The 282,077-nt window shown below is 48.0% G+C and overlaps 7 protein-coding genes across 19 annotated transcripts; 5 read left to right on the forward strand and 2 right to left on the reverse strand.

Annotated features, from left to right (window-relative positions):
- Nucleotides 1–348: 348 nt before the first annotated feature.
- On the forward strand, nucleotides 349–174,485 carry ST3GAL3 (ST3 beta-galactoside alpha-2,3-sialyltransferase 3). 6 transcript variants are annotated; one of them, XM_053984959.1, is made up of 13 exons: nucleotides 349–436; nucleotides 1,119–1,263; nucleotides 36,845–36,892; nucleotides 38,664–38,798; nucleotides 46,192–46,234; nucleotides 64,741–64,833; nucleotides 103,522–103,616; nucleotides 116,055–116,118; nucleotides 123,798–123,893; nucleotides 128,239–128,425; nucleotides 147,729–147,875; nucleotides 157,788–157,934; nucleotides 170,353–174,485. In XM_053984959.1, exons 2-13 carry the CDS (start codon nucleotides 1,149–1,151, stop codon nucleotides 170,440–170,442), a joined length of 1,260 nt encoding a protein of 419 aa, XP_053840934.1. In that variant the 5' UTR covers nucleotides 349–436; nucleotides 1,119–1,148; the 3' UTR covers nucleotides 170,443–174,485. The 6 variants fall into 6 exon arrangements, with proteins under 6 accessions (XP_053840934.1, XP_053840936.1, XP_053840935.1 ...); XM_053984961.1 differs by lacking the exon at nucleotides 349–436 and adding an exon at nucleotides 836–877; XM_053984960.1 differs by lacking the exon at nucleotides 349–436 and adding an exon at nucleotides 902–1,028.
- A 2,943-nt stretch (nucleotides 174,486–177,428) lies between these two features.
- ARTN (artemin) lies at nucleotides 177,429–183,636 on the forward strand. Its single transcript, XM_053985062.1, has 4 exons — nucleotides 177,429–177,587; nucleotides 181,599–181,669; nucleotides 181,806–181,995; nucleotides 182,369–183,636. Exons 2-4 carry the CDS (start codon nucleotides 181,604–181,606, stop codon nucleotides 182,803–182,805), a joined length of 693 nt encoding a protein of 230 aa, XP_053841037.1. The 5' UTR covers nucleotides 177,429–177,587; nucleotides 181,599–181,603; the 3' UTR covers nucleotides 182,806–183,636.
- A 435-nt stretch (nucleotides 183,637–184,071) lies between these two features.
- On the forward strand, nucleotides 184,072–215,601 carry IPO13 (importin 13). 2 transcript variants are annotated; one of them, XM_053985059.1, is made up of 20 exons: nucleotides 184,072–184,219; nucleotides 193,718–194,454; nucleotides 199,833–199,973; nucleotides 200,126–200,267; nucleotides 201,230–201,396; nucleotides 201,755–201,875; nucleotides 202,178–202,325; nucleotides 202,475–202,656; nucleotides 203,529–203,555; nucleotides 204,208–204,342; nucleotides 204,575–204,718; nucleotides 205,106–205,186; nucleotides 205,774–205,911; nucleotides 205,986–206,082; nucleotides 207,913–207,965; nucleotides 214,104–214,170; nucleotides 214,338–214,396; nucleotides 214,514–214,603; nucleotides 214,756–214,937; nucleotides 215,052–215,601. In XM_053985059.1, exons 1-20 carry the CDS (start codon nucleotides 184,154–184,156, stop codon nucleotides 215,149–215,151), a joined length of 2,877 nt encoding a protein of 958 aa, XP_053841034.1. In that variant the 5' UTR covers nucleotides 184,072–184,153; the 3' UTR covers nucleotides 215,152–215,601. The 2 variants fall into 2 exon arrangements, with proteins under 2 accessions (XP_053841034.1, XP_053841035.1); XM_053985060.1 differs by having other exon boundaries at nucleotides 184,073–184,219; nucleotides 215,055–215,601.
- A 486-nt stretch (nucleotides 215,602–216,087) lies between these two features.
- DPH2 (diphthamide biosynthesis 2) lies at nucleotides 216,088–219,938 on the reverse strand. Its single transcript, XM_053985588.1, has 6 exons — nucleotides 219,639–219,938; nucleotides 218,146–218,258; nucleotides 217,806–218,026; nucleotides 216,975–217,613; nucleotides 216,675–216,860; nucleotides 216,088–216,584 (listed from the first exon to the last, which is right to left on the reverse strand). Exons 1-6 carry the CDS (start codon nucleotides 219,882–219,884, stop codon nucleotides 216,454–216,456), a joined length of 1,536 nt encoding a protein of 511 aa, XP_053841563.1. The 5' UTR covers nucleotides 219,885–219,938; the 3' UTR covers nucleotides 216,088–216,453.
- A 96-nt stretch (nucleotides 219,939–220,034) lies between these two features.
- On the forward strand, nucleotides 220,035–226,317 carry ATP6V0B (ATPase H+ transporting V0 subunit b). The gene is made up of 8 exons (XM_053985601.1): nucleotides 220,035–220,184; nucleotides 223,119–223,167; nucleotides 223,652–223,735; nucleotides 224,161–224,238; nucleotides 224,806–224,875; nucleotides 225,211–225,262; nucleotides 225,642–225,832; nucleotides 226,208–226,317. Exons 1-8 carry the CDS (start codon nucleotides 220,118–220,120, stop codon nucleotides 226,229–226,231), a joined length of 615 nt encoding a protein of 204 aa, XP_053841576.1. The 5' UTR covers nucleotides 220,035–220,117; the 3' UTR covers nucleotides 226,232–226,317.
- A 2,746-nt stretch (nucleotides 226,318–229,063) lies between these two features.
- B4GALT2 (beta-1,4-galactosyltransferase 2) lies at nucleotides 229,064–235,786 on the forward strand. 2 transcript variants are annotated; one of them, XM_053985594.1, is made up of 7 exons: nucleotides 229,064–229,225; nucleotides 231,498–231,884; nucleotides 232,244–232,479; nucleotides 232,551–232,741; nucleotides 233,044–233,166; nucleotides 234,256–234,360; nucleotides 234,483–235,786. In XM_053985594.1, exons 2-7 carry the CDS (start codon nucleotides 231,569–231,571, stop codon nucleotides 234,631–234,633), a joined length of 1,122 nt encoding a protein of 373 aa, XP_053841569.1. In that variant the 5' UTR covers nucleotides 229,064–229,225; nucleotides 231,498–231,568; the 3' UTR covers nucleotides 234,634–235,786. The 2 variants fall into 2 exon arrangements, with proteins under 2 accessions (XP_053841569.1, XP_053841568.1); XM_053985593.1 differs by lacking the exon at nucleotides 229,064–229,225 and adding an exon at nucleotides 229,329–229,348.
- Nucleotides 235,787–236,273: 487 nt separating this feature from the next.
- Nucleotides 236,274–253,755, reverse strand: SLC6A9 (solute carrier family 6 member 9). 6 transcript variants are annotated; one of them, XM_053985579.1, is made up of 14 exons: nucleotides 253,603–253,755; nucleotides 251,037–251,183; nucleotides 242,464–242,620; nucleotides 242,175–242,306; nucleotides 240,874–241,126; nucleotides 240,663–240,795; nucleotides 240,096–240,230; nucleotides 239,913–240,016; nucleotides 239,598–239,835; nucleotides 239,375–239,509; nucleotides 238,989–239,088; nucleotides 238,649–238,749; nucleotides 238,290–238,460; nucleotides 236,274–238,080 (listed from the first exon to the last, which is right to left on the reverse strand). In XM_053985579.1, exons 2-14 carry the CDS (start codon nucleotides 251,064–251,066, stop codon nucleotides 237,868–237,870), a joined length of 1,902 nt encoding a protein of 633 aa, XP_053841554.1. In that variant the 5' UTR covers nucleotides 251,067–251,183; nucleotides 253,603–253,755; the 3' UTR covers nucleotides 236,274–237,867. The 6 variants fall into 6 exon arrangements, with proteins under 6 accessions (XP_053841554.1, XP_053841556.1, XP_053841555.1 ...); XM_053985581.1 differs by lacking the exon at nucleotides 253,603–253,755 and adding an exon at nucleotides 252,912–253,005; XM_053985580.1 differs by lacking the exon at nucleotides 253,603–253,755 and adding an exon at nucleotides 251,311–251,414.
- Between the last annotated feature and the right edge of the window lie 28,322 nt (nucleotides 253,756–282,077).

The raw sequence follows: 282,077 nt of genomic DNA on the forward strand, positions 1-282,077 counted from the left end.
CTGGAGGTGCCACGGCGTGACTAGGGAGCGGCGCCGGGAGTTGGAGGAGGAGCGATGCCAGGCAGCGGCCGTGAGGGGGGAGCGGGGCCGGGCCGCTTCCCGCGGCGCCACCGCCACGCGCTGGTTCTGGGGGGCGCTCTGCGCACGCGCACCGCCGCCCTGCCGCAGCGCTCCTCCGGCGGGGACCCTCTGCCCGCGCGCCATTGGCTGCGGACGCCTCCCGCGATTGGCCGAGGCGCGACCTCCCGCGCCGTTCCATTGGCCGGCGGCGGCCGCTATGCGGGCGGGCCCCGCCCCGCCCAGGCGCGCCATTGGCGGCCGCGGCGCCCCCCGGCGGCGGCGGGTCCCGCTGGGCGCGCCCGGCATGGCGGCGCCCGCAGCCCCGCGCCCGGGGGGCGCAGCCGGCGGTCGAGCGCCCGGGGCCGGCGGCGGCCGGGTGAGGAAGGGCGGGGGGTGGGGGGGGGAGGGCGTGCAGGGCCGTGCAGGGCCGCTCACAGCGGCTGGCGCGCCGAGCGGGGTCCGACGGGGCGCGGCGCGGCGTAGCCCGTAGCGGAGCGCGTCGAGGCGGGGGCAGCCCGGCGGTGGCGACGCCGCTGCCCGTTCAAACCCAGGCTCCAGCCGGCCGCTGTCAGCTGGCGCACAGCTACCGTCCTGCCCGGGCCCAGCGAGCCCCTCTCCCCAGGTGCCGGTACCGCCTCTAGCGCAGCGCGGCGTGCCCGGGACTCCGCGGGGCTCCGGCCGGCGCCAGCGCTGCGCCGGCTGCTCCCCCCGTCCGCAGGATACCCCGGCGCTGTGGGTTTGCTCCGTGGCGTGTCGGGAGCACGCGGTGCTCGCCAGGCCTCGGCGGCCAGGGCCGTGCTGGGCTCGGCTGTGTGAGGTGGGCAGGAGCGGGGCTGATGCTCTGTCACAGCGCGGCGCTGACTCTGTGACGGCCAGAACAGGCGGCTGTCTGGGGCGGTTCTTGTTTCGCTGATATGCTTTGGGGAACGCGTGTGTTTTATCTTGTGGAGGAGCGCGGTTTGGAATCTGTGCGTTATGATGGGTATAGGATTGCATGTTTTGGAGAGGATGCCCGTTGGAGAAGGTGGCTCCAGCCTCAACCTCTTTTTCTTTCTCAGGTCATGTAGAAGAGCAGATTTAATGTGAAGATGGGACTCTTGGTGTTTATGCGTAACCTGCTGCTAGCTCTCTGCCTCTTTCTGGTACTGGGATTTCTGTACTATTCTGCTTGGAAGTTGCACCTTCTCAGATGGGAGGATTCAAGTAAGTAGGGGAGCGGTGCAACTGTTCCTGGGCTCCCTAAAACGTCTGTTAAATAGTTGCAATAGTGGTGAGGTGGTGCTGATTTAGTAGTATTACGGGGATGTGACTAAGCCCACTCAAATGCTAGAGCTTTTAGTATGCTTAAGGGGTCGAATTTGTGACTACCTAATGCTCTTTATGGCTTTACTTTTATTACTGGGTACAAAAGCAGGTTCATGCTTTATAAACCTAGTATTAGAGATTTCGGTTCTTGGAATATTCTGTTAGTTTATGATTCCTAATTGTCAAAATAAAGAGGTATGTTGAGGCTTTTATTTCCTGAATCCTCTGTGCATTTTAAGATATCTAAGATAAGTTTGGTTTTTTCCCTCTGGTGAATTTTGATTTCTTTCTGTAATCATATATGCTGGTTATCTCATCCTCTTACTTTGTCCTTCAGAAATCCTCATCTTCCATTTCTCTTCCATGTTATTATCTGCCAACTATCTGTCATCTAAAGGGTGTCTTTCAACCTTTTTAAGCCCAAAGAGACATCTGACCTCATTGAATACAATCTGAGGATTGTACTGTGAAGTAAGGCCATAAGAGGTTACAGTTGCAATGAAATCAGGCTGAAGTTTGATTGCTCAGTTGCTGCTCTTATTTTTGTTTGTGTTGACTTTGCCTGCATGCAAGAACTATTTATTGAAAATATAAAAACAAGAAAACATTTCCCTCCTCTCCCCTCCTGCCCAAAACACAAGCCAGCCTTCCTTGCAGCTGTTCCACAGGCAGTTCCAGATGTCTCAGAGCTGACTGTTCCTCCCTGGATCAGCAGCTGAGAAACACTGATCCAGAACTGACAAGTCAAACTGACTGGTCAAATGTCTTCTTTGCTGTACTGTGTTTTTTGTACATGCTGATAGAGGTTTCTGCTGCAATGCTTCTTAAACTTTGAATTTTTTCCTACCTCTGTGTGCTCCAAATCTGTTGTTATGCGCTCTTAAGAAGTTTTGCATGATGACAGATGATGACTTGGATATGTCACTTGTGCTGATGCACTGATTTTGACAGGGGGACTACTGAGGTGCCTTGGACTAGAACAAATATTGTAAGACTAAATTTGTAAAAGGAGATGCATAATGTTTTTCTGAGCAGGGATTTTTTTCTTCAGGTTTGTGCTTCAGAGAGGCAGTTAAAAATCTTGACTGTGTTTCTGCAAAGTAGCAGTTTTGTTGACAAGGTGTAGAAAATCCTTCCTGCATGAAAATAAGTACAGTTGTGGTTAAAATAAAATTTTATCCATATCTGCTATTGCATGATGATCTGTTATGAAATGATACCACCTACTTTACTTCCTTCATGCCACCAGGAAATCATGTTGGACTTCCCAAGGCCTGCAAAAAAAAAACCTTTCATGCCACAACTTGTTTGTGATCTTTGTTACAAATGAAGAAGCAGCTATGTGTTTATGTGTTATGCTGGTGCTGGGGGAGGGTTCTAACTTTCTGCAATCCTCTTTGGATTTTGTGCCTTTAGCTTTGTGTGCTATTTGTTATTTTACACAATATCAGTTCCTGAGGAGTTCTGTGATAACTTTGGTTTGCACTGCAGTGTTGCAAATCTGTGTGCAGATGCTGTGGATTTCTATAAATGGAACACCTTTACCTGGAAAGATGACTCTGAGTTGCAGCCTAGTTAGAGTGATTTCTGTTGAGTGCATTGGCTGCTTTTGGTTGCCCAGGATGTTCTGACAGGGGCACTGTGAGGCAACATAATGGACCTTTGGTTTGGTGTGTCTCCCTTTTTCTGATCTTTTGTGTAAAATGTATCATTCATATATTCTTGGAAATTGCAGTGCTTGCATTAAGCTTGTTCAACATGTACAAAGAGATGATGCTAGCTTGAGGATTTAGCTTACTGTTCTTTATCAGTTGCCACAATTGATTTAAGCTGTACTGTTATTCCTTCTAGACACTTTTGTGGATTGTGTCTTAAATATTGGATGAAGTTCCTTGAAATATTAGCATAAGCAGCAGTCTATTGTAAAGGGGCAGATGTTACTTTTGAAACAGTAAAGATGGTCCCTGTTTTCAGTTGGTCTTTGGACTTTTTTATGCATCAAACCCCAATTTATTTATCATGTAATTTAACACAGGAGGAACTTACGCAAACTTCATATGAAGAGTTAATGATAAATAAAAATTGTTCTATAAATCAGCATTTGGAAGTTAACAATTGACAGATTTAATTACTTATTTAACTATGATTAGGCCTTCTTGAGAATGTGTAATACGATACAATGTATAATGGGGCAATTATACTTTGTATTTGCTGAAGGGGAGCCTTGCTTACTTAAGTGCCCCAGATAGGTGGTGCATGACTGTTGTGGTTTTATTTCCTGAATTACATTGCAGTGTGTGACCTTGTAAATTTCCTCAAGATTGATATGATAATGCTGATGTCCCCAAAGGCAAAATTCAGTCAGATGTGTTAATTTTGGGGTCCTTAGTAATCAAAGATTATTGATTTTGTGTGAATTATCTTCTTATTAAATTATTTTCATTTCTCTTGTCACCAGTGCCTTTCACCTGTTTAATAGTGACTCCTAGCTTCAGCAGTGACATTTGTCTTTGTTCTGTTCTTGGTGCTAGAGGAGGTATGAAACTAAGCTGATCCCAGCACCTGACACCCTTGCAATCTCTTCAGAGACTGGCTTTAGTAAACTTGACACCCATGATTAATAATGGAAATAAACAAATTTGTTGGAGAGCATGGTGGAAAACACTTGATCTGCTTATTTGCTGCTTGTGTGGTTTGTTTAGTTAATGTTTTAGAAGATGCCTGTGCTTATCATTGTCATGGATGAATTTGAATGGTAACTGTAAAGTGGTTTACTGTGTAAACTAGTCTTCCTGACACTTGGATATTTGTGTATTTAGCTGCTGAAGTAAATTAATAGCTAAATTATTTTGTTTATATGTACATCTGACCTCTACAAGAAAGGAGGCTAAACTTCGAAATAGACTGAAAGATACACATCAATGTTTCTCTTAATGTTCCCTTAACATTAAATGTTCTCCACTTAATGTTAAATCTGTCCTCCTTGAGTGATGCCTCAGTGAGTACTGCAAGATTATTCTCCTTCTTGTGTGACTCTGCACCTTGCCAAAATACAAATGAGAATAGGAAAGAATTAATTTTTTAAAAGGCTTATCTTTACTGTGACGAGAATAGATTGAATTTGGCTAATGTGAACTAATTAACATTTAATTAAGTTCAACTCCTCCTCCTATTCAAGACAAACCTCCAGTGACTGCTACCCTTCTCTCATCCTTTTAGTGAGTATCATGACTGGCTACTCTTCCCCAAGCCTTGTTTCATGTTGGTGTCAGAATGTTAGTTCTCAGAGGAGCAGCAAAGTACAAAAATAAGGGGTGTAATGCTGAATGCAGGAGGGCCCTTGAGTTCTGGTGATGGCTGGTAGTACATGAGCAGGGTTTAGTACAGATTTCCTTTTTCTCTTTCCTGATGTTTGTAATGCAGCTTCAGTCTCTGACAGTAGTGGTAAGAGATGTGCACTGTCCCTGCACGTTCTTCCCAGACAGGCGATAACAATGGATTCCACAGCTCTCTGATGAAGTGTTGAGTTGCACAGAGGTGTGCTGAGCACATAGAACTGATAATGTGATGTGGGAGACAAACAAGGAAATAAATAGTTTGTAGTCAGGTTTAGCTGTCCTGAACATTCTAGAAGGAACTTAGAGGAGCAAATAATTGTACTGCTGTTCTTTGTGTTTCTGGCCACTTGGTTGTTGGGGAATTCTTGCATAGTAATGGTAGTGATAGGAGCAGGCTTTGAAGGTCTGAGGCAGCCTCTTTCCTAGTAACTTCCCATGCTATTCCTTCCCTGGTGCATTTGGCTCTGAGGAGGAAGGAAGGTGTTGTCTGTACCAGTGTGAAGATACAGCTCATAGGAGGGTGCACTGTTCTTTGAAAAGTATGGTGGGAGATGGAGTTACTTAACCTGATATGTGTATAGCTGATTTTGCAACTTCAAAATGAATGTGTTGTAAGGAAGGAATGATTCCATTACAAAGCATCCTGGCAATGGAAATATTGGACTCATTCCCCCAAGTCAGCTTTTACTTTTCCCCCCTCTCTCTCAAAGTATTGAAGTATACTTGGGACAAGTACAGTGTGATGCTATTTTCTTGTTCTCTATTGTATTTCTTTCTACATTACCACTGAACTAATTTAAAGAAATATATACTCTGCATGAAGTACTTTTGCCAAAACCCATGTTAATACAATTTGAGCTTGTCAGTTTGAATGTGGTTTTTGAAACATCTCCAGGTACGTTCTGTTGATGTCCTTAAAAAAATCAAGTCACTGTCATCTGTTGCTCTGTGTTATTTTCAACTCTAATTCTGGCAAGGCAGCCAAAGAGATAAAGCTTTGGAAAGAGATTTTCCGAAGGTATTTCAGGACCCTTATTCTTTTTACTCCTTTTTTTTTAATGTCTGTTTCCAAGGGAACTGAGGAGACATAAACAGGCAAAACTGACTCGCTTCTGGTTGCAGGTTTTTAATCTGCTTGCATTTCCATGGAAACCAGTCATGCAGCAAAAAAGGCTGAATTAATCAAAAGCAATCAAACCTTGATTATCAATATAAATACTGGTTTATCTCTTTCAAAGTGAAATGGTACTTTTGTCAATTCTTCTATTAGGGTCTAACAATGTACTGAAGAAATGGATCTTCTTGCAAGGGTTTGGAAAATGTTTACTCTTTGTGAGGTGGCTCATGGATGTGTGGTGGTATCCAGGGTGGATGGGTACAGCTGTTGCGTCTTGGGCTACTGGGAGTGTTATTTGTTCTGCGTCAAGGGAGTGGATCTTACGTACACTGACATCTGACTTCCTTCTATTCTTTGTTTAGTGAAGAACCAATGAAAAGACATTCACTTGGTGTGTGAGCAACTAGGCCATGGAGACAAACTTGTCCTCTTTGTGGAGAGAGTCACGTAATGATTTTGTGTTCTGCTGTGACTGTCCTACTTGCCTTTGCCAGAAGATGTGAATGCAGGAGTGCTCCTATCAAAAAATAACAACTCCAGGCCAGCTCAGCTTGGCACTGGGAGCATAAATCTGATGAAAGTTGTTTGAGCTGGGATGGCTGAATTGATGGTTAGGTGGTTGAGGGAGCATATTTTTTGGCAAGGCACTCACAGTGCTGTTGTGAGTGGTAGCAAGCAAATGGTGATGGTAACAATTTTAATTGCTCTCTATCTATGGCGTTAGCTTTAGGAGGGGGGGTGTGTGTGTACTCTTTAAAGTAGAATTTATTGCTGTTGTCTCTGCTTCTCAGGCTGGAAAGCCTGGAAGATTGTGGACATTACTTTTTTTTAAAAGACTGCTTTGACAGTATTGTGCAGCACTCTAAGCTTCCTGAAACAGTTGCTTTTTTTTTGCTTTTTTTTTTCTTTGTAGGAAGAGACTGGGTACAGCACTGACATGGATTATTGTGAATTCTTTAATGTTTGAGTTATTAGTAACTTCAAGGTTTGTTTCATCCACTCAGCTGTAGTGTGTGTTTAGTGCTGTACTTTCTGCACCAAAATTGAGAACAAATGTTTAGAAAGTTCTTATAACATGGATCCAGCTAAAGTTTTATGGATCTCCACTAGTTTTCAGATGCTTTAGGGATTTGAGGATCACAGTGATGCTTTTTTGAAATGCTAAAAATAGCAAGTAATGTTATTGAGGCAGCAGTGAATATTAGAAACAAAGATGTAAAAATAGAAGTTAAAACAAGGGTTGTCTGGTAAAGTAGCTTAACTTTTTCTCATATTGGGCTGAAGTATTCCACTTGTGTTCAGCTTGAAACTTAAAGCTATGGTGGATAATTCTTTTATCTGTGCAGAACACAGGAAAAAATTTATTTGGTGCCCAGAAATTGTCACTGCTCAAGTTACTTTTGTGCTCCCTCTTAGTCTGCCAGAATAAGGAACATGGCTGAACTTGAACTCCAGCAGCTCCAGGACACTCAGTTGTGGTAGTATCTTTCACAGCTGTAATTGTGCCAGCTATTTCTCTCTTGGCTGGAAGCTGACGTGTGTGTTCCTGATTGCTCTTGCTGCGGCTGTTAAATGTAACCACACAGAGCTGCTGCCCAGCTCACCCAGGGCAGCTGCCTGTGTGCCACCAGGACAGAAGAGATAGTCTGCTCAGTGAATGTGAATCAGAGCTTATGAGACTTCAAAACAAAAATCAGAAATTCAGGAGTGCCTCTCTGTCTTTTAGAAGGCAGCACTTCACAGGACAGACAAGGAACATAGGGGAATGAACGTGCTTCGTCTTTTTCCCATCTGTTACTGCTTATTTAGTGAAATACACAGCATTACTTTATGACCCAGTTGTCTCTCCAGGAATTTGGAGTGCTGCTATAATATTAACAGTACAGGACAAAACTCTTCAGGGAAAATGGGAAATGATGCATGACAGAGCTGTTGAGAGAGGGAGCAGGTATAACATGCCTTGTCCTTGGGATTTCTCCAGAGGAGGAAACTCCCTGAATACTCTTCTGGCTTTAAGAGCATATAAGGAGCAGGTTTAGTGAAGGTCATTAAGGTCATAGCACCCTAAGCATGTTGTGGCTCGAGGGGTGGCTGTAACACTGTACTTGTACTATCTTCACTTTGGCCTTTTTGGGTTACTGTTTTAGTTCTGGACGAGTGCTGACTTTTTAGGAAGATGGAAAAGTAAAGTGCAAGAATACTTCTCCATCTCTCTGCTCACAGCTGGGCCTTAGTTTTGCATTTTGAAATAAGTAAGTTGCTCTTGCTTCTCTTAACAGTGACTGTCTTGATGGTGTTTGAGTCCCTTTCTATTTTCCCCTCTCTCCATTTGTGTTATTAGTGCTGGGTACAGTTGAGGAACTTGCCCAGTTTAAAACAGAGTGTGATTTTTGTTTGTTTCACTCAGTTGACCTCAGCCTGACTTAGTGCTTCACTTGCTTCACTTGCTCAACTCGTGCATTTTCTCCCTGGCCTCCCCACAAATTTTTGGGAAGGGTATGTTCCTGTGACTCTGGATGGGTGCACTGGGAGAGTGTTCATAAGGAGCAGTGTTCAGTGTCTTACATGCAGCCAAAGCTGTGTCCTCTGATATGGATTTCCAGAGGTCAAAGTCAGCAGTTTTCCATATTCTGGAAAGGTACATTGCAGTGAAAGCACTTTACCTCTGGTAGCAATTGCTCTGCAGCTGAATGCTTTCAGAGGTGAAAGGATTTATTCATCTCAGCTGACTGTGAACCCCTTAGCAATGCGTTCAGCTGGAAACAATACCTCCTTGTGAGAGCTGTGTCATCCTTAGTGAGTGGTTCTCTGCCTCTCCTCCTCACCGTGCAGCCCCCCACCTCTCACCTGTACCATTGCAGCACTGGCTCTAGTCATTAAGGTATTGCCAACCTCAACGGGAGCTCCCCCCACCACTCATTTGATAGAAAAGATGGCACTTTTTCTGTTGACTTTGATACAGACAGGCTGGCTTTGGGCACCTTCCATGCTCATTTCAATTCTGTTTCACATCAGTTCTGCTGACATTGGGACAAAGGATGTAATTTGTGATTTGTCTCAAGTTGGACAGCTGCTGCTGCTGTGATCTGAGCATGGCCTTGGTACTGATTCTGACTGTGCCTGTGACACTTAGGGATGTTTTTCAGAGGAGATTTTTCCTAGTTTGTTATCTTCTGTCAACATTATCACTATAACATCTCATTTTTTGTCATTGCAGTCTGGGTTTACATCACAGTGTCAGGCTGAGGCAATAAAGCAGCCAAACAACCTGGGTATGACTTGCAAGGACAAGTACACTTAGGTCATGAGGTATAGCTCTCTATGAATTATGTATCTACTCTGCATTTCAGAAGGAATGTAATTTTGCATCGAAGCAAAAAGTAATTTGTACTGTGCATGCATATCCTGAATAGATGTTTGAACCTGAGGTAGCTGATTTCAAGTGGTTATTCCTTCATGGCACTGGGTGATTATATTGCTCTTGTATTCATTGCTTTCCTGAGAGAGTAACAGTGAGTGAGGATAGTGCCAAAATCCTAGTCAGGTACAGAAACTAGGGGATGTTTCTTAACCAGTTCTTGGTATTTTGCATAACAAAAGGCCTCAACAATCCATGAAGTGTGTATCTCTGAGGGTCAGAATTTAGCATTCATTGCTCAGTTCCACAAAAAAAAAAAAAAAAAAAAAAAAAAAAAAAAAAAAAAAAAAAAAAAAAAAAAAAAAATTAGAATGTGTTAAAATCAGCTATTTCCATTTTTAAGTGCTTATAAACATGCATTTTTTTAAACTTCTTTCATGTCCTGCTGGGATCCCTCCTACTTTAACTCGGTTCTGTTACAGCATGTCACTTTTTCACAGTTGTTACCCTGTGAGTTTCAGTGTTTGGAGACTGATTAAATGTGAGTCATCAGAACTGCAGCAGTGCAGGAAGTGTACCCCTTAATCACTCGCAGAACAAAAAGAGTTAATAACTACAGCAAAGTTTAAATGATCTCTTTTATAACAACAATGAGTGTGCATGTTCCAAGGAGGATCTTCTTTCAAAGCACTATGAACAGAAGCATGTATGCTTTAAAAGAAGTAGTGAAAAAAAGATGGCACAGAAATTAATAAAAGCTGAGTTTTCCCAACAGTTAAGTAGCTGATGACTTCCTGCTTCTGAAGGCTTACCCTTACTGTTGCAATGTTAATAATTTATAAGTGCAATTGCATCTATTTGTCTTTGTTACAAGTTAATCAATCTCAGAGTAGCTATAAAATACTACGTAAATATTGTTTCTTAGCTGTAATTGTGCTCAGACACTCTAATAAAAAAATGTACTGAGGCACATTTCTTAGGATGAAGGGAGATGAATAGACTTGACTCAGAAAGGCAGAGGAAGCTGAGGCACAGGAAAGTCAAATTTTTCTACGTCATGCAGCAGCTCAAGGGCAGAGCTATGAATAGAATAAAGGTCCCAAGGTTTTTCATCTCAGTCCAGTTGGCCAAATGAGACTCGCTGTCCTATAATTACACATTCTATGTCTGTAGTTCAGGAGGGCAGCAATATGTTGAAGTTGCTTGCTTGTGGGAGAGGTCACCTGTGGATGCTTGTGAAAGCGCAGTATTTCAGAGTACTGTACTGATAATAAAGCATGGTCTGCATGGGCAGTGCTGGTGGAGTGATGTAGGTACTGTAATTAGGGCATGATGTGGCTACTGTGAGTTGCTGCTAGAAGCTGCCTCAGATGCATCTGTACAAGTGCCTTCAGAACAAAGTGTACAACCTGAAATGTTGTGAATTCCGATCTTTTCAGCCTTCAGATTTGCCTCGTCGAAGGCCCTGTACTTCACGCTTTCTAGCTGCTTCAATACCAGGGAGTAAGGGAGTAATTTTTTTTTTTATAGTGGAAAAGTTTAATTTTGCTCTCCATACATAAGGTCAGGACTCTCTGTTCTTCTGTTTAAACTCTAAGAAAAATACATGTTCAGGCAGACTCAACTTCTAGAATTTCTGATCAAACAATGAAAGACTGAGCTTTCACAAAGAGAGGAATAACGAAACAGTTCAGGCCGTTTTAACCACAGCAATCACTAATGCTGTGGGTATAATTAGAAACCTAATTACTGTGAATTTACTTGCAAAGACTTTTCAGCCTTTTGAGACTTGCCCCACACAATTCTATCAGGTTCCAAGTAGAGCATGGGTGGTTCTCTATTAAACTGCTAGGAAATTAGTAATGCTGCTTTTTTTTTCTGTTAGCACTGCTGTTATAATCTCTGTTTAAAGGTACCTTATCTGAACAATGGAAGGGCTTTTATTATTTTTCATTATGATTCATTTTAATATTATTTTCCATATATTTGAGTCCGGAGCTTTTGTGTTTGGGTCAGATACTTCATTAAAAGCAAAAGCCTGAGTTAATGCAATGTAAAGAGTGCAAATTGAATTACAGTAGAAAAATGTGTTAATTTTGATTGAATTTTCTAATTTTGTCTTTTTATTTAACAATGCTTCAAATATAGTTTTAATATTTCTAAACTTCTGAAGTACAGGTTTATGCATTGATTTTAATTAGGTATGAGGAAGGAATTCTTCACTGTGAGGATGGTGAGACACTGGAACAGGTTGCCCAGAGAAGTTGTGGCTCTCCCATCCCTGGAGGTATTTAAGGCCAGGCTGGATGGGGCATTGACCAACCTGGTCTAATGTAAGGTGCCCCCTGCCCACAGTGGAGGAATTGGAGCTAGATGATCTTGTAAGATTCTTTCTAACCCAAACCATTCTGTGATTGAAAAAGAGGCCTTATTCATATTAGAAAAACATTAAAGCTTCAGTACTGTATAACAGTATATTACTTCTCCTCACTGTGTATTTGATTTCCCACAAAGTTGTTTTTATAATTATAGCACATTGTATTATATAACAGTTTGTCCTTCTATGAATAGAAACTGTGCCATTATCTGAAGAGATTTTGGGCTGGTGTTTTTTGACCTTTGAACGTCTTGTTTCTTGATGTATTTACTAAAACTTGTTTTTTTCCAAGAAGAATTAAAAATAGCTTGTATACTAAAGCTAAGTATTCTTCATGTTGTACTCTCCTATGCAAATTACACTTCCTGTGTCAAAGGATGGGTGGGTGGATAGATGGATGAAGGACTAGAGAAATTTTCTGTTGTTTAGTGGATTTGCCACTCTTCTGATACAGTCTTTATGCAGATGCAGAATTCCTTCTTAAAGATTAACTCTGACCTCAGGAAATGGCAATTGAGAAGAACCATTAGGGTAAGAGCAAAAAGCTTGGTAAGTTCATTCATTTCTAGAAAACTTTGTGATTACAGCATTAAAAGGAGCTAAGAAAAGAATTTCTTACTGCTGACTTCAATGTAATTTCAGGAATTTAGGACTATGTTTTTGTTTAATGTACAATCATGTGGTCAAATGATTTAAAAAGAACCCCTAAACTATCTTGGCTGTTGTGTATTAATTATTGGTGTTGACATAATTTTGTACTAGTGTAAGTATACTTTGTTCAGCAGTTGTGTGTGTGTTTGTGCCTTTGCAGGAAGGGAATTACCCCATAAGTAGCTTTACTTATCCTTGTCCCCATTCAGTATAAACTGATCTTGGGATGGTTTATTTCTTCAAGGACCTGTTTATAAAAATGTCTAAGATGGCTATATAATAAATTTTTACTTCGTCCTATGTGAGCATTTTTTTCATGTTTTATACTTGTCTGTTTCTATAAGTATTGATTTTTTTTTTTAAAGGCACATCAAGCCTCATGCTTGAAGTGAAAGTTGCATGCATTTTTTTGGTAATGAATTAAGTTTTTTGCCTGGTTCTGTGTTATTTTTTTTCCCCGGTCAAATACTTCAGTCTTTGTAAAGACTAAATAACATGACAAAGTAGGTAATGTGAAATGGGATTTCTGTACTGGAAACTTTCTGCTGAGCTCCTGGCTAAGCAGTTTCTGCTCCTCTGGCTTGTGTTCAGATATCTAAAAAACTTGTTTGTGTAGTGAATTAGTCCAGGGAACTGATATTGTATGAAAATACAGGGACTTTCTCTTCCTTCCCCCTCCAGCTCTTTAGGAAATGTTATTTTAAATCCGTCCTGGACAGAGCGACGTGCTTAACTCGGGGTTTTTACTGTAGCATCAGGGTTTTTACTGTAGCATCAGGGTTTTTACGGTACCGTCAGGGTTTTTACTGAACCGTCAGGGTTTTTACTGAACCGTCAGGGTTTTTACGGTACCGTCAGGGTTTTTACTGAACCGTCAGTGTTTTTACGGTACCGTCAGGGTTTTTACTGAACCGTCAGGGTTTTCCCGGTGGCTCCGCGGAGCCCCGCAGGTGAGGAAGGATGGGCGGCCGGGCCTGCAGAGGCGCCCGGGTACCGCGCGGGGGCAGCAGAGGCCCTGCCACGCCACGTCACGGCCACGGCAAAAATGTTGGGTTAAAAAAACCCACGGAAAACCCCACAAACAAAAACCCAGAGCTTCCTTATTTTCATCGCAGTTACAGAATGGCAGCTGCCCTCCCCTGGGTGAAAATTAAGAAAGCCTTCTGTGGAGTCATTTGGTTTTACTGTACCTCAATACGGAGAAACCTCGCTATTTATATCCACTTACATTTAACAGTCCATTACTGTTGCCTATAGCTATGTTCATAATCTGATCATTCAGATGTCATCCTGTGACAAATTTCTGGTTTTATCTCCTGACACTGGTGTTCAGAAGGTCTTTCCTAATGGACTTTTTTTTTTTTTTTTTTTTGCATTTAGTTGAAATTCTGTATTTGCCCAAAGAATCTGGAGAGATCACATGGGAATATAAGGTTTTGAGTACCATCCTTGCATTATTGCAGGGAGAAGAAAATGTAGACAAAACTAAAAATTTTAGGAAGTCAGACTTTGTTACTTCATTTATTTAGAAAACAGCTCATTCTATTTAAAGGACTTCTGCCAGCTGAGGAGAGAGAATAAAAGTTCTTACTATTTAATCTAATCTCATGGGTTGCTGCTGTGGAGAAAATCTGGATGCTTTTAATCTTGAATGATTGGAAGGTCCATAAAACCTGCCGATCCTTCTGCAGAGGTTGAAGCAGGAGGAGAATAAAGACACATTTTATAATTTGAATTGTTTTCCATCAGGTAGAATTGATATGGGAACTGAAAATAAAAGTATGCTGCAGTCCTCTGACAAGTGATGATGGCATGTTTGTAATTATTAAAACAACTGCTGCTCTTAGTTTCACGTACTTTAAAGAAAGAAGTAAAATAAAAGCTTTGGGAGACAAGTTTGTGTTAAGAAGCACATCTGTTGTATATGTGTCTCATGGCAAAGTCTGTGTAGGTAAGCTGTGCCCCTCTGTCACTGTAAGTCTCATGTAAGGATGGCTGGGGCTGCTCAGGCCAGAGGCACGAGCAGCAGAGCATCTCAGAAAACTGACAGGGGGGTTAGCAGGTACTGTTCTTTCTCCCATCCTATTCTTCCTGCAGTGTGTGACCTTTGGTTTTCTGAGATAGATATGTTACCTTTTTACATAATAGTGTCTGTTAAGATTTTCAGACATAAACTTGACTGACTGCTTTGCAAACCTATATGAGAGCTTCTGTTACCATCTTCACATGGCATTGAGCTTCCCAGACTAATGGTGTCTGAAAAAGCACCCCTAAAGCCTAGTTAAAGCATAAATGAGTTAAGAAGATGGAGAGATAATTAATGTTTCTAGAAATGCTTGATAAAATTGCCCTAAATGAGTGGCAAAGTATTCTGTTTGTTTATGTCTTTTCAAAAGGTATTTAAGAAGACAGGGTAGTGAGTGTTTAACTCTGTAGAAATTACAATGAGACTCTTAAGAATTTACCTGGGTTCAGAAAATAATTTAGCATCTACATAGAGGTTTGAAAGGCTAAGAATGTGTGACTAACCAAGATTGTAGAAAGCCAGATTAGGAAGGAGAATGAATAATATTTCAAGATATTAAATTTCTTTATGTAAACTTGCTTGGAAAAAAAAATATTATAATTGAAGCTGTTCTTTTCCAAATGTTTCCTATGTTGTAAGCACCTGAAAGATTAGGTGCACATACTACATTATTCCTTTGAAAGCAACTGATCTTTGTACTACTTAGGTTTGCACATTATAACTGTTGACATGAGATCAGCTTGAAGATGAAAGTAGATTCATTCTAGCAAAGCAGGGTGAGATTGCGAATTAGTCGTGGGAAATATCAGAATTAGCCATATTCATAAAAAGAAATATTTATGAAATATTATGAAACATATTTATAGAAATATGTTCAGAATTTCCATCTCTGTTCTGTTGTTTAAAGCAGAATGTTTTTGCTCTCTCACCTGAGTTATTTGTATATTTTTCTCTGATTCTGTTTAACCATTATTGTTGCAGGCTTAGTAGTAGAAGAGCTCTTTTACTAAAGGTGACTGTAGTACACTCACATTTGTGTGCCTACATGTGTAATGTGTAAAGAGTGAGAAAAATAACCCTTTCCATCTTATATTATGTGTCCAGGTATGGTAAGCTAGAGGAAAATAAATCTACATGGATTAGTTTTAATGTTCAATTCTTTCAGGTTTAAAATACCTTTAAAAAATCTTAAGTGTTTTTAAGAATAGAGCAAGACTTCGCAAAATTGGAGGATAACACTAATTGGATTGAATGCAACTAAATTTCTAGTCCAACCTCCTGGTCAAAGCAGCATAAATTATTAGCTGAGACCAAGTCTTTATCCAGTTAGGTTTTGAAAACTTCCAAGAATGGAGACTGCACAACCTATCTGTAGAGTCTTTTCCAGTGCATCACTATCTTTGTGGTGAACAGATTTCTCTTTACATCCAACAGTCCAAACCTCTCGTTTTACCTTGTGCCCTCTGCCTCTCGTCGTCCCACCATGCAGCACTTTGGGAGCCAGGCTCCCTTTTCTGGGGAGCTTCCTGCAGGTGCTGGAGGGCTGCCCTTTGGCCTCCCCCAGGTGCTGTCTTCTGCAGGCTAAACAAGCTCATTGCCTCAGTCTCTCCTCACAGGCCTTGTGTCAGTGCCCTGGTGTTTGATCATCTGCTCAATCCCTGCACAATCCCTTGTTTGTCTCTAGCCTTCCCTAGGGACCAGGCATGGCGTAGTAGAACAGAGGGTTCACTGTCATTTGGAGTGGTTTGGGGTTTTTTTGTATTTGGGTATTCCTGTACGTCTTGTCCTAAATTTTTTTCCTGTTTTATATCAGTTAAATAGTTCTATATACTTTTTGGTATGTCACTTTCTATTTCAAACACCTCTTTATCATGCATTTGTTGCACTGGAGGTGTTGTATTGGAGTTGGTTGAAGAAATGTCAGGTCACTGAAGGGACGCTTAGCATGGAATGCACAATACTGAATATATTGAATATACAATAACAATGCAGGTATTGATGTTGCTGCCATAAAGGCCTTATGCTTCTCAAGGGGATCAGTCCAAAAGCAGTTACTTTTAAGGGAGTATGGAACAGAGTGATGAGTAGAAAAACATACTTCAGGTACCAGGCATGCTCTCTGGGCAACCTGTTCCATTGTGCTCTGGTAGAGACATTTTTCCTAATGTCCAGTCAGAACATCCTGATCTGTAACTTGTGGCCATTGTCACTTCCTTCCCCTGAAGGACTTACAGGATAGAGTGACAATTGAATATGTGTTCCATATGCCTGCACTTTTTTTTTGGTTCATAATTGTAGGTATAAAGTGAAGACCAGAAGACAATGTGAGAAGTAATTACCAAAATAATCAGGGCTGTCTCTCAAAATTACAGAACTCAACAGATGAGAAGGTCAGTGAGGAAAGGCAGTGGCTCTTTGTGCAATACTTCTATTTCAGGCTCTGAGTGCTTGACACACAGCTGTTTAGTAAGCTCAGAATAACAAAGAACTGTTTGAAAGAGAATGGCTGTTACTGACTGCTGTGTAATCAGAAGCTGAGGGCTTGTGAGAAGATGATGGTTGCAAGGGGGGCCATGCATGTTGTAACTGGCTCCCTCCGGAGAAGGCAGAGCTGCTGAAAATGGCTGGATTGGGTGTGAACACTGCTGTGTTTTAACCACTTCTGCTGCTGCCAGCTATTAATGATAGGCATGTCTGGATTGTGACTAAAAATGTGGAAATACCTGGAGTGTTGAACATAGGTTTGTTCATTATAGAAGTGACTATACATTTGGGGTTGCAACCTGTTTCAGAGGGAACTGGGGACTGCAACGTGTTGCATCCAAAAGGAGTGGTGTCCTTAAAGTCTCCCTTGTGTACTTATGTTTGGTTTTTCTAATTCTTTTGAGCATTTGTATTGCTTATTTGATCATGCTTCAACTTTCTGCACATCTTCAATTCAATTTTCTTCAAGTTCTGCACTTCCTGGTGTAGCACAGATGTTGTTTTCCAAACTATTTTTGAGGTAGTTTATTTTTTCAGTCAGGCATCCACACTAAGCTCTTTAAATCTCTCCTGTGAATTGCTTCATTGATTCAAAACTCTGTGGTATAGGAGCACTGGAGGTATTTCATTAATTGTGCAATAAGATGCTGCTGGCAACCATAGTGTTGTATGTTGCAAATTCATTTCCCTTTTGAGCCCTTTTAGCCATTGCACAAAATTGTCTGTGTTTCTGCCTGCAGTGACTGCACCAACAGTAGTGGTTATCTCTTCCTCATAGCAGCTCCACTTACTGTCCTTGAAAGGTGAGATTTCCAAAGCTACTAATCCAAAACAAGTACCATAATTTCTTTTCTTTTAGTAGGAGTTGAGAAGTAAGTGTACTCCTTTTCTAAGATATTTTATCTTATAATATTTTTATAATTTCCTCCTAGCGTGTGCCTGTGTACACTTTATAACATATTTTAATTAAAAAGCATTACTTGTGGTATTTCCTTTGTTTGTGTCCAGTGGGAGCTGGTGGGATGAATGTTTCCAGAAGGCTTCATTTTGCATAGATTGCTGGGTGGTTCCCTTCCTGCATCCTGTACAGTGTGAAGCCTCATCTTCTGGAATGTCTGTCTGGTCCAATGAAGTGTTTGGGGAATGCAGTTACATGGAATCACCTGGGGTATAAATCCACTGCAATTGTGTGTTGAATGTTGGGCTCTGTCAGGATTACAAACATGTGGAGGTGCTTGCATACTGCAAGTTTCATCTTGAAGACAGATGCAAATCTGTGTTAATAATTTTTAATTTCTCTTCTCTTCCGTGTTGTTTCTTCATCAAGGCAAATGTTTTTTGGCTTCTTTCAAAGGACAGACTTGAACCAGTCTCACACTTCCAGAGGGATATTGGTCAATTGTACAGAGAAAGAAGTTACATTGTTGTGATTGTAACCTTCTTAGGACTTGGGTAGTATTGAAGAATAATGGTTCTTTGGCCATAAAGCAGAAGCCGCCTTCCTTATTGCTGTCCTAATGCTAAAAATGGTTGCAAATTAATTTTCTTTTTTTTTTAAGCACTGACAGGAGCAAGATAATATCAGCAAGTGAGAATATCAGTTCTGAACAGTCAGTCTGTAGGTAAGAAAGGGATGGTGTTCCAAAATAATTACGTAAGTTTTGAAAACATAATTAGTATTTATTTTAAACGTATTTTCATATTTATGTTATGTACCTCAGTGCTGTTACCTTGCATTTTTGTACTCCTGGCACTCTGACATTTAGTCCAGCTACCTCACTGGCATTAGAAACAACAGGGAGTGAGCTGGAAGTACAAGGCAGTTTCCTTTCCTTCTGTATAACGTTTAGGTGCTTTCTAAGATACTTTAGTAAATATTTAATTTGAAAAATTATTGTCCTATGCTTTTTTTAAAATGTAGATTAATAAGCTTGATTTCTAGTACTGTGTGTTTTCTTGATTATCTGACCTTAAATGTTACTGCTTGCTTTAGAGGTTGTATATTTTGATAATGGCCATTAAAAATGTTTTCCTTCATAGGAAATTGTAGCAAATAACACTGGAAAGAACTACCCCAGGTCTTTCTCTGGGCTTTTAGAAGCAATATTTTTAATACCTTTTTATTCCAACATATGTCATAAGTACTCTATAAAATCTAATCAAGGAAACTGGTACAATCTGTCCCAGTGCTTAATTGTTCTTCCCTCTAGACAGATTTTTCCTGATGTCTACTCTAAATCACTTTGACCACAGTGAAGTCAATTGCAAGCTTTTCTGACTTTCACTCTCTCATTTTGATTTTTTTCTCCCCTCAACTTGTGTTTGTGAGTTTTTTGATTAGCTGATAAGCTTCTTGCAGTCTTATTTTCTTCAGATTTGGGCTTTATAATCTTTCTAGTGGAGAAATTTTTAAAAATTATTAAACACTGTTACTTCTAAATACTCTAACTTGTGTGTCTATTTCTTGGAGTGTGGTGCTCCAACATATATTTCTTTGGAATGAGTGGAATAGAAAAATGTGGTTTGCAGTTGTGCTGTAGTTGATGCTTTTCAGTGCAAAGACATGGGGGATTCAGTGTTGTGGTGCCAATTCAGATGAGCTTGCTGTTCACTATAACTCATTACAACACCATTGAGTCCCCTTGAAAGTACTTTGTTCCCTTGCCAAGATCAAATATTTGTATACTTGCCATACATTTGGAAGTCGTGTTGCTGTGAAATGTATGAAAATTTGGTTCTAAGTCTGCTCTTGATGGAAAGACATGAAACCATCCTTGAAGCTTTAAAGTTGTGTCCTTTGGTCAAAGGCAACTGACTGCTGTTTCCCATAGCTTCAGAAGAAGACACTGAACAGGGTGGAAGGGTCTTGTTGACAATATAGTTAAGGACAACATGTTTTGTTCCGTTTCTTTTGGTTTTAAGCTCTGTAGACATTTTCTGTCATGTGTCACCCTGCCCTGAAAAGTTTTGAGATCATGCAGTAGTGGTTTCTTTTCCATTGCAAGTTGTACAAGTTTGTTGTTCTTCTTCTCTGTACTGAAGGAGTTCTATTTTCTGTTTTGTTTGTTTGTTTTTTTCTGTAGTTCTGGATTATACTTCAGTGTATTCATTCACAGTTCAATTTTGGCATGGCCATTTTAACCATGTAATGTAGTTAGTGTTCCTTGCTCTTGTATGTGTTTTGCTCCTTGTGCTTGTTCACACAGGCTGCCTGTGGTGAGATACCTGTGCTTCAAATCACACTTGGGGGCATTTTTTCCCCTGTAGTGCTCATACAGTTTGTGCTTATCCTCCCTCATGTTGCCTTCCACATGATGGGACAAGAACAGCAGTACACTCAGTTTCTGAATTTCTCTGCTGATGAAGATAATCAGCTGGACACTGTGAGGATGGTGTCTCCTCAGGTTCAGGGCTTTTGCTGAAGCATCATGGTGACCCTGCGTGGATGGGTCTGGAATCTTCATCACAGGGGAAGCCCATGGGATCCTCACCCTCACCTCCCTGTTTCTGCTCTGCTGTGCTGCATCTGCAGTGTGATGGTCCTTCTTCCAGCATGGGCATGCTGGGTTATCAGGGGATATCAGAAGTACAGGAGTCTTCCTGTGTTGTTTCCTCTAGGGCCATTTGCCAGATGGGATGTAGCCTTCAAGTTGCGTTTTGAAAAACCTTGTGGTTTTGGATTTCTCTGGCGTGTGGCTGTTGAACAATACACTGATTTTAAAATCTAAAACCCTCTTTTGGCTTTACAGAAATGTTCCAGAAAGTATTACTGTGGTGTTGACTGGGTCTTGTCTTTCTTAGAGAATAGCCTTAGATTTATTTTCTTTTTGTTAATTTTAAAATATTAATTTAAAAATTATTTCTAAGGCTAAAACTGTATTTTTCTAATCACAGAAGAAGGTCTTGGGATAATAAATATATTAACATTATAACCAACCCAAAACCTGTCTCTGTAGTAGGAAGTAGCCAACATATCTGGAACATCTTTACAGGAAGTGAGATAATTAATGAATAAAGCTAGGTAGGTGCTTTTGATGGATGGAGTATTCCGATGGTCAGGGCTGGATGTCACCCTATGCAGTGCAGCTTTGGAACAGCAGAGGGTACTGTTGGTGTAAGATAAAAAATGAGGTTTTTCACACTGAGTTTGGAAATTTTTTTTGCTCCTAATATGTTACTCATTGGAACTGTTGACATGTTATTAGTTGTTGTTGGATCACTGCCCCATCTTCAGAGCATGCATTTATGGATTTACTAAGTAGTTTTGTGGAGAAGCCCCCAATTAATATGAATGTTTTCTCATTAGTTTTGATGTCACAAAAAGTGCTTCAAAGATGTGTATTCTAATACAGCTTTTTTGTCCTTCAGTGTTGAGGAAGGACTGTTCCTTCTTTCTTCTAGATTGAGGAGTTGATTATACTGGAACTTTCCAGAGAGTTTTTCTTCTGGAGATAAACTATAAAAAAACCAGTAAAGGTTTGGGGACAAAGTTGCAATTATTCCATCTCTTGTTGGACAGCCGTACTCTCTCCTCCTGTGTTTTATTTACCACATTCTTGCACAGTCTCTGGCTGCTGTTCACCAGAGTTGTGTTTTATTTGAATGTCAACAGGTGGGCTGTTATTTAAGACCCACTTTTAAGGAATGTTACCATTTTGCCAGGGATCATTTCAGTTCCATGGAAAGGACCTGAGCTTTCCAAATCTAAGTTTCTGAGAGTACAGCTACATAGTGTGTTGATTTTTGTGGTAAATCTGCTCTAATTGACTACTTCATAGTAACTTTTTTAAGCACTATTTTTGGTGACTTCTGTCCCATACTTTTTCAATGATCCAATTTACCACCTCCCCTCACCCTGTGACCAGTTGTGATGGCACAGCTGTGCTAGGGGCAGTTGCAGGGATGTGCTGGGCCACACAGGGTGTGAAAATCTCCTAAATTTTGCTTTGCTGTGAAAGTATCCTGTGTGTCCTTGAGCTTGGTGTTAATTTGTGGTTGGAATTGGTAATCCTGATGGGAATGAGACACCTTCAGTTTGGTCACTGCTACATTCTGACTCTACTGTAATATACTTATGGAAATGGTTTCAAACTGAGAGTGTAGGTTTAGACTGAATATTAGGAAGGAATTATTTACTGTGAGGGTGGTGAGGCACTAGAAGAGGGTGCCCAGAGAAGCTGTGGCTGCCTCATTCCTGGAGGTTTTGAAGGCCATGTTGGACAGGGGTTTGAGCAACCTGGTCTAGTGGAAGTTGTTTCTGCCCATGGCAGGGGTTGGAAGTAGATGGTTTTTAAGATCCCTTCCAAACCAAAACATTCTGTGATTCCATGGAATTCTGGTATGGGCTTATTTGATATTAAGTTGGCAAAAAGAACTACTTTGTGAGTGAGGTTTTCTGCTTTGCAAAGTGATCTAAGCCACAGTGTCAGAACATATCCCTTGTAGGTATAAGATATAGTAGGTATAGTAGCAAACTCACTGAAGCACTTCATGTGCTGAGTCTACCTCTCATCATGGTTTGTCCTCATGGTCCTTCATTCTTCTGCATGTTTCTGGGATGGTAGGTAGCTTTTAGTGATGGAATCTGTTGGGAGCAGAAAGCTAGATGCCTGGTAGGGGTAGAGCTACAGTGAGGGAGGAGTGAGTAGAAAGATATTAATGTGCCTTTGGGCTTTGGCTGCAGGAAACACTGCCAGCACTGGCTATAACTGTGTTTTGAAACATCACTCGCATTCTTTGTGCTTCAACCCTCACCTTTGTTTCTACAGCTTACCTTGAGCCAGCTGTTTGTGTTTGACTGATGGCATGGCAAACAATGCCAGCCTACAGCAGAAAACCAAAATGGACAGGCATCTTGCCAGTTTGACCTTTCAGCCTTGTGATGGCTCAAAGGAGGGGGCCTAGAGGAATGGGCTGTTTGGGGCAGTGGAGGGAAGCTGTGCCTTCTGTGGCATCACTATGTAAATTTTCACTAGCAGAATGCAGGGCATTAATAATCCAGCTGCTTGAAATCTTCTGAAGGGTGGAATTTAATGGGGGAATTTGTCAGTGCAGGACACTTCAGTCATGTTGAAAATGTTGAACAACTCTAGAGAAACTGCCCAGATCCTTCAAAATCAATTCCTGGCCAAAACACTCCAGTGTTCACATTGTATTTAACTGGCTGCTCCTCTTGTGAAAGCCAGTAGTAAAACCAGTTTGTTATGGGTAATAATCATGACCTCAGCAGGATCGTTGGATTTTCACTCCTGGACTCAAATAGTAGCCATTAGCAATATATTTTATTATACTGGGAAGGAAATTCTTTGTAAGTGAACCCTAACCTTGTAGTTACTAGATTTACCCTGTGCTCTATTGAGGATAAATTGAGTTCTCACTTTTTTAAGGCATTGTTAAGAATTTTTGCCTGGCATCATCTTACCAGCAGACTGGAAGGAAGGTTTGTCTTTTTTTTGCATTTGATTCCTCTACATTAAATTTTTTCTGAAGCAGTCTCAAGTGAGGGGCAATACTTGCACTAAAATCCTAAGAGCAATACTTATTTAGAACACAAGGGTGTTTCACAGAGTCACAAAATAGTTGTAACTAGGAGGCACCCCCGTAGTACAGATATGGGTTTTTTCTTAGGTTTAAACAGAATTTCCTGCTTCTCAGTTTGTTCCCATTGCCTGTTGTCTTTTCACTGGGTACCTCACCTCTGAGCCCATCTCTGCCTTCTTTAATCCTTCCCATCAGGTTATGTTACTGAGATCCCCCTGAGCCTTCTGTGCTCAAGGCTGAGCAATCCCAGCTCTCTCAGCCTCCCCTCGTGGCAGATGCTCCAATCCTTTAATCATCTTAGCTCGCTGGACTTGTTTCCAGTGTGTCTCTCTGTAGAGGGGAGCCCAGCAGTGCCCCAGCCCTGCAGCAGAGCCCCCGTGGTGCTGAGCCAGGGGAAGGGTCCCCCACCCTGGGAGCTGTTGGCTGGCTTTGTGACCAGGGCATGCTGCTGGCTCGGTTCAGCTGCTCCATCCGGATTCCCAGGTTCTTCTCTGCAAAGCTGTTTTCCAGTAGGTTGGCACCCAGCCTGTAGGGCATAGTTATTCCTCTCCAGGAGCAAGACTTTGCATTTTTCTTTGCTGAACTTCATGAGATCTGCCTGCCCATTTCTCCTGACCTTTTCCATATTTTTTCCTTGGCAGGAGGCCCATATTTTCTCTAGTCTTCTTTTTACTGCTCAGTTACTTGTAGATGCACTTCATGTCCCTGACTGTTTTCAGCTCCAGGCAGGATTGACCTTCCCAAGTCTGTCTTTGCACACTAGGGTAGTGTCTCTACATTTGTCCCTGCTCACCTGACCCCGCTCCCACCTCTTGTGTGCATTCTTTTTATATTTGAGTATTGTCAAAAGCTCCATGTTGATCCATGTAGGTCTCCTGGTACCGTTGCTTGATTTTCTGCACATTGGCTCTATGATTCTTGAACATAGTGAAGGTCATTCTTCAAAATGAGCAAACTCTCCTGCACCAGTCTTCTCCCAACGCCCAAATCCTGTGGGTTTTTCTGAAGCTGGTCCCTGAATTCTGCTCTTGTGAAGCCCAGACTTATGATCCCGCAACATTTATTGTTTCCTTTGCCTTGGTTCAGATTTAAGGTACCTGGCAACTTCCCTGGCTTTAGTGTCAGCAATCTACATTTATTGGAGGTGGCCAGGTCAGTGTTTTAATCTGAACTAGTATTTCAGTATCAGATATTCATACTTTGAGTGAACCAGACAGACCAGGTGTGGATATGTGCTGTTGCTGTGTTCCTGCAGAAGGCTGTTTGGTTTTTTTTTTGTTTGTTTGTTTTTGTTTTTTTTTGTTTGTTTTTTTTTTTTTTTTTTTATGTTCTTGAATTATATTTTCCTTATGTGTGTTGGTGTCATGTACCAGTGCTGGTACTGATACCATTAGTGTTTCCCACTCCAATTGCTGGTCACAGATTTACCTTAGAAAAAAATTTCTATGTAGTTAGATGCCATTAAAATGACTCCTTTTCTAGACCCTTTCTCATTCCCTTAATGGGCTTAAATTTGCACAGTCTGGCCATACCCTGGATTGTTCTGACATCATGGTATAACCCAAAGAATTTCTTCATGCTAAACCTGCCCTATCCTGCATGTATGCATTAAAAAAAAACCTACACAACTAGCCTAGAAATTATATAGGCTGTTCTGTTTATTACAGCTCCAAAATCTCTTCAATATCTATGTGATCATTTATAAGTTTCATGTACCATGGGTATGGCCAAGGTATGATGGGATTCTGGCAAGTAATCTATGTGCTTTTTCAGGAGTGGTTTTCTCAGTGGAATTTATCCAATACCTTTCCTCAAGTTCTGCCTCTTCTCCCAACACCCTATTATCTGTAAACAGTGGCTCCAGTTACCTGTAAGCAGTGGCTGTACCAGATGATTTTAAAGGAGAGTGGATACAGAGTTCTAAAATGCTATACCTCAGACACATCCTAGTTATTATCAAGTACCCTGGTTATGACAGATGGTGAAATGCTGGCAAAAGTGCTTGCAAAGTGATTTCGGAAGGCTCTGCTTGCTGTCATTCACTACTGCCAAATTAGCTTAATTAAAACCAGCTGTGGGAAAGTGCTCTGCTGCAACTGATAACTTTGTTTCCTTCTCTGAAGTCTTGTGGGCCTGGGGCTGGTGATAAGGAGCTACTCGGATGCAGTGAGGATGTTAAAGTGGTTGCAGTTCTCTTACATATGTGCAATTTTGAAGTTGGCCCTCAATCCTGCTTTTGGCTTGTGTTTCTCCATATGGAGTCCTTGGCCTTGCGATGCTGAGGTTTGTGTATCACCTTGAATAGCATCTACTGTGGTTAGTGTTGCCATTTCTTGATTTGGTTTGGGAGAGTTGGTGGGCATGTTTGTTTTGGTATGGTTTAAAAAGAATGTCAAAGTTATCCAGCCTGAGAAAGTCACTCTTTTATTAGTTTAAAAACCTTATAAAACCTAAGAACCTCTTCCTCTACAACCAGTCTCTGACTTTAAAACCCAACAGCTTAAGCCATTCAACACAGTTTGCTTTTTCTGAGTGACCAGCAGGCCTTTGTGTTTTGTGAACTGCTCTCTCAGGCTTCTGCAGTATTCTTTTTTTTGTAGAATGCCCTACTCATTGCTATCTCCCTTCCCTTAATCCTCTCCTCTCTTTCCCTATCATCTGCTCAGTTGTGCAGGCAATTTCATAGTCAAATTTAGGGCCAAAAAGTTGCCAACATTGATGACTTGTCACAAACCAAGAAAAGGCCTTTTCTATTTCTGAATTGATCTCAGACCTGCCAACATCAAGCTGTTGGGTTTTTTTGCCAGTCAAATGAAGTTATGTTAGATGAGGCAGCTGTTTTAGAATAAGGTTAATAAAATGACTGTTGCCTTTTATAAGGAGTTCTGCTAGTGGAGTAATCCAGAACTGGTGAAACTCTAAAATTTGTGAATCGCAGTGAGCCTGTGAAATCCTGGCTGGAAGCATACTTCAGCAGGTGGCTGGAAATGCTAATAAGGAATGGAGTCTGTTGTGGAGCGCTGTGGAAGTTTTGTCTTTCTGAGATTACATTAGATTTTCTTTGTGGAAATTGACTTAGAAAGGGAGTTGTTCTTGGCATCTCTCAATTTCTGAAGTTTCAACTTTTAGTGAAGTAGAGTTGGCAGTTTCACAGGATCTTCAACAACAACAAAAAATTGATGCTTCAGTGATGCTGCTATGCTGGATGCTGGATTACTGTTTTCAAGCAAGTCTATCTCTTGTCTTGATATTTTCATTAAAGTAGTCCATTGATGTGGATTTTTTTTTTCTTTCTGGTTTTGGGGTGGGTTTTCTTGTTTAGTTTTGTTTTCCAGAGGCATTTTAATTGCAAAGATGCAAGAGACTTTGTGGCTTTCCTGAATAGGGTCACCCGGTATGTTTGAATGCAGTGTAGTTCTCTGCAGTTCTCTGCTATTTTGCTGCCTATTCCAGTTTTGCACACAAGCTTTGTGTCACTGTAACCTTCAGTCTGACTGATGAGGATCTTTTTGATAGACTTTATCCATGGTGAGTAAAAGTTCTTGTAGCTGAAAATGAGACTGGCATCTTTTTTTTATGTCCTTTTCCCACTTAGAAGAGTGGCTGCTGACTTTTAGTCACTGCTGCCTTGGAAACAACCCTATGAGATATTTTTTTTTTAAAGAAGGCCAAAACACTTCAGGGAGGTGCTCAGCAGTTTAATTCCATTGATCCTAGACTGCAACCAATGTTTCTTCTTACTTAACCTTCTGGGTGCCTTGGAATTATTTTAATGCTTTATTTGGTTGGTTGCTTTTTTTTCCCCTCGCTGGCTTGTTTCTCTGCCAAGTGCTAATTTAAAGGGATTCATTGTATTTTTCTATGTGGTGTGATAGGAGGAACAGTTTTCTTTAGATTGTCTCCAGCTGTATTTGTCCAGGGGCTGGGTGGTGTATGTGGTGATCAACTTCCACTCCTGCAGCTGCTATTTCAATAAGTTTTTCATTGTCCTACAATTTCTGCACATGGAAATGAGACACTATTGACAGTATGTAGTGCATCCCTGGGTTATTTTTCTTATGCTTTGATGAACTCTTTTTTTTAAAAACTAAAATCAAACATTTCTGTAAAAGAAAATAATAGGAAATGAGAATATATGTACTGTTCCATAACTGTGGTTTTTGTTTTGGAGGCTTTTTTTGTTTTTTTTTTCCTCTGAATATGGGTGCTTTCATAGTCAAGCAGATACTGTGGGAATACCTTTATTTCAGATTTGCTTGTGTCAGTGTTTGGTTTAGGATGTGAAAGCTTTTGTGTAGACATAATGCCCTTTGTAGTTAGTGTATCAGTAAGGTAAAGACAAGTTGCTCCTCAAGCCAGTCAGCTTGGGAAGAACTTATGCTCCATATCTCTGAGTATGTCTGCTACCTATAAAATCACATATTGTATAGGATCCCACAAATAAAAATTTTTGTTTGGAAGTCTCAGCATGTTTTGGAAACTTACTAAGTTTTAGGATTTGATGAGCCAGAAATATCTTCAAATTTTGGAATCAGTTGTGGTGATGCTGTTAAAAGTTAAATGAATTCCCACAAACCTCCCCCTGGCCCCAGACTGCAAAATACGTGAGTGAAAAATGGATCCAGCAGACTTTCTGTTCAACATCACCTTTCACGTTAATAAATGATCTAGGTCCTTGCTATGCAAAAGAAATTCAAGTGTGGTCATTTTCTAGACAAGATGCCTCTAAAACACTTGCATTCAGGGGGTGTTTTAGGTTCATACCTCATACCTTACTCCTTCCTGTGATTTGTTTGTGCTCCAGGCAGAGACAGGAGAGATGACAAATCTCACTGTAAAAACTCTACATAGGACCTTGTTGGCAGTTATTATGGTAGTTGGGCCAGATATTGCGTGCTTTAAGGTTTTGGGAAGCTTTTGACCACTGGCTAAATATCATAAGTTGTAGATCATTTTCTAACAAACTCAAGAATGTCAATTTCCTGATGGAAGTATTTGTACTTCTGCTTTTGAGAAAGGAGAGGTTCCTGAGAGTTAGCTTGGAAAACAAGAAGGTTTTTGCATGTGAGGGAAAGGGAGGAAAAAAGAGTTGAGTGGTTCAGTAGGCATAAAACCAAGACCAGTCTATTAAAATAGTTGTCCTGATTGTCATTAATTGTGTGTAAATATCTTCATTTATGTAAACCAGAAAATATTGTGCCTCAGCCTTTCAGAGTTCTCTGACAGTTGTGTGAGTATATGTAAGTTTGAGACACAAACTGTGTTTTATTAAGGTAAAGGCTCATATCCATGTTTAGAAAAAATGCTGCAAGACTAAAGCAATTTATTTCAAATTATAAATGCTTTGTGTTTTATAGTATCTAAGCTAACAATATATGCTTTTTTTTGCAATATGAAAATACAGAATTAATTTTCTCTGTGCTGTGTAATTCTCCAACTGCCGGTACCTATTTTCTGTCTTGCCACATAGATTATTATCTTCAAAGAGAGAAATTGTACTGTTTTGTAATTTATTGCATGTTCCTCTATGGAATTTGGGAGTATAACTGACTTTGTACTACAATAATAATTGAAACCAAAATATGAGGCTTGTCTTAGGAGGTAATGAACTCCTTAAAATACTGAGAATCTGTTTGGGATTAGCTATAAAGGATTTCTCATTGTCAAGAAAATAACTTCTTGGATACCAGCCTTATTGGTAGAGTTTGGCTTGGGTGTTTTTGTGACTTTATGGTAGTTCTGTACCTTCTCTGGAGTTGTGCTCCTCAAAGCCAAGTATATCTTCACTGAATGTCTGCAGCACTTTGATCTCACCTTGTCCTTTGTCTCTGGAACTGACCACCTCCCTTCTGGAAAGTGCAAGGTAAGGAGCAGGTGCTGTTGGCCTTCCCCTGGAACAGGGAGCTGTGATGGACATGGAGGAGCTGCATGTCCCTGATGCTCAGTGAAGCACCATGTTGATCATGGCTCTGCAAAGTTATGTAGTAGATCCAAATAAATACTGATCTTATGAGCAAAACATACCAGCCCTTCCTGCCACCAAAAGTTATTTGGGCACTGCTGAAGACAATAGCAATGTAATGTCCTTCTGAAGCATTTGCCAGCTGGCGCAGGACACCACATCTTTTCATTCCATTCATTCATTGCAGAATAAAGAAAATTGGTGTGCTCAAACCATTATAAAAATACATCTGTTCAGAACATGAGTGTTGTTTCTTGTTCAGTTCGTTTACCACTTCATAACAAATGTCCTGATGAAAAAGGAGCAATGCACAAAACGACAAGTGTAAAAAGGTTGGTTAGCTTCCATGAAATTCATAAAAATTGCCTAAAGAAATATTACTACATCTCTCAAGTTCAGTATCACTAAGAGAGCTGTATTTTCAATTAAGTGACAGGAAATTGAGAGGTGATAGAGAATGACTTTTCTGTTTACAGTGTAACCAGTAGACCTTGATGCCACATTAAATTCTCCAGACAAGTGATAATATTTTGCTATATCCATTCTTAGCTTTCAAGCCTTTTATCCAAGGGTCTTTGGAAAAAAATTTGGAAAAAAGATTGTTTATTTTTATGGATGAGAAACAATTTAATCAAAGGACTTGTTCAGGGCTGCATGGGTTATGGCAAAATTACCCCTGTTGGCTGTGGCTTAGTTTGCAGAGACTCACTCAGAGCCAGCTGTGCCTGCCCTCCCTGCAGCAGAGCTTGTGCTGAGCTCAGTGCTCCGTGTCAAGTTTCCCGGTGTGGCTGGCTCCAGGCTGTAGCACAAAAGGGACCTCATGTCTGCACAGAATGAATGGCCAAGGAATTTGAATTCAGATCTAAGTTTGACTATGAAGTCAGCTGTCAACAAAATGGGTGTTTTGGGTCAGCCATAAAAGTGGAGAGAGAACATATGGACCTTCTTCAGCTTTGTAAATGGGCATTATATTTAAAGAGATAGTGGCTAGAGCAGCAATGCAGAAACTTTAATTTGTACAGTGCATAAGTGAATTACTGTTAAGAATGAGATATTTCCATTATTATGATATCTCTCAATGATGTGTGTTCTCAAATGAGGATGAATCTTCCCAAACAGGTATGTTATGTGAAAAAAGCATTGTCCTATTCCCACATCTCCGTACCAAAATAAGTACCTGCCACACAGGACAGGCATTCAAATTTAGTGCAGCCTTGTTTTAAGACAATTTATTAAACCCAGAGTTTATTGGAAATGTTCTTTACAATCAGATGTTTCCTGTTGCTGAAGATGTGTCCTGTTGCTGAGTGACTTTTCCCATAAAGGGAGTAAGTTTTGAACTTTGAACCTGGGTCTCCTATCAGCTGCAGACAGCACTGGACTGAAACTCTGCATGTGTTTTGCTTGCCAAAACTTGCAGTCCCTCTATTTGCTGCTATTAGCTTTCACATCTGTGATTAGGAAGTGTGCCTGTCCTCTGTATGTGTCTTTACCATATGTAATTTCTCATCTTAAATATTGAAAATGTTAGAATTATACTGCTCAAATAATACACTTGAGATCATAACTCCTTGTGGTGTCTAAACATGGGAGCAGTACTGATTGTTTTTGACAGACTATGTGTGTAGGAGCTGAGATTATCAGTCAGAGTGGTATTATATGTGTTTCCTTTGACCTTCACTGATGCTGTGTGAAGTGGAGCTTAGGTGATGTCTTATAATTAGTGCCTTGAGTTTTAAACGATGAATATGAGTCATTTGGAACATCCTTGAACTGTGGTACAGAAGATGTTATTGTAGTGACCAGTGCCCTTAACACAGAGCCATCTCACAGTGTTCAGAAAAGAAGGTGTTAAGTCGGAAAATCCTTGGCACTGTAGAAGAAAGAGCTTAGTAAAGCAAAATAGACCAAGCTGGGGGAGCAGGGAGCCCAGCATTAATGCAAAAGTAGGATACTTAATAAGTTAGTAGGATGGCATTTGTCATTAAACTGAGTAAATTACTTAGCCCTTCCCTAAATCCATCTTCAGCATGCAAAACAATGTGTTAGGAAGTGAAGGTTGCCCTGTCAAAGAATTTTTAAGTGCAGGCAGTTATGTTTTACTGAATCTGAGGAAGGATATTCATACTTTAGATATCTAAGTGAGATCTCTAAGACAGAACAGAAATTATTCAGTTCCCTTCAGTTCTTTGGATATAAGAATTATTCAGTATGTTGCATAGTCATCATAAGAGAGGGTCTTATTCAAAATATTTTTTCTTTGGGGTAGGAGATGTTCTAAGATCTTCTTGCCAAATGAATCCCAACAGTAGAATGTGTTTGAGAGTGCTTTTGTGTGCTTCATTTCCTGTCTAGGTGAAACATAAGAATAGTTTTTGTTGTTATGTTCTCTTTGTCAGCAAGTTATGAAGAGTTTCATCCATTAGATATTCCTTCTCTGGTATGTCACATTCCAGAATATTGATCTCAAATAGAAAATAAATTTTGATGGCTATTGGGATGTTTGATCCTATACTTTTCAGTACTCAGCAGGAAAACAGAGACAGGTGAATGGCAGACCCTTAAGGATGTTCTTCTAATTCTGTGATAAAAATGAAGCATCTAATTTTTTTATTTTCATTCTGACTCTGAATCAAAATTTTGTTGGGTAATATTACTGCAGTTGCCATCCTCAGGCCAGCTGATGGAGCTCTGCAGGATATCTGGTCTCTGATCAAACTCTGGAGGTATAAATTACATTAGATGTTATTAAATACAGGTTATAGTTCTGTAGGAATCCATCAGAGTATCTGGAGAACAGGGGTGTATGGAATGAGAGACATTGATTATAAGAAAGCAATACAGACCTCAGAGCTTGAGCATCTGAATAAGAATGTGCCAAATCACAGCATTAAGTTGTGATGTGTTCTTGTATTCCCTGTTTGACTTGGCCTGTGGAGTGTATTGCTGTAATGGTATGTGGTATTGAGGCTGTGTTAAGCCTTTATTATTAAACTCTTATAACTCCAGTGGGACTGACAGTTTGTGGTTTCTCAGGACCACTTCCAAAGCAGCACGCAATCATGTTGTTTTTCTTGGGGAAGTTACTTTGTTGCTGAAGTCTGGTTTTGCTTGTGCTTTTTTTTTTTTTTTTTTTTTTTAACCCTAAACAATCCCCCACCAAAAACCAGATAAGATAAGTTATTGATTCAGCTTTTTTTGTTTCCAATAGGTTGAAACAAATATCTACAAATCCTTGCAGGGAGAATCTGTAAAAAGCAATAAAAATGTAGTGGCTTCTTGGAGGGACTTACTATAAAAATCTTAACTGAAATTTTGAAATAGCACTTAGGTAAACATAAAGTTTATGTACAGTTCTTGTTTGAACGTGTATGATTTTTGCGGTTCTCATTATATGTTGCCACTGCTTGTTTTTTTGGTTTGCATATTGCATTTTCGTCAATGACGAAATCAAAGTAAGGATAGTATTTGTATTGGAAATGAATCCATGTATTTGCTCCTCCATGATTTTAAGAACTTGACACAGTTGGGCTTTTAAAAGCTGTTTCCATACATGTCTTCAGTGCGGTACCCATATTAAGTGTTTATCTAGTGATATGCATGGAGTATGAAACTTCAGATGTTTTTCAGCATGGCTTTGTTTGTCTCCTACAATTCTGCAGTTTGTTGGTGAGGATTATCATGACTCATTTGTGAAGATCCAAGTCTTCATTTATTTTTCTGTTCAGAAACTAGAGTACTGGAAAAGATACAGCAATGTGTTACAAGTAGCAGTTGAATGCTAGTCTGCTGTCCAGAAATGCCCTGAGCTAAGGTGCACAATGTATGCAGCAAGATGGATGATTTAATTTGCCTGTCTTGGGGACAGGGGAGTGTGGTGCACAGTTATCCAGGCCCTGAGAAAGGTAAGGGGTTAGCAACACTTGAAGTGCATCCCTTGCCTTGAAATACAATCAGTCCACATACCTGGATGTCTTAGCTGGAGTGTGGTGTAAGTGCAGCAATAAATGGAGTCATCACAGATTTGCTTGCAGGTGAGTTTTTTTGGGGTTTGGTTTTTGGTTTTGTTTTTTCTTTTACTACAGAACAGATCTGTGCAAGTCCAATTGTGTTCCTTTGAAGCTACATTTAGCTCTGGGTCCTGTATGGAGCGTTGTTGGGTATGAGTTTAAATTTGTTCCCAGAGCAGCACTGGGGGTGTTTGCAGAGTCTGTCTTTGAGCTCCTTTTTCCTGAATGAAATGGGATCCTTGTGTTGGTTTCACAGCAGTGGAACAGGATGTCATACAACACTCCTCCATACTCCAAAGGGGCTGTGATGGAGTGCATTCAGGTAGTACAGGACTGTTTTGTGGGGGATGAGGAAGCAGATTTGTATATTTGGTCTAATTTATGATGCTCTAACTGGATGGTGGGAGTGAGGGGAAAGTGACCCAGAGCATAGCTCCCAATGCAACTTGAACCCAAAGTTGACACAAAGTGACCCAAAGCAACTTTGCAATCTGGCTGGTGAGGTCTCAGCTATCATTATTCCTGGCACTGAGTGCCTTCTAAATTGAGTGAGTGCTTATGCTGTCTTTGCTTCTTCTGATGGATTGGATAAGATCCAGAATTACATTTGGATTTTGCTATATCTTGTTGTTTTGGTTTTTTTTTTTTTTTCTTTTCTTTTTTAAGCTGCTAGAGCCACTGAAAAAGAAGATTGTAGTTAACATGAAAACAGATGTAAAAGACTGGCACTGTGGTGTGTGCAGCCTTAAGCTGTACATATTGGCAAGTTACTGTGTGTCAGATTTCATGATTTAGGCATAAAGGCTGCCCTTCAGTTAAGGCAGGAGGACAAAAATTTAAGCTTATTTATGGAAATAGGTATCTGAAAGGTTGGGGACTGCTCCTTCAGGCACGAACACTTCCTGACACCTAAAGCTAAGGTGCATGTAAGTGGGTATGTTTTACATTGTGTCTTAATGAATTTTGAAAGATAAAGTCTTTGAAGATTGCCTTTGAAAGGTAGAGCACACTCTGGGGCTTGGGGAAAGGCACTGGGCACAGACAGAGCTGCCACTTTGTCTCAGCAAAAAAGACCCCTTAGAAAGTCAGGAGGATTTTGAACTGAGCGATGACTGGAAGAGATTTGAAAATAGAAGCAAAGAAACTTTTCTCCTTATGTTTGTGGAAGCAGAACTCAGTGTATTTGCATGTAAATCTGGCTTGCTTCAAAGAAATGTTTATCTCCATCAACTTCTGACAGAAATAATCTGTAGCTCTGAATTTGGATGTGAGTAGCTTTTTGGATAGAAGAAAGGTGACAACTTCTCAGCTTTCTTCAGGTTTGTAGTTTTTTCACTTTTGGAGTGCTAATACCAGAAATAAACACAGTGTTTTAATAAAGATCCATGTTGAGGAAATTCTGGAGGTTGAGGGGGAGTTGATTATAATATAGGTTATTCACAGTGAATTTGATTAATTGAAACTAATAGTAGCATGAAGGACTGGTTTGGAAAAGGGAGCTCTTAATCTGCTTGTAAATTGCTTTTTTTATATGAGGAAGATAATGTTCTCAGTTAAGGGAATGAAACATTATACTCTTTTTGTGAGTTGTGATAACGTTAATTTGGTACTTGCAGTGCTTTTCAGCCATTCTTAGATAAGTCCTAATATTTCATGTGCAGTGTTTGAATGCAAAATATATTTCAGAAAAATTAACAGCTTTTAAATTTGACATTAACTACAAAGCAGTACTTTATGTTGATAAAAATATCAACAGTTTTTTAAAAGTAGGACCCCACAGAGATATTTTAAAATTGATGGCAAATGAAGTTAATGCAGTTAAAATGAATTAAACTCCTTGCTGTTTAGAATAATATAATGATGTCTGAATTTTATTCCCAAAAGAGGAAACACAGTTGTTAAGTCCAGATGGATTTTTATTTTTGTTGGAGTAAGTTTTGAGACTAGTAATGTCTTCTTTTTAATTTTTTTAATGTTACTACCATAGTGCTGGGTCCAAGACAGCACAGACCTTCTCTTTCTAAATTCTTTTAAAGCCAGACAAATTAACAGTCCTTTATTAAAACAGCAGTGTTTATTTTGAAAATTAACAGTTTCTTATTGCATTTTTAAGAGTTGGAAAATAAGCATCAGGATAATGTAAAATATAGAGAACCCAAGGGCTCAGTCCTGTGTCAAGATATTTTCAGCTCTAGCATGGTAACTGCCTGTGATTGTAGCCTGCCTAAATTTCAAGTGATGCAGAAGAAGGTTAAACTCTTTTCAGCAGGCTAAGTCTTCTTGTGCTTGAGCTTTTTGCCTTGCACTGAGGGCTTGCACCTTGGCAGCCTTTGTGGTGCTGCAAAGGATGTGTGATGAGTTGATCACATCTGAAACCTGAGTGACAAAGAGAAGTGTCAAAGGATTCAGTCTATTCATTTACGTGAAGATGATAGGCAGTTCAGCTGTGTCAGTTTAAAGCTTCTCAGGCCATAAAATTATTAATCCTATTGTGGTGGTTTGTTCTTTTTTGTGTTTTGCCTACTGGTAATTTGTCTCTAAGTTCTGGGTCCAATTTTGCTCCACTGGTAGGGGAATAGAATTTGGTAGTCTTTCTCCTTCAGTTAGGACTTCCATGAAATTTGATGGCAAACCAGGAGGCTTATTACCAAAATAAATCTTGGTTTGTCTCAAATAAGCATAAAGCTGGGAGAAAGTCATATTATTGAGGATGATCCCATAGTGCAACTCCACTTGGAACAGAATATCAAATTATTACTGATAATTTTGCAAACAGATTCTAGGCTGGAAGAGTCCTATATGAGGAAAATGAATGACTAATAAAGGCTCTGGATCATGGGGTCAGCTGAGTGCAAGCAGGCACTAAGGGTTTCTATGTGGACAAATGTCAAGTTGCATATATAAAAACTAGGATCTTAAAACCACATTTGAGGCAGAGGGTGCCCCATCATATGGAACAGTGACTAAAAGTGTCAGGCATTAACTAGTGAGCAAGAGTTGCCACTTCAGTCATGGATAAAGTCATTGTTGTGATTCCCAGAAAGAAAAATAAAAGGGTATCAAGTAGAGAGGTTATATTTTCTTGATGCTTGGCACATGTGCTGCATATAGTGCAAAGGTGAGAAGATATTGATGAATTGAAATGCACTGAGTTGGAAGCCACTACTGTGAGTGAAGATGTGGGAAACGTGGTGAGCATGGAGTACAAGGAGCACAAAGTGCTTGGCTTAACAAACCGTGTCAGGGAAGAACTACTTGTAACAGGTGAGTCCCCTAAGTGGGGACAATATTAGGAATGCATTTGATAAGAAAAAACTCTCTAGGCCAACAGTCAAAGCATGTTATAATTCAGTTGACCAGGCTTATTAGACATAAAATGAAATTCTTTTCAATGAATTGAGGCTGCTTCATTGGTTAACGGCACTGTGATTTATTGCGTACTCCGATATTCTGCCTCTGCTAGGTGCCTGTTGTTTTGTCTGGTTGGTGAAGAAGTTGTTTTGCTTCCTGGCAGAAGGGTGCACAAGGAATTGCTTAAGCAAAAGAACAAAAAATGTTACAGCAAGAAATGCTGCTGAAAGAAAGGGGAAAATGAACTTGTACTCTTGTGTTACAGATTCAGTGGTTCTTTCCTTTGACTCCGTTGGACATACAATAGGCTCAGGTACAACATTGCCTTCTTCTCTATCTCCCACCTCATGACAAGGCTTCTACTTAATTGGACATGGTAGCCATGTTGGGAGGCAGGACACTGCGTCAGACTTCTGTGGGAATCAACCATCTAGCCAAAGGGTAAATAGGTCCTTTCCCAGTGCAGTGGGAGTTCTGTGAGCCTTAGTACGACACAAGGATTAACCTGTGGGACTCTTCCCTTACCCAGTGAGGAAACGACCTGGACACATGTTGATGATGCAGTTTGTGCTCCTCTTCTCATGTGAAAGGCATTAAGATGATGTCACCTACCAGCTGAAGAAAAACTATTTCATGCTACTAGGATAGTTTCCCAGCTAAACAAACAGTTGAGTTATTTGGGGAAAGACACTAGGAATGCTTCCAGGAAGGAGAAGATGAAAGTGTCGTAACTAAACCAATAGGGCTGGAATTTTTTTTTTTTTTTTTTTTTTTTTGGTGGAGATTGACCAGCATTATTGAACCCCAGGGCAAATCCTTCCCAATCTCATTTTGTTTGGAACCTAAGCATGACCTACAATTAAATTGAACCAGAAATCAAAAATTCTTTTGTGTTGGGAGCACTTCACTAGATCAGTAACTCTCCATTTGGCTGTGTGTAATGTGCAAGCTGCAGCCAAGGCACACCATAGTGGGCATGATATTTGATGAAATTCAGTTTACAGTGTGTATATATTGATATATGAAGTGCAAGGGAAAGGCTAAGAATTGCTTTTATAACTTTAAACCCCTTAACACTTAAAGATGGGGATATTTATTGTCTTCCACAAAAGACAAAACCTTTGCTTGGCTTTTTTTTTTTTTGTTTTATCATGCTTGCCAGCCTTTCCTCTTAGGTTGATAGGGGGAATATGCTGCCTTCCAACATAGCACCTGTCTTCTGCCTGCACACTTTGAAAGACAGCCTGCTGCCTGACACTAACATTGAAGCTTGAACACACATCTGATATACTAACCCCTGAACTAGTGGTAGTAACTTTGTTTAAAACACTTCAAACTTTTTCTACTGTCCCTGTATCTCCTCTAAAACTTGTATCTGGAAACAGATCTATTCTTAGTGCATGATCTGATGTGGGAGTATCCCTAGGGTGCCAAATGGATATGTTGTTGTGTGTATGGGAGGAAGAAACCCTCTATTAATTCTCTCTTACTAATTAATGTGTCATAACTGAAGTGTGTTGTTGCCTGTCTCCTGTATTGGGTGGTGGTCTCTTCAGTCTGCAGAAGTAGGGAGGAAGTTGCATACGTTTGAGATACCCTTGCTTGAATTTTAACCACAGATTTTGTGTCTATGGAGTTAACCATAAATGTTTACACCAATAGGAAAGTAAACTTAGTGATGAAAAACAGTTCAACTGCTCTGTGTCTTTTGGAGTTCTGTTAATATGGAGGGTGGGAGACAGGCTCATGTGAGCCATTGCACTGCCTGGATCCTCGTTCTGCTTGCATTTTACAACTCAAGCTTAGATTGCTTAGGAATTGAGACAGTAAGACTTGATCTTTTGTAAACCCTTTCACTGCAACAAGACTGACTTCCTTCATTAAAGAAACATGAAGAAAACTCATTATATTTGAGAAGGGAGGCTCAGAAATGTCCGAGAAAGCTGTACGCTTATTGTTCTTGTGTTTAGTACTTTGCACTTACTGTGCTGCAAACTTCACCTTGCTCTGAACTGGTATGTGTAATAAGATGTCAAGATGTGTGATATCTGTCCAACTGAGGGATAGCTTTCCTTGTTGAACAGGAAGGAGAGAGAGAAAAACTGTGGCTATTGTGCTTCCGCTGTCCATCCCATCTCACCTTGCTGCAGACCCAGGAAAAGACAGAGCCCAGAAAGAACCCACAGAAACCATGGCAGCTCCAGGCCCAGCCATTCCCAGTAGGTGATGTTTCAGATCAAGTTATATGCTTTGAAACATAAAATTACATATACCTTTTTCTTTATTAGTCAAAACCAGCTGAGAATAATAGTCTCCCTGTTAAGATTTCATGCTGCTTAAAACTGGTACTGATATTTGCATATTAAATGGCTTAGAAGTCCTTTTAATACTTGTTAATCATGCCATGTGAAGGGCAATGTCTTGTTGCAGCTTCTGTATCATACTTGAATTGACTGTTTGTCCTTATCTTGGCTTTCCCCTTAACTTTGTCCCACATGCAAGTCTCAGTTTTCAGAAATGCTGGATATCTGTCCTTATGCAACTCAGATTAATGACACCATCTAGGTTTTTCTGGATAAACTTTCTGAACTGAGTGCTCAGGAGCTCATCTGGCTATGGAGCTTCATAGGGGATTATTGAGTAGAGGGTATGCAAGCCAAATGTGTTTTGAGTGAGGCTGAACCATGAGGTTCATGCTGTAGTCCAGCCTTCACAAGTCCAGATGTTTTTGTAATTCTCTTCATGGCTGTCTCTTCCCTTAAAAGATAAAGCTTGGGCAGCTGAGATAAGTGTTTGATGTTATGTCTTGGCCAGTGTTTCAGCTGAAAGCATTTCAGAAAGAAGGGTGTCATGCTCTGAAGTTGGGGAAATAATCAGGACGCAGGTTGTTTGAGGAGACCTAGATTTCATTCACCCATAGACAGCTAGTGCTCCTTTTATTTTTTTTCTTTCCTCTCCAGTTGCTTTGTTTTACTTTGTTGCTACCAAATCAAACATTGGACCTTGAAAGTTAGATTTATACCCCTGCTATTTTTGTTCAAGACTTTTTCCTACCTCCTGTGTCTGACAGCAAGCTAAATTTTTCTTCTCTAAGCCTTGGATAGGAGTGCACTGGATGTGCAAGTTTCCCAGATGCTACTGTGCTTGCTGAAAATACTGAATGCCTTTGGACTGTAGGCTTATGCTCTTGTTAGACATGTTTGATTGCAGCACTGACCACTGATTCATAGCAGATGTTCTCATTTGCAGGCTTATAAGGTTCTAGTTCCAACATTACAAGCAGCCAAGTGTTATCTAGGTCTTGCTCAAATTGTTTCCATGTATTAACTCTTCTGGATTTCCAGACTTTGGTTTAGAGTAGCTATCTGCTGCAGCTCATGTGCTTATGAAAGCCTTCATGTAAGACCATGCTTCCAAATGCTGAGTTCACACTTACCGTGGAGTAATCATCTGAGAATTTAAATCTGTGCTTATTTTAGAGTTTGCTGTTAGTGATTCCTTAAGTCAAAGTCCATAACCATTTTGGGAAAAGCTGTGAGAACTATGAAGGAAACTTTCTCTGTTTCATTCAGCTGCTGGAGATGCTCAGATAACCATTTTGTGAAGGATGAGAATAACCCTGTGTCTGTCCTCCAGAGTGAATTTGATGACTACTTGCCTACATTTTGGATGGAGAGTGGTAAGGATGGAGGCCAAGAATAGAAATGCAACTGAATGAGGTATTAAATGGGTAGAGTAGTGATAGATTCCTAGCATAAGACAAAAACATTGACTTGCAGAAGATTCCTTGCTGTTTATTTGATTTCTCAATGATACTCTGACAGTACAAATGTCTACAGCTGCAAACTCTGATATATCCTGGATTTTCAGGTGAGTGGTAATTAGCTTTAGGTGTTCTTGGTTTGAGGAAAGCAACTTTAATTAATGTTTGGAGCTGATGTGGTTCTAGTGTATTGGGGTTTTTCACCCAAATAGCATTTCTGTCTTAGTGCTATGTGATAATGATGTGAAAGGAGAGATGAACTTACTATGCTGTATATTTCTTCATTCCTGTAAGGCAGAAAGAAAAAAGGGAAATACATGTATTTTCTCTGCTGGTTTTAGTGGCTTTTTTCTGAAGAAATGCTTTTTCCTTTTCATTTTTGATTAATGAAGTTCTACTTCATTCTTTATTTTTCTGAGTGTAGACTGTGGGAGCTGCTTGAATCTTTGCCAGTGACTGTCATGAAGCAGTTTCATAGTCCTTATGTGACTTTGCCAGCATGCTCAGTATCATCATATGTCTTCTTATTAATGCTCTATTCCTCCAGTTGAAAATACAGCTGTGAATGATCTGAGGTGCAAATGTCAAGAAGTAGCTTAATGAATGATTCAAATTAAAAGTATTTAAATGTAATTTTTCTCTCCCTTGTGACATCTCTGCATCAAATCAGCACTTCTTGTAAGTCACTAAAGTAATACAGATTACTGTTTTGTTAATGTTGGTCTTGACTTTTATTAGGAAATACAATAAAATTTATAGAATAAAGAGTATGTTGGGAGACTCAGTAGGGCAGAATTAACTCCATTTGCCAAGTGGACTCATGGCAGTAAATGGAACAACTGTTTAGCAAAGGCTTGAAACTTGATGACTTCCTGGGGAAAGTGAAAGGGCACATGCATATCAGAGGAGGAAATTTTTCATCCTCTTATTGGAGTCTTTCCTAAATTCAGCTTAAAGCAGTCAGTTGTTGCTTTTCTACCATTGGAGGTTGCTATGGTTTTATTAGGATGTGTAGGTGTAGATTGGTGATGTAAGCTTCTGGTGCTGGGCTGCAAGGGCTGAGCACTTAGCTTTACAGGTGTCACTTTTGCTCCTTCTGTGATTGTTACAGAGCAGGGAAAGGCACCAGGGACTGGGCTTTGTCTTAGCAGTTTTCTTGGTGTTTTCCTTGATGTCACTTGGCAACCTGGAGAAAAAGGCTGGTAAATGCATATGCAAAAGCATGAGTGGGGGTGAGGAGGAAACTGAAACACAGACCTGCATGCAGTCCATGCAGGGCTGGGCTGAGAAGCTCGGGTGGCCTCAGCTTTACCACTCCTGAACTTGCCTTCACAGTCTTTTTTATTCCCTGGTTATTTAAATAGAAGATAATGTTTTCATCAGTAAATTCTATCACTGAAGATGTTAAAGTGAAAATCCTAAGGAAAGGATGCAACATTAAGTCTTTGTTTATGCAGTACTTTGATTGTTGCTCAGTAGTCCTGACTGCTGTTTTTTTAAACTTTGGAATAAAAGCTTTCTTTTGTCCTTTTCAGCTGATCCATTTAACATGACTTTTTTTCATTAATTCTTTCTTGTCTCTCGAGTTCTAGCAGAATTATTTACATTGTTGAACTTTTATAACTGTCCATATGTGTTTTCTTAGTCCAAGGTGAATGTGATGTGTTTGGCCTTTTTCATTGCAGAATAAGTTATTTTACTTGTGGCCTTTGCTGCAGATGTAGAACTTGCATGTGAATAGTGACCAGGGCTTGGCTCAATTGGATCCTCAATTCTGCAGAGACCAAACTGCACTGGACAGGATGAAATGTATCAGGGTGGTCTGAGCATCCTTGATAGGACTTCTGACTCTTGAGAATAATACTGATTTCTTTGACAAACACAAACATTTTGAATAAAATAACGAAATTGAATCTTGTGCCTTCCCTCCTGTTCTTGCAATTACCAGTTAAACACAGAGCTAGAACTGCATATAGCCCATCTTTAAAAAAAAAGTTTAATTTTCTATTTCTGTAGGCAAAGTTATTTGTACTGTGCTTCTAAGTAGCTGGCTGCTAAAAGGGTTAGCACTCAAGAGTTAGTATCAGTGAAATTGGTTACAGTTAGCTTGAAAGGCTAAAACCACTATGCCAAGTTAATTCCTGGACTGTTGATTTCAGATTAGTAACATAAGGGGAAATTTTGCCCATTTTGCTTCTATATAGCTATATTGGCTGCAGATGCAAAAGGCAACTTGAGTATTTACTAGATACTGTACACTGGGCTTTATGGCTTCCTGGGTGGGCTGCATGGAGTTTTTCAGACATGAGACAATGCATCTCTCACTTGCAGCCTGGTAGCTGGATTTCTGTTGGATTCTTTGGAGGAATTTCCATGCTAATGCCAACATTGAATTTGGCACAGGATTTGCATAATTTATAGAAATTGCTATGTTTGGCTCTATTTCTGTTCATGTAATCCCAATTACATGCTTTATTATGAAATAGTTGTCAGTTTTTAGATTCTTATTCAGTTCTGATCTTCCTGGAAATGTAGAAATGCATTTTGGTTTTGACCTAAGATGACCTCTTGTTCTTATGGTGCATGATGAAACTTCATTTCCCATGTTTGTTCATTTTTGTGCTTCTGTGCACTGCTGTACCACATTGTCAGCTGAGATCTGTAGGTCCTTAGCACAGGTGATTGTGATCTTTAGAATGACTTGTGCTCTTCTAATAGTGTTACTTCTATCTTTCATGGGCCTTTCAGTCTTCTGTGGGCTGATAATATAAAGTCTTGTTCAGATTACTCCATGATGTTCTTCCAGGGGGTGCAAACTAAGCTCTTTATTACCTTTACACATTTTTTGCTTTAAAAGCAAATCCTGTGCCACAGAGCCATAGAAGTGTCTGGTCTGGAAATTGGTGGGCCAGACATGGCCTGGGCTGGATCAGACCTACCAACATGCTTAAATGTGAAGGGAGTTCTCCAGACTGTACTTGTGAGTGGCTCTGCATTGTCCTTCAATGCAGAGACCCCCTAATGATTAGGGTGCTGGGGGAGGGTCATCATGATGATGTTGGTGGAGGCCAACATCAGACTACACTTAACATGGCCAGCTGGTCCAAGCTGATTTTTGGTGGAGAAGCTGGAGTCTTTTTACCTTGTTCTATCTAACTGTTTTTTTCTATTTTCTCTAATATTCCAGCACTTCTTTATCCCACTACATGAAAAAGAGAAGAAATACTTCTGTATATCAAGTGGGTAACTTGGTGAGCAGCGCTTTAAATTAAGGTTATGAGAGGAGGAAGCAACGTGTAAGGGCACAGAGAGGTGGCATGAATGCCAAGGCAGGCTATTGCCACCTCTATTTTCAATGGAGGAAAGGGTAGGAATGGGATTGCCCCCTTCTTGAGCTATGAGCTGTGTGATCAGTTCAGTTCCTCTCCTGTAACCATCACACCCTGACCAAGCTGTGTTTTAGATTCAGTTGTACTTTGATTTAGTGGATCTGTGTTTCATCTGGTTTTAATCTAGACACATAACTCCAGACAAGGATTGCCTTTTCCTAGGCTCTGTGTGTTTGGCTTTCTTCAGATATTTGGACTTTATCTGTCTTTTGTGAATCCAGGCCGCTTCCAGCCAGCATGTGGGCTGACTTTTGGCCCCTGTATTTTTAGTGATACAGCTAAATGACACTGGAAGTCTGTACCAAGACTCCAATTTTTGCTAAAAAGGAAGATAACTTTGAATCTGTAATTTTGGAGAGTCCTAGTGTCTTTCCTGAGGGAGCAGCCTGTGATAGAGATTAATTTCCAAGCTAATAGTAATGGTAACTTCCAAAAGTGCCCATGGGTGTGAGATGGCCCGTGGTGAGAGCAGCATTTCTCTGCCTGCAGTAGTTTGCACATCTCACCTGCCAACAAGAGGAAGGGGCGTGGTGCTTCTGGTTTGATGTTACAGCCTGAAACTGTACTTACAGCCTACTGAAAATCAAGAACATACCCCTGCATCTGGCTTGAAACCAGAAATGTTGTTTTGTAATACATTTTTTTTTAAAAGTGCCTGTTGCAAGGAAGTTGACATATAATTTTAAGAAATTACTTTGTATCTCTGTCAGTAATAATCAGTGAACATCAAAACTTAAAGCCTGGAGAAGGTGAAACATTTGTGACAAACAAAGAGAAATCTTGCAAAACACTGCAGTGGAGGTCTAGCCTTAGTGCTTAGCTCATGTCAGTGTTCTGGTGCTTTAGTTGCAAAGCTGATGAAGTGCTGAGTTAATAGAAAGTCCAGGATGTTGTTGTAGTTATGAGGTGATATATCTCTTATTGCATTTCCTCTTTTTGTATTTCCTGTTGGGAAGAAGGGAATGTTGGTTTGAATGAGATAAGACTAATGACAGATGGGTCAGTGGCTATAGATGGTTTTAAAAAAAGAGTTATTGAAAAAAAATCTTTGTGGCTGTTTGCTTAGTACAGATGTTAGTTTTGGGAGTCAGAAGGGTTAATAAAAATTGAAGGCATGTTTCTTCTTATGGAATGGATACCTTCCTATGCACAATCCTACTGGCGGAGGAGGTGAGGTTGTACAGGACATAATTTCTTGTGGGAGGAATAAACTGGGAAGAAATTATGAGGAAAGCAGCACATGGGGGAAACAGAACTGTCAGTATGTGGAGAGTGGAGGAGAGATGCACAGGTGGAGTGGGGATGGTGGGTGGCACTCGAGTGCTGGCAGGGAACAGACAGTATGTGCCAACATCAAGCATGCACGTGTTCTGCAGCTTCTGTTACCTAAGTGATGTCAAATAGAATACTTCCCTTGGCTCAGGAATTAAATCTTAATGGGATTGAAACCAATGGCACAGTTTACATTGACCTATCTGCTGCAGTCATTGTGTCTAAGGTACATGTTTAGGCTTGGCTGTTCTGCCAGTAAATGAGAGTGTGAAAAGCTTGTAATCTTCGGAGGTAAAGTACTGCACCAGAAATTCTAGGGGTGTCTCTTGAGAAAAGTCATCTTGTAATTCCAATGAGGTCTTTCTAAAAGCTTATGAGAAATTTTTTTTCTTGTTGTTGTTTCTTTTAATCTCTGATTGGGTTATCTATTTTACTTCTCTGTTTGTATTTTTTTTTATTGTATAGCTGTGAGACCCAGGGGTCCTCAGTGTGAGGAGGCCTTGAGCTGGGTTAAGCTCAGGGAACACTGCACCTTTTCCTTGTGTATATCATGTAAATTCTAATCGGTTTTTTTTTATCCAGATTTACAAGATCACAATATATTCAGAGATGCTGAATGAAAAGCTTATTTTGTACATAAGTTAGATGTTCTGAGTGATAGTTTTGTTTCTGTAGCTATCCCCTGTTCATGCTATTAACTGACTTTGCAGTTTCCTACTGAACAACACCTGAATTTGAAGCATTTTTGCCACCATGAGTTGCTTTCTCTTGAAGAAGAGCTGCTTGATTATGAAGTTTTGGGTTGGAATAGACAAGAAATGAAGAAAAATTTCAAAGCTCTGCACATCAGAACTTAGGAGGAATGTTTTTCTTACAGTTTAGTGTCAAAATTATTTGTACAGCAAGGAAGAAAGCTTTGTTTATCACTGCATAAGTGGTTTCAGTAATACTTTTTATCACTCTGGATAGTTTGCTTAATTCTAGTGATTTCTAAATTAATGGTTACCCATGTGTTCTCTTGCTGTGGTATTTCCTGGAGATTGAGAAATGTTAATTTAGGAATACCTTGGAGTAACAATAATCTGTATTAACAGCTGCTATAAGGACTTACTGCTGTTTGGTTTTGGTGCCTTTTGCAGAGGAAACTCTTGCTTTTATGATATCATGTCCTTTGCTTTTGTTTTCCAGAATATGACAAACTGGGCTTTCTCCTGAACCTGGACTCAAAATTGTAAGTAGAACAGTAGGATTCTTCTTCATTTCTGTAGTTACAGCTTTCTGTTGTAAGCAACTTTTATGTCACCTGGGCAGCTGGCTCACTAGACTCTACACTTCTTCCTGGACAGCCAAGTCCTGCAGCAACCTGGCAATTACAACTCCTTTCCTTGCACTAGGCTTTGCAGGCCAGCTTGGATTGTGGTTCACTGTCATTAATTCCTTAATAACTGATCAAGAGTCTATAAATATTCACTTGAAGCCGTGACTGTCAGTCTGCTCTTGATATCCTTCTCTTAATCTTCCAAATGAAAAATTAATTACAGATGTGAAAGAAGAAGAAATGTGAATCTACAATTTGCTGGGATGCTTATGAATTTATATTTCCTTTCTTCTTGTTCCTTTAAAAATTGATACTACTATTTTTGTTGATAAAATAGAGCAGAAAGAACCTCAGCACAAGGCAGGGACCTCTTGCTATGTCAGAAGGACGCTGCGGTGCTGAAGGATGAAGATGCTTCTCATGCTTTTTGCCTTAAATCAGTCGAATTGAGCCTGGGTTGCCGAACACTAGGGGTCAGTAGGAACCTGTTTCTGGGGTCAGCAACCTGATGGAATTTTTTGGTGCTGGGAGCAAAAACACTACTAAAAGTAGAAAAGCCTTCTACTTAAAAGGGCCCAATCTTGTGGCTTTGAATGACTTGAGAACACATCCCCTGCACAACATGTCATATCAATATAGGCCCCATTCTTAATGTTTTGAAAATATTATTTTACTTATAGGGTGAAACAATTCAGTTTAGTGATGATGAGGAGCCTGTGAGCTTCCATAATGGAATAACACACTCCTAAGTGTGTTGGGAACTGCTGCTTGCAGGAGATGAAAAAGTCTCTAGGTAGGAACTTCTTTTGCAGAAGCAGCTGGGTACATAAACTCACTTATAGTAACATATAGCAAAAAGATTGCAGAATGCATATGAGAAAGAAGGAATTTTGATTATTTGTTTATTTATTTTCCTCCAAAGGCTCTGTGTCTCGCTCAGTGGTCAGGAAGGATAGTGCTGACTGTGTGAATAGCTCAAGGTTTCTTTCTGGTCTCATTCAATGTAGTGTTCCACACAGTTTTTGTTGCATGCTGTCTGGAACCCATGCTGGTGGCACAGTTACCCATTTTCTTTGTTAAATTTTCTGTGTTGGGACATCCTAGTGATTTACAGACAATAGTATGTGTACCCATACAACACTGTGGGATGAGATTCACATGATACATTACCTTCAATTTATACATCTAGAAGTCAAAGCAAAGAGATGAATCCAAAATTGTGAAGGTGGTAAAGTAACCTTTGAGTGAATGTCTGAGTGTTGGAGAGGGAAAATGTTTTTTAAGTTTTTAACTAGACTGATTGTTTTTTTCCAGGCTATTTTTGTGTATTTTGTAATGTCCAATTTATTGAACACGCCCACTGACTGTCCACACACAGTTGTCATCCCTGCAGTCTGTGCTGCATCCAAACCACTGCTTCAGTCTTCCTCTTCCTTCTCCTTCTACTTGCACTGTCCTTTTCATTTTGCTTTTAGCAAATCCCCTTGAGTCTTCCTTCCCCTCAGGCCTCTGTTCCATTCTTTTCCCCCTTCTTTGCTGACTTACCTGTTTGATTACAGCTCTCCGAGGCACAGTCTGCTTTTTCTTATTCTTCAGCATGAGGCCAAGTGAAGCTTTTACCTGCTAGAGGGCTTCCAGAACACTGATTTATTTTCTTAAAACCTACCCATTATAAAAACCTCTCCATTTGTTTGATTAAAAAAGGATTTTGTTGACTACTTAAAAATATATGTTTATATAGTACTCTAAATATGCATGTTTATTTTTCAAAGTCCTAAAGTTAGCTTCTAGAAACACTTGTAACGGAATCAGCATGATAAGGTAAATCTTCAAGTTAACTTAAGGAAAAAGAAAGCAAGTACTATATATAGGTGAAATAACTTTTCTTTTTTAACTGCAGGTTTTTTAGGTTTTTTTTTTTGTTTTTTTTTTGTTTTTTTTTTTCTTTTTTTTTTTTCTTTTTGTTGTGGTTTGTTTTCTTCTTCTGTAGAATTAAAGCTGATCCTGCTTTGAGAATAGAGCTGATGACCTGCAGACTTCACTTCTGGTCTGAATTATTCTGGGTTTTTTGTTTTTTCTTTTTAATAGCATGGAAGACAGAAAATGGCTGAAAACATAAATGGCCATAAAACATAGGAAATAAATTTTGGAAGAAAAATGGCTGATAGTCTAGAGGACTTTGCTACCATTCTACAAATTCACCTTTTGTGGTCAGAAATTTTGTGATACCAAATTTCTAAGTACAGACTGAATTCAGTGGGATTTAGTGGTTTAAAATACTTGCTGTGACTGAGTCAAAGTGGTACCATCATAGAAGCACTTTCTGGTTAAAAAAATGTTTAGAGTTGAAAGGGGTAATATGTTCTGCACTGATTACTTTATTGGCAGAAATAATTGAATTGTGTCTGTTGTGATATAATCGTTCTGGTGGAATCTTGCCATAAATCATAACTTTATAGGGTTCACTTAATTGACAACATGTGAGAATCTTGTGTGACTTGAAGCACTTAGGGCAACAATTAGTTTTCTTAGGATTTTTTTTCTTAATCTTTCGTTTGCTCAAAACCTGTTGCTGGCTATGTCAGTTGATGTCATTGAAACTAATGGCCCATAAGACTAACATTTTCTACAAAGGTAGATCTGCATTACACCTTAAGTACTCTGACTTGCATTTTGAATGTCATATGAAGGAAAACATTTGTCATCAGTAAGTAGTAATGTGTCCATTTGACTTTGCATCTTTAGTTTTTTCATGCATTGCTACTTTAATGTCCTTTACTCTGCAGACATCCTGAGTCTGTTATTCAGATATAGTACAGTCTGCTGTTGTTACAGGAATGTAATGGTTTTGTTCTCTCTGAATTCATGGAAATGCTAACAAAACCAGATTTGTTCACTTTGGAAGGAATTCTGTCAGAAGCACTTGAGTAGTGTTTTCAGTGGGAGCTGATAAATGCCTTGCTGTAATTAGAGAGGCTGGCATGGACAGGAATCTCACCTGTAAGGGGATGGCCACTTTTAAAGATCCTGTATGCAGGCTTCATGGAAATGACAGGTTCTGGTCAGTCTTGTTGGAAAGAAGAATATTAAGATGGAAGATGTGTCCTTTCTGGTGCCTGTGCCTAGGAGAGATCTTCTTTAGAAAGTTTAAGAGCCTTTAAAGGGCAGGATGATATCCAGGTGGAGATTGTTAATGACACGCAGGGTGAATGGAAAGCTGAGGACTTCCATAGGCAATGCAGTTTATGAATGAATTATTCCCTTAGTCAAAACAAGACATAAGTCTCCTTAGGACCAGGTTAGTGAAAAAGATCTGTTGCAAGAGGCATTTATATTTTAGTTATGTTTATAATGACCATAACATCATTACCAGAATTAGAATATCAAAGCAAAATATGCACTAAGTATAGAAACAGGCCAGTTGCATCTGTTGCTCCCTGCTAAAGAGTTTTCCCAAGCAGGAGAAACCTTTTCAAAACCTGTAAGGATAACATCTGACATTTGCTGGTTGTGTAGAGAAAAACACACAAAAACTATGATACAACTCACAGATTTTCATTCTTGGGGGGGTCAATAGTTCCTGAACAACTTAAGGCTATCAATCACTTTAGTGACTCAGCCAGTGGATTACTGGGTGCCACCAAACGCCAAGATTTGCAGTCACTTCTAACATCTGTGCTTGGCAACGAGTTGCATGCTTTTGTTATTATTAAATATTTATATTGTAGTAGTTCTTTGAGACTGGCCAGGTCTTAGAAACAAGAGTCTCATTCACTACAAATTCTGAATCATTCCCCAAGCAGAATCTATGTTTGCATTGAATTAAATGAGATTTCCAAAGGAAGATCATGAACGTGGAGTTAATTATAGACTGTATTTAATGCTTATTAAGTGGGCCAAGCTGAAGGTTGTATTGTTATTCTTGTTACTTAGTGCTCCCTGAATGCTTGGTTTAGTCACCTTAATGACTGCTTTGTGTCTGCCTTGGCAGATTGCAAGTGTAGATTCACTTGTGTTGAGCATATGAAAAGTTCCTTTTTGTGACCAGTGTGATTTGGGGGCTTCTCCCTTGCGCTGTGCCTCTGTGCCACCTTTCCTTCCTGCTCTGCTGGTGTCTCATTTCCTCAGTGGGATGGAAGCTTAGTGACTGCTTCTGCTCCTCTTTCAAACTCATCCTTCAGAAACTACTTTCAAAGAGACTTCAGCAGGTACACTGGGGGTTTGTTGCTTCTGAACAGAGAAATGTCCCCCTTAGGAACTTAGTAGATCTTTTCACCTTCTGCCATAGTCAGTTCAAAACCTTGGATGTCAAAATCTCAGCTGATGACTAATGGAAAAATCTTCCCAGGGTTTGACTTTGACTGGGGAAGAACCAGTCCCTCATGAAGTTTAACAAATGTTAGGAGATACATGTGAGTTTTGTGGAATCATTTTGCACTTAAAACAGGGGGTCTTGTCATTTTCTTTCAAGGTAGCAATAGGAAAAAAAACAAGTTGTTGCCCCTCTCAATTGGAAAAATGGTTATAAGATCACTATGGTTAATCACAATAACATAATCTTAACATATATGAGTGCACTCTATTAACTATATGATATATATTTTATATTGCGTACTTTGGGACTCTTTAGGCAGAACTCAAGTAAAAGAAGGAATATTTTTTCCAATAGGCTTTGTGTCTTGCTAGACATTTTGTGATGTTGTGTGTTTACATATTTTTTTCATTATTATAGAATAGATTGGGAAGGTGCAACAAAAAATTTTTGAATATTCATGATGATTTCAACTTTGTGTTAAAAAGAAAAGACAAAGAAATTGCGTCTTTGCTGGGGGGGAAACCAGAAATAACAAACTTCACCCTGCAAACGCAAATGAAACTTGATCTAGACTTTAAAAAGACCATAAAAATGGAGGGAGTTTGGGCGAGGGAAACACACAGATTGGGTTACTTATGTTTGTTGAAATTTCTTTACTTCAGAGCTTTAATAATGAAGAACTGAAACGGAGCCCCTTCCCCTCATTTTCTTTCTAGGCTGGGAGGCTGCTTTGAAACTGTTTGTGTCTTTGTGTGGTACTTTGCCATTAAACACTGTAAAAATAAGCAGTAAACGTGTTGGAATGCTGGACTTTCCCCATGCCTGGTGCTGTGGGATTTCTTTCTGCCCTGGGTTTCTTTTTTCAGTTTGTCTTTTTGTATTCCTGCAATCCTGAATGAGGCACAAAAGAAAAGAAGTGAGAAGTCCCAATGAGATCCTGTCCTGTCCAAGGCTAAGATTGTCTCTCACAGGCTAAATGAAAGGATTCTGACCATCACATGAAGAGTCTCCTGATGCTTTTTCTGAAAGATTATTTAAAGGCTTAACATGCTTTATGACACTGGCATTTTTCTGGCAATTAGTTATTTATTTCTCTTTCATTTCAGATTTTTATTTCATCTTCTTCTACCTAATCTCTTCCATTCTGTACTAATTGTTTGAGCATTTGAAATAGTTAAGAAAATTAACCCAAGCTATTTATAGCAATTCAGTTACCTGGCTGTTTGTTGTTCATCCGTTGAAGCTCTCCCACATTTGGGTGGGATGTAACTGCCATTCCTGGTTTTGTTTTGCTCTTCCTAATTCATTTCAGTTTGTTTCAAATTTGATCCTTTGGCATTCTGATAAGGATTTCTTATGTGAGTCTTTATTATGTAACTTTGGGACTCCTGTGTTAGACACAGTCTCAGTTGATGAAGAAGATAAAAATTGTAGAATTCATCTTAAGCAATAACATCTTAAGAAATACAGCTGTAAGTGATTTCTCTATCAGAAAGGAATATCTCATTGTACCATCCCTTATAGTTCCAAGAACCAAGACACTGCCTGGAACTTCTCAATTAATAACCTTTTATCAATGCCTTAAAAAGTGTTGGGATTCTTGTGGAAAAAAAGAATAAAAAATTTCAAGATAGACAGCTTTTATTTGTTTAAGTAAGTAAATAAAGAAATAAAATCCTGTGTTTAACAAAAAACAGATTTAAAGGATGAAGATAAAAAATCCAACCAAAGTCCATGGCACATTTTGTATGTGACCTCATACTGCATACTCCTCCAAGATTGAGTAATATCTCCAATCTCCTGATCTCCTTTGGTTTCTGTAAACTTTCCCTTTAAAAAAATAATCTGTTTTGGTTACATCTTACCTTCAAGACTAGTAACCCAGAGAAAAAGCAGAATTGTGTTCAAATAGACACAGATGAGGAGCAAAGACAACAGTCCATTTCAGGTTTGCTTGTGATTTTAAAGAAACATGGAAAGGAAAAAACAAATGGCTAGAATACCAATTATTAGAATAAACAAAAGGCATGAAATCCAGAAATTTTATTTTCACAGAAGGCAGCTGTTTACCAAAGGAAGAAAAAAAAAATTAAGATGATTGCTCCCTGAGTTTTTGATTATTTACTAATCTTTGGACAAAAAAACATAGAACTTAATGATGAAGTAACTTGCTGACAATCAACATATACATTAGTGGACTTTTATCTATTCTAGTTTTCATAAGTCCAAAATTACTGGGTTTCCATCCTCAGTGGTAAGTATCAACATTCTGGTTTTACAGATAGGAGACAAGGATAACCTAATGGAGGAAAATCACACTGTTTGGAGATGGGATGTGTTAGTAGCCAAATAAAAACTCTCTCAGCAGTCAGTTGGGATTCCTAGCTGAACTTCTTTTTCAAGAACCTTCTAAAGAATGTCTAAATTAACTCTGTTTCTCCAAAGCCAGAAATTATAGTGCTCCCTGATATTAGGCTATGTGATTCTCAAAATCTGCAGAAATTAAATGCTGTGATTAGCTATTTAAATGCCTCTCAAAAACCACTGTTAGTGCAATGGCCATAAACTGTGAAGCAACTACAAGCGCAATAGAAAATAAAATGCTCACCTATCACACCCATTTTTGCCAAACGAAGGAATGAAGGAAGATAAATTGCAGTGTCATAATTTTGTTGCTGTAACCCATAATTCATCCTCACCAACCCTCATCTGTTACATCTACAAATAGGCAATGCTTTCTTTGGACAGAGAACAGGGTTTTTCTACTTGTAGTATAATGAACTCAGCAGTGTAGGTCCAGGAGAGACAAACAAGTGCTAAAGAGATGAGAATAAATAATTCAATCCAATTAGAATCCAGGAATCCTCTGCACATGAATCAGTACATCTGAAAACAAAGATACTTCCCCAAAGCCTATAGCTGTAGGGGAAAAAAAAGGTCAACTAAGAATTCCTGGAGCAGAATAGCCAAAATTACAGTTGTATGTCTGTGGATAATACACTTTAGTAGATTTGAGTGTCAAAATCCAGTGCTTAGCAGTTCTAAATGCCAGCTGAGAACATCAATCACACTAAGGTTTTAATCACCAAATCTTCCTTCAGAAAAATGTAATTCATTTCATTGTAAAATGCACCAGGCTATGGACTCAGCATTTTGCTAGGTGTAGAGCACAGCAGAATGATATGGAAAATGTCAACCTTGATTTCTTATTCACTATTTCCCATATCATTGAAACATCAAGCAAAATTACCCTGAAGATAGTAAAACAGACAAAAGGAAGCACTTGTATAACATGCAGTTAATAAGCAGATTTCTTCACATCAGTATGTTATAGACACCAGATATATAAATGGGATCAAAAGCTATTAAGAGCTTTAACAGCATCCCAGACTTGGGAACCCTAAAGCTTCCTCCCCTCAGAAGCTGGAGAGCAGACACTGGAGCAAGGACAGTGTCACAATTGTGTATTTTTCTCCTTCCCTAAACTAGGGGAGCATTTTGAGACAAGATATTGGAGGCAGGTGAGTCTTTTGTCTGGCCATTTTTATTTTCCCACAAAATAAGTTCAGCGCTTTCTGTTGCAGTAGCAGATCTATTGCACAGACAGCTGGAAGACACCAAACCTTAGAGGAATAAACTCCACTTGGAAAGATCTCTCTCAGCAACTGACAGAGATGGAAATCTAACATGAACACTTCACAACATCCTCCCTTTTCAGTTTCTTCAGTAACTTTCCAGGGCTAAGGGTGATAAAAGCTGCCCTTTAAACTCTCCTTTGGAAGGTCTGGACAGCCTGGGAAAAAATAACAACTTTTTTAAACAAAAGAAAAAGTCAACTTGATATGGCAAGGGTGCTTCCCCCCCTCTCCAGACTGGATTGAAATTCAGAGAAAAAAACCACTGGTCAGTGAATAAAGTGCTCTAGATGGTATGCAGAGGTGACCTCACAATTGGGGAATGTGGTTTAACAGTACTTTTACAAAATGCTGTATATAGTCATGAGGTTTTGAATATTCCTCACTCCTCTTTCTGAAGCAGTAGTCCAAAAAAGGCTCTCTCCACTGACCTCTATTAGAGACAGATGTCATGAATTCAAGCAGACTTCAATTAATCTAGTAAGTACCACACTGAAACCTTAAGAAGAAGAATGCTACAGGAGGAAAAATGTTTCCTCCAGAAACTTTGCTGTAAATACAGAGCACAACCCTGTCCTGGAAGAACCCTTGCAGTTACTGTGATTAAAAGTGCCCTCACAAAACCAAACAAAACTGCTGGAAACTGCTTTAGGGAAAATAGAGAATAGCTGCAACCTTTAACAGTAAGAACAGCTGCAGAATCACTAAGATCAAAAAAGCCCTCCTGTTTACTCCATACATTGTTCTAGTGAATGTTCTTCTGCTAAGATAAATGCCTTTTTTTTTTCTTCCTTGGCTTCAAAGAGCAGCTATTTGTCTGAAAAGGCTGCCCAACCAAATGCCCAAACTGCCATAGGTAAGCACCATGAGTCAGAGAACTCAATGAAGTTTGTCTCAAAGAACTGTGAATAGTCCAATTAATCAGACTGTCCTTCATCTTGTATCGTCATAACTTCACTGAATACCAGCCCTGCATCAGATGGTTATTCATGGCTCTGAGACAGAGAGAGAAATATTTTTTTCCAAATTGTTTGGTGAACAGGCTAAAGGAGAGCTCCAAGGCTGAGCCATAGGTTTCCCTTTTTAACATGACAAATTCTATCCTCTCCTTGTTAATTCACCAAAATAGCAACACTTGACAAAATCATCTGAGCCAAGTTCCATGATGTTAAAATACAGTTTTGACTCCTGTACAGATCAAGAGTCCTGACTCAAAGAGTCCAGTTACACAACCACCTTTGGAAATTTCTGCCTTCAATGATATAAAAACGGGGCACTAAAAGAGGATGAAAGGGGACAGGAGGAAGGCAGCTGACATTTTGCAGCTGTACAGAACACCGCTCACACTTCTGAAGTCTTCAGGATTAACTCTTTTAAGGAGCCAGGGGGAAGATATTTCTAAGCAGGGATTTAGAAGTCTGAAATCAACCAGAATCATCCAAACACATTCAATATGGAAATTTAAAACACTGTTTGTTGGCTTTTCAGTTTATTCTTCGATGAGTTGGAACAGATTGCATGGCAGACAAGGCAGGAACAGCACATACATGTTCTCAGTTTTCTGTCCCTCCCTTTGTGGTCCTGATTCTCATTTCTTAGAGCAGGAGTGGGGCTGCAAGCTAGTGTTAGCACTAGCATTTCTGCCTGTTTTCATTTCTGCTGTGAACTGGGAAAGAATCACATAAGCTTCTCTGTAATGTTAGAGTAAAAAGTATTTCATTAAAATTAATTTAATTGCCTGGTTTTCTCAAAAGTAAATAAAGAAAAGCTCATTTCAGCCTCATAATTTAATTCAAACACCCATAACCTAAAAAACAGCAACAACTGCTATATGACTCCTTCCCCAACACGTCACATCAGACACAGCTGCCATTAACCTTCCTGCTGCAAAGTAGCCTTCATCATGTTTTGTTTATTGCACACACCATCACCTCTTCCACCACTCCTAGTCAGGTCTGGGGTCCTTTGAAGTACTTCTCCAGTGCAGATTGCTCAAGGATGTTAACAGCAACAGCATGCTTCCTGAAGGAAAAAGCATATCCTAAATCTATCAACCTAATCAAAACTTACCTTGTCCTTCAGTCCTAGAACAACTAAAATAAAGAGGTCTTTACTCATCACAATTTACTATTAGGTTTCCAGCCTTAAGACTGGGAACAGAACAAGTAAAATAAAATATCCCTGAAGGAACAGGGTTCCTTCAGTCTCCTTCATTCCTCTCTTCTGCTAGACAGTTCTCAAGCACAACAATAAGGCTTCTTCCCTTCTTGCAGCATAATAAGATATTGTTTTCTTACCTAACAGATGCTAATCATAGCTGTTAAAAGTAGGTCTTGGTTTTACTGTCCTTCTTCAGCACACAGGAAGTCTGTATGTGTTTGTTTCAGTAAACTCTGTCCTGCCTTGATGACCTACTACATACTCTAAAATTTATGCATGGCAATCTTAGCAGAATGAGGCAGACAGCAAAGCTTTGATGTCTCTGGTCACATGATAGCAATGCAGAAGACAAAATTAGAGGCAGACTGAGTATACTAAGTTGTTTCTTCCCATACACTCCATTTACAAAACGTCCTCAGAGCCAGCTTATAAATTAAAGGCTGACAACTGAACTGTGCCTGGATACCGTAGCAAGTGTGCTCTTCAGAGTTAGTGACAAGGTTCAGAGGAAGGCTTGGTAAAACAGATAATGTTCACCTGCTGGAATACACTTGATTCTCACTCAATCATCTGATGAGGGTTCCCTACAACATTTCCAAGAGAACACAAAAGGGAAGTAGGTTTCCCTCTGGAGGTGGAACATTGCTGGCCTTGCAGGCAGGCACAGAAGGGTTGATGCTTGGTGATCACACACACACCTCCAGGATTTTAAAGAGAGGAAGCTCTTGCATCAGTTTAAGGATAAGCTTACAACTGCTTTGATTCAATACAAGCAGCAACAAATCATCTGCTTCCACAATGTGTGCTGGTGCTTTGCTCTTTATGACCCAGATCAAGAATAAAATGATGAATGCTACTGTTTTAACATAAATTCCTATCAAAACCAAAATCTCTTTAATTGAAGTTTTGGGACTAACCAATGCTTATATAGCCCAATTAATTCAATTTTTTAAAGTTATTCAGGGAACAAGAAGGTCTTTCTAGGAAGATATTTTGTCTCTGAGTTTTAGAACAGATTTCTGAAGGAAGAATATGAAGTGTAACTTTTAATGCACTCTCCTTTCAAGAAAACAAAGGAGCATGACGACCCCCATGCCATTTATGAGCTATTAGATATTCCCTGAACAGAGTTTTGCTACTAAAGCAAATTTAGCCTTCTGTGAATGTAACAACTGTAAAAATTTTTTTCACGAGCAACAGTAGTAGAACAACAATAGTAGAAACTTGTAACGAGTTGTAACCATATTCAGTCCAGGAAAACAAATAAATAAACATTTAATTAGGTTAATGCTACTTATGGTGAAGAGCTACAAGCATAGTAAGCATTCCACCTTACACATACAAAGAGGGAAAAAAGAACTGAGATTTCCCAATTTTATGCAACTCATCTGGCTGGTTAGAAGAACGCAAAATGTACAAACTTAGTCCTGAGACGAACATATCAAAGAAGAAATCAATCTCACACATAGCAGGCACCTTCATGGATACTCACATGAAGAACAAGCCCATGTCATATTTTAGTAAGCACAATAACTGGAACAATAGGTATTACTTCTTCTTTCTCTGTGGAAACTCATATTGGCAAATATGCTATTGTTCACAAAATCAAAAATGGGTTGAAAAGCTTATAAGTTATTCCCTTTTGCTTTTAAAATATTTGTACTTCAACTTTCTGCCGAGGCTATGGAGAACCGCTAGTGTTTGAAGATTTATTAATAATCTCTAGTAGTCCAAAAAGTCCTCTGCTACTTCAGAAGTTCTTTCAAGAATCTTATCCAGACATACCAATTCTAAAGCACATAAACTTAGGTATCTACTGCTTGAAATTTTATTGGTGATATTATGGAGAATATTTTTCCCCCATCCAAGCAGAATAAAACTCTGTATTTATTGTACACTTCTACCTTTTCTATAAATACATTATCACTGTCTCCCCTTATACTCTTAATAAAACTATTTTTCCATGAGCATTTCTTTCTTATGAAACTTAACTTTTGGGGCAAACTGTATAAAACTGCTCTAAACAATGCCCAGTCATTCATATTTCTTGCTTTACATGCTTTTCCCACATGGTTTGATTCATAATTACTTCCAGCTTCAGGAAACTGGCCCTTTTAAAGGCACCAAACATAAGTTCTTGACTTTGTTTGCACTTAACAAACCAAGCAATGAATCAATTCTATCTAAGCTGCCAGCAAAAGATGTTTATGTGTTTAGCACGGCTGAGGCTAATCTGAAATTACTTCTTCTGCCTAGTGGTCTAATTTCTACTATTGCAAAGACTAGGAATGGAATTTAGTAAGGAAGTAGGTTCTTCATGACTTTTTTGTGGGTGGAAGCCCTTTCAGTGTGTTTGTGCAAAGATGGCTTTTCAGAGGGTGAGTGGCATTGCAGTGTCACTGCTCTGAGCTGTCCCTGCCCCTCTGCCTGCCCTGCGCTTCCCAAGGCTAGAACTGGCTTTGTGTCACCTCCTCCTTCAGGGCTGTGAAGGTAGGTCATGGGTTTTGGTGGAATGTCTTAAAAACTTTGTTTTCCTGGGCCAATTTAATGTAACCCAATCTTCTTCAGCTGCTGTTCTTGAGTAGTCCAAATAAATAAATAGAACTATGTGTTGATTGTCATTGTAAATTAATTTCATGAGAAGCCACAGCTCTTGGTAGAGAAGCAGAATTAACCATTCATCATGTCATTTTAGAAACAGGGATTTGGATCATCTTTCCTTGTATTTGGCCATACAACCTCCCTGGGGAATTTGCTTACATACTGGAGTAACATTTGAAAATATTTACATTTATTTTGCTGGCTATAGGGCAATAGATGCAGTTCCCATCTCTTTCAGTGTAAGCATTTTGCTTTTCCTCTTCTTTCTATCTACTCATTCCTTTCATTTGTTTACTTTTTCCTCAGCTGGAAAATAGCAAATATGAAATGATCAGGCTGCGTAATGCTTTGAACCCAAGTCTGCAAACTTGTAAGAACTGTAATTGGAGCTTCTTAAAATTCTAGTTCAGTGTTTCCCAACCCACACTGGTGAATGTGGATCTCCAGCCATGTACCCAGGGGAGGGTTTTGTGGAGGTGTCTTCCACTCAAGGAGATTCCACCAGAGTGACATGATGGTCATGACTCTACTTATGAAGGCAAGGGTGGAGATGCATTTTTCAGTGCCCTGGTGTATGGGATTAACAGCCCTGTAGGAGAATGTAAATGACTTCTCTTCCTCAGGCTGAGTTGCAGTAATTGAGGAGCTGCATCACCAAACCTGCTGAAGGTGTCCTCCCCTGCCTTTAAGTAAACTGGTTGTATTTGCTGTGAGCCTGGCAGTCTGTAATGAAGGGCAGAGTTGACAGAGCACTTACTTTTTCACCTCTCTAATAGAATTCCTTGCCAGTTGGGCAGGAAGGAAGGGCTGGTTTATAGTTGTTTCTGGGGATTTCCCCATGAAATGGAATTTGTTGCCTTACAAGTATATATGATATTAAGAAAAAGAATATGGAGGACTGGAAGCTGTCTATTTATTAGACTATAAGTGCATAAAACAAATACCATTTGATTATCTGTGACCTTTTGATATTAAATGAGATACATATAAATGCACATCCTAACCATTCTGCTTGTGTCTTTAGTAGTGTATTTTTTTAGCATTCCTGCAATTTTGAAGCAAATCTTGTAATGAGTTCTTACTGTATGCTGATTGAAATGTAGTCCTGAGCTTATTTGAGGAAAACTGAACTGAAAGTTTTATTCCAGAAGTCTACAAAATTGTCCTTTGGCCAACACTGAGCCATGACTGTATATGGTGGATATGTCTGATCCAGGGAGTCCTACCTAAATTAAAATGCTCTGAATCTTACAAGGTATAGCTATGGGGTCTCAGCATTAACTGCTTTGATTTAGTGATCTGCCAAATTATATGCTAATATTTCATTATTGTTCCATAATACCTCACTGTGTTTTATATGTCTTCATTTCATGTTCATAGTCCATCTCCTATTCATTCTTCATGTATCATGACATAAGCTTTGTAGAGCTGCTGTGTAGGCAGAAGACTCAGGTTATTGTGAACCGAAGAGAAAGAAACCCCAAGGAGAAGGATCAGCCTAGCAAGTACATTGCCAAGGACTGCTTTTCCTTGTTTCAGACATGTGTCAGTTCATATATTTTGTGTGCAAGAGTAACAGCAAGAGACATCAGTCCTCAAATAAGATGTTCTCAAGTAGATGAAGTTTTTTAATTTTACAATCCGCAATTTAAATTCCATGTGAAAGGCAAAGCAGCAAAATCTGTCTCTTCAAGTAGATTTTGTAATATTCAATTACATGAGCTTAGTTGTGGCCATTTTTTTAGTAATCTAAACACTGTGTTGTATTATTAATTTTTTTTTTTAAAGGATTTAGATTCCAGTCTATGAGGATGACATGCTGTCCCTGATCAGGACACGATGAAGGATTTAACCATGATGACGTTTTCATATTTGAGATTAAAAGAAGACACACATCTGCCAAATGCAAGCAAGAAGGAAAAATCTTGTTACTTTTTCTAAATCCTCTGAAAGCAGCTGGATTTTTAACTTATCCAAATTGTGAATTTTTGTTGAGATTGTTGTCCATATAATAGTGTAGAGAACCACAGAATATCATAAGAATTCAGGATATGTGCTGGTCTCATAAGAGAAAATGCAGAAAAAAAGCAAGAGTGCATTTTCTCTTCAGTGGAATAAGCCAATTACTTCCTTTTAACTTCACCCTCATGCAGGCACTTGTTTTAAAACAGCAGATGTTTACAGTTACTGACTGTGCCTTGTTTTTCTCATTTATTCTGGAGGAATTTTTTACTTTACTGGGTTTTTCCTGCACAAAATCTGAGCAAAATTTAAAGGGTCCACAGTGTCATCTAATTACATTCTTTCTGCTATCTCCACTAGCTCTTTAACTACCTCAGCCCAGCATGAGCATAAGAATCAAGAGCTGGAATAATGTATCTGGACCTGGAAGATGTAGAGGAGATTTGCACTCTTCTGTCATAAGTGTCATGATGCTCCTGGCTGGCTGCCTTGTCAGGATGGCCTTGGAGTCCAGGCACAGTAATGAAGCTAGTGAGATTAAGCTATTTACTAGCTTCTAAAGCACTAAGAAAGTAAAAGTGTTTGGCTTTCCTATTTGGAAATAAAAGCATTGTTAAAGAGGCACTTATATATAGCCAGCAGTGTAGTAGATACATTGTCATCAAATGCAAAGGAGATGCTCATTTGTAGACTTCAGTTCTGTACAGTTCTTTTATTACGGGACCACGTAGCTACAAACAGTTGCTGTGTGTGATTTTTCCAAGCTGGATTAGTTTGAAAGATGTGTAGTTCTCTATCAGATGTTTCATGCAGGATGTTTTACACCCTGATTTATGGAACACTGATCTCTGCAAGATTTCTGGATCTTGCAGGAAAAAATACCCAAAAAGCAAATGTATGTATCTAAAATGATGTTAACTTGGATAGCTTCATGTGGTAGCAGAATGGTAAACAGCAAGGCAGTACCCAGCCTTACTCTAAATTTGCTCTGGGTTACACCTACTAGGGGCTTATCATTATGAACATGTTGATAGTGACAGCATGCAATGCCTATTTCAAAGAGATTGAACAAATAAAACATGTCCCTAGATGGATTTAAAATGTAGAGTGCCCCTTTCTAGTTTTCTGTAGCTTGCTGACTCAAAATGCGGCACCAAGAAAGGAGATAAGCAAATGTTGAATGATATGAGATGGCAGCTATGGTTGGCTTCGAGAACTATTCTGCCTCTGGCACTTTGGATCATGAACTTCATCACATCTGAGAAATGTTAACAGCTCGGCCTGGGGGCTTTAGCAGCTCTGAGTGTCTTTGTGGGTTTGTACTGACAGCTCCCCTCTGTCAGCATGCAGCGATTGGCATGCGGGGGGCTCACATGCAGGAGGGTCTCAGCCTGCTATTCTTGTGCAGAAACACCATGATGGGCATCTGAGTGACGTTTTAATTTGATAATGAAAGCACCATTAAATCAGAAAAGAGGAAAATGCCTGTGTTTGTGGCACAAGATATTTTGTGTGACCACTGAGGTCATTTGAGACAGGCCTGCTGTTGAAATAGTTATACAAGTTTGCCAGCAATGACTCACTACTATGGTGGCTGCAGATGAATTCCAGTTGCTTTCTACTTGTTTTTGGAGGTTTGGGTATTAGGGGTTTCTGTATGTTGCCTAAAGATTAAAATTCTAGCAAGTTTAAGTTTGCTTGAAAAAAGTTAAAATTTCCCACATTTCTTCATATCTGAAGAATATATTCAACAAGCTATGATCAATACATCCTGCAGTCCCTTTTGACTGTGTCAGAAGGGGATAAATACACTTCAGCATCATTAAAACCTTTTGGTTTTTCAGTCCTTCATGTGCCCATTTATAAAGAGGTCCTGACTGGCATAAGAACTCAAATGATTTTGGATGCTCATTTCTTAGATGTTTTCTTATCTCTCTCATGAAAAGAAATGTATTGTGATATCACATCATCACCTATGGAAACGAAACTCATGGATTTGGATTGTGCTGGATAATGTTACACCTGTGTCTTTCTCTCCATGTCTATATCATATATTTAGAGATATCTTTAGAGATATTTACTTTATTGTGAATAATTGACAGTGTAAATGGCCAAATATATTGCTTTTCCATCCTACAGATGAGAAATTTTGATAGAAAAATACTGTATATTTGGACCATAACCGTGCAGGATATCTGTGGAAGAATTAAATAGATCCATGTTCTTAAGCTTTTTATGGTACTTTTCAGCTTGAAAGGTCTTACAAAATTAAATACTTACAGTGACTATTTATCTTCTCTAGTTTATTTTCTCTTCCAGCTGTTGAAGGTTTAGATTTTTATTCAGCAGAAATAGTTTTTATTCTTTAAGAGCCACAGAGGTTCTTTATCTATATATTCAGAATTGCAGGCTTATGTATACAGAGATACCATTCTCCTATAGTTTAAGAGCTATAGGAGGTTTTGTACTCTATGCAGCTAGTTGTAAAACTGTCCATCTCTTGTCCATCCAGTTGGAACTGGCTACTGGCCTCTTGAGAGGTAATGCAGGACCAGTATAAGAAGAATAGTTACTCCCAGTTCAGCATGGAGTTACTGTCCTTCCTCTATGTAATTTTGAAACTCTGAGTCCACATTCATTGCAGCTAGTAGTAGTTTGCTGGTTAAGGGATAATGGTGATGCCTGGAAAAGAACTTGATTGGGATAATAACAGGCTCTTCAGAACTGATTTTGTGATTCTACTCTGTGGAGCTGCACTGTCATCTTCATTTGAGTGCTGCTGTTGAACTGGAGGAAGAAACCTTTCATTACTTGCCTGTTGCTGATAATGATGCAGCAAGGACAGTGTTATCGATGAGTCTTTGCAGCTTCCACTGACTGTCGAGCATGGAACTGTAAATGCTTTTTTTTGTTGTTCTTTGAAGGAATATTAACAATCCTCATCTTGTGGCTGACACTAAGATATCTAATGTTACTTTGAAAGCACAAGTGAATTAATTACCCTTGTAATGCTTTAATGAAATGGATGAACGTAAAAATTTTGCAGGTGATGAATAGGGACACAAAATTAAATGTTTTTTTCAGGTAACTCAGTAGACCTATGGTAAATGCATGTGCTGGAGTGAAATATCTTTAACTGAGTTGCTACTCTTGTTTCTGCACAGAAACTGAATGAAAAAACACCCACATATTCTAAATTTGGCCCGAGAGTCACTAGCCAAGCTGAATTAAGACACACCTCAACAAAGCAGCAGCAATGTCATCTCTCCCAAATACTGAAAGCATTCATCCCTTGGTGGTACCCTGCCAGTGCTGCTTCAAGCTTTGTTTCAAATTCCTGAAACTATCTTTAAGTAATCTTCTAAATAATACTTTTCTATAATTTTAACTTTGATCATAACTTAGAAAAATAGCCAGAGCAAAGTGCTGTTTATGTCTTTTTTCCTTTTGAAAGGTTGAAGTATAAAATGATTACTGATATTTTTCTTCCATGAGCTTTACCTTGCTAGCTATGAAAATCTTTCAGCAAAACTAGTGGTTTAGTGGTATTTCAGATATCTTTACCTCTCTCCTTTGTTTGTTGTTCTTCTGTGATGCCACAGTGCAGCAAGTAAATAATGGTTTGTGTTTGCAATTACTCCCTGCGGCTGTTTTCTGCAAAGCTATACGGAGAAAAATTACTTGGATGATTGCAAAAACTAGTTCATAGCCAGGAGAGTCCTGATTCTGTACTTGTTTTTTCACAGGCCTCCAGAACTGGCATCAAAGTATGCCAATTTCTCTGAGGGAATGTGCAAGCCAGGCTATGCATCAGCGCTCATGACTGTCATCTTCCCAAAGTAAGTAATCACTGTGGGAGTTTTTTTCCCACTTCCCCCAATGACTTCTCATCCTTCAAGGTGGGTGATAGGCAGAGTTTGTCTTGAAAAGTGTCATTACTTTGTCACTGGATTGGTTCACATCGAGACCAGTGTTGAAATTCTGGACAATTTGAGTGGTCAGTGGCAATGGCTTAGTTGACTTCAGCCTGACTAGGACTTTGCTCAAAGAGTAGAGACTTCTGGGAGTTGGGTAATAAAACAAATTATGTTGTCAGTGCATGATACAAGCATGTGGTCAGGCTCACTGCTAGTACCAGATGATGCAATGCTTAGGAAGCTTTGGTCATAATTAAATTATCTGGAGCAGATAGTAAAGTGTGGTGTTTTGTTGTAGTTCGTTTTGGGTTTTTTTGTTCTTGGGAGAAGAGGGTAAAGCATCCCTCAGGTGCCTGGAGTTTATAGAATTGCTGGGAGACAGTTCAGAAGATAGATTGGCAGGAACATTAATCTGTTGAGGCTCCAGGATTTCAGTTTGGTGCATTGAATGGAAAATTTGACCAAATGGTTGTTTGACCATTGTACAAGCTTCTTGTACGCGTGGAAGAGATGCTCCAGTGCAATGATCTCTTTGGCAAACGAGATTGTGGACTTCTTAACATAATTGGCATTTTTCCAAAAGAGGTACTTTATTTCTTTTAAAGAGGGAATTTCCATGATCTGTGCATCTAAAGATTAGGTTGAGTGATCATGGCCTTCAAGCCAAGCCTGGAACAGGTGGTATCTTCTGTCCTTGTTTTTGTTGACAAGCATGGTGACTGGAAGCATTTTTAAAAATAAAAAAAACATTGCCTTGTAACCAGTAGATACTACAGACAAGCCTTAAAAACAAAACAAAACACTCCATCACCAGTGTAAACCAAACAATTCTCAGTATTATCTTCTGTGAGAATTTTGGAACTCTGGATAGAATATAAATACTAGAACTGAAAGTGAGTGCTTTTAAATCTGTGTTTGTATACATACTAAATGTAAATAGTAGAGAGTAGGATGAACTCATTATTACAAAACTATTAATCTTATTATAATTTTAAAAAGACTTTGGCTTTGAGAAGGAGGTTTTTAGCCTCCTAGAATCTGAAGTGATATTTATTCTCTCCCTCAGCATCTGCTTACAGATCTCTGTTCAGTCACCTTCTCCCAGAAGTTGACTGCATTGAACTAATTCCATGCAAAGAGGTACAAACGTGTCTCTAGTCAAAGCAAGTGGTTGTTGTCTTGTTCATACATTGAAAAATTGTATTCACAATTTTAAAGATAGCATCTCACCAGGTATTTATGTTCAGGTGCTTGTTTAACATGGACCCTAAAACTTAACTCATGTTGACGTTTTTTCCTGTGGTGTCTTTGATTTCTTTACCAACTGAATTCAGTGTTGGACATTTCATTATTTTACTGAGTACTGCTGTAAGGATGGCTGACCAGTAGATCTGAAAAAAAATCATGCTGCACTTAAAATTCCTTCTCTTCTGCAACTTTCCTTGTACTCAGAGAACTATGCAAAGTTAATATTACCAAGCCAGGTATTCAATATATTTAGAACTCTTAAAGCCAAATAATCATGCCTGTTCATTTAAAGATTCGAGCTGCATGATTTGTTTTATTCTAGCTTTTGTTTTCAGTTGATTGTGTCATTAGGAAACCATCATCTCTACAACTGACATTTTTTAGGTGCAGTCTTTGTGGTAAAATGTGTGTTTTTGTTGGGTGTTTTTAATATTTGGATAAAGTTGGTTTGGCTGTTTTCAAGCATGAATAAAATGAATAAATGTTTTCCCATTTTAAGGTTCCTGACTTTTTAGTGCAATTTAAAATGTAAATAGGCAAAATATGGTGGAAATAGTTGAAATAGAATAAATATTTCTCAGAGGATGTAGCTCTTCCTGGTAAGTGCTTTTTTACTGGTAAAAATGAGAATTCAGACTTTAGCAAGCATAAGCAAGTGCTGGATGGATTAAAGAGCAATGGCCTGAGAAATACCAAAATGTGGTTAATGGTAAGGAAAGACTAAATATATGTTTGTTTGTTTGCTTTAATGAGGTCCTCAGTTTATCAGTTCTCATTTTAGCAATGCTTGATCCCTTCATCAATAAACCTATCTGGAAAAAATCCTAGGTTGTTAAGTACTAAATAAAGGGTCAGTTGTTTCTAGAGAACAATCTGGAATGCCTGATTTAAATGGCCACAGTCCAACAAAATACATGTTAATATATCCTACATGAAATAAAACATCTGGGAGGAACAAATGCAGATTTTACCTTCAAGATAGAAAAAAACCCTCTGTCTTGGAAATAGACAGAGAAATCTTCATGTCACCTTAACAAAATACCATTTCTTAAGTAGTATTTCATATTTGCACAAAAAAAAGTTGAGAATTTTGTTTGAAACACTGACTTAAAATTAAAATACAAACCATCATAATCCAAGATTTCTAGACTACTCTGTCCAATTTCAATGGTAGAGTGTGAGAAGGAAGGGGAAATAAGAGATGGAAGAAAAGCCACAAAAATGAAGAATGACTTGCTTAAACAGTAAAGTAAACAAGACTCCTAGAAATAAGTCATCATTCTGAAGCAGAAGTTCTATCCAAATGAGGAGACTAGGAAAGAGCATTAACTTTGTCAAGTTAAATATAAACCATAATGAGGTAGAGCAAAAAAAATGTTGAGGAACAACTTTGTAGAGACATTAAAAAAATAATAAAGCTTTTTGTCTAACTGTCAAAGGCAGAAAGCCTGTCAGAGATCTCGATGAGCTGATAGGGGTTCATAATATTACATGTGAGCTGAGGGAAGGTAAAGCTGCAGCAGAGAAGTTATTTGCATTGCTATTCACTGCAGAACAGTTCCCATGTGGACCCTTCAATTCCAGGGGACAGGCTGGGGGAATGTGACAGAAGCTTGACGTTTTGGAGTGAATTCCAACACAAAGAATTGCTAGGAAAAGTTCTCACTTTGTGAGGAACTCTGTGTTGAAGTTGCTGAGTTACACACGATTGTGTGTAATCATTGCTTAAATTGGCCTTAGCATGGAGGAATGAAAAGCAGTAAACGTGCTGGGCTTTTCAAGAAGGGTCCAGGGGATTCTTTGGGAAAGTGGAAGCTAAGAGCAAGCCTGGTTTCTGTATCAGGCTCCTCTTAGAACCTAAAAATAAAAAATAGAATTAGTGTTTGTTCACAGATAGAGAGGAGGCAAGTCGTCTTCTGCAGCAGGAACTTCTGCCCTGTAAATCTGCTTGTGTTGTTTCAATGACTGGATCAGCACTTGATAAAGGTGATTTAACTAATGCAATATGTCTGGATTTCTTAAAAAAACCCATAATACACACATACAAAAAAAAAAAAAACCCAAGCAAACAAACCCCTGCCCGAAAAACCAAAAACAACCAAACATTTGCATTGGAAAGTTAAACTGGTGTAATTCTGTAGTGATTAGATAGTGACTAGGTAAATAGTGGAAACTGCATGGAAAAAATAAGAAGATTGGACAGGACAAGGATGTTACTCCTGGAGTCTTCTGGAAGAAAGTGTGCTGGGATTTCTGCTGTTCCAAGTGCTCATAAACTACCTGGAATGGAGGATAAATAATAAAGCACTAACACATTTTTCCAGGTGGTAAGACCAAAAGCTGATCATGAGGAATGTCAGAGGGATCTCACAGTGGTAAGTGGTGGGGCAAGAAAATGGCAGGCCAGATTCAGTTCTGATAGAGATAAGAGAGTGTTTGTGGAGAAGTCTGATCTAACAGTTTGTGGTGTATGGTGGACTTAGTTGTGCCTTAGTTATACTCTGTGAAGTGGAGCAAGCAGAGGGTGTTCACAAGCCTGTATAACATAGTGAATGATGTAGTTTGACAAGATTTGGAGATACTAAATGCAAATTTTCTGCTCTAGGTTTAAAATAAATAAATGTAAGTGCTATTTCATGCTATTACCAGTTGTATTTTTCTGCGAATGAGCTCCATAGTGGGCAAAAGATTAAAAAAAAATATTTACACTCTTAAGTATTCAGGTATGTAACTCTCTAAGTTGCATCATAAAGAGATGTTGAGAGCAGCATGTAGCTTGATGTAGTCCCTCTTTATTAGGCTTTTTACTGGAGTCTTGTCCCATGGACACAGACATCAGGTGCTGGGTAAAATGGGTGTCTGGTCTAATCTCTTGCACCCAAGGGATTTTTTCTTTCTTTTCTGGGTTTTTTAATGATTATGCCTTAAAGACAGAGTGACATAGTTTCAGAAAAACATCCTGTAGTCTGAGTCACGACAGTGGCTCCATAGCAAGAGAAACGGGTGCATGATCTCAGTACTGCATCTCGGTGTAAGGTCTGGCCAGCTGGGCTACATCTGCTGCTCACTGTAAGTGAAGAAGCTGTCTAATTTCTCATTTTCCAGGACAATAAGGCTCTGCCTCTTGCAAATCTCCCAACAGCAGGCTCAAAGTGCCTGAAGTGAGGTTACTGGTTTCAGAATGATATGAAGAAAATGGCAAGTTTGGTAAAATGGCATCAGTAGGTCAGTGAATTAGACTACTGTGTCCAGTGAATTACACTATTTTAGTTGGTCTGAGGTCACCTACGAGTCTGGAGTTAATGCTTTGACCTTTTTGTAGAAGGCACTAACTTGTATTTGCAGTGTAAGACTGCAGTCTCCTGCATGTCTGGCCTTGCTGTGGAAACGATGCTGCCTGTGTACAGCTCTTTCTATGCCCTATTCTTTATCAAATGAGAAAAGAGACCTCTGCCCACGGTTTGTGGCTGACATGCCAGCCTGGGACAGTTCAGCTACTCAATACTCAGCTGCAATTTTCCAACCACAAGCTCTTGTAATTTGGCAGCTAATACTAAAAATTAGAGGAGGCGGTAAATGGAGAGGGAATGTCTGCAGCCTGCAAACTTGTGTATCTGTGTTTGGTAGGGGAACGTGGCAAAGAATTATTTAAAGAGTATCTGAAAGTATTTCAGAATGAGGGAGAATGGGGAAGTTCAATATACAACAAATCTGTTGGTGTTGTGACCAAAAGAGTAAATTTATAATTTGTGATTCAGATACATAAGACTATTTTTGCACCAAGGATATTATTGTAAGCATTTTCTAGTCAATTGCTGCTAAGAAATAGCCTTATGTTAATCACAAACCTTTTAAAGTCAATTCAGAAATCAGTTTGATTTGTTTGATTATTCTGGTGTGAACTTCTGTTGATTAGCAATTGGTATTTTCTTTACTGTCATATTTTTCCCCCTCTTATTTTTCAATACTGTAGCCTGCTCGTCACTCAGACGATAAACAGCTCTCCTGTAAAGTCCTCTGGGTTTATATTTTCATGCTGAATTACTTCTTTGTACATAAAGTTCAAAATTTTTAAAGCTTTTAAAGCTTTTAAACATCAGCAGAGACTGCATGACACGGATTTATGCCAGCCACAGAAATTTCAGTGGCTTTCTCTGAAGTTATTCTTCCGTGGATGTTTTTTTTCTGATGTTTAGTTCCCCCTTGATTTTGTAGGTCATAGACTCCTGTGCCTTTCTTCACTTCCACAAGCTAGGGGAGTATAGATGGGGCAGCACCAGAAGGCCTTTCTTTGGAGTGTAGACTCCTGTCTCCTTCACATCAGAGCTTGGTAAACATTTCTTTGCCATTTCTCTCTTACAAATATGTTTTTGCAGTTTTTATACTTTAAGGAAAAAAACCCATTCTTATATGCAAGTGGGGGATATAGACTTCGGGTGGAACTGGAGCTTCAGCAAGGGCTTTAGTAGGAGTCAGGATAATTTAAAAATGTGGTCTTCTGATCCTAAGTATTCCCACATTCATTTCCATATCTCCTTTCAGGAAGCTGTGCTTCTTATAACAAGCACACAATAGCAACTGTCCATCCCACACATTTCTGCTTTGTTGTTTAGATACGCAGAAAAGAAATATTCCAGAAAGAGAATTTTTTAACCCTCTGCTTGAAACTGACTTTATGCATGTCTGACTGTCTCCATGCCTCATGAATTACTGCCATACCCAGCATGGGCTTGTGCTGAAGTGACAGAACATGAGCTCAGTGCTTGGGGGCTGTCAGTGCAGGTGATGGCTGCTTCTCTGTGATTAACTATTTAAAGAGAGCAGAGGAAGGCAAAGGATGGCAGCTTCATGTGGCTTCATGTGGCTTCTGAGAGCTCATGAAGAAATAGGCTGGATAATTAATGTGCCACTGAGGATTGCTACAGGGATTCAAAACTGTTGCCTGACTGTAGTGAGGTGCATCTGCTGCATTGTGTGTGTATATATATATATATGTATATGTATATATATGTATGTATGTATGCTGAATTAGTTATTGATAGTAGGGGGTTTTTGTCTTCAAAGTTTAAGTATAATGTACATCTCATTTTGAAACACACTGAGGAGGTTCATTTTGTTAATGTGAGCTGTGAAAGCAGCTTGTGTTCAACAAAGAGTGGACACATCTCAAGACTTCCACTGAAGTCAGGGTCCTGTGTTCCAAACACTACTTTAAGAATTTTCTGTTTTCCTTCAAAACAGGATTGATGCCGTTCTGGGAATGGGGAGAACTCAAATCCCTGTCCCTTCTTTAAATCTCTTGTTCTGTGCCTGTGCATTCATCCAGGAATAGTGTGTGATGGTGACAGAGATGGTTTCAGAGCTCACAGTTACATTTGGAATCTCAGTAACTGCTGTAATCACAGCTCTGGAAGGAACTTCGTAGGTGTCAGTACCCAAAAGGGTGTTTGGGGAAATATCATTGTTGCATTATTGAGGTTTGAATTTGAAGGAACAGGTTGATGCAGGTGTTTTTTCTTCTAGGCAGTACTGAACATCATCAATTTCCTTCATTTTCTTGGTTAACTGTAGCTGAAAGAGTTCAAGACTTGCAGGAGGGGAAAGGAAAGCTAAAAGAAAAGTTGTTGGCATCCTGGTCAGTTGAGCTGTCAGGGTTTCCCATTTCTCCAAGCTCCAAGCTGTTAAATGCCTGGCCCATGCCGTGCCAGGGGATTGAAGACTGCTGCTGCTCACCCTTACCTCCTGTCACCTCCTTATTCTGTGTTTTGTAAATCCCAGGCTAAACAAACATTCAAGCCAAAACACACACCCTCTCAAATCACTTCTGGTGTCTGGGTAGCACCTCCCCACGCAGAACTCTGTGGCTTTTCCAGTAACACATCTTCCCATGCAGTCAGCGTGTTCCACTGTCGCTGCTGGCAAAGGGAATATTTTGCACTTCCCTACATTTCTTTTCTTGTGAGTTTTATGAAGTGGTGCCTTTTTTCTCCTTTATATATTGATTCTGGAAAAACTTTCTCAGCTTTTTCACCTCTGCGCTTAGTGTGTCAGGTATTAGATATAATTGGAAAGCAGTTACTAAGAGGATAATTAACAAAAATATGTATTAGTGTTGATTTTGAATGACAATTGGAGTCAGAGTATACAACAGGTAAAATTTCTATGTTTGTTTTATTGTCATGGACTCATTTAAATCAATCATACTTCCGCCTAAAGGTGACAGGTATGTTATCTCACAAAATATTTTTGCTGAAGCTGGCTCTAGTGAATATACAGCACAGTCTGTTAAGAGACATTTGCTTTTAATGTTCAAACTAGGATTGTTGTCTGAGCTCTTGTTCCTATTTATAACTGGGCCAATTGGATTGCCCTTCACAACACCCTGACTGCTTCAGTCCCTTGCACCTGCCTTGTCTGTAGCTGGAAGCTGAGATTAAGAAGCAGCATTTATTAACTCATGTCCAGAGTGTTGCAAACCTCTGGTACTGAAGTGGTGGTAACTAAAGCTTTGTTTAAAGTGCGGTCATATAACTTAACTTCTCTGTGGCAGATTCCCTGCATTCATTTTTTATTGTAGAGAACAGTGCTTGGAAATGTAATTCCAGAGAGGAGCAGATGAAACCTGACACATAACTTCACTGCTAGCTCTGAAATTCATGCACTGATTGACCAGCTGGAGCTCATACTTCAAAACAAAATTCAATGGCAGCAGCTCATTGCCTCACTTCTGGTGTTGTGCATGCTGCTGCAGTCAGGTTGAAGTAGACATGGCATAATATAAGAGTAGATGTAAAAAAGCAAGAGAAAAAGAAAAGGCTCTATTTTTGTTTCTGCATCCCCACTGTTTGCATAAGGAGTTTGTGCTGCTCCATTACCTGAGTGAGCAGAGCTGCCTGTGCACAGTGCAATGAACTGGGTAAGTAAAGTAATCCTTGTAGCTGAACATGAGTTTTCCCTCCCCCATCCATTTACTCATTTTGTGCAAGATTATTTTTAATCCAGACCGGTTCACCGATTCAGTTTATGAAATTACCATATCATTATACAAACCCTGCCAAGGGTGCAGCTTGAGAATTGAAGAGCTGAGGTGATGGCACTGCAAAAACTTCGTCAGCAGCCTGGGCACCAGGACAGGAATGTGGGAGCTGATGCTCAGGAGCACAAGTGTGGTTTCACCTTCAGTTCAAGTAGGTTGTTCTTTCTATTCTGTGTTGATTTTTTAACCTTTAAACAAATGTGCATAGTAATACGTGCAATTCCCACGTGCTGACCACGACAGTAGATTCTGTATTGGAGCCATTTTTGGTGCTAAAATCATGTTTGACCTCTCTCAAGAGTTCAAAATGAAGTATGTGAATCCATGTGATGTGCAGGCTTTGTGACTGAAAAGTATGTCTTCAGAGTCTTTTTCGTGACTTCGGAACTAAGTGAGACTATAAAATAAAAGCTGGAACGTGGACACAGGGACTTTACTGAGTATGTGCCTTTCTGGCTTCAAAAATGATGCAGAGCATATGTGTTCTTGCTTTAATATGAGTACCTTGCATCATATGTTAGAGTGGGAGCAAGACAGCTTTGGTTGTTTTGAGGGTGTGGGTTTTTTTGGGTTTTTTTTTGTTTTTTTCTTTTTTGCTTCTTGATGTTGTTTTGAGGAATACTGAAGTTATTTCTAAATTGTGGACTGTTAACAAAAAAAATGGAAGGACAGCTTTGCAATTGTACAAATAAATAACCATATTTGCGTGAGCATGTAAGATTGTAATAGAAGCAATAAACTTAATTCATACCACCAAATGACCATATTTTATTGTGTATGTGTGTTTGGGCTCTGTTGCTGTGGCCCATCTGCTCTTAAAGTTATACCAGTAAGAATGTTTGACTTCCAGGAAAATCTTGCAGGAAAGATTGCTTGAGGATCTAAATCCATCTGAATGAAGGGAGATATCAGTGAGCATGGAATGCAAGAAATGAAAAATATCAGTGAGCCTTGAAGGTTAACCTGTAATATCACTGTAGTTTTGATATACAAGTCTTACCTTCTTTCTCTTCCTCACATTCCCATAAGAAATTGTTTTTATCTCTTTTCATTAAAACTCTGACTTTGACTTTCTGAAGGTTCATATTTATTGGCTCAGACCACCATCTCCCCAGAGCCCCAACAAGTTCCTTGGTATCTTTGAGACTCTGTATGTCACTGGTGATTTCCTCTTGCTGTAGAAAAGTGTGCAGCTTCCCTCAAAGTTTTCTGAATTATGTTCAAGAGTGGATAATTGTTCCTTCTGAACTCCCTACTGGTGGCTTTCATCACATTTCCTATCTTTGGGTAGACTTCAAGTCAAATTATTTTCCTCTTCTATCTTTCCCTTTCCTCTATTACTGCTCACTTTGTTCCATTATTGAAACATTTCAGGAGTGTCAGTGCATGTAAATGCTGTCACTGAGCCAGTGTACTTTGGCTAAGAATATGGATGAAAAGGCAGCCTGATAATTTATGCAAGATTATTAGACCAAATTAGAAACAGTCTGGGGAACCCTCCAACTCTACATTAGGCAAACGAAAGTAAAAACTGAAAAGATTATAAATTCTCTTTGTAGCAATTTGAAAAGTCACTTGAGAACATTGTTCAGATAATGAACAATCTGAGTTCAGATAATCTGGCTCCACTGCAGAGAGAACAGCAAAAGCTCCTTTGGCAACTATTTTCTTCAATTCTGAGCTAAGTATGCAGCAAAATAAAATCCATAAATGAATTGCTCAATACTATCATAGCAGTGCTGTAACTGTTGCAGTAGTGCCAGGGATCACAGTAGCTTGGTGAAGTTCCTGTCGGTTCCCAAGTTTGCCCAACCCAAAACAAACTCAATGCTGAAAACCAGGGCGAGGGCATTGCCACACACTGCGGTGCAATGGGATAGCAGATTTCACTTGTATTACTCACTGTGGGTTCTTATTCTGCTTCTGTCTTGCTAAATGCTGGAGATTCATGCATTCAGTAAAAGTTGTTTCCTTTTTGTGTAATCTTCCGTACATTTAAGAATGATCGTGTCCTTTTTCTCCTGAACCACTTTGAGTTACTTGCACAGGAACTTCCTTTGTGCAAGTCAGGGCTGTACCTAACTCCAGTGTCCAGCTTGAAAACCAGAAAAACTGCGTCCAACTTTCTTGAGAAATGTTTAGTTGTTATTCTTCTGAAAATCCTTATATCTGCTATGCTAACTTGCTCTTCTTTCAAGCTTAAGTAACTGAGGTAAGCTTCAGGATTATGTAAATTTCAAGTAACACACCTTGTACAGTTCTTGGAATAGAGAAAAGAAGATTTGAAGTTTATATGGTTTCCCCTTTCTAAACTGATATTTGTGTCACACCGATTTTAGCATGTTTCTTATCTGTTTTTCAGCTGTGCCAGCCTAGGTTCATGTTTACACTGGTGATATCAGTATGATAAAGAGATTGCTGAGAGAAGTTAGTTAATTTATCTTGGAATGAAACACATCAAAATATGTGTGACATGCTGTGAGATCTTGGAACACCTGAAACCAGAAGAATATATAACTATGCCAGTGCACAAAACCACAATGATTTTACTCCTAGATGAAAAGGTCTGTGCATCTGATTTGCTTTGGGCTTGCCTCTGTTAGTAAGATTCAGTCTCTGCTGCCTTTAATGGAAGGTGATGTTCTGTTAGCCACCAGAAGTGTTTGTTTCTGGGCTTGAATATCTTTTTTTTTTTGTCTTTCTGTTTTTCCTTTTTCCCTACAGACAATTTACACTGAGAGTGAAAACTGGCCCTTGGTTGAGCTGTTCTAAATACAAGCAGTTCCCCTGAATGCTTTAGGAAAAGTGGAATAGTTTTAAGTCACCTAAAACTGAAAAGCAAGGCAAAGCTGTTTGTGACAGAATGAGTTTCCCTGTCCCTGAAGCCATCCCTGGCTCCATGATGTGCTCTCCTGGGCTGGCCTGCAGCATGAGCAAGTCCATAGGATGGCAGCTGTTGTGGTGGGAGAGTCTTGCCTCCAGTTTGGAAAGAAAACACAGCTTTGGAATGGCCTCAGGGATGTTCAAAGCCACACCAGCTGCTTCACCAGGCAGTGAATTAGGGATGAGTAGCACAGCACATCTCTGTCCTGGGAGCTGTGTTTATGTTTTAACAATTTGTTTGTAAATGTGTAACCTCATGCATGGATACAGTATACAGCTCCAGATAGTTTTAGTGAAACCTGTAGCAAAAAAAGCAACTTCTTAGAGCTAGTGGTGACCAGCTTTCTTTGCTTTTGATTTGTTTCTTAAACAGTGTCTGTGGAGTTTAGGCATCTGCAGAGAAAGATGCTGGTCCCAAGGGTCTGATTAAACAGGCCAGCTCTCAGTCCACTGTTGCTGACTTATTCCTGCTGTTCTTGGAATGTCTGAGAAAGGATGTCCAGAATTTGAAGGAGGCAAAATATGCTTACAGGTTCTGGTTTAAGGAAAGAAAACTAAAATAAGGAAGCCACAACATTTCTCTGGTTTTTTTTTCCCTTGTTGGGGATTTTTGTCAGTACATGTACCAGGCATTTCTTCTCCTTAAGGCACATCTGATCTCCTGGGTAATAATAACTATTTATGGAACAACAGAATACCAAACAGTTTATAAACACTAAGCTTGTTTACTTTTGCTCTGTGACTGTTCATTTCACATAGGGGTTTCCTCATCTGTCAAGGGTGAAGAAACTTGTCTGAGTAGACACATCTGTAAAGAAGTAGTTGCTCTTGCTCTGCCATGGTAGCCTGGTGGAAGATCTGTCCTGCTCAGCCAAAAATTCCACCTGTGCTCAGTAAGGAAGGTATTTTAGCAGAGAAGTAGTCATCATGTATTTTCTAAAAGTAAAGAAGGAACTGTTCTGCTTCATTCTTCCAGCTCTGGCACCTGCTGCTAATGGAGGGGGTGGGTTTGAAATGCTGATCTCTATCTCTTCTCTGGGAAGCAGATTCTTCATTCTTCAGTACTGCATTATTAGGATTTGGATTTGCTGGAGGACTCCTAAACCATGTCCAGACAGGAAATGTGAAAAAAACAGGGCTAATAGTTTGGGTGGTTTTTTTCTCTTTATATTAAAAGGACTTAATTTCCAGTGTTTTGCCATCTCTTGTGGGTTGTTGGACAGAAAACATGGAGGGGAAACAACACTTAATTCTGTCTAATTAACTGCCAGACACCACACCTTCTCTGAGGATACGGTAATGATGATGGTTCCAGGCCATCCAGGAGAAATAGGAGAGAAATCCTATGAAATAAGCCATGTCTGGAGTGCTCTAAGATACAGAATAATTCATGTAGAAATTCAGAGCTGTGCGAGATGTGCAGTGCTGGCTGATGCACCCTCTGTCTCCATCTAAACAGTGGCTGTGTGATTCTGAACTACTGAGGTGTTTTGGCAGATGCCAGTCAGAGGGATGTTTTTGACAGGTTTTTTGTAATGATTAACATCTCTTGAAGCAGTTGTTTGTGTTTCTGCATGTTTGTTTTAATTCATCTCCTCTTTGTTTCCCTTTCACAACAATGCCCAGTTTACCATAATGAGATTCAGGAAGCTGGAATCAGTCTCATTAGTGAGGTTACCATAAATATTTTCACTGACAGAACTGTCTTTATTCAGTTAAGATCTCAAAATACTTGAATGTTGTCTTATGTTAAACAGAAGATCCAGTAATTCAAATAAAGTGATACCAGGAGGGCAGTTTATTCTGAGATAATCCTCTCTTTAGCTATTCTAAAGAAATTCTGCTCCCTGAAGATGCAGAAAGCCCAATGGGAGTCAGAGAGAGGTGCATGAGGGAAGAGGAAAAGGTTCCTACAGATAGATCTCACAGCATTCAACAACTTGCTTGGCCTTTTTAGAAGCACACAGGCACTGTTGGCTGCAGTTGGTAAACTGAGTAATAATTCGAGTTGTCTGAACCTGGAGAACTTGGAGCAGCCATCAATGACAAGCCCCTCTTCCTTGGTGGGGAGAGGAACCCTGAGTATCCTACACATCCAGCTGAGAAGGAGCCCTCAACAGCTTATTCACAGTGGCCACTGCAGCTAAGAAGTAAAAAATTAAGTGGGAAAATCAATGTTAAACACTTGAGACTTTTCCAGAGTTGTGGGAATCTCTTGCTTCTTGAAGTTATATTTTAGCATAGCACAAACTTTCAGCTGCTACTGAGGTGTTTCTTTTAATACCCAAGACGTGGCATGTCAGCTAGAGAGTTAGACACACAAGAGGGGAGGTTTCCAAGCTTCTTCCAGTTTGCAAGTGTTGAGAGGGTTTGTCTGCTACATTTTATTTTGGGTTTGGTTTGAAGTTTTTTTGTGGATTACAGTGCACCCTCTTATGTCAGACCATTAAACAAAATTTTAAAAAACCAACCTGATTTCTCCAGCAAATCACAGTTGAAATTCTTGATCAGTGGCTTGAAAACTGATACAAAACAAAGCATACAATTAGCCAAGTGCAAAATTCTGAATATACCTGGCATCAATCTCTTCATTTCATCTGCTGCTAGAAGATTTTGGAGACTTGTCTTGACTGTGGAAGCCAAGTGTCAACTCTTCTATATTCTGACTTCATAATGCTGCCTTTCACTGCAGTGCTAGGGAAGGAGATGCTTGTTCTCTGTCTTCCAGGGTTTGTTCTGTGCCGTAGTCCTGGGCTGTTTTCTCACACATGCAAGGCAATCATTTCCCTCCTTCTCCCATTTTTTCCCTCAGAGCTCTTCTTTTGGCTCCATCTGCCTTTTTGTGTGCATGGAAATTGTATCACATAGATTGCGTCCCTCCTTTATCTCTCTTGAGCTACATCTCTGTTTACTTTTTTGTTTAAATAAGATGGTGACCTTTGTTGTTCACAACACTTTTAAGGCTCCTACAGCAGTTTGTAAATCTTGTGACAGATCTCTCTTCTCAGTTTTTTGGGGGGAGTTTTGGATGGATTGGGAAAACTCAGAGGCAGCAGAGAAGAATAAGAGAGCATGTGCTGGTGGACCAGAGGGTTCAGGCTCTCTGGGCATCTCAAGGGAGCACAAGCAGTACTTTGGTGGTTTGTAGCGAGCCACTGCAAAGCTTTGCCTCCCAGGCCCTGGAAATTCTCTCAGTTCCCACTAGCAGGTATAAACTGGTGGGTTTCCAGTAGGCATTGCTCAGGAAAAGACCCTACAGTTAACATCACCCCTGGGGCATGACAGTCATCTTCACTCTGCTGAAATGCAGTGAGCTAATTTGTTTCCCAGCAGACTAATTGCTCATGGCTTATTATAGAGACTATTTGGTGCCCTGTTCTGAAGACTCTTTGTTCTGGACAGCGTGTTTTAGAATATGTTTGTATGTGCTGGCAAATTTTTCGAGTTGTGCTGTTTTGTTTTTTTTTTTTTAAAGGTCACCTTGGGTTTAGGAGAGTTTAAAGAACTGCAACGGCTAAATAGATACAAGAAATTCAAACAAATCCTGAAGGTGGTTAGATTGTGGAATTCTTTTCAGCTTTTCAGTCTGAACTTCCTTAAATTTGCCAAATGACTCATTTACATCTGTATTCTAAGGCCTTCCTGGCTTTATTTCCTACAGCTGCCTTAGAACTTTCCAGGTTTTCTTCAATTACAGTGTTTAATTAAAATTATCCTTGTAGTATTGCTTAGTTTCTTTACACTGTGTCATTTCATTCTGATCTAAACCTGTTTCTCAACTATAGAGCTAAAATAACTACTACCATTGTGCAGTTCCCTTTCTCTGTGAGATTTGTGTTGCCTTTGCCTTATCTGTCCAAATGAATGACAGATGTTTTTGCATGGGCTGGTCCATGGTTTTATGCTGCACAGCACAATAGGACCTCAGCTTTCATCCTCGACTCTGCAGTGATGAACATTGTGAGTAACATTCCTGGAGGCTACTGGGTTATTCTGCTGTGCAAAGTATTTCTGCCCGTTTTTGCAGTTTTGCACACTGTGCTCTTTGGGTAGCTCTGGGATTATGAGCCACTGCCTTATCAATCCTTTTTCTTTCATGGTAAAATCTGTTTATTCTCTAGACCACCATGTCTTCTGGTATGCTGCGATACTGCAGTGTGATACTACAAGTATGAAAACACTTGTCCGCTCATTCTGCTGAGCCACTGTTCATGATTTCTGTAATTGTCTGCCTCTGAACCTGTAGAAACTATTTGGCAGCTGGATGATAATGATCTTACTTTAACATTTGATGTGATGCCATGTTTTTTGTATTTGGAATGTACATTGGAAACAGCAGAAATGAGTTTTGGCTGGAACTTCAGTGCAATCTTGCAGGCAGTAAATAACAAAGACTTTAACAGGAAAAGAGAATCCAAACACTTTGTGTTCTGAGTTAGCTTGTATGAATCAGCAAGTCTGTGTTGCTAAATAACAAGATCAGATTGCTAAATGTAACCCAAATAGTATAGCCATGTAGAGACATAACCCATGGGATTCTGCTCTAAAACTGATCTACAAAAAACCAGCAAGCTGCCTTCTTTTCACATAGCTGAACCCTGAGCTGGGACTTTCTCTTTTTAGTATTATTACAGTAATGTGCTGCTTTCTCCTCTTGTTTACACTTGTATCGCTCCTTTTAGTCTCTCGTAAAACTGCTATTAAGTTCATCCTTCTCATTTGTCATATTTTCAGTGACAAGATCTGCCTCCTTTCACTAACTCCCTCTTTTCCACTCTATTAAATCCAGGCTTATTGGCCTCTGCAGGACTCTGTGGACACTTACTGCCAACCACTTAATTGTTAGCTGAGTTAAACGTAAAACCTTTTTGTCTTTCCAAGGAAATCTGGGAACGTTCTGACAGCTCACACAAGCTGTTTGCAAGCCTACAGTGGATTTAATTGCAAAGAGAAATTATTAGATGATACTTTCCTGTAAAATGTTCAGAATTATTTAATCCTTGTATGTGGGTACCTGAGACTAGGGAAAAAAACAAGATAAGGCAGAATAGAACTCATCTCTCTGACTGAAGGAAAAAGAAACTAGATTTGAATTGCATATTCTATGTCTGCCAGATATTGCCACAAAGTACCCTACGAGTTTGAATGTGGTAAGTTTGAGCAGCATGCTATGTAATGCATACACTTAGCATGAAATGGTAGGCATGAACCTGCCTTTGAAAGGAGGGGAAGCTCATCTGTGGCTCTTGTGCCAGAGCTCATAAGCCCCATGGGTAGCTTTATTCTCTCTGACACGGCTCTCCTGCTTTTGGGAGCAGGCTCCTGCCTCGCTGTGGCTGTGCGTGCCAGCTTGTCTCAGCAGCACAGCTCTGTGTTACGTAATGCGGATGTGCTGCGAGGTCTCTGACTGCGACGTGGGTTGCAGGATTCATTGGGTTTTATGTTGCATTTCTCAGTTGTCCTCACTAATCAGAGGGAGGTGGAATCTAATATATTGTGAGCATCTTGAAGGAAAAGTCAGGGCATTGCAGAAGAGTAAAGCCATGTTTTATTAATGAGTAATAGAAGTGCACAACATCGTGATGGAAATAATTGTAAAGCAACCATGGTACTAATAGAATAGAGGCTATAAAAATTACTGTTCAGCCTCATGGGAAATTTGTAAGTGTTGAATCCTTTGCTGCCTTTGCTATTTCTTCTTAGAATTTTCATTCCCAGGTGCTCTGAATTACATTGATTAGGAGGGAAGAGAACCCCTTACCTTTCTTGCATTTAATTTGCAGACAACTAGCAAAACTTCTTGACCAGAGGGAAAGAGAAGAAATTTTCTTCTTGCCTGTGTTGGTTCAGTGTAGTGTTCTACTCCTTGAACTAAGAACATAACATAGAAACGAAAACACCAGTAAGGGAAATTCTTGTAAGGTGCTAATTTAATGTGTTATGTCAATGTTTTCTGCAGTGCTTGTACCATCTGAGTTTAAGTGATGCAACTCTGAATTTACTGTCTTGGTTTGCCTACAGTGAGGAGGTAATAAAAAAAAAAAAAAAAGCCCAGTAGTTATGTCTGTGCTTTGGTATCTGGAAGAGTGAAGGGGAAGCTAGAATAATTCAATTACAAGCATAAGTGCTCTGCCTGCTGGGACCTGTGCCATGGAAAAGTATAGATTTCATTTTTTCCTAAAGCACACATCTCCTGCTAGTACTGTAAAATGTACTTACAGGAGGAAGGAAGCCAGCTGAGGTACCAGAGCAATAGTCAGAGTGTGTGTCTCACTTCTGCAAGCACTAGGAATTATGTAGGAAAATAAGCATTGGCAGAGCTCTGTGGAAGCAGTCAGTGTATTTCATAGCAGACATTCAATAGTCCATTAGTGCTTTTGGTGACATTTCCGCAGTGTCTGAGGTGTTTATTAAAAGCATGTCCATTATGGATTATGCTTCAAAAAGGAGGTATTTGTGGGCATGGATACCCCACTGCAGTGTAATATTAATGTTGGTTTTTAAAATTTATTTTAAAAGAGAGAGAAGAATGTGCCCAATGAAGGTGTAACTCAATAAATCTTTGCTGTCTGCATGATGCTTTATACTGCTGTGGCATAAATGTGCTAAGAAAAAATGCATAGAAAATATTTTCACAAGCTGACTCTGGTTTCTTTTGTGATCAGTTTCAGATCCTTGACTTTAAACCAACATTTCTGAAGTTCAGTCTATATCCATGTTTTATGAACCTAGTCTCTTTTTTTATCTATATATGCTATAGAGCTGTGAGAGCTGAATGCATTCAATACCTCAGAAATCTAGGCCAAAGTTTTATAGACTTATTTTACTTAAATTGCCTTAGAAAATGGCAGTCTCGATAGCCTATTTTGAAAATGTTGACCTCTATGACTGAAAGCTGCTAAAGCACAAAATTTCACACAGTTATGGAAAGGCATTCTTCATGCTGACCATCCCTTCAAATGGTGTAATGGGGTAATGGTTATGAACAGTTTGATAAAACTTATCTCAAAATAATTTCTGAGTCACTCTTGGCATAGAATTATTCAAGAGAAAATAGTCCTAGTTATAGATAGTTTATGAGTAAATTTACTTGGTTCCTATTTTGCAGGCAGACAAAGGATTAAGTCCAGCTTTCTTCTTCCCTCTCCTGGGTAGGGAAACATAGTGAAGTGAGGGCTAAGGAGTCTAAGGTGCTTCCAGAAGAAGGTATCAGGGCCCCCTCTAGGATGGCTGCTGGGAAGCAGGAGAGACAAATCTCTGGAGGAAGGGCAGTTCTGTGCCCTGTGAATTACAGAAGTGGGAGTAATTCATGGGTTTGCCAGCCTTTCCTAAATCACTGAATTGTGGTGTTTGTGCTGTCAGGAACCTTGGCCTCATCAGAAGGATTCTGTCTGGGATTGTTATAGTCCTAAGTGAGCTACCCACTCTTTGGACGTTCACAGACTATTTCATGCCTAGGAGGCTCTGGCCTCTAAGTGCTTTTTGGACTTAGGCTTTGATAATGCTTGTGGAGAATAAAACCTGCCATCTAGCTGCCAGCATAACCCAAATGCTGGCTGCGCTGTCTGTTCTCCAGTCTCTTGCTTAATACCTTCTGTCAGATCAGCTGGATTGATGCAGAAATGATGTAGAAAAGAAGCCTCAGATCAGATAAACTGAAGTCCCTATTGCTCCCATGGTGTGTTTGTATTCAAGAAATATTCTGTTTTGTGCTGGCCAAGATGGTTCATGAGTATAAATTATGAAACCAAATCATGTGTCTGGGCACATAATTTTCAAATTTCTGACCACTCTGCCATGAGGCTGTTGGGGAGCCTTGACTAATACAGGGATTGTTGAATTATGAATTTGACTCAATCACAAAGTGCAGCATCCTTCCTATTTGTGCTTATTAGCTGTATAAGTTTATGTTAGTTGCATGGTTCTGTAGTTTGTCAGATGCCTGTGCTGAAGAGTAGTTTAGAAAAACATAAAATCATAACATCAGCAAGAAATAGTTGTCACTTTTACAATCTGTTTCCTTTACAACACAAGTTAACATTTTAAGCAATGCCATAAAGTGAACGCTCACTGGATGTGCTGGGTTTTCTTGTTCTTTTAATCTCTGCTCTGTGGCTGTCCTTTTGTCCTTGCCTGCAGCAGCACTGCTGGCTGTACCATAGCCCTGAGTCTCCAGACACAGGCAGTGGTGTCACACAGCTCTGGTGCTAACTTATTTATCAGTCCTACCACTTTACTTAAATTGTGAAGGTGTGGAATGGTGTTGGGTGTTTGTATACATAGGAGAGCTTTGACTAAATTGCAAATACTTTGATTAATCAAATTATTCTTGTGTGTTTTATGCCAGGTAAATATGGCCATTACCAATGGGATGACATTAAAGCTACAGATTTCCAGTCTTGCTGAATGTCAGGTTTCAACTGTGATTTCCAGAGGGTGAAATCATCTATTTTTACACATTAATCCAGTTTACATGAGCTCTTCATGGCCAAGCATTAGGTCAATAGAATAGCTACGAGTAATGATCAAATTAAAGCCCTTTTTTTTTTCATTTTGTAATCTTACCACTTGATTAGGCTGATTGAGGTCAGCAGGAATTACAGCACTCGTATAAAATGGGGTTTTAGCAGACCCTTGTTTCTGAGATTTGACCTGGATAGGAATTGAGCTCTTGCAACTTTATTGTTCCTTGCTTCATGGGGAGAAGGATCACAGCATCACTGACTAGGTGGATTGGGCAGGGACCTCTGGAGGTGATCTAATCCAAACCCCTGCACAAAGTGGGGTCACCTGCAACAGGTTGCTCAGTTGTGTTTGAACAGCCTCTCTGCACAGCCTGTTTCCCTGTTTGACCACCCTAGCAGTATTATTATTTCCAATGGAATTTCTTGTATTTCAGGTTTTTTTTCCCATTGCCCTGTGTGTTTTTTCCCATTCCCTGAGAGAAGAGTCTCTCTGCCTGCTTGACTGCCCCTGTGAGGTGTTTATGCACACTGATCAGAGCCCCCTGAGCCTTCTGTGCTCAAGGCTGAGCAATCCCAGCTCTCTCAGCCTCCCCTCGTGGCAGATGCTCCAATCCTTTAATCATCTTAGCTCGCTGGACTTGTTCCAGTGTGTCTCTCTGTAGAGGGGAGCCCAGCAGTGCCCCAGCCCTGCAGCAGAGCCCCCGTGGTGCTGAGCCAGGGGAAGGGTCCCCCACCCTGGGAGCTGTTGGCTGGCTTTGCCGCAAGGGCGCAACCCTGGCTCGTGTTCATCTTGCCCACCAGGACCCTCACCTTTGCTTGTCATACAGCCAGTGCCCCATATCAGTGATACCTTGAATAAAGGCCTCATTCATCTTTTGAGTTATCTTTCTTCCTTCAGTTTCCTTAATTACACCCTTGCTAATCATTTAAAAAGAGCCCCATTGATCATGAGGTAGACTACCACGGAAACTGTCACTGAAACTGCTTGGAGGGTGGATTCTTCGTCATGCTTCTGCCCATAATAGCAAGTATTTTTTGTTAGTTAGAGGCATTTTGTTTTCATTTGTACAGACAGGAAGGAAGGTGGAGGATAGAATGCATCTGACTGAAGCTTTAGCTCTCTTCCCTGTTGCAATTTGTAAAGCTGCCCTCCTATTTTTCAGCTTTCAAGCCTCATATGCTGAGGAACTAACTTCAGAACAGTGAAATATCTCTGAGCAGTGTCTCTAGTCTCTCTCACACCACTAAACTAATCAGTGCTAAATCACCCATCCTAGGCTGTATATATTCAGGAATTTTAAAGAGGCTTAAGAATGTAAAGATTGAGCTGCTAACCAAAATGAGCAGTCTCTCATTAAAATCAGACTTTCAGCTGCAGGAATGAAAGAAACAAATATATTACCTAAACTTCCCAATAGACTTGAAAAACCACAGCACAATAAATATGCTTTACCAGGAAAACTCTTTAAAAGGAATGCTAAAAATAGACCTCTAACCATCTAGGTGACCATGGTATGTCAGATCAGCATGACTCCTGTAATTCAATGTGATGCAGTGTGAACCTATTTGAAGTTTTGCTATATATGTAGTGGCTCAAATCTCACAACTCAGTGCCCTTTTCTTTGCTGTGACTGTTGCATCACTTATGACAATTCATTGTGCTTTCCTTATATTGCCTTGTATCTGCTTTTCCACTTGCACTTGCAGCTGTTTTGTTCTCCCCATCTTCTTTTTACTTGCTTCATTGCTAAGCTTCAAGGAGTATTGTCAGATGGGTTCCAAGCAGATTGTAGAAGTGTGACTCTGAAATATGGTTTTAAAAAGTAAACTCTCTAGTCCAAGTCACCAGAAAGCCCGTCCCATTGTCTGTGGAATCCTATGTTTATGGCTTTTCTTGTTATGTCTTCCTGGTGATGTTTTCTGAGCTGATGTGATGTGACTTTACAGGAGGGGGTGGAAGAAGTGTGACAAATTAAAACTGGTGGTCTTTTAGGTTACTTCAGCCAACAGCCTTTACCACTGTCAAGCTGGGTCTTCTCAAAATGTGTTTTTTCACTGCACTCCTTCACAGGTCCTTCAGAAGCTCTTTCACACCAGTTCTGTAAAGCCTCCTTTAGAAGGAGGCCTAAAGTGCTCAGGCACTGGTCCTGTGCTCTTCCTCTTACCCTGTACTAAGAAGAGGCAGTGGTAGAGAACACTTGTGTCTCTGCAAATCTGCTTCAGATTTGATTTCTGATCTACTTCAAAATAAAATCATAGCATGTCTAAGAAGGACAGATTTTTTATGGACAAAAATATGATGCATTTATTTTGCAGAGGAAATCCCATAGGTGTGTACAATTTAGTGAATTTTAGAAAAGTGGTAACTTGCATTAATATTAAATCTTCTTGGCTTTCAATTAAATTGAAATAGATCATGTTTCAAACTAGTCTCATGTTATACACTTTATTAAGACAGGATCTGAAAGAGAGATGTAACGTCATAAACTAATACTAATACAGAAGTAATAAAACTTCTATAGTTACAGTAGATTAAAAAAAAAAGTAAGAATGTGAATTCTTGCTCTTTGATTTTGAAGCTGATTGGGGTTGGGAAGAAACTGTGTCTCTGGTAAGTTTATTCCACTATGGCTTAGCACAAAGTTATTTTACATTTGTGGGAAGTATGTTGCTGGTTTTTGTTTTAGGTGGGATTGCTTATCTGATTTGGTGTAGCCTTGATGGTTGAAGTAATACATGTCCTACTGTCATCTAATTGAGTAAAAACATGTGCAGCTGTACACATCTTATTCATAGCCTTTTTCCAAACCTACCAGCTAATCTAATCTCAGTTAATTGTTTGAGTGATTTCAGTGTCTACCAGAGGTAATTTGTCAACACTTCCCACACAAGACTGTGTTTTAAGTAATTATTGCTGGATCAAAGCATATGTATTCCTGTACTTCCTGCAGGTCCATAGGGACAACATGTGAATGTCTGAGTCAAAGCTGTACAGAAAGTGGGAGAGTGTCTCTATGGTCACCTACTTTTGTCCTGTCAGATTGAGACTCAGAAGTTTCTCAGTTGGCCAGGGTTGTAGTAGCACTTCTCTTCCTGTGCCTGACTTGTTCATGTGCTAGTTCTTTGACAGCTGCAGGACATTGCTAGAGAGGAGGTTTTCTTGTGTCTGAGCTTCATTCCCACGCTAGCTAAAGCTGAAGAGGAGGAATGTGGCTCTTGGTCATTTGTGTCTGGATAGACCTCATCTCCTAATGAAATACGTCTTTTTGAAAGCTGATTTTTGACTCCTTGTGTGCAGCTGCTGAAGAACATTGGCCCTCTCAAAAGAGCAGGAGAGGATCTCTTGAAGCAGTTGGTAGCTGCCATAATTGCTGTTTCTTATTCAGTGCAGTCTGTGGATGTAGTGACTTCATGTTTTTCACCAGCTGGAAGCCCAGACCATTTCCTGAGTGTGCCATGGTTTCTGTGCATGTGCCTGGTTTCCAGAAAGCACCTGGGGTTTACTTTAGGCCCTTCAGTCCTATACAGATCACAGAACCATACAAGGGTTTGTGTTGGAAGGGACCTTAAAGATCATCTAGCCCACTCACCCCTACCACGGGGAGGGACACCTTCCATTAGACCAAGCTGATCCAAGCCCCATTCAACCTATCCTTGAACACTCCAGCCCTCTCTCATCCTTGTGGCCCTTCTCTCGCTCCAGCAAGTCCACGTCCTTCCCTGGAATTTGTAATGGTCAGGAGCTACAGTGTGCAGCGAGAGCTTTTCAGTCATAGGCCATAAATCTGAAACTTCCCAGCCATCTTAGCAGCCAGAAGCATCTTAGGAAAGCTGTCCTCTGTGAACACAGGAGGCAGCTGGACTCCTTATGAGATGGGAGAGGCAATACCACCTGCAGTTCTTGCCAGTTTCAATGTTGCTGAGTGGTCTGCCGGGCCAAAAAGGAGAAGGTGCTCACCTGATGGGTAGGAGCAAGTGGCTTGAGGTAGACATGAGGGGAGCCAGTTGGAAGCTTTAGGAGATACAGTATGAACACACATAAGGAACATGATAAGTTGATGTAAAAACTTCTGTTGTACAGAGGTGGTGTGTACTTCCCAGATTAGAGCTGCATGAAACAAAATTTCTTCAAGCTTGGTAATGTCAGATCCCAAAGGCAGAATAAGGGAAGACCTTGAGGGCAAAGAGGGATTGGGAGGTAGGGGACAATGTGATTGCTGAGGCAGCTGGAAGGAGATACGATCTTACGTGGGGGGTCTTCTGGTTGAGCTGCACTGAATTTACCTTTGGCTTTTACTACAGGGAAAAAAGGTAGAAGGGAAAAATCATTGATATAGTCTTTCTGCATAATGTGTTTCTACTTAACATGCATCAGAACAAAAAAGATTCAGTTCTTTGTGCATCAGGTCATATACCTGGGCAATTCCTTGCCAAAGCACGTGACAGCTGCAAATTGGCTGTACAAATTCCAGAGGAGTCTGAACAAACATTTGGAGGAGGGATCCATTGCTGGGAGGGAAAGGGGGGTTGCTGATTAGACAAACCACATCAAGCTCAGGAAATCCACTCAGCTGAAAATGTTTGAAAGCTGTGTGAATGTTAGGGAGGAAATATTTTATCTCTTTGCCCTGCTCTTGCTTTACCTTGGACATCCATTTATTGCCATTTTTGGGAAAGAGATTTTGAACTCTGATCTGTCCCAGCACAGTCTCACTCGCATCGTTAGGTGGGATTTTCCTTACTGCTGGGCAATCAAGCTGATGAATTCTTAAAAAAATAATCCCGAGCTAAAAATCAAGCAACACCTTTTTTCCCCCCTCCCTCAGTGACAACTAGTTCTGGTACAGTAACTGTAATTACCAGGAGAGCACAGCTCTGACCCCTGTGCCTGTCCTGGGGTTGGTGTTGGTGGCTGGCGCTGGCACAGCTGAGTGCCTCGAGGTCACTGCCCTCAGTCCAGGCTCTTCACGTGCATTTCAAGAAGCATCCACAATAGCTTTCAGTGGGTGGTAACTGTGAGTAGAGCAGGCAGTTTGTTCAGATTAGTGCTTTGCACAGATTTAGCATGCTCTTGGTATCAAAAGAAGCAAGTAGCCATGGAACAAAAGCTCCCTCGAAGTGTTACAGATTTTCCAAAGCTGTGCTGGCCCCAGGCAGGTTTGGAAGCAATTTGTTGATACTCCTGCACATAAGCCTGTTCTGATTTCTACTAGAGCTGCTCTTGTATTTTTATTCCTAGTATTTGTTTGCAGGGAGATACTAATCCTTCTAACTAGGGGCACCATTTTTCAAAGTTCAGCTGATAAAAATTGACGGACCTTTTCTGCTGCCTCTGAAGCTTGGTATCAGCAGAGGGGCTGTCAATTTGATTCACTCCATGACTGGCCAAGATATTAAAATGAAAACCATTGCTGCAGAGCATGTATCAGGTTGTCATGGTGGGAAAACATGAACTGGGAATACTCAGAAATAATTGCTACAAGACAAGGATGGTAACATGAGTTACCTGATTTGTTGAGAAGATTGGTTACTACGCAGTTGCTTTTGAATTCAGCAAAGTGCTGATTGTCTCTGAAAATCTTCAGTCACTTGTAGCCTGTGGTTTCGATGGTGACATTTACACAGCGCTGATGTGAGAACCTGCAGGTTTTATAGTGGTGTTGCTTGTGAACGTCACAGCCAAGTGCACTTAGTCTGCAGCTCAGGGAAAGCAAAATGTCCACTGGAAAGGTACAAATTAGGAGGGCTGAGCATGAACATTTCAGAGGCAGGGAGAGTAATGTGGGATGATCCTGTACTGTTTTCTCACTCCACAGCTGGCTGTTTGAACACTTGCCCAAAGAGCACCTATAAATACTTATGGGAAGTTCTCCTTTTGGCCAACAGCATTGCTATTTTGCTGGCTGATGCAAATCTGCTATGTCTCTTGTCATTGGGATCAGCAGATACTTGGCTAATGTAGTTCTTCAACTTTTCTGTTTAGACAAGGAAATTTAAGAATATCCTGAGTTAGATGGGGTTGTGAGCTTTAATTTTTTTTAAACTACTCTAAGTTATATGGAGAAATTATGTTTAGAAAAATAAGTATTTGGGAGAAATTTTGAAGGGCAGTCACAACATTTTATAGGATTTTCTTACAGTTTTAGAAAAAAGTTGTTATTATTGATTGCCATTATTTATTTATTTAGTGGGTTGAAGCATAGCTTTCCTGTTATTTCTTGTATTGTACATCTCTAAGTGCAAAAAAGCGACTAAGCATTTGTTGATTTATTGGAGGGTAGAGGTACTTAAGACAAAAAGATACTAGAAATAGCTGGTGATTAAGATTACTCATCATTTATATTATGGTCTTCGTTTTCTTTGCCAGTGCATTTCAAAGCTTTCACTTTACAGGCTGAGAGTTTTCATGCCTTTTTTCAGTTTTTCTTAAGAAGGTGATTGTTTTGTTAAAAGTAAGATTAAATGAGAACAAAATGACTACAATTTGTCATTTTAATGGAGAGATTTCTTGCGCTGTCACACCAAGCGTGTCTGCTTCCAAAACGTCTGTGGTGAAAAGTTTAATACTTTTAAGAAGTGGAAAGAAAACACAGAACACCTTCTCTATGACAGATGTAAATTGAGAGTAATTGTTTGTAGAGTGCCATCTAAGTGGTTAGACAAACATAAGTGAGCAAACAAAAGAATGAGAAAAAAACCCCAAAACTGGATGATGTTAAGAAAATACAGTGAATAGACTGGATTCCAGGCCAAGACAGAGACTAGCTGGTGGAGGCTCTAGAGCACAAGTTCAGTGAGGAGCTGCTGAGGGAGCTGGGAGCATTTAGCCTAGAGGAAAAAAAGGCTCCAAGGGAACCTCATCACTCTCTACAGGACAAGAGACTGAAAGGATGTTCTAGTGTGGTGGGTGTCCTTCTCTTCTCCAGTATAAGAGGAAATAGAGTCACGTTGTGCCAGGTGAAGTTTAGATTGGATATTAGGAAAATTTCTCCACCAAAATCAAGCAGTGGAACAGGCTGCCTAGGAAAGTAGTGGAGTCACCATCCCTGGAGGGAGCTAAAGGACATTTAGATGTGGCACTTGGGGACATGGTTTAGTGGTGGCCTTGGGAGAGGTGAGTTAATGGTTGGACTCGATCTTAGAGGTCTTTTCCAACCTAAATGATTCTATGATTCTTTTGTGTCTCCCCGGTGGATTAATGGAGATGCTGAGTTACTCTCTGTACTTTGTTCCACCCACACTCTAAGGGTATGGAAAACTCCCGGGTGTGGCAGGATTTCTGTGTCAGCTGGCAGTGCAGCACGCTGGAGCTGCTTCATGATGGTTTGCCTGAGGGGGTCACTGGAAGAGTATCAATTGTAGGAGTGCATTTATTGATGCTTTCTACAAAGGCTGAATGGGCTTGACGCAATTAAACGTCGTTACTGGGACAAAAGTAGTGGATCAGCAATGTTCACTGCTCTTTGTAATATTCAGGAGCAAATACAAATGTTGATGATGAATACGCCTGCAGCATTTCTTTGGTTTGGAATTGAATCACGCAGACTGCACTTTGTCCATGTGCTAGAGCTCCCTTTGATAACAGCCAAAGATGTGTAATTTTAACTTCAGCCGTTGTGTCTTGTTTTCTTTCCCACAGCTGTAGGAGAAGTGCTTTCTCTATCAAGGATACTGAAAGAGAAGGCATATTTTTGTGAGGTTTTTATCTCCTCATCTTCACCATAACCATTTCCTTTAGTAGCTAATAATACTAAAGTATTTGTTTCAGTGACTTACATAAATCTCAAATGCATAAACCAGCAGTATCCTTCTTTCTGCAGTTTTTTCGTGTGGGAAATTGTTGAAATGAACTATCTCATTGAAAAACTCCATTCCTGGAATGAAGAGGACTGTTGTACCATTCTTCAAGTGGAGCAATAAGAACTGGGAGGGTGTCTCTGCTTTGATTAGCGAGTCAGGGAGGATATCCAGGAGATTTATAGCATTTTAGAGGGTAGGCTTTTAAGAGCATGTCTCGTGCTTCAGGTATCCATCAAGCCTCTTGGCAGAGTCCTTTGAAGTTACTGCTGTGGGTACTGTTGTTGCTGCACTGTCTCTTGCCAGATGTGTGATGAATTTGGACATGGGGACACAGCAGAGCAGAGGGCCCTGCTTGGATGAGGCCAGTGAGTTTGCTGGCTGGAAGGACAGGCCTTATTTTTCACACTTGTTTTTCAGGTAGGACCACATGGTTTGTGGTTCTTTACTTCATCAGAGTAAAGTCTCACCTCCAGTCTCTTTTCCCTGCCTAATCTCCAACTCAAGCCAGACACTTTCTGTGGGGGATGATGAGGAAAGGATGTAGCTGTCTGTGCTGGCACTGTTTGCAGCTTTCTCCACAGCACCCACTTGCTCTGTGAGTCAGTAAATCCTTTTGGTTTTGTCAGGTGGCCTCTTGCATGGAAACTCTTCCATGTCCAGTCTCTGTGCCTTATCTTTGGAAACAGTACCTAGAAAGAGATTTTACAGGCTCAGAGTCTTACCCTTGATTTGTTAAAATACTTGTTTATTTTTAGAGCCAGGGGACCAAAGGGGAGAGGCATATATTAAATAGTGCTGATGTTATCTGGGAGGTTTTACTGCATGTTGCTTTACAGATCACCACTCTTAGGCTAAGGGCTGGAATTAATAAGGTGACAGAGGAACCAGAAAATTATGTTAAACTGGACATGAGGTCTGTGTCAACCCTATCAAGCGTTATCTCCAGTTACAGAAGTACCTTCTGGCACCTAGGGGGATAGGTCCCTCTGAAAAAACTCTTTCCACTTGGGCTTTTGACTTTTTTTGGGGTTTTTTGTTTTTTTTTTTTTGGGGGGGGGGGGTTTGTTTTGCTTTTTGGAGTTTTTTTGGTGGTTTTTTTTTGTGTGGTTTTTTTTGTGTGTGGTTTTTTTTTTGGTTTTTTTGTGGTTTTTTTGTGGTTTTTTTTTGTTTTGTTTTTTTTTTGTTTTTGTTTTTTTTTGTTTTGTTCAGGCTTTCAGTGAAATCCTTGGAGGTTTTTGCATCTGGTTAAAGGAATAAAAACGCCTCTGTCTGAATCTTAAATAGTAACAACTGGCTGCCCCCACTTTGTCTTGCACTACAATGTGAAGTCTATTGTGCAGCAGAGAAACAGAAATGCATCTGGAATTTTTCCCGTTGAGATTGATATGGATCTCATTAATAGCAGCTTTGTGATCTATCTGTAATTGTTTTTCAGCAAGTGAAATTATTCTGATAGTAATGTTTGGGTTTTTTTTTTTGTGTACATTCTACAGATGCACATCTGGTGGCTCTACCTAGGAGATGGCACTTAAAGCTACATTATCCTGTTTCACCTAATAGAAGGAAAAAAGCTTATTCTCTGGTTGGATGAATGATGCTGCTTTGATTTCTTGGCAAGCTTGAAAATCACATAACTGCTCCTTGAACAACTTCCTACAAGAAGGAGCATGACAAGCTAAATTGTTTAGGCCTTAGGAATTTGTGCAATAGAGAACATTTCCACTCTCACTGGTTTTTTTTTAAGTTAGGATGTCCAACTGCTGAATGGTGCAAGCCATGGTGTGGATTCCAGCCAAAAAGCATTGTCCAATTTCAAGGTGTTTGGGGAGAACTGTGCTTGCCCAGCATCTCCTATGCTTACCCACTATCTCCTATGCTTTCAGTCCTTTCTTGTTTCCACTGCAAATTTTGTTCTCATTTCTAGTTCTTATCTTCCTGTTTTCTCAAATGAACTGCAGACCTGATTTGATATGGCCATTGCTATGCCAGTTTTTCACATGAAATGCACATTGTGGTAACTTAAAAATAAAATCTTTTGAAAACAACTGACAAAAAATTGTAAGAAACATCTGTATAATTGTCTTTGAGCATCAATTTGTGGTGTGCAAAGAAGATTCACTTCTTGTCTTTGTTTCTTTGCATTTAATTTTCTGCCTGTCTTGTGTGCTGTAGGCAGCTGTCAGAGCAATAGTTTCTGCAGGCTTTTTTTCCCTCACAGTTACTGTTTTCCTCTCATTTCCTGTTGGTGTGTGAGAGCAAGCTTGTCCCTTGCCTGCATTTTCATTGGGGAAACCTTTTCTGGATCACCTTAAAGTCACTGTAGGGACTTGCACTGATGAGAATTGCAACCCACAAATAGTCAGTAATAATGAGTCAGGACAGAAAACTCACACAGTTGAAAAAGAATTGTTTCTTTTTATTCCTCCTCAGGTTTCTGAGCATTTATTGGTTATTGAGGTCTCTTTTCCAACTATAAGTATAGAAAAATATTCTTTTATTTGCTGTGGGATTTTTTTAACATGAAGACTGAGATTCTCCCAGGAGTGTGATATGAGGAACTGCGTAGTGCATAACTTTTCAGAATATTGCCCTACATGTAAGAAAATCAGAAGAGCTCACAAGACTTCTGTTAATGCCATGTGTATTTCACAACAGACTAATGATTTCCATATCATGTTAATAGGAATTTTTTGTCTAGCTTCTAAAATGGCATTGGTCATTCCAGAAGTGTATGAGCCTTGAAAAAATTAAAGACTCTTTTCACTCAGATCAACCCATCTGTTTCAGTTGCAATTATTGAAACATTGACATTTCTTCTTCCAGCATCCTCACTCCTGTAAGACTTATGCAGGGAACTTTTGCCCCAAGTGGATTTTTGACCTGGATAAGAGCAATGGGCCAGAGGTGAAGGAGCATCAGGCATTCAGAAATGGAATTAATTATGAAGTCCAGTCTTCTGTCTATGCACTCACCAAATCATAAACCCCTTTCATAAAATGACCAAGCTTCACATCAAGTAATTTGTTTTTTGCTTTTCTGTCTTCATTAGCTTCCATAACAAAGCTGTTCTGGATTTTTTTAAACTTTTATGACCTTTTTTTTGTCTTTAGCTGGTTGTATCAGGATCAAGTCACACTCATTTTGTGCTTAGTTGTTCATTAGCTTCAACAGCTCTTTCCCTTCTGTGCCACATCCCCTGTGCTGTATATCAGCAGAGCAGTCACATCAGTTCTGTGCTTGGCTGTGCTGAGCAATATGTGCATTTTTGGCTTAGCTGATGGAGGAAGGCTCTTTTTCATCAGTGTCCTGTTCCCTATGTATATACCAATTTCTTTACAGCATTGAGTGTTCCAGGCTCCTTCTGCAGCGACATAATTACTTGTGAAGTAATGAATGAAGGCCACTCAAAATTTTACTATTCCCTCCAGTGATTTGAAATCTGAAGATTGATCTGAGACAGTAGAATAAACTCAAGATAGGCATATACATTAAATAATGTGAGAGGAGAAAATGAAATCAGAGGCTTTTGAAACAGAGAAGTGCAATTTGTTGTGCTCCACCATAAGACTACTGGCAGCTCAGGACAGTCAGACATGGCCACTGGGACAAGAATGAGCAGTGAGTGGCAATGACAGGGATTAAGTTCTCTCTGCAGGAAGGATAAAGAGAACATTAAGTTGGCTTTATAAAAGTAATGTGCAGTCACTGTGTTTAACAGACTGGTTAATTAGTGTGATGAAAGACAACAGGTTCGTGTTGGGAACTGTGCCTGTCCTCTGCAGTCTTTTGGAATGTGTTAGATCTTCACCAGAAAAAAAGAGATTCCCTGGATACCCTGCCTTTTGGGAGTGCAGTGTTGCACAGCAGCAGACCCTACATGACTGCTCTCCAACTGGGGTTCCTTAGAAAGCACAATCCCCTTCCTGTTCCAGCAGAATATTAACAGGAACATAATCGTGCTAAAGTCTGGCCAACTGGCAGAGTTGCTGGCTGGCATCTTCTATGGGAGCTAACTCTTTCTTCCTGGGAGAAGTATTGGACCTTTCACCTTCCCTCTTCATCTCGTTTTTTGTTTGCACAGAAGGCTTTGGAAACCCAGGCAGTAATTGCAGTCTGCTTTTGCTCACCTTCATCATGTTTCCAAATACCACATAATCTCCTCTATTTGGCTCAGTGCTCCCTCAGAGTTCTTGAACCTCCCACCTGGCCTTTTGTAGAAAGAATGAGCTGTAATTCAATCTTGCATCATTGACAATAACACATGAGAAACAAGCTATGACATTGAAATTATGTTAGAAGACTGGTTTTTAAACTAACAGAACCGTGTGTTATTGAGAAGTTAGCATTTCACCCTTGCATAATTGTGTTTTGGTATTAGAGAGTTTTGTGAACAATGACAAATTTTGCATGTTGTCTTATAAGCTGCTGCATGAGGCAGGTCAGGACAAAGTTTCTGCCTGGTCTGAATTTTATAGTTTTTTGGTTTGGTTTTTTTTTTTTTTGTTTTTTGTTTTTTTTTTTTCCAAGAGGAAGCCAACCTTTAAACCAAGCTTCTTGTTATTTTTGTGCATGTATGTGTGGTTTTTTGTCTGAAATGTTTGGAGAATCAGGAGGAAAGTGTGAGGATTTCATCAGAGCAGGGAAACTGATTTCTTTTTGTCTTTAATATTTAGTTTATCTGAAAACTTTTCCAGTCCCCATGACTAATTGCATTATGCGGGTAAGCTGCTTGGGACACTTTGTTGGACTTTATGCATGTCAGAACACTGTCAGTGAGCAGGAGGGACTGAACCAATATTAAATCATTCTTTGATTTTGTGCCTTGGTGGTGCCATAAGCCCAAGACATTAATGACTGCAGAAAGGTTAAACTTTACGTGTCTTCCTGTTTATCACAAAGGTGCGGGGTACAAACAGAAAGCACTCTTGGCAGGCAGCAGGCTGGAAAATCCATGTGCTGCTTATCTGCAGTGATTGTACTGAAATTTGATTACCATATATGAAGAGAAATACTTAAGAAGTGCAAGAAGTCTGAAGGGCAGCTCTTGATTCCCAGCTACATCAGACTGTAGCTTGGCTAGTTGGTCACCTCCTAGCAATGTTAGCCCAGTATGAAAGTGGTTTTAGATGAAATAGACCTGTGCAGAACTTGAAAAGATCATCTATTTGCATTTCCCTCTAAAAAGTAGGCATGGCTATGGCTAAATGATGTTTAATAGATATAAACTTGTTAAAAATAACACAATCAAATCAGAAAACAGTGTAGTTGATGTGAGTTCTGTAATCCATGTCCAGACAGTCGATTTCAATGTGTAATGATCCCAAGCATAAGAAACATTTTTTTAATGATTAAGTTTTCTTTGCTGCATGTTACTACTTCTCTTTACCAGGGATATAAAGATTTTATTTGTTGCTCTTTTGCAGCAGCTTTGTAATATTTATCATGTACTCTTCAATTTTTTTCTATACTAAACAATTTTTTTTTACTAGCTTTCCTCAGACATCATGTTTTCTAGACCTTAGATGTTTTCCAGAGTCTCCTATGGCCTTTTTTCAGTTGGTTCATGTTTCTCACATGAGGCCCAGAATTGGACATGGTCCTTGAGTTGATGCTTTCTGATCTTGAATAAAGTAGACTATTTAACAGGTTTTACAGCTGTAATAGTTACATTTTTCATTCATGATAGGATGTTTATCTTTCCTGCAAGAGTGTAATAATGTTCTTTGTATGAGCCACAGTGCAGAGGATGGGAGCCCTTTAAGATACATCTCAGACCAGCTGGTCCAGCTCTAAATAGAGCAATGAGAAAATGAGAAAAGGGCTGCACTGATGAATTTAAACAACCTACTAGGTGATGGAGAGCAGAGGGCAAGAAGGCTGAAGATGTTCCAGAGTGCCTCAAAGGTACAGAGCAATCATTCACAGGGAAGTAGGCAGGGATAACTGCTACATGGTCTGTGGAGTTTGGGTTCAGTTGATGTTACCTGCCCTTTCCTTTGCTTATGGAATAAAGCCTGTTCAAAGTCATCTTTTTGGAGTGGTGGTGACATTTACTGCAGAGCACTGTTCTGCTGTGTAATTCAATGGTGTCAGTATGGGGAGTGGCCAAGTAGCTGAGAACTTTGCAGCCTGAGACAGCTGCAGATACGCTCAAGGGTCTGTAGGCAGAGAGAGCAGGAGAGAAGATGAGTGGGGATCTGTGATGATCTCTTTACAAGATCACACTCTCTTGTAAAGAGTTAGGTGGTCTCAAATGGCACTGGTAGGGTGTTCTGACCAGCCATTCCTCAGTGCTAAGTTCTCTCTACCATATTATTTTATTTTAGACTTCTGCAGTTTGTTAAGATCAACTTAATTTTGGCCTGATTTGTGCTGTTAAAGATATTCTTCTTGCAGCCATCTTTTTTTTGAGGGGCTTGTTTGCTGGTATAGGAAAAGTAGTATGTTGGTTGTAGGATGGGGTTAATCCTTATTAATGTGGTTTCTTAAATTCTTCAGCTTCTTGAGGAATCTTTGAGCTGCTTGGATTTTTGGCAGAGGATTAATGTCAATAAGAAATGTAAAATCAGGATGTCACAAACCTCCTCATTCCTATGCTGTCACACCATGCTGCTCCCCAGAGAAGGGAGGCAAGGGAGACAGCATACCTCTAGGTCTCAGTAAGGAAAAAAGGAAAAGGTTAGTTTAGATTCTCTCTCTCCATAAATGCCTGTGTCAGGGCTAATGATTCAGCACTCAAGGGCTTCAGTTTGTATTTAATTAATAACATTGGTAGACTTTGTGCCTTCTGTCTAAACATGGATGCTTTTGATCATCGGCAAACAGAAGATAGAAGTCATGCCAGAACAAATAAATAATTTATGTGTGGTTTAAAAAAAGAGAAAGAAGCCATTCCTGCCCCTTTACAAATGCAGTGTGCACAGGTTCTGCACAGCATTAGGTTCTAGCACTGTTTGGGCTTTTTTTCTTTCAGCTTTCAGTTTTCCAGCACTACTGATTCTCCATAATTAAAGAATAAACAAAAACATAAGTCAGCTTAAAGGAGGATCTTTTTAAAAAAGGGAATATCTGAAATATAAGCTCACAGTGGAGTTTAGTGGCTGCCAGCCTGCTTTTCCTTGGTGTTGTGGTTCCTTAGAAATGTGGTGCTGTGTCTCCTTTACTCATTCAGGAACTTGACCTTTTCTTCATGCCTCCTTATTGAAACCAAAGACACATAAATCAGTTTATTTATTTTACCTTCTCTGAGATGTAGCTTTTTCTCTTCTACACATTTATGTATTAATTGTCTGGAAAGCAGCAGATAAAGAGTAGGGAGCAGATTCTAGTCAAGATTCAGTGTCTGAAATGGTCCCATAGCTACCTGGCATAGCGACTGCAGGATACTTTGGGAAGTTAGTGCTGCTTATGCTGAGTACTGCAGTGCTCATCAAAGAGGAGTAGCTGTGAAGTGGTCTCAGTATCAGGGACAAAATGGAATGGCTAAAAAACTTGGCTGGGGAGCTTCTGGCAGGCTAGCTCAGCCTTCAGAAATGCTTTGGGGTCACAACTCTTCTTGTCAGGGAGGAAAGAACTGGAAATGTAATGTTTTGTCACATAAGCCAGAGTCCCATAGGCACAAATATATATCACATTTTTGTGTGATTATAGATTCCTGTTTAAGAACAGTTTCTGGCAGAACGTTTGCTTCCTTTCGCTGTGCATGGTGACAAATTGTTAGAGATTTTATTACTGTCTTTGTATGAGGAATTCAAACTTGAGAACTGGGAGAGATTTGTTTTGTACCTCCCAATTATCATGTCAAGCATTTAGTCCATTTAGATGTCATTTGTGTTTTTGCAGGTTATGCCATTCAAACTAGAGATTGTAGATGTTGGCATTTCTCTCTCAAATTACACAGGTCATAAGTGTGTGCCACAAGCAGCCAAATTCCTCAACTTTTCAGGCTGTCACGTGCAATGAGATTGCATTATGTGTGTTCTGGAATTTGGGGTAGAGAGGAAGTACTTAAAATTTAAAACTGAAAAATCGAAACTTTCACTTTCTCTGCCATTTTCTGAGGGAGCACAAACCCATTTTGGGTCTGGAGCTGTGGCTGCCAGTGAGGACAACCTGCCTTTAGGCAGCTGTGACAGGCAAAATGCAGCATCCAGTACTGAGCTGCTCAGTACATGCAGAGTTTTAACATCATTCAGAAACATTGGCTTGTTCTGTTTGACAAACTCCCATGCATTCCTTGGAATGTATTTTAGGTGCTCTGCAGAGAGTATTCCCATGGCCTGTTTGAGGCAAATCCCAATATTTCCTGAAGGGTCCTGGAACAGGCCAGATGCAGTTCAGAGCTGAGACAGAACAGCCATGCTCCTGGAGAGTCTGGCAGACAGCATTTCCCTGTCACTGCTGGACATCAGCTCTGGCTTGCTCTGATTTATTGAGGTGGCAAAGCGCATGAGCTTAGAGCATTCATAATTTCTTAATATTTCCAAAACCGAATTACTTTCAAGATTTATGGGAGCAAAATATCTTCTAATTTGCTCCCTTTTCCCCCATATGGATATAATATTTCCCCAAAACTGTTTTTCCTCCTTCTTAAATGAAGCAAAAGTATGAGTTAAAAGTCCATTTCTATGGCCCTGTATACAGGAGTATTAAATATTGCCAAATAATAGTAGCTAGTCTAAAGCTATAGTGTTCTTTGCCAGAAAAATCCCTACATTTACTTGTAGCAAATACAATAAAAAGGCTAATAATCATTTCACTCTTTCTTTGGCATCACTTTGGTGCCTTGGTTGTCACATGCAGAAGTGATACCATAGGACATTAGATCAGTCATGCCTTGAGCTTCAGCTGATTTTAGGGACTCCAGGGAGTCTTAGGAGGATCTGACTTCCCTCCTGGTTTTACCAGGCACCTTTTGTAAATGGAAATCTGCATTAGGGAGAGGCACTCCCTTACTCCACATCAGACTGCTGTAAACTGTCTTTTCCAGATGTATCACTTGCAAACAGGTCAGTTATTTGCATGTATAAATAACACTAGCTTCTGAGTTAGGCACGACCTTATAGCCTGTACCTTCTTTCTCATGAAGCTGGTGAACTGAGCTGGCAAAGGTTTTATTTACACTGCACCTCTGGAATCCTCTTGTTTCTTGAGAAGAGAATAAAACCTGCTCATATATGCATTTTCTGAAGCATCCAAGTTTTTTCTGGAGACTGCGTGTCACAGCAGCAACCAGAGTAGCTTGGTGACCTTACAAAGCAGCCCCAAGGTGCTGGTGAGCCCCAGGCAATGCTGTCATCCCTCACTGCAGCTGCTGCATGGGGAGAACGGGGACCACTCTGTGGCACCTGGCTTCTGCTGAGAGTTCAAGGGGTGGCTGTAGAGGAAGGGCTGTGAGCATCGATGCTGTAGCCCTTCAGCTTATAAAAGCTCTTGCATTGCATGACAGTCCTGCAAAGATTCCTCCTGTTGATGTTGGAAGGAAGTGGAGGTAAGTCCCTGGAGACCTCCCCCAGGAACCGTAATAATTATATGTCGGTGTACCAAGATGTGTGAGAAAACATTGACCTGATTTGTCAGGTTATTGAAGTTTCTGGGATATTTTCAGAGTAAATGTGTTACAGTTAATACTGTATTGTTCTGTATTTGTTTTTAAATAGACTTGTGGGTTGTTTTTACTTAAAATCTTCAGAAGCTCTAATATATGTAACATACTTCCCCCACCTTTTCCCAGATAAAGTTATATATATACTTTTGTTATTCACAGCTCTGGAAAAAACATTCCTTACCTTCTAGATCAGCCATGTCATGTGTGCATCTTGCTTTTATGGTTATAGATGATCTTATTAAAGAATGCATGAGTGATGTGAAGCAGTATGCATGGGTGAATCTGAGTCTTCTTGTTTTGTTAAATTATCGTGGTCTCTTTCCCCTTTCCACAGATTTCTTCATCTGTGGTTTACTGGGCATCTATGATAGGACTTCGCTTTGATCAGTTTATAATTTGGATTTCATTCCATCTTTTCCTCACTGTGCTGCTGTCTGAAATTGTTGCTCTGTACCTGGCTGTGGCATAGTGTAGATGAGTTTATCCTAAATCAGGTAGTTCAAAGGTTTTCTGACTGCAGTAAGAGTTGCTTGCTGGGTACAGAAACAGCCTGAAGGGAGAGCTAAACCCATGGGTTACATCTGTCCTGCTCCCATGTGTAGGTTGGCCAAGTTGGATCTATTTCAGGGGCATGTACCTTGCTCCATAGTGGAGATGTTTTCTCTGACTCTGAACATGTAATACATTCCTTTTCATGGTGGGATTGATTTTGATCCAGAACATCTCTGCTACTGTTTTGATATGATTGAATGAACAGATTTCTAATAGCATTAACATGCTTTCTAGTATACTTGATACACTCAGAAATGGTCCCATATGGAAGTTAATGTTTCTGTATTTGCTAATTGTTTCCTTTTCTCTGGCCACTGTAGTAATCGTTTCTAGAAGAGTCAAATTTTTACTAGCTGCTGTGTGTGTGTGTTGAGGGTATAATTAGGATAATGTATTTCCATAATGACATGGTTAAGAAGGACTAGGTCTCTCTTTTGTAAGGGATTCTGGATAGATCATAACTGTTTGGTTTGGCAGGAAACTCTCTTTTTCATTTATGTGTTAATGAATGCTGAAGAAGGCACTGAATTTCCGTTTCTTTTCTCTGTAAACTACAAGCTGCTTCATGATCTCCTGAACTGTTTTCTTGCCTCTGTGGTGATAGCTGCTGTTTATGTGCACGAGTGAGGCCAAAGCAGATTCCTCACACACTCACACAGACAGCACATAAACTGGCTTGGGCTCACAAAGCTGGAAGTCAAACTGCCTAAACCCTGCTTGCAATTTACAATTTATTGTAGCTAAATTAATAGCCAAACAGTACTGGGGCAGTTTTAAATTGTTGAGTGGAAGTGATTGCTAGGTTCACGACTTGAGTGATTTGAGTGTCCTTGTGGCACAAATTCTGGCAGGTTTGTTTAACTGCAGTTATCTTTGGGTAAAAATAAAATCTTCCACATTACTTTGTTGCCAGTGACAATGTAGACTCAGCATTTAGGTATGGATTCTCTCAACATTCCTGCAGAAGTTTATCCTTCCTAGTTCAGGAGTTAATATCTTTCTCATTTTGGTTTTCTTAGGTTCTCTAAGCCGGCACCAATGTTCTTGGACGATTCCTTCAGGAAGTGGGCACGTATCAGGGACTTTGTACCCCCCTTTGGAATTAAAGGACAAGGTATGTGAAAACTACAGCTGTTGGAGAAGAAGGTGTTCTGCAGATGCTGACCCATTTTCTTTTCTGTTTTGAAAACTCAGGTGGTCCTTTGGGCTCAGTTTATTTCCCCTGTTTGAGAGAATTATTGCATGTGTAGTTCTCAGAAATGCAGAAGGGTTTTTACAGCTGGACCATGGACCTCGGAGGCTGGCCTTAAGGAAGATGGTTTAGTACATGTGAAGAATCGGTGCAACAATGACAATTTAGACCAACAACCACATTCTAGAAAAAGCATTTTGACATTGGCTGCCAGAAGACCTTGTAGCAGCTTTGCTGACAGCAGCAGAGGGTTCAAACTGGTTTGAAGTACCTTTAAATCAGTAATTCTCAAAGGAACAGGAAAGATGCCTTGGGCTTGACCACTAATACAAATCTTCATTTTCTTATCATAGAATTTTATAATTGGTCTACTTATTTACTTATATAACAAGTAAGAAAAGTATGTTCAGATGCTTTGATGATAATTTTAATAGGCCCTATCCTCCAGATGGAGCAAGGCAGAAGGGGCTGTGTCTCAGGTGTGCTGTGGGAAAGCAGGAGTGGTGGCTGGTAGATGAGATGGGAGCCAGTAGGCCACCCAGAAGATGATCTGTTTTGGAGTGACAAGCTCCCACTTGTCCCACATGTGCAATCACAGCCTCTCTGTCTGAGTGGTGGTGGAGCAGAAGGCTTGTGCTCACTGCAGTGATTTGCTGCAGACTATCTGAGGTCCTGTGTATTTAATAAGTTTTTGTGGCATTGCATCAACTTGGAATTTTTTTTTTCCACTGACAAACTCAAGATTACAGATAATCCTGTAGGAATTTACATACCTGGTGGAGAAAGAACTGCAGCCACAGAAAGCTTGGCTCTGTGACTCTCCCTGGAAGCAGGTGTGGTAGTTGTGGAACAATCTCTGATCAAATCAAAGGCTCTACTGACAAATTGCTTTTGGCTTGCATCAGTTCCCTTCTTTGTTTTGTCCATTCCTTGTCCAGTCAGTCTTTTGCAGCTCAATAGGAAGCTAATTACTGTCCTCTAAATCAGCCAGGAGAGTTTGCAGCAAAGAACTAACAGTGGCAGCACAAGTGGGAGACTGCTGTGACCACGGAAGGGCTTGTCCCCTTCTAGCCAGCACACAAGGTGTACAAAGCTAGGGCAAGATGCCTGGCCAGTGTGGAGATGGGATTTGCAGGTCACATGTGATGTCAGCTAGACCTAATAAAAATCATTCCATTAAACTGAATCCAAATGGAGAAATTCACCAAAAGAGAATGACAGAATGGCTCTGGCAGCCTTCTCTCTGGGTTTGTTGCCAGCTTGTATCACCACTGCAATGTTATGTAAATCTGGTGTTTTATATTGGATTTCCTCAGTTAAAAAGAGAAATGAGAAATTGCCATTATTTAAATGGCTGTGAGCTGAAGCCATGGGACGGAAACCGTTGAATAGGTTATTTTTTTAACACCCTCCTGGGACTGAATTTTGTGCCAAGTTTCAGTCTAGAGCAAGTTCTGTGTGTGGGAGGGTTGAATTATAAATCTGTGTAGCCCCGGATTTCTAATGGCCGCGCTGACAGGCTGTGAGTCCTAGCGATGCGAATGGCGCCCTTTCATGTTACACATCACTTGGAATTCTTGCATCAGTCTTTTCTGGCTGTCCCACGGGATGCATTTGGGCTCAGACAACTGATTGGATGATGGAATCAGCACCTCATTAGGGCTTTCAGTCAGGGCAATCTAATGATATCCAAACAAATTATCCAGGCAGGCAGCATGGAGCTCAGTCACATGCTGGTGCAAGGTGAAGACTGTCAGAGCTGGGATGTGCATGGGAAAAGGAGTAGTCAGGGTGGCTGAGAAAGTGTAGAGAGATGTGGCTGTGTTGAAACAGACGGGGCAGGAGCTCTGCTCTGGGTGTTAGGCAGCCCCGTGACACTGTCAGCTGGGATTTCCGACGTGCACCACGCTGGGAAGGGTGGTTGGTGCTTATAGACACCGACTGAGCTGAGATGGTAAATGGGAAGACCTTGCTGAGAACTGTGGTGAATATCACCTGCTGTTTTAAAGTCACTGTGATCTGTTCCAAGTGCAAAATGGCTTTTTATTTGTTTGGGTCTTTTCGGGTCTTTTTAGTTTGATTTTTTTGTGTTTGAAGTAGAGCTATAGGATGAGCTCACTTTCAGTGATGCTGCATGTTCCAAGGAACTTCTAGAAACTAATCTGTGGTAGCTTGAAAATGCTACAGTTATGAAACCAAGGGATTCTTAGTAGCTTGGAAGCTAATCCACCATTTCTACTTTCTTTTGTTAAAGTTTCTATTCTTACCTAAGTTTTGCTTTGCTTTGTCTCTGAAAAAAAGCTGAATTAAGTCCTTTTTTATCCATCACTTTGTGTTTACTGGTCCAAGAAAGGACAGTTCCAAGATTGCAAGAATGAGTCTGGCAATATTTAGGGGAAAACTGGGCTGCGCTAATTTGGAATAGCACGTCTCGGTAAATTACATGTAAAAGAGTAGAAATGGCTCAGAAATTTTCAGGGCAGGACTACTGCTCTTTAAAGGTTATCATATCAAAGAGAAGGCAGTATGCTGATCATTTTGACACAGCCCATCAGAGATTTTTATTTTCTTTGATGAGAATCTGATTGTAAAGACAGCTCTCCTATCTCCAGATGCTTAAAAGTACTCAGTACAACATAGAAAGTTTAACAGTGCTTCTTTGTGAAAGATTTCTCACTCCTCCACTCCAGTGGTTATTTTCTGATTTGGCCATCAGCCCAGGCAAGGAGGTTTTATGGAGAGAGTGCTCCATTCTTGGCAAGAGTATTTGTGTGTAGAAGCCCTCAAGGTGAATATGGTCCTGCATATGAAAGTTTTTAGACTTTCCCTGAATGCTGCTGGTTGTGAAATGGACTATTGCAGTAGGAATACTGCACATCCTGTGTCAGATGGGAAACTGCTGCTATTGTCACTTAACAGCCTTAGTGATTGCTTGCATTCTGTGAAAGAGGCACAGAACAAGCAGGTGGCAACCCTGCTGCTTTTGGAGATGAGGCGTGTGGTATGAAGTCTTGTGCAAACTCTCTTTGAATGTGGTTCTGAGAGTCCTTGACTAGGTATTAGAAATAGATGAAGAGGAACTTAAGAGCAGCTGTTCTACCTTTTTCTTAACCTGTCTTAAATGGGTAGAGTTTTAGTATGTTCTAGTTGTTGTCTGTTCACCAAAGATCTGGACCAAGGATTAGTCCTAATTACTTGATCACAATGCCCAGCAACCTGGGACAAAAGCAGAGGTAAGAGCTGTCAGGAGTGTTGGAGCTGATCCAGCAGGTTGAAGATGATGTTGCATTTGTCAAAGGTGTCTATAGCCCTTGTGGAAACTCTGACTTCTTCCATGTGCAGAGAATAGGGGAAGTAATAGGTATGAAGAGGTGTGATTATGTTTTTACAACATAAATGGTCACTACCAGTACCTAGTTTGGCCATTCATGTAACAGTGGCTCTAGGTTTTGCCCAGTGACTTCTGCAGCTGGCTGTGAATTTATGGGATTATATTTCAGAATCTGGATCAAGATTTTCTAAATGAGGAATGTCCGTGTTGACAAACAGGCCAGTGTCACGTTTGACTGCATTTACTTTTAGAAACTGAGATTGTCTACCACATTGAACTTGTTGTCCCCTACTGTGGGATTTGACAGAGTCTGGAAACGGGATGGGCCACTCTCAGTGCTTGGAAACGATGACTCCGTCTCTATTAATAAATAAAGTGGTTGTCCTGTGGTTGTGAACGCTGTTGAGCTCATTGTTCAAACAGATTAACTCCCTGCCCCCCACAAAAACAGAGTGGCTATGTCCAGGCTTCCTATCAAGAAAGGTCACTGGCCTGTATTAGCCTGTGAATGCGTGAGAATTGTAGAGGAGGATGTTTGTTGGCCCTGGTGAGCACATCTGGGACTGTGCTAACACTTTATTAGTATGGACTCAAGTAGGACCGTGCAGGCCCATGCCCTGCTGCCAATTTGTTTGCTGGTGTGTTTATAGCCAAAGTGAGGAACATGATGAAATTGGTCAACTCTCACAGTTGTCGAGAAGATCAAACTGTAACAAGATGTTGGAACTCTAAAAGCTCCAAATGTCAAGGGTTCCTGTGGGGGACAGCTCCAGCTACTGAGCACCCTCCTGCGTCCCAGGCTATTGTTTTGGCATTAACTGGGATGTTGGAGTGCCTCCCATGTTTAACCATTTGCAAGGGTATAATTTGCTTGAAGGAATTCTTTCCCAGCACCCACCAAGTCTCTTGTTGCAACTTTTTTCAGTGAAGAGCAGGGAGACTGCAGCAATCTTGGGCTCTTAAACGAGTTAGATGGAGTTTTTTTAAACTCTAAATTGAAAATTCTTCTTTTGGAATTGCACCTTTTTCTAGCAGTGCTTCTATCAGTGTAATTATGGAGGAATGAATATGCCCATGCTGTCCATGTAGTTGCAGAGATTCTCTAGCATGTGCACTGCTCACAGGGTTAAATTTGTCAATGAATAAGCAATGGAAAAATTGTTTATAGTGTTGGTAAGATTATTAATCCCAGGGGGCCTCCTCCCCAAATTTACCTCTGTAGCTAAAGCAAAAGGAAAGAGTTATTTGGAGAAGGGCAACAAACAAGACTGGAGAAATACCTGACTATTAATAGAATTTCTCAGTACATGTGGTTTGAAGAATATAAAAGGCTTTCTGAGGAAAGAGTAGCTAATATCTGGCATCCTCTCTGTGTAATGAGGACAGGAGAGTTGCTGCAGTTTTTTTGTTTTTTAACTTAAGTGAAAACATATGGCACAGCATACACTAAAAAACTAAACAGAAATGATAAATGTAATATCTCCTCTATGCATTTAGTCAGTAGTTGTGTCACTGCTTAGCAGTAATTATAGGTATTCACTTCCACCTTTGTTCCTGCTCAGTTGTTTTGAGCAGAGAGGCTGCTTGTTGGCCCTGAATCAGTGTCTTTGAAGGTGATAGTTATTTTTTTAGGGAGTGATTCTGTTGTCACCATCTCAGAATTTCCCTGCCATCAGGATGCTAAGAAGCAGTTTCTTCCCCAGGGTGATAAAAGAATATTTTCATGTTTGAAATGTTACAGATTTATCAAATGTAGTATGAAGTACTGGCCAGGAGACTTTGTATTTTCACTTGATACTGGAGGGATGTCTGGAACTGGTGACACATTCAGTGACAAAGGAATTAAGTCTTTGTCCAGACCACCAATGCTAATGGGCGTATTGTGCAATGATTAACTGTTCTTGTACTTGGTTTTATTTGAATGTTTTCTTTTGTGTCAGTGCTCCTGGGAAAAGCCATGGTTCAGTGCTGCTCAGCAGTTGTTCAGTAGTCTCATGGGTTAGAGGTCATTCATCTCCAGTGAAAATGTTGAGTTTTAAGGCCTGCAAAAGTTGGCATATCACAATGTTATTAGGAGAAAATCTCCTCTCTTTTCATGCATGCTCTTTTCTTGCATAGCTTTTTTCTTTTCCATTGGCTTTCTTGGCATGAGCAATACTTAATCTCTGAGAAAACATAGGCAGTTGGACATGACAATTTCTGATTCAAGAAAAAAAAACATTAGAAAAGTAGATATTTTCTAACCTAATCTCGCTCTTTGTAGAGACTGCAGTACTACATGCAGTCACCTTGGCTGCATTTGACTAGGTCTGAATGAGGCATCTTATGCTTTAATTCTCCAACTTTATCCTCATTTTGTTAGTGGTACTTTGTTGTACAGATGATTTTCGTACTATAAGTATTCTTTTGTTCTTCATGTCTTATTCCTCTAACAAAAAAGCAGAAGCACAAGCACGTATAGCCATTAGTTCTGTTCGGAGTTGGTATTAACAAGATTGTCGTTTCTTCCTGAGTTGGAGACACATTTCTGAACTAGATTCCACTAGAATTTTGCATTTGACCAAAATTGGTAATAGTTGCCATTATCACGTGGGAATATAGATATAAAAATGTTGATGTTTCCCCAGGGAATTTAGCAGATTTTATAGCCTAAAGAAATTAAATGAGTGGTTTGAAGGGAAAAAAAAGCTGAACGTTTCAGAAGAGGTAGAGGGTTGACTTTTCATTACTGAATAACTTCTAAAGGGGAGTTATGTTGTGAATTTTGAAGTTAAATCCCTTCTCATTATTGAACTCTCATGATGAAATTACAACAGGGCAGTCCCTTATTTCAATCAAAACTGATGCTTTGCTGTTAAGTGTGCCTAAAAAATAGTCCCGCTCCCAACTCACTGAGAAGGGAGATGCAAACCCTAAGTTTTCAGTTAATTGGATGACTCCATATTGGAGTTCTTCACAGAAGTCTTGAATTGCAATGGAAATATGGATATGATATTATTCCTCTTTTCTATCTCCTAAAAAGAAGAGCAGATATTCTCTGGCTGTTGTGTTTTGAAGTGCCATTTATTAATGCTTCTTCAAGTGTCAGAAGAATTGGAATCACTGTAGTAGTTACTGAGTTTTTTGGCCTTGAAGATATTGCCTGGCAACTTGTGAGGGGTCATCAAAAACGTAGAGCCCTCTATAACAACTGTATTTATTTTCCTGCTTGTCTTTAACCAGCACACTGTGAATCTTTCAAGGACTGTTTTTATTTGGCGTGAATTTGCCTCTTTCTATGGACTTTATTGCTTCCTGTGAATTGAACTCAAGTTTAGATCAGAATTGTTAATGCATGGTTATTGCAAAATGTTGCCCATTTTTTTTCATAATTGTTTTTTAGATTAATGTTCCAACTTTCCAAGCCCTGGGATTATGTTGGGAACTAAGCTTGTATTCTGAAAAAATAAACTCTTGGTTGTGAAGAAAAGCTTGGAAAAAAAAATCCCTGAAGGCTCCACAACGACAATGTAAATGAAGAGTCTAAATGTTATGTATTTTATTTATATCTTGTTATAAAAATAGGCCTTAAGGGCTTTAATAGAGCTTACATTTAATGCATGCCAGGTTCTTCTAAAATTGCTAGGGAGGATACCATGCACATTCAGTCTCTTTTTTCTTTTGCTTTGTGTCTAGGCAACAATATATGCCTCTTGTCTTAATGCCATTAAAAATCATCAATGGAGATCTTGCTAGGAGTGGCAGTTTAAAGTCCTCTTGTTAGTAAAGTGTATCTCCAGTAAACCACCTAAATCTGGTACAGCTAGTGACCACAAGAAACCACTCTCTTGTATTTATACACAAGTTTTGATCTGGGGACAGATTCCTCAGTTTGTAGTTAGCTGTTTTTGAGAGCCAGTTCACATGTTTGCAATGCACTGCTAAATGCTGGAATTCTTCATAGCTGCTTTTTCCTGCATTGACCTCCTAAAGTCAGCTGATCAATGATAAAAGGAAGTGGTGCAGGAAATTTCAGACACATTGTGATACCTGTTGTAACCACTGGATTCCCAGCTTCACAAAGGTATGAAAAATGTTGACTGTCTACAGCTGGACATGGTGTTTCTGGAAGAGAGAATGGAACACATGGTGGGACTTGGGTCCATGGCCTTGTGCTGGGCACCAGAGTGGAAAATCACAGAATGAGTCAGGTTGGAAGGGACCACACTGGGTCACCTGATCCAACCTTCCTGCTCAAGCAGCCTCATCTCAAATCACATAGCACAGGATTACATCCAGATGGCTCTGGGATATCCCCAATGAGGGAGGTCCCACACCCCCTGCACAGACTGTCCCCGTGCTCGGTCACCTACACAGAGAAGTTCTTCCTTATATTCAGATGGAACTTCCTGGGAATCAGTTTCTGCCTGCTTCCTCTTGTACCATTGCTCGGCACCACTGTGCTGAACCTGGTCCATCCTCTGACACTTCCCTTCAGATACTGAGAAATATTGATTAGGTCCCTTCTCAGTCTTCTCTTTTCACCTCTGAACAGGCCCAGCTCCCTCATCATTTCCTTATAACTCCACTGGACCTGCTCCAGGAGCTCCATATTTTCTGTCCTGAGGAGTCCAGAACTGGACACAGCACTCTAGATGCCACCTCACTAGGGTTAAGTAGAGTGGAAGAATCCCATCCCTTGACCTGCTGTAAAGATCATTCTTCAAAAGATGTAAAAACATTTCTGTTAAAGGTCATTCCTCAGCTCCCATATGGAGCAAGACCTTAAGGCAAAAAAATGCTGAAGGAAGAATTTTATACAGAGCTGAACTTTTGGGTAGTGTATTGAAAAGAAGTGTATGCATTGGCTTGTGCTAGGAACTTGTTTGTAAATACTGTGATTTGTTTAATCCATAGCATTGGTAGTGTTTAGTTTACTCTCCCCACAAAGCTGACACACACGTGGCATTCTGTTATCGTGGGACAGGGACCCATGTGCAGGCTGCTGGCAGACTTCACAGAATGTCAGTCAACCTCGCTCGAGTCAGTCTATTCCCAAAAGCTGGAGCTGATGCCCAGGACCTGCAGAAGTGCTGGCTGGAGGGGTGGCAGCTGGGTGACCACCGGTGGAGATGGGCACTGGCCACAGCTCCCAGGGCAAACACAGAGCCCTGCAGCAGCACGCTGTCCCCTGACCCTGAGGCAGGGTGTTCACACCCTTACTGCTGCCAGCAGGGGCACGTAGGCATGCTGGCTTTTGAGGAAGGTGGCTGGTATACACAACTTGAAAAATTACTGCCTCTTCTCTTGGCCACTTGAGAGTGCACACACATCCCAATTTGCCTGCTTTCAAGGCAGGCAGAAGGTAGACTCTGTGAGATGCCTGCAGTAAGCCCTGTGGACTGGAAAGGCCTCCTATCTTTTTTTTGGTGATACAAGCAAGAAGTTTCTGCATTAGAAACAACCATTTTTTAGTGTTGTTGACATTTACAGTGAAGGTCTCCTCCATTCCTTCACATAAATAACAGAGAAAAAGGCTAGAATTGAGACTTAGGCTGATTCTCACTGTGTGGTCACTGTCTGCCTAATTTCTAACTATTTAGTTTTTCCAAATGTCTGAAAATTTCAGGGTCAACCTGAAGTCAATATGTACTTGTGTTCAGATAAATCATCCAGTACTGAGCTGGCTTTTGAATCTTCTTATGTTATAAGGCAAAGTTGATAGAATATGTCAAGATAACTCTGGATTCTTAGATAAATGTAGTCAACTCCTCCTCTAGATGGGAGAAAAATGTGCAGAGGCTTCTTGCCTTGTTTTCATAGTAAGAGTGCATGCATAGTGGTTGATAGATGAATGGGTTAAATAATCTCCCACTCTCCCCAATGATCTAAATTATCCATGACAAAAAAAGAAAATATAATAAACAGCCTATGGCTGCAGAAGACTGCAGCTGATTGCTTGCCCTGCTGATGTGTTCGTGTAGACAACTTGGCCTTTCTTTTGTCCTTGTAAAATTTCTTTCACTCCTTGACTTCCAGGCAGTGGCTGTGCACAAATCCTGTTACTTGAAGCAGGAAGGAATTTTTCTTTGTAGTATTTGTTACATGTACTTGCACCCATTACTTTCACTCAGTATGTAGGTGTCTAAGGCAGACTGCTCATCACCCCTTCAGTTTCTTACCCTGGAGAGAGCACATCTCATCAATTGACTTTACATAATGTACCTGCTTTCCTGGTGCCTAATTTTCTTTAGTCACAGCCTGGAGGTGAGCCCTGATATCAGAAATCTCTGGTAGTGGTCTTTGCAGTGGTGATTGCAAGTGATCCTCCACCTTGCCCCAGCTGTATTAAAAGATCCTGCCAGTGTTTTGTGGTCTTGTGCATATCAGCCACAGCAGCATCTGGTGATTCTTAAAACCTTTCCCCAGGAAAATAGAGAAAATACAGTAACTCCTTCTGGAGGAGGTCATGTCTTTTCTTTCTAGTGCCAGTGTCAAAGTGCAAGTGGAACAGTGTAGTAGAGTTCCAGCTCAACCAGAAAGATCTAATGCCTGTCCCCTGTCCCAGCCATTAGCTTTTCCTGGCTTCCAAAAAGAGGGCTGGACCAGATGAACTTGGTGCCACCTTCATTCCTGCTGTAGGTGAACACTTGACAGTGAAGTTCTTTGTCTTTTATTGAGCTTCATTCAGCAGTTTTGAATAGTAACACTGAGATTTGTGCAACTTCCAAAACTTTTGGATGCCATGTATTGTTGGACTGTGGGGTCTGCTGAAGAGCTATTTCCTATTTGTCTGTTCATAATCTGCACTGAATGCTCAATATTGTCGTTTGTTTTGTTTTTGTTTGGGAAGCACCTCCATTCCAAATGCTGCTACATCCACTCCTATAGTTTTATTTCATTTTTGAGCATTCACTAAGAAGGCATTGCTAGTTATCTTGCAAGGTGAGTAAACCAGAATAATTTGAGTGCATCACTCAGCTGTATTCTTTTAATGTTTTTTTCTAAAATAGTCCATGGGATGGTCTCCAAGCAGTCCAGGGTGTAACTTGTGGGTGGTAGAGGAAACCTGGCATAACAAAAACTTGGTATATGGGAGGTTGGAGCCCTTGACATGCAATCCTTTGATGTCTTTCTTCTCTGAGAATGTGGGAAAACAACGTCAGTAAAGTATGCTGTCCAGCAAAAGCCAAGGTGTGAAGCAGGCCAAGGAGAGGATTGTGGCATGATGCCATTAGAGGTCACAGCAACCTACTGCTGTTATGGCAGATTTAGGGGAATAGCATTCCTGTTGGCAGGGATGCCTGCTGCCTATGCATCAGAAGAAATTCTTGAGATGAAGGAAAACTAAACACCACTATTTTGTTATCAAAGTTGCTTTTACCCTTATAAATTGTCTCGTCCCTTACTCCACTCCAAACTCTGATCTGAAGGTAATCACAGTCCCCAGCTTGTAAGGTTGGCAGGTGCTGTCAGTGCTGCCATATCAAAAACTTCCCCGAATCTCAAAGTAATTGTCAGAGGTTTCTGTTTATCACCTTTGTGTGTCTGGCCAGCTTGTTGTCAGGTTCAAAGCTCTTTGGTATGTGGGCTGCCTTGAGCTCCTGTGTTTATCCCATTTGTCCTGTTGCTGCTGAGGAAGGACGCAGTGGAGAACAGAATTCTTAATGTGAAAGGGTCTCCCCTAACTTTGCTGATTGCAGTAATTAGTGTCTGTCAGGAAAGCTGTTTAAGTTTGAGGTGAAAAATCACTTCTTGTCAGTTTTCTTAATGTTTCTGTACTGTTTTTAGTCTTTTGTAAAGAAATGAGACTTATTTGTTTATTTTGACTGGTGTTTCGAAAGAACTTTTGAACTAGTTGACTGATATATTTGAGGATATTAGAGTTATTTGCAATCTCCCAAGCAAAGATGGAAGGGGACTAATTGTTCACAATCTTTTCCAGTATAAATGAAGCTCAGAGAAGCCATATTCAAAATTGCAAAGGGAAGTGATTGAATGTCTATATGGATTGAGGAAGATTCTGAGCTCATGGAATAGAAATCATTGCAAGTTATCAGATACAAAGAAGCTATATCTGACATATGAAATCCCTGATTTGAAAACAGTTAAATAGCAGAAGAGAATTTCAGGGAAATGCTTTGGTTTTGTTCTCCTCTTAGGTTTCTGCTTAAGACCACAGTTAGAGTCAGGATTTGGAGGCAGATGGACCTTTTGTCAAACTCAGTACAGACATTCTGAAGTTACTGGTACAGTTGTAAATACAAACTAGCCAGAGCCTTACTGCTTCTTGGCCCTAGTTGGGCCATGGTAAAGGAGTTTGGACCTCTCTGGGGGAGAGAGGTGGAAAAATTATGGACAAATGACAAAATCTAGAGGGAAGCAGACTCCAAAGTTTCCATAGCCAATAGAATAATTTATATGTAATCACTGTGTTTCTGCAACTTAATGCATTTAATTTGTGTATGTGCCTATGCTTGCATAACTTACATCATCTGGTTGCTGCTGTATTTGCAAGGTATCAGGATAGGCTGCAGTTCCATGGGCATTTCTTTATGTAATTATGGTGCTTTAATTGAAGAAAGACAGACTGAGGAACCTAAACTGAAAATAACCTACAGAATAAAAAGCATCCATTTAACCTGGTTCTGTTCCTGCATCCAGTTCACCACTCAGCTGCATAAAAGCTTTTCTGAGGGCAAGCAGTGACAGTGATGCTGGCCTTTTCATGTCTGAAGTGTTTGTGAAACTGTCATCTCAGGGCAGGGGATATGAAATCACTGCTATAAAATGTACGGTGCTTGTTCCCTGTGACACTCTCCGTGCAAGGCAATTACACACTGCATCAGAATTTGGCACTTAACATGTCTTGCAGGCTGTGTGTGAAGGTCATTGTCCAGAGAAAGTAGGAATATTCAATTTAGTGTTCATTCCTAATGAGAACCTTTCAGTTCCTTCAAGTAACTGCTTCAGATGCTTTACTCCACATTGTTTCTCATTTCTGTTAGAAGTCAGAACTTATTCCTAATGTCTTCTTCCTTTCTCCCCAGATAATCTGATCAAAGCCATCCTGTCAGCAACCAAAGATTATCGTCTAACTCCAGCTCTTGACAGGTAAGATGAGACCTTCAGGACAGAAGAAGTAGAAGTGATTCTTTACCATATGTCCTATATAAATTTTGTTAGACATTTTTTGCCAGAAATTATTGCCAATACATTTGGATGTGGATGAGTAAGTCAGAAGCTGAAAACTGAGTCCTCTTTATAGTAAATCTGTAGACTCTGGAGACCTCTGTCAAGTCAAACATAAGTAGAAAAAAACGTTTAGCTTTTGACTATTTCCTAATCATTTGTTTCATATGTTGTTACAAGACATCCTTTTGCCCCATTTTCAAATAGGTAAATAGCAGGTTTTCAATAAACACTTTACTCTTTTCCAGCCTTTCTGACAAAGCAACAGAATCACAAGGAATTTTAGAAGGAAAGAAGGGACTGGCTTATTTCAACAATGTTTTTGAAATTAATACCTCACTCTCAAAGTAGGAACGTTTGGCTGTGTTGGCCAAGCCTGTGCTAGGATGAACAGGATAGCAGTCTCCTGGGTCCTGCGATATTTGAATTGATGCCTTTAGAAGAAGCTCCTTTGATTCTTCAGTTCTGTTGCAGAGGTTGTTTCTGAAACTCACTGCCATGTTTACAATCAGCTTCCCAGTGATAGTCCTTTAGTCCTTCCTGTCCTTGCTTTTCTGTCATTCCTTCCATTTTTCCTGCAGGTTTGGTTTAGTGCCACCTCCCAGATTAGGGATAGTTTTTTTTCAGAAGCTGTCAGAGGTTTTTACTCTGGGACTTGGGCTCTTTTCAAAGTCCTGAATACTTCTTTCCAGTGGTACTTGACCCAGGCTGACAACATGGTTCCTGCTTTCTAAACACATGGGTTTTATTTTCTGGCCCAGCTCCCCTTCTGCCCACTTTTCGTGACAAAGTTCATAAGCTTAATCAGCCTTTCCATAGGTCTCTGCATCTCTCATGCTGATTGTAGAGCTTGCCTGCTGTAGTTGGGAGTTACTCTCTGTGTGAAAGCTTATTCTGAGTCTTGCACAGTCTATGTGTTAATTTAGGTTTCTTTGAAGTTTGCTGCCTCACAGCAGTGCCAGGTAGGGTTAGCCTTCAGACTTTGGATTAATTTGAGAAATTATGTCCAGAAGGTAAAACCATTTTACAAGTGACCTTCTTAGAGATTTTGCACACAACTTAGTCTCATCCATCTGGGGTTCTGGTTGGCAAGTTAAGATTTTAATCTGTTGAAAAATCCACATATAGACTCTTTCAGAAGGTTGCTCATATGAAATTAGTGTTAATGACAGAGGGCAGGTGGAAGATTCTTGCAGTGAAGGTTAATGTAATTGTGACCCTTGCTACTCACCTGTTTTGTGAGAAGTAGAATGTTTCAGGCTTTTTAGAAGTAATTTTGCAGGAGATTCTGAAACACAATGACTCTGGCATGAGCTGCTCACTTTAGTTTGGGTTCTTTATAATGGGTTTGGTGTAGAGATAGGAAAGATCTAACACTTAAGCCCCATGAAATGTATGCAAAATCCATGAGATACCAAGTGCAAATGAGACCTCAGGAACAAGCCAGACATGTATTTCTGTGGCATTGCAGCAGCAAGGTTTGGTGGTGTGTAAACACACAGATATCTTGGGGCAGTACTGTTTCCTTGGGAATTGTGATAAATCCTTATCAGTGGATGTTGGTGTAGTACATATGCATCACAATCAAATACCTCCCAAAGCCCTTCCAAGTGAGCAGGTCTTAGGAAGGATTAAAACAGAAGTGTTTATGAGAGAAAGGGACTCAAGGAGGCTTGGGATAGCAAGCTGCAAAGTGAGAGCCTAAAGGAGGAGGTGGATGGAGTTACAATAGAGGAGTTATTAGGAGAAGGAGCTTGAGAACTGTGGGAGGTGTTAAGGCTGCCATAGTGCTGGCCTGCTAAACCAGCTTGGTGAGTAGGGCACAGATGAAGACTTGGGTATCATTCTAGAAATGTTCTTCAGCTGTGGTCATCACTGAATTCCAGTGCTGGCAGCAATGGGTATCTGCCATTTTGGATTCCTAAAAAAGTTTGTGGAGAAGACTGGTGGATGAAGGCTAGCTCCTGTCTCATCTTGTCTCAAGCTTCAGGCAGATCCTAACAGTTCCCCTCCATGGCAGCACCAGTGTGCTGGGGGTAGAGCCTTGGGTTTTAGCTACTCCCTTCCTGCTCACTGGTCAAGGAGAAAGTCCAGACCTCTCCCCTTTGCTCAACACCTTGAGGCAACTGGAGAAAGCCTGAGTTAGGGGACCTTAAAAGGTCCCTTCCAACCTAAACCATTCTTGGTTCTATGTAGGCCCTTCCTCTTGTAAGCTCTCAGAAGTCTAGTGGGCTGATTCTAGAAGCAGGAAAAAGGCACCAGGTTCACCCTCTTTTCCAGACTGGAGTTACACCAACATTTTCTCTGTTGGCAGGTCTAAGAAGCCATATTTGCAACAGGTCTAAGAAGCCATTTGCTACTGCTGCTGCCCTTCTCCTTGTGCTGCTGCTATTGTTTGAAAGGGGACTTCAAAGTAGATCAGTGAGATTATTCCAGTTTATTAGTTTTTCTCTCAACCCAGGTCATTCCAATGACTTCATTTCCAGAGCTCCCCTCCCACTGAAGAGTTGTGTGGGCACAGAGCTGAAATGGCAGCAGGAGAGGCAGAGGCTGGGATGGGTGGGGAGGGTGAGCACTGCCCAGCCCACTGGAGTAAGTGCTCATGTAACTATACACTGAATACAGCTTTCCCAGGGGAAGGGTGGGAGAGGCAGGAAAGGTGAGGTCAGAGCAGTGCGTGAGAGCACAGAAAGGAAAGAGAGGATTAGAGTTGTGTGGTGGAGGATCTCTACAGCAAATCTTTGGTCTTGTTCCTACCCAAGCTTCTCCATTTCTGCCCTCCTTCACAAAGCTGGTCCTTGAGAAGTTTCATTCACTTGCCTCTCATAAGCCCTGGAAATGAACTTGTTTGTTTGATTATTCCTGTGCTAAAGGGCATCCTGATGCACCTTTCCTGACACAATGTACTGACATGGTGCTGAAATGAGGCAAACGTGATCCTTCTGGGTATGCGTGCACTTTTCATCATCCCACAGCAGCTTTGCCAACTCACTTCCACTAATCCCTCCATTGTGTTATAACTAGCAGCAGCTGGAGGGCATGTGAACAAAGGCTGTGGTTCACACCTGTAACAGTGTACATGGTGCCCTGCTTTCTTCATGACTCCTTATTACAGCACCGTTGTGCTGAATGGTAACCTGCTCCTGCTCCAGGGCAGGGGGTAGGGAAAGCTGCAGTGATGTTTGGGAGGGGAGTTACAGCTCACCCCTGAGCTTGTCTGGAAAAGTTTGGAGATCCAGGGGACTTTCTCTAGAACCATTGACCTCTTCCTTCTGAGCTGGCATGTCTTTTTCCCTCACACAGATGTCAGTGGGCCTCATCTTTGAAACTTCTTGCCCTCCATTAGCTTTTCCAGGTCCACTTATATTGCTGAGATTTTCATTGCTTGATTTAGTGTCTCCTCCAGTGACCTGTCCCTCATTCTGCAAGAGGATCAGGCTTGGTTATTAATTCCACAGCCCATCTGCTGGCTGCACTTCAGTGGATTTTTAGGTTACATCTCTGGGGTGATGACACGTAAATTTCCTGTGAAAAGGCATAAATATAAAAACCTGACTGACGTTTTTTTGTATTGCCTCCAGCTAGTAATGAAAGAAAACTGAAAGTTTGAGCTTAAAACTATCATAATCTTCACTAATGCAGTGTATTACCTGAACAAGTGAGGAAGGGATTTGATAGAACAAGAGAGGTGTGTCCCCCCCTCTGGTTCAGGTTGATAGCACCCATTTAAGTAACAGCAGCCAGATCAAGCCAGAATATGCTAAGCCTCCTTATGCACCAACTACCCTAAAGACATAACAGAATAGTTATATCTTTCCTCAAAGCCTTCAGATCCAAAGTTGTGTAAAGAAAGGCTTTGTGGTTTTTCTCCCCTGACAAATCCCTAAAGCACTTTGATAAGAGAGAAGAGGAAATAGGAATTGCTACAAAGCATACACATGTTTACAGTTCTATATTGTTCAAGAAAATCTGCATGAATCCTGCTTTTCGTGTAGATGAACTGAACCTTGGAGTATCTGTGTCAAGAGTCTGTACATCTGGCTGCAGCTCCCAGCTTAGGGCTTTAGGGAGTATCTGTTGTGGGAAGTCCATGACTGTCCTTCATACCACCCTGGTAGCAAACTGAAACGTGGGCTGTGCCTGATGTGCTCAATCCTTGAAATCTTCTGGAAAAGAAATAGGGCTTTGACATACTGTGTAAACAAGCACAAAGGTGTTTGCACCCTTCTTTGTGGAGAAACAATTGAGCTGTAACTGATGCTGCCTGCACTGTGTATTTCTTCACCCAGAAACTTGCCTGGAGCCAGCAATGACTGTGCAGGTTTCCCATGCTCAGGCACAATCAGTAGACAGAGTACATTTGAAAGAAATTTAAGCTGTTAGAAGATCAAAGATGAGACCTTAGGGTCAGAAAGTTACTAATGAAAAATCTTATCTGCAGACTTAAGGAAAAAGGAGAATGCATTTAAATATATCAGAACCATGAGGGTAGAAGAGTGGTTCAGACATGAAGCTGGGCAAAAGTGATTAACCTATCAATTACAATGAGTAAAGGAAGAACCATTCAGTTAAGTATTTGTTTCATTTTTGGGGGTAAAGATAGAAAGATGTCTCATTTTACAGCAACAATGAAATACTTTGTGATTCTTTTATTAGTAACTACAAGGGTATTAAATGACAATTATATGACTTTTAAAATCAGTAAACACTGAAGAGTTAAATAAAGAATTCTTGTTGTTATTAGTGTTTGCTTTTTAGCCCTTCTTGGAATGTTTGAGAGAACAGCAAATGTTGTATTTGTATCTCCAGCCATTCCTGCAGAAATATGGGAGATAATAAAGAGGTAGCTGTAAGTTGATTTGTTTGGTCTTGCAGGAAAAATCCTGCAGAAGACAGAGCCAGGATGGCAGCATAACTGATGTTATGTTACTTTGGGTTTGTGAAAATTAAATCTTGCCATGTAGAGGATATATTTTTAGATGAACTAGAAGCTTGAATGGTAAACTTTTAGAGGCGCACATTAGTTATTTGTCTCAGTCCTTTATGTTCTGTTTCTATGCTACACCATTTAGAGGCATCCTTTTTAGGAATAGGATATGTTACATGGCTTTAAAAAGTTATTGTCAGTGTGGAGAATTAATCCTTTAGTGACACTTCTAGTGTAATCCTGTTGGCAGGTGTTCACAGGGGCTAAAACCAGTTTGGAGTAAATGTGAAATTCCACTAGGAAAATTTGCAGAACCCAAGACTGGGAAAGTAATTGGCAGGAGGGCCAAGTCAGTCATGACTATTTTGTTGCATCCTTCGCTGGAGCCAAATCAAAAATCAGGCATCACCGAGGCAACAATCCAGGTCATGTTTACAAGATGAGGATTATATTTTGCAAACCAATGACTGTAAGAAGAGGATTGGAATGATGTAAGTAAAATCTCTGTGTGAAAGGCACTCAGCCTTGAGCAGCATTAGCTCTGCATGCTGGTCTTCCAGAATCAGTACTTTGGAGATCTGGGGAGAAGTTGAGAATTGTTGAGGGATGTACTGCAAGTGTGAGCCAAGACCTAGAAGAGCTGCCATACTGTGCAAGATGTCATGAGCTCACTCCAGTTTGTATGGTCAATAGAAGATTAGGAGTGGGGTTTGATCAGTCTCTGAGTCCTGTGTGGGAGCAGAGCCATGAAGCTGCTGGAACAGCTTTGGCTGGTGGAACTGGTTCTTCTATCTCATGTGCAGCAGCTCATGCTCACCAGTCTGCCCTGTGAGAGGCAGATGTTTATACACAGTGCTTTCTCAGTAAGTGGATCTCATGCAGATGTGGAAGGGACTGCTGACAGTAGATGGTGCTTTAATTTAGCAGAAAAGCGAAGACAGCGATTAAGTGGTTTGAGGTTGAAACAAGCAGATCTGTATTCAGAATTGGTAAGAACATCCTAACAGTAAGTGGGAAGAGGATATAGTGGAGTGCCTGGAGCTCACAGCCTTTGGATTTTAGCACTGTATTCTTCTTCAAAACAGAAAATTCAAAGGAGTCATAGCTGAGAGACAGCTGAGTAGAGAAGGTACAGTATTTCACCCAGCAGTCTGTTTTTTAGGAGGTTAAACTTTCCTGTCATAATCATCAAAAGTGTGTATTTCCTTCTGAAATACCACTTGGCCAGAACTGAATTATGTCTCTTTCTTCCTTCTACAGCACCTTTTCCTTAAAGGTTTTGACAAAGCTGTTACCATCTTTGTCACTCTTTTTGGTGTACTTGGGGTTGACTCTCCTTTCCCTCTTTGTCACAAAATACTGCTTGAACCAGATCGTGTGTCTGATTTCTCCTTGTTGCCAGAACTGGTTTGTTTGGGGATTTTTTGGTATGCCATCATCTCTAAAATTCTTTCTCTATTGTGGTTTGATTATCATAAACACATGCTTCTTCAGCCCTTGGGGATACTGGGCTAATATGCCCATCTGCATAAGGGAATTTTTTTCTTTTGGAAAGGCTCGGATCTGCAGTGGAACTTTATCTGGGCAGGGGAAGCTGTTCCGGAGCATTTCTTGGTGCTGTTAATTATGCATGTGTCTCCAGCTAATATCTTTGTCAGCAGAGTGACCTTCAGTGGTTTAGCTGAGTCTTTTGAGTGCCCTCCAGCCCTGCTCTGCAAAAAGGGACCCCACATAAACACAGCTTTCCTCATGCTGGCTCTTTAGACTTTTCACAGAGAGGACAGCCTAGAAGTGACCAGTTGTGCCTGGGGCTAGGAAGGCTGCCTAGTTCAGGGATCTGCTCCAAACAACTGATTGCCTTGGACCCTTTCCGAAAAAGGCTCTGCAGACACGTATTCCTTCAGTGAACTACCAGAGATGGAGGCACATTGCCAGAAGAGCCAGCTGCATTTGGGATTAGATGGCTGGAAAGAAGTCCTTTCTCTGTCTTCAAAACAAAATCGCTTTTTAACATCTGCTGCAAAGTTCTCGTGACACAGGGTTCCACGAGAAACTGTTCTCTTCCTTCTCTTTCCTGTTTCTTTGTTAATTAAGGTTATTTTCCTTCCCTTTCCTCACCTATTTTGTCTCCATATATGTTTCCTACTGGACAGGCGTGTGGGGGGGTGTCTTTTTTTCTCTCAATTTAATGTTTTTCTGTCTCTTGAAGTCTCATGATAACAGCAGCAGTTTTGCTCTCAGCAAGGTGAGCACACCCCAGATACCTGGCAGGATCTGCCTGCACTCATAAAATTGCTTGGAGAGAAGACTTCCTCACTAAGCCTTTGGTTTATTGTTATTTCAGTGCTGAATGAATAATGAGATGGTTCAAGTAAACAGATAGGTTTGATTCAAGCCCATCATACCAGGGGTGTGGGGGGAGAGGAGCTGCTTGTCCTGACAGCTCATCTCATTATGCCACACGTGGTGTGAGGTGTTGAAAGCAGTGTATCACATGTAATGCCTGGGCATGATGAGGTGAGCTGGGGATCAAGTGTATCTCTGTCCCCCTCTTAATTTTTCATATTTACAGAGGTTTCCTGTAGTTCTCAGATGCATGCAAACTAAATATGTGCTCTCTGTGTGTTTGAAGTTCTGTTACAAAAATCACTTCTCTCCTCTGTTTCTTCCACAGTCTCAGCTGCCGGCGATGTATTATTGTGGGAAATGGTGGAGTACTTGCAAATAAGTCATTGGGGTTAAAAATTGATGACTATGATGTTGTTGTCAGGTGAGTCTTTGGCATTACAGTTCTTGTCCCATATTCAGTTTCTGTATCAGTTCACTTGCGATGCAGGCAAACTTTAACCTGTACTAGTGACAGTATCCCTTTGTATGGAAGCATTAACTTACAGGGAGGGTAAAAATAGACATGAGCTTAAAAAGGTTTGTTATAAATGATGATCACATCAAAGGGTAAAGGCATTCCTCAAGCTTTCTGTTTTCCACAGCTTCTTGGGAATGTGGTCTCTTGTATATCACTTCAACCTTCCCTTCATAGCTCCTTTCTAAAAGCTGCTTTTGTGACGCCCTTAGGTGGCCAAGCAGTAACTCACACTGTTGGATCTGCTCCCAGATATATTTTTGTGGTAGCTCAGGACAGCATTATTGGTCATACACGTGTAGCATTCCCCAGGAACTGCACCTCACAGTTAGGATGGGCAGGACTAAGAGTGGTGCAGCATAGGGTGTTAGGAAGCTGGAAGCCTCTATGAGAGAGGACCCAGCAGTGATTAAACACCTGTAAGTGTGCCCTAGAAACTGGCAGTACTTTGACTCCGTGTCTCTGCAGATGACAATGTTGAATAAGGCAGCAGAAGCAGAGTGGTGGGAGTGCCAAGGACCACAGTCAGAGTTAGGACGTCTTGCTTTTGCTGAGGACCTGGATCATTGCCATCTCAGAATGCTTGAAAAACGTGCTGATATGGGAAATCACAGGTCTAGTCATAACTCTTAGTAATAAATCTGTCAAGTTAGGGGGCGTTCTGAGTGACTGGAGATTAACAAACATAATACCTGTACTAATGGAGAGTGAGAGAGTGCGTGTAGGAGTGAGGGAGAATGTGCTCTAGGGAGCCACAGACCCATTAGTCTGCCTGAAAAAAAAAAAAAGCAGTTTTCCATCAGGTTTTGAGGAACAAAATATTATTATGGTAAATAATAAAAGTGGGATAAACTGCAATGTAAATTTATAAAACTAGTTTAACATAATCTGGTTTTTTTCTTAGTAAGATAACTGATTTTGTATTAAAAGAAATGCATCTGATATAATCTTTCTCAACTTTAATCAACTTTAAGACCTGGTGGCAAATAGTGAATTCTTTGCTAAAGGTAGCAGAAAGAAAGGGATTAATAAAAGAATTTAAGTCAGGTGTTATTTAGCATGGTCTCTATTCTCTCCCATGTGTAATGAAAGAATAGGACATACAGAGAAAAATAACTAATCTCTAACTCTGGACAAAAAGACCAAGAAGATCCCTTTCAGTCTTTGGTTCCTGTGAATGGTTCCCTGCTTCTCCATCAGTATGCTGGACACAGGGATGGCTGTTCAGAACAGGCCAAAATTTTTACAGCCCTTCTCCTAGTTCATCCCACTATCAGTTGATAACAAAGAGCTCTTACTCCTCATCATAGTTGGCTGACTTGTAGTTATTCCAGCTGAATTAAAATGCAGTTTATAGCCTTTCCTTGGGCTCAGGTTATTCAAAAAGTAGCAAAAGAACAGTTTCAATCCATCTGGTCTAAGCCACCCACTAAGATTTACATCAGGAAGGCCACTATTTAATTTCTAAATGAAAACTTCAACATTTTCTCTCCACATCAGTAAATCTATGTCAGTTTGCAAGCTGGGAGGATAAGAGGGCAGCTAAGCACCTGTGCTGTCGGTGGGATGGATAAAGGAGAGAGAAGTCAACTGTAAAGGTTAAATGAAGCCAGGTGCTTGGATATGTATCCAACTGCTTGCTTTATTCCTGTGGAAGCTGGGGAAGTCCCATGTATTATAACATCCTTTTTCATACACTGCAGAACTCCTTTGAAGGATGATATTTGGGACCTAGGGAATGAATTTTAAATGAAAAAATGTGGTACATTTGTGGACAAAGGTATGATCCAGCAATATGTGGAGTTCTTTGATGCCTTATGTGTTACCATGTGAGGATTGCTAATTGCAGCAAGAAATTTTGTTCTTTGCAGTGAAGATAGTCCAGTTCAGCTTTGTCAGTTCTAAAAGAGCTTAGAGTGAGTTACTGTTTTTCTTTAACTAGACATTATCAGATTTCAGTGCAGATGTTATTCCCAGCTGTCACACTATTTACCTGGCAGGACTTCTTGCAGCAGTCAGTCAGTGCTCTGAAATATCTCCTTAGAATAGATTGCAGACTGGGCAAAAATAAATGTGTATCAAAAATTCCTGATTAGAACTAGATAGGGATTCACCTGATGGTGATACTTGAGTGATATGTGAAAGGATCTTCATGGTGCCAAGGTTAGGAGTTAGTGTCTCCGTATGTAATCAGCGAACATAGACAGAAAAACACTCTGGAACTTCTTGTGAAGAAAACTGCCTGTCCATGGGCAATACAAGGAGGCCTGACATCCTAACTGAGGTTTTCCAAGATTCAGCTGTGTTTATAAGCTGGGGAGTCTGGGAAGGGGTTTGGGCTGTGGAGTCTGCAGCTTTGGGTGCTGTGGCTGCCTGAACTTTCCCTGCTCCATTGCCCGCACTGCCCCTGGACCTTGGTGGTGCTGGCTCTGTCACTGTGGCTCCATCAGCAGCTCACACTCTGACCCTTTGCTGGAGACCTGAGTTCATATCACTTGAGGAAATGGTTTGATTTATTTCCTGTCTAGATACAAAGTAGGACTCCCAAGTTTTGAGAGTGTTAACAAAGTAAGCAGCAAAACAGTGAACCCAGCAGTTGTGGATGGGAAAAACCTGCCAAAGAGCTTCACAGTGACGTTTGAAACAACTGCAGGCACTTCCTCATCCTAAAGAAGACAGATGAAAAATATGTAAAACTTGCTTTCTTTGCAGAATATTGAGAGTATTGGTAGTATTCTGTTACCTGTAGAGCCACATGCTTTTGCTTTGTAAAAGGTCATTTGCCCCAAGAGACACAACACCTTCAAGTTTAAATACTGCCCACAGAAGAAGTGAGTGGTGTGTGAATGTGCCATCAGCAGCAGAGGAAAAAGCAAGGTATCAGGCTGGCTGGGAGCATTGTACTCAGGTCTAGTTCCTCAAAGTCAGGCTACAATGGGTTTGTAAACCATGGGAAAAGACTTCATCCGCTGTATTAATTGTGGTGGTGCTGATTCTTGATTTGCCTTTAATATTTTATTCCTGATGATAAAATAAGTATTTTTGCTAAAAATGCCTAAGAATGTATGTCTCTAGATTTTGAATATAATTTAAGGTTGTATAGAGATTTTTATTCTACTAAAAGTTTTTCAATGTAAAATGCTTACCCAGGCTATAAAAGACAAATACAACATTTGTACATGGCAAAATTTGCAGTCCAAAGCACTTTGCAGTATATTGAACAACACCAAGTCAAGAATGCTGCAATAATTCAAGCAGGCAATCCTGTGCCATCAGAGGCTGCTGTTTGCTGTCTGCAAGATTGGTATTCCAAGTTACGTGCAATTTCCTCAGCTTTGGGTTTTTAGTCTTGAATAGAAATGCTGAAAACTTTAATGTCTTGGAAGTCATCATGGCTGTTCATGCCAAAGCGGTTTGCTTTTTCAAGGGAAAAAACTTTGTTCCTGAGAAATGTTTTAACAAAAGCACAGCTAAATATGTAGCATCTCCTTAGAAATCAGAGTCTCCAAGAGCAAAGCTGTGTGACTGCTTGAGTGTTTTCAGAGTGGGATGCACTTCCACAGCAGAAACTCCTTGGAACCCATGAAACTGCAGCAGTGCTGAGCCTTGTCCCAGCCCAACCTCTTCCTTTGTGCTGGCATTGCAAGGCAACTCACCCTCCTGATGGGCCAGTTTGGGGAATTAAAGAGGTGTAGATTGATCCTATGGGATTTTTTTGAGAATTATAAGTGGCCTATTTCCCTGTGCAGCCTCACTGCAGGTGAGTGGTGTAAGATCTGTGCTGGGGTTGGAAAATGAGACCATTTTCAGTTTGTTTAAACTGATGAGGAGCTTCATCATCTCTTTCAGCACAGCCTTGCAGAACCCAACTAACACATCAAAGGAGCAATGGGCCGTTAAAATATTAATGCTTAGTTTGTTACTCTAAATTTGCAAGGACAATATTTTCACTTTCCTTTTCCAAAGCCTCCAACCCTATTTAGATCACTGGAGTTGATATGCAGCAATGGTTTGCATTATATTCAATGATAGAATTTATGTAACTTCTAATTAAGCTGTCGTCGCTTGGTACAACCCTCCATAAGTGTTTGTGATGAAGAACTGCAAGAATTAAGATTTGCTACTGTAGCAGCTGCTACAGGGAGCTCTTGCCCAGCAGTGATTGCTGTGTCATCAACACACAGGAGTGTCAGTGGGAATCTGAGTGTAAGTGGGAATCCGTGACAATGTCTTCTCTCTGGTTGCCCTGCAGGCTGAACTCGGCTCCAGTGAAGGGCTTTGAAAAAGATGTGGGTGGCAAGACAACACTGCGGATCACATATCCTGAAGGTGCAATCCAGAAAATGGAGCAGTATGAGAAGGATTCCCTGTTTGTTCTGGCAGGATTCAAATGGCAGGATTTCAAGTGGCTGAAATACATTGTTTACAAGGAGAAAGTGGTAAGAACGCTGTCAGCTGACACTGTGAAGGTCACCTAATTAGTAACGATGGGCAGACATTGTATCACCATCATATCGGCCACATTTTGGTCTGAGGAGAGTTCCACTCTGTCCTGCTGCATTTAAGTGAAGACTTCCTTTACCTACACGGACTTCAGCTTTAATTAAATATGTTTTACAAAGACATCTCTCTTTGTAATCTGTGTTGCATCACAGATGAGGCTTGCTATTCAAGATTGTTAGTGTGCACTACGAGCAATTAAATTAATTTTTAATTATCTTAAAGAATATTTAAAAGGACCAGCTTTTGCATGGATTTTATGGACTCCTAGGATTTAAGAGCAGAGGAAGGAAGAGAGCAATGGGAAAGGGAAGAAATGGGAGTTTGGGGACAAGGATGTGATGTCACAGGAGGGGAGGAGGAGACAGCAGCAGCACAACTTGTTGAAAAGGCTACAATCAGACTTACTGTGACCTCCTGAATAGCACAAGCCATTATATTTTGCTCAGTTACTGAGATTCATGATTTGTGTTTGGTTAAAGTATCATCCAGAACAACAGTATGAAGTCTTATTTTAAAACACTGAAATGGTGGCTACGCTGGCTTCCCCATGTAAAAATTTTACCCCCTCATTTGCATGAGTGCCCTTCTGAGGCACCATGGACCTGTTAATAGTCAGGGTTGCTCTCTTTAATTCACCTACCCAGAACGGAATCAGGTTGTGATCAATGAGTTCTCATTCAGTGAATGGTTTGTCTGTCAGGAAATCCCAAATAAATTATCTTGTTTTACAAATCTTTTATATATATATATATATATATATATATATATATATATATCTGTTTTCAAATGTTGCTTAATGACTTTTCAGCAAATAAGAAGACAAATGGATTAGCATTCAGGGGATGGCATATTATACTGTGTGTTTAGAGACAGAGAGAAGAGGTTGGCAGCTCACCACATACATAACAAAACAGACTGGGAATATCATTGTATACAGTTGTTACACAGAGGGCCTTAAGGGTGCATACTTTGCTCTTGTCTAACACTGGCACCAACTTGCAATTATTTTCTTGCTACCAAGACAGATGAAGTTACCTGTCAACCTCTGGGCAAGCACAAGTGGGCTTTCGTAACATGAATAATTGAGTCAAAAGTAATTTTCTTTGCTTTATGTCAGGCTCTTGTTCCTCATTCAGGGAAAGGGAAAGCCCTGGCAGAGTCAGTGCCCTGCAACCCAAATGCAGTTGCAGGGACTCCTAATGTTTAGCTTGAAGCTCAAAGGATGGGTTGGTTTACTTCAAAACAAATGTAATTTTTCCCTGATGCTTGCAGTCAAGTCATCAACAGTAAATTCTTGTGTGGTATCCCCTGCTCTTGGAAAGATGCAGTAAATAGTCTGTTAAAACCTGCTAGACTGGGGAGAGTGATTGCAGTTCTCTTAACTGCGTGTTTCAGTGCCCAGATTGGCAGAGAGCAGAAAGAACTTCAGCTTTGTGCATTACTTCAGTGTTCTTGTGATTGGCTCCTTATCCTTCAGTTCTTCAGAATAAACACTCTGAGGTTTTTTCAGTTCTTTTAGGTGATGTTTTCCAGATCTCTTAATTCCTGTTGCTCTTTTGAATGTTTGTAGTTAATTCATCTTTTTCTTAATGAGCAGTGCCCAAAAATGTACAGACTACAGCAAAAAAGAGAAGCAAATAGATAATTCATTAACCTCACAGTTCTCATTCTTTATACATCCACTGTTTCTGTGGCCTTTTCCACAATGGCATGGAACTGAAGGTGGGTGTTGGGTTCCTGGACACTCCAGGTCTCGGGAAGAATTGGAGAGCAGCCACTTCCCCCGCTCCACACCCTGTGCTTGTGCCGCTGGCTCCTCGTGCCGAAGAGCAGCACTGTGCACTTGTCCCTACCAATCCTTTCTTCCAGAACACTCCTCCAGTTTGCCAAGTTCCTTTGGCAGACTTCCCAGCATACATGCCATTCTTTCCAGATTCATGTCCTCTGCAATTTAATAAACATACTTTTTACTTCATCATCCAGGTTGATAATAAAAACACTAAACAGTGTTGGTTCCAAGGCAGACCCCAAAGTATTAAAATCCTTCCATTCCTAGAGTGAGCCCACTGAGCCTCCTGGGTAGTTTTTTGGCCACTTCTGAACTTGTATCACAGTTGTATTGCCAATAATGCTTTTGGCATGTTTGTGAAAGTGATCTGTCAGAAGTGTTACTGAATTCCAGTTCATGTCTTGCTTCTCCCCTGTGATAATTTTTTGTCTGTATAAATTTTTTTTTTTTAATAATTCACTCTTGACAAATCCACCTGGGTTGCTACTCAGTCTGTTATTTTTTTTCAGGTGCTTACAAATAATTAATCCTGCTATTCTGGGAATTGAAATAATAATTCAGCTCTTCCCTTTTTTCCCTTATTAAGTCTAGGCACTACTTCTGTCCATTTTTCAATCCTTTGACCCCCTACCTTTTTTGGGGGTTTTGACACCCCAAAGGGAATCAATGCTAGTTCTTGAGACTGCTGAGCCAGTTCATTGAGTACTTTAGGAAGCAGCCCAGGTGGCTGGAAAACATCTGTCTTGTGCTCTCTTGTGCTTTCATCTGATTTCTCTCTACTTGAGGCTGAGATCTTGCTGTCACTGGCTTTAGCTGCAAGCAGGTGGCTCACACAGCTGCTTTTTCTAGAGGAAACCAATGCAGAAACTGCTGTCTCTTAGGAATGACCCAATGGAGGACAAGCAGTGCTGTGGGAATAGCACGTAGGTGTCTGTTTGTTCTGGTAGTGAGTGTTAGTATTTTCATCAGTGTGTGGTAAGTTCAAAATGACAAATGCCTGCCCAGTGCTCTCTGTGAGTCAAGAGTTTGTTTCTCTCTCAGCTGATTTTCCAGAGAAAGGGGAGTTTCTTCCTTTCCTGCATTTATGCAGAGTCACTTGCATGACCTGAGAGTTCTGTATGCCACTGTTGCTTATTCCTTATCTGACACGTCCATCTTCGTGCAAGACTTCGTGCAGACACACTGCAAACCAGTGGTTACAGTCAGGAGTCTGGCTTCAGGATGGAGAAAATTAAAATGGAGGCATTCTGCTAAAGAGCACAACTGCTGTGGAAGTCGATACATTCCTCAAAGAAATGGGCTGATCTCTGCCCTCTGATGTTTCCTTTGTCTGTGACTGTTGATGGCAACTGCACATGTCCATGGTACAGTCACAGGTGGGTAATGAGACCTTCTGAATTCCTTCAGGCACCTGGAGCAGCTTGGACCTGCTGGACCAGAGATTCCAGGCCAGGTACTGGGATCCTTGCTTAGTCCTCGAGTAAGTGAAATCAAAGGGAGCTTATTGGAGAAAGAGTAAATGAAAGGCGAGTGTCTATTTATTGCTGGGTCATTGGTCAGATAAGCTTATTCTCCCTGCAGCTGAGAGGGATTTGCTCTGTGTTGTGTTAGTCTTTTGACAGCACTTGCATACTGAGAAAGGGATAAGTGCTATGTAGAGAGGAGGATTTTCAGGAGATATTATAAGGAAAAAGAATCAGTGTGATGCAGAAACATTAGCAGAACAGTGGGGCAGGGGATTTTATGTGTTACATACAGTCTGGTGCAACAGCCTCCCTGATACTTGTGTGGTGCCTTAGTGCCCTGGGAGACACTGTATCCAGAAGCAGGAGCAGTGGAATATGGACCTAAGGAAATGTAAAAGTTCAACTGCTTTTTATTTCACACTAATCAGAAATATCTGGAAGCAAGTAAAAACTTGAGACAAAACATTAACCTAGAAGAAGGACAGGTTTGGCTAAATGTTCACTGTCAGCAGCAAAACAAAGGTAGTCTCCATCACAGAGTTCTGGCTGAGCTGGCACTCCAGATTGAAGTCTTGTAGGAAGATAGGGCATAATGTATCACCAGAGAATGTAGACCTGCCTTTAATAAGGGGAAGAGTGAGTGAATCTGAGTGACTAAAATGCTGGTAACCTGATTTCAGTCATTTGACAAGCATTAGAATAAACTAAAGGAGAAAATCATAGCACTGGTTGCAGCTAAAAAGGAGTATGGGATGGAGAAAGGTGACATGGTTAGCAGAGGGGAGTATTGCACCATGCTGGTCTAATAAGTCAGTGTACAAGTGGAAAGGAAATGGGTTGGAGTCCCAGAGCCTGCAGTTCCATGAACTCATGGCTGTTGCAGAAGGGTCACAGATGTGAGCTGTTCGTGCGTCTGTGGTGACTGGTCTGGCAGTGCTGACTTGGAATCTTTGCTGTAAGAGCCTGTGACACTTCCAGGCACCCCTTTGCTGATGAAACAACTGCTGCCAGTGCATCCCCAGAGGGGAATTACTCATGGACAGTCACTCAGAACAGTTAAACTTTCTCCTGGACTGTTATTTTTGCCAAGACACATAATCTATATATATTGTGATCTACCCCACTGCTTCCCAGTGTTTGTACCCTCCTGCATCTGCCTGGGTTTTTCAGTGACAGAAACTCTTTCTGAATACACAAAGTACCAGAGGAATTGCAGAGGGATAGAGGCTTGGTCATATATTGCTTCTTCAAATAATGGTCAAGAGCTGAAAGTTTCTCTGTTGCATGGAGAGTAGATGCTTCCTGAAACAAACAGGAATTTACAAGCTCCAGATATGCAAAGCAGCCATCTCAGCCTGGTACTGAGGCCAGTTCCAGAGCAGTATCTTGGCTGTCATTAGTGAATTAGAGGGAGCTCTCTTGCTTACTGGGGCTCACAACCCTGAACATCTGGCACATGGCAATAAAGCAGCCAAGTGAGGGCAAAGGTGCCGCTAGAAATTGGCAGCTCACAAGCTTCCTGCTCATGTGGAAATGAGCCTGTGGATGATTCCAGTGGGAATCTCTGCAGCCTTTGCCAGGAGGAGTCATTGTGCAGAAAGTGCCTACGGCACCTAGAAGTTCTCTTTGATAGTGAAAGTCATAGGAGCAAGTGAGCACCTGCCTGTGAGCGAGGCCAGGCTGGGTTGTCTGTCCCTTGCAGGGACATGTCTCTGACAACTGGCACACAGCAGTGGTGCCCAACAACCATCATCCTCCAGCAGTGAGCATGACAATAACCCCTGCTCCTGTGTCACAGCATGTGACTGCTGCTTGCAGAGACTTTGTGGATGGGCACTGGGGAAGGTTTTATTTAACTTTTTATTGGGGAACTACATTATTGTATTAACCCAACAACTAGCATACTCCTAGTTGTGGTAGAATGTGTTTTATGATACCTTCCTGGCACAGTCAGTGAGTTTTGCTGTGCTGGAGCCAAGGCCAGACTGCTGCCAGCACTTGTGCTGTCTGCTGAGCCTTTCTTTAGAGCTCTTCTTCCATTAGTTAATGACCTTGTCATGCTGCATGTTTGCTAGAGCAGCCTGTGAATGTCACAGCCCTGCAGTTCACTCTGGATTCCTCAGATTATGAAATAGCCTTACCTGTGGCTGGTTTACATCCTAAAACAAACCTGAGGAGCCATCATGCCCCTCCTGTCATCTTCAGGAGAGCAGCGAGGCTGTGAATCTGTTGTTGATGTCCCATCCCAAGGAAAGCTTCATTCATATGTGTGTATTTTCAGCTTGTCTGGAATTTGTGCAGGTGGTTTCTCTGGGTTTGCACTAGGGAGGGAGAATCTGCTTTTTCCAATTCTGTCCCTTGCCTTTGGTGACAAATGGAGTGGTCACTGCTACTGGCAGATTCACTCCAGAGTTTGCTTTTGAATTGCGAATATTTTCTTTCCCTTTTCTCCTCCAAGGGGCTTGTTGCTTAAATGTCTTGTGTACAGTGGGTCTTCTCAGGTTCTCATGGACTGTGAGAAAGACATGTGGGATGATTCCTGGGACAGCATTCTGGTTTGGTGGAGCTGTAAATCCACTCTCAGTTTTCTTAATGCATTGTGAATGCAAAGCTTGATTACAGATTTGTGGTGCCTCATCCTGTGCTGAAACACAGCTTCAGCCCTTCTGCTTAGGGATGTGCCTGGGTGGGCATTGCCTTGTGTCCTGCTCTCCTTGGACTCAGTTGAAAGGGAACAGAAGCTGCTCTATCATAAACAAGAAAAGCTTTTGAACTGAGAAGTCAGCTTAAGAGTTGTTTAATTTCTTTCACAAATTTGAGTTTTCACCTAAATAGCTATTTATAACTTATCCCTTCAGAAGTATAATTTAAGAAGGCATGGCTGGTGAGGCAGCCAGCCTGCTTAAGGGACATGATGAGGCTTGCAGTGAGGAAGAGGCAAGAAAGCCTTTTCAGTGGTGGTTGTCCTAGAACATGGTTTAAAAACCATTTCTACTCACAGAGTGTGGGGGAATGCTAGGAGGAATTGTAGCAGAGAATACAGTACTGCATCATCAGGATCGCTCAGTGCCTCAGTCAAGGTGACTGAACCATGACTAAATGCTGAAGCACAGAAAATGCTTTGTAAGAAAGTGAAAACATGAGGTAGACTTTTCTGGCTCCTACCAAATCTCTGATTGAGAAGATGAGGCGCATTCTGTGGAGAATATTCCATATTCCTTTGCCAGAGAGCAGCTGGAAGTTAGCTTGTCTTCTGCTATGATTGTTTTGACATGGTTGTTTGGGTTGTTTTAGGTTTTGATCTCTCTGGCTCTGTAGAAGTCTAGTCCATACTGCCTGGGGGGTTGTGCTGCCATGGTCAGGAGCTGTTTCACCATTACAGTGCATTGGTGGGAATGGCCCAAGGGAACCGTGGAAGACTTACATATGAAAAGAAATCATTCTCTGTGACTGGCCTAGGAGATGAGAGCAATTTCCAGAAGATTTGAGGAGAAGTATGAACACTGGTGCCCTATGAGAGAAGGTAAGCCAGTTTTTTCCAGTCATGGTTAGAAGAGAGGCTGGAAAATATGTAGGTATCCTATATAAAATGTTGTCCCTGTTACCAAGACAGGGAGAAAATTTTAGTTGTGTATTTTGTGATTTTTAACAAGCTTTCAGGCAGCACTGTGGTGAGGACCATACAAGAACCTCAGTAGGCAAATGACCCAGTTTGCAGCGTGGGCCTTGGGGGAGACTTCCTGGCCAGATTCCCAAAGGAAGGTTGTTGGTATGGAAAGTGCAGGCTGGAGCTTGCCCTTCATACATACCTGCATGCAACAGCCTAATGAGATTAGGCAGGTCACTACATAGCTGAGAGCTGCTCCTACCCAGGCATGCACGGTGTGCTGTCTGTAAGTGCACTGTCAAGCATCAGCTGGTGGCAGGGGCTGCTCTGGTGCCTTTGCAATGTGCCTTCATAGCATTCAATGTTGCCAGGTGGATGTGTCCTGGACAATAAAACTTGTCCACCTGGATTGGGTAGCCATTAATATCTACAAGTTTGTAACCATTCACCTAAGCTAATGGGGCAGATGAAGAAATTAAAAAAATAGCCATGACCACACAATTTCCTGGATGAAAAAAAAATCCAGGTGTCAAAAGTTTGCAAAGTATCTATACTTGTAGGAATAACATCATTGATTGCTCAATTTTTAGACAATTTCTCTTTAAAATTAAAAGAAAAATTGTTGATGTGTCTGCCCTTCTAGTCTTTTCCACACTATGCATGGGTTTTGTCCTTTTTTTTTTGTCCCTTGCTTTGCTTGCTGTTGCCACATCAGTCATCCTTGCCCTATACTTTTATTAATGGAGAAGTATTTAGCCATGCTAGGCATCAGCAGTCCTTAAAGAACCTTTATCCCACATCTGCCAAGACAGAATCATCTTCATTTCTGGCTCAGTAATCCCAGCTGTAACGTGAAAACCAGAGAGCTCCAGTCAGATTTTTATTTCTTTAGTTTCTATTCATGTACATCATTCTTAAATGAAGAGACCCAAACAGGATTTACCCCTGAAAGGACTGTATCATTGCCCCAGACATCCTCTCTGGGATTGCCTACCCATCCTGCTTTATCCTGAGACCATTTCTTTCTAATATTGTCACTATCTAATCTCTTCTGATGCCTGTTGCCATACAGCTGACAGTTGCTGCTCTCACCTAGATATTTGATCACTCCTTCCTTCTCAACCAAAGTCAAAAAGATGGGCAATTTAGAGTTGCAGTTTTTCCACATCTCAAAGTCAGTGTGAGGGCTAGCTGAAGAGCTAGTGCAGCTGTCTTGAAAAAGCACCAGGAGGGTGCTCATGTTGCACTCACTCTGTTTTGCAGGCCCTGGCAATATTGAGACACCAGTATTATGCAAATCCCAATAGGTGCATTTCAAGGTCACAGTGCCTGTAAACTCAGGTTGCCTGCCTTGATTGGAATAGCTGAGCCAACGTAAAGAAAGTAAATCTGATGGTGATCTTAATGAAACACACACAATTCCATAAACAGCAGGGCTAATGAAATGGCCTGATTGCCTGTGGATTTGTGTCGTGCTCCCTTTCGCACCACAGTGCTCTCGGATATCCCCCAGCTTTCCCACTGCTTGCATGGCCTCACCTCCACCTGGCCTCTCCAGCAGCAAGGTGTGTCTCTGTCCCAGCCAGCCATGGCAGTTCTGCCACCAGTGCAGCCCATGCCTGCTGAGGGTATTGCATGGCCCACATGTGCAGCAGATGTTCCTCCACACAGCGAATCCAGCAGATGGGAAAAGTGCCAGGACATCGCCAACAGTGAAACTGAGACGTCACCCAGAGGGTGTCGCCTATTCGTGCAACTGCTAGTAGGATAAAGATGTTCTGTGTTAACACTTCAGTAAAGGTCTACAGGAATCATTTGAAGTCTGCAAAGCCTCCCTTAGTCTGAGAGATTTCAGTTCAATTTATTTAGTTACGGAGCTCAATTTATTTAGCTTATGCATGAGATTTTGGGGGGATTTACTTGTAGTCTCTCTCTGTACCTAGAGGGAACATTTTTTCTCACAAGACTTTTTAATTTTGTAGGAAGAAATGTATCTAAAGCTAGGCAAACGACCAAAAAAGGCAGCACATTTATATCAGTATAAGTATATTTGCTGCATCTGCCCTACAGGCTTGAAATCAAGATTGGATATCTTGGTCAAGTTCCATTCAAACAGTGTGAGAGTAAAGGACTGGAAGGAGAACTTGCTGATGGAGGAGCACTGCTCCCTGCTATGCAGAATATCCAGAAAGATTTCAGTAGGATTTCTTTCAGCCTCTCAAGCCATGCTGAGAAGAAGTAGCAGAATGTGGTGGCTAGAAGCTCAACTAGATAGAATCAGTCTTAATACACATAATTTCCTAGAAATCTGTCCTTACAATTCTCAGATGACATACTTGCAGAGGGGAACACTGACTGCTGACATCTTTTTTCTGTAATGCAGACTTGATCCAGTATCTGGGAAAATTCTGTGTGCTGGGAGTACAAAGGACAGGGCTGCACTCTCATGCTGCCTTCCCACCCTCCTGTTCTGTGACTCTGGGACCCCCTGTCCTCACTCTCCATGACCCATTTGTTGACTATGGGGAGTAGGGTAGCAAGCCAGTAATACACCTGACAGCTTGCACTGGAAGTAAGTTATTTGCTTTATCCAGTTGTTTGCAAGGGTCACAGCAAATTTTTCTCTTCTTGGGGCACAATTAGCCAGATCTGTTTCTGCATCCAGAGGGAGAAGGCTTTGTGGAGTCTCTGAGGTGAGCAACCTCCAGCATAACAAAATTCCCCAGAAGAGCTCTTTGGAGAGCATTGCAACACCACAGGATGCTGTAAGTTCACCGGTGTGGGGTATGAAGACTCACAGAGAAGGAGAAAAACACTGATTTGATTTTGTAAATAAAATCACATGCTTTCTGTCAGTGGCTGAAAAGAGACTCCCCTTTCACAGCTCCAGGAATTTTGCTATCTGCATTTTTAATTTAAAGGGGGGGGGGAGAAAGTCTGAACAGTAAATATTTATCCAATATGTGTGGTTGTTAATATGATCCAGTCTTCAGTCATTTTGCATGGTGTCATGATGACAGATGTTAATTCAGAAAGGAATAGATTGGACGATTTATGCCTGAAACACATGTGTTCCTTGGCAGGCTCCATGGATTACTTGCATAGTTAGAGCTGTCTGAGCAATTTGTAACATTTTCTCTGCCTCGAAGCACTGAGGGCTCCAGGACAGGGGGTTGACCTTTATCTTCAGTCTGCTGTAATAAACACTGAGGTAACTAAACTCCCCGTGTGCTTTTATCTTCCTAAATTTATCTCTCCCCCTGTGCTCCAGCTGTGTGTGGTGCTTCTGGTTATACCCGAGAGGAATGGCAGCTTCTTTCTGCAGGAGAGAAGGATGCTCCTGTGTGCAAATCCCTGACCTCCTTCCCCTCCTGACTGAGCAGCACCCCTGCCTCAACACTCACAGCTATTTAACACAAACACTTGTCCTGACAACAGCAGTGAAAATAGACCAAGCCATATGAAGGCAGTAAGCAAGAGGGATTCAGGAAAGACCTGACTTTTTTTTTTTTGGTAGTATTTCTATTCTTGCAGTTGTGATTTTACGCCATGTGTCTGAGGGTGTTTCTTCTCTTCTTAATTAAGACAGATTTGTGAAACTGTTAGTGTCTTAATTTTTATTTGTTTATTTAGTCAGAGGCATAAAATTGGAGGAAAATGGCCAAATTGTTGGGTGCACAAGAGCTTGGTAGGTCTTCTTGGAAGTTTCTCTCATCTTGACCATCTCTTGTATTCTGACCATTTTTGATTATATGAACATCACCCACAACTGACAAGGACAGAAAATACAGAGCCTGGCCCAAGCAATCAGCACTTCTGCTATTTGGAAAAAAACCTCTTTAAATGTAAATGTTCTGTTTGGATTATGGTTTATTTAAATTCTAATCTTTTAAGAATATTAAATAATCTTAGTTAAAAACTCTTCTTCTGTAAAACATTAATTATTAATGCAAGTCTAGAAAACAAAGTAGGGCAGGAGCTTCCTGGCATCTTCCCAGTTTCTTGTTATTTTGACCTTTCTGCCTTCTCCTCTTAGAGTACACTGAATAATTTGTATATATTCTATATGAACACTCAGTGAATATACAAATGATTTGGCTTCTCATTTCAGCAAAGATGCCAAAATAGGAGAAGACAGATTTTCTGTGTACTCTTGCTGTAAAAACAATGTAAAAATTTCCCTGGAGTCTTACTTTGAGATAACTTCAGAAAGCAATGAGGGCTTTTAGGCTGTAATTCTTCCTGTGGTGATCCTTTAGCTTTTTTTGTTGTAATGTGCCAAGAATTTAGTCTAAATATGTGTTGTTTAATGAGTTGCTGTTTGTATTCAACCTCATGAACCAGTTCAGCTCCCCAAAAAAGACTTTGCTGATGGATGTCCTGGGATGCCCTTGTGCTTTGTCACCCAAGCCTGCAAAGACAGCTTTTTAATTTTTTTTTCAATTTTTTTTCTTTTGAGCAGGCATATGGTTGTAAGTGGAGCAGGTAGCTGAGCTTGTAGTTGGGATCACAGTTGGGATCACCTCATATTTTCTGTTATAAGTGATGGGAAAAATGCTTTATCATTTTTACACTGGCATCTTTGAGCTGATGTTTTCCGTGCCACATGTTTGGCACAGCCAGAAAGTTCAGCTGAAATTACTCAGCTGTCTCAAGATGAGGCTACTGAAAATGTACTATTGTATCCCTGTTTTTAAAAAAAGTCTCCCACCCTATTTTGCGGAGGTTGTCCAATTCTTCAGCCTGGTGTGGCTCCTGCTGTTCTGTGAAATCCCAGGGCTTGGTCTGATGTTCCATGGGGGCTGTTAGACGCTGTCAGTCCTACTGTGGGTCCCCTGTCCTGCCTGTCAGGTGTCCTCCCACACAGTTACTTGGGGTGCAATATCTCCAGGGGTGTAAGAACTAAGTAGGATTTTCTCATCAGTGACTTCTCCACAAAGAGTCTGGGGCAAGGGCAGCAGACCAGGGAGCAGGGAACATCTCCTGGACTCTCAGGAGCCCCTTTTCCTCCTCCCAGCCATCTGGGCAATGGGAAGGAGCAGTAGCCTGGTCTGGGACATGGCAAGAGCAACAGTGATGGGGACAGCAGTTTATAACTGGCAGAAAACTCCTAAAACACTGGCACTTTAAGACTTTTTAAAGTGCCGTATGATTACAGAAATCAGGCTGCCAAAAGTTAAAAAAGGCAAAAAAATAACATTGCATTTTCAATGTTAATTCAGTTCTCCTCTGCAGATGTTATCCTTAATTGCTTAATTATATCCTGGCTTGCTTAGAACACAGCTGTCTATCTAGTGGAGAGGGAAGACTGAGATTTGGACTAATTTCTGTAATGTAAGACATTCAGGCTTGTATGTAGTTGTAGGAGCTGCAGAACACGTGGATAGCAGAGAGGAAATGCGAGGAGGAAGATTGGTCTCCTGGTTACAGACACTGAGGATTCCTCTTGAGGAGATGTTAAACACGCCAAGTATTCCAGAGATGCTCTAAATGTGAAAGTATGGTTTGTAAAACCCTTAGATACATGGTGATATTAGAAAAATCTTGTGAGAATGTTGGAAAGTCAGTGTTCTCAACAGCAATCCTGAGCTGAAATTGCAAGGCAGTCCTACTTCAGCAATTACTAACACGTGGACCTGACCCTTTCAGCCCTGGTATCCTTTTAATAGACTTTATATGAGCATGACATTTAATAAACTATGTCATAAAAATAGTAACGAAGTAAAGGAGCAGGTCCTTTATGGAAATAAAACACCCTGTATATAATGATGATATAGAGCCTATTCTTCTCCAGGATTTTTCTGAAACTCTGCTACTTTAGGTATTTTTTCATTGAAGGATAATTATTCACAGACAAAAAAGCACAAAGCAATCGTAAGTTATCTAAATCCATTCCTTTCACTAAAAATTTCCATGTTTCCTAAGACATTTCAGAACAGGAATATTTCTTCAAATTTTGGCTCAAATTCCAGGTTACATTTTGAACAAAAGAGTCTGTAGGACAGTCTATCCATCACCCTGTTTGTACATAGAAGACACATCTACTGACACACCGTATGTGAGCCATCATTTATGCTTCAACTTCTGAGACAGCATTCATCAGAAAAATCTTCAGTTTTTCTGCAGCTCCTCTGGCATGTTCCAAGTTCCATTTTCTTCACAGGACAATCTCTTTTTTGACAGCATTTTGTTATCTTACAACTGTGAACCACATTTTGCTCTCAGTTACATGGATAAAACCATGAGAATACTTTTTTTTTAAGAGGAATTCCTTTTCATTTACAACATGTCATAAAAATAGCTTTGTTCTCCTGACTCCTTAGAGCTGGCCTTGGCCTTGTGCTGTTTAATCCTGTGAATCAGAAGGCAGCAGCTGGTATTAGACCAGCCACACAGGAGGCCCACGTGTGTGTATTTGGGTTGGCTGTGGCACTCAGTTACGTAGGTCAAACGAAGCTGGAAATTCAGTAGGTCTATTTGAATATGGTTATCCACTTATTCACAATATATGTTTGCAGGTAAACAGGGCAGAAACTTCCTGACATCCATGGGATGTCAGGAACACATTGCTGAGTTACAGCAAACTGGTGTGTGACACACCAGTGCCACCCTCATGTCCCAGGTGGATTTTGTCCCCGCTGGAGTTGCTGCTTTCTGAGCCAGTATCTGTGCACGGGACAGCTTCCAGTTTCATGTGTAGCCAGGGTGCTGTGAAGTTACATGTCTGGCACAGTGTTTAAAGTTTGCAGCTGCTGCTTGGAATAAGCTTCCTTTCTTTTGTGGTTTTTGACTTGGTTATCAAGCCTAAAGAAACTTATCTCTAGCCAATGTAGTGAACTATTAGCTCAACTCTATCAACAAAGAAGAAAATACTGTTGCTTTAAAAAGGAAAAAAGCTCTAGTAGTGCCATGTTTTGAGCGGCTTTTGTCTCCATCATGCTTTGCTGCCCTTTGTTTGCTAGGTATAAAATGTATTTGCATTTCACACTGAGAAACACTAGTAAAACTAAATTTCTGGGCTTTATAACCTGTCAGGAATTCTTCTAGATGCTGTGAGGCAGTTGGCAGATGGAGTATACTGACAGGGGAATGGCCTGGTAAATTACAGCCAGTTGATTTTAGACTTGGTCGGGGGAAGAGTGCCTTGGGAGAAGAAACAAAACTGGTAAAAAATTAGTAGTATCATGTTGTTGGGTAGTCCAAGAGCTGCATCTCTTTTGACAGCAGAACAAAGAGAAGATGAGGGAAAGGCTTGAGCAATGCTCCTGCTTCAGGCAGAGTAAGAGCTTTTCAGTGGGGCAGATAAGAGTGGAACTAGTCTCTAGAACATTTCTAGGCTCCAGAAACTGAAGATAGGTTCATTCAGAACAAATGCTGGCCATCAGAGCCATGTGCAGAGGATGGTGAGGGGTTCTCCATAGCTTTGAGAAAGTTGGGTAAATATGCTTGAAGTGTGGGCTAGTGGGTCTGCCAATTGACCATTAACCCAGACTGCAGGCTCTCAGCACCTCTGTTCTTGTTGCTAAAAATTCCTTGTTGCTTTGATAATCAGTGCAAATGATGCAACTTCATTTATATTACCACTTGTAGAAGAGCATTTTCTAGGCCTCTGTGTCTACTTGACCGCTGAGAAATGCAGCATTGGCTGATAAGATGGTTATTTTCTAGTGGAAACACACCTTCCACATCTAATCCAGTCATGCCTGAGCAGAAACCTTTCAAAAGCCTCTGCAGATAGATTGCAGTGGTTTTGCTGTACCTTGTTTGTGTGACAGTGAGAGCTTGTGCATGACGGGCAGAGAATAAACCACATTCCAGCCTCGGTGGGGGCAGAGATTCCAATTAACAATGTGCTCACAGGCATGGTGAGGTCTTGTGACTGGTGCATCATCCCTTGACTTTCTTTTTTTTTGCCTCATGTCCTTCTTCCTCTCCATTTCTGGTGTTAGCAGAGTTCAAAAGAGCAGTAATCTCTGTTTACCACAGGCTCCCTCTCCAGTCTCTTCGTTTGGTTGCTTTGCAGCAAAGTATTGCATACCCAGACTTCATGTTGCATGTAAGTGACCTTTGCAATGCTCCTGTCCCCTTCCCATCAGAGCTAGAAGTCTCAATGAGCTATGCTGCTTGTACTCCTAAATCCAGTAGTGTCACAGAGGCACAAAAGAGGCAGCATCTGTATCATCAGGACGCAATGGCATTACCTCTCTCTTTGCTCAGTACATTAGAAATGTTGTTATTGTGGGAGACTTAGCTTACTTCTAGTGGTTTGTATTTTCCACTGAGGTGCTTCTTGGCTAAGGCTCTGAGTTTCCGTATCTTATTTTAGAGAATGTAGTGATTTGCCTTGGTAAATCTGAGAACAGGAGATGGAAAACTGAATGGAGACAAAAAATAGTTTACAACTGGCTGTGCCTATTAGCCTTCGGTATTCTGCAAATGGACAGAATGAGGGATTGCAGCTGGATTGTCTTGTCCCTGGAGGTATTTGGTGAGCCCTGCCATTTTTTATCCCTTCTTCCTAATCTGCTATCTTTGGTCTGTTATGTCTGTACCAGTTTATTCCTGGAGTGGTGTCTATAGAGGTGGTGTCTCTTTCTGCCTCTCTTGCTGGCTGAGAACTGTACAAGAGACTGGCTTGAAAGCCCTGACCTATCTAAATTCTTTTGTACTTTTAAAATATTTCCTCTAAAGCCTTTAGTGTTGTCCTTTGCAATTATACAATTTTGAAAACACTCCAAGATTGCTTTAAAATGTTATGGCCCTCATAGGCTTGTTCTTCAGTCATGTTCTCCTGTCTGCCTGTTTGTGGTTCTTGTTTCTTTATGCTGGTATCAGATAAGCTTCTTTTGGCAGCCTTTGGTACTGTGAATACTGATCTGTGCCTGGGACTCTGGGTGCACAGCAATACCAAGTAATAACAATGGAAGCTTAACACAAGGATCTTCTGGTTTCCACCTTGGAAAGGTGGTGATGAAGCACTGCAGGAACATTGCCTAAGCAGTTTTCAGACTCATTTTCTGACTGTTTGTCATTGTGCTGATCAGGATAGGAGTTATTTCATTGTGACAAGCCCACCCTAAAGCACTGCAGGTTTAGCCACTGCAGTGGACAGGGCAGTGGCTGCCCCCAGCCTCCAGCTGCGAGTCTGAGCTCCCGAATCTGGCAGGAAAAGCGTGCCCTCCCTCCTAATGCCTGCTGCTCCTCGGGTCTCCTCCCAGCCAAAAAAAAGGGACAGCGTTTCCCGACGGGAAGCAATTGCTTTGGAAACCTCTCTGAACATCTGGGTCCAATCGGGCGGAACATGCGCCCCCGGCGCGGCAGCAGCGGTAGCGCGGAGCCGGGGCGGGGGCTGCGCTGCCGGGGCTGGGTCACGGCGGAGCCCCGGCGCTTGCAGGGCTGGTGCTGCGCTCTGCAGCCTGCCCGTGACGAGCTGCAGAACAAAACCACAGCGCTGAGAAGGGAGCTCAGGGCTACGGGGCTTGGAGAGCCAAACCACAAGGCTGGGATGTCAGTAATTATAAGCCAGGAAAACAGTTTTTGGTTCTTTAGCACTGCACGGGGCTTTGCCTGCAGTATAGGTGGAAGTGAGAGCTGCTTGCTGAGACTCCGTGTTCCTCCCTATAATTGTTTTAGAAACTCCAGCGGGAAAACGCACCAAATGAAAGTCTACCCCAGGTGTCCTTCAAAACTAATCTCAGGGGATCTGCTTAGTGAAGTTACAGGGAAGAACACAGAGCAAATAGAAATGAGACAGAAGGGAGAAGCCAGAGCAATTTCAGAGCAGTGTGATAGCTGAAGGAAATGCTTAGGGAAATAGTCATGAAGAACAGCAGGAAAAACAGTTAAATGGAAGGGAGTAAAGCAGACTGGTTGTATTTCCAGCTAGGGATAGGCACCTACATTTATTTGATTGAACCAGCTGAGAGGAGCCCAGGTGCAGTCCTTGTGGTTCACACAGCGCTGGGGAAATGGACAGCAGTGGTATGTCTGGTTCTTTCAGCTCCAGCAGCAGCAAGGAATAAAACTCTCAAATGTTTATAACTTTTCTTCTTTTTCCTTTCTAGTTAATGTTTTATGTGTAATGTAAAAGCTGTGTAAAACCTACTTAAATCCCAGAACTTATTTAGAATATCCTGTGGAGTCTAAGTCCAAACAAAAGGCATCTTCTGTCCACTTCAAATAGCTTTCAGACCTTTGGCTTGAATTGTTCACAAAATTTGGGCAATGCCATATTTAGAGGTGTATGTGAAATCGTAATTGAACTTATAAATTTATTTTAGTTTCAAGGTCACACACTATTTTTCCAGGGTGTGCCTGCTTAAACCCATGATAAGATGGTTTCACTGAATGAGTAGCTGTTCACAATTTTTGTTTATCATCTTCATTTTTGTGAGACCTGGAGCATGCTTAATGCAAGTGGAGTCTGTGACCTTTTTTTTTTTTTCCTCTTTCTCCTTTCCTGGAACTGAAAGGCCTCTACTTTACGTATGCCCTTAGGAAATTCCAAAGGTTTAATATTTATCCAATTTTTAATGAATTTTCACAAGGAGGCAAAACCCAGCTGGCATACCAAATCCCTCAAATCCCTTGGTCAAATGGGTGCTGTACTTTATTAATATTTGTAAAGGTTTTTTTTTCTGGTTTTTTTTTTTAATGCTGGGATCACTCAGTGGCTGAAAATGTCTTATTATAATGGAAAGTGTTAGACTACTTTGACACTGGGCATTCTTTCTAATTCTACTATGATGAAAGAACATGAGTGATAATTAAGAATTTTTTCCATTTAGGGTCCCAAGGGCACTTGGCCATTGATGAAATGTGAACTTAAACCCATGGGATGCTTGCCCTGGTTGTCAAAAGTGTATTATGTTTGGGCAGTTTTGAGGGGGCACAGATAGCAATGGGATTTGGCTTTCTTAGAGTGTTGGTTTGGATGACAGAGTGCACCCTCCTCAGGTTTGCTCTGTTAATGCCTTTTGTAGCACGAGCCATCTGCCAACGTTTCAATTTCAGGGTACGAAATTCAGCAGCTAAAGATATCCATGGGATTGTTCCATAAAAAACACTCTGTAAGGTGTTTAGCAACATGTGGCGTGAGAGTTCACAGGAGCTGAGCACAGGACAAGGAGCATGTGAGATGCAGCAGACATTGGCTGAGGCAGAATTCCAGTCTGTAATTGCAGGGGTGATCACTGCTGGGCAGAGGAAGCTCCTGAGGATTTTGCAGTGGATAATCAACATTTTCATCAGTGCCTTGAGAGCAGCTGTAAAGTTACTGCTAAGCTGCAAGCAACCTAAAACTGGTGCATATAATGAATTCCAGAGTGTGTCCTTTTTATGTAGTGCAGTGTCTGTTTCTTGTCATGGAGATCTCAGGGAAGATGGCTCAATGCTTCAAGAAGGAGGTGTTCAATCAGGTTATCCTGCCCAAGAAGCTGGTCAGCAGATTAAAATTCCTTCCATCCTCCCTGTGCCTTGCTCTGAATTAACCCAAACAGAAGTGAAACGTTGGAATGCAATTGTTCCCTAAGTCCTGTGAACACAGAGCCTCTGGTTATTTTGGGGGCACTCTGCTGACACCTGGAAAGGTGTCAATGATGGGAAGCAATGATGCAAAGCCATCAATGAGCAAGGATGGGAAGCCACGTGGCAGAGTGGCACCAGCCCCTCCCCAGGCAAGGCTGTCTAGGAGTGCAGCACACATCAAGGCCACTGTTCTTCCATGTGTGCAGAGTGAAAATTTGAATTGGGTAAAATTAATAGACATACTTAGTTGTCTCTTCCCTTGTACTATGAACATTCATGACTGTTCACAAGACAAGATGAGCTCTGTATGAGCTTACAGCTTAATTCACATAAAACCTAACAGGGGAGGACAAATCTAGGATAAAGTGGGAAGCATGTATCTCACACTGCACGTAGGGCTGTACAGTCATTTTTATCTTTTTGAATGTTCTTAAAAGCATTTGCTATCCAATGGTGTATCTCCTTGGAGGCAGGTGGGAGGGATCACAGGATGTGCTGGAATGCTTAATCCATGGATCAAACCAGCTGAAGTGCCAACAGGAGTGAAAAGATGGCACCAGGAAGGGGGTAATTTGTGCTGAAGACCTGGCCTGTCTGTCTCTCTCCCAGTTACAATCCAGACTGGCTCAACTGCATCAGTCCATGCTGCTGCCACCTCTCCAAGAGACACAGGTCCCCTACAGTGTCATACTACTGCCCTGTGGCAGTGAGCAGAGACAATGGAAACTGCTGCAGTAATGCATTATAATATATTTTTAAAATAAAATAAGAGAAATTTGCTGTATTTTGTATGTAATTCTGTTTGTTGTTTTATCTTTCTTTTTCCTTTTTGTTTCTGTTTTTGTTACCAGAGTGCCTCTGATGGCTTTTGGAAGTCAGTGGCAACCCGTGTCCCAAGGGAACCTCATGAGATACGTATCCTGAATCCCTACTTCATCCAGGAGGCAGCTTTCAGCTTCATCGGACTGCCTTTCAACAACGGCCTGATGGGCAGAGGGGTAGGTACACAGCAAAGGGGGCAAAACCTCTGAGAAGGATGTGAGACCGAGCAGCAGAGGAGGCTTACACTGTTCTTATTTTCCCTTTGGGCCTCCACTGTTGGATATTGAAAGGGAAGGACTTTGCCTCTGTTACAGTGACAGCTCTCAGACTCCTTCACACCCAGGGAAGAACCTTCCTGATCCAAGGATTTTGGGGGGGATCATCAGCACTTCAGCAGTGCCTTGAAAGCCACTGTGCAGTTGCATCCCAGGCTAATAGTAAAAGAGGGTAAAGGTTTGCTTTATGAGGCCCTTGGTAAGAAATTCTGGTCTTATCCCAACAGGTTTTGTATGTAAAAACTCATAAAAGAAAGCAATGCAAACCACAGTTTTAGCTCATATTTATTAACAAAATTCCTTAATGCTCATTCTCGTAGCTCTCACACCCAGTGCAACTTTTTGGAATGTTAGTGTTGGAGTAGGTGGTGACTTCGGTTTTCTGGATTATCTCACATTGCAACACTGTCCTCAGAACCTATTTATATTTGCTCTACGTAATATATCAACCATTAGAGTAAGTATTACTTGGGTGGGTAAATTGCTCGTGTACACATGTGATATAGTTGTTGATAGAGACCACACGTGACATTTTTGGGCACATTAGCACAGCTGACAAACCCAGAGAGAAGCACTTCTGCTGGACAAGGTCTGCTTGGTCTGCCCCTGGCATTGTCCTTCCACTGCTATCAGTGCAGGAGATTTGCTGTGTCACAGCAGGGATTTGGACTAGACAGAATAGTGCCTCATTTTCCGTGCTCTAATTGTATCATGAAGACTTCTGGAATATTAGAGACTTTTGCTTTGTGCAAGTCAGATGGGTGGATGCCTCAAGATAAGATATTTCCTTCTCGAAATACAAAATGCAAGATGTGCAGACAGATTCGGCCACATGGAATGGGCCTTTTGAAAAATGCACTGCTGTGTTCAGAAGCTGTCATGGGATTCTGGGAACTCTGGATTTTTGTTCTGTGCACTGAAGGGATCTTATTGCAAATATTCCAGTCAGCTAGGAATTAACTTACTTCATCTCTCTGCATTCTCCAGAACTTACCCTTAGAAAAATGTGGTCTTGATGTGTCTTCCAGAAAATCAGGAGTGCTGTCCCAATAAAGGACAAAAATCATCATACTTTATTTTCCCCCAATTTATTTTTCTTTTTAAACACGTTATTTTCATACACAAGTTATTGCTTAAACTGAAAGGAGAAGAGAGAATCCGGAAATGAAAATGCTGTGAACTGAAGTTTATGAGGTTTTGATAGGTTGTTTAACACACATCAGATTGGAAAATGAAGGCATCTTAATTGAAACCTGATGTTTCACTTCACAAAAGTCTATTTGAGCATTTAAAAATAGTTTATGGTTGTCTAAGGCAAGCAGTGTTTGCCTGTGACCCCTAGTAGACTGTGTGAATTGTAGTTTATTCCTCCAGATGGGACAACAGGAGCTCTGCAGGTGCCTGTGTGGGGCTGAGATGTCGGTATAGCCGGGGCGGTCTGTGCAAGGACACTGATACAGGGATTCTGTCAGCATTTCAAAACAGAGAGTTTATGGCCTGTGGCTGCAATTTTACTGCAAACATCAGCTATGGACTGCTGTCATGGAACTGCTGGGGCTTCATACTTTAGTGAATTCTGCTGCACCACTGCAAAGTGTAGAGTTTTGTAAGTGCAAAGGCTCCAACAGGAGCTATGGATGTCAGGGTAAAGAGGGAAGAGTCTGAGTAAGGCCCTGGTGATACAAATTTGCTACATTTTTTGCTCAGGTTTTAAATGGGAGCAGTGGAAATCAGAGCCTGTAGGCCAAGAATCCAGATCTCACTGAAGATTTGTGAGTGATCCAGCCAGACGAGTGGGGCAGCAAGGAGGATTGTTCCACATCTGTGTGACCCAGCAGCTGCACGGCTGGTTGGGCTTGGGGTTGTGCTTCAGCAATGAGAAATAGCCTGGAAAACTTTACTCAAGAGAGAAGCATATGAACGTGGAGAAGGAAAATGCTGAGGATTAGTAAGCAAAAGCACAGCAAGCAGTGTATCCAGAGTTTCTCCTGGGAAATGGGGCTGGAGGCAGACGGGTGCCCCCGTGCTGCAGCGGGCTGTGCTGTGCTGGGCAGGCTGCACACTGGAGGATCAAGGCTGGGGATGCCTTCATAATCAAGGCCAACACAAAATCCTCATAAAGAGCAGTAATATTCCACTCTCCTTTGGTTCTGATGCCTAAATAAACTTCAGTGCTTCTCTTGCACACCACATATGGTAACAATGTGCTGCCAATTAACTTTGTAATTTGGGGGCTTTTCCAGCAAGGTTGAGCAGAGCTAGTAAAATAGTTTGGGGCTGATCTCAAAGCGTTTTTCCCAGGATTCAATAAAGGGTAAATGTAGTAACATCCTCTGCTTTGATAATATAATTTGGGCCAGATGATCCAACTCAGATGTGCATTTTGATTGCACTCATGGCAGTGGTAGCCAAAAACCTCAGCAAGGAGCAAAACTAACACCCACAATGAATAGTGACTTCTCTCTGGGACTGGTAAAGCTTTTTGGAAGTTTTCTTCAGTCCTACTGAAGTCTTAAGAGTAGGAGAGCTCTTCCATACTGTATGTGGACTTCTGCTTCATGGAATAAGCTGATCATACAGAACAAACTTTGGGCTCCTAGCAATGTCTGGGGGAAAATAATTGTTGATGTGTGGGTGCAGGGTTGGCTTTCTCACTAGGAAATGTGATTTTTTGTTCAGGTGGAAGTTCTGTTTTTACAGATCTTTGGCTTGAAACCAGACATCACTGTTATTGCAGCTGGTGGTTCAAGCTTGCAATAGCACCCCTTACACTGCAGGCAGTTTACTGGGGGACAAGCACGAGCATCAGCTCAGAGGTGTCACTGCTGGGGGCACAGACACCCCAGGGGTGGTCACTGCTGTGGTGCCTTTGGCTGTGTAGTGAATTGTCCTCAGAGCCATGGGAGCAGTGTCTTTCTTTCTGGCTCCTCTGGGAGCCCTGAGCCTGGTGTGAGGTGAAAGAAGAACACTTCAGGTGACACAAATTATCAGAAGCCTGAGGACTCCAGTGCAGACTGCAATGTTTGTTTCTCTTTCTGTGCTGGTGCTGTGCATCCATGGATCTGTTTATGACTTAACCCAACTCTGTGAGCCTTTTGTTTGTTCATGTACAGGAAATGGTTGAATCTGTAAACTAAAAAGATAAAGCATCCTTCTTTGGACTTCACCCAGCCTCAGCACTAAGCTGGTGAAGGAGGAGCCATGTGCAGGAGGTGTTACCAGGCTGATTCAGGCACCCAGCCATGGATTAGCACCTCTGCAGAGTGCTGACATCTCAGGGATTAACCTCTGATGCTGGAGTGTTAGCACGTCCTGGCCACGGCTTCTCATAGCTCTTAGATGTTTTTTCCTGTGGGCAGACAGCCTTTCTGGAGGTGCCAGTGGGGATCCTTTGCTCCTTAGGCAATTTTCAGCTCCCTTGTCTCATCATCATGACCTTTTCTCTCATAAGTTGCCCAGGTGTCAGCAAACTTTGTCTCCTGGGCTGTTCTTACAGGACTGTGACTTTGTGAAGGCTGTATCTTGGAACCTGTCGGGTCTTTGTGGAGTAGAAGAGAGGTGGGGATGGCAGGAGCAGAACAGTATTCCACTTAATCCTTTCCAGTTATGTGGTTCTCCCTTTTTTGCACCCTGATGGCATCTTCTAAGGCAGGTAGAGGGACAGGTAAGGGGCCACTGCAGCTGCAGTCAGTTATATGTAGAGACTTAGTCTGTAAAAGTAAACTAAAAAAACTGTAAAGCTTTGGGTTTGCATGGCAGCACATCTGCTTTGTGGGCTGGGCTGTTCCATCCATTGCCACTGCAGTGGGATCAGTCCCTGAGCTGCTGGGGAAGGGATGCTCAGGCAAACTGGTGCTGGGGAACAGATAAATGCTCCATACCAGCCTCCTCTTGGTACAAGCCCAGGCACCTGCTTCTGCACGTGAGAGATGCCAAGGAACTGAAGGGAGTTTGCTTCTCAGTGAAGAGTAGACAAGGAACTCCCATTTAGCATGGGGTAAGTGTGTATATGCTTATCACAGAGCAGGCAGAGTGTAGTAAAGTCATGCCTTTGCTTGCCTTCTTCTAAGTCCTTATGTCCTTTAGAAATACTCCCTGCAGTGCACAGGAATCTGTTCTATGGCAAATGGTGAATCAGAGCTTGTATATCAGGTTAGATGTGGTCAAAAATACTTGGACTGGGCCTAGGTGTAGAGGAAGTCAGCAGGGAAGTGGCAGAAGGGAGCCTGCTCCAGCCACCAGCCACCAGCTGCTGGTCCTTCCCTTTGCTCAGCTGCCAACAGCCAGTCCTGCAGGCTCTGTCCCACTCACAGGGATAGCCAGGGATGTTGAAGGAAGGGCACTGAGATGCTCTGCTGTGTCTTTTGAAGCCACTATTGCAGCTGTTTCTGTGCATGGGAGGTAGCTCTAGGAGCAGCAGTGTGCTCCTGTGAGAGGGACCACTCCACAGAATGCCAGGCACTTGCCTGCTCACAATGAATGATACTAAATTGTTTTCTATGCCATATTTCCACATTTTTCAGCTAAAGGAAACAAAGGGTAGATTTGGGGTTGCTTTAATGCAGACATAAAGAAACAAAAGTGGTAGTTCCTGTATGCTGAGATGACTATTATAGTTTTGTTCTGGATTTCTTTTATTTTGAGAACTTCATTGATACTAGGTGATCAGGTCTGTAACTGATAAAACTAAGGTAAGAATTTTTCCAAGGTAAGCAAACTTTTTGATTTTTTTCCTCAAATTATTTAATATAGTAGTCAAACCAATTTGAATATCCAGGTGCATTATTGTTTGTAGGGAGTTTATTCTTCAGTAACACTTACCCTTTTATTGAAAAAGGTAACAATTGGAATAGTCTGAACAATCCAATAAGTCTTACCCTGGACTAAGTAAAATCCCATAAATAACTGGAATTCATTTAACATATTAAGGGAGTCAAATATTTCTAAAAACAGATTTACAGCAGTCATTTCCTTCCAGTCCAGCAGGCAGTGACACAGGAATGACCCAGGCATGGAATGAAAAGCAGCAAGAGCTTTTCACATGCACCAAGCAAAGAGCAGTTCCAGCCCTGGTTCAGTCACCAGCACTGGATCTTCAGCACAAGCCCACGAGGTAATGGTCAGCCTCAACAGAGTCCAGAGGAGTTCCAGTGTTCATTTCTGCTGACTGACTTCTTTCTTTATGTGAGTAGAAGTCAGTCTTTAAAGCCTCTTCAGGGGGCAGAATGGAAGATGAAACATCCATGTCTTGAGGTGAAGCCTTTTGTCTTCCTGCTTGCAGCAGAGAACAGTGTAGGAGCAGTTAGAAGAACCTGTCCTATGTCTGTATTGCTGAAGGCATTTCTGGTATTCTGATCTGGTAGTGCAAACTGGGTGTGTTAGCACTGCACAGAGCTTGCTGTGGTCCCTGACACAGCACAAGACCAGAAATCTTTGTCTCTCCTGCCTTTACACTTTTCTCACCAGTGTGTGTGCTCACCTTACCCATGGAGGACAGGTACCCCTGGATGAAGCCATGCTCCAGAGGCTCGGGCAGGCTTTGCCCAGCACTGCTGTGGTGATGTGTCACTCACCACTGCTGTGTTTTCTGCTTCTGTTTGTCACATGGCCTTTTAGTGTCATCCCTGTCTCATCTGTCAGTCTGCTGTGTTCTCTCAAATGGGACCAAGCAAAGGGCTGATCTCTGGGGAACATTATGTTGGCTATTACATTTTCCATATGTTTGGTCTTAGACAAGCAGGCCAGGCTTGAAAATGTGGACTTTCAGTTCTGGACACGTTATCCAGTGAGGTTGCCCTTGTAGTTGTTTACAGGTGCTGGAGAGGGGATGCTAAGCCTGGTACCTCCATGGACAGAAACCATTGACACACAGCTTGCAAGGCCAAGCTCAACACTTGTGGCAGAGAATTGACAAGGGGAGAGGGCTGCCAATGATTTCTGGGCTTTGCCATTCCCAGTTCACACTGCTTGCTGGGCACCAGTTCAGGTCAGAGGCTCATCATGGCCACATCTGCAGCAGTGGTCATGTTGGGCCTTTCCAGGTCTAACCTGCACTGGGGAGTCTCTGTGTGGCTGGGATGTATCCCAAGAAACTCCTGCCTCAGCACTGGCTGCTGTGGGGCTGTAGCTCTTCAACCATTTGGTTGAAAGCAGCACTGCTTGGTAATGCAGGAACACCCAAGCACACAGAGGGCCATGAGCAGGAAGACAAGCTTCAAACTGGTCTAACACTAGATTATTCCTGAGGCAAGATGGTAGAATTTGGGGGGTTTTGTCTTAGCAAAAGCCTCAAATAACAAGAGGCCTGCTCAGTTGTTTGAGAGAGTTCTATTTTCATAACTCAGCACAGGAGGTGTGGTGGTTGATTTGGTATGTCTTTGGGGCACGGCACAAGGGTGTGTGTGGTGAGATAGCACTGACGCATTGTGCAGGGCATAGCAAGCCAGATTTGGCACAGCCATGTCCATGATGCCTAACTTCTTTTGGAGTCACTTGTCCCCCAGCTTGCCCCATAGGTTGTATATAGTCCATTAGGTCCAGATTAGAGGTTAGCAGCTAATGAATCTATATGTACAATCAGGAGAGCTTGGAAGCTCTGTAGATGCAGCCAGGGAGTAGTTATAGCCACTTCCTCTCTAATAATGTGTCTCCTCTTATTTGCCACTTCTTTACTAAGAAGAAAGGAGGGGAGAGCCCTTTCCCTTGGACCTGAGAGTGCTGCTCTGTTGCATTCTCTGCAGCACAGCCTGGGACATGTCCCTAGATCCTACAAGGTGTTGTCTTTCCCATGCCACAAGCTGGGCATGAGGCAGTGCTTCATTTTCAACAGGCAGCAGGAGTAGCAGAATCTCAGCAGGCTGCCACAGGAGAAGAGGACTCAGTTTCTGTAGCTTAAACCAAATCAAGACTAAAGTACTGTATTGGCTTACTAATTACACTTAGTTAATCAACAATTGTACTTTTTTTATAGTTTGGTTCAAGGCAGCTCCATTTTCTTCAAGACTGTCTAATTCCTCCATTACTGTTTAATTCCTCTGATGGTTGCTTCTCTTTTAAAGAAGATAAGGACTTTGGAGCAAGTGCCCAGTTATGTGTGTGTGATCTGGGCATGTGTGGGTGCACCATGTTCTTCTCTTGGGCAGGTGCTGTTATCCACACCATTTACTATGGGTGGGTTCTGCAAGCACCCCTGTGCTGCCCTAATAGTTACTGCCCTCAGTGAATAGCAGGGGTGATCATTTTGACAGTATTTTCAAGAGGCACTTCTCTAGCCCACAGGATTCTGAGTGCAGCAGTGAGATTGAGGCTGCATCTCACCACTGAAGGCTGCAGAATTCTGCCTTCAAGGGGGACACATATTAAGCTACAGCTACTGAGGTGTTGGAGGGTGCTAACATCAATAAGGCATAATTAAGAAACGCTCATCAGATCATCAGTTTCCAGATGTGAGTTTTAGGGTAATGCAAAACAATTTGCTAAGGACATCCTGTGAATTTCTGGTAGTTATAGAGGCCAAATCAGATACATCTACTACAGTTCAAGAGGTTAGGAAGGTAGGTAGTCTCTGGTATTTTAATAATTTTTGAGAGCAGAGCAGGTGCTACTAAGATAGTGGCATGTCAGGAACTACTGAAGAACAGAAGCAGATGAGAAAATTACCTCCTATTTTTCCAAAAATACCATTGGATATATTATAGAAAGAATAAAGTCAGACAGATATTTGGCGACCAAACGAAAGTTCACTTTCGATTTCTCTCCACTGTTATTCTCCAAACAGAGTATGCCTGAAAGAAAGTTTGGCAGTCCTCCCATAAGGTTGGGTAATGTGATTAATTCTCTGTGGTTTGCAAGACTCACATTAGAAAGTTAGCTCTTAAATGTTAAATTGGCCAGTGAAATTCCCTCCAGGCAAAGACCCCGTGTATCCCTTGAGCGGTACCGTGGGAATGGGCCCAGTGCAAGTGTGGGTGGTGTTAACACCATCATGCTCCCAGTGACGACACCGTCTCAAGGATGTAACCATTTACTCACTGTGTTTTGGACACTGTAACTACAGCTCTGCTGAGGGAAAGGGTTTTGTGGCACGTCCGCTTACCAGCTGATGCAATTCCAGTGACATACAAATGTCATCTTCTATGCAAAACATAAAGCTGAGAAATCAGAATTTAAACTGTCATGTCTGGAAAGACAGGATGTTCTTGGATATTTTGAAATTTGGGGCAATGTTCTTATTCTTGCCTAATAAACTTTTTTCCATTTTTTTGAAACCCCTATTTGATATTTTTTGGCTACCAGTGAATTAACAGTTAACTAAAGTAACTAGAATAAAACCAGCATTGTTTTTGTGAGTATCAATTGAAATTAAGTGGTGAGAACAAAATTACTCTGCTGCTTTTCCCCACCTCTAGAACTGGAACAGGAGGATGTAGGAAGATCTTGTCATTTCAGGTGTGCTCTGTTACTGTTGTGCTGCAAATGTTTGAACTTAATGTATCATTGATTTAGCCATAAGCAGTTTTTGCTTGTTTGTTTTCAGATTAGAATAATTCTAGTGCACTGTAGTGAGTTCTACATAGCACACAAATTGTGTTCCCAGCTCTGCACGTTTCATTTGGGATATGGGTAGCATTCTTTGCTTGGAAAACATTTTCCTTCAGACTGGTCAGGTAATCAGAAGTGAGCAAGGTCATGTGCCGACAAAAACCAGTTCCTTTGAATGAGAAGCAAAAACTCAAAACATTGTTCTCAACCTTTTTGAACATGCAATAGCATTGCTCACCAGTTCAGGGTAAACCATTGTAAATGAAAAATATGAGAGTGCAGTTGGTTTCTACATCTCAGCTAAGAGCTGTCACCCTTGGTGACTGTCTGAGCATGTCCTCTGAATTTGTGATACTTCCAATACGGCTGGTGTTGGATACTCTACAAATGAAGATGTGGGTGGATTTCTCAGCCTCTCCCTAGCCCCTGGGGCAAAGTTGCCTCTGGATTTATCTGGCTAGTGATTTTTCTTATCACTAGAAAAGTCAGTGAGCTAGGATTTTACCCTGGAAACACTTTGCTGTCCCACAGCAGAACACACAGGAGGAGTTATAGCTGTACAGCACTGCTGTCACAGTGCCAGAGCCCAGTGAAATGGGAAGGGCTAAGGCTGGACATCAGTGCAAATTGCAGGTTAGGAGATGGGAAAGGACAGTTGTGGTGTGCCCTGGATGGTACCACCCATCTCTGACTGGCTTCCCACTGCTCCTTGTTTTCCCAGTGTGTGGTTCTGAGGGAATGGCACAGTGCCCCTGAGAAAAGGAAGGGGTCTTGGAACACACTGCCTGATCTCCTCGCCATCTCCCAGAGGTGTTTAGCAACCTTAAACTGCATTTGCCATCAGTGAAATAAGGTGTTTGTGCTGTTCCTCACTTTTGCTCCTGTATGGTGACCTGTTTGGGAAAAGTATTTTTCCTTAGCCTAGCTGGAAGCCAGTAACGTGCATTAACATTGTAATCCACTGTCTACGTCTGTTTTAATTTCAGAAAGCTAATATATCCACTGTGATTCATCCTCCAGCTCATCTGCCGCCCTGTTCTCAGGACAGCAAAGCTGTGGAAGGGGAGTCTGACCATTTGCATTAATTTCTTTACAAGTTGTGAGGCTATCAACCCTGCGAGCTGGCAGGTTGAACATTGCCAAATACCACATTCCTGATTTTCTGCTTAGCAGCAGCAGTGCCCCTGTGAGCAGAGACAATAAGAGGAAATTTTTTGATTATAAAAATGGCAACCTGCTAATGACTTCCATTCCTGCTTTCTCTCCTCTCAGAACATCCCCACCTTGGGAAGCGTAGCAATAACCATGGCGCTGCACAACTGTGATGAGGTGGCGGTAGCTGGCTTCGGCTACGACATGAGTTCACCCAATGCACCCCTGCACTACTATGAGAACATCAAGATGTCTGCCATCAAAGAGGTAGGGAGCTCCTGCCAAGCACGTCCTCCTCCCAAGCCCACTGGCCACCTTGACTCCAGAGCCTGACTGGGATCGTGATGTCAACTTCCAGCTGTCCTGTATGGATCAAAACACAGCTCCACTCATGCATTTGCTTGTAAAATTCTAGACATTCTCCCAGGCTCAATGTATGTTAAAAATGGTTATTACTGCTGGGAAAGGTTCTCTGGAATGTGTATATAATGTAATTTCTTCTTTGAGTGGCAGGGATAGGATTCACATAAATGTTAACTCAAGAAGTGTGAAAGGGAGTAGTTCTGCTCTGGGGTTGAAAAGATGTGCCCTCTCCTGCTTTTTGATCCATTGGATTGCTCTCTAATCCATAGGCTTCTTTTGTGAGCTGATCCCCTCCTCAGGCCCTGGGAAGCATGGGGGAGGTGAGATCAGCCTGTGTACCTGAGCTCTCAGCTGACTGTTCAGCAGTTTACACTTTCAGTGTTTACACCTCGCTGGTGTAAACACCACTGGGCTCTGTGGACACTGCTCTGTAAAGACAGGTCCACATTAAACATATTTTCTGCTACTATCACAGTGAGACAAACAGCATTTTTGGAGGAACAAAAGCTCTCATATTGGTATAATGTAGCAGTATAGATACCATCAGGTCTATCCATTTCCTGTACCAAACTAGAGCAAACTTGGACACTGGTCAAAGCTTCTATAGTGGGAAGGTTTGCTGCTTTTATAGGAGAGCTCCTTTTTTCCCAGCACAGATGTGACCCAGGTCTTCCTAAGATTGCTTCTCCCTCTTCACTGGGTAGGGAAACCTCTCTATCCTACTCCACACTGTGAAAAGTTGTATTGTTCATGGACAGTAGCTGTCTCCTGGCACCTGGCATTTGTTCACCTCAAGGACTTTACCACTGATTCAGACCAGGAGGGAAGCTGGGAAGTTGTGTTTTTCCAAATCACAAGACTGTACGTGTCTTAGTACTCTCACAGGCTGCAGGCTGCATGACCCTAGGCAGACTGAGAGGAATTATAAATCAGTGATTAGTCAGCTTGAGAAATGAGAAGAGTGTCTAATTATCAGAGTAATGAGACTTTGAAGCATGAAGCTCTCAGCAGAGGCTAAGGGAACAGAGTTTAGGAAAAGGCTGTGAGGAGGTCCTCAATACCCAAGGGATTTGACATTGTGGTCCTGAGGTACCTTCTGGGTCTGTGGAGGTGGCAAGAGAGTCTGCTTAGCTCAGTGGAGTAACCATGAATTTAATTAGTCCTTGCTGGGAAAATGAGTGTCTATTTGAGGATTTAAGGGGTATGTCCAAAGAAATAAATTGAATTGAGGTGATGTCTGGCTTATGAAATCCCTGCATGGAAAAGAGCTAAGGAATATAAGTTTTGCAGTAGTAGAGGAGGTATCACCATCTGCTTATAAGCATTTCCAGAGACAGGACCCTGGGCTCCCCAGGCCAAGGTCTGAGGCAGTACAGCTGGTCCCTTAGTCTTTCAGCAAAGAGATGGCTAGGCCAGAGTGAAAATGGCTACAGATGCCTGAATCCAGCAGCAAGTACAGAGACTCTTCAAGAAGGTTTCAGGAAAAGCTTTTGATGTCACTGTTTTCAGTCTGGTGAATCAGCTGCCTTTGGTGGAGAATCACTCTTGCCCAGTCGCTCCTCCTGTCTCATGAGGATGTCAGTCCCACGGTCAGCTTTTAGACATGGGGACACCCACAGCAGGTGTCCTTGCCAGGCTTGTTTTACAGCCTGGTATGTGTCTCTGTCCTCAAGGACACCACTGGAGCTGACAAGAATGAAGTCTTCTTGCTCTTCATCCTTACACAAATCAACGGGAAAATTTGGCAACAACAGTTGGGTAACAGAGTCTCTGGTTGAAGTTGCAGGTCCACATCACTTGGATCTCTGATTTTGGAGGCCAGAACCCTAAATGGGATCCCAGGCCACTGGAAGGCTGGAGGAGGTCCCTCTTGAACATTGCATGTGGTCTCAGGAATAGACCTTGCGTGGCACAGGACAGTTAGATGAGGATGAACGCATGAAATGCAACCAGTAAAGTCTCCTAGAGAGAGCAGCTGGTGCCTGATTTGCCAGGCCTCTGCTGTCTGGAAGCCATCAGTCATCGTGTCCAGCATGTTCTGTACAGAGGTGAGGGAGTGTTGAAAGGTTCTGGTGAAGCCTCAGTAATTCAGATGTCAGTGGATTTGTTTCTGCAGCCGGGGCTGTTGTTGAGAGCTCTGCAGCCCTGTGGAGCTGGTTCTAGGAGGAAGGTTCCTGTTCCACTTGAAGGCTGGTTACCTGATACATGTCTGCCCATCTAATCCTCACATCCTCACCCATGGGCTCCTCTTACATTTCACTGCCCTGGTACAAGAAAAGCCATCTGTTCCCAAGTATCAATAATTAATGCTCCTCCTGCCTCTGCCCCTCCCAATATGACAAATTGTTTGTGATATTGTGGAATGTGAAGAGCAAAGAGAGGATCACATTTCTTTCTCTCCTGTTTAATATTAATGGTAGCTGGTAATTGTTAGTCATCTGAGGGTGAAGTTGAAAGGTGAAGGGCAGAATAGCCGGGTTGTGTCTTCTGCAGTTGCCTTCAAAGAATGCAGAAATAGAGATTTCCCCCACTCCAGACTGAAAGCACCTGCTTGACGGAAGACTTGCATGCAGCTTGCACATTGGGAGGCTGGCCTGCACTGGCACCTTGTGTCAGACCTTGCCCTTGGTATTAGGGAAAGAAGACTGACCCAGAGCCAAGCTCCATCAAGGATTTGTCTGTTCCATCTGCTCTGACACTCAAAGGTCCAAGAGCATCCACAGGATTTTTCTCAGTGTTACTTTGGACCTCTAGGATTGTGTCCAGGCCTAGTTCTTCCTGGTCTTCCTCTACATTTGAGCCTCTAAAGGAGCCATTAAAGCAGGCTATACCTTGAAATTATGCAAGTATCATCTTTGTCCTCTGGCCTGCAGACCCATGGAGGCTGGAGTGTTCATTCCTGGGCAGGGGAATGGAACAGGTTTGCTTAACATAGCATCATCACAGCACTGAAATAATTGCAATGGGATACAGCTGTTCCACCACAATGAACACCCCAGGTAGGAACCCCTGCAGTTTGACCAGGCTTGGGTGGGGCAGAACCTCTATTTCTGAAGTTCAAATCTCTTCAATGACTGCCAAGCCCCTCCAGCCTGAATGTCTGAAAATCTTCAGTGTTTAATCTTAGCAGCTGCAGGGAAGCACTCCAGCTCCACCCTGAAAACATCACTGTCTTTACAGAGGAAATGTAAACACCAGCAGTGTCCTGGGCCTGGAGATGCCACACGTGCGTGTGTGGATTGTGGGAGCCTGTTGGGTAATATCCCTCTAGCCCCTTCCCTTGCCTGCTATCTGCAGGGGAAATGGGCCTCCTGGTGAGCAAGAGTCCTCTCAGCAAGGTGTGTCACTGATTTACACTTGAGGCTGCTTAACATCTCTCTGGACACCCTTGAAACCCTGTGAGTCATCTCCAAGGAATTTGTTCTGATTATATAAAAAAAGCCAGCAAAATGCATTCACTTGCTCACAGCTGGGTGGAGATACCTCTCCCATGCCAAGACTGAGGTGATAAAATCTCTGTGGAAATAAATCTGATTTTTCTTGTTGCTCTGTGGCACTGGCAGCTGAATTTCCAAAAGGAGAAACAGGCATACTCAGTCCATAGTTTAGCTCAGCCTGTGATTTCCCCACAGGAGTAAAAGCTCTCAAGGTCCAAGATTTTGCTGCTATTGCTACCATAGAAGCCAGCTGCCTGCACTGAATCTTCTAGGATCTCCAACTCCTGAGGGCTGAGCAAGCATTTCCTGCCCCAGAAGAAAAGGCTCTGCAAGGAGGGAGATGCCCTGGAGCTTGATCACTGTTAGTAGTCAAGAAGTGTATGGTCTTGGGACTCTGGTAGAATGGCTGCAAACATGTATGGATTTTCCTGTGCTTGGGAATGTTTGTCAGAGTTAATTTCTCCAGTTTAGTACTGGATAGCTTCTTTACCCTCTCTCCTGGGTAGCTCAGTGTACTCTGGCCAGGGTATATCCAGTCAGAGCTGGTGGAAGAGACCCTTTTCTGTTCCTCAGTGTGCTCTGGAGAGCTGGAAGCACACTGGGGTGGTGCTTTCGGTTTCAGGTGTGAGCTGGAAGATCAATGCAATTGAAACTGTACCTCAAGGCCAGTTCTTCTGTCCAGGACCTTCTCCCCTGGTCTCTCAACTGCTCCCCATCATTGCTGGTGTGCAGACTGCTGGCCTGCACTTCAGCACGAGATTTCTGGGTGGTGTCAAGACAAACTTTGTTCTCTGATCTGTTACTGGGACTCCACTGCCCAACAGACCCAGTGCTGCTGTATAAACTCTCACAGGTGATTTTTCAGCTCCTATCCCATCTCTTTGTTTTAGCTTACAAAATGCAGAATGTCCAAGTGTGTCATCTCTGTTCAGTTACTATTTTCTCTATTCCAAATAACTTTGCAACAGCTTTTGTCCCTTGCCTGCTTCCATGAATGCTGTACAAAAAAATTGAGTCTTTGCCAAAGTGTCTGCTCACTTGTTTCTGTTTTCATGGCAATTAATCTATCGGAGCTGGATTTTCATATACTTTATTGTATTTTTATGTCTTGCTCAGGTCCTGTAATGCTTCCTGTCCAAGCACTCCATAAAAATGTATTTTTATCACAGGTCACTGTCTTCTATTAATGTAGAAGTGTCAGACCCACTGGGAACATAGCGAAGGAAATGTGGAAATGGTGGTGAGGAAAAAGAATAATTTTAAAATAGAGTGAAATAGAAATTATTTAAGGATGGGAAAGCGACTGTTTAGAATAGTAAAAACAGATTCATAAGGAGCTTATGAAACAGAGAGAGCAGGGGGCTGTGCTAAATCATGGGAACGAAGCACAAGACAGGCTCCCAGCATCCCTCCTCCATGTGCTCTGCCCCAGCACACACTCTTCCCAAGCCTCATGATCCAGAGGTGAGCTTCTATCCCCCGGTCATTTCTTGCAGGGGCAAGAATGTGAGCAAGGAGTTACCTCAGGTGCCACACAGGGAACATCCCAGGCTGTCTGCTCAGCAGCTGGCTGCAGACTGCCTCACACACTTATGAGTGGTAGAAAGGGCAGTTCATGGTTAAAAGCCACCCTTGCTCATCCAGAGCCTGTCTGCAGTGTTTGTGTCCCAATGGAGCTGCTGGCGGGTCTCCTTTTTACTGGAGAAGCAGGTCAAGCACCAGCACCGCTGTTGGAGGTGTCAGCTCCTTTGATACAGCTGTGCCCAGCTCCTCAGTGACTCATTGCCTGACCTGAGGGGGAGGTGGAGTGGCAGCCTTTGATGGCTTCTTTCTGATCGCTGGCCCCTTCCCCAGCAGGTCTTTGTGGGATGCTAAGGACACCATCTTGTAACACTTCTCATTCAGCCTGTGTGAGGGCTGTCACAAGGGCCAGGGGAGGTGGCCTGCAGCATGCAGTGACACACAGCTTTGTCTCTGTCTCTCCCCGACAGCAGCTACCTCTCAGAACAATCCGCAAACACTGAGTTTGGAGTCTTGAACCATAAAGGCACAAACAATAGTGCTTTATCATCATCTGGGCTCTCTCTGTGAAGCCGCCTTTTGCATTCTAAATCAACACAAGTTGCTTGGGAGGGGGTGGTAGGGCTGCTTCAGGCTTCCAAGTACCTTAAAGTTTGTGGTAGCCAACAAGAAGAACAAAACTCCTTTGAAAGCCGGGCAGATGTCTGGCGTGGTGATTTATAGACTGAAAACATGGCTATTGGAGCCTGGCTGATGAATTGTGATTGCAGTACAAGGAGTGGTGCAGACTGAAATGGAGGTCAGCTTTTGAGGGGGAGGTTAGGGGCTGGGGCAGGGGCACCTCTGAAAGGGCAGTGCTTTTTCTTGGGGCCAGCAGTGATGACTGATGAAGTTTATACATTTTTGTCTTTGTTTAAAAGCCACCTGTTTGACAGCACTGGGGCTGAGCAAAGGCCTCACATGCTGTTCCTGTGCATAAGGACTGTGTGTCTGTATAACAGAAATCTGGACAAGAGTGTTGGAATAGCAGCCCTGACCAGAGCACAGGTATTGCCTCGTTCAGAAGGACAGAAGTGCTGTGACACTCAGGACATCACTGTGCACTAAGAACAGCAAGGAAGGTATGGCTGTAGAGTGGACAAAAGCAGAATTGGGGTTTGGACAAGATCTCTGTAGGAGAAGGAAGTAAAATATCTACAGAGGTGGGTTAGAGCCCAGCTGCTGACCCCAGCATTGAACAGAGATGTCTGTGGGGTGCTGGGTGCCCCCAGAAATGGCACTGTGATGGATGTACAGTAGGATTGTCAAAAGGAGAGGAATACCTGTGTCAGGTATTCCCAGACACAGTGGCTGGCACAGCTCTTCTCACCAGATAGGAGAGCACGAGAAGAGCTGTGGGCCTTTCACAGCTGTTTTTAGCATGTATGAAGAGCTTGCAGTGGGACATTTTAGGAAATAGCCTTTGATCAAGTGCCTTCATGGTTAAATTAAAAGGAAAGTCAACAGAAGGGATGATATAACTCAGATTTTGCTCCCAAAAGCAGGGAGCATGATAAGCAGGGCTGTATATAGACTCAGTGGTGGCGGGGCGCTCAGTGGAATTGGGGCGTGCATGCAGACTCTAACCTCTCTGAATTTAGCCTAGCCTTGGAGAATGGCTAGGCAGATTTCCTGAAGAGTTCATGGACTCTTTGTAGACTTGAAGTCTTGTTTGTGACAGTACAATAATTATCTGCAATTCATATTTGCAGCAAGGGGAAAACTGGCAGGAAAAGATTGTAAATGTAACTTCATAAAGAATTGCTTCAAAGTGGTGTTAGAAGTAATAAAGGAGTGAGGAGGAGCATCAAAAGACTTCACTCCTGATGGCTGGCAGGACAGAGATAAAGTAGAAACTGGCAAAAGTCAAGTTCAATTAGATACTGCAAAGGAAAATTAGCAAATACTGAACAGTGTCACTGACAAACAATTAATAAGGAAGCAATGAAAGAATTATCAGGACTGACATCCAGGGAGGTGAAGGAAGCAGAAGGATTAAAGTAGGAACCACATGAATATATATATTACCTCTATCAGGATGATATGATGGATGTGAGGTAAAGGGTCACTTATGGTGAGAAGTTCACAGAAAATGAAAATTACTGGGTCAGCACTGGAAGGCAAAAGCTCTTGGAGCTAATGCAGTAGGGGTGAGAGCCTAAGAGATCTCTCTTCCACTTTGAGCCAATTAAGCTGCAAGTCCAGAGGAAAAGGTCCACAATAAATCTGTCAAGTTCCACAAGATTAGCTTGCAGTGGATATAATACCTATTTTTCTTTTTTTTTTTTTTTTTTGGCGGTGGGGGGTATGGGAGCAAGTCAAGGAAAATAATCCTGTGAAATTCAGAACTCTTAAACCAACCTCAGAGGTATTATTCAGAACTTCAGAGCAGAGTTTAAATGAAAGAATAATTAAATCCTGAAAGCAAACACAACATGGATTTACCAAAGGCAGGCTACAAAAACTAATTTAATATCTTTATTTGATTAAAAAGAAAATAATTCCTGGGACAGAGGAAGTGTAGCAGTCCCACCTGTCAGAAGTTCAGTTAAGCATGCAATCCTGTGCCTTGTGAGATATTATTATTAGTTAAGCTTCAGAAGACAGGGTTTGATGCAACACCTGTACATGAATAGTCTCTCTAAGAGAGAACACAAAAAGCAGCACTGAATGGACAGCTGGGAGTTCCTCTGCAGGAGGTCATGTTTAGTGTTTGCTTTCATGATTTTTGGCACAGAAGGCAATGGTGTGCAAGTGGAATTTGTGATGAGACAAAACCAGGTGTGGTCAATACAAGGGAGGATCAAAATACCATCCAGGAAGGCCATGAGCACCTTGAGAACAGAAGAGAACTGGGTGACATGAAACCTAAGAGTATGAATGGAAGGTCATGCTATTTGGGGCAATAACAGATATTTTGACTCTAATCTGGGATAGCATTATTTAGCAATGGCAGAGGAGGAAAGTGCTTAGATAGGTACAAATAAATCACAGAATAATTCAGGCTGCCAGACTGTTACTGGGGGGAAAAAAAGACAAATAGAGCTCTAGAAAGACTAGAGGAAAGGAGTTCTTGTCAAGTGAGAGAATTGCCTCTGCATGAGATAGTGGTGAGCTTTTTTTCCTAGCTCATGAGAAGTAAATGTGGAGTAAATAGGGGCAGAGGGAGCTCCTATAATTCTGTGAGATTTCCCTGTTTTCATGGTGTTAAAGAACAACTTGTTTTGGTAGAAGAAAGACGTTGCTTGTTTAACTTGGTAAAATGAACACTGGAAAGAAATACAGTTTCTCTCTCTGTGTATGTGTTAAGAGTAAGCAGGAGCAAAAACAGCTGTTTGAAATTTAAAGTTGATATAAGAATGACTGGGCATAAAGGAGCTGTGAGTAAATCCCCTAAAGACAAGAAGATGAGGGTGCCCAGCCATCCCTTTTGTTTCAGTACGTGTGAATCCCAAGCGGTTTCAAGCAGAGTGGGGCAGTCTGATGATGAAAATCAAGCAACTCTAGAGACAAGGCAGTGAAGACAAAGATAAATTAGCACTGGTGGAGACTGGAAACCAACTGTTGCCAGTGAAGTAGCACTTCTTGCTCTGCTCTGGTTTCTATGCAGGTTTTTGTGGAGAAGTGCTGCTGACATGCAGAAATACAGAGGATGTAACAGAACTGAGAGAACTCCTTCTGTACAACTTGCTGTTTTTCTTGAATGCATTCCTCATTGACTCACTCTCTCTAATTTAGTGTTCCTGTATTTAAATTGCAGCATGCTTGATAAGACTAATGTGGTCTGAAGCTGAGGCATTCCCCGACTGTAATTGATTACAGACGGGGAGCTTACCTTCCTCCTGGGTTTGTCTCTGAAACATTTGCTTAGGCTTAAAATATTCTACTTGGCTTTTCTTGAAGTGACAGATGATGTTTTGTGCTTCTTTGTGGAATTGTCAAGATAAAAAGGATAGGTGGTTTGGGGCTGCTGCATTTGCATAACCCTGAAAGGTGGCTTTAACTGATGATAAATTCTCATCTAATAACTGTGACCAAGCACTCGAGCCACTGCCACCTCCCTGGGATAAACAGCCATAACTGTGCTGTCAGAGTAACTCTGCTCTCTCTGCTTCGCTCTCCACTGGAAAAAGCAAATGTCCTCTACCCAGAGACAGACCCACAGCACAGGAAATCCTAGCCTGATCCCTGGAGAACAAGAAGGGGTCTGGAGCCTCCTGGGATGTTCCTGTTGGAACTCTCAAAGTTCATTGCTCCAACCACAGGCTCAGGCAAGCAGCCTGTTTGATTTCACAAGTGGAAGCTGCACTGGATGTGAGCAGCAGAGGAGAGAGAGGGCAGAGCCAGTCTGCCAGCTTGCAGCAGTGGTGGTGATATGCAGGGACAGGAAGGTGGAGGTGACAGTAAATGCTCCAAACCGCTCCATCACTGTCTTTGAGGTGCAGATTGATAAGAAAAGAGCTGGAGTTTTTTGCTGGCACTGTGTGCTATTTAAGGTGCATACCCATGGTGCTATTTGAGGTGTGTACACCCTGAAAACTTCTGGGGTTTAGGGTGTATTTTGTTGCCTTTTTCTGCTGGAGCAATGGGACTGAGAGGTGCCTGCTTTCCTGTCAGTTTTGAGAAAACTGCTCTGGCTCTTGTCCCCACTGCCGCTGCTAGTGCTGGAATGCAGCTTCCTTGGTCTGATCAGCTTGCTCTGTCAGTGGGATGAGTGAGTCCCTCTCCTGTAATCAGTAACCGGAGCTGGTGTTGAAGACATGCCTCATCCCTCCTGCCCGTGCTGCTGTTCGGCGATGGGGGAGCAGCACCGCACTGAGTGCCCTGATAGTGCTCTTTGGGAGGGATGAAAGCGTGTTCTTACGAGGGAATCTCTTCCTCTGTGGGCTTACATTAACCACAAAACATTAGAGAGTACTGATGTGGGCATCACTAAGATCCATGGATCAGGTGGGAGGCTGAATTGCCTTTCATGTGACTGTCTGTTTGTGAAAAGCAGCTAGTGGCAGAGCCTGGGGTATAAAGCAGCCTGGGTGCTGAACAACCACAGGTTGGTAGGTCTTGCCAGCAGCTTTGTAGTGAGTGCTGGAGCCAGACCTAGCTGTAATGTGAGAGACTGCAATTGTATCACCCAAAGTTTTGTTATCTACCTCCTGAACTTAAATTCCTGCTCCACTTGTACTTTTCACAAAGCAGATTTCCTCCTGCCATCAGATAAGGCACTTGCACATGGCCTGAGGTGGCATTTTAGGTGGTTTGAGTTTGCCTACAAGTGGCTGCCTCCCCAGTTCATCTGTACAAAAAACACAAACACGAATGGCTGTCCTGGCCGAAGCCAGTTGGCTTCTCATACGGTGTGATGAGGCTGAAAGGCGTGGAGGAGGGCTAAGATTGTGCTATGAGGTATCAGGCTCCTGGTGCTCCAGGCAGGTTTCAACAACAAGCCCAGCCAGATGCAAGTGAGTGCACTGAGACTTGGTGTCCCAGGGTGGCCTCTGTGCCCGCAGGCAGTGCTGCCTGCCTGTGGGCAGGAGCTCACCCACACACTCGGCCGCCTCTGCCGGGCTGAGCCTTCCTAGCAAGGGGCTGTGTTGGCAGAAGTGACACTGCTGCATGGCAGGGGCCAAGCCCAGGGCCCCCAGCTGACATGCCACATGTGGAACTGTTTCCAGCACACTGGGGGATCCTGGCTCTCTGGCTCTAATGCATGCTTAGCCCTGCTCTCCCAGCCCTCTCTGTGCCACCATGGTTCCCACTGCTGCTTTCTGGAACTGATGCTTTTTTCCTTTTACAAGCCTTTGTAATCCTTATTCCCAGTGCCACTTGTGAGTTTCTGTTTTTATGTTAGCTGAAGCCAAGCACTGAGTTGTTTCAGGGCAGCATCTTTTCAGTTTAGAGATAGGACCTTATGCATTTCCAGGGTCCCAAAGAGCACCAGCACAGTTCTCCATGTGTGGTCCTGTTCTCAGTAGTGGTGTAGCCTTTCCAGTGTTCAGGTAACAGTGTCACTGGAAGCAGAGGCAGTCAAAGACTTCTTTGGAACACAGGTTACAAGGTAATACCTGCCTGAAGTTTCTTTAGCAGCTTTAACTGTTGTCATTCCTGTGCACTGAGGGGATGGAAGTGGCTTGTCAATGTGCAGTAGCAGCAAGAAAGATATTTCCAAAACGTTCTGGAGATCTAGAGAGGGACCTTCAGTGCCTTGAACCTCTTGTCAGCCCACTGTGTGCATGTCATGCCTGGGGCTGTCAGTGCCACACAGCAGTCATGGCTGAGAGCTGCTCATCCCAGACAGGACAGGGCAGGATGACAGGAGAGCCAGAGGCACACTGTGCATGATGTATATAACCAGTGCCTTGCAGGCAGGTGCCCATGGTTTGGCAGTGGGTAAACTGGATTTCAGTACCCACGACAGAGTGCCCTCAGTGTGCTCATGGGGCTGATGCTTTGTTGGTTTCAGGCCACTTCAGGGAGGCTCCTGTAGAGTGATTTTGTCATGGTCCAGATTGTATTTAGAGCTGAGATTACCTGCTGACCAGAGCACTGTGCCGAAATCGTGTACTGTGATTCTTGTCCTGTTGGGAGATTTTGGGGAAAGTTGCTTTTCCCTGTTCTGCTTTGGGCTCCATGGTGTGGCAAACCAGTTCCTGCTTTCATTGAGTGCTTCAATAGTCCCAGCACAGGCGAGTGATGGCAGATGCTGTGATCCCAGCTCAGGCCTGCTGCAAGGAACACATCTGGGTGGGCTGACACCAGCTATAGCAATCACTGCTCTGCAGTGCCTGCTGTGAGATGTGGCCATTTCACCCCTCACATTCTATAAGTGTAACCTTTAACATGCAATTTCCCCTTGATAGGGCTAGCAGAGACAAGAGTCAGCTTTGATGGGGATGGTCTTGGGGTGTTTCAGCTGCATGTACCCCCATGTACTGCCATGGCCTGGCAGGGTGCTGTGTGGGGTGGGTACATGTCCTGCCATTGTGTCCTCTGCCAGCTCTGTTCCCTGGCATAGACCATCACCAGTGCTGTGCTGTTGGACTCCTGTGTGCAGTAGTTTGGGAGGGCACATCTGCCCAAGGGACCAGGATTGCCCAGATCTTACCATGCCAAAAGACTTCCCCCAGCCCATGGGGAAGCTTTCTACCTCAGGCACATGGGTCTGACCCTGCTGACTGTGTCAGCTTTACATAAAAGAAGGTCCTTGGTGTGCAAGGGCTGTTCTGATCTACAGCAGGATCTGTGTCTTTGACAGTCTCCCAGGCATGAGGGACAGGAACATGCTTGGCCAGGGTAGTTGCTGACCAGTCTCTCTCATTTTCTTCCAGTCTTGGACGCACAACATCCAGCGGGAGAAGGAATTTCTGAGAAAGCTGGTGAAAGCCCGAGTCATCACTGACCTAACCAGTGGGATTTGAGTGGCTGCAGCCACTACATCCAAGGGAGGAGACGAAGACATGCTGCAGCTCTGGGAGCAGGCACTGGCAGCCCCCTGCAAGAATCCCACCTCACTGAAGACACACAGAGATGCCCAGGTGCTCTGGGAAGACCCTCTTGCATTGCCAGTCTGCACGAGGGTTACATCTCCCACCTCTAGGCCTAGAGCTGGCAGGAGGTGGGCAAGGGGCTGAGTGGACAGTTCTTGAACTCTGCATCGCAGACAGATCTTCTACATCCTGAATTAGACAGGAAAGACTCAGGAGAGAGAAGAAAGGTTTGTGAATAAAATGATTAGTGCCAAATGGGAGGTGATGCTGCCCCAAGGCAGCAAAGCCTGAATGTACAAAGTATTATTTTTTAAAAGACTCTGCTGGAACCATACTAGAAATACCAAGGTACAAGGCAAAGTCTGCTTGCGCACAGCCCTGTGAAAAACCTGGCCTCTTCATGCTCCATCTGCATTGTCACCAGCCTCTGACCTTTCCCCAGGAAAACAAATCCATCCAAAACTTCAGTGTCATTGGTGCTGCTACAATTTGAAGGGAGAATAATGGCTTCCTCTCATTCTCCACTTGGAGCTTCTGGATGGAGATGAACATGGGTTTGTTTTTCTGCATTTTTCCTCATATCCTCCACAGAGGCAGCAACAGCAGCCACTGACTTGGCTGTGTTTTCCATAGCCATTTGCTCTGCCTCTGCCCTGAACCCGAGGTGGAGCAGGGAGCTGGTAGCTTTCTCCACCTACAGCAGACCCTCCCCACCTTCCTGCCTGTCACGATGCAGAGGAGCCTGCTCCATTGTGCTCAAGGTTTCCAGGCCTCTTGGTTTGTGCCTGCTGTGCAGGGCCCCTAAAGAGTCCGTGCAGACTTGTGTCACTGTTTCTGGACAGCATCTCGCTTTGGTTTTGTGTGGGAGGGGAGTAATTTATTCTTTGGAAGGAGGTCAGATCTTGAGCAGAGATCTCAAGCTTTACAGTTTGAGAACAGACTGCTGAAGATGTTTGTTTGACGTTCCAGACTCAATCATGTTCCCTATTTAAGCGACGTGTGACCTCAATGATAATGAAACCTGATGGGAACTCTCACCCTCTGCTTGGCCCCTGCTCACTCCATTTCCAAGCTCCTCCCATGCTGCTCTAGCACTGCTGCTCCTCCTGCTCTCAGGAGCACGTCCTTCCTTTGCCCACTTGGTCTCAAGATGCACTATTTGCACATTTGATTTGTATACGTGTTTCAGAGGAGCTGGAATAAACTGATCAACGTGGCCAAGTGCAAGGGCAGCAGGGTGGTCTCATCCACCTGAAGAGCATGGGCAGAAGGGAGGTTGCTAAGGGAATGAGCAATTACATGTGGAAAGTGGCTCCTGTGCTCTCCTAGCCTGGAGCAGGCTGGAGTGCACCCACAGGCACTGTCCCAGTACCTGGGTGTCAAGGTACTGGTACACAGCCAGCCGGTGCTGGGGTCAGTGGAGGGGGATCCCAGAGGGGTATGGGTTGGGCTCAGGGTCCTGGCACTGTGTCTGACACAGCCCAAGGATTGCAGTCTGCCTTGCTCTGGACTGAAGGGAGCATGACCCTGGCATGTGCAAGGAATGCTCAGAGCAGGGCTCATATGGCTCCCCTAGACCAACTCTGCACCTGCTGACTTGCAGTGACCCAGGCGTGGGGCAGACGAGCAAACTGTACAGAATGGTTTGAGATCAGGCTGCAGGCAGAGGCAGCTCCCAGGATGTGGCACTGACTGCTGCTTACAGACCAATGTGGGATGCCTCCCTCAGGAGCCTCTCCGGCCTGCTATGCCTGTAGCCAAGGAGCTTGCTCAGGGACAAGTCCTGCCCAGCTTCTTGTTGTGGCTGCTGTTTCCCTTGTCATCTGGGAGCAGCTCAAAGATCCTGCTGCTTCTGGGCTGCAGAAGGCATGCTGGAAGGCTCTCCTTCCCTCTACCCTTCCCATATCCCATCCCCACTGCTCTGGCCTCCCAGCCAGGCAGTTCCTGTTCCCCCAGGGACATGCCTCCTTTCAGGATGCTCTGTGAGGTTTGCAGCAGGTTTTTGAGCATATGCTGTGGCAGATACTCCTTTTAAGTATCTCCCAGTTTGTTTTTCCTTCTTAAGGACTCCCTGGGACTGAATTTCCATGGCTCTCACCAGGCAACTCTCCCTTTGCAGTTCCTGGGTGTCAGCCTGGACTTGTGACCATCTTCTGCTGAGTCCCAGCCATGCTGGCAGTGGGAATGCTTGGTCTGGACCTGGCTGAGGTTATGGCTGGGGAAGGGTTGACACCCACTCTCTCTCTCTGTCTTGGTGCTTTAACCAGCTGCCATGACAGCCCTAGGGCTGTATCCATGGGCTGCAGTGAGCCGAGATGGCAGAGCGGGCAGCTGCATCCCGAAGGAGGAGGGAAGAGCCTTTGGTGTCCCTGCTGGGACCCCCACAGAGGATTATTCAATTGGTTTATTGAACACTACAAAGCTCCAGGACACTTTTATCTTCCAACTCACTGGCTCCAGGTCCAAGGACACAGCATGGCCACTGCTCAGCCTTCCCTGTCATCCCAGCTCTCCACCACAGCCATGAACAGGTCCTGATGGGAAGTTGCTCCTACAGACCAGGGAGGTGACTCCAAGCCCTCCCCTCTACAGGGGTCTCCAGGCAGAAGAGTCCAAGTTGAATAGATGAGTGCATGGCCCAGAGTGACTGCGGTGGGTCAGGACCACTGGCATGTAGAAGGAAAGAGCGTTTGGGGACCAAGACTCTCCTCTAGCTCACTGACACCACAGAGCAGCCCATGGCCAGGTGATGGGGCCCCAGCTCCAGGAGCAGTGCACAGCACTGGGTTCTGCTCTTGGGTGTCATTCTTTTGGCTGCCTCCACACGTGCACCTGCAGCCACCTCCCGCCTTGAATCGCTGCAGTCCTGGCAGCTCGGAGCGGTGCACGCGGGTCAGAGCAGGGTCAGTGGGACGGATGTGAGTCTTGGCCTCTCCCTCGCAGTGACTCACCTTGTCAGATTGGAAGGGAGAGCCCAGGGGAATTCTCCACAGCCTAAATATAGAGCAGGGTTGCCTGGTGCCTCTGATGCGCTTTGGTGCAGAAAGGCCACTCAGGTGGCAGGGAACCTGCCTAGAGACAGCCCAGGGAAACACAGGGAGATCAGGGGCCAGTGACCACAGTGGGTTTTGCTCCAGCTAGTGCAGAGAGCAGGTCTGGGGAGCTGCAGGGCAGCCTGCATGTGCTGCTCTGGAGGACAGGAGGTGCTGGAGAGCTGCTGCTGCTGTGCTGACCACACCATGAGCTGCTTGTGCATTTGTGTCAGTGCCCACCACACTGGCATTGGGCTCCCGCCACCATCTCACCCTGTTAGGCCTGGCCGTGCTGTGGCCTTGAGCTCACACGTGCCAAAGGTAAGCACCATGGCCAGGTAGCATGAGGCAGCAGTGGGATCCAGCCCAGCATTCTTCATCCCATCCTCTCTGGGCTTCCAGTGTCTCCTTCCTTGGAGGGAGAAGTGGAGAGGCCCTGCCTGGCCATGCTGTGTGAGCGCTGCTGGGAGCAGGGGAAGGTGTCAGGACAGGGCCATCTGTGTCAAATGGATGCAGCTGGGCTGGGTATGGGCAGAACTGGACACAGGCAAGGGCTTCCCAAGCGTTTGGCAGGGAGGCAGCCACCACGCCAAGCTCCATGGGCACCAGTGTGGCGTGTGCTCTGGGTCAGAGCGTGTGTCACTTGCAGTATTAGAGATGTGTCCTTCAGTGCAGGAGCCCCTTTGGGGCCACAGCCCAGCCCCTCTGGGCTCTGGCTCCTTGCACAGCCTGCACAGGGTCTTGAAAAGGCCAGTGCATTTGCCGGTACTGTACCAAGCCAAGATGCAAGAACTCAATGAGTTTTTAAAATTAGTTTTAGTTTCTGCATTTTTTTTAATTTTCCCTCTAGGCAGGGAGGGTAAGAGTCTTGCAGGCTCCTCCAAGCCGGCTTATGTCACATCAATTCAGTCATATCACGGAAGCAATAAAGCTATCAAACAAGCTTGGCTGGCCTCTTTCTTCTGCTGCCTTGGGCCTTTTTTATGGGAGGCAGAGGGATTCCCCTGGTTGGGCTGTCCCCTGCCTGATTTCACTGCTGACTCCTCTGGAACAGTGATCCAGCTGCCAGGAGTTGCAGCTGGCCAATGCCACTGGCCTGGTGCTGGGAGAGGGCTGTGCTCCTCCTTGCAGGTGACTTTGAGGGGTGGGAGAGGGGATTGCGGGTTGGGTTCATTTAGTGCCTTCCATTTAATGTTGGAAGGCACAGGCATCAGAGCTTGTCCTGCCTGTGACAAGCTGCCTGTGACTCTTACTGCTCTCCTGGGGACTCCCTGCCAGCAGGATGTCTTCCTGCCAAGGGTCACAGCAGCAATCGGGCTGGGTGCGGCCTGACAAAGGCAGGTGTCCAGCCAAGTGACCTTCTCACCACAGTGTCCTGGAAAAGGAAATGGTTTAGGAAGCCTAGGAAGCCAGGGACCGAGACTGTGTCCAGCTCTCATACCTGCCAAGTCCCATCTGGAAGAGTAACCCCTTAGGCAAGCCCTGGTGATGCCACCAGGCTCCCAGAGCCACAGGATATGTTGGAGACAGTTCCATCACTTGGAGGCACGGGAAGGCTACTTCCAGGTGAGTGACTGGTCTGCCAGACCTCCCACCTTCTAAACAAGGGGAGGTTTGTTGTTAGTACCAATGGGGCACCAGAGAAGCAACTACCCAGCCCTCCCTGATGCATGGTTGCAGGTTTCAAGGAGATGCTGGAGGAGCTTATATCCTCCTTCCATCCCTCCTCTTTTTCCTAGCATTTAAAGAGCAGGGCCACCACTGCCATCTGGCTGAGCCAGCCCCGGGGATGGCCCATGCCCTGTCCTGGCCGTGGGAGGGCGGAGGAAGAAAAGAGCACAGAGCCTGGGACCAGGGCACACAAGGACATTCAGGTCATCTGAGACAGAGACTTGTTCTGAGATATCCCTGAAAGAGCCACGTCACTGCTGAGATGGGACGTGGCCTGCGTCACAGCTCTCTCCCACGTATGTTTTGTCACACCCGGCCATGGCCTCAGACAGCAGTCACAACATGCTCGGTCCTGCCATCTGGCTGGTCTGCATCACCCCCGTCCTGCCACATGCAAGGGTGGCACCTTTAGGGACAGATGTCACAGCAGGTTCTGGCTCAGCTCAGCAGGGCTTATTCCAGACCAGAGAAGGCACCTGGGGGCACCCCAGCCCCAGGGGTGCAGGAGCACAGGCTGGCACAGACAGTGCCCTGGGAGGTATCAAGCCAGGCAGTGCCAGTAGCAGTCAGGGAGCAGGCCACCCCTCTGTCTGGAGACCTGTGGGGCTGGAACCCTGCCCTGCACTCCAGTAGCCTGTGCAGCCTGAGCCATGCCCAGCACGCCCCAGGGTAGAGCCAGTACTCATGGGAGCCCAAGAGGGGAGAGCAGTGCTAGGATTGAGGCACATAGCTGGGACATACCATCCCCTGCCACCATGGCTGTGGGAGGACAGGGAGAAGGTGCTGCTGGTAGGACATTAGTGGGGCAGACAGCAGCTGCAGGCTTATGTCTCCAAAGACAAGAAGAAAGGGCAGAGGAGGGAGCCGGTGTCTGGGATAGCAGCCTCGAAGGGGCACACCTGGAAGAGAACAGAGGCCAGGCTTTGCACAACCACCCCTTCCACATGACAGGGGACACTGTGGGCTCACCCGTATGGGTACCCTGGATACCCTGTGCCATGCCCCACATAGCTCCCTGCATACGACCAGCATCACATCCTCAGAACTTCCTGGCCGTGTCCTGCGGACATGAAGACTAGGGAAGGTGGGAGGGGATGGGGTAACCCCTCTGCTGAGCCAGCACCCGAGGCTGTCTCCAAGCCCTGAGGGTTATCAGTGGGGGAGGCAGCCCTTCCCTTCATTGGCAGCCCTCTCTTCCTGGGCAGCTTCCCTAGTATGGGCAAGGCTCTGGCCAGACCCATCTCCATGGGGACAGCCAGGCAACCTGGAACAGGACATGCCACTCACATTGAAATTTTCCAAGCAGGCAGCTACATTAGTCTGTAGCCCTGCAAAGCAGAGGATCCTGTTCCCTGTCACTCACTTCCACCTGTTTCTCTACAGCAGGGATGCACCAGGTCCTCCAAAACTCTGCTGGGCCAAGGCATCCACGGGAACTGCCTCCGATGCCAGTAGGACATCTCAGCTGCCAGGGAGATGGGAGCAGCCCCAGGCCATGGCCGTGGAGCACCAGTCCCACGGCAGAGCCCGTGCTCCCACGCAGTCCTGCTGGCAGTCAGGGAGCCACCTATAGCCACAGACTAGGTCAAGATGCATGTGCCAAGACAGGAGTGGGGGTTAAAGGGGGGAGCCGAGGCCACACGCCGCCGTTCCAGGACAGGTAAAGCTGTCCCTGCTCACGGTGGCAGAGACGGCTTAGTGGGCGCCGCCTGTGCCTGCACACTCCCTGGCAGGTGATGTCGCAGGAGGACGCGGGAGTTGTCACCCCCGCGCTGGATAATCCGAGGAGATGAGAGCAGTCGAGGCGGCGGCTCCGCAGGTGGCTGCAGGAGCGGCCATCCGACCCTTCCGCAGGACCGCGGGGCCCAGGCTGCCGGGCGGCGGGAAGGAGGTTAAAGCCATGCGGGTGGCCCGGGGTCGGAGCGACCTGGGCGTGCAGCCGTGGCTCGGCCGGCGACCGAGCCGCTGGCCCCGCTCCAGCCAGGGAGTTGCATAAGCCCGGGCAGTAGCGCCGAGGCGGCGGAGCGCCGCCAGGGCAGGTGACACGGCCGGCGGCATAGCGGGGCACGCAGCCCGCCCGGGCGCCCTCGGACCCCGCAGCCATGAGGGCCGGACCCGGGGGGGTTCGCCTGGCCCAGGGCGCGCCCCGGCGATCAGCTCCGGCCAGGGGAGCACGTGTGAAGCGGGGCCGAGCGGAGGCGGCCCCGGGATTTGGCACGTTCGCAAGGAGCACTCGAGAGCCCCGGGATGGACGCGGAGGGGCCCGGGCGGTGACGTAAAGACTCGCACGGGCTCGGCTCGACTCGCCAGCCAGCCCCCATGTCCCCGGGGCCAGCGGCGGCCCCGGCGGAGGGAGGCAGGGCGGCGGCAGAGGTAAGGAGCCCGGTGGCGGGCGGCCCAGCCGAGGAGGACCGTGGCGCGGGGCGCGGGCGGGCGGGATACCGGACTCCTCCTCCGGCGCGGCCGGACACGAACGCCAGGCACACCGGTGACCCGAGTCAGCTCGGGATGCTTGGGACGCCGGCCGGTCCCGCCGCTGCCGGGATGGCCCTGACCTTACCCGACAACCCATCCCCGCCGGATCCCCACGTGTGCAAGGGGTTCCCCGCGAGGCTCTGCCCTCCGACGCGGGGCGTGGGGTCCCCATGGGGCTCTGCTCCCGGAGCGCTCCGGGAAGGGCTGAACCCTTTTCCGAGGGTGTCCGTGTGTCCATCCTGGTAGCGCTGTGATCGGGCTGTCGGGGCAGGAAGCACCGATCACGGGGCGTCCGTCCGTCCAGGCTGCGGGTCCGCCTGCCCGGGGGTCGGCCGACGGGCAGGTGGCGGTAGCGGGGGTCGGCTGCCTGCGGGGGTCCCGGTGCTGTTCCCGGCGGGTGCGAGTTTCCGCGGGAGCTCGGAGGCGGTGCGGATCACGGCAAGAGCCGGTGCTGAAGCGAGTTGGGCTGTGGCTCCTGCTGCTGGCGGGATTCCGGTGCCCTCCTGATCCCGGTGCGGTCCAGGCGCCCGTGCGGGTCGGAGTCCCGGTGCCACTACGTGCGGATCGGGGTGCCGGTTGGTATCCTGGTGCCAGTGTGAGCCGGGGTCCTGGTGCCGGTGCCCGCCCCGCCGGTCAGGTGACGGTGGCTGGAATTTGACACCGGTAGCGACGACGGGAGCGGGATGGAGCCGCCGGTGCCCCGCACTGCGCGTCCGCCTGCCGCCGCTGCCACCGCACCCCTAGGCGCAGCGGGAGCGGCACCGGGAGCAGCGGCGGGAGTCGGTGCCGGCGGGGCAGCGCCGGCCCCCGCCAGCGCCCCGCCCCGGCGCAGCGGCGGCGGGCGGCGGGGGGCGGCGGGGAACGGAGGCGATGCGGGGCAGCGGCGGCCCGGGGGATGGTCCCCACCGCGGGCACGGTGAGTGCGGGCCGGGGTGGCGGGCGACAGCGCCCGCCCCAGCCTGCCGGCGGCCCCGACTCTCGGCGGAGGCTCGTACCGGGACTACGGGGGGGACGAGGGGAACCCGCTTCGCCGCCCACCTCCCGGCAATACTCGCGGGTCGGTGAGGGGTCTCGGGCCGCCTCCGGGCGAGTCTTCCCCGTTCGGCTACCGGGGTGCCGAGCCCGACCCGGCGGCGGGAAGCGCTGGGGGCCGCGGCGGGGCCGGGGTTCCTTGCCGGGGCGGGGACAGGCGGCACCCCGCTGCGGGCGCCCGAGGGGCACGGGGACGGACTCTCCCGCCTCTTCCCTGGGCTGCCGCCCGGCCCGTTGGGCACGTCGGACAGGTGTGCTCCCCGGGCGGTGGGCAGGCGAGAGGCAAGGGGCGGGGGTACCCTATGCCCCCCGGCTCTGCTGTCCCTGAATTGGGGCCGAGTTTGGTCTCTGCCGCGTGTCCGAGCCCAGTCTTCTAAGGCTTTGCGGGACGGGTGCCCCCTCCTCATCATACGTGGGGGTGATTTCTGACCCCCATCACTTCTTCTACCACGGTCAGCACGGAGGGATGCAGGGCCTCCGCCGATGCCCGCAGGTGCCCGAAGGGGTCTCTGGGCATCCCCCCGTGCTTCCAGGTGGGACCCGCGCCTGCAGGGCTGACACGGTTACTCCGAGAGCCCGCGCACCGCGGGCCTGGGGCACCCGCTAGGCCCGCGTGGATGCACTTCGCGAGTGTCTGCTGCCTCCCCCGGGGCCTGCTGCAGCCACGGGACATCCTCCCTCAGGGTCCCGTGCACAGGGTAGGCAGCGGGGCTCTCGCCGGGCTCTGCACGAGTGAGTGCGAGGTGGCTTGCTCAGGGATTGCATCAATATTGCTGTTGTTTAGCCCCGGGCGGGGGACACATGTGGCGGGGTCCAGACAGGTGCTCACATGGATGGGCTCAGTTCCGACCCTGGGAAAAAAACCCTCCTGTGTCTATGAATCGCCCGGCAGGGCTCTGGCAGCCGTGTATGGGGCAGATCCAGACAGATTTCCCCGTACGGGACATGGGGATCTGCTGTGGAGTGTGCAGGTCTGGCACCCCCGCGGGGTGCCCAGGTGCTCGGCTCAGCCCTGCCCTCGCTGGACGAAAGCTAATGCCGAGCGGGGCTGCGGGGTGGGCTGCGGTCCTGCGCGCTCGAGGAGCTGCCCCGTGGACGGGGCCCCGACTCTGAGAAGGCACTGGTTGTGTTAGTCCGTCGCTTCGGCTCTGGGGCTCCCGGTGGCGAAGGGAGGCTGCCCTCGCTCGGCGCCCCGCCGGCAGCGCCGCCGCTGCAGAGTTCGGGGCCGTGCTGCCGCCGGACGGGAGAAGCCTGAATTGCACCGGCTGATGCGTCCCGTCCCGTCCCGTCCCGTCCCGTCCCGTCCCCCGTCCTCTTCCTATCCCGTCCCCCCGATGCTGGAGCCGAGGGACCTTAGCGGGGCGGCCGGTCGCGGAAGCGAGGACAGGGGACTCCGTCCCTTTCCAGCAGGGCGCGGGACCCTCGCCTGGCCCCGCCGGAGGTGCCAGCCTGGGAAATCCATGACCTGGCGGCAGCGGCTGGCGTGGGGCCACGGGCCACCACGGGAGCGAAGTGCAGCGTGGGCTGTGTTTGGCCAGGCTGTGGCGGCTGGGGGGGCCGGTGCGAGCCCTGTCGGCACCGGGGGCGCATCCCGCCTGGTGCACGGCCCCTAGAGGGGACACATGGGCCTGGCAGCGCCCACTACAGACCCGTGTCACAGGGTGGACAGTGCAGGGTGGCATCAGATTCCACAACTAGGACTTGGGGACCATCCCCTGAGATGCTAGAGGGACTGGAAGAAATTATTTTTTCTTGTCTCAGCAGTGCCCAGACATGTGCTTTCACTTTTTTTTTGGTCAGGAGCGCTCTCCTCAGCATGTCCCCATCCCCTGTTGCTTCCTTTGCCATGGAAAGGCAAAGGGCATGCCATGCTGGGGCAAAGCTGAAATCATAGAGGGGATGGAGGAACTCCTGAATGCAGAATGTCACTAAGCTCCAAGGGGACAGTCCCATCCTGAGAGACAGAATATGCAGAAGATGGGACAAGGAAGTTACAACCCCTTTTGGAACCACTTCTAAAGCCCTTCAAAGCCAGGGTATCCTAGCTTTGGACACTGGGGCACCCCTGCACTGTGGGGAGGAGCTGGGGAAGGAGGCAAAGATGTGACTGCAGATGGGAGTTGCCCCAGCACCTCCTGGCAAACATTGCTCCCCTGAGACCATGCTTGCTGCTTTGCTGGGACCATGCACAGGAGGGATGCAGTGCCTTTCTGCATGCCAGGGCAGTGGATGCCAAGCTGTGGTGTTGGGGTGAATGACTCAGTGAGCCCAGCATGGTGCTCCATACTCTGCTATGTCCCCACAAGACCTGTCTGAGCATCCTGCCCCTTGCAATCCCACTCATCCAGGCTGCTTGGGGGTTGCACATCCCAGCTTGGCACAGGCAGCAGCCTGGGGAGCCAGTGTAGGGCCAAGGGGTGGCTGCACCCAAGGACCCTGTGCTAATGGATTTGGAGTTTCCAAGGTCAGGCTCCCACTGTGAGCAAGAAAAACATTCCCAGGGAAGGGCCATGGGAAAGGGCCCCCCTGCGCAGCACTCCCAACCCCAGCCGCTGCCTCACAGCCCAGCCTGGCATCCCAGGCTGTTCACACAAGGACACAGCTGTATTGCCCCTGAGGAGACGTGCTGTACAAAGGCTGGGTTGCCCAAGCTGCCCGGTCTCCTGGGTGTTCAGTGTGGTGAGGATGCCTGGCTATGCCAGGAGAGGAGAGGGGTAGGGGTGGGCTGTGAACGGGGTGCAGGAGGTGTTGTGAGGTTCTGGGGGGCGAAGGAGGGGGTGGCATGCTTGGCCAGGGCAGGAGGCATGTGCCAACTCCCAGCCAGCCAGCTCTATACCTACCGTGTGTGGGCCCTGACCCCAACCTCTGTACTTGCAGCTAGCATGGACCAGCAACAGGGGCCACCAGAGCGAAGGCCTGCAGGACCTGCCACGCACTTGCAGCCCAAGGTGAGCCCAGGTCTGTCTGGCTGCAATGGCCAGGACTACATGACCCCATCCCCACCCATCCCCAGCTCGTGGAGCCTCATTCCTGGTGTGGGGACCCTGGTCAGGGCTGACCCTGCTGTGCTGTGATTCGTTGCAGGAGGGGACACTGTGGGGATTCTTTGCCATCCTGTCACTGCTGGCTGGGCTGGCCACAGGCACCCTGCGAACACCACACTGCAACGAGACGCTGGACGCAGCCCCCACGCCACGGGGCATGGCCACTGCCAGCCTGTCTGTGGAGGATGGTGTGGAGGCACCACTTGCTGCTGCCTGGAGCCAGCTGTACGGTGTGTTTTGGGACAGGCCCCCCGCCTGGGCATGGTAGTCCTGTGTGTGGGGCATGGGCAGGTTGGGAGCTACTGTGGGGAGCCCCAGCCTGTGTGGGGCTGTGGCTGCACTATAGGGCTGGGCTGAGGGGATCTCAACACAGGGGGCCCTGAGCTTCATGCTGGGCATGTGGCAGAGCCCTAGAAATTAGAAGATGAGAAGATTCTTGGCTGGAAGGATCTTCCCACACACTCATGCATCCTCTCAGGCACCAGCCATCGCCATGGTGGGTGATCAGGAGGGATCTGTAGGTCACAGCAGGGATCAGCAGGCTCAGAAGGAGGGCGATAGGTGCAGGATAGGTCATGACAGCACCATCTCCTCCATGTGCAGGGGACAACGCGACAACAGGTATCCCAGGCACCGGAGAGCTGGCGGAGGACCTGCTGCTGCGTGCTGAGCGCTCACCGCCAGGTGCCAGCAAAGCCAAAAAGGCCGGGGGGAAATCCCCACGGCGCACCCGTGGGCGCAACTGCCACATCCGCAACCTGATGGTGAAGGTGCGTGACCTGGGCCTGGGCTTCAACTCGGACGAGATCGTGCTCTTCAAGTACTGCAGCGGGTCCTGCCACCGGGCACGCAGCAACTATGACCTGACGCTGGGCAGCCTGCTGCGGCAGCAGCTCATCGCCCCGGGGCCACAGGAGCGGGTCCTCAGCCATCCCTGCTGCCGACCCACCCGCTATGAGGCTGTCTCCTTCATGGATGTGGAGAACACATGGCAGACAGTGGAGAAGCTCTCAGCAGCTGAGTGCAGCTGTATTGGCTGAGGAAGGGGCCGCTGGCTTGGCTCCAACTCGACACATGCCGACAGACTCCAGCTTACCACATGCAGTGGCACTGTTGCTCCGAACAAGGGTTTGGCAGAGGCTGGTGCCCCTGTTATTACGTGGCCACAAAAAACTGAGGTGAGATGGAGTCATGACTGAGGTGTGGGTGGCCAAGCCCGCTCCTGCTCAGTGCCAAGCAGCTGGTGCCAGCGGCTACATGGGGTCCTGCCCAGGTGCCCTGGCTCGGCCCTGGGAGATGAGCTGAAGAGAGTATGGACCATCCGTATCACTCCCAAGGGTCTGCCAGCCCAGTGTCCATCAGCAGCACTCCTGCACCTGTGCTCCAGGGGACAAGCATCACCCAAGCTTCAGAGGGGGCAAAACCTCCCTGTCCCCTCGGGCACCCTGGGGTCAGTGGTGCAGGGAAGGGGTGTCCCTGAGGGCAGGGATGCAGTGGGGCCAATTTGCACCAGAGTGGAGTGGGGGGTCTGCACCCGGACCAGCAGCAGCCCCTAGTATCTGCAGGGTGTTCGGTCATAGACACCCATTGGGACCCCCACCCCTGCTTGGTTCCCAGGGTAGTGGCAGGGTCCCCCCGCTGCTCCGTGGTGCTGTGGCACTAAACTATTTATTACTCTAAATTATTTATTTATTGTTCTCGAGCGGCAGCTCCTATTTATGACTTTGGGCCCCCAGCGGCCGGGTGTAATTTAACCCCAGCGCTGCACTGAAGCCCTGGGCAGCGCCCCGTGCACCCCGCACCCTTTTTCTATTATTTGTAAAATTTGAGGGATAAACTCTATTTTTGTACAGTCGCCTTTTCCTGTAGCAATAAAGCGATGGGCTGCGCGTCCAAGCCCTGCGTGTGCCCGTGATGGGGACGGGGACGGGGACGCCCCTGAGGTGGCAGCGGGAGGTTGCGGAACGGTGCTGCGGGCGGCTCCCGCCGGCACTGCCCGCCCCGCGCGCGGGGAGCGGTGCCGGTGCGCGGTGCTCGTGCGCGGTGCCCGTTCCCGGTGCCCGTTCCCGGTGCCCGGCAGGGGACGCGCGTGGGCCGGGACTACCGCTCCCGGCGTGCGGCGCGGCGCTGCGGCAGGTCCTGGGCTGCCCGGCCGCGCCTGCGGGGCCGGGGGGAGAGGCGAGGCGGGGCCGGAGAGAAGCGGAGCGGGGCGCTGGGGCTGCTCGGGGAGTCCCGCGGGCGCCTCCCGGCCCGACCGCCGCGCCGAGCCGCGCCGCCCCGGTGCCGCCGCCCCCGTCGAGGCGGGGAGGCGGGTCCCGCCGCGATGCGGCTGCCCGTGCGCCGCCGCTGTCGCCCGCCCGCCGCCGCCTCCTGAGCGCCGCCGCAGCCATGGAGCGGAGGGCGGAGGCGCCGCCGCCGCAGGGCCTCGACTTCACCGTGGAGAACGTGGAGAAGGTGAGCGAACGCCGCCGGCCCACCGGTGGCCGTGGCGGGGCGGGGGGGGCTCGGCGGCGGGATGCTGATGGTGCCGCGGTGCTGCGGGGGATGCGGCTCGGGGAGCGGGGGGGCACCTGCTCGGCGGTGCCGGGCCCGGCGAGGGCGGCGGGCGGCGTCCCCTGTGCCTGCCCGCCGTGCCGCTGCCGGGGTCCGGAACGTGGGGCTGGAGGGGGACCCGCCGGGGCAGCCCGGGAGGGAAAATGATGTGGCAGGAATGGGAGCAGAAGGGAGGGGTAGTGTGTGTTTCTGACTGGCGTCCTCTAGGTCGCCAGCTGCAGCGCTGGGCAGGGAGAGCCCACGGGTCTGATCCTGACTACTGAACCAGCTGCATCAATGTGAAGCCCATTTTCTGTGTCTCCATTAGACAGGGAAGGAAGGAACTTCTGCCAGGTGCTGGGAATTATTGGGTATTACGGTTGCGAAAAGCCTTCAGTGCGTGGATGGCCCACTGATACCTTTCTAAACCAGGAATCCAACCCCTTTGCTCCTGCTGAAGCTCAAGGTCTTTCAAAGTATCTGCAGGGCAGCAGGAGTGAGGCTGATTGCTGAAATCTGGGATCCAGGGAATGGCCACGGTAAACCAAGGCCTGCTGGCATGACACTGCTGCTGGGATGAGCTCTGAGCAGCTGATGTGTGACTTGGGGTTCATCACAGACACTAAAAGGGCACCTCAGTGAGCACACCCAGGAGGGCAGCTGGACAAAAACGTTCCCTTAGTCACCTTGAAGGTGATGGGGGCAGGGCAGCAGAGGATGCATCCCTGAAGGGCAAACAGCAAGTGCATCACTCTTCCACTTACCCTGTAGCCAGACATCCAACAGACATCCATAGCTTGGTCCTCAGACAGTTAGTGGGAATCCCAGTGTCCTCATTTTTCCTCTATAAGAATAGACTGAGATCCTTGCCAAAGCAATACTCATGGGCGTGCTGGTGGGCACATAGAATCATGGAATCATTTAGGTTGGAAAAGACCTCTCAGATCATCATGTCCAATGGTTAGTGCAGCCCTGCTAAGCCCACCACTATGCCATTTCTGAAAGCTTTTCACACCCAACCCTTCCCAGTAGCTTGCCTGGCCTCACAGGAGATGTCAGATCAGGGATGTCAGGTTTGTCACTGGGTGCTGGTTGTCTTTGTGGCTGCAGGTGAGACACAGCCCACCTCTACCAGGGAGAGAGAGCACAGCCAGGGGATTAACTGATGTCTGGAAAATGCTACGTTCATGCAACCTTCTGCAGCTTAATCTGCATACATCCAGGGCTGCTGGATGATTATGCCTCTGACTCCCTTTCTTTTCATCAGACACAAACCGCTCCTTTGTTTGCCCAACAATGAGGCGCACACTTGCCCGGGAAGGGTGGGCAGTGCCAGGGTGGGGGGCACCCAGCGCAGGCTGGGTGAGGTGTGGCTGTGCCGGGAGGCAGCTCATCCTTGCCAAGCTGCTCGGGGTTTAGTCTCCCAGTGCCTGGGAGGAGGCAGAGATGCCCTCTAGGATGCTTCATCTCCCCTCCCCCAGCCTGCCTCTGCCTCTCCTGATCTCTGCAGGCTTTGCCATCTCAGTAGTGTCCTCTGAAGGTGCAGCTGTGGACTGCAGTGGGGCTCTGAGCTGTTGGTGGAGGGCAGCAGCACAGTCCCTAAACAGGGGAAGAGGCATGAGGTGGGATCAGAAAAAAACACAGAGATTCAGCAGCTTAGAGCATTCCTATGTCAGTCTTTTCCAGGAAGGTCTGTGGGGTACAAAGTGAAGGAAGGATGGGCTTTGCTGGGAGTAGGGTTGGTGGGAGCCAGGTGGGTAGAACTGCTTTGTCAGTGGTGATGCAGGCAGATGAGTGATGCTCCTACTGCCCTGAGTTCTTCCACCTGCCAGGTTTTGTGCATGGCTCTATTAATAATACTGAATACTGATTTAAGTCAGGGTTTGACTCCATTCTGAGTCAGTCAGTGATAAGTGCTAGGGTTAGGAACAGCATGAGGAGCTGGTTATGTCATAAATCAGAGGGCTGAAGCCTTTCCAGGTCCCCTGCAGTGGAGGTCATCATGTGTGGCACTTGTAGCTAGGGCAGTCTGGTGAGACTGTGCCTGGCACACTTTTCTGATGGTTTTCGTGGAGAAGATTCTGTCCCTGGAAAATCCTTTTGTACCCCTACTGTTGTTTATTATGCAGTGGGGTTTTGCAGGGCTCTGGATTGCCTGTGTAGCTGAAAAAGATCATTGCTTGTGTTTGTGCATAACCAGTGCCAGAGAGAGACACCTCCAGCTGTGAACAGGGGTTTCAGGGAGGCAAGAGGGTGCAGGTGCTGGAGGCAAGGCCAGCTGACAGGTCTAAAAGCCTGTGGACAGCTGCCAGTTTCAGGTGCTGCACTTCAGGAGCCATCTGAAAGTTGTTCCCTGTATTTTTTTGCTCTGTTTATCCATAGGAAGCTCTCCTGTGGCACAGGAAAGGAGGGGGGCTGCACTGGGGCTGAGCTGTTTTGATAGGGTTACTGTGTCAGCATCCCCCAGTCCTAGCTGACAGCTGCTTGTCTGCTTTTTGTTTTCTTCTGAGCCTGACCTAGATGCTGCTCTGGCTTCAGCACAGCTAGAGCCGGCTGGCATGGCCACACTGTGCTGGGAGTCCGGCAGCTCTGGACTGGTTCTGCTTCCCCTGCATCTGCTGCTGAGTGGGGCTCTGTTGCTGTGTTTGGAAGGGTTGGAGGGAAGGGAAGGCTGGGAAAGCCAAGAGCTTCAGGCTGTGAGAATGCTTAACCTTTCATTGCCTAAATGGGGCAATCTGGTTTGCGACCTGCGTGTGCTTCTGTGTACCCAGGAGCTGTCCCTGGTGTGACTGACAGCTTGGTGCTGGGGTGATGATGAAGATGGATTGCAGATGTTTAGTCCACGCTGCTCTGTCCATCTCAGAGGAGCAGTGCACAAGCAGGACTTGTTCCCTGCAATCTTGGTTTCCCTCAGCACTTAATACTGCAGAATTGGATAGGAGAGGAAGAATGCAAGACCCTCTTCACATGTTCTTAGTGCAGTTGAATCTGCTTCAGCAGTATTGCCCTTTTTGAAACAAGAAAAAAAGACAGTGACATTCCTCCATGAATTTCCCAAGTGCAGGCTCTCGCCCTCTTTTTTTGTCTAATTCCTTCCAGGTCTTTCCTCCCTTGTCCTGCCTCTGATCCTCTGGGGTGTTTGTAATACTCGCTGACGTCTTTTTCCTAGTACATTAGCGGTCTGGCATCTCTGGGCCTTCCAGATTGCAGTGTGCCTCTCTGGAGATGCCTGATGAATGCACAGAGTCTCTCTGGCAGGATGGGTAGGCGGGGTGTCATGGAGCTGACATCCGGAGCCTACTGCAATGGGAGAAGGATGGCTTTGATCACTGCTCCTCCGAGATGCTGAGCCTCGGGGATGTGGCAGCTGCTGGGGCTGCTTTCTGCCCAGGAGGATGGCGAGGAGAAATCAAGTGCATCTGGTTTCTTTGGAAGGCTATTGCCTGTCTTCAGAAACCTGATCAAGAGAATCACAAATACTCGAGGGTGAGGGAATGGCATCCTCTGTCTGGTAGTGGATCGACTACTCAGTCCTTAGAGGCAGCCTGCACCTGTGAGATGTGGCAGCCACACCAGGGATGGTAAGCTTAGGAGGAGACATTCCTCCAGAACTGAGGGAAGCAAGGAGTCACCTTGTTACATGTTTAAGCAAATGTTCTTGCAGAAGCAGATTCCAGCCAGAGCCAACCTTGGCTGAACACATGGCTCCTTCCTGTGATGTGGTGGTGATGGGATGAGAGGGCAGCATCTTGTTGTGCACTGCTGGTCTGAGCTCCAGCAAGGGCCATCGCTGGAGCCTCACCTCAGCTGTAATGTATTATGGCACAGGAATGGATGGGATTGGTACCTGGGCTCCAGCAGAAATTCCTCTCTCAAATTGCTTGTGTACTCCATCATGGAACTGTTGGGTAGAAGCAAGGGATAGTGGACAGGTGTGTTTGGCTCACCCTTGTAACTCATCCTGGGCTTTGCATCTGCAGGGTTTCTCTCTGGTTCTGCTCACCTTTTGCATTTTCAGGCTCCTGCCCACTCTTGCTGGGGGCGTATGTGTGTCCCACAGCCCCTGTCCCTGCTGGGGACCACCCCGTGCTCTGCAGAGGGTCGATGGCATTGGAGCAGTGGGAGTGATGCCAAAGCTGCTGAGCAGTGTCTGGGCTGCAGCCTATTCTGGACAGCCGAGGACTTGGTGTGGGCAAGCTGGGCTCAAAGAGGGGCTTCAGAGTGGCAGCACTTTTATTAGGAGAGGGGAGAAAAACCCTTTTCTTTCAGACTGCTGGCAAAATGTGGGTCCTTGAGCAGGAGCAGCATGCCTGGCGGCACACAGGCAGCTTTATTTTGCATCCATTTGCTATCCTCGGCAGGCTGCCGCCTTCCCAGGGCGCTGGCTGCTCAGCCTGCCCCACTGGGGCCGGGGGGGCCAGCTGCTGCAGGCAGGGGGAGGCAGGGATGATGTTCCCTTCACTTGGCAGAGCCAGGATAATGGCTGTGCTGTTGCAGGCCTGGAGCACTGACGGTGCGAGTGCGTTCAAGTAGAAAGGACAGCGAGAGACTGCAGCGGAGACATCCCGGGGGTCCTGCTGGAAGGAGGCTGGTGGTTGCCAAGGGGCCGTGGCCACTGCTGCCCCCGCCATGCCGTGGCTGTGGGCATGCTACAAGGAGCAGAGCAGGAATATATTTTGCAGCTTTCTGTTTCCCCAGCTGCGATGCAGACCTCACTCAGGGCTGTACCTGCTGTCAGTTCTGTGTGCTCAAGCAGACTGGCCCTTGGAGGGCAGCTGTCTCCCCATGGAGTCCCCAAGAACAGGAGGCAGCACAACACTCCTGCTCTGGGATCAGAGCCGTGTGTCTGAGGCTCATCTTGTCACCCCATAATGGCATGGACACAACACCTCTCTGCAGGGTACCCCGTGTTAATGTATTTACGCAGTGCAGTGAAGGAGACAGCCTGCTGGCACTGGGCTCTCTGCAGAAGCTCTGAAGGGTGAGCTGGGGGCTCTGGGCTTTTAGCAGATCCTCTTCTCTTGCTCTACCTGGGTGCAGCCTAAGATCAGGTGCCTCTGCTTGCTCTCCTTGGACTGCTCCCATTCCACCTGACAAAGGAACCAGCATGGGATCTCTGACCCATGTCTTTTGGGCAGGCTGCCCTGCACCAGAGCCGTTTACCTGAGGGGCTGATGTTTCTCCAGTGGCTAAAGCCTGACTGAGGCTTTGATCACAGCTTTTTAGAGCAGGGAAGAGCCATCCTAATAAGCTAGATTTTCAGCCAAGCAGAGCTGATGTTGGAGAAGGCTCCTTCCCTGGCCAAAGGGCATAGCTGACAGCGGGCTGTTTACCAGCTCTCACATTACAGGTCTAATTGTGGAGAAGGCAGGTCTGGTGTCAGCCACCCGTTCAAATTGGAATGCACAAAGCCTCCCTGTTAGATGTCACCCAATTTCATGCCTTCTGCTTCTCCCTCTTGGCGCTAATGAGTTCCCCTTGTCATCTCCAGTGCTTCCTAATGGGCCCCAGGGTGCTGGCCAGGGTGGTCAGACGAAAGTCTAACAGCAGCCGATGCTGGTGCCTGGTCTGGCATGAGGTCGGGCAGTGTCTCCTCACTGAGGAGGAGCATGCTGGGTGTTCACATGCCATTCTGCAGGGCATGGGGTCTTGCAGTCTGCTGCCCCATGCTCTCAGCAGAGGATGGTACTCAGCTGATGTGCGTGGTAGGCCAGGGAGTCTGCTCCCAGGGGTTTCTCCTGCTGCTTTGAGCTTAGTTTGGATGGGCCCAGTATTTATGCCTTGGAGGTCTTCTGGAAGGGTCTCCATGTTGTGTAGAGTACTGGATGGGGTGTGCTGGGGCACGTGCTGCCTTTCCACCTGATGTTGTGCATGCAGGCAGGAACAGCCATGCTTTTTTCAGGAGCCACCACAACTGATCCCCTTCCAGACAGAGTGCTTGCAAAAGGGGGCTGAGATAGTGAGCAGCTGCTTTTTTCCAGAATATTCATCTGACTTCCAACAGCTTGTAGCATGAGCTTTCGCCATTAACTTTGCTTCCATCCTCTGAATTTTTTTGTGTAGTTGGTAGACTTTTTCATCTTGCCACTCACCTTCTCACCCATGCTGGAGGCTCCAGCATTTCTCTGGGGACCTTTGCTGAAAATCTCCCCAGACTCCCTGCAGGAGGAGCAGGAGGAACAGGGCTCTGAGCTGGTGTTGCTGGGCATGGATGTGACGGTGAGGAGTGCACACAGGTGAAATGTGAGGGATGCAGGCAAGGTGCTGAAATGGTGGTGATGGGAGAGCTGTCCACGTATCTAGAAAGCTGGCCCTGCCTGGGAAACCCAGCCAACTGCTCACTGTTCCTCTTAATGCAGGGGTAGTAACATGTCCCCAGCACAAGTGTTGAGTGGAGCAGCTATGATAGTGCTCCCTCTTTGCCATTGTTACAATGCAGCAGCCGGCATTTTTTAGCAGAGCCACTGCTGGAGTCTCTGATGGCGCTGCATGCAGGATGTGTGTGTGCTGGAGGTGTGTGCAGGATGTGTGTGTGTGCAGGATGTGTGTGTGTGTGCAGGATATGTGTGTGTGCTGGAGGTGTGTGCAGGATATGTGTGCGTGCAGGATAGGTGTGTGTGCAGGATAGGTGTGTGTGCTGGAGGTGTGTGCAGGATATGTGTGTGTGTGCAGGATATGTGTGTGTGTGCAGGATAGGTATGTGTGCAGGATATGTGTGTGTGCTGGAGGCGTGTGCAGGGCTGGTACCTGCTTGCACCTCAGCTTCATGTTGGGCTTTTCCTGATTGCTCTCTCTTCTCCCTTCAGTTGGATGATCTGGCAGCACCAGAGGCTGCTGGCTTGAAGCAGATCCCATTGGCAGGATCAGGCCAAGCCAGGCAGCCCCAGCCAGGCAGAGGATGAGCCCTCAGCTGCTTCCCAGCAGGCAGACTGTGTTTGCCAACCCCTGCTCTGCTGCCCTGCCATGGTCCCAGTCACCTGTGGTGCTGTGCAAGTCTTGCCCTGCATGTACATTGCTCCTGGGGCTCACTGTGGTGTGCCTGGAGCGTGCACAGTGCCATGCCTTGCCCAGCAGTTTCCCTGATGTGAGACTGGCATGCAGCAGCTCCGTGGCCAGCACAGGTGAGCAGCTGGGGAGCTTGTGGGTCAGGAACCCAACGCTGTGGGCCAGGGGATGTGTCCATCCTGCACACATGGTGAGGTCTGTGTTTTACAAAGTTTGTGCAGGTTTAGAGGTTAGGGCTCCTGTGTGCACATTGTGCCTTGTAATATATGATGCGTAGGGATTTTGTTCAGCCCACAATTTTGTAAGCAGTAACACCATTCAAAATAGAAGAAATAAATTCATTAGGAAGTGCATGGAGATGTAAAAATAGAGGTTGGGAAGAGGTGGGGAAGGATGCTGGGCTAGAAAGCACGCAGAGGGCACTGCTCGTTTCACTTTATGACAGTGCCCAGCAAGCAGGGAAGGGAAAGAGTGGGCTGTCACCATTCTGGGAATCTCAAGTGAGATTTATTTGTGAAGAAATATAAGCAGCAAGCTCTGATGAGAGCAAGAGATTGAGCTGGTAATGGTTGGGAGCTCCAGCTTCAGCCCTGCTGCAGGATGACTCAGTCCTTAGCAGAACAGCAGGGGTAGGAACCAGGTTCCTACCCCCAGGAGTAGCTGAGCTTTTAGCACATCTGCAGCTGCTGCTCTATAGTGAAGTAAATTGGTGCTTTGCTTGGAGGGGATGACAGTGCTTACCTCTGCCCCAGCAGCTGATTGATGCTTCCTGCATCCAAGTCCAAAATAACTGGGAACAGAGCAAAGGTTTGGCTAACTACTGAGAGCTCGTGGTCTCCCCTTGGCTTGCTCTGTTGGGATAGATTTCTCTCTCCCATGTCCTGCTTATGTAGGGTTAACCTTTTCTGTGTCAGGATAGATGCTTTAGTGGGTCAGACGCTGTCCCTCTGCAGCCCATGTTGGCTGACTCCGTCTCATACGTACTTCATAACCTCTTTCTTACAAAGATCTTTCTTACAAAGAGAATATCCTCATTTTCCCCTGACACAAAGTCTTGAACAGCGGTGATTCAAATTATGGCCCAGGCAATGCCAGCTCTGTAAAGTTCCTGCCATGTTGTCCTGCTCTTCGGTCTCATGCTGGGAAGCAGCAGGAGGCACAAGCGCTTGCTTGGGAAGCTTGTTCCTGTGCCCCAAGCTGCCAGTTCTGCATGCTTAAAAATAGGGTTTAAATCCTCTCCTGGGTACAGGAACCACAAGAATTTCATAGAGCTTTTTAGTGGGGGTGGCGGGGGGGAGGCTATTTGAGACCTGGAGCCAGGGTGGGGACACAAAAAAATTCTCTGCACCTGCTGCAGTCATCCTCTGATTTGCTGATGGGGTGTTACGGGTGCCTGATTGCCCGACAGGTGCCATGGATTTTCCTTGCTCCTGGCGTGTGCAGTCAGCAATTTGAAATGAAATGTGCTGTGCCAGGCAGAAATCCTCACTGCTGGAAGATGGAGTTCAGGCAAGGGGTAGTTATTCTTCCTCTCCTTGTGCGAGGACATCACTGGTTGCTGGCTGTACCCACTCGGGATAAGTAGCTAATTAAAGTTGGGCTTCATATCTGTATAAAATTCCTCTGCAAATAAAGCCTTGTAGCCTGTGTGAAGCTGTTCGTTGGATCTGAGCTATGCAAAGCAGTAATTAGAGCTCACAAAGCTGCAGGAGCAGGTAAGTGATGTTTCCCTTCTCTGTATGGAGAGATGGACTAAGCAGCACTGGACTGTCACAGAAAGCAGTGGCAGAGGCAGGACTGGATGCCAGCTCTCTTGGTTCAGCTGTAACTGGGTGGGTTTGGGAATATTTTGAAGGCACTTAATGGAGAGATTAATCCCTGAACTTAGTGACTGTGGGTTTTCAGGACTCTGCATAACCTGACAGACAAAGATCTGCAGTGGCTCTTGCATTCCATGGACTCATGGACGCAAGCTGTGGACCATGGCACCTTTCAGAGAGCAGGTGTGAGTGGAAGGCAGGACTGCTGGTCAGCCATGTCCTTTACAGTCCTCATGTGGAAGAAGGGTCCTGTGCCCACCCCAGTGATGGCACATTAGCAGGGAAGCAGGCAGATTCAGCACATGTGAAGGTGAAGATGGGAAATTATTAAAGAAAAGACATTTCTAGAGTGAAATATGAGAGGAGGGGAAGGATGCTTTGCAGGTCCTCTCCTGCTGCCAGATCACTCTCACTTCACTGAGAATGGGAAGAGGGAGGCCAGCTAACACAGGCTGTGCTGGGGAGGGGGGCTGTGCAGGGCAGCCTGGGTAGTGGGCTCCATCCTAGTGAGCCTTCCTGGTAAAGCCTTTCCCAGGCAGGGCAGGCCACAGTGGTGCTCCTCAGCTGCTCTAGGGTGTTTCCCTCTCTCTTCCAGGCTCTCCATCAGCTGTATTATGACCCAAACATCGAGAACAAGAACTTGGCTCAGAAATGGCTGATGCAGGCACAGGTGTCCCCCCAGGCATGGCACTTCAGCTGGCTGCTTCTCCACATGGACAAGGTGCCTGAGATCCAGTACTTTGGTGCCAGCGCGCTCCACATTAAAATCTCCCGTTACTGGAACGACATCCCGACTGACCAGTATGAGAGCCTCAAGTCGCAGCTCTTCACCCACATCACGCGCTTCGCCAGCGGCTCCAAGATCGTGCTGACCCGGCTCTGCGTGGCGCTGGCCTCCCTGGCGCTCAGCATGATGCCAGAGGCCTGGCCCTGCGCTGTGGCAGACATGGTGCGCATGTTCCAGGCGGAGGACTCCAACGTGGACGGGCGGGCGCGGTGCCTGGCGCTGCTGGAGCTGCTGACCGTGCTGCCTGAGGAGTTTCAGACCAGCCGCCTTCCGCAGTACCGCAAGGGCCAGGTACGCAGCGTCCTGGCGCAGGAGTGCGGCTCTGTCTTCCCTTTGCTGGAGCAGCTGCTGCAGCAGCAGGACTCCCCGGGTTTCATCAAGCAGAAGGTGCTGAAGTGCTTCTCCAGCTGGGTTCAGCTGGAGATCCCGCTGATGGACTGTGAGAACCTCATCCAAGCAGCTTTCACCTCTCTGCAGGACCCAGAGCTCTTTGACACAGCAGTGGAGGCTGTGGTCAATGCCATTTCCCAGCCCGATGCCCAGAGGTAAGGGCAGCCTCTCCTGTGTGCTGCAGGCTGGTGCTCCTGGACATCAGCAGGGAAGCAGGGTGGGAAGGAGAAATCCCAGGCTTTTTTTCTAGCTGTCGTTGGCTCTGAAGGTAATGATGACAAGGTTTGGAAGTGGGGGAGTATCAAAAGCAGTTGGAAGCTGTTGGTTTCTCATTGTTGGTCCTGGAAGGCTTTGCACTATGGTTGACTTGTAGGAACCATGAAGTCTTGGGCAGCTGCAGCCCATGTCCACACTGGCCTCTGAGGCAGACAAGGATACATGCTTCTGGCTCCTCGTGTCAGATCTTGCAGCAGCCAACCAGAGAGCAACTGCCTGACTCCTGCCAGCAGGAGCTCAGAGACTTTCCTCTGCCTTGTGCTGCTGGTGCAGCCAAGGAGCCGATTAAATGCAGAGATAATAAAACCAGAGCTGTCATTTTTTTTCCCTCCTCTTGGCTCCAGCAGCTTGTGCCAGCCAAGGACTCATCCTTTGTCTGTGGCCATGGCTGCCCTGGGAGCAGCTGAACTGGTCCTGCTGGGGCTGCGCTGTGGGGCTCCGAGCTTGTCTGCTTGGCTGCATTGCCTGAGCTGCTGTCAGCTCTTGGGACCAATGCCTGCAGAAGGGACAGTACATCTCCAGTTCCCGTGGCCACATCCCTTCCTGGCTGCTTAGCAACCTTCCCCTGAAGAGGAGGGTTTCCTTGAAGGCTGAGCTGAGCTGCTGCCACTGTGCATGCCCTGTGCATCGCTGCACATCGCGCAGGCTCCGACTCTCTGCAGCGGTGGGAATGATGCTGCCACTGCAATTGTGAGCCCTGGTCCTCCTCTTGGTTAAGGGCAGGGGCAGCCTGCACATTCCCCAGCTCTAGGACAGCCTGGGGCTGTCCTTTTCAATGACAAGGAGTGGACTGCAAATCCTGGTGCACAAAGGGACCCATCAGGGTTTTAATGTGTTGCTGGATGGAGTGAGGGGTTGCCTCATTTGCTAACGTTTAGAAGGTGACCAGAAGCTGTTTTTTCTTGTGCCTGGCAAAGGCTGTGAACCTGCTCAGCCCCTTGTAGCAGGTCTGGGGCAGAAAGTGAGAATGTCTGAGAAGGTCACCTGCAGTTCTGAAGTGTTGGACTCTGTCTTCCTCTTTCCATTTCCCTTGAGTCTCAGAAGTCCCTTGGCCGTGATTCCATACCTTTGTGCAGATGCCTGGCCCTGCAGTGCTGCTCTTTGATTGCATTAAAAGGCTAAGTTTTCTGTTGAGCTTTCAAAGTGAATTGTGGAGAGGTGTGACTGACAGTGGGGTTTCCTCTCTGCTTCTGTGCTAACTCTGTCATGCAGTTTTTGTCCCCATTCAGACCCATGCTGGCAGCTCCCTTACAGAATTTTCACTACTTGTTCTCCATCCTTCTTCCTGGAGGGATCATCCATGCAGAGCACCCTCCTGTCTGTAGGCATGCAGGCAGTGGCCAGGACAGGGCAGGCAGCTGGCCTGAAAGGCTATGCAGTGTGTGAGCCTGGTGCAGCTCCTGCCCTGGCATGTGGGGACAGCGGGGGCATTGTCACAGGATGCCCTGCCAGGCGGCGTGTGGTGTCGGCTGCTTCCCAGCCCTGGTGGGCACTCTCCTCCCCTTTGTTTCTTGTGTCCACTATAATGTGTTCTTCCTCCTGCTTCCCCTAGTGCCAGCTGTCCCACCCCTCTGGCTTTGTCACTCAGCCAAAGTGGATCCAGCTCTTTCCCAGAGCCCCCAGGGAGTCTCCTGACCTTTCTGTCTCTTATGTTGATAGTCTGGGAGATCCCTGCTGCTTTTCAGCTGCTCTCTTCCTCCTTGATCTCTCACCTTTGTTTCTGCAAGGCCCTTGGCTGGAGGCTTGGAGCATTCTTGGCACTGGGCTGCTGGCATGGTCCTCTCCAGAGCTTATTAGGGCATTGCTCCATGAGAGGGTTAGTCTTGGGGCTCACCACTTTGCCATGGGTTCCCTGAATGCCTTCTACACTCTGTCTTTCCCCTTTGCTCTCTCCCAGGTGTCTTCACTGACGTTGCTGCAGAGGTGATCATGCAGGTGTGCTTCTGCCACCAGCAGAAGTCCTAGTGGCTCATGAACTTGGCTTCTGACTTTGAGGGCTAGATAGTTTCTTGGTCATCTTCCCAGGGGAGTACCACCTTGCAAGACAGCTCTCCTGCTGCAGCACCTGTGTCCACGTGGCCCTGGTGCTGCCTCGCTCTTGGGGAAGTCACTTGTGCTGGCAGCTCCCATTTCCCTGCTTGCAAGGAGCAGTGAGTGGTTTCCTGCCTCTGAGGTGTTACTAGAAATCATGCACCAGAGATGTGTAGGTGCAAAGTGTTTGATCTCTACACCTGCCAGGTGGGTGGGAGCCCTGTGAACCCAGAGAAGAGGATGTGCTGCGTGTTGCTGGAGTCTTGATGCTGCTCCTCTGTTAGGACATGGCATTCCTGAGAAGAAACCTTGGAGGCTGGGCCAGGAGCTGGAACTGGAACATCTCTGAGCACACCTCTGCTCTTGAAGGTGGTGGGAAGCTCCTGAGTTGCGGGAGGGGAGGAATGGAGATGCTGTTACATCTCGTTTACAAAGGAGAGGCTTGGGCTGTATTTTCCATCTCATTTGAGGATTGTCCCCTCAGCTAAATGGGTCAGAGAGCTTGGCAGCATGTGCTGCAAGGGGAGAGCTGACATGTGATATTTGGCCACTTGGCCATCCTGTAGGGATGGGTAGCATCAGAGTGGGGTAGGGACCTCCTTGTGGTGTTTGCCCATGTGGGAGTTACGGGGCGTGGATGTTGGACCCTGAGCCTCCTCTCTGAAAGCAGCAGGGTGTTGCTACAGTGCTGGACCTGGCAGGACTGCAGGTGACCGTAGGGGGTTGCCTGGTGTCTTGCCTGCCATCTCTTTCTGGTCTTGGCACCTGGTGCTGAATTTTTGAAGAGGAATGTCACTTGAGTTTTCCAAGAGCTTCATTAGAAACAGGTTTTTAATAAGATTGGGTTATTATCTCATCAAGATATGGTTCAGATTTTGGATCAGGAAGGATGAGGTTGTCCCAAATGCCCTTATCTTACCTCTACAGGTTGTCCCCTACACTGGTGCAGTTTGCAGAGGGTTGTGGGAAGAGCAAGAGTGGGTGCTGGTCCCACAGAGGGAGCTGCGAATGCTGCAATTCCCTGGGCTTTGAGAAGGGACTGGACAAACTCATGAAAGCAATATTTGCTCAGCTCCTAAATACCAGGATAGCAAATCTTGCTCAGGAAGGCTAAGACAAATCACTGGAGGGAACTGCATGGGCAAGAGTCACCGTGTGGCTGCCATGTTCATATACTCTTTCACAGGCATTCACAGTTTTTTGGCTGGAAACAAGCTGGGCATCCAGGGCCTCTTCTGAGCTGGGATTGTTTTGTCTTCTTCTGCCTGACAGTGGTGCGGGGGGTGGGAAATGGTGGCTGGCAACACCTTCTGGGGCAAGCTCTGCACCTGGTCAGGGTTGTGGCATCAGCTGGTCCCTTGGGCTGGAAGGCAGCACTGACCAGGTGGAGTGACCTGGGGCTCAATGCTCCTGCATATGGAATAGAGCAGCTCAGCTCTGGCTGACTTGACCTCAGGTCTTGGGTGACTGGTTAAAATAACTCATCTAGAGCAAGCATTTCCCTCCTGGCTAGGGACCCTTGCATCTAGGATGCCCTTATGTCTGCAGGACAGTTAGCAGAGCAAGGTGGTGCTCAGGAGATGTGGTTCATCCAACATTTCCTAGAAGTCTTCAGTAATATGGGATTGCAGCATGGAAGCAAATCTAGGTGGTTATCTCTGTTGGCTGTGCAGGGATTCCAGAAGATCAGTTTAGCTCCAGGGACTGTGAATATTTCAAGGTAAGCAGCAGAAGCAGCATCCTTGTCAGAAGAAGTCATAAAAGTCACAAAGCCATAAAAACCTCCCTAGGGTAATATGAACCCAGTGTTGTGGAGGAAGCCTGGCTTTGCCTTACCCTGGAGCAGTGGAAGGTTCCCTATGGCTTTTTGTCAGGGCACTGCCCTAGCTCCCTTGGGCCTACCCTGCATGCAGCATTGGTTCCCAGGGAAAGTAGCTATTGAATTTCCAAATTCTCCATCATCACATTGTTCCCATGCTGCCACATGCATAACTCAGAGGCTTGGAAATGGTTTATGCAAAAATAAACCCTTTGCCATGTGATTTTCTCTGGGGGAGAGGGTGAGAGGAGGGTGACCCCCAGCAGCACAGAGGGAATGCTGGGATGACAGCTGGGATGTAGACACCTTGTTTCCTCTGTCTTCTCGTGCTGACCCAGAGAGAAAGCTGCCACCACCAGCACAACTCTGTCCCTGCACTGGTGGCATCAATGGCTTTGTTCTCTTCTAAATCATCCATAGCAAAAGCCATCCTGCCACTCCGGAGCGGATGTGTGGCTGTTCTGGTGTCAGCACTCACATCTCTTCCCCAGGGTGGGCACAAGAGAGCTGGAATCATGTATGCCTCCCACTCCAAGCATCCTTAGCCCCGCACCTGCATGTAGGGGGCGGGCAGAGAGCACAGGCTGTGGCTGCAGATAACACGCCTGGGTGGGCAGGGAAATGGCAGGGAAAAGGCAGGCTGCTCATCAGCCTCCAGCACGGCCTCTCTCCGGGGGCCCTGGGCTGCCTTTCACCTTGGCTGCCTCCTTCTCGTTGCCTTGGTTACCATCCCTTCCAGGCAGCGGAGGGGAGGCTGACGTGCAGGATGGGATGTGGGAGAGCAGTGCTGCACTGGCCTGTGGCAGCCCGGGATGTGCCAGGGGACCAGCGCGGTCCCTGGGTGGGACTCCCCAGCGGTGGCTGCCCAGTTCATCCCAGACACTGGTGCACAGTCTGGACGTGCCCAAGCTGGAGAGTCGCGTGGTTTCCCACGGGCAGCTTGGACTGCCTCTGTGCACATCTGAGGGCGTGGTGGGAAGAGCCCTCAGGTCTGCCCTTGCTGCTGTTCTGCTCCACATCGATGCTGCTGTGCGCAGGCACGGCTCACTCAGAGCTGGTTTGTCACTGGCAAGTTGGAGGTGCTGGCAGGTGTGGGTCAGTAGAGGCAGGGGTCCACACTGTGGTGCAAGGGGGTTTGCCCAGAGCTGATGGCCACTGGCTCAGCACTTCACTTGCAGAGGCTCCACTGCAGCAATGCTAAGGGCTGCAGCTTTTGTCCTAATGCCACAGGCTGCAAGGAGAGTTCATGTAAGCAGTAAGGGCTCCTGGATGCATCCCATTGCACAAAGCAGCCTTCAAGTAGGCAGAGCTGGGCAGGAGCCCTGGGAGAGCATCAGGAGGGATGGATGGCATAGCAGCCCATGCCAGGGAGGTGATGCCTGGCACTGATTCAGGCTGTGCTTGCAGGTACGTGAACACCCTCCTGAAGCTCATCCCGCCCGTGCTGGGGCTCCAAGAGCAGCTGCGCCAGGCGGTGCAGAGCGGGGACATGGAGACGTCGCATGGAATCTGCCGCATCGCTGTGGCCTTGGGGGAGAACCATTCCCGGTGAGTGCTGGGGGTGGTCCCTAGGAGGGGGAGTGAGCTTGGAGCAGCCTGCTGTTCCCCACATCCTGCTTTGTCCAGGACCTGTCCTGCACCCAGTGACATGTGTCAGGGCAGAGGAGCTGGAATCTCTGACCATGCTCTCTGCTTCCCAGAGCCCTCCTGGACCAGGTGGAGCACTGGCAGAGTTTCCTGGCCCTGGTCAACATGATCATGTTCTGCACTGGCATCCCTGGACACTACCCCGTCAACGAAACCACCAGTTCCTTGACCCTCACCTTCTGGTACACGCTGCAGGTCAGTGACTGTTGTGGGCAGCCTGCCTCCAGGCAGGGCCAGAGGCACCAGTGCGTGGAGACTGGGTCTGGCCTGGATTTAATTGGTCCCAGGGATTTCTGATGTCCCCACTCCTTGGCTTGCACTTGCAGCTAGGGCAGGGCACATACCTAGGAAATGCTGGCCCCGTGGCTGACTCTTTCTGCCACCAGTCCTCCTTAGAAGTGTGAGCCATCCTTTAAGGGCCTCATTAACAAAACTAATTAAAATTCCATGTTATTTTTTTTCTTCCCAGCAGCAGACCTGGTTGTTTAGCTCCTTGCTGCATGCCTGCAGCAGGCAGGAATGAGAGCATAGCTCTGCTGGCTGCCCAGTGTGGGGTCCCTCTCCCAGGGTCAGTGTTCCCTGGATCAGCAGAGCAGCCCTGCCACACTGTGCTCTATTTTTAGCTCCCTTTCATCCCTCAGCTCCCTTCCTCTGCAATCCAGTGTGGCTTGGCTGAGCGTGGGCAGGGAGGGGAGCGAAGTCAGTGCCGTGCCAGCAGCTCCTCTGCTGCATGAGGCCAGGCTGAGGCTCCCATGACCTCTTGCTGCTTCTCCAGATGGGTCTGAGATTACAGATGCATGCAGGAGGGTGCTGTGCTCAGTCAGCTCTCTCACAGCAGTCTGAGGCACGCATGCTCCTGGTGTAGGGGTGCTCCCAAGGATAGGACATGGCAAGACACTGCCACCCCCTATAACAATGCTGTCTGAGATTCCACCCAGCTTCTGGGGCTTCTGGCATCTTGCCTCCTGATAATGCTGCCACTGCAGAAGGGCACAGCATCAAGTGAATCTTAGGGAGCTGGAAATGCAGCCTTCCAAGGTGTAACAAGTCCCACCAGCCCTGGGAGATCTGCCTGAGTCCCCTATGCAGCAGGTATATTAGCTCTATTTTCCTTTCCCTGCAACACCTGATGTGCTTATTCCTCCTCCTGCCTCCAGGATGATATCCTCTCCTTTGAGCCAGACAAACAGGCAGTGTACCAGCAGGTCTACAGGCCTGTCTACTTCCAGCTGGTGGACGTGCTGCTGCACAAAGCCCAGTTCCCCTCCGATGAAGAGTATGGCTTCTGGTCTTCGGATGAGAAGGAGCAGTTTCGGATATACAGGTACAAGTTAGAGATCTGGATTTGCTTGTCAGGCAGGTGAGGATGCAGGGGCAGCATTCTGCCACTCTGGAGACTTGAGTGCTGTATATGAACCAAGGAGGGACACAGAGGAGATTTCTTCCATCAAGAGCTGTTTTGGCTGTGGTGGTAATGTGAAAATGAGCTGTTTGGCTCATTTGGCAAAATTTTGGCACAGCACCAGTTACTCTGCCCAAGAGGCCATAGGATCACGCCATTGGCTGGGACAGTGTGCTTGTATGAGCAGTGCCTGTGTCCTGGAGAGAAAGTGATGTGTCCACACGTGGAGCTCTCTGCATGGGTTGGGGACAGCGTTTGGAGACACCCGTGTTCTCTGCAGGGTGGACATCTCTGACACGCTGATGTACGTGTATGAGATGCTGGGTGCCGAGCTCCTGAGCAGCCTCTATGACAAACTGGGACGTCTCCTGACCAACACGGAGCAGCCGTCCACGTGGCAGGTGAGCAAGGGGACCCAGGTGCCAGGCTGACAGCTACCAGCCCTCAGGGACCTGTCCTCACCGTCAATGAGGCACTGAAAGCAAAGGGACATGACAGAGGTGAGGAGCATGAGCACCTTGCCAGCGCACAGTCTCTCTGGGGTCTACTGTGGAGAGGAATAGGTTTTCTGCCTCCCTGTCCTTCGTTCTGCCAAGGGATCAGCCTCTTCAGTGGGGGTGCTGAGCTGGTGCCTGGAGCTGGGGCAGGGTTGGGCATCAGGGGTCAATGCATGGCTCTGACAGTGCTTCTCCCACCCTGGCAGCACACGGAGGCCTTGCTCTACGGCTTCCAGTCCATTGCTGAGACCATCGATGTAAACTACTCCGATGTGGTGCCTGGCCTGATCGGCCTCATTCCCCGCATCAGCATCAGCAACGTGCAGCTTGCCGACACCGTCATGTTCACTATCGGTGAGTGGGCTGGGCTGGGGAGGGAAAGCCCCCTGAGACCACATCTGCCCAGCAATACCAGTGGTGAAAAGCAAAGCTGGGCATCGCAGAATGCAGAGAGCAAGAACCTGTGGTGCAGTCCTGCAGTCTGACCCCATCCTTGTATGCAGGATCCCTGTCCGAGTGGCTGGCTGATCACCCTGTCATGATAAACAACGTGTTACCACTGGTGCTCCAAGCCTTGGGCAACCCTGAGCTCTCCATCTCCAGTGTCTCCACCCTGAAAAAGATCTGCCGAGAGTGCAAATACGACCTGCCACCTTATGCTGCCAACATTGTCGCTGTGTCACAGGTAGGAGCTGGATGCAGGTGGACGTGTGGTGGTGACCTGGGATGTGCTTTGTGCACGCCTTTTCCTTTGTGAGGATCATGACAGGGGGACCAAGGAGCAGCTGAGGGTATCTTGCTTGGTGTACATTTCTTGCCTTTTTTGTTCACAGACTAGTAAACCCATGTGGCAGGCCCTGTGTCCTGCTGTAAATGTAGAAATAGCAGCCAGTGACAGACACGACTGCCCAGGGGTCTGCTGGGGTTGTACGTGGGTGTCTGTTCTTCCCCCCCCAGGGTTTTATTTGCCTTGTTGGGAACAGCTGTGTACCTGCCATGCTGCTAGTGCCACTGCTGGGCATCTTGGAGGACAGTACCCTGGTGTTCAAGCCTCTCCTTGGAGCCTGAGCTGATCCCTGCAGTGCTGGGGCAGCTTGTCCCATGCTCCTTCTTGACTCTCAAGATTTGGGGCAGATGGGGCTCAGAGTCCCAAGGCACTAGGAGAAGGGCTGGACTTGGGCAAACTGCCAGGACATACATGGGAGGAGAGAGGTGAAGGGCTCTTAAAAGCATCTCTGCTTTTAGAGCCTGGGGAACACTGTCACTGGAATAAGGAAACCCTGGCTGAGGTTAACTTCTTGAGCAATCCTGCTGCAGAACCCATCCAAGCCAGGAGCTCCCCTTGCTGGGTGGCTGAGTGGGCTGGCTCAGGGGACAGGAATTTTAGTTCTTGCCTGTGGCAGGTTGTGGGAAGCACACGATGTTTGTGCCCACACTGGTGTTAGTTGTCTTGACCTGTGCCAATCCTACCTCCTGTTGTCAGTCCTGCTGCCTGGAAGGGAAGGGCCTTTCTGCAGCACTCACCCTTCTCTTTTCCTCTCCCTTTCCCTTTGACAGGAGGTGTTGATGAAGCAGATTCACAAGGTAAGAGAGGCTGACTCACACCTCTGCTGGTTCTCCTTGCCCCCCATGCCCCCTTAGTCATGCTCAGCTGAAGACACAAAGCTGTCCCCAGAGGAGAGCCCAGCACTGCATCCATGGTGTGCAGGATCAGGAGAACCTGCTGGCTGCCTCTCACTGCACTGCTGGGCTTCACTTCACCCACACAGGCTGGGCTTGTGCTGGGAGGGTATGTCCCCTAGAGAGGGAGGAGAGTTCCCAATCTCTCCAAACCCAAGGACACCAAGATGACAGGCATGTTTTCAAGAGGAAAAAGGGAGATAAGCGTAGGAACTGAGCCCCAGCCTTTCCTGTGACTAGGACGGGGTGGCTGTGACAGGCTGTGCAAAGAATGGTGTGTCAAGTTAGGGTGAGTGATGCCAGCATGGAGATCTCTGGACACCAACAGATCTTTCCTTGGCAGGTGCTGGGAAGAGGCCAGGTGTGCTGAAGCCAGAGCTCCTGTTCCCTGGGAACAGAAGCTGTTAGGGAGCTGTTCCCCTCTCCTACAGTGACATGCACCTAGAGGGACCCAGATAGAGCAGCTGCAGCACACCCAGCTGGGACCCTGGCAGCTGTCAGAGCATGGGCTGTGGGCTAGCCAGTGACCTGCCCTGTTGTGTCTTCTCTGTCCCAGACAAGCCAGTGCATGTGGCTGATGCAGGCTCTTGGTTTCCTGCTTTCTGCACTGCAAGTGGAGGAGATCCTGAAGAACCTGCACTCCCTGATCACCCCCTACATCCAGCAGCTGGAAAAGCTGGCTGATGAAACGGTGAGTGCCTGTGTGCTGCCTCCATCCAGAAGTGGTTTCTCCTGCTGGCTGTAGCCCTGGGGCTGCTGTGCTGAAGCAGCACTCTTAAACATGGGCTCAAGTGAAAGTGCAGTGCAGGGAACCCCTCTCTGGCACTTTGCCTCTGCAGTTCTAGTTCCTCAGCATCCCAAAGACATGAGTATGATTGAGCAGTGCAGTCTGTGTCATACTTTGGCTTTATTTTCCCTGGCAGCCCAATCCCTCCAACAGGCTGGCCATCATCCACATCCTGGGCCTGCTTTCCAACCTCTTCACCACCCTAGACATCAGCCACCATGATGACGATCACGAAAGCACCGAGGTCAAAAAACTGCCAGTGCAGCAAGGACCCAACCCAGTGAGTAGAGTGATAGCTCTAAGTTCTCTGCCCAAAGCCTCACAACTCACTGCAGGAGAGGGGGGTTAATGGAGAATGCAGCATGTGCCAGCAAGATGGTAGCACTAGTCTGTTCCAGCTAAAATAGCTCCTTCAGCTCATCCACCACTCCTGAGGTGGACAGAGGTGACTTGCCTCTTGGATGCCTCTTGGTTAGGTGCTGCTCTGGAGGATGGCCTGGGTGCTACCTGCCAACTGTGAGCAGTGCCAGGCTGCTTCAGAAAAAAACTGTCCAGCTTTGGAGAGGGGTGGTGCCTGAAACTTTCAGTCCAGTCCATGCTTAGTCTTGAATTTCCCCTTCCAGTGCCATGGGGGCCAATTCTCTTCAGTGTCTCTCATTCCTTACAGGTGGTGGTGGTTCTGCAGCAAGTCTTCCAGCTCATACAGAAGGTTCTCAGCAAGTGGCTGAATGATGCCCAGGTGGTGGAGGTAACCAGGCTTCACTTGTATACTGCCTGCAGCTCTGCCTGTCCTTGCTGACCTGAGTGGGGGACAGCAAAGGACAAACTATGGGTGATGGCCTGTGAGAGGGATGTCTTGCTGGGTTATCTGGACTAGGGCCGCTTGCTGTTACCAGCAGCATCAAGTCATTCTTGTCTGTCTTGTTCCTCCACCAGCTCTGCTTCTCTCCAGTAACTGAGGTCCTGCCATGAGCAGGGAGGTGGGATCTACCCAACCTGTGTTCCCTAAGAGAACAGCTCTGTTCTGAACTGGACCTGTATCATCTGGTGCTTGTCCAGTTTGTTCAGTCCAGTCATGCCCATGTGCAATGTCCCACCAGCCATTTCTCCCTGGCCCTTGGGGAGCCTTCCTGCTGCGGTGGGAAGGGCGTTTCCTGGTCACTGAGAGCATCCTGTGCTGCAGGGCAGGCCACCAGTATCAGAGCAAGTCTGAGCCCTTTGCCTGGCTGGTCCCTGTCTCCAGTGCCAGCTCTTTGCTCTCCTGGGACCCATCCATTAAGCCCTGGAAGAGGTCTCTTGATGCCCATTGCTCATGCAGTCCCTCTTTTCCCACAGTCTGTCTGTGCCATATTTGAGAAGTCTGTGAAGACCCTCCTAGATGATTTTGCCCCCATGGTGCCTCAGCTGTGTGAGATGCTGGGGCAGATGTACAGCACCATACCCCAGGTCTCTGCCATTGAACTCACGCGGCAGGTATGGAACTGTGCTTGGGAGGCTGGGGATGTGCAGGGTCAGCAGAAGCTTCAGTCCTTTTCTCTCTTTTGCAGCTGGTTCACATCTTTGCCCATGAGCCTGCCCACTTCCCTCCCATCAAGGCCCTCTTCTTGCTCGTTACCTCAGTCACACTGACCCTGTTCCAGCAAGGTACGTAGGATTAGCCGGTCTCTGCGCTCGGGCTCTTGTCAGGCTTTTGCATGCATGGAGTCTGGAGGCGTCTTACCAGGAATGGCTGTTTTCACTCCTAGCTAAGCTAATTGGGGCCATCTCTGTTTCTTGGATTCATCCCAGCCCCTGGAAGGTGGGTACCTTCCCTGCAGGCAACAGAAGCAGGAAACCCCTGGGTGCCATGGGCCTCTGTACTGTTACAGCAACCCAGGCTGCATATCATGTGCAGCAAGGGTCAATCTGGAGCTGCAGTCCAGCTTGGCAGGGAGGCTATGACCACAGGAAGATCTCAGGGCTTCTCTGTGGTCCGCTGCTGCTTGTAGTGGCCTGAAATCAAGCCCTCATATGAGCAGGAGAATGTCTGTGTGAACAGCTGGGAGATTACTTTTTCAGAGTCACTGGTGGCCACCGAGTCCCTGCTGTGATGCTGAGGATGCTGATGTTCTCCTGCAGGGCAGGGGCCCCTCTTTGGCTCACTGCCCACCCTACAAAAAGCAAATGGGGTTAGAACAGGCTCCTTTGTACCATGGCTCCCCTCAGCATCTTAGTGACCTGCCCTGTGACAGAGACAAATGTACATTGGAGCTGCTTGATCTGGTCCTTCAGCATTACCACATGCGGCCCTCAAGGGGTCTTATCCTTTGCTCACAGCTGGGTGCCAGGTAGGGTGATGCTGTCCCCCAGCTCAAGGCTCAGAGCTCTCTAGAGAGGTGGGGGGAGAGACATGAGGAGCCCTGCTTCATCATCACATCACGGTCCAAGCAAATCCCACTGTGCTGAGGTGTCACTGGGGTCAGTGACAAGCAAGCCAGGCTTCCTCGGATATCAGGTCCCCGCTCGTGCCAGTGGCGAGTGGATGTGTCTGTGCTGGAACCCTTTTTCCTCGGTGCTGGGGAGCTGGTGATGCCTCCAGGCAGCAGCAGGCATGTCTGCAGGAGCAAAAGGGAGGGGACAGAGCCCGAGCTGTGCCAACACTTGGATGCGAGCTTTGCTCAGGCAAGTGGCTGTTCAGCTTGGTGTGTGCCCAGGACTGTCCCCTTGGGTGGGGGGCCAGCTCTGAGCCCACGTGTGGCAGGAGAAGGGGGGCATGTCTGAGCCTACGAGGGCCAAGAAGTGAGTGTGCACAGTCAGATGCCAAGGTAGGCTGAGTGGTGCTGGCACAGAAATCTCTGGGCACTGAGCTGCACTCTCCCAGGAGAATGCTGGAGGAGACCTCCAGGAGAGTCCTGGACTCGCTGTCCTGGAGAGCATCTGGGAATGGGGTGGGAGGGTGTCTGTGCCAGAGTCTCCTGAGCAGCTGACGCTGGTGACAAGCATGTGCACGCCTGAGCCCAGCCAGGCCTGTCAAGCATTTGCTGAGGTGTTGTCGTTCACTTGCAGTTACCTTCCAGGACCAAACAGTGCTCTGAAGACACCTGCTCAGTCCCCACAGTGCAAAAGCTATAATTCTCCTTGTGGAGATGGTGCTCAGATAGCCCCTGCTCCTCCTTCTCTTCCCCCCCAAGGAAACGAAGATCTCCTCCTTGGCTCTGCAGCACCCAGGTGCTAGCTGGAGACCCTGGGGCTTTAGACCCTTTCCTTTGCAGTTTCTTTCTGTTCTTGGGTTCTCCAAGTTTCATGATTTTTTGTATGTTTTGTTTCTTTAACTTGCTTCAAACTGCTCATGTTGCCCATCCCCTTCCCCACACACCCCTTCTCCCTTACACTCCTGTTTTCACTTGTAAATTCTTTCTGTATCACATAACTATATGATGTTGAGTTGCTGTTTGTATGATTTTTCTCTTAAGTTACATCTTTATTATATTTTAGGGCCCAGGGATCATCCTGATATTGTTGATTCATTTATGCAACTCCTGGCACAGGTGTGTTTTAGTTTCTTATTCATTCACTTTCTGTTCTCTCTCTTTCTCTTTTTGATTCAATTTAAACCTATTTTTAGCTTTCTGTTGACAACGTTTTTTTTTCCTTTTAGTTGAATATCGAGTTTCTCCATCTGTTTCCGTGGAAGTTGAAAACAAAACATTCTCCTTTAGTTCTGGGTTCACACCATCCCCAGGGCAGTGCTCTCCTCTGCAGGCAGCTCCAGCTCCCACCCCCTTGCTGGGCTGAAGCTGGCATGGGGTGCTTGGTGCTGCTGCTGCAGTCACCCTTGGGTAACAGACAAATTAGAGCATTAAGTGGATGCTTTCCAACCCATTTACCGGTCCTCTGGAGTGGGGACAGGCTGAGCTGGCTGCCCTGCCTGTGGGCCAGTGGGAGGAAGCCCCTGGCCTCAGGAGCAGGCAGCTGCCAGGGTTTGGCTCTGAGCAACGTGCTTGTGGTGGCGTCTGGATCTGGCAAATGCCACATTGCCTCCTGCCCCAGCAGCCTCTCCGGGTGGTGGCAGTTCCTGTGCAGGAGCTGCTGGCTCAGCGGCGCATGGGGACAGTTTGTGTTGACATGGCAGGGGCTGCGGGCTGGCACGTGGGCTGGCACTTGTGTCACTGCTGTGGCAGTGGGCAGGCAGGGCCAGTGCTATGCTGTGTGTGTATATACACCTGCCCAGTGTGCTCCTCAGCCCCCCATGGCCCTTAAGGGAGAAGCCCTGATGTCCTTGATGTACCCAGTGTCCCTGTCAGAGATGTGTTCCCTGCCCACCTACCCACAGGGTGAGTCTGTGGTGAGGAGGGGCCTGGCAGAGTTGCTTTCTGCTCTGTTTCTGTGATGGGGAGACCTCTAACCACACATGCTGGACCAGTGGCTGTGCAGGAACATTCACCCAGGCTCCTCCCAGAGCTGTGATCACCCTACCCTTGCTGACAGCCCTGGGAGGGTGCATGGCATGTCCTGGTGCTAAGCTGTCAGACCCCTCTGATCCTCCCATAGGTTTTGAGAGTTGGAGTGGGCAAGGGGGCTGCACCTGACCTCCCCCAGGCAGGGTCTTCTCCTCACAGTTCTCACCTTGATGCCGAGAGCCTGCTGAGACCCATTGCATCTCAAAGCCATATTGCAGCCTCTTCCTCCCTCCTTTTCACCATGAAAGACGTAACATAATCAAGACTATCAGACTTCTGCTCTGCATTCGGTTTTGGAAGCTGTGACCTTCTAACAAGGGTTTTGAACATGGGAGGGTGGTAAATGGGGTCTGTGCCTGAGGTTCTTGGTGGTGTCCTCAATGCTAGCAGGATCTCCATGTGAACACTGTGCCTAGTTTGGGGCACAACATTTCTGTAGATTGGTATCAGAGACCACAGAGAAAAGCATATGGGAAGATGTCCACCTTGTACACGTGGTGGGGAGGAAAAGCTGATGGGAGACTGAAGAGCTGAGTGAGTCTTGGAATGTGTAAAAGGTAATGTGCCAGTTGTCAGTAAAAAACCCTTTTCTGTTCTCCTTGAGTGGAACAATCAGTAATGGGAGGAAATCATGGTAAAGGATCCAGGTCTGGCAGAAGAAAGTCTTCCTAAGAGGGCAGGGAAGCACTGGAAGATCCTGTGGGGAGCTGTTGTTGCATGGAGTTCTTGAAAGGACCCAACAAGCCCATTGCTCTTGGAGAGTAGGTAGAAGTGATCCTGCCGGGGTGTAAGGGATTAGGTGACTCTGAAAGACTCTCCCAAGGCTACTTGTTTCTTGCATTGAAATAATATATGCAATGAAATATTGCATTTCTCTCTGGCTTGGGTTCCTCCTCTGTGTCTGGACACAGAATATTTATGCTTTCTTGGAGAGAAAAGTGCAACCATGCTGCGCTTCTGTGCTGCACACAGTGGGGTTTACTGTGAAACCAAACACCGCCCATCCAGCGTGCTGGGAATCTGTTAAACACTGTCCTTGTGGGCACTGCAGGCAGTGCTGGGGCAATGTGCTGGCATTGTGTGTGGTTCTCCAGATATCCTTCAGAGGCACTCCTGCAGCTCAGAGGCTCCTACCTCCATGTCTTCTCCATCTTGGATCACTGTGAGACATCTGACATCATTCTGCCAGCCTGACACCGCCCACTCAAGACCTGTTTTCCTGGACTTTGTATTCCTGAAACCCCATGGAGACCAAAGGATCCCATCCTTGTCTTCTTTTCATGCACAAAACTCAAAGTTTCCTCTTTCTTGGCTTGACCTTTCTCAAAGACTGGTGATCTAGTGAGGTGCTTTAAAACCCATCAAGAATTGACCTTAGCATCCCTGATTGACTCGTTGCTCTCAGGACTTTGAGGGCTGCCTGATGGCAGAAATGAGTCCAGCCTGTCCTCTTCCAGAGGACCATACTCTGTAGTGATGCTTTTGAGGATCTGTAGATTGGAGAATTAAATTCAGAGGGAACTGCAGATCTGTTCAGGTCAGATTTTTGTGTGGCAAGAGCTATGTTATCACCCAGCCCGCTCTGCATGCAGACCTCTTGGCAAAGTAATGCATGTTCTGGAGCAGCAGTGAATTTGGACACAAGAGTGTGTCAAGGTGGAAACTTTCCCACTTCCCTGACCATCTGTTTTTGTGGTTGATCGCCTTGGTGGAAATACCATCTTCTCTGTTTCAAGTTTGTGTGGTTTCTCCTTTCAGGCACTGTTTCTGCCCTCTCTGCCAGCAAGTACTGTCCCACCTTCTGATAACTCAGGAGAAGCTCACAAGGCCTGCATATCAGCTCTCTGTCGCCAGCACACAGGGAGCTATCTCTGTCACAGGATTCCTGCTGGCTTTATCTTTGGGCTTGGTTGCAGATCATGGAACTGCCCAGTTATTGCAGGTGATCCTTTTGCCACAATGTTAATTGGCAAACCACTCTTGATGATGGCAATTGGCAGTCCAGTCATGATCTTGATGGCTGGCTGATCAAGGGAACTGCTGGCTTAAACCAAATGACAAAGTATCACACTACTCAAGGATAAAATAACCAGTCTGCCATAAGTCTGCACAGAGCAGTGCCAGCATCCTGTTCTCAGCTGCTCCCTCCTTCCTTTCTCAGCTGCTCCCTCCTTCCTCTGCTGCATGCTGGGATCGGTGCAGAGCATTGCTGCTGCAGTGCCCAGGGTGAGCAGCCCACCTGGAGGGCGTGGGGCTCAGTTCCACCCAGGCAGCTGGAGTGCCTCTGCCCAGGACCACACGGCCATGGTGGCTGGGCCTTGCACCCAGGTCTGCATTGGCAAAACCAGGCAGGTTCTGAAGTTGGGGAACCAGTGGGTCTCACATGTGTGCTCCTGGTTGCAGGTAGGATTTTGGGACTCTCCAGCCTGCCTTTCCACCTTATCCACCCCACCCCAGCAGGGCTTCTCACTTGCAGACCTTGGGAGCATTTTGGTGACTTCCCTGACAGATCTTTGGGGCAGTCTGGGTGTGCGGTGCCTCACCGGGCAGAAGATGCAGGATTGACCTCCTGTGATGGCACAGACAGTGCCTGGCCAAGCACAGCCAGCTTCATCCCTCACCTCCCTCCCTTCATGGTCTGGTCCAGGCTGCATGCAGCAGTCATTGAGCTCTCCACCTCACCTGCTCCAGCCAGGCTCAGAGAACCCTATGGAGGACATGGGTTCAGCATCCCCATGCTGAGGCTCACTGCTCCTGCCTGGCCAGCCTTATGGGCCCTTTTCAAAGCAAGAGGCTCTGCTCTACCAGGTGTGGGGTCTGGGAAGAGACTGGATACTGGGCACTAAGGCTGTGTGTTCTAGAGAGCTGCAGAAACTGGCGGTGCAGTCCCTACTGTCCTCTGTCTGCTGGAGGAGTGGGTGTCCCTTCCATGCCTGTCTACTTATGAAGAAATAGGCACAGAAGAGCCTGCTCTGGTGGTCTCTGAGCTGCTGTGGAGAAGAACCCAATGTTCCCTCAATGCTGTCCTGCAGGACAGTTCTTGGAGAGTGAGTGCCTATCTCTGCAGTGGCTGCTCATACAGAGGATATTGAGAGGGACATTTGAAAGCATTTCAAGACCCACCCCCACATGAGCAGAGGTGCTCTGGCAGGAGACAGGGAAGATGAGCTGGCAAGAAGGGGTCCTAGAGCTTGAGCAGGGTTCCTGGTGCTAGGAAAGAGTAGTTGGACATACCTGGTGTTGGGAAAGAGTAGTCAGACGTACCTGGTGCTGTTTTCTTATAGGAGAAGCTCCAGAGGGCCCCATCTTGTGGGGGTAAAAAGCATCTCTCTTTACATTAGACATATGTATATGTACCCAGGTCTGCACTGGGCTTGCACTCTGCTAACTGTCCTTTGGGAAGGAGCTGTCCCAATGCTGACATGCTTTTCCCCATGGCACTGATGGAGCGAGGAGCAGATGCTGCAGTGAATCTGCGGGAGAACTCGGGGGGCTCTGCCTGCAGCGGGTCTGGTTTGGCTGGGAGAAGCACCCTGCAGGTAGGTGGGAACCTGAGCGCACTGGAAGACTCGTGCCAAATGGAACACTTGTAGCATGCAGGACTCAGGTTAAAACCCATGGACGGGCAGGGTAGAGGAACTTGCAGCTGGGTGGTTATCATGGGAGCCAGCTGCCCTTCAGCAACATGCTGCTGGGGGGAAAGGCTCATAGTCCATGCTCTGGAGATCACAGTAGGGCCCCAGCAGGGGTAGTGTCCCAGGGCTAAAACTTTAACATCTCTTGCAAGCATTTGTCCTGTATGGGGCCAGCTGAACAGCAGCAGCCTTGATGAGTGAATATGTTCCTAAACCATTGCTCAGCCAGCAGTTCACCTTCTGATGTTGGTGCCAGTGCCTCAGGAGCAACGGTGCACAGCCTGTATATACACACACAGGTATAACGTGGCCCCTGGTCGCCCCATGAAGCTCTCTGCTTGTATCCAGCAGGGAGAGGTACCTGCAGTCGTGCCTTCTCCACCTGGTACAGCGATGCCTTCGGTGCCCAAAACTGAATCCTCTTTTGCAGTGTGTGATAGAAAAGGCCAGAAAAGAGATGGAGTAACTGAAACCTGCTCCTCAGCTTCTTGTTTTCCAGCATCTGCACTGGGCAGATGGCTCTGGACTCTCCCTGGAGAAGATGGGGTGGGAATTAAGTCTCTTTTGCACCAAGGAGAGACCACAGGGGCAGATGGCTGTGTGTCCTGGGTGCTGTTGACTGAGAGCTGTCCTTGCTTTTATCCCTGGGAAAAGGCTCAGAGGGCAGCAGTGGCCTCACACAGAGCTCAGCCCAAGGGCTGCCTGCCCTGGAATGCTGCTCTCTGAGCTCCAGGCACACAGCGGGGCTGCTCCAGTGCTATGGCTGCTGTCCCTGGTGTTGCAGTGACAGCAGGGCAGGAGGCATGGCTGCCATTCCCAGTGCTTTTCTGCAGCAGTGGGTATGGTTGTCAGGGTATGGATGTGGCTGCCTAATACAGCAGGGCTCACTGAGGCAGGTTGGAAACCCTTCCCATTGAGTGGAGGGTGCAGGCTGAAACATTTCCACCCAGTAACTGCTCGGTGCCAGCACCAGGGGGACTAAGTCATTGCACAAGGTACCACAGCTCAGGGTGTCTCCAGCAGCAGTGCCTGACCTGCACAGAGGCTGGTGGAATCATTGTGTGGCATTAAAAAAAAACAAGCTTTCTTGATCTCAGACTTGCTGCTCAGGAACTGCTAAGAAATGTTGGCATCTCATCATCTGGTGCAGTCTGGGGCTACTGCTTGAACCAGTTGCTGTGACCCCAGGGATGCCAGCATCTTCAGGAGAGGAGCAAACTACACGGGTGGCTGGTCTCTGCTGAGCCCTGCATGGCTGTCCTTGTCCTGGGAGCGGTGCTGCTGCCTGATCTGCTCTGATGGGACAGGAGCCCTCTGTGTCTGAGTGTTTGCACACCACTGTAGCACCTATCCTCAGGTCCTGGGGTCAGCAGATCCTGGGCATAGCAAACTGCCTGGCTGTTTGAATTATATTCTTGGGGAGGGGTAAAGTGATGGTTTCCTGCTGTACTGTGTGAATCTGCCCTTTCCTGGGGGTGTGCTCAGGTAAGTGTGTGTCCAGGCAGAGGCTGTCTGGGGCACCGGGTTCCTTGGAGGCTTCCTGGCTGCCTCTGCAGCGCTGGGTTCATGCTGCTGTCTGTGTGCCTTGCAGGCTCTGAAAAGGAAGCCGGATCTCTTCCTGTGTAGCAACCTGGATGTCAAAGCAGTGTTTCAGTGTGGTGAGTACCATGGGCATGGGCATGTGTTCCAGATCACCCTGAGGAGAAGCCAGCCTGCTCCTCCTGTAGAGCTGGGTGCAAAACAGCCAAGGGTTGGGGACCACAGGGCTGATTTGGGATAACCAGGGGGTTTTCTGGCTGCTAACCTGAGTAAATTTTGCCTGCAGGTGTCCTTTCACTCAAGTTTCCTGAGGCCCCAACAGTCAAAGCATCCTGTGGCTTTTTTGTGAGTATGATGCCATTGTGGAATCCTCTGAGAGCTGGGAGTGGGGCTGAGGTTGGGCAGGGTGCTGCAGTGTGGAGCCTGTGCTGGCACTGAGCAAGCCTGGCCTCTGTGTTGCAGACAGAGCTGCTGCCCCGCTGTGGAGAGATCGCCCCGGTGGGACAGGTCGTGCATGAGAATGGCAAAGCGCTGCTGCAGGCAGTGCTGGAGGTGAGAGATGCTGGGCCACGGGCTCCCCAGGGAGCACTGGGCTCTATTCCTGAGTAGCATCCCTACAGAACCAGGGGCAGAGAGCCCAGCAGCGTGGGTGGGAGCAGGGAGAGTGACAGTATGGGCTCAGCATGTTGTTTGCTCTGTGGCAGGGCATCGGTGGCCAGGCTTCCCGCAGCCTCATGGATCACTTTGCAGAAATCCTCTTTGCCTTGAACAAGCACTGCTTCAGCCTCCTGAGTGTCTGGATCAAGGAGGCCATGCAGCAGGATGGCTTCCCCTCGGCCCGAGTAACTCCAGAGCAGAAGGAAAACTTCAGCCAGCAGATCCTCAGGTTTGCGTGCCACTTGCCCTGGCAGCTGTGCCCCACATTTCCCACAGGAATGACTCCCCTGCATGGCCCAGTGCAGCCATCCTACTTCATGTTTGTCCCCTCCTTCTGTCTCAGCAGAGAGCGTGTGAACAAGCGGCGAGTGAAGGAGATGGTGAAGGAATTCACCTTGTTGTGCCGAGGGCTGCATGGTACAGAATACACAGCAGACTACTGAGCACCTGGCCAGGACCGCGGACGATTTGCCTGGACCAGCTCTTCCCCACAAGGAAAAGCCCCCCCATCCTCCCTGCCCTGCTGCAGTACGGCTCATAGAATAACCCTCCACCTAGAATTAACCCACTCGGGACGCTCCTCAGCTAGATTTGGTGGCCGCATCTCGGTGTCAGCATCTTTGTTTCCCCCAGCATGCTCCCTCCTCGCAGGGAACTGGAGTGCTGGCTGCAGGAGGCGGTGGCGGGGCAGGGGAAGCCTGGGCAGACCTGCCCCAGCACAGCTGCCCCGTCCCCGGGCTACCAGCCCCTCCCCAGCCCTTCCCCGCAGCAGGGAGGCCACCCTGTGCCTGCAGCAGTGGCTGGCTGGGCGGGGGAGGTTTGCCCCCTGCTCATTTGTACGTGTGGTTGGGAGGGGGGAGGCCCTGCACCTAATTATATTAAGAATATTTCTATGTTGTGGCTGTCATTATTGCAGTGCCCAGACTTTGCCTGCCTCTTCCCTCTGGGGAAGAACCGAGTGGAGGGGGTTAAATCAAGGCTGGGACACCCCAGTGTCTCCCTGGCTTTGGGAGGGATGGCAAAAAACAGTCTGTCCTGCTTGCCCAGCATGGAGCATAAATAGCCCTGCCTCACTTGAGAGGGGCTGGGCTCCACCCTTGCCAAACACGGGGTCCTTCCCGAAGCACAGGATGTTTGCACTCCATTCACAAGAGCAGCTGAGGGGCTTGTTCATGCCTGGAGTTCCCCTGCACTTGCCCTAGTACCCCAGCCCAGGCTGTGCTTTTATTGTCAGAGGTCCTAGTTCTGGTTTTCTGTTCCCTCCAGGTGGTGGTAGCTGACACACAGGGCTTTGCTCCCCAGGGGGCACCACGATACATTTATCACTTTGGGACATCTGTGCTCCTCAGCCCATGTTTTACTCTAAGAAAACAGTTCAATCACAAATCCTCTTCAGCTTTAGTTAGCAGCAGTAGTCCACAAAAGCCCCAAGTCCCAGCACTGTCAGCTCTTGCAAAGTTGTGACCTTTCCAGGTAGGGACAAAGCTGCCCTGGATGAGGAGCCCTCAAGAGACTGGGTCTGGGCCAAGTGCTGTCTCTCCTGGTCCTGCTGCTGCCCTGGCCATGAGCCTCAGTGTGCCACAGGCATTCCTGAACACACGTGCAACTCCTGCTCTCACTGCAGTATTACTGACCCAAGGCCACATCCAGCAAGGTGCTGGCTGCCAGCAGGTCCAACACCCAGTGGGAGGCAATGCCTGGGGCCCCACACAGCCCGCTCCTGGCTGGGTGCCAATGCTGCTGAATCAGGGTTGCTCACACCCTTCATCCTCATAGGCAATGGCAATCCCTCGTCGGCCCTGCACAGCCTTGGAGACGGGAGTCTGTCCCAGCTGCTGCTCCAGGCCCCGCCAGCTGCGGGACTCCAGGAAGGAGGCTGGGAGGAGAAAGGGAATTGTTACCCAGAGCAAGAAGGTGGCACTGCCCCTGTACCAGGGCTCAGCCCCACCATGAAACCAACACAAACCTGCAGGGCTGATCTCTGCGAGCGCCCGTGTCTGGTCCATGCAGGCCAGGGCAGTGCTGGGGGCCAGCTGGGAGGTTGGGGGGCCACAGAGGTGGGTAGCACGCATCTTCCCTGAGATCAGCGAGACATCGGGAACAGCCTCTGCTGCGGGAACAGCCGGTGGGAGCTCAACATGCGCACAGGCACCTGCCAGGAAACAGTAACGTTAGCCTGGTCCATCTACCCTGGAGCAAGCACCGCTTACAGCCAGGGCAGCTGCGTGGAATATGGCCTGGGAGGGCAGCTCTCTCTAGCTGTTACCTGGCAGCAGGTCTCGGAAGTCTGTGAGGTAGTTCCCCGTCCACTCACGGGCTGGGTTGCAGGCCAGCTCCAGCTCATAGGGGGTCACAACAGGTCGGTAGAAGTCACTGGAGTCCAGGAGGGAGTTCTGAGCACAGGCCACCAGGACGAAGATGTCCACCTCCAGGAAGTTGGCCAGCTTGGCGGGGTTGGGCTTCCCCACAGCCAGTGTGTAGCTGCGCTTGCCAGCCCGGCACAGCAGCTCCCGGAGGTGCTGCAGCACGGTCAGATAGCCCGCCACGCCAAGGGTGCCCACCAGGATGCCCACCACACTGGCGTCCCGGGCCCGCTCCACCAGGTACAGGCGGCGCATGAGGGCCCGGTTGACGTTGAGGGTCTCGTGGCGGCCGCAGCCGGTGACGGGGTTGAAGGAGCTGAAAGGGCAGCAGTTCCAGGTCAGCATGAAGCTGGTGAGAGCAAGGCCCTCAGCTCCCACATAGAACATGGCATAGTCCTGAAGCCCTCCCGCAGTTTTCACCAAGAACTGGCGACCAAACTTGCGTTCCTCGCCAGGAACCGCGGGGCCAGGAGGATCTCCACACACCAGCCTGGAGAAGATGATATTGGGGTATTCGGGACATAATTGCTGCTCCAGCTCACCTGAAGAAAGAGAGGAGCGAGAACAAAACTTGGCTGTAGTCCTGACACGGAGAAGGTGCAACAGATCAGGGGACAAGACAGAAATCAAAGCTGCCAATGTCTGGGGAATGAATGCCTGCTTGGTGTGACCCTGGCAGCTCTGCAGAGCTCAGAGCAGTACCAGAGCTCCTCTCCCTGCCCCAGAGCACTCACCCATCGCATGGGCGTAGACCACATCGCTGAGCACCACCACACGGCTCTGCTGCTCGGGGTAGAGCTCCCGGAACACCTCTGTGCAGCGCCCGACGTCCAGGGGCTGCTGCCCGAAGATGTGCAGCACCGGGAGCTTTCTGCAGGGGCTGAGGCAGGCTGGGCCGTAGTGCAGCACTGCCTCGGCACCCACGTGCTCGGCAGCCACTTCATCCACGCAGCAGCTGCGAGGAGAACCCGGTGTCAGACAGGCTCTGCAGCACGGAGCTCTCCCTCCTCCCAGGCACCGCCCCACTCCTGCCCGCAGGGGATCCCCAGGACACCTCCACAGCCCCACACCGACCTGCCGTACGTGGTGTCTCCTAACACGTACATCCCGGCGCCGCTCGCTGCCTCCAGCCGGCCTGCCACCTCCGCTGCGTCTGCCAGGAGCTCGTCAGGGAACTGCAGGGCGACCTGGCGGGAACAAGGGATGAGGCAGCCAGGAATGAGGCACTGGGGAGGCTGAGGTGAAGGGGATAGAATGGATAGAATATACCCTCAGCAAGTTTGCTGATAGGAAATTGCGGGGAGTGGCCGATAAGCTCCTGAAAGGCTGTACCATTCAGCAGGACCTTGACAGGCTGGAGAATTAAGCAGAGAGAAACCTAATGAGGGTCAACAAGGGCAGGTGTAGGGTACTGCACCGGGAGAGGAATAACCCCAAATACCAGCACAGGCTGGGGGCTGACCTACTAGAGAGCAATTCTGCAGATAAGGACCTTACAGCCAGGAGGGCCAATGGGATCCTGGAGTACATTGGCAAGAGTGTAGCCAGCAGGTTGAGTGATGATCCCGCCCTTCTATTGGCCCTGGTGAGGCACATCAGGAGTACTGTCTCCAGTTCTGGGCTCCTCAGTATAAGACAAGGAGCTACTGGAGAAGGTCCAGCAGAGGCCACATGGGGATCGGAAGCATCTTTCTTGTGAGGAGAAATCATTTAGTCTGGACAAGAGGAGAGTGAGAGGAGATCTGCTGTGGTTTAGGAATGGTACTCCCTGATTCAGTGCTCCCTCTGAGCCTCTCCAAACTGTGCTGCCACTCGCTCCCCCCTCCCCTTCTTCCTGCAGCGGGATGGAGTGCAGAATCAGAGGCACAAAGGGTAAAGATCACAGGTCAAGATCAGAGCAGTTTACTGGAAACAGCAAATTAAATAAGCAAATCAACGGTAACAGCAACACTATTAATAACAATGTACAAGAGACAAATGAGTCACACGTGAGTGCTTGACGCAGGGCTCTGACAATACCTGACCATGCCACACCACGGGACCCGGGAAGGACCCCTTCCCTGTCCCCAAAAAATGATGGGAAGTGGTACAGAATAACCTCTGGGTCGTGGCTATGCCCATTCCTGGCTATTGCAGAAATTAACCCTCTCCTGCCTGGAACGAGGACAGGATCTCATTAATGCCTATAAATATCTCAAAGATGGGTGCCAAGAGGACAGTGCCAGACTCTTTTTCAGTGGAGCCCAGCAGTGGGACAAAGGAAGGAGCAATGGCCATAAACCAAGACAAAAGAAGTTTCATGTTAACACGAGGAACGAGTTCTTTACACTGTGGGTGGCAGAGCACTGGAACAGCTGCCCAGGGAAGTCGTGGAGTCTCCATCACTGGAGACCTTGCAAACGCATCTGGGCGCGTTGCCGTGCAGCCTGCTCTGGTGACCCTGCCTTGGCAAGGGGGGTGGAGTGGATGATCTCCAGATCAGCCTCCCAACAACAACAATCCTGTGAGGCATCGGGAGAGGGGGTGGCGCGCAGCCCTCCGCCGGCTCCACCCTCGGTCCCACTCACCTTGCGGAACCCGCCATCCCGTACGAAGGCGGCGGCCCGGCCCATCTCGTAGAAACCGTCGAGGTCGCTCCGCGGTGCCGCCGCCACAGCCGAGCGCAGCTCCCGCCGCAGCGCAGCCTCCCCATCGCTGCTGAAGGCCGTGGCCATGGCGGCACGCGGGACCCTGCGCCCGCTTCCGGGCTGCGGCGCGGCGCTGGCCAATGGAAGCTCGGCTCTGCCTTCCCCGCCCCCAGAGGTCCCGCCCATAGCGGGGCGGAGAGGGGACGGCAGCCAATAGAAATACGTGCTGGTCGCACTGCATTATGGTGTATGTAGTTCTTATGCCGCTGCCAAACCAGGCAGCCAATAAGCGGGCGCGGTGGCAGCGGCGGCGTTCCGATACTTCCGTCCGGACGCTGCAGTTCCGGTCACGTGCTGCGCGCGGGTCAGGTGACCCGGCCCGATCTGCTCCCGCCGCGCCGCCCGGTGCCGCCGCCGCCATGACGGGGCTCGCCCTGCTCTACTCGGGGCTCGGCCTCGCCTTCTGGACCACACTGCTTGGCGTCGGTCAGCGCCGGGGCCGGGGAGGGCACGGGGCCGCGGAGAAAGGGGGTCCGGGGGCTGCGCTGCAGGGCTGAGCCGTGGGACAGGAGGGTTTACCGGGCCCGAGGGGAGGCTGCGGTTCCCGCCTGTGCCCGTGCTGGCTGCTCCTTTGCTGCAGAGGGCTGGGAGGGTTGCTTTGGTGTGGAAAAGGAAGCCGGGCGTTGAGGGATGCAGTGTTGTCAGGCCGGTTGCCGCGGTGATCCCTAGGGCTGCTCCGCGGTGTCCGGCACGACCGAGCGTGCTGCTGTGGGGCTCCCCAGGCTGGGCAGCGCCCCCCGGGGCTCGGAGCTGCTCCCTCGGAGCCCCCGGCGGCGCCGTGCAGCTCCCAGTCGCTGTTGGATGCGCAGCTTTCAGCGCTCTGAGCCTGTGTGGCTTGAGCAGTTGATTTGCTTCTGTGTGCGTGCGAGAGCAGGAAGGTGCTGGGGCCCGTCAGGGGTTGGTAGACTGGGGGAGGTAAAGGCAGGAGCAGCCTGGTCCTTCAGGCTCTGGTGGTTGGTGTCTCTCGGCTGGAGAGATGGCTTTGCTTTGCCAAGCTGTGGCAGCATGAGGGAAAGTGCAAGTTTGGATGATGGTGGAGCTGCTGCTCGGCCGCGTTGCAGCTCATGGCAGCCCATGCACTGCCGCTGAAGGTGTTGAGCTTTTGGAGGATGGATTTAATGCCCTAGGGCCAGCAGGTAGATTTTGTGCTGGGTCTGGTGGTTATTTTCTCTTAGCACAGAATGAAGTGACCACAAACGCGGCAGAGCCTGGGGAAACCTTGGCCGTCGCTTCAGTGTTTGGGTGAGGGGAGAGAATGAGTCCGGAGTGAAGGGTGTCTCACTCCCTCGTGTTTCCAGGGCCTGGTGAACCCAGCGTGGGCCTAGGGCTGCCTCACTGGGCTCTCTGAATCATGTAGCTCACACCAGTGCAGATTCACTCTCTGGAGGTGAGACTGTTGGAAAATCCTGCTGAGCTGAGCCCAGTTACTCTTAACTTCCCCTGCCCTGTTGCAGTCCCTTTTTGAGGAAGACCACGAGCAGGAAGTGGTCTTGCTCCATGTGGTGTTGCAGCAGTGTCTCTTTGTGTTTTCTGTCTTTGTCCTAAGCCCTGATTTGATCCTCCAGTCCTGCTGCCCTATCTTCTGTCCTTCTGTCTTCAGGGCTGCAAGAGCTCACAGGAGAGCGTCCTTTACTCTGTTTCTTTTGCATATGAATCTAAGTTTACATCTACTCTTGAAGAGATGAAAGGTGCCCTGAGGACCTGCCCTGAGCTGGTTGTAGCTTTCTTTTACCACTTCTGGGGAGTGGAGGCAGCTGAGGCTGGCTGGGTTCAGTTCCTGTTCTGACAGCCAAGCAGCAAAGCCAAAACACAAGTAACAGACTGGCTGGACCCAGCACTAGAGATCATCCTTGAAGGCTGCCAGACCTGCAGGCTGGGCTGAGGCTTTCCTCTGTATTCCCTGGCTGTGCTGGCACCATTCTTCATTCTTGTGTGTCGTTACACGGGAGGGGGGCACCCTAAATCTGTGGCAGAAAGAGTGATCAGCATTGCCACCTCACATTATGGGGGTCACTGGCTTGCCTGACAGGGCTTGTGTGCTCCCCTGAGGGTGGTGAGTGGGGTGCTGAGGCCTGAGCTGTACATGGAGGAGTGAGCACACAAGAATGGGGACATCCCTGCTGCAAGAGACCTGCAGTGCTGAGGCCTTCCAGTGGGAAGAATTGTCCTGCAGGTCTTGGCTGTGCTCAGGGAAGAGCATGGTCCTGCCCCCATAGTTCTGCTGGGCAGATTGCCATCACCCCCTGCTTCCAGGCTGCTACTCTGGGGTGGAAGGGAGCAGTGGGACACGTCATGAAGAGTGACCTCTGCTGCATTCGAGCATTTCACCAATCTCCCATTTCTTCTTTTCCCAACTGTATGCGGGATCAGCGTCACACGGGCACTGACTGGTTACAGTCAGATATGGTAGAGCTGTCCCTTCACCCTCTGTGCCTCACGTGGAGCACACAGTGCCACGATGCCTGTGCTTATCAGTTCCTTAGGGCTGGGTCACCCTCCCTTTTCCAGCAAAGAGCAAGCGTCTCTTCTGGTCTGCAGCCACGTTTCCCACTCAGGAGCTCAGAGCAAGGCAGGGTTTTGGTGCAAGCAGCTCTGCATGTGCCTGGGCTGTGCAGGAATGTGACTCTTGGCTGTGGTTCCTGGTGAGAGATGAGCACAGCGGGGCAAGCCCTCCTTGGAAAGGAAGGGCTTTCTGAGTTTCTCGGGACGATGCTTTGGTCTCTCCCACTTGTGCTGGAGTATAAATACATCTGGAAATTACCCTGGGGGAGATGCTGAGAACAACAGTCATGTCTTGAACCCACAGTTGGAGGAAAGTTGGAGCTTCTCATGTTGATGGGCTCCAGGGAAGCAACACAAATGCTGATGGGATGGTGATGTAGCAGCATGTGATGGTCAGTCAGGGCACAGCCTTGCTCCTCTTGTCCCTCCTGTGCCAGGGAAGAGCTCACAGCTGGTCCCCTGGAGCTGTGGCTGTCCAACAGGCATTGGAGAGCCACAGTGGAGACCGTGCTGGGGCACAGGGCTGTGGATTGCCCTTGAGACCCTGTAGCTCAGCAGGGCCAGGGAATAGAAAATGGGTGTGACAACAACCATGATCATCTTCTGGGCAAGACTGGGATGAGGTCTGACAGTATCTCATACCCACGCTGATGTGGAAGTGTTGGGATCACGGGGGTATGATTGGGAGGGGACACCCTGCCCCACAGCTCTGCATGTCAGTCTTCCCAGTAACCCTCCTTCATGCTGTGCTGTGCTCCTGGGCCTTTGCCTCGAGGCTTAGCAGGTGGGGGAGGAACTGGCAGTGCTGGATCCAGCTGGTGCCTCCCTGGAGGTTTCCATCTTGTTCTTGCTTTCCAGGGATCTGCTACACAATATTTGACCTGGGCTTCCGCTTCGATGTGGCTTGGTGAGTTCCCTGTAAACTCGGGCATCCTCAGGGCTGTGTGAGGAGGCAGGTGGTGCTGGCAGTGCCTCCCAGGAGCAGCACTTGCTTTTGAGTGATGGGCAGCGGTCACTGCCTTGCAGGAGAACAAGAGCTACAGTGAGCAGGGCCTCTGCTCCCTGGGAGGTGGGATGGATGCAGCCCCTGTGTTCCTGTGGCTGGCTCCGTACGAGGTCCTGGTGCAGCTATTGCTGCTCTGCCCTCCACATCTCCGAGCCCAGGCTTCCGCTTCACAGTGAGGGTTTGGGAGGAAGATCTTGATCCATGCAGGTTGAGGGTCTTGTGTTTCTGGCTGGCAGACAGAGGTTCTCATGTCCTGCTGTCTGGCTGCCCAACCCATCTTGGGCTTCATAATTTGGTGGAGGGGTACCTGTTTTGGGATAGGTTGTGTGGTGTGACTATGGGGGCTCAGCCTCTGTGCTAACTCAGGACATTTCTTCCTCTCCAGGTTTCTGACGGAGACCTCACCCTACATGTGGTCCAACCTGGGCATTGGCTTGGCCATCTCCCTGTCTGTGGTGGGAGCTGCCTGGTGAGTGGGACAGGCTCTTCAGCATTCTCCTGCTGTCCCACCTTGGTAGCTGTGTATACACTGCAGTTTTCCCACAGCAGAGCAGGGTAGAACAATGCATACATGTAGGATTGTGGGTCACCACACCAGTGGGGCTGGACTGCTGGGGGGTCTGGGTGGACCAGCCCACAGTCAGCAGTGGCAAGACAGGGAAGTCTCTGGAAGCTGTACCCCTGAGCCCAGCTGTCCATGGTGGCTCTTGTGCCCCAGCAGTTCTGCTGGTGTAGGTGGTGCAGCCTGGGGCCACTTGTACCCTGAGAGTGACTAGGCTGTGCTCAGTGTCCCCCAGCTGCATGCCTGATTCTTTGCTCAGCTGAAAGATCCTGGTTTCTGTATAGAATCCTGCAAGTGCCAGACCTTCCACCAACCACCCTTGTCTGCTACAGGGGGATTTACATCACGGGTTCCAGCATCATTGGTGGTGGAGTCAAAGCCCCGCGGATCAAAACAAAGAATCTGGTGAGGTAAGCACAGACCTGGGGTTAGTTCTTGTGCTGCACCTGAGTGGGGCAGGTCACAGCCCAGTGAAGAGACTTCTGTCTGCTCTCTAGCTGGGTGCTGCTGGTAGACTGTTCCTTGCTGAGCTGCTGATGTTGTTTGCTTTCAAAACAAAGAGCCCTAAAGGAGCCAGAGTGCTGTTGTGAAGGGTCACTGTGTGATACCACACTGTGAATGAGCCCAGTGTGTTCAAAACAAACACTCTGAGATCATGCATCCTGCCTAGGCAAGGGTTCTCCTTGCACAACCCTTCCACAAGGAGCAGAAACAGGCTGGTGAAGGGCAAGGCTTCCTAGGCCTGCTTCCAACAGGATCCTTGCAGCCTACTCAGGTGCCACAGCAGAACCAGCCTTTGTGTTTGGCAGCTCCCCCTAGCTTGAAAGTAAAGCAGTGGGTAGCTTCCCATATGGCTATGGAGGGGTCTGGCTGGCTGGGCATGAAGTGGCAGGGGCTCCTTGGGGCAGGGTCTTTCCCCCGGGTTGCTGGTCAGACTGGCTGAGACGCTGTGCTCAGGCTTTGCCTTTCTCCCACAGCATCATTTTCTGCGAGGCCGTGGCCATCTACGGGATCATCATGGCAATAGTCATCAGTAACATGGCTGAGGTATGGGAGAGTGGATGGCTGCTGTGCCATCCCTGCGCCGGCCTCGGGGCCACGGTGGGGATGGGCAGCTGGTCATGGGCCAGTATTGTGAGGGGGGTAGCCCTGTGGGGACTTGGAACACTATTGTGCCTTTGGGAGCCCCTGGACTGCTGGTAGTGATCCTTGCCTGTGATGAAGAGGGTTGGGAGAGCACCCACAAGGCAGATTCCATGAAGCCATGATGTGGAATCAGGGACTGGCTCTGGCCGAAATGAGGCTGCCTTTGGCTGTATCAGGGACAGGTACCTTTTCCAGAGACCACAGACTTGTCACTAACCCAGGTCCTGTGCTTTCAGCCTTTCAATGGAGTCACCCCAGAAGAGATTGGAGCCAGGAACTACCACGCAGGTAAGGACTTCTGGGTCCCTGGTGCAGTCGCTGTGAGCACTGACCCCCACTCTGACCCGCTCATGGTCTGCTGCTGGTGTATTAAGGACATGTGACTCTTCTGCCAAAAGGCAGCTTTTTACTTACCTTCTCGAGGTCCCCCTGCACCCAGCAGGCTGTGCTGACCAGCAGCAGTACTGTTCCTCCCCTGGGTGGAGCAGTGGCCTGGCACTGTGGGAGCTGAGGCACACCTCAGAGCAGTCCTGCTCCCCAAATAGGGTGTTGCTGGGGCTTGGCAGCTCCTGGTCTTCTGTCACCTTGAGACGGAGCTTCTGCAGCATGTCCTGGGTGCAGGTGGAAGGAGGTTACATCCCGCTCTTGCAGCGTTCCTCTCTCACAGGTTTCTCCATGTTTGGAGCTGGTCTGACCGTGGGTTTATGCAATCTCTTCTGCGGCGTCTGTGTGGGCATCGTGGGCAGCGGGGCTGCCCTGGCTGATGCCCAGAATGCCAGCCTCTTCGTCAAGATCCTGATCGTGGAAATCTTTGGCAGTGCCATAGGGCTGTTTGGGGTCATCGTTGCTATCCTGCAGGTACCTGCTTCCTGAGGCCACCAGGCCTAAGTGAGCACAAGGTGCTGTCACTCTGGATGCTTTCCAGCCCCAGGGAGACACACCTGGGTTTCAGCACAATCTTCTTCATTAGGTTGGGAAGGCTGCTTACAAGGTTTGGGGTGGCAGAGCTCTTTCCAGAGCATACTGTGCCTATTTGCAACATTGGGAACCCTTCTGATGGCCCCTCTGTTACCGAGAGTGTCACCTTGCGTGCACCTTGTGTGACACTCATGTCTTACCGGTGGGACTGATAAGCTCTCTGCAGCTTCTTGATGATCCTGGGGTGCTTGGGTGGGACTGGGGTGTGAGCTGGGGTTTGTGGGCAACAACCTAACCTCTCTTCTTTCTTTCTAGACATCTAAAGTAAAGATGGGCTGAGCCCTCTTGCACTCAGCCTGTTCCAGCCCACCCCAAGAGGTTCTGTATATACTTATTTAATGTTTCTATACTTGAATGGGGTGGGAGATTCCTGGCATCGGCAGCAGGAGCCTGACCACGTAGAGCCCCGTCCTGCAGATCAGTCGGCCCCTTGGAAGAAACAAATTTCTCTGTGTGAATTCTGCCCCCAGCAGCCTGGCCCAGCTCGTGGGACCCTGCTGCTGCCTATCCCCAGTGTGTAGGATCAACCATCGGTGCAATCCTGTGTCAGTGAAATAAATATGGTTCTTGTCCAGCTCTTTCTCTTCCCTGTGCATGCTAGGGAGGTTTGCAGAGAGCAAGTGCTGGTTTGGGCTGCCCCAGTGCTGAGAGATTCCTCTCTGTGCCTCTGGCAAAATCCCTGTCCTGTTCCAGGAGCCTGGTGGTGTCCTGACTGTGTAGGGTTAATTCTGTTGCTTTCACAGGCTGCAAGAGCCACCCTCTTTGGGCTGTGGGAGCGCAGAGCTGTGCCTTGCTGCCTGGAGCAGGTACAAGGCTGTTGGAACAGGCAGCAGGCAGCTCTGAATTGCCTCTGTGAGGCTCTTAGCAGCCCAACGTGAGCCCAACACAAGCTCTTTGGGCCTTTCACCTCCCTTCCAGATAGTTTAGTGTAGGGTGTACACAGTCCATAGCCCCATTGTGCAGCTGGGGAGCACCAGAAGGGCAGACAAGTGAAATTTTTGCCCCTTCAAAGGACATCCTCCAGCCAGCAGCTCCCTGGTGTGACTGTTGGCTGCATGCTGGGGCTCCAGTCTGCAGTGTCCCTCTGTCCAGGCAGGGGTGGGGATGCTTTGTGCTGGCTCTGTTCCCTGTCCCTGGCTGTGCTGAATAGTGTGGAGAAGCTGGCTGTAGACAGCTGGACCTGCAGCTCATCTGCTGCTTGGGGGAGGGAAAGAACAAGGTCCTTCTGCATGTGCTCTGCAGAGAGCCTGCAGGCTGCTGCATCTGCTGTATCCAACACAAGGCCCTCATACTGTTCTACCAGTATACCTTCATAGAGAGAGCACTGATCTTCCAGTGCTGTCTCAGAGCAGATGCTCGCTTAGAGCTGCCCTTCTGTCTTCCCATGAGGATGCTACAGGCTGGGGCAACAGTGAGACTACTGGAGCCTGCTGATTCTTGCCCTTGAACTAGGGCAGCTGCCTCTGCATGACCCCTCTGAGATCTGCTGCTCTCCTGCCTCTGTTCCAGATTGTCCTATGAGTTTTGGGGCTGCAGTGTATATTTCAGCCCTGGGTGCATGACAGTTGTGGGGGGAAAACCAAGCCACTGCCCCTGCTAGCTGTGCTGGATGTCCCCTGGGGCCAGAGGCTCTCACAGGAGCAATGTGAGATCTGTATAGTGGCAGGACACAAACTGGCCCTGCCCGGTTTGAAGAAACAGTGTCGGGTGTGAGCAGACTTTGCCTATTCTGTGTGGGAGCTGCAGAGCCATTTCATCAGACCCTCACCAAGCTCAGGAAGGAGATGCCTGGGGCTGGAGAGGCTGTGCTGTGCTGGAGTTAGAAAAGCTGCTTTATGGGTTAATAATCTTCCTGGTTAGCAGCTGTCTTGAAATACTCACCCACTTGTTTTTCAGGGATGGGTCTTGCCCTGCCCTGCCCTGCCCAGATAGAAATGCATCTGCTGTCAGAAATGTGCATTGGTGAGATACTTTTCCACTCTCCCAATCCTGCTTGTGTATATCACAGCTTTGGCAGGGAAATGGGCCCAGAGGCTCCTTACAAGGATATGAGACCCATCAGGGCTACTCTCAGGGTGACCCATAGCCTGCCTACCATAGCCAGCAGTGATAAGGTGAGCACGCCCTGTGGTTCTAGGTGTGCATGCTTGTGTTCCAGGCCTTGGACTAAACACCTGCTGAACACCTGCTGCTCAAGCAGAGGAAAAAAAGCTTAAACAAGGCTCCAGGATCTTACACCTAGAAGCAGCAGCAGGAGTTAAAAGATATTTTGGTAACCATGTGTAGGTATTGATGAGAAAAATGCCACCTGCTGAGGAGCCAAACCAAGAGCTGGAGGCATAAGTTGGACTGCTTTCAGCAGGGCTTGTTTGCAGGGGTGGAACAGGGCTGGGCTGGGTAGCTGCCGTTCATTTCTCTTCTGAAAGGTTGTCTGCTGAAGGGAGCTCCTGAAGGGAGCTGGAAAGCCCTGGCTTGGGTGAGTAGCCAGGCATGGGAGGAGGAGGGGGCTCAGGGGACAGGGTTGCTCTAAAGAGGCACAAGTGCTGGGGAAGGGAGCTGAGCAGGTGGCAGAAGGGAAAGGCTGCAGACAGAGCAAAAACTACTTGTGGCGGGCCAAACTTGTGGTGGGACCAAACCACGATCTTTCACTGATGCCATTGTGGTAAGGAGAGTGAGATTCCCAGTGTTTCCTCGCACTGAAACATGGAAAGGGTGGTGGTGGTGGGGAAGGAGCCACAAATAGGTTGCAACGGACGCTGAGCCAGCACGAACGGCCGGGAGCGTGGGAGTCGCCACAGGTGGCTCCCTGGAAGCGCTGCCTTCCAGCAGCAAGGGAACGAAGAAAGGCCGGGACACCCAGTGCCTGTGTCCCGGAGGTGCTCGGAGGGTCCCCGCTGCCGCGCCTGGGGCCGAGGGCTGAGCATCCCGTGGTGGAGCCGGAGGCATCGCGCTCCCCCGGGTGTGTCTGCATCCATGGGATCCGTGGGCCTCGGTGCCTGCGGGACTGCCCTCCTGGCTCCGGGGCGGGCGGCGGCGGCGGCCCCGCCCGGTGCGGCGGCGGCGGGCGGAGCCGGCGTGCGGGCGCGGCCCCGTCTCCCTGCGGCTCTCGGCGGTGCGGCGGCCCGGCCGGCTGGGCCCCCCGCAGCCCCGGGCATGGGAGCCCGCGGGCCGGCGGCCGGGGCTGGAGGAGGAAGAGAAGGAAGAGGAAGAGAAGGAAGCGGCGGCGGGGGCCGCTGACCAGCGCCGGGGCGGCGCGGCAGCCCCGAGGCCGCGGTGAGTGAAGCGGCGCGGGCAGGCCTGGCCGGGCGGGTGAGGCCCGGAATGCGACCCGGGGGATGCGATCCCGGTCACTCATGGGCGGCACCACTCCGGCTCGGGAAAAAGCCTAATTCTGAGGTTGTTTCTCATTTTTAAAACAAGTTTTTGCATGTGTCGGGGACTGGGAAAAATTAGGGGGCGGGGGAGTGTTAGTTGCGCTGAATGAGGCCCCTCGCCCCACTTTTGGCCAGGAGGTTGCCACCTTTAGGGCATCGGGGCCACCGGCTCCCACCGCGCCTCCCTTCTCCCGGCCCTGGGATGTCTTGTGCGAAGAAGGATTGAGTGCACGGGGTTGAGCATCACCAGCCCCATTGCACATACTGCACTGGCTTGAAACCCTGGGGACCAGCTCCCCACCCCCAGGGTGCTTTTGGCCTCTCACACCCTGCACAGTTGCTGCGGTCGGGGGAGATGACATCATATTTCATAGCCCCCTCCTTAGCAGTTTAAACACACTCATGTTGGTGGTGTCCTGTGGCCACTGCTTGATGGAGTGCTTTGCTTTTGTTCTTGCTGAGTGTTACTCTCTGCTTGCATCATGGACCATTCTATCAAAAGGCCCCTAAAACCAGCTCTGATTTTTCCCTATTGAATCCCCCATCTGGCTGTTGAGACACCACCACTCCATGTACTGCACAGGTTTTTGGGGAGGGTTTCTGGCAGGTGCTGGGGCACACAGGTCCCTGTATCATGGACTGTGTGGGGTGACAAGGCAGTGTGATTGGGGAAAAGTCTGAGCAATAACAGCAAAGCTAGCTTTTCTTCAGAGGGCTACTTTCTAGACAAAAACTGGATGTGGAGTTGTGCTGCTGACACATGCCAGGACACCCCTATCCACAGGGGTATGCTCTGCATCCTGCAAAGGGAAGGTAGACATAGTTGGGGTGTTGGGCTCAGAGCCTTTTCCAGCATCTTCCTGCCTGTGGTGGGTTCCAGGATCTGCCTGCCAGGGTCAGTTCTGTGACTGGGAGAGGACACCCCAGAGCAGGGTTGGGCGAAGGATCCTGCTTCACACCTCAGCTCTGATCCTCATACCCATCCAGTGTGGCCATCACTGCCGACTCAGTGCCATGTGGCTTCCTGGGGAGCCCCACTGGACAGGGCTAGCAGCTGCCAGTAACCGGTTGCCAGCACTGTTGGGTGCTACCTGCACTCCTGCTGGGGGTCCTGCTGCAGACCCCCAGCCACCAGGGTCCCCCCAGGGACCACCCAGCAGCTCTGGCCTGTCCCAGGTCCTCAGGGCTTTGTGAACCCTGGTGCCTGTCCCTTGTGATTGCTTTGCCATGTTCTAGCAGCTTCCCTAAAAGCAGGGACTAGCAGGGCAGGGCTCAGGGCAGGAACTGGGGTGCATGGCTGTGCTGTGGCCTGAGCCCTGGCAGTGGCAGAGCTGGGAAGGGCTGAATGGTTTGACTTCTCTGGGACTCTCTAGTGACTCTCCCAGCTGGCTTCCCAGCAGGGCTCTGGCCCGGCTCCAGGCGTCATGTGGGAGATAAGGGGACCCTGACTTCCAGAGTCCAGTGTCCCAGGAGGCCTCACCATCAGGAGGAGGGGAGAGGATCTGCACCACTGACTGTACGCCAGACCCCCCTGGATGTGGCAGGGAGCCCTGATTCCGAGGGGCTGGGATGTCCTGCTTGGCTTGGCTCGGTGTCTGCCGTGCAGCTGCTCACCCGCTGGGTGCCTCGAGAAGGGCCCCTGCCAGCATGACTGTCATTGCTGCCCCGCTTTGGTGCTGCTGCTGGGGTGTAGCTCTGTGGGCAGGGAGCAGGATGGGGAGCAGGGAAGTGGGGTGCCTCAGAAAGGGGTGGCTGGTGAGAATACCTGTGGTGCTCTTGGGACATGCCAGGCTGGCCATGTTTTTGGAGAGCGTAGCCTTTGTCAAGGGCTCAACCTCGTGGGGGCTCTTTGTGGCATGTCTGGAGGTGTCTGCCTATTCTCTCTGGGTGGGAAAAAGGGAAGGGGAGTGGATCTGTCCTATTCTGGTCTTGGCCTAGGAAAGCAAGGAGGTGATTTGCTATGTGGGGCTGAGGACCTCTCATATCTTCATGGGTGTGCCTTCAGAGCAGGGATCCAGGTGCAGCATTCCCCCGCAGGTTCTCTCTGGCATACCAGCCTGCAAGCCTTTCATGTCTGCATCAGGCCTGTGCTGCTCCTGCTGTCCCAGTGTCATTTGGGCTGGGTTGGGGGCTCAGGCTTGTGGTGTCCTGAGTGTGAGGTGTCTTGGCAGGATCAGGACCGTGGCTGGAGCAGCCCCCCTGCCCCGCCAAGCGCACATGTCTGCCTGCCCGTGCCCAGAAGATGACCAGGCTGCTCTTGGGGGTGACCCTGGAAAGGATTTGCAAGGCCGTGCTGCTGCTCTGCCTGCTCCACTTCGTCATCATCATGATCCTCTATTTTGACGTCTACGCGCAGCACCTGGACTTCTTCAGCCGTTTCAACGCCAGGAATGCCTCGCGCGCCCACCCCTTCTCCAACTCTTCCCGCCCCAACGGCACCGTTCCCAGCTATGGGCCAGCCGGTGCTGAGGCCCCATCCCCCAGCACCAAGCCCAGCACCAACCAGTCCGCCACTGAGAAGCCCTTGCAGCCCTGCCAGGAGACACCTCCTGGTTTAGGTGAGACATGCTGGGTGAGCATTGGGGATGAATTTGGGCTCTGACTCTGAACATGGGGCTAAGGTAGGTGCTCATGGCAGACATCCTTATCCCCTGGGCCGTGGGCATGGCTTCCCCATGAAATAGTAGAGAAACCACAGCCTGGAACTGTATAAGGACAGCTGGTTTCAGGTTTTGTTAGCCCAGTCTCTCTGCCCCGGTTTAGGAAAGGTTCTGAGCACTCTCTGCCCTCAGCAGTGCCGATCCCCCTTGCAGGTCCCCCTCGCTGTTTGCTTTACCACTCTGGGCAGGAGCGGCAGGTGACCATGACCCTGACCATATCCTGTCCTGTTGGCATTGCCCTGCCCTCCCTCTCACAGTTGGGCGCCTGCTCATCGAGTTCAGCTCTCCCATGAGCATGGAGCGAGTGCAGCGGGAGAACCCTGATGTGCGCCAGGGTGGCAAGTACACCCCCCCAGACTGCCTGCCCCGGCAGAAGGTGGCCATCCTCATCCCCTTCCGGCACCGCGAGCACCACCTCAAGTACTGGCTGCACTACCTGCACCCCATCCTGCGCCGGCAGAAGGTGGCTTATGGTATCTACATCATTAACCAGGTGAGGGGGCAGGGGCAAGGGGTGGCAGGGCTAGGGTGGACAAGCAGGCATTGCTGAGCTTTGCTCTGCAGTTCGGTGAAGACACCTTCAACCGGGCCAAGCTGCTCAACGTGGGATTCATGGAGGCGCTCAAGGACGACGAGGAGTATGACTGCTTCATTTTCAGCGATGTGGATCTCATCCCCATGGACGATCGCAACCTCTATCGCTGCTACGAGCAGCCACGGCACTTTGCTGTTGGCATGGACAAATTCGGGTTCAGGTGGGTGCCCTGGGGAGCTGGGGTGTTTCTGCCCAGGCAGGGTGGGAATATCTCTCTGGGATGGCATCAGAGCAACCACCCTTGATTGCCACCTGGGGCAGGCATAAGGTCAATGGCTCAAATTGTGGACCTGAGATGGTAGAGATGGACCCAGGGCACAGAGCCCTGGATAAGAGAGTGACACAGGAAGGGGTTAGTACTTGTACTTGGGGTCCCCATGGAGCTCACCTCCATCTTTGCCTGTTCCTGGGGCTGATCCATTTGCTGTCAATGGGGCTGACCCATTTGCTGTCAACCTGCAGGCTGCCCTATGCCGGATACTTTGGCGGTGTCTCTGGGCTGAGCAAGTCCCAGTTCCTGAAGATCAATGGCTTTCCCAATGAGTACTGGGGCTGGGGAGGAGAGGATGATGACATCTTTAATCGGTAGGTGCCCAACCCCTCACTAGGACTGACTGGTTGGGGTGTACCAGGCTTCCCACCAAGCGCTGAAATAGCACTCTTACAGCACTGGTGTTTCCAGTTTTGTGGGGGATGTACGTGGGCTATGCCACATGTCAGGGAGGGATTGAATTACACTCCAACTTTGGGGCTGATGACCCTCATGGATGAAACTGGCCTTTCCCAGAGCGCTGGGGGCTGCAGGACACTCCTCTGCCTCTCTTGTGGCTGAAGCCTGCAGCGTGGTATGCACTGCATCCGCCGGGTGGTGTGCCTGTGGGCTCTGCTCCATACGGGGGCTGGGATGCTAGACTTGGATATGTCCAGGGCTGAGGTTAAAGACTTGGAAGCATCTTAGTGGTGGCCCTGCAGCAGCCACAGAGTCATTCCTGCCAGCAGCCATCAGGCAGCAGTACAGCTGCAAGCTGAGCAAAGCCCAATTCCCCCACACCCTGCTTTGGGTGGCAGAGCTGGACAATGGCCATCTCACCTCCCATGGGTTTCCCCATGGTGCTGCCCAGGGAAGCAGTGTGCAGCCAGTGGGGTGTAACCAGCCTGTAATAGCCAGACTAGCAAAACACCCTTGTAGGAGTCCTGGACACGTGGCACAGTTGTGATTTCCATGCAAGGTGGGCTCAGGGTGGGGTACAAGAAGTGTGTGGGGTTCTGGAAGAGCTTCAGACAGCCCTTGATCTGGGTGGAGGGCTCCAAGGGAAGGGCTAGGCAGCGGCATTCAGGGAATGTAAAGGGCAGGGGCCGCAGAGGGAGGGAGGCAGGGAGGGGAGGGATGGCTGGCTGCACATGGACGGCTGCCTGTTTGCGGCACAGGTTGAATGCAGCTGCCGGTCCCTGGATGGGAGTGGCACTTCGGGCACACTGCCATGGGGCATGTGGCACTCTAGGTCATGACATTGACCTGGATGGGGCCTGGCTTTGCTCATCTTGGCTTGGCACAGCTTTGTTTAACCAGGGACAGGTTTATTTTGCCTGGGGTCTGACCCTGGAGGTCTCTGGGCTGGGAAATGTCCTACCCTGGTCCTCGCACACTGATCCCACCCTTCTCCTGGCCCCCAGCATATCCCTGAATGGCATGAAGGTGTCAAGGCCCGACATCCGCATTGGGAGGTACCGCATGATCAAGCATGAACGCGACAAACACAACGAGCCCAACCCGCAGAGGTGAGTGAGCCACAGGGCTGGGGCAGTTGGGACACTGGGCGATCACTAGGCTGCTCACCCCTCCAGCACTGCTGGCACTACAAGACATCCCTCCATCCTCATCCTGCTCTTCTTTCCACCAGATTCACCAAGATCCAGAACACCAAAATGACGATGAAGCGGGATGGGATCAGCTCGCTGCAGTACCGGCTGGTGGAGATCTCCCGCCAGCCCATGTACACCAACATCACAGTGGAGATCGGCAGGCCACCACCCCGCCTGGCCCGTGGCTAGTGCTCCTGTCACTGGGAACCCCTGTGCCTGGGGTTGGCTGGGCATGGCGAGTTTTGCCCCAGCTCAAGAGCCAGAACTGGACAGGGATGTTTTCTGCCTACTCTGCTGCCTTCTGGAGACGGCTGCCCCCCAGCTGGCCCTTTGGTCCCTAGGATTTCTCCATCTCCCCCATCCCCACGAGTGTGTTTGCAGGACCCCTGCCCCATACGTGGTGTGTTGGTGGATGAGCCCAGCTGCCCTGCAAGCAGCTCCTGGCACAGAGGGAGGGGGCAACCCCAGGCCTGGCAAGGAGCCCCCAGTCCATGCCAGCTCCTGGCTGCACCCTGGGTGGGGAGGGTGAAATCCCACTACTCTGTGAGAGCTGGAGGGTCCCCACCAGCGCTGTGAGAAGTGGGGTGCAGGCTTCCCCCTTTACCAGCGCTGGAGCCACTGCTGCCCCAGCTGGGGATGGGAGCAGCCTGGGGCCCCCAGGCAGGCAGGATCAGGGTGAGGTTGCTGCCCTGGCCAGGCACTGCCCATGCTGCTGGGTACACAGACGTGGCTTGCTGTCTTCCTCTGCTTTAGTCTGGTGCTTAGAGCCGGGCCCTGTCTCAGCTCTGCCAAACAGAGACCTCTGATTAGTGAATGCCCCTCGCTGTGCCTCAGTTTCCCCAGGGCTGGGGGGATGGCAGCTGTATCCCATCCCCCTTCCCCAAAGGCAGGTGCTGTGTGTGTGTGCAGCCCCTGTCTGCGCCTGCCCTCACCTGCCCTCCCCCGCTTTGGTGGGGGAAATAGGGCTGATTTGAACCCCCCAGCACGTCTTGGTGGGGGCTGGTGCACCCTCCAGCAGGGAGGGAATCTTCTCCTTGAGGTCTCCCCTTGTCTGCCTTCCCGCTTCCAGGCCAGGGGCAGGGGGGCTGCAGGCAGGAGTGGCCGGGACCATGCAGGGCAGGAGCCCTGTGCCCCTCCATGGGACTGGGAGCCCCAGCACCCCCTGATGCTCCATGGGGGGCTAGGAGCAGTGGGGTTGGGAGCAGGGCAGCTCGCCAGGGCTGGGGGGCACCGGCGACTTTTGTACATTTGAATGTCTGACCCTTTTTTCAGCGTACGTTGAATGCAGCGTTCGGTCGTAGAGACCGGGGGTTTTGTATTTAATAAAAGTTTGAAAAGTTGGCAGGCTTTGTGGGGGTGGGAGAAAACACCATCTGATGAGGAAGTGGGATTGTGGAGTACAGAGGGGAAGTCCTGTCTGCCACCTCCAGCTGCTGGCTGGAAGGCAGAGCCCCTGACTCATCCCCTCCACCCCTTGGGGGACCCCCCACTCACTCAGCAGTGCAGGGGGGCCTAACAAGGTGCCCACCTAGGGCAAAGTGTACAGGGCAAAGCCAGCTGCCCTTACTGTGCCATGGATATTTGCTGCCCTCCAGTCCATCTGGGGACAATGCTTTCCCCCTGCAGGGATACGACTGTCCTCCATCCTCTGCCTTACCTCCACCTGGTTTTGTACGTCCAGGTAGGGCAAAGGACCGAGGCCGGCTGTTGAGTGCCAATACCTGGCATCAGAGGGGAAAAGAGCTGCACCCATTAAGTGTGGTCCCCCACTCTTCAACCCCTCCCACTCCTCACACAGTTCCCAAAGAAGGGCACAGCAGGACACAACCTCAGGAATATAAATCTCATTAAAATCTAGGATACTTTAGAACTCTACACCAGGAGAGACACTGGCACAGGCAGCGTTGCCCAGGGACACTGGCACAGGCAGCGCTGCCCAGGGACGCGCGCATTATTGCTAACAATTAGAGGTGAAGAGTAGCGGCGTGACTCGAGGGGCAGGGCACGGGCACCATGCGGGAACCTGCGCCCCTCGCCGCGGCACGACGGGGGGCTCGGGACGGGGAGCTGGAACATCCTGCTGGGGCTCGCTGCCCACTGCCTCCCGCCACTGTGCCAAGCTGTGCCGTGTTCCTGTGCCAGCCTCGGGGCTGTAACATAGGGAGCGCAGGGTGCTGGCTGGGAGGGGAGCAATTGGGGTAGGAAGGATCTCATCCCATCCACCCCAAATCAAGAGCTCCAAGCCCTTTGGCTGGAGCTGGAAGACAGATTTAAAACCGCCCGGCCTTTGCCAGTGCATCCCGTTCCACTAATACTGACTGGGGACTGAGCATCCCCAGATGGCTCGGAGCGAGTGGGCTGGTGCAGCCCTTCGTGTCTCCGCTGGTACCTCTTGCTAAGCAGCAGCTGGGGGAGGCCGGTCCATCCTGCTCCCCCTTAGCACCACGGAGGGTCCTCCCCTGCCAGTGCTAGGGCTGCCACAGAGAGCTGGACCTCATCCCTGTCTGGTTACCCCCTGGCCAGGCTTAAGTACTCCCCAGCCTCCTGCCCCACCATGAGGCAGGCAGCAGCATTGGGCTGCTTGTGGCTGTGCCCAGCTTTGTAGGCAATGCCTGGCCACCCAGAAGGGCACCCACAGACCCCAGTGGGGCCACAGGGTGGAGGGGTACATGGAGGGGAGCATCCCAGCTCACAGCCTGCACAGCCCCGGCGTACCATGCATATGTGCGTGCCCACGCACGCCACATCTGTGCCCATGCTGTGTCTGTGAAGGACACACACGTGTACACACGTGTGCTCTAAGTGCTTGTGTCTTGTGCCATCAGATCCCCCTTTCGGTGCAAGCAACATGCTTGTCCCCATCTCCCTGTGCTGGCCTTGTGCCTGGCAGCACCCCTGGGTATGACCACCTGTGAGACCCAGTAGGCTCTGAGCCGCAGTGGCTGAGACCCAGGCTGGGGATCCCTGCAGTGCCAACCCTTGCCATGATGGCCTTGTGCACACACAGGCCGCGGGCAATCCTGGCATGCCCAACCCTGGTCCCACCCCATGTCCTCCCCATGGGAAGGTCAGGAGGGTGCCCCATGGCAGGGCAGGCTGCCTGGCTTAGGGAAGGGGGGATGGGAGCCTGGGAGCATCCCACCCCCCCCATCCTGTGCATACCCCCAGGTCAAGGCTCCTGCAAAGTGCCTCCCAGGGCTGTGCCCCCTCCTCTCTTGTCCCAGCGTCGAGCACAAAGGTTACCGTAAACACGAGGGTTAACAAACGCCACGGGGGCAGGGGCGGGAGGGGTTAACCGGCGAGGAGGTGAGGGGGTCTCGGGGATGGGTGCTGAGAGCCCCCATGGTCCGGTGCGGCCCGGAGCCAGGCTCCGCCAGCGGAAGGTGCAAGAAGGGTTAGAGGGGGTGCGGGGATTGTGGGGAGTCACAGTCTGGAGTCCTGGCTGTGGGCTGAGCCGTTACTGCCCTGCACGGGGGATGCAGCCGCCGCCTCACTCTGGCCCTTCTCTGGCTGCAGGGGCTGCACCTCCAGGTGGGACTCGGTGGAAGGGCTGAACGCCGGGGCGTAGCGCCCGCTGCGGTGCTCTGGCAGAGCTGGGCCCCAGTCCTTGCTTGCCTTGGTAGCATTTTTCAAGCGCTAGAAAGGGAAAGGATGGAGACAAGATTAGCACCCACCATGCTCCCCTGCCCCAGTCTGCACCAACATGCCAGCACCTTCCAGGGATGCACAAACATGTGGTGCCCTATGCACGCTGCCTGCACACAACCACTGCTGACAGCTCCAGTGAGATCAGGGACAGCCCCAGGTGGGACACAGACAAAGGGGTGTAGCTCCTGGCCACCCACCTCAAGCAGTGTGTCCCCCTCAGAACGGCACACTTTGTAGATGGCGTAGATGGGGATGCAGATGACGGAAGATAGTGCCATGAGGAAGCCAATGCTGATGGCCCAAGTGGGGTAGACATACTCATTGTAGGAGATGGGCCGGTACTGGATCACTGTGAAGACCAGGATGAACTGGGAAGGGATAGGCAGGATCAGCCAGTGGGGAGCAGCCAGCTTGCTCTGTGCCCCCACAGCTTCCCTGCTCTGCCCTATTGCTGGTCTCCTGAGCTCAGCATCCTCCTCTCCAGGGAGTGCCATGTCCAGGTGAACTCCTCACTCCCTCCTCCCACAGCCCAATGCCCCATAGTTGCAATGCTCACAAATATGATGGCAGGTGAGATGAAGCGCCAGCAGATCTGGAAGAAGAGTGGAGGAGGAAAGCCCAGCATCATCTCAATGTCCTTGAAGTAGTTGCGGTGTCCTGGGGAGAAAAGTGACCATCAGCCCTGGTGGTGACCTGAGCCCCCTCACCACCCACCCAGCCCCAGCGCCATCGTGGTGGGAGCCATGAGCCCCCCAGGCCGCAGCTCCTGATTGGGCAACAGCCTCCCCCATGTAACAGAGCAAACTGCTGATTGGCCAGCTGTTGGGGCAAACCCTTCCCCATTGGGTGGCTGCATCAGCCCTACCGTCTGATTGGCTGCGGGCAGCTGCACCTACCATAGATGTACATGATGGCCACACACATGATGCAGGAGATGACCACCAGGGAGAAGCTGGCAGCATAGTTGTCCATTAGCAGGAGCCAGTAGATGCCCGCCTGGAAGACAGATGCATTGGCACCGCTGCCCCTGCAGTACCACTGCTGCTGGCAGGGCACCAGCACAGCCATGGTGACTGTGCCAGCAACACACAGCTCAGATACCACTGCCACAGCTGGCACGGCAATGCCTGATGCCAGAGTCAGCAGAGAGACACTTAATTCTGGGTACTGTCCCCAGTGTTGGCATGGCAAGACCAGGCCCTGGCTGTCACTACCATCACAGTGGATGTGGCTGATGAAAGTGGCCATGGCACCCCGTAGCAACAGTCCCATGGTCACCTACCTGTGTAGTGAGTGGGACGCCCAGCAGGAAGCCAGCCACAGCCACTCCCAGAGTTACGAAGGTCTTTTTGCGGATGATCCACTCATTGCCCACCTCATCCACAATGGCCGTGACCAGAGTCTCCAGCAGGCAGAACTACATAGGGGGCAGAGGGGGCAGCATGTCACCACCTTGGCCCCACCATGCCACCCCATCTGAACATGGTGGCCCCAACACGACCTACCTGTGTACCCAGCCCCAGGAGGATGAGCATAAAGAAGAAGAGAATGGACCACAGTGGTGAGATCGGGAGCAAGGTGAGGGCCTCAGGGTAGGCGACGAAGGCCAGGCCTGGCCCGTGGTCAGCCACCTTGGAGACATCCACACCCAGGTGGTTGGCCATGAAGCCCAGGATGGAGAAGATGACGAAGCCAGCATAGACGCTGGTAGCACAGTTGGTGATGCTGATGATGATGCTGTCCCTATGGGAAGAGGAGTCAGGGCCGGCAGTGGACACGAGGACAGTGGCAGGGCTGGGGGACTGCGGTCGAGCACTTACCGGTAGCAGTTGTTGTTGAACTTGTTGTAGGAAGCCATGGTGATGAGCCCGCCCCAGGCACAGCCCAGCGAGTAGAAGATCTGTGAGGCCGCATCACCCCACACCTGTGGCAGTGGGATGGTCAATGCTGTGCCCCCAGCCCCACTCAGCCCTGGCTGCCCGCCACCCTTTGTCCCTGCTCACCTTGGCATTGAGGATCTTGTCCCACTGGGGCGTCAGGTAGTACATGATGCCAGTGACGGCCCCCTCCAGCGTGATGCCGCGCACGAAGAGGATGGTGAGCACCACATAGGGGAAGGTGGCCGTGAAATACACCACCTGTGGGGCAGCACCTCAGTGAGGTGGGGATGGGGGCAGGGGTGGGGACACAGGCAGGTATGGCTAAGGTGTGGCTGTAGACTGGGGTTACGGTCCAGAGTGTGGAGTGACAGACCAGGAGGAGAAGATATGGTCCAAAGAAGGGACTATCCTGAAGGAGGTGAGACCATGGCCACATGGGAGGAGCTATGTCCAGAAGGGATGTGGCCAGGTCACAGGGGTGTGGCCTTTCCCAGAATGGGAGGAGCACACAGAGGGCAGGGTCAAAGCTAAAAGAGGAGGAGCTGTGCCCAGAAGGGATTGGAAACATGTCCACAACAGGAGGTTCATTCCCAGTAGGGGTGGGGCTATGCCTAGAGTGGACATGGCCATCTATCCTGAAGGCATGTCCACACCCCCAGGGAGGGGCCTGGAGAGGGAACACACAGGTACCTTCCCCGAGGATTTCACGCCCTTGATGAGGCAGAGGAAGACAACGACCCAGGAGACACCAAGGCAGCCCAGGAGGGGCAGCCGAACCTCGCCCAGGTTCCCGATGTCATCCGACAGGTTCAGCACATACCTCCTGTATGGGGAGGGGGCAGCAGCGTCAGTGGGGCCCAACCATCGTCACTTCCCCATCCCTGATCCCAGGCCCTGGTACCTCCAGTACTCCTCGCTGGGGCTGGTGCGCTTCTGGGTGGTGTTGAGGAGCTGGGTGATGTTGAGGGCAGCACGGCTGGAGAGGTTCCCATCCAGCACCCCCATGCAGTCGGGCGTGTTCCAGGGGTTGCTGCAGTACGTCCAGGGCAGCACGCGCGTCATGGACACAAAGAAGTAGTAGAAGGCAATACAGATCACCACGTTGTAGTAGATCCCGATGTATGTGGACACCACCATCATCCCGTAGCCCACGCCTGGGAACAGCACCGGGGAGGGGTGAGCGGCAGGGTGCGGCGGCACGGGCACGGCGCACAGCACCAGGGGTTGTGGCGTGGGAGGAGTGGGCTGCATGCAACGCTGTCACAAGCCTTGCAGCCATGCTGTGGCTCAGCGTCTGGCTTAGCCACACATGTGAGGAGCACTGTGCATGGGATCCTCTAACTCCAAACGAGCCTAGTGGTGCTGAGGGTCCCCTTGGACACATGGCAATGCATACAGACTGCAGGCAAACTCTTGGGGTCTGCAGCCCAAGCAAACAACTGGATGGGGGTCACTCCTGGCTACAGTGACTTTAGGCCTGCAGTTATCTGGTGGCATGTGACAGGCCACATGAGCACAGGGAAGTGCACCCCAGGCTCAGCATGCCAGTGTACAGGGTACACAAAAGTGTGTGCATGGGCTGTTTGCACTCAGACATGACATTGTGGGCATGTCACCTGGCAGGCAGCCTGCAGGTGTGAGCCAGGGGAGCCAGCAGCATAGGAGCACACCAGTAAGCCAGGAGATGCATCTGGAGCAGGGTCCAGCCATGGCAGGGCAAGCATGTGGGCACAGCACCTTCTACCTATGGTCCAGGGAGATGACTGCAGGAGCATGCCCAGAGCTGGACATGCCATAGTGTGTTCAGGGGACCTGAGTGGCCTCTGCAAGAGTGATGCGCTGGGGACACGTGTGGCATATGCAGGGATGTGTGTGTAATGCCTGCAGTGGACGTCAGTGCAGGGTTGGCGTTTGCGCAGGAGATGCGACGCGTGTGCAGGGGCACGTGTGATGCGTGCAAGGGATGCCAGGCAGGCTGTGCAGGGCAGCGTAGTCAGGGTGGCCATGTGCACAGGGGACCAGGGCAATGCAGACTGTGATCTATGCGCAGGGCATGTGTGTGCAGGTGCCTGCACTGGGCCATGTGATATGCCAGAGGTGTGCATGCACCCCATGGTGTGTGAGGGTCACGCCAGCTGCTGGGCACTGTGACAGCAGGTGTCCCACGCTGGCCTGTGTCCGTATGGACAGGCATCTCCTTACCTTTGAACATGGGGCTGACCCTCCAGACGCCAAGGCAACCCTGGCTGGCAAACTGCCCAAAGGAGAGCTCCATGAAGAACAGGGGGATGCCGCAGAACACAAGCATGATGAAATAGGGGAACATGAAGGCACCTAGTGAGTAGGAACCAGAGGATGAGTGAGCAGTAACCCCAGGCACAGCTGTTCTTCCCATGCCCTGCACTACCCCAAGAAATACCATGCAGGGCTGGAGTGCACACCCCCACACCTGCCCAGAGGAACCCCACTCCCCTGGCCCCCTGACACCCACCTCCCCCATTGCGGTAGCAGAGGTATGGGAAGCGCCAGACGTTGCCTAGGCCCACGGCATAGCCCACGCTGGTCAGCACAAACTCGATCTGGTTGCCCCAGTTGCCACGCTTGACGCTCTTCTCCTGCTTGCCCTGCTCCCCGGGCACAGCGCCATTCTGCGGAGAGATGCCATGGGATGTGTCAATTGGGGACCCCCCTGCTGGCCCCATTGGAAGGGTGACAGCCGCCGAGCAGGGCTGGGAGGTCCCCGGCAACCTTCCCCATCCCGCCCCCCTGCCTGTCCCCGCCGCCCGCCACGCACAGCCAGTGCCAAGGAGGGGGAGGGCAACGGTGTCGCCCCCCCACAATGAATGGCTCTGCCCAGAGCCCGGCTGCAGCAAAGGGAGAGCTTGCAACTCATACAAAGCAGGTCCAGGCGCCAGAGCACAAAGGGGCCTCTGTTCTCAAGCCCCCCCTCCCTGCGCCCAGGGAGAGAGGTCCTGCTGGGTGGCCACTACCCACGACTAGGGGAGAAACTGCAGGACCCCCGCGTTGAAGGAGAAGCCCCCCTCAATGGGAAGTGAGGTGCAGTGACTAGAGCTGGCAGAGGCCTGGGTACCCCCGTGGAAAAAGCACCCTGCTTCAGCCAGGGTCCTGCTGCCAGCTCAGCACTAAGCAAGGGCACTATGCTTAGGGCAGCTCACAGGGGGTCTCAGGCAGTTGGGTCCCTTGAGTGGACAGCCCCAGTGCCCAGCTGTCTCTCACTGCAGGGGAGTGGGGGGGCAGGGGGACAGAAGGGGGCAAGAAAGGGCACTTTGTGTAGACTGCCACACAATGTGAGCTCACACCAAGGAGGACAACAAAGGAGATGAGTGCCTGTCACCCCAGCAGGGATGGCACCCGTCACCCCATGGCTCTGTCCCAGCACAGCCCTGGGGTCATACTAATGTCCTGCATCGATGGTGTGGAGCTCTGGCAGGTTAGGCTGAAGGTAGATGGCATTCTGCAATGCAGGGGTGCCCCAAGCCTTCCCCTCCCCACCTGAGGCCAGGTGATGGATGGGTGCATGGGGTGAAGGTGCTGGTTGCCAGTTCATAGTCCCACAGCACCCATGCTCCTACAGGAGCAGCACAGGGTGCCAGCAGCCCTAGGAGCCTGTTGGAACTCCACAGTGCTGGTCTCACCACCCCAGACACCCCAGTGCCCATGCCCACCTCATGCCTCTCCCCCAGCTGCCCCCCACAACGGCTGACCCCGGCAGTGAGCGGGCCACAAATGGGAGCCGTCACTTTGGATCTGCTCACGCCGGCGGGGCGCGGGCAGCAGGCGCGGTGCACCTAACCGTATCATTTGATTAGGGCCGGCACAGCCGGGACGTGATGCCCAGCGACTCCGGCACCGCGCTGCCAAACAAAGCCATCTGCTGCGAGCGGGGCCCGCACGCGCCGCGGGCTGCGGGGGGGCTGCAGGGGAGCAGGGCTGCAGAGAGGGGCGAGGGGGCATCGGAGGGCACTTTGGGCAGGGCTGTAGGGGCAATACGCTGCCGTGCCCAGCCGGGGGACCAGAGTGCCCCTAGCTGACTCTGTGAGCCAAGGGGCCATCAGAAACAAACTCACAGCAGCTCCAGGTGCTGGGGGACCTCCCTTCCATCAGAGGTTCTTATTGTGGGGTGCTGTGCAAGAGCAGGACTCAGAGGTCCCCAAAGCAGGGGACAGGACACTGGCAGTGTCCCCATGCCAGGGCACACTACCCACTCGAGCAGACTGATCCGATCGGGAAGCCTCTGATTAAGCTGCTCGCACTAACAAGGCTCCTAATGAGCAGCACAGCCAGCAGGAGTGGGGGCAATGCTCCAGCCTCCCTGACAAAAGGTCTGGTGAGGGGACCAGATACACTACATGGCCCTGGCTAAGCCAGGAGCCCTGGTGCCCACGGGGGACCTCATCCCTGTTCTAAGCCATCACTCTGCTCAGGTGACCCCCCGGCTTCACTCCCAAGCGTCATGGAGCACCCCAAATTTGAGTTGCCTGGCACCAGTGCAATGAAACTGTCAGGCCTGCGCTGCTCCCTCCTCCTTTCCCGCAGCACTGGGCTTTGGTGCACTTGTCCCCAATAAGGGGGCAGCCACATGTGTGTCCATGCATGCACAAGTGAGCACACGTGCGCAAACACTTGCATGCTCACCCATCAGCTCACTACAGCCCCCCCTCCCCAAATCTAGAAAGGTCATACTGTCCTTTACACTCATCAACCACCCTCCCAACCCCACATGGTAAAAAAGGAGGTGGATAGAGAGAACCCAGACATCTGGGAAGATGAAACTCCCCCCCTTCCCTGCTATGGGAAAGGGAGAGAGCTGGAATGCAAAGGGAGAGCTGCCTCCCAGCAACAGTGCAGTCTCTGGAGGGACCAGGTCCTGCTCCCAGGCCCCAGATTTTCTGTGCATGTAACCCAATGCAGCTTCAAAGGATGCCTGGCTTGGGTGACAACATCAGGGAGGAGGAAGGATGCCACAGGCACCCCAAATGTCTCCAGAAGGGAAGTTCCAAAAGGGAATGTCCAAAACATCCCAAAAGGGGACATTCGGGGTGCCCAGGGCATCCTTCCTCCCCCTTCCCCAGGGAACCCCCCATACATCACGGCCAAAACTTCCCCAGCCCAGCAAAGCAGGCATCATCCATCACCCTGCCTGGCACCAAGGTCTTTCTCATGCTAAGCAGCATCGACTCACACAATGACAGCTTGGCTGGGGTGCCCGGATGCGCCCCACTTCCCTAAGGGGCCCTGATTTATGGCTGGTCAGCTTGTGATGGTGGCAGGGTCGATACTGGAAAGGGATGTCCTCATGGGAGGCATCTCCAGCACGAACTCCCTCCTCTTTTTCCCCATTCAAACTGTACACATGGGGGTATGCCAGCCCAGCCCTCTTTGGGGCACAAACCTTATCCAGCCCCCATGAACCAGTGAGGGGCCCCAATTTCTCCAGAGGGTGCCCTGTAGCCTCCAACTCGGGGGCTGTTGGGGCTGCTCCTGCAATGCCAGCAGAGGGTACCAGTACCCCTGATGTCATTGCTCATTGCCATGGCGATGGCAACAAACTCACAGCTTTTTTAGGCAGGGGCTGCTGGAAGATAGAAAAATATGCTAATTACATCATTTGCCACAACAGTGGCTCTTCCAGGGCATCCAGCAGGATGCTGGAGGCAGATGAACCCCAGCCTGAGGTGGGAGTCCCAAGGCATGGAGGGATGGGGTCACTTAGAGAGGGGGTGTCCTGGGTACCCTTGCTGACTGTCAACTGATCCTGGGTGCTGAGGGCCCTATAATCAGGCCCTGCACTCCTTGTCCATGGTACATGGGGTAATGAATCCACAAGTGTCATCCCTGCATCTGAGGTTGCTGTGCCCTGTGCATCCTGACTCTGCCAGCCTCACCAGCACATCCTAACTCTCCCTACCCTCTCTCTTTGGTGCCCAGCCCCATGTTTGCCCCTATCCCAGTGTAGCAGAGACATGTTGCAGGAGAAAAGGCATCTGGCACGGTGCTGGGGACAGTCCCAGGGCTGGGGTAATGCAGTGATGAGGGGCACACCCAAACCACAGGACCTCCCAGGAGTATTACACTGCCTTCACCACCCCTCATTGCAGAAGGCTGTCTAGCCCCAGTGACAGCCCTGAGCATGCTCTGCGGTACTCACCAGTACTGCCCTGGGGTGCCATGGGGGAAATGAGGCAAACTTTGACATTGCTCACTGATGCCCATGAAAGGGAAGAGGGGAGGGGGGGGACAAGGAGGGTCTTTGCTACATTCTGCCCCTGCAGCACTGAGTTGCAACCCAGGTGCTGTGCACCTCTTCTGCAAAATCAGTAGATTCCAGGGATACCAAACACACAACTGTCAGGCCATCTCTTCTTGCTCCCAACACAACTGAGGCCATGGAGGGGTTTGGTGCCATACTCTGCCCTCCCTCCCTGCAGCACCCCATATCAAAGGCTGTAGGGTTTGTGGGTACCTCTCCAGCATGCCATGGTACAAATCTACAGCTTCAGCTCCCCCCTGCAGAGCCACCACCCCAAAGACAGTACAAAGGGTTTTGGAGACCCATGAGTGGTGGGGGGACAGCGCTGGCATGGCCACCACTCCACTTGGCCCACCCCCAACTCTGCCCCCCAGATCCTGCTCTCACCTGCCCACTGACCTGCTGAGAGGGTCCGAGGGGGCCTGGCTGCTCGCAGCTGCCATCCGGGGGCCCAGGCTGGACGGCTCCGTGAGTCCCCAGCTTCATTGGCACCTCGGGCTCCGGCGCAGCAGCAGCCACCCGCCCTCCCGCCTTCCCCCGCCCACTGCCTCCAGCGCTTGGCACTGCTCCCCACTTGCCTCCCAGCCAGGCTCGGCCCCCTGTCGCCCGCCCCGATGTAGCACCGGCACCCCACCATGCCACCTGCCCTGGCACCATGCCTGCCTGGCCCGCCCCTCAGGCACTGCCGTGCCTCTGCTACCCCCCACGAGCTGTACCCCCACGAGCCAGGTGCCCTCCCTGGCTCGTGTAGGCAGGGCAAGGCAGAGCAGGCAGCACAGCGGGCTCAGCCCTGTCCCACTTAATGAGGCCTCATTAGCGGGGTCCAGCTGCTCACAGCCCTGCACGCTCCAGCGGGCAGCACTGCCCTCCCTGCGGGCACCGCTGCCCGTCTGGTCAGGGCCAGAAGCTGCTCTTGGAGCATAGCAGAAGATGACATTCCCTCAGAGCCCTCTATTTCCATGCCTCAACATCCAAGCCCTACACATGCATTCCTGCCCCCATGCCCATCATCCACACAGCAGCTTGGCCCTGCATGCCCGATCCGAACCCTGGGCATTCAAGGGCTGCAGGAACAGGGCATGGCCCTACCTGGGGATAGGGGCACAGGGACAAGCCTTTCTGCTGGCACATCCCCAGCCTGGTGCCATGCTACTTCACTCAACGTCATACTATTGCTGACATCATGGGGCCTCCATGGCAACCCTCACAAGGTCACTGCCCCGAGGGGGACCATCTGGCTGGCAGGAGGGCTATGCCACGACCCCTTCACTGCCCAGGCACCCCGCAGCCTCCCTGCTCACCCCTTTGCCAGCGCGAGGTGGGACCCTGGTGGGGTGGTGCGTCCCATAGGAGGCCAGGCAAGGGGTGCCCTGCAGCCAGGCTCGGGGTGCCCCAGCTGCTCTCAGCCCTGCGTCCTGGCTGGGGAGAGTGGCCAAGGCGCCAGCGACGCATGATATGCACCGAGGGCGGGGGGACGGGCCGGCGCTTTCGGGCGACCATCTGGGGTCCGGGCAGCAGCGGCCGAGGGCGCACACGTGAACAGCACACGTGTGCGGGGTGGGCATTCAACCTCGCACATGCCAGCACCCAGTGCTTGTTCCTGTCCCCTCCTGCACCAGCCACCCAGTAGCTTGCCATGTCCTACCCATGGGATGGCAGCACTCAACCGTGCCCCCCAAGACGTGCAAGCCAAGAGCCACCCCATGCTGTGCCAGCCCCAGCGACCCCAGCCCTGCCCTACACGCAGCCAGGCAGCTCTGTGCCCAGACACCCTGCAAGGTGTGTGGGCACCTTGTGGGCATCCCTCCATGACCCAGTTCAGCTGCAACACTTTGCCTGGGCCACCTGTGTGCCACCACCACGTTTTGCCCTGGGCACGTTGGTCCCCCTGCCCCTTAGAGCAGCGTGAGCACAGCAGGACCCACCGCCCTGTCCTGGGGATGCCAGACCCTGTGCCAGCCTTGCCCTGTGGGAGCAAAGTGCTGCTTCCCTGGCAGCCCAGCCAGCAGATGGAGGAGACAGCCAGCAGCATGGAGGCACACTGCTAGAAACAAAGGACCCTCACCTACCCTGGCATTCTGGTCCCCAACCTGGCTGGCTGGTGGTGCTGGGGCTGAAATAGAGAGACAGGGGCGATGGGTGCATGGGGGGTGGTCCACAGGTCTTCCAGCCCCCTGACACGGCTGCAGGGTGACTGGGGTAGGAATGATGCCCGGGGACCTGTTCCAGTGCCACTATCGCCTAGCTGAGTGCTTCCCGACAGGGCTGCCTTTCTCCGGCCCCATTCTACCAGGGCAGACATGATTCTCCCGGGGCGTTCAGGCAGAAAAATCCCCCGCCAGCCCCCCCATCACTGCCCCTTGGTATTCCGGGAAGGGCTCCCGCAGCCAAAAGCCACTTCCGCAGCTCCTGCCGCTGGTCGGTGGCACTGCGCCGCTGGGGGTGTCTGGAACACACAGGGACCCCCCGGCCCCTACCCCCCTTGCAGTGCAGTGGGAGCAGTGCCCCAGTGTGTAATCAGGGTGATCTTGGGTGACAGCAGGAACCTACCTGAGCTGGGCAAGCTGCAGCCAAAGGCTGCCTGGCCGTGCCAGCAAGGCAGCCCTGGGAGTCAGGAGCCACTGGCAATGTTGGAGTCTGAACAAAGCACCCCAAGGACAACAAAACAAAATGTCCTTAAAGGCCTGGGAGGGAGAGGCAGTCAGACCCTCCCCTGTCGCTCACAGGGAGCCCCTCTGCCCAGCTACACAGGGACTTATCCAGCCCCTGGAGCCAACCCACACTCCACTGGGTATCCACAGTCAGAGCATTTCTGGGGTTTGGGAGAAGTAGGGTGGGCACAGCCCCTCCCAACTGCCTTCTGTTTTGGAGTAAACATTCAGAGCTTCACAGGGGCACCCAAAAACACAGATCCTGCAAAAGCAGTACACATCACCCTTGTTCTCCAGGCCCCAGGTGACAGGTGGGGAAACTGAGGCACAGCTGACATTACCCACCTACTGCCTCCATCACTCCTGTCCCTCCCCAGGTGGGACACAGCAGGCACTGTAAACTTGTCCAGCCCCAGGCACTGCACACAATGCTGGGCAGGGGTTGCATGGTGAGAGCCGAGCTGGACTGGGGGTGGTGGGGGTGGGAGCTGCACCTGCAGGCAGGGATGAGAGGACAGGCAGGAACCAAACTTCACGAGGTTACTGGCAGGGCCCTGGAGGCAGGCTGAGGAGATTATGTTCCTTTCCCAGGGACTTGGGCAGCTCAGTGGTCAGAACCTGTCCCACTGCAGCTCCTCCTGGTGCTCATAGGATGCAGGAATGGGGATGCTTCAGGAGCAGGGATGCTCTCACGGGAACCTACCCTTCTCCCCACAGAACCCATAGCAGCAATGCCCCCTGCAGCAGTATCCTTGCACCCTGCAACCAGGGGAGGCCCAGGAAGAGGTCTGAGAGCCAGGGCAGCCATCACAGCACGTGTCAGGCCCTGTTGCATGTGACACCCTCACCCTGGTGTGGGCTGGTCAGGTACTTCTGAGAAGTGGGTTAAAGATTTATGGGGAGTGGGTGGGCACTCCAGTGTCTGGCTCCTGACATGGGTATTGGGCCCAGCCCTCGCCCCAGTGCGATGCTGACTGCTCTGGTCATAGCAAGAAAACATCAACAGCATGGAGTCATGGCAAGCGCCATGTGCAGAAGTGCCAGGACAGACCCCTGACTGTGCCCAGATATATCCTCAGCACCTCCCTGTTACCAGCCCAGGGTTTCTCCAGAAGAAATCTGCCTTCCTATCCCACCAGCTGCCCCAGCCCCTTCTCTGCTGGGGGCAGGATGGGCGCTGGGCTCCCTGCTGCAGGCACAGCCGGCAGGGCCATGCTGGGACACACAAGCAGAGGAACTGTGTGCACGCGGGCGCGCTGGAAGCACTTGCTGGAGCATGCCGCTCCCCTGGCTCTTGGCTTCCCAGGCAAACGCTGGCTCCCAGCCCTCCAGCTGGAGTGTGCAGCTATTTCAGGAAGCCCCCCGGGAAGGGGAGGGCCCAGTGACCGTGTCAATTTCAGCATTCAGCTACTATCTTTTGGGAAAAAGGGACACAGCCAAGCCTAGCCTGAGGGCTCACCTGCCCAAGGCAGCACAGCAGCCTGTCACAGGAACCTGAGCGGCCACAAGCATGGGGCCATCACAGCCTTCCAAAGACATGCAGTGGGCACATCCCACATCTGCCCAGAACACCGAATCCACCCCTGTGCCAGGGGGTGCACGGCAAGTGCACGGCAGCTGACAGCACCCTGAAACACATCGCTCGTGAGGATGGAAGGTCAGGCACCACACCAGTGCCCAGAGAAACCTTCCTCTGCCACTGCACCATCCTAGCAGCCCAGTCTCAGAGAGCCCACTGGGTGAAGGCAAGGAGAAGCACCCACAATGTGCCCCTCTGGAGCCACCTGGCTTGGAGGAACACCTGGACCCTTTGCCGACAGCAGGCTGTAGAATTGCCTGCCTGCAGAGCTGGGGTGGGTGATAAGGCTGGGCAGAGCGCCTGAAAACAGATGATAGCATCTCCAGGCACAACAAAACACCACACCCGAAGAGCCCCACAGGCAACAGGCTCATGGAGAGAGAGCATCAGCCCAAAAATCATCATGCTGGGAGAGCACCATGGTTCCACAACCCCAACTGGAGATCCCGGGAGGGCACACCAAGTCCTGCGGGAGCCCCAGTGTCTTGCTCCCTGCGCCAGGCTCTCTGGGTCCCCGAGGCAGTGGTGCACTACCAGCCCCCTCCCCACTCCCCTGCACTTACCAGCAGCCCCTCACTGCACTTATCGGCCATTCCTGGAGGCTGGAGCACGGTGCTGGCTGCCCAGTGCAGGGTCCTTTGCCTGCCCGCTCTCTGTCACGCTGCCTGCGGCACCAGCGCTAGTGTCCTTCAATCCACTGGCAGAGCAAGCTGGGCAGAGGGGAGAAGACACCAAGAGAGATGTGACTGGTGGGGTGGGCACATCCCCACCCAGGCCTCTCCCTCCCTCCCCCTCCAGCAGCTGGGGGGCTGTGCCAGGCAAGTCGATCCCCTCTACCTGCCCACTGGGTAGCAAGACTCCTGGGGGAGGACGCAGGGCCTGGGGCTGGGTGGGTTGTTGGTGGGGTCTCTTTCTGCTGGCTCCCAGCCCCTGCAGCGTCTCTGAACCCCCTGGCATCCACACGAGCGGCGGCTCCCAGGTGTTTCCCAAGAAGCAGTTAAAGATTTACCCGGTGTGGACAGACGACCTTGCGGACAGCTGGCTGCTGGCCCCCCGGCAGGTGGGCGTCAGGGGCCGCGGGCAGGAGCGGGGGCCCCTTGAGCTCTCCCCCAGCGAGAGATGAAGCTGAAGTGGCTGCAGCACACGACAGCGCCGGGACTGGGCGCAGAGCGGGGCCAGTGCAGGGCTCAGCTGCCGCGCAGGACACAGATGGGAAACGATTGCCTTCTGCCCCGGTGCATCGCATGCACGTGCAGCGCAGGGGGGCCGAGCCGCTGGGCTCTGCCGGGTGCCAGGTGCTGCTGGACAGTGCACGGGCACAGGCATCTGTCTCCCGGCCCTCACCCTGCCCCAGCCTGGGGCTGCCGGAGGCCCCAGGGGAACACTGAGGCCTGACCTCACTGGAAGGGACAGACGCTCTTGCAAAACACCAGTTTGATTGTCTGTGCAACAAGCACTGGTGTTTGCAGATCCCACACCAGGGCTCAGTACCCTTGCCGGCTGAAGAAGGACCCCTGACCCGCACTGAGGGTCTCTGACCACCACCAGCAGCAAACACCCCAGGGCCTATCCCCAGGCTGCCATGACTCTGAAGCAATCAGCAGAGACCTTAAGACATAAGGAAGGAGCATGGGCAGTGTAGATAAGGGGCGGGAATCCAGGGGCTGTGGCATGAACCCCCAGCCCCTCCAGCGCAGACAGGCTGCTGCCGACAGATACCGCAGATGCTGCACCCCACTGCCAATGCCCTCCTCAGCAGTCCCTGCATTTCCAGGGGAATTGAGATGTCATCATTGCCACAAGCCTGGCTTCTCGCATGGCACAGGGACCTCTCAAAGGTGGGAGGTGCAGGCTCGGTGAGCAGACCTCCTCCCGTCACACACCTACTGCCAGCCAGCCAAAAGCTGCCCACACTGCGGCCCTGAATTCACACCGGGAACTAATCCCGTGCCCTGGGAAGGGGGAGTGCCCAAGGGGCCGGACGGCTGCCACTCCCCTCGGGATCTGCCAGGTGCTGATAAGCCTCCATGAGCACCGTAGATGCCACTGGTATTGGCTCCCAGCTTGACAAGGACCGAGCGCGAAGCCAGCGGTGGTGTGGCAATGGGACGGATGCAAGGATGCCCGAGGCTGCAGCGTCCTCGGGCATCCTTGCAACAGGGACAAGGATGCAAAGCACCGTTGCCACGGGGTGGCTCTCCCACAGCTGCGGGATGCCATGACAGACCAGAGGGCAGCGCAGCTCGTACCTAGAGCCGGCACGGGTGGCAGGCACCCTGGAAATGGGGACACCTAGGCACCCAGAGGGGCTCCCGTACAGCATGTCACACCTCGGCGCGGGGACGCAGCACACGGCACCCAGCGGAAGGCCACGGATGCCCGACCTAAGGATGGAGCCCCCGTCCCTTCTCGCCCGGCGGGAGGGCGGCCCGACGCACCGGTACAGCCGCTGCCACCTGCGAGGCCATTTCTTCCACCAGCATCCGCCGGGCCCACCGCAACCGGGATTCCCCGGTGCCCGCGGAAGGGGGGAAGCGGGCCGGCCTGCCGCCGCCATGCTCCCCTGCCGCCCCGCGGCGGCGGCTCCGGCGCCGGCCCCGCGGGCAGCGCCCGCCGCGCGGCTCCCTCCCGCCGCCGCCGCCGCCGCCCGGTGCAGTACGGTGGCGGGGGGGGCCCGGTTACATCAGCCGCCACGTGGTGGCTGCTCCGCCGCCCCGCCCCGGCACATGCCCGTGGAAAATTACCGCCAACCCCCCCGGCCGTCACCGAGCCGGGCCGCCCCGGTGTCCGGCGCCCTCTCCGGGAGCGGCGGCGGCGGTCCCGCTCTGCGCGCCGCGCCCCCGCGCTCCCCCGGCACCGCGCCGCCGCGCCGCGAGAGCAACAGATGCGGGACCGCCCCGCATCCCGTTATCCCGCTCTTCCGCTCCCGACACCATCCTGACGGGTGGCCGCTCCCGGTGCGGCTACCGATGTCCCCGACCCCGCCTCTCCGGAGGCCCTTGCCGCCCTCGTCCCCTTCTCATTCCTCTTCGGCAGCCCACCCACTCCTCCTCCCGTCCCATCCCCAGTGCTGCTACGGCTGCTGGAAGGGCCGGGCACTCGGTGCCGGCGGAGGTGCGCGCTCCTTACCGTGCCCATGCCGACGCCCGGCCCCTCCCGCCGCGCCGGGTGGGCCCGCGGGGGCGCCGCTCCGCCGCGCCCAGCCCGGTGTCGGTGTCAGTGCCGGTGCTCCACCAGGCCCGGAGCTGCCGCCGCCGGTGCTGCCGAGTTAATGAAAGTTTGGAGGTCGGTGGGGGCTGGCGCCGCCTCTCGCCCCCGCCGCCGTGCTCCGCCCCCCGCTTCGCCGCGCTCCCCAGCGCCCCGCCTCGGCACCCGCACCGCGCCTCGCCGCACCGGGGGCACCGCGGGCACCGCGGAGGGCGAGAGCGCACGCGGTACTCCGGGAAAACGGGCTACGTATGGCAGGCACACACATGCGTGGGCACACGGGTACACGCGGCACACACGGGCATGCTGCACGCATGGACATGCACGGGCACACTCCGCACTTGGCGCACTTGGGCATGCACATGGCATACTTGGCACACGTAGCCACCGGTATCCCACAGGCATGTGGACGTGGAGGGGCATATGCAGGCTTGCACAGGCATGTGGCACATGTGAATGTACATGGGAGGTATGGTCACACAGAGGCTCCCACTGGGCACGCATGCATCCCCGCACACACACATCCCTGCCACACGCATTTTCACACACAGAGGAAGCGCCGCACGCAGCGTGCGCACGCTGCCAGGGCACAGTGCCATGGCAATCCCGGGCGGCGGGATGGCTGCAGGCTCCAGCCAAGATGCGTGAAGTCACTCTGTCAATTGTGCATGTGTGCATTGTGTGGATGTCTGTTGCACACGTGCGTGTCACACAGCTGTGTGCATGCCTGTGCATGCTGCAGCAAGTGTGCTTGCTGGCACATGTACGCACACATATACGCATGCAAATCTGTATACTTATCCCTATGTGGTTAGGGGTGTGTACACATGTAGTTGTGCATGTTTACATCCGTATGCACACACATGTCTGGGGGTATCTACATGTGTGTGCAAACACTTATGCCTGTGTATGTGTATCTGTACATGTATAGGCACATATGTACACATGTATGGGTACACGTGAGCATGCATGTACACAGGTGTGTGTACATGTACTGATACACATGTACCCATAAATACATACGTGTGTGTATGTCTCCCCATACCCATATGCTTGTTCACACATGTGTGTGCAGCCAGTGCACGCCCCCACATCCCAGGCCAGATGTTTCCAGTAATGCATGACGAGTGCGCCAGGGGCCACCCCTTGTTTGGCCTCTCGCCGAGGCCTCTCTTCCCTCCCCTCTCCATCCCGATGGGCTTCCCATGTGCTGGGATGTGTGCCTGCTCTCCAGGACCCTGCCCTGCTCCCTGAATCCCTTCCAGTATCCTGCACCAGGGCCTTGGCGCTGCACCCTGCGTCCTCAGGAAGGAACTGTTTTGGGGAGTATGGCAGGGGTGCAGCACAGCGCCCCAAGTGCAGCAACAGCACAGCCCATCCCACATCCCACTGAGAATCCTTTCCACCTCCACAGCCCTGCACACCATCCCAGGGCTGACCTCGCAGTGTTCCAACCAACTTGGGAAGCATCCCTTACCTGTGTCTCCACGGATCGTGCTCTGTCCCTGAGGGTTGCTGCCTGGTTAGGGAAATCCTCCGCAGGGATGGGGCGGTGCCCCAGCTGTGTCTGTCCAGGCCCCACTGCAGCAGTCTCACCAGCGTGCTGGGCTGCAGGAGGGGAGCACAGTCATGCACCAACACTGCTTTCGTTTTGCAAGTGTGGTAAAGCCAGAGTGAGGGCTCCCACAGCAGGAAGGGGAAGGCAGCAGCGAAACTGGCGGGTGCTCAGGTCCTCCCACACTCTCCCAGCACCTACACATGGCTGCTCTGCACAAGGAGCCAGGTTGCTCACTAGCACCCTCGCTCCCGGCTGCGTGTGGCCTCATGCTTCACCCTGCAGCCCAAATTCTGCACCCAGAACCTGAATCCAGCATCCCACACCCAGCTTCCTGAAACCAGCATTCCACACCCAGGGTCCTGTGTCAGAGCCAGAACGTGGCTGCAACCCACACCCCTGCCCCAGGGTCTGAGCATTGGAGAGGAGCTGCCAGCTGTGGAGTTGCGGAGTTGATCCTTAAGGGATGGATTTCCATGGATGAAACTCGTGGCTTTCAAACACCCTTCATAGGATCTCTCACTTTTTATGCATCTCCTCTGTGCACTCAATAGGAGCTCAGGAGATGGGGAAAGAGGAGGAGGGGCCCTGCAGCCCCAGGTGGGTCAGCAAGGGGCTGCTCCTTCTCCTCTGCAATCTCCCAGATGCTGCAGCGTCTTCTAGCAACATACACCTGGGTGCAAACACCTCCTTCCCAGGAGCCTAGCTGCTTTGTGCACCCATGGTCATGGTCCTACTACGTCAGTCAGAAGTTTCCTGGGCTCTCCTGGTGCCCGGAGATGCAGCAGGAGCAGAGGCCAAATGTGATCTGTGGGGTGGGAGGCTGCAGTGCCAAAGGGGTTTAGGAGAGGTTCTCCAGCCTGTACTCGTGCCCCCTTCAGCCCTCTCTCCCCATCTGGTAGCAATCATCCCCCCATTCCCCATCTTGGAGCACTTGTCTCTTTCCTTCCTCACTATCCCCACCCCAGGCTGACAGGTGTCACAATGTCCCCCAAATCACCACCCCCATGGTGATGGGGTAACCCTATCCTAGTGCCATTCAAATCTGCGAGGCTGGCAGCTTCTGCCTCTGTGGGCAGGTGCAGCGACCTCCTGGCGTCAGTGCCATCTCTGTGGGAGACATGGGTCAACATGCAGGTGGCACGGCTGCCTAGGCAGCACAGCCTCTCCCCTCCTATCTCCACGGGTGCTGTTGCCAGGGAAACCATGGGCAAATGCGGGCAGGGATCCAGAGGGTTGAAGGGTGGAGAGGAAATGCCAGCTTCCAGCACCTTTGAGAGGGATGGGCTGGTTGAAACACCAGCAGTCTCTGAAGATTTCCCATGCACCAGGCCTGCAGCACAGGCTTGTGATAATCCCCAAGTGGTTGAAGCCCTGACGTGGGCCAGGGCTTGTCCTTGAGTTCAGGTGTGCGTCAAATGCAGCAGGACTTAACGCTGTCCCTGCTGTATGCCTGACATGGCGGTTGGCTCTCCACCTCCCCAGACAGACCCTGGAGTTGTTTCCCAAGCACGTCCCCAGGGCTACTGGGTCTGGAGCTGGCCTTGAGGTCTCCCTGTGGTGGAATGCTGCATGCAGAACTGGGGGCTCCCTACCCAGCCCTCCTGGAATGACAGCTCCAGTGCTTGCATGTGTCCTGGGGTAGGAGGCAGGGGAAAGTTTAAGTTCAGCTTTGCCATGATGGTCTGTCGCTGCAGGCCTTCAGCTGGGTAATAACTTGTATTGACTCTATGACTGCAGAAGGTTAATTGTTTTATTATATCATCTTATACTATATTATACTATACTTATTAAGAAACTCAGTAACTCTTACAGACAGTCTGATACAGCTTTGACCTAATTGGTCAATCAATCTAAACACTATCTAGTGCCCAATTAAGAAATCACCCTTTGGTAAACAAATCTTCATGACACATTCTACATGTGCACAACAGCAGGTGTAACAAGTGGAGATAAGAATTGTTTCTTATTCTTTCCTCTGGTTTTCTCAGAGCCTTCCTCAGAAAAATGCCTGGGAAAGTCTGTGCCTGCTCTCTGTGGTTAAAGAGCTGCTGCCACAATGGTCCATCACCAAAATCAAACAATTTCTTTTAAATAATCTTCCTGGGGGCAGCTTACAGCTCCCCAGGCTGCAGGTCAGCCCCAAAAGGCATTAGGCTGCCTGAGGAGCTGCAGAGACTGGGAGACCATACACTCTGGAGTGGCTGTCATCTCAGTCCTCAAATTTCCAATTGTGCACTGGAGCCTGGAAAGGAAGTGAGCTGGCAGGGAACAACCTCTGCCTTCAGGATGGGAGGAATTGGGATAGAAGTCCCTACATAGTCTGGCTGTGCCCACTCTGGTGATTTCACATCTGGCCCTGTATTATCAGGAAAGATGCTGCAAGAGCAGCAGCAGAAATGCCACAGAAGAGCCACTAGCTTGTGTTTTGTCCTCCCAGCTTTCCCATCTTTCTTTTCTCTCTGGCATGTCCTCTCCATCCTGACATGTGAGGGACTGAACTGTTCTATGACAGCATGTCATCTCCTGCCCCAAAGCAACCATGATAGTATCAAAGCTCCTGGAAAACCTCCCAAATTGTCCCTGATTTGCCAGCAATTTGAAGCCACCTCGTGAGAGCTGCCTCGCTCCCCAGCATAGATCTGGTGTGTTTATAATGCTGTGAGGGCAGTGTCATGATGCTGCTCTGGCACCCCTCTGCATCCTGGCACCCCTGTCCCTGCTGTGCCAGGGGCTGCCCTTCCCCCAGCCCTGCCCCAGGCTTGACCAGCAGCTCACAGCCTCTCCAGGCTTCCACTGAGTTCTCACAGCCTGGGCGAGTGCCAGGACAGGCAAGTGACATCGGGAGGAAATGCCACAGGCATCATTGCTTGTGGTCACAGGGAGCTGCATCCCCAGCAGCCACAGCTCTTGGGGACTTTCCACTCCCGTGCCTGCGTGCCTGCTAAGGACCTAGGAAAATTCCTTCACAGAGTATCTGTGTATCTCCCAGACAGTTTGGGAGAAACCCTGGCTTGGATGGGCAGCAAGATGGGTGTGGATGCCCAGGGGAGGGCAGCCACAGGGGTTGAAGCCAGGCTCCTACACTGCCCCATTGTGCCCTCCCTGCAGCTTTGGTGGCACACACAGCACCCAGCTGACAACACAGAGCTTGTGTTTAACACCACAGTGATGTGTGGCTGGTGGGGACAGTCTTGGATACAGACAAGGATTTCACTGCTGCAAGCTCATGCTTTGGCTTCAGGTCCCGAGGCTGTTGTTCCTCCCTCTGCCCTGGTGACACCTGTCTGGGAGGCACAGAGCCATCTGGATGGGTTCAGCATCACCCAGGTCAGCCCTGCACTGGGCTGCCTCATCCCTGGAATGTGGATCTCCCCTAGGCGTGGGGGGCAATAAGGTGCTGGGTCCCTCGTGGGAAGCATGTCCTCCTCTCCGAGGGCAGCGCCCAGGTCCTTGCCCAGTGCACTGTGCTGCAGAGAGCATGACAGCTGTGGTGCCTTGAGCTGCCCAAAATAGCTGTCCCTGGTTCCCCACGGCCTGGCCACTGGAAGCTATCCCATGACAGCGCCCCATGGACCTGGAGCCAGCTGGAAGTGATCACTGTAATGCTCAGCCTGCCACCCACAGGCTGCAGAGCACCCTGGGCTGGGACAAGCATCACCACAGGGCCTGTCTTCTTGCCACATCCCGGTGTAGACTTGGGCACTCTGCCTGGGGAGGGTGTGTGGCTGTAGCCCGGGGCCTTGTCAAACCCACCTTTGCCTCCCAGACAGGGATAGCTGGTGCCTGGAAGCTCAGCAGGGCTCGCAGAAATGCTCCCATCTCCTGTTGCAACTTGGCAGCCAGCCACCTGCTGCAGGGTGCACACCCTCCATCTCCCAGCCCCCATCTCCTTCCCCATCCCCTTCCCCTTTTGCCTCAAGCACCTTCCTCTCCCCAGCCTGACCAGCTGGCTCTTGGGTCCTGGCAAAAGGGGGTGGCCTTGAGGCCCTGCCCGGGGCTGGTGCTGCGTCCCTAGGGAGTGGTGGGCAGGCACGGACCCAGGCATAAATCACTCCTGGCTGCTGAGGCTGGGCTGGGCAGCATCCCTGGGGTAGTGGCACTCCCACAGAGAACGGGCTGAGGGACAAGGGACAATGGCTGCAGCAGCCTGGCCAAGCAGCAGCCAGTACTTGCCCCATATGACATTTGCCTGTGCAAGTCCCTGGAGAGAGGCCCCAAGACTATGTCCATTGCATCCTCAAGGGAAGTGAGGAGGATGAGGTGCTGTCCACCCAGCTTACCATGCAGTCCTCCACCCTGCATGACACAGGGGTTTCAGTTCCCTTTGGGGAATGTCCATGACGTTTCTCCTCACCCATCCTCTGACTTCTGCTGAAATTCCCTTCGGGGAAATCAGCCAAGGAACCGTGTGGAGGAGGGACACAATGACACTGTCGGCAGGAGCCCTAGGAAACAGCCCATTCCCTGCAGCTCTGACAGACTACAGCCAGGGTGCTGCTGTGGCCCTGGGCAGGAGGAGTTAGTGACCCATGGAACAGCAAGCCTGCACAGGCCTGGACCTATGCTGTGGGCATCCCTTGGCTCCAGGCTAAGCTCATCCAGGTTAGAAACCAACCTGTGCAGAGGAGTCTGCAGGGAGCTCATAGCTGGTACCTGCCACGTGCATATCTGTGCCTTTATCTGAAACAGCAGCAAGAAGTTCCCACATCAGCATCTTTCTTTTGGGCAGTAAAATACTGAATAGAGCTGTTTTCTTCTAAGGAAATTCTATAATAGCTCAAATTACTAAACTGGCATAACCCTTTCTACTGACAGGGTCTACATGGTGTGCTCTGTGTGTGTGGACTGGAGGTTTCTTCAATTCTGGGCCACTTAGGGTTCCTGCATATCAAGGGATCTAAGATTATCTACAGTAGTCACTTTATAGTGTGAGCTCTATTAAATAGCATTTTAAATGTCACTTAAACAATCTGAGTGCCCTTCTCACTGGAATAACGACAATCCAACACATTCTGGTGCAAAAAGGACATTAACTGCATTAGGAGTGGAAGTCCCAGAGTGTGAGGGGGCTGGAGAGCTCCATGGTTGAAGCCCATGGACCTCGGGACAGGTGATTTTAAATGTAATTCCTGGTGCTGGCAGAGATGAGTGGGTTCTATGGCTGTTGCCAGCAGGCGTGTCCAGACCTGAATGCTGGGGATCCCCTAAGCAGCTGGGGGCGGGGGGGAGGATCTCCCCAGCACATATCCAGAGAGATGGAGGCAGCCACGGCGCACGGACAGAGCTCAGGTGGGACCCAGCCTTGCTCAGTGAGGATCACCTCTCTGCCCTCCTGTCCCGCAGCTCGCCCCGATCAGTGCAGGGGACCCCGGGGATGCTGAGCACTCACACTCACGGGCAGAGATGCCGGGGCCTGAAGGGGAACTGCCGGCAGAAGGAGGAGGAGGAGGGCCGGGAAGGAGCCGCGCTCCCTCTGCGGACAGCTGCTGCTCACTGCAGCCGCCGGCAAACCAGCGGAACCCCGATCCTGCCTGGCTCCTACGGCTCTCTCAGGGATACTGTCCCCCACAGGCGGTGGGCACAGCCCGGCGGGGGTGCCTCAGCCCTCGCTGCTGGCAGGTACGAGGGTTGCCTCCCTCTGCGTTGTGTCCCACGCTGGTGTGTGGCGGTGCTGCCGAGCACCCATCACCCCCGTAACCACAACGGCTCATGTCTCCCTGTGGAGAGCTTGTAGGAGCTCCGTGTGTAAAGGTGGAGGGAGGGAGAGCAGATAAAATCAGATATCACAGGATAAAATCCAGTTATCCCTGCTGAGAGTGTGCCCAAGTCTGAAAACCGGCTCTGGAATGTCTGAGGACAGGGATAAGCAGCCTCCAGGCAAGGCCAGGCTCTGCCACGCAGAGCTGCCTATCCTAGGGACACTCACCCCAACAAGCTCCACCGTGCAGCTTCGCAGCTCTTAATGTGACTTGGCAGCAGTAAGGGAAGCAGGGGACAGAGGGGACAGCTGGAAGAGACTGAGAAGGATGGCCCAGGCCTGGGGACCAGTCTGGTCCTCATGGGGTGGGGTGAGGTGCTGGAGAGATGGGCATGCAGGCACTGTGCAGGCTGGCCAGCCCTAAGCTCCCACTGCTCAGAGTCGTTCAGGACTTCTTTTGATCTGTGAGGCAGGGATTTTAGGACAAGCTGGAGGTAAAATGCTTGGTGTCAGAGTAGAATGAAGAGCAGCACATTTATGGAAAGACACGGGGCTGGCTGTCTTAGCTGTCAGGGACAATCACAGGCTGGTGGGCATTGCATTTGTCCTGGAGAAACAGCAGAGTTTGAGATGGATCTAATTAATAAAGACTGAGTGGGTAGGAATCCTAATGCACATTGCCTTTGCCTCGTGTAAACTTGACCTCGCCTGTCCAAAACTATTGAGACCCTTTTCAAGACAAGGAATTAACTTGTTAGAGGCACTGAGTAGACCAGCAAGGAGTCTGGTAAGATGAGCACGGTGGCACGTCCACACAGCACAAAGCTGCAAGTGCCAAAAGGACTCGGCTCAGTGTCCATGGCACCGCACATGGGACAAGGGACAGCCAGGCCTGTGGGTGCCTGGATGCTGCTCTGTGCTTCACTGCAGAGCAGGGGAAATGCCAAACCTCTTCTCTCCAGACCATGCTGTAGCAACCAGGACAGAGCCACACGTGGAGCAGCTGGAAAACCCAAAGCTGGGTGAAGGGGAAGAAGGGTTGAGCGGGCCTGGCTGGCAGGGGACCGTGCTGCCTCGGCGCCGAGGGACCGCAAACCCCGGAGCCCCGACAGCCGGGAGCGGCAGCGGGGAGCGGCAGCGGGGAGCGCCGGATGTCCCGCTGCCGGCAGAGGGAGGCAGACACCGCGGCGGCGGCGGGGGATGCTCCGCACGGCCCCGCCGGCCCGGCACCAGTGGCAGGAGGGACAGGAGCGCAGGGGCACAGCCAGCTGCGTCGGGGTGGCACAGCGTGCCCCACGGCCCTGGGCTGCTCCGAGCCCACCCGGCTGAGCTCCGGGCTGTAATTTCGGGATGTAGCCCCAAGATTGTTTCTGACCCAACAACCAGCCTCACATGGCACTGACCACGGGGATAGGAAGGTGCCAGTTTGTGTCAGAGGAGACACGGACCTGCCCTGGTGGCACTGGAGTCCTCACTGCATGGAGGGCAGGGATGGGCACGGAACTTGTGCCATCATCTTTGGAGACCCTGTCCCTCTGGGGTGCGGCCTCACCCTGTTTTCATGAGAAGTGCTGCTGTCCCCTCAGCCGTGCTCCTGTGCCTCAACCCTCACAGTAGATATCAGTCCTGGAGGTGACAGTTCCAGGGCACATCTGGTGCTGATGTGTACCCACTGCCTGAGTTGGTATGCCAGCTCAGACTGCACCAGGAGCTCCCCACGGCCCTCAGCACTGGATGGTGCTTGGGTGTGTCCCCAGCTAAATTTAAAGGCCTTTGCGGTATAAATATCCTCAGTCATAAATAAACAGAGGCTAGATGTTTATCGGGGCCTTCCTGGCAGCCCCAATCCAACACGCCAGGCACCCCACACAGAATCTGCAGTCCTCCCCAGGCTGTCCCCTCTGCCAGCAGCACAGCTGGGTCCTGCACAGCCCTAGAGGGACACAGTCTCAGGATCCTACCCCACACCATGGCCCTGCTCTGATCCCACCAGGCCCTCAGCGGTAAAGTTCCAGCAGGCACTTGCTCCTGTGGGGATGCTGACTCCTACAGTTCACTAGTGGGAGTGGGGATGGCCCCAGACCCTGTGCTGTCACCTGCCACCAGCCCTGTTTTCCTGGCACCCTAAGAACAAGTTTGTGTGGGGGCACTGGGGTTGGCATCCCGGCACCTGTTGTTGCTGGTGTGAGCACCACTGTAGGGACCTGTGCCACCAGTGCTGGAGCCCTGGGGATCCTGTGGCATCCTGGGCCTAGCTCCAGAGCTAGTGCATGGAGTGTGCCTGGGCTGGGCTGGCACTGCCCCTTGGAGACTGACCACCATGGGACCACTGTGGGTCAAGACCCACTGCCACCATTAGGGGTGAGGCCTGGACCACAATGGAGGAAGGAACCAGGCTACAATGTGGGATGGAGTTCAAGGTGGTGTCGGAGAGCCAGGAACACATGAATGGGAGGTGAGGACCAGGCAGAGTGGCAGGAGCAGCTTCTCAGCAGTGGCAGAAGGCTCAGCATGTTGGCTCAACTATGTTTCTCCTAGTTGTTCCTTGACTACCCATTTCCAGCGCCTGTCCTGCATGTCTCAGGATGTCCCACTGTTCACTTTCATGGTCCTCAGCAAGCTGCCCAAGCTGTGCTGCACAGCCTTCCTACCCACATCTCCCATCATGAGGCCTCTGAAACCCTCCTGAAGCACACAGGGGCTGGAGCATCCCTCTACAAGAGCCAGCATCTTCTCTGCACACAGCTATGCCAGGAACATGGGCTGAGCTGAAGAGGGATGCGCTAAAGGGGATGCTGCTCAAGTCAAGCCCCATTGTACTGTACCATGGGGTGGTGTCACGGTTTAACCACAGCTGCCACACAACTGCTTGCTCACTTTCCCTTCCCATTCCTCCACCAACAGCATGGGGAGGAGAATCAGGAAAGAAAATAGAATAGAACTCATGGGTTGTGATAAGAACATCAACCTGTGGGTATGCTGAGCTGTCAGCAGTTTGGCCGCACCTTGCAGAGGTGTGAGGGGAAACCTCTGGCACATCCGCTCCTGGTAAAAGGTCACCAGAATTTGCCCAGAGCTGGTCCCAGCACTGTCAAACCATTCCTGGCTAGCTCAGATCCATCCTCCTCACCATCTGCAGCCCAAGGTTAATGAGTACCTCCAGGGTACACAACTGGAGGGCCATTAAACAGCAGTCGAACAAGATGGGGCTGCCAGCAGCACTCTAACAAAGAGGGCTGATTCACTGTTTGCCCTGTAACAATATTTACCATGGCCGGGAGTGAGGGAATGTTTGTGCGGGACAGGACGGCGAGGCGACACGGGGACCAGCAGGGGAGTGTGACAGCGCTGGGTAAAGAACTGCTCACACTGCTGCAGTCCTGCCCACTGCAGGCAGGGTGCCTGGCACGGCCACCTGTGCCCTCAGCTCAGCACGGTGTCCCTGAGTCCCCCTGGTGTGTCTGTCCACCCCGGGGAACCAAAGCCACCTCCATGGGTGCCCAGCCTTCCCCATGCTAGCAGCCTGCTCCAGCATCCTTGCTGACATGTTGTCCTCATCATCTCAGCCCATTTCCCAACGAGGCAAAGCTGGAGACAAGGACAACAGCGATGGATGTACCTGGCTGAAGGTGGGGAAAATCCTCCCCCAGGAGACCCTGGTGTGAGGCTGCTTGTGGCTCAGGTGTGGCTGAGAGGGATGCTATGGGGGAGCATGTGTCTTCACTGACCCTCTTTTGTCTCCTTTGCTGTCCCCAGAAAGCCAATGCTTTCAGGGTCATTTGCTGATCAGCTCACTGCCTAATTAGCCCTGACCAAAGATGTGTCACATGCACAGCCAGAACGCTCATGCTCAGACACATGTGTACACACACGCACACATGTACACACACACACACACACACACACATACACACACACACACACGTGTCTGTGTGTACTCAGCAGCCTGAAGGCCAGGACACCCTTAGAGGAAGACGCTGCCTCTCCTGGGAGATGCTAAGACACGAGAGGTGTTCAGCAAAGACGCTGCTTCATGCCAGGGCCTGCCACGCAGCCGGCTTCCCTAACACAGCAGTGATGGGCTGGGGCACGCAGGCCATACCCTCCCCATGAGCCCTCCAGCCGCTCTGGCTCCCAGCCCTCTCAGCACTGCCTGGCACAGCCTTTTTCCAAAGTAGTGCCTGTGCTGCACCTTGTTGGGGATTCTCAGCACCCCACCAGGATCATGCCCCCACCCGTATGCCAGGACGGGAACTGCTGGTTCCAGGCTGTCAGTGGCCAGTAGCTGGTGGGATCAAGAAGCACCCTCCAGCTCATTCCAGCACGTGCACCCAGCACAGGGACAGTGATGGCTGTGATGGGTGTGAATGTTCAGCTGCAGGGTGGATGAGCAGCTGGCACCAACCCCAGCTTCCTTCCCAGCATCCCGCCAGAGTCAGGACTTGTGTCTGTGGGGCACAGGGGACCCATGCACATACAGCAGTGCTGCAGGTGCCCTGCCCTGTGCAGGGTGCTGCCTGCCCTGCCTGTCCAGGCTCACAGTGCAGCAGCCCACCTGCACACCCCTCCCTGCCCCTCTGGGCCCTGCAGCCTCCTGAGCTGAGGGTGGAGGGGGGCAGATTCCTTTCCAGGTGGAAGGTTTTTCTCCTCAGGAGCAGTGAATTATTCTCGGCCTGTCACACACAATCTGTCTGCCTCTCCACTCTCCTACTTGCCAGGTTGCAGGCACAGCACCTCTCCCATGTGCTGGCTGCACCAGGATGCCACTGCAGGGTCCTGCCTCTGCACACCATGTCCATCCTGGGTTCCCCACATCCTTGCAGCCTCACAGGGTGCAAGACCCAGCAGGGCTGAAGTATGACCAAGCACTGGCTGTGTGACCTTGGTTAAAGTGGGGACCCACACCTCCCTCCCCCAAGGCCTGAGAGCACCCTCAGCATGCACAGGATTGGGAGCCAGTCCTACTCTTCTCCTGGTTCTGTCCTGGCCTCTTCCAAGTACAACACCCAGCTCAGCCTACACAAGAACCAGACCCTGTTCCTGGCTCCCAGCATCCATGGGCTCCAATGTGTCTCCCAAACAGTGCTGCCTGATGTGTCCCCATGCTGGCCCCTGCACAGGTGAGCAGCGTAGTGGGCAACTGGCCCAACGTCCTCTGCAGCCCGTGGCACTGTGGCCCAGGGCTGAAGTGAATTGGAGCCTGCTGTCCAGGCATCTGTCCCATCCTGGGTAAACCCTAGCCACTAGAAATGTGGTGTCCCAAGACAGGACCTGATAGCTAGATGAGTTTCCCAGCTGGGACCAGGATCCTCAGGCCTGGGGGTGACAGTGCTGGGATGTCCCCACAGCTGACACACTGGGTCTGGGCAGTTGAACTGGAGCCAGGACTCCTGGGTCCCCAGTCAGGCTCCGGCAGCTGAGGCATCCTCTTAGCAGGACAGTACAGAGGAGTGGGAACAGCCAGGACTTGCTGAGTTCACCCCTTTGCTACCCACTCCTTGCCCAGGGCATCCTCATCCCCCTGCCTCTGTTGGGAGCAGGACCAGAGGGGACAAAAGTCTGTCATTACCTGGCCCAGGGAAACCTCCTGTGCCCAGAGCCAGCCCCCTGCCCTGCTAATCACATTCCCCTCATTAGCCAGCCTCATTCATTCCTGACGAAGGGGAACAGCAGGGTATCCAATTAGAGACAAAATGACAGGCCAGAGGAGGGATCCTGCTCTACCTGTCCTGGCCCCAGGCAAGCATCACTCATGGGGTGAAGGCTCTGGTGGGACAACGTGGGGGACAACAGGAACATGGTGAGTTTGTTTACATCTTAGTGTCCAGCACCCTTGCTCTGGACGCTGATCTGATGACACAAGAGCCAGGAGAGGGGTCGCAGGTGCTGCCCACATGCTGCTTCAGGGAATCTTCAGGGAACCCTGTGTGTGTGTGCCAGGCATGTACAGCCCTGTGCACAGGTGTGCCAGGCTCTGACACCCTCAGGAATAGGTTCCTCCAGTGATGAAAATTGCTGCTGTCCCTTCTGGGGCAATGCAGTCGGCTTCCTTACACCACAGCAGGCCCTGCCACTGGCTGTGGTGGCAGACCTGCACCCCAGATATGCACCAAGGGTGCAGCCTGGCCCTTACCACAGCCCCATCCCTGCACCTCCACCCTACTGCCTTGTGGGGTCCACAAGGTCCTTTGGGACCATCTCTCCAACATGACCCTCCCCACACCATCCCCCAGGATACTTGTAGAGCTGGACATATCCTGGCTCTGCTAGGGCACCCAGACTTGTCAATAGTCCTGAAGTCTGGGATCCCAATGGCTGGTGCATCCTCACCCTCCAGTTGCCATCCAGGAGAGGATACAGGGCAGGCTGTAGGAGCCCAGGCTGGGAAGGGTTACAACCACAGAAGGACAAGGTTCCAGCACCTTCCCAGCAGGAACTACAGGGTTCATTAACCAGATGTCTATGGCAGGGCTGGGAAGGACTTCATTAGGGATGGAGAGCAGAGCTCAGTGGCCCAGCCTGGGGCACTGAGGGGCTCTATCCCTCCTAGATTGCCAGGGAGGAGACCCTCACTCAGCAGTGCTGCTCAGCCCCACTCCTCCATCCCTTGGGCTGAGCCAGTGATCCCCGTTTCATTTGCCTTCTGCCCCTGGTGTCCTGTGCAGTGGCTGGTGGGACAACACAGCCAAGGGCTCCTGGAAACACCAGGAATGAAGAAAGCACTTTTTCCCTCCAATGGGGATGCAGCCCCTGGGTCTTGCAGGGTATCAGAGGGGATTTCTAGCCTGGGGGTCCCTCTGGCTCCCTGCAGGGGAATTGTCCCACCAGGAGCATGCTCCTGCCATGAAGAGCTGTGGGTAATTACAGACCCTGGCAGCAATTCTAATCACAGGTTGTGGGAATAAATGGAACAGGTCCGAATGCCTGAGGGCCTGCACTTCCCCTGCCCCAGCCAAGAGCCCGTGTGGCCAGGAGTGCACAGAACCACAGCTTAGCATGGCTTGAGGGGCATGTGCCCAGGGCTGTCCCTTGGCTGTTGGGGACACTGAAATGTATCTGGCATTACCACAGTACCTGAGCTGCACATTCCAGCTCTCCCCAAAGGATGCTCTTGCAGTGTGTGGGGTTGGGCAGGGCTGATGGCTCAGTGCCCACAGCTTCTCTGAGGCTTAACCAAACATGTTTTTTCTGCAACACTCTCTGCTTCACTTTTCCCATGTGCAGAAGGAGGGGTGGGCGAGTAGCCATGTGAGCTGTCCTGCTGCCAGGGTAGGAGTGCTGGCATGGCGAGAGTTACCTTGGGCAGGCTGCAGGGACAGCAAGGCACCGCAGCTTCCACAAGCCTGCCTGTGGCCACGGCTACACCCTCTGCTCCAAACGGCATCCTTACCCCCGGCACGGAGCTGCGAGTGGCTCCGGGCAAGGAAGGGATTTTCCATGGGCTGTGTGAGATCTGGCTTCTCCCCACGGCTGAGCATCCCCATATGGCCGGCACCATCCAGCGCAGTGGGAGGGAGAGCCGAGCTCACTGGAGCCATCCCAGCCCAGCTCTGCCTCTCCAGCTCCCAACCCCGGGCAGGCCTTGCCCTCCTGCCCAGCCCTGGGCACCTCTCCCCAGGCTCCAGCACCGGGAGGTGCCCATGCCCACCAGCGCTGCTCCTCCCGGCACGTCCTACAGCCGCAGCGGCGAACGAGCGGCGCCCGCGCTGCCCGCCCGAGCCCGACTCGCCCAGCCAGTCCGGCCGCCCCAACCGCCCGGCAGAGGCGGCAGCTTTGTCCCCGTGCCTCCCGCCCTGCCGTGACTCAGTGCCCGCCCGCAGCCAGCGCTCGCAGCCCCGCTGCCTCGCAGCCCCGCTGCCTCGCCACCCCCCTCAAATCACCCAGGCAGGGAGCTGGCCAGCACTGGGGAGGGATTCTGAAGCTAGGGCACGGAGGTGGAAAGGCAGGGCAGGAGCCAAGGAGATGTGTTGCCCTAGCCTGGTGCTCCAGGAACTTGTCCATCCGGATGGGGAACAGGAAGGTGCCAAGCAACCATCCGGGAAATCGCAGCAAGACCCAACATGACTGGCCTGACAGGCTGGGAAACAGCCGGAAAGAGACAGCCTGGCCCCTGTGTCACGGCTTGGAGCCACCGCTGTGGGGAGAGGCACCAGGAAGGGCTCAGGGCTGTTCCCCAGCCACCTGCTTGCACGAGAGCTGGCTGGCTGCTGGCACCCAATGAGCCAGCGGTGCTCCCTGGAACACTGCTGAGCACTGGGAGTTGCTGCTGTGGACACTTGCACATGTTTACGTGTGGCACAGGTGGACAGATACACACCTGACATCATGTGCACCTTGCAGTGCACATACCATGTACACACACACACCCCCAGGAGTGAGGCACATAGATCCCACAGGCCTGTACCGGCCTCCCCACACCCCTCCAGCCATGCTGTGCATACATCAGTACCCCCCCCACACATCTGCACCACACAAATGCCCCCATGGGAATGCATGTGCACCCCTCACACGCATGCACGCCCTGCACATGTCGATACATGCCTACACATGCCCTACACATGCATACATCACATACACACTCACCATAACCATGCATGCCTGGGTGAGCCCAGACTCCACACCGTGTATCCCCTCACATTCCCCATGCCCCTCACATTTCCCATGTGCCCACTCACCAGCCCCCTTCACCTCACTCCTTTCCTGGCCCCCGGCCACATGGGCTCAGTTTGGGCTCACGTGTGCCTGCACATCCCATTGGGATACACATGCATGGCCCACCAGCATGGACACCCACAGACCACACAGACTCCTGCTGCACATCCCCACGTCCTGTACATGCAGCACTTAGATTGCTTCCCCTCCTGGCTGCTCCCCCAGGCGTTGTCTCACTGTGGGGCTGGTGGGGTGCTATGGTGTGCTGATCACCCGGACTCCTTCAGCCATGCAGCCACGCTGCCCTGGGCCCAGCCATGGCTTGGCAAAGTCACAGCACACACTGGTACTGGTGTGAGCCAAAAGCCCCATGGTGGGGTGGAATCACACCCATGCTGGGGTCACACATCACTCTTGTGCTGGGTCTTGGCAATCCCTGGCATACTTGTGCCAGGCTCCACAGTGGACTGAAGAGACAGATGACGGGAGAGGCATGTGCAGTCCTTGCTGACAGGGAGCCATGCCAAGGTGCTGCCAGGGCTTTGTCAGTGGGAGCCCCACACATCTCTCCCTCTGCACCCCACCCCCACAGCCAGCACACAGTACCCCTAGTCAAATGCTTCCCATGTGCCTGAGCCCTGGTCATGGCTACTTTTGCAGGCCCAGAGCTGGGGGGTGGCACTCACTGCTGGCATGTCTGGATGGGGACATGGGACAGTGCACATGGAGCTGAGCTGGGGCTGGGGCCGGGGCAGGCTGGCCACCAGCAGGGTGAGGTTGCTGGTGGCACTGCTGCACTCTTCGAAAGAGTCAAGCACCACAGTAAACTGGGAAGGAGGCAGCAGGAGGTTAGTGATGCAGTGCCTGGAGCTGGGGAGCTGGGGCATGGTGGCAGAGGATGCAAACCCCTTCCCTGGGATGCCTGGGGCAAAGGGTACAAAGGCGGGTGTTCCCTATGGCGCGCAGGACCTCCAGCACCAAAGCTTCCCCTGGGCAAGGCAGGAGCATTCCTGCAATTCTCCTGGGGCCAAGGGTGGGAAGCTCATCTCTGAGGCAGGGGAGAGTGTCCTGGAGCAAACACACATGGATAGGTGCCCTCACATTGCATGGAGCCGTGCATGGCCACTGGAGCCAGCACAGACTGCTGGCACAGCCAGGCACAGGTACAGGTTTTGGCAGCAGAGGTGTCGATGACTCAGAGTGGGGCAGAATGTGGAAAATGCAGCCTGGCCGCAATGCCACGTGAGAAGCAGGCAGGGCTGGGCCTGCCAGCGGCCGGGCTGCAGCGCCGCGTGCGCTGTGCTGGGTGATGGCTGCGCAGCCGGGGCAGCGAGGGCGCCTGCTGACGAGGCACCGCCAGGGCCCTCATTACCCGCGTGGGCCGCGAGGACGGGCTCAGCTCACCCTCCTCTGCAGTGTTGAGCAAGCCTGCGGGAAGCTGGCATAGTGTGGCTGCCCACACGTCCCACAGCAGCAGCTGGACGGGATGCTTTAGGAAGCCAGGGGCTACCAACAAAGCCCCGGCCACTGCAGCCCTGTGCTGGAGGTGGTGGTGGGTAGCAGGTCCAATGGTGATCACCAGCAGGTGGGCTGGGTGAACAGATGCTGCCTGGCCTTGCAGGGTGGTCAGGTGTCGAGAGTAGTGACCCCAGATCTATGTTTTTGTCCCCCCTGTGATGTGCCACTGCCCTCGTGCCCATGGATGCTGTCTGTGTCCACACTGCCCTGTGGTACCACAGCCCAGCCCTCCCCAGGCGTATTTGCTCCCAAACAGACATCAGGATGCTGGAAGAAGCTGCCCAGGGACACTTTAGTCCTCCCTGGGTGTCATTTGGAGGTGGCACGGGCTGTTCTCTGGTCCCAGCTTCCTCCAACCACCCCAGGACAGGCAAAGAATGGCCCTGGAGAGCAGCTGCTGCTGGCAAGACCAGAAGCACCGGCATTTGCAGGTGATGTTGCCTTCAGCCAGGGATGGTGACAGCAGCAGCTCCTGCGTGGCCAAATTCTTCACCTAGGATAGAGCTTGTGCGTCCCTCTGGGCAGGGCCAGTGTACGTCCAAAGGGAAGTGGCCAAGGGATTTAATGCCACAGGGAGAGGAAAGTGCTGCAGACCGGATGGCGGCTTTCCTGAAGCATCCCAGGATCACAGGCAGGACTTGGGCTGGCGGCGGGGTAGGAACGAGGCCGGCTGCAATCCAATTAACCATGGTGCTCAGTCACTGGGTCAAACGCCAGCTGCTTAGTGGCATGGGCTGAATCCAGGCTGCAAAGTGTAAGTGGGTCTGTTGGCATCTTCTCTTCTACTTCAGCCTGTGCTGAAGACCCCATCTTGGACAAGGGACAAGTCCTTGGGATCCCAGTGGGGTGCACATACTGTCCAGAGACTGGATTTGAGGGGAACAGCCATGTGACACTGCTTCTCCTCTCCTAAGGAGGGACCATTTGAAGAAACAAAGACGCAGGAGCAGAGGAGTTCAGGAACCAGGGAGCACTCCCAGAGGAATGGTCTCAAGGGCATGGAGGTGTTTACAGGGAAGACTGGTCTGGATGGCTGGAGAAGGGGGTGAGAGTCAAGAGGTGAAGCTGTAGCAGTTAGGAACATCTGGGGACAGAGAGCACCCTCTGGACCACAGGCAGTGAAAGGCAGGAGGGCAGGAAGCTGTGGGGTCAAAGTGACTCAGGTGCAAGTCATGGCCAAAGAAAAGGTGAGATGCTTGGATAAGAACTGCAGCTGACTCAGAGTTTCCACCTCTTCCAGAGGGTGACCACAGAGAACGGCCAGGGACTATTTGGTACCCCCTTTGCATGGAGGCAGTGTTGGGAGGAGGTGGCTATTGCACCCCAATGCCTTTGGGAACCCAGAGTCCAGATCTATAGTGGGGAGCAGCACCCACCAACCCCCCCAGACCTCTATCCAGTGTCAGTTCCTGGGGGAATCCCAGCAGGAGCGGAGCAGCCAGACTGGGAACCTGGGCTGAGAGCCCATACCTTCCTGGAGTTCCTAGGCAGAGGCTGTTTGAATTAAATAGGAGAGATTTCCCCCTTATTAGCAGGCTATTAATCACGTTCAGGTTGGGTTTTTTTTTTTTTTTTTTTTTTTTTTAATTGAGCTGTTGCACAACAGGTTGAGTAACAGCCTAATAACAGGCTGTAAATCTCAGTTTGCTCTTGGGAGATTACAGATGTTAATAGCAGATAATGACCCAACTCACGAGCTTCTCCACTCCCCCCACCTCTTTGATCCCTCTACTCCTCCCCTCTCTGTGCCCAGCCTCCCAGCAGGGCTGCAGGGAGACCCCCCCCCAAAAATGCAAACCACCCTGTAACCCCCCCCAACACCACCACCCAGCAGAGCTTCCTACCTCTCATGTCCAGATGTCAGCTTCCTACCTCTCACTGCCTACCCCACCAGTTCCCACGAATCACAATGTCTCCTGCAGCTCCCAGCCATCACCTGTGCTGTCACCCCACACTTCTCTGGAGCGCTGGTTTTGGGGTCCTTGGCTCTGTGCACTGGTTCATGCAATGCATCTTCAGCCATGGGAGTGCAGGGAGAAGCAGAGCATCGGTGCCTCTGCTTTCTTGTCTTTCATCAGTGCTCCTGCAGCCTGTGGGTCTTGGTTGGAGCTGCGTGCCTGCAGGACTTGTGCAGGACAGTTGGGTCCGGCAGGGCTTGGCCTCAGCCCCCAGCCTGCTCCTGCCAGACCCTGGGCATCATCCCATGTCCTCCCTGCTGCAATCAGTGTGCGGGGGCCAAGCCTCATGCACACTCAGGGGCTCCTCTTGGGCTTGCTGCCGCCCTGGATGTGGTAAGACCAGAGTACATCACACGCAGCACGAGGCTGTTGCTCTGTAGGGACCCGCTTGCTGCCACAGCAGCTGTGCAGGGGAGCTAAACTCTACAGAACCTCCTGGGGAGGGCTCCAAAGCCAGTCCCCTCCCCAACTCCTGCCTACTGCCTCACCCCTACCCGGGCCAATCTGCCCCTCCCACACCCACAACCCCTTTCCCAAAATGGCAACTCGCAACTGGAGCACATGCCAACATGACTTTCCGTTCTCCCTGGATGCATGCAAATGTTGCCTGCATCCTTCCCCCAGGATGCACACACCCCTGCAAGCCCTGGGGCAGCTGGGTGAGGTGTTGGCTGAGTAGGGCTCAGCTCAGCCCCAGGTACTGCTCTGGAAACCAGAACAGTCCCAACAGGGCTCCCCCTCTCCCTGTCCCATGCACTGGTTGGGAGCAGGAGGATGGAGGGACCCTGTGGAAGAGATTGGGGATTCCCCTTGACAGGGTGGAAAAACAGGGGAAAAGGAGTGGAGGATGACTTTCTTTTCCCCCTGTCTTGAATCTGGCACTATCAAGCCAGGGCACAGGAACAGGGTGACAATGGTGCAGCCTTGACCATGGGGTGTGGGGTCCCCCAAGCTCAGGGGTCATCCCCCATGGGTGGCAGCCAGCCTGGCCTAAGGATCTGGGCCCATGGAGGGACCAGGAGCTGGCAATAGCAGTGGGATGGGTTGCAGGAGGAGTCACCCAGCAGGCAGGGCTGGTGAGGATAGTGAGTCACTGCCAGCTTTCCCTGCCAGGGTGGGACTGCCACAGCCACCTGGCATCCCACTGGTTGCACTGGGAGCACCAAACCACCAGCAGGCGTGAAAAAAACCGTGAAAAAACACCACTGTGCCCCAAGAGCTCCCCACCAGCATGGGGTGGGAGCAGCTCTTGACCATGCCAGGAGCCCATCCCTATCTCCAGCAAGCCAGATCGGACACGGCTTGGCCAGTGGTGAATCCCCATCCCTTGTACAGGCACTTGAGGGCCCCCACCCCGCTCCTTGCCAAAAGGTGCAGATATTTGGAGGGTGCCGTGTCCCCCTGAGGCCAGGCCGACCCCAGTGCGAGCGCTCCTGGCACACTGTGTGTACCCAGGCTCTGTGTACACATCAGCACCATATGGCAGCAGCCTCTGGCGCCACGAGCCGGGCATGGAGAAGGATGGGGAAGCAGCTGTGTTTGCCATGAGCACTGACTGCTGGCCAGAAGCCGTGGGCCAGCGCCCTGGCCGGCACCGAGCCAGCGCAGCCAGCACCCCTGTGCCTTTGAGTAGGTGTCCTCATGGCCCTCCAGGAGCACTGTGCTGTCCCTTCAGCAGACCTAGACCCTGCTGCAGGTTGACCCGAGGAGCGCTGTAGCCAGAAGCCCATCCAGGGAGGTCTCCAGTACCTGCCTGTGGCAAGGATTATGCAGTGACCAAGGGGGCTCTAGGGTCTGCCTGAGCAGGAGGAGTAGGGCCACCAGCCCATGGTGTGGGAGTACCCAGTGCCCAGTGCATGCCTCCGGATTCAGAGACGGCTCAGGTCTGTCCTGCCTGCAGGTGCAGTGTGATACCACCTTGGGCAGTGTCCTCTCTACTCCCAGGGAAGGTTCTCTGTGGTGACCCTGGGGGTGCAGAGGATGAACAAGGAGGAAAGCACTTTCCCAAGAGGAGGAGATGCTAGCTGGTCTGCAAGCACGCTTTGGGGAATGTAGCAGCTCCAGCCAGGACACCCTGAGGTGCTGGCTGAACCACCCAGCTGAGCCTCCAGCATCCAGCACCCTGTTACATGGATGCCAAGCAGCTCTCTCCCTGTTGGTACGTGGCACCAGGGCTGTCAGTCCTTTCTCTAGGGACACCTTGCAGTGGGATGAAGATGGTGCCACTCCCTGGTGCAGAGAATGTGGGGCAGGGCTGCCTCAGCCAGTTTCCTTTCGGATGTTATTTGTAACCCTGTTAATGAGTCAGTGTTTGTGGGTGCTCCTGTCCTGCGCTGGCCCCATGGCTCCCTCGGGTCAGTGGTGGGGGCTGTGGCCCCCTCCCCAGTCTCTCTATGGTCATGTTCCTCCACAGCATGAATAGGCACAATGTCCTGTAGGGAAGGAAACTACAGCAGTGGGGGAGTGACCATGCTGGATGGGGCTTTATGCAGCCTGGTCTAGTGGAAGGTATCCCTGCCTATGGCAGGCAGGTTGGAACTAGATGGTCTTTAAGGTCCCTTTCAACCCAAATAATTTTATGATTCTATGAGAGGGGTGCAGGCAACGATGCAGCAGTGGCCCCATCTTGCACTCAAGGGCCCGGTGGCCCTTCATCATCCCTGTTCCTTGGACCTCCCCCAGCCACAGCTCCCCGGGAGAGGGTGACAGCCACTCTGGCAGTGATGAAAGGTGGCCGAGGGGAGGTTTGTGACCGGGAGGCTGCTATAAGGGAGCCGGGGATCTTTGATGTGCAGAGCCCCGGCCCCGCTGATTGCATTAACGGGTTTAGTGCCCGAGCAGGCTCCCAGCCCCTATCAGGAGCAGAGGAGCCGCTAAAGGGCCCAGCTCCCATTTTAGATGCAAATGACCCTGCAATTGTGTACTTGGAGGGCAGAAGAACCCCCACACATCACCGTCCGTGGAAGCAGACCCGGCTGGAGACTAAAACATCCAGATGGCTGGAGTGGCCCGTAATGGTCCCACTGATGGCTCCGGTCCGGGGTTCCTTCCCGGAATCAACCTCTTTACGGGAAGTGCAGATTCCCGGGGCAATCTCCTACCATCCCCAGCGGCAGCCGGGGCTGCCTGCATGTCCCCCTGCCTGACACTAATGTCCCCGGGGCAGGCGGCCCTGCTCCTGCCCCGGCTTTGAAGTGCATCAGATTGGGCTAGCGGGAAGGTACAGCCACCTGACCCACACCGGAGGGCTGGAGGAGGCGATACCCCTTCCCAGGGCACACAGGGTGTGGGGGAGGTAACCAGGCATGGCCGGGTGCCCCCAGGTCCCTGTGCCCGTTGTGGCCCCGTGTGCACCAAGTGAATTGGAACAGGCTTACCGGGGCAAAGCCGGGTTCAAGTAATTTTAGGGCATCCTGGCTTCCTAAATCCACCCAAGGGCTAAGAGCAAGACTGGGCCACTAGGATGTGGCAGCTTTGGGTGGGGGGCGAGCTGCCCACCAACTTATGAATCCTATCCCCCACCCCTGGGCTGTAAGTTTGTGAGGGCAGGCTCTGCAAAGGGTGTTGGGGAAAGCCTGGGATGCAGGTCTGGGCTCTCCCCATGTGATCCCTTGCCCGCTGACCCAGGAACAGCCCAACAAACAGTCCTGTGGAGTCCTGCAGCTCCATGGAGAGAGGTCTGCAGTGCAACAGAATCTCACTTCAGCCCCTTAGAAACTCTCCCTGCCCCCCAGCATCTTCCCCTTCAGAGCAGAGGGAGGGATGCTGGATCATACATGGGGAGCAGCAGTGGGGCAGGATAGACTTACAGCTCTAAACCACTGAGATCCCCTCTCCACCCCCTTCAATTCTTCACATGCTGTAGGCAGAGCAGCCTCCTCACTATCATATATGCCACATGTTCAGTCAGGCCTCATTCATTTTACATGTCTGGGAGGGGAGATGGATTTAGGGTAATCACTGGGAAAGCCCCCATGCTCCCTACACCTCACAGTACTTAGGATGCTGGGAGAGGCAGGAGGGGCTGAAACAACATGGTGTGGAGCAGGGAACCTCAGTATCCTGCACAGTGCCTCGTGGTCACTGCAATTTTCCAAAACAAGAAGACAGGTGGGCAGGTGCACAGGACACAACCTCCATGTCCATTCCTGTAAAACCATGTGGTTCTGCTTTGATGTAGGTGGAAAATTCCCTGTTTGGCTGTGAGTCTGTGGGGCTGGGGACTCCAACATTGTGTACAATCAGTGAGGGATTAAAAGGTTGTTTTTTGGGAAAGATTTTTCCACTCTTGATTGGGGAGGTGACATCCGAACTTTATTTTCCTTTCCACGCTGAGACACGTGCCAGTAGGGCCAAGAGGTCCCTGGGGAGCCATGGGACACCGCACTGAGCTGACACGTGGGAGGCAGTGGCAAAGCGGGACAGAAGCATGTCAGGGAAGATGGAGCCAGGGAAAATGGAGGCCACTAGAGGTTGGGTTTGGGCTCGAGGCTGATTGCCCGTATCCAGAACACGCGCTGAGGTGGGGCAGGGAGCCGGCTTGGCTGTGGATTTTCAAATAGAACCTTGTCTGCCAAGGACCCTCCTACTCTGCCACGGGCTGGCTGGATCCTCGCCCCGCTGTGCACCTTGTGCTGCTGGAGAAGCGCTGCACGCCTGGCCGGCTCCTCTCCAGCTGCGGCTGCGGCGGGGCTGGGAGGCAGGGAGCAGTGAGCTGGCTGTGCCTGCCACACGCCTGGCCGTGGCCATGCACCAGCTCAGCTCAGGGACAAGCAGCCTGTGGCCACCCCCAGGCACTGTCCAGCCAGGGGACACTCATCCCCGGTCATCCTCTGCGCAGAGCCTTGGGCTTCGGCTGGAGAGGAGCATCCCCATCTCCTGGCATTTTGTCCCCAGCAGATGAGTGTTCCAGGGACCATTCGCCTGAGTGGTCTCTGCTTGGGACCACAACTGTGGGATGGCACTGCCCCTTCTGCCTACTTCCCACAAGGCACTGGCTTAGGGCAGGAGCAAACAGGGTATGCCATACCAGAGCCACCCAGGGAGTAAGGAGGAGAGTGGAGTGTGAGTGCCATGTCTGGAAAAGCTCAGGCTTCTCCTAGTCTCTGTCCCAGGACATTAGCCCACTATCCCACAGGTTGCAGAAGGCAAATAGGGCCCATCTGGAGCAAAATCTTATGAGAACCAGCCCTCCAAGAAACCTGGTGCCCTTCCAGCCCTGTGGAAAGCTGGGGGATAGAAGGCTGTAATAAGGATCTTCCTTTGTCCTTTTGGATGTGGATGCTGCTCTAGGGGGACACCAGCAGCAGAAGCTCTGCTGGAGTTGGGGTGCTGTGGCCCTCACTTGACTTCCTGTGGCACTGTGTGCACACTCCTCTGTGGATGAGTTTTCAGACTTCCTGGGGATTATGCTCACACCATGAATCTTCAAAACTTCAGGGCTACTCCAAGGCAACCCCTCTCCATCCCCAAAAATGGCAGTTGCCCCAGGAAAGGAGAGGGTGGCATTCCAGCTCTGGGTCTGCAGCAATCCTTCTTCATTCCTCTCCTGCCTGAACTGACTTATCTCTATCCATCCTTGGATGAAGACCACCCAGAGGTCCCCTCCATCCCCACTGTCCCCAGTACACACAGGCACAGCCAGCACTGCCAGGGAAGGTGACGCAGCTGGTTCTCTCTGGGTGACTCATGCTGAAATACATGACGTTCACCATATTTCAGGGCTTTCAGCTTGGATGAGAAAAACATCAGAGCATAAGAAAGTTTCTTTGCAAACTGCTTTTAAAACACTGCAGGGACTTCTCCTCCCACTTGCTCACACTCTATGTTTTTGGGGGAGAAATGTAGCCTTTTTAACAAACAAATATTTTTGATTGTTTATAACATGGAAAATAGATGATTAAGTAACACATTTTGCCTTGATTTATTAAAAAAAAACAAACCCCAAAAGACCATCTGGGTCCATCCCAAACAACTCCTGGCTGCACACAATGAGCAGCTAGTGCATGGCTCTTCAGATGGACATGCTGACTCCACCATCTCTTCCCCTCACTGGCCCCTTTGGCTGAGCTTTCGTGTCGGGCCACTGTGCCCGCTTGCTGCCCGCCTGCCCACGGGGCCACGCCGTGGCCATACCCAGCAGCACTGCCCATCCCAGCACAGCTCTCCCAGCAGTTCAGTGTGGTTTTGCTGCTGCGTTTGCTTGCAGGGTTATCTGCTCTGGAACTGGTGTTGGTTTTGGCACACAGCACCGGGACCACACCTACTATTTAAATACCACAGCCAAGGGCTTGGAGGGGGGAAAAAAAAAGAGAAAGAAAGAAAACGAATATGAAATATTTGTTGCGGTTTGGAGATACACACACACATGTACACACAACACAAACACACCAGCCTGGCTCCAGCTCGCTGGCAGTCGAGGAAGGAAGACTCTGGCTAAGATTGTCTTCAAAACCACCCTGGCAGCAGAGTCTGCTGAAGGGAAACCCTTTGGGCCAAAATTAGTGCCTGCCACATGCCAAGCTGGAGCGTGCACTGACCTGGGCTGGGGAAGCCAGGGCAGCCCCAGTGGCGCAGCTGGGGCCAGGGAGCCATGCCAGCCCGTCCCGGGTGGCTGCCCTCCCACCAGGCTACAAAAAGCTGGGGAAAGGGTACAAGAGATGGAAATCCCCAGGGAGGCACTGCTCGTGGGGCTGGGAGGGTTTTTCCCCCACAACATCATGGAATCTTGTCCTAAAAATGCCTATCCGGGTGGCAGTACTTGCAGTGAGTCTGGAAGTGGAGACAGGCAGCACTACCAGTTGGTGCTGGCTTGGGATAAATGGGTACCCAGTAGCTAAGGATGGGCTGGGGCTGGAAACAAGGATAGATGTACCATGGGAGCAGATGTCCTCACTGGGAGAGGTCTAGCTGTACTCTTTGCCCATGTTGGACCTAGCGAGGCAGCTTCTGGCATGAAGCCACAGCAAGGTAGCCCAAGAGGCACTGAGTGGCTGTGACACACCATGCCATGCTGTGCCACGTTGTGCCACGCAGTGAGGCCTGCCAAGGCGGCTGGGGCAGGTGGATTACTGCACCTTCCTTTCCCCAGGCCCCTTTGTGGAGAAGTTTTCCTGATGATCTCACTGGATGCACATTTCTAAATCGTTTGGTTGATTGTTTCATCATCGGAGGTCAATTAAAAGAAGGCGAGTTCCTGTCACCCTGCTCTGAACCCCTTCACTGCCAGAGCCCCAGAACAAAGGGAGGAATTGGGCTTGGGCTCAGCAGCTTGGATTCCCATTTGATTATTTCCAACAAGGGAGTGAATCTATTTTGGAGACGGTATTCCCAGGGGATGAGCTCACCGGCGCAGAGCATGAGCAAGGCTGGGGATAAAAAAAATGTAATACAGCCTTTTGTAATGTGTTGGAAACCTATTTACTACCAGGAGGCTGGGTAATTAAATGCCACTTCCTGGAGCAGAATGAAGCACCCTATGTAACCCAGTGCAGAGGGGTTTGCTCTCGATACAGGGTGGCCACTGATCCTGCCAGACACCCCATGAGTGTCGTGGGTGGGAGGATGCAGTTTTGTGGTCTGTTTCTGTAAAACCACCGCAGCAGCCACATGTGGCTGACTGTGATTGATTCCAGCATCCTGTGCTATAGTGGTGCCCTTGGTGCAGTGTCCCAGGGGCATGGGATGGTGGCAGGATGAGTTTTCCATGCAATGTGCTACTGTGTGATTTACACTGGCGGGGTGGCTCTGGGCAGATAGCTGCATGGGAGGAATAACAAAACCAAATTACCTGGAAAACAGTTTCCACACAGAGTTCTCCAGCTCCCTGCTTGTTCTGCTGTTGCCTGGGCTGTCCCCCACTGCCTCACACCGAGCTGTGTCCCCATGGGTACCAGTGACTCATGGTGCAGACTGTTCACTCAACCCTATCCCACAGCTCCCATTGGAAAATTGTTCCCCCACTGGCCCAGCAGTGCTTGCATATTGCAGCCACACCAGTGCCCAGGTTCCAGGGATAGCCAGGCTTTCTCCAGGCTGGGAAATGGTGTATATCTGAGTGGATTAGGTCTGACCGGTACTGGCCTCAGCATCCACACTTTTCCTGCCTCTGTGCATGGCAAGGGAGGTTTTCCCCACTCACTGAGAATCCAGGTTCATTGGAGACTGAATACCTTAGAGTATAGCTGGGAGGAGGGATGGACACTGCTTGGAAAAGAGTGACAGAGATGTATACTTGCGTAATTTTGAACTTTTGTAGATAAATTGCTTTTACATGATGTACAGCTATTAGTCTCCAGCACGTGAGAGAAGAGTTCTAACATGCACATCCCGTGAGCATGGCAGCCATACCATGATATCCTCTGCAAAACTCCCTGTGCAACTTGCTGTGGAACTCTGTATTGTGGCTTTTTTTAAAAGATTAAACCAGAGATGTTGGAAGAATATCTTGTGTTCCTCCTCCTTGTTGCTCACAAGGAAAACAGCAATTCCTGCTGTTACTCGTGGAGTTGCTGGGATGTCACAGGTTTTGTCCAGCACTTTTGTGAGTGGCAAAAAGGAACGGCTCCCATGGCTGTGGTCCAGTCCCAGCTGCTGTGGCTGGGGCCAGGGCTCTTGCCGAGGCAGGGGGAAGGAAGGATGGGCCCCTGGGCTGGCACGTGAGCACACGTGTTTGCACGTGAGGCTGCTGCTGCGAGGGCTGTCCAGATGCCTCCAGCACATCTCACTGCTGATGGAGCCTGTGGTGTGTGCTGCAGGTAGGGACATCTATCTCCTGGCACCATGCTGAGTGCGATGTCCCTTCCGAGTGGAATACCCTGTCCGCTGTGGTGCTGGACCTTGTGGCTCTATACAGAGCCTGGAGCTTTCAGCTTTCCTGTACCAGTGAAAGTTAAGAAGTGGAGGAAAAACGTTGCTGTATGTTATAGAGGAAGAGAGGTAAAAAGGGCAGGAAATTTGCACCATGTCCATTTCCCCTTGGCCCCTGGCCGCTGCTCATTCCGGATTCGGGATT

This window comes from Vidua macroura, chromosome 9 (genome assembly GCF_024509145.1).
Source record: "Vidua macroura isolate BioBank_ID:100142 chromosome 9, ASM2450914v1, whole genome shotgun sequence".
In the NCBI taxonomy this organism is placed as follows: Eukaryota; Metazoa; Chordata; class Aves; order Passeriformes; family Viduidae; genus Vidua; species Vidua macroura.

Bases quoted from the DNA above. Each gene is read 5' to 3' on its own strand.
- DPH2 (XM_053985588.1), bottom strand. From the start codon at position 219,884: ATGGGCGGGACCTCTGGGGGCGGGGAAGGCAGAGCCGAGCTTCCATTG. The intron at 218,027-218,145 runs GTCGGTGTGGGG...TTCTCCTCGCAG, and splicing joins GGAGACACCACGTACGGCAG to CTGCTGCGTGGATGAAGTGG. The intron at 216,585-216,674 runs GTTTGTGTTGGT...TTCTCCTCCCAG, and splicing joins CGCAGAGATCAGCCCTGCAG to CCTCCTTCCTGGAGTCCCGC.
- B4GALT2 (XM_053985594.1), top strand. From the start codon at position 231,569: ATGACCAGGCTGCTCTTGGGGGTGACCCTGGAAAGGATTTGCAAGGCC. The intron at 232,480-232,550 runs GTGAGGGGGCAG...TTTGCTCTGCAG, and splicing joins GTATCTACATCATTAACCAG to TTCGGTGAAGACACCTTCAA. The intron at 233,167-234,255 runs GTAGGTGCCCAA...CCTGGCCCCCAG, and splicing joins GATGATGACATCTTTAATCG to CATATCCCTGAATGGCATGA.
- IPO13 (XM_053985059.1), top strand. From the start codon at position 184,154: ATGGAGCGGAGGGCGGAGGCGCCGCCGCCGCAGGGCCTCGACTTCACC. The intron at 203,556-204,207 runs GTAAGAGAGGCT...TCTCTGTCCCAG, and splicing joins TGATGAAGCAGATTCACAAG to ACAAGCCAGTGCATGTGGCT. The intron at 205,187-205,773 runs GTAACCAGGCTT...CTTTTCCCACAG, and splicing joins ATGATGCCCAGGTGGTGGAG to TCTGTCTGTGCCATATTTGA.
- SLC6A9 (XM_053985576.1), bottom strand. From the start codon at position 246,729: ATGAAGCTGGGGACTCACGGAGCCGTCCAGCCTGGGCCCCCGGATGGC. The intron at 238,750-238,988 runs GTAGGTGCAGCT...TTTTCTCCCCAG, and splicing joins GGCCATCATGTACATCTATG to GACACCGCAACTACTTCAAG. The intron at 238,081-238,289 runs GTGGGTGGCCAG...TTCCCTTTCTAG, and splicing joins AGGGGGACACACTGCTTGAG to CGCTTGAAAAATGCTACCAA.
- ATP6V0B (XM_053985601.1), top strand. From the start codon at position 220,118: ATGACGGGGCTCGCCCTGCTCTACTCGGGGCTCGGCCTCGCCTTCTGG. The intron at 223,736-224,160 runs GTGAGTGGGACA...TGTCTGCTACAG, and splicing joins TCTGTGGTGGGAGCTGCCTG to GGGGATTTACATCACGGGTT. The intron at 224,876-225,210 runs GTATGGGAGAGT...CTGTGCTTTCAG, and splicing joins TCATCAGTAACATGGCTGAG to CCTTTCAATGGAGTCACCCC.
- ARTN (XM_053985062.1), top strand. From the start codon at position 181,604: ATGGACCAGCAACAGGGGCCACCAGAGCGAAGGCCTGCAGGACCTGCC. The intron at 181,670-181,805 runs GTGAGCCCAGGT...GATTCGTTGCAG, and splicing joins CCACGCACTTGCAGCCCAAG to GAGGGGACACTGTGGGGATT. The intron at 181,996-182,368 runs GTGTGTTTTGGG...CTCCATGTGCAG, and splicing joins TGCCTGGAGCCAGCTGTACG to GGGACAACGCGACAACAGGT.
- ST3GAL3 (XM_053984959.1), top strand. From the start codon at position 1,149: ATGGGACTCTTGGTGTTTATGCGTAACCTGCTGCTAGCTCTCTGCCTC. The intron at 46,235-64,740 runs GTAAGTAGAACA...GTTTTTTCACAG, and splicing joins CTGAACCTGGACTCAAAATT to GCCTCCAGAACTGGCATCAA. The intron at 116,119-123,797 runs GTAAGATGAGAC...TTTCTTCCACAG, and splicing joins CTAACTCCAGCTCTTGACAG to TCTCAGCTGCCGGCGATGTA.